Raw genomic sequence first — 288,358 nt, 5'->3', positions numbered from 1 at the left:
GTCATTATCTCTTCCCCCTCAAAGGCTCTGTTCAACTCTTGCTCCTCTCCAATCCACTGCCAAATAACAGCTGGCCTGATCTTTTCAATTTAAGTCATTACCAGCCCCTAGTAAATGCAGTGGTGACTTTATTTTCTAATGACAAGTCTCTCTCAGGCTCAGAACGCATCCATTGCATGTAGAGATAGGCAAAAATAAGGGCCACTCCAGGCTGTCAGGAAATTGTCTCCATCTGGAAGCTGTCGTATTTTGTTTCATAACTGACCTTATGCTCTGTCTATGAGAGGACATGTCATTCCCCATGCTTATAGTAGTTACACACTATAAGTAATAGCTTTAGGTCCCCAGTATGTCACAATGGTTGAAGTGGTACTTTACTGAATGACTATATGTACCATCTCTTCTGTTTCTGTACCTAACACTTTTTGAATCAATACACCATTATAAAAAGAATGAGGACTATCTTAATTACTCTCTCATGCTTCTGCTCTACACATTGGTGTTACAACAATCTCAAAAGCAAATTTGACCTTTACGTATACTGTTATTTAAAATGAATAAATATCCATTACCTTTAGTGCAGATTTTTAAAAAAAGAATTCGCCAGGCCCATTTCTCCACTGTATATTCCAACTTGCATCTGGTCTCCTTGTCCACCACACATGAGCTAATTGCTGCTGGAGGCTCTTTGCTGATTCCCTTCCTCTCCTTTGCTGTTGGTGTCCCCTCCAGGACTTTCCCAGATCCTCCTCTGAGATATATTGTGTTTTATTGGTAATATACATGTCTTCTTTTCCCAACATGAGTTCTCTGACAGCAAAGATTAAGTTTTACATATCTTTAATTCGGTGAGCAGATATCCATCAAATATGCTGAAGTGAACCCCAACTGTATCCCTGGAATTTAATGCATAATGTTGGCAGTTCCCCATCAAATGGCACTGAAGAAAGTTAAAGAGAATGGCTGCACCTTCCCAAACAGATCTGGTCCTCCTGGAAAACTCAGTGCTATATAGTTTCATGTGACCCTTGGCACTTCAGAGAAGGGTCAGATTCTGAAGTTTTGTTGTCAGCCTCTGATTATCAAGAGAACAACACTGTCTTATTCTAGCTCTCTGTTCTGCTTAGTTTCCGCCAAGACTGGCCCATGACTTCTCTCTGGATCTATCATCAGTCCAAAACTCTACACAAATGTCACAATGTAGCTCATTATTACATATGCTCTTGACAGACAACTTTAGGTGGAGATAGTAACCAACAAGGTCCTTTGCCTGTTTCACTGTCATCTTGGACACTTGCTGACACTTACCAAGGACAAAAAGACACTGTGACAGAACAGTTGTGTAAGGTAAACTAGGTAATTTTCCAGGTGCTTTCTTTTCCTTATGAGGGACAGGGCATCTTTGCACTCCTGGGCTCAAGTGACTTTGCCACCTCAGCCTCCTGAGTAGCTGAGATTATGTGTGCTCTGCCATGCTTGGATTCTAGTTATTTTTCAACTTGGTTTCTCAAAAAAGCTTCTTGACTTATCCGTACCAAGTACATACATATGGAAGACAAGCATAAACACTGATTCTAAAACCAACAGCTTATCTACAGTAGTTTTTCCCTTGTAAGAGATGAATACCAGGAAGATGCCTTCAAACAACTATTTTGAAATGCTCAAAAGTAATCTTAACCCTACCACCTGGTCATGCATTGTCATGGTGGCATGCTACCAACTACTCCAGTTTCCTCTATTCTCTTAAGGAGCAATTAGAGAATCTGCAGATCTTGGACACATCCATCCCCAGGTCTTGCTAAACTGGCATAGACTACAGTCAAGTATTTAACTAAACTCACAGAATATAATTACAGTTGAGATTTTCCTAGAGAATATGGCAAGGTGAAAGACACATATATTCAACAAATGACACTTACTTTTCTAGTATCACCTCTGATATGACAGGGTTTTAATTTTCAAACTTGACTATTCAGTGTGATTAAATTTAATTCTCATTTTAAAAATTGAAGCAGCACAGAAAAAGCCCTTCACCACTCATCATCCTTCTTAGTTCTCACTGCTGTCATCAGCATATATGTAGTATAGTTCCTGAAATGCAGATGGTTAAGGAATATGCTATACTCCAGCATGGTAAAAACAAAGCAAATAAAAAGCACCCAAACAAAAACAACAAAATAAAACACTGTATTTGTTTTGTTTTGTTTTTGTGAAACAGGATTTCTCTGTTTAGCTTTGGAGCCTGTCTTGGAACTCATGCTGTAGACCAGGCTGTCCTCAAGCTCACAGAGATCCTCCTCTCTGCCTCCAGAGTGCTGGGATCAAAGGTGTGCCCCACCACCACCTGGCCACATTTTTGTTACTACATATTTTATTGATTTATTTTCTGAGACAGGGTCTTACATAGCTCAGGCTGGCTCCATTTCCCTCTATAGGAGAAAACGACTTGAATTTCTGATCCTCTTGCTACCTCTAAAGTACTTTGTTTTCTGAAACAGGATTTCTCTGTGTAGTCCTGGCTGTCCTGGAACTTGCTATGTAGACCAGGCTGACCTCAAACTGAGAGAGCCCTACCTCTGCTTCTCAAGCACTGGAATTAAAGGCGTGCACCCTTTAATAAGGACTTTGTGCCTTATTTTTGTAGGTTTTTTTTGGGGGGGGAGGGTTAGGTTTTTTTGTTTTGTTTTTTGCAGGGGTAGGGGTGTGAGAGACAGGGGCTTCCTATGTAGCTCAGGCTAACCTCAAATACCCTTGCTTCATCCTCCCAATTACCAGGATTACAGGCCTGTGAAACCAAACACTTTAAATGAGACACAAATGAATACTGAAAATTATGACTGCATATGCTATCAAGCTGTCCAGGGGCCAAGCTGTGGCTTCATATGCCTTTAATCCTAGCACTTGGGAGGCAAAGGCTTGATCTGGTGCAGGCCTTATACAGGCAGCCACAGCTGTTATAGATTCATGAATGTGGTGGTGCTATCATGTCCAAAAGACATCGTTTAGCTCTAGTCTCTGAAAAATTTACAAACTTTCATAGTGGTGGTGGCACATACCTTTGATTCCAGCACTCGGAGGCAGAGGCAGGCAGATCTCTGTAGTTCAAAACCAGCCGTAAATGAAGCTGTATATGTTAGAGAAGTACAGAATATGAGCAAGGAGGGTGGAGAGATCTTTCCAGGGCAGTTCTGTGAGGGGACAGCTATCCCAAGTAGAAAAAAATATATATAAAATGTTACCTGATTAACTTAAATTCCTCAATTCTAACAGCAGAAGCCTAGGAACACAGGTACAAGCAGGCAGGAGTGTTTAGCCACCAAAACACAACAGGGTTTACTTTGCTCTGAGATTTGGAAATGCTACCTTTGCAGCTTCAATTTAGGTCAATATTTTAGAAATATTCACGTCTGCCAGTTCCTAAACACATATCTGTTACGGAATATTAGCTGAAGATGTGTTACATTTGTTTGTGCTCTCGAAGATTTGTTTAATGATGCAAAGATTTATTGCATTCTTTTATGGTGTATTTGTTTAACTCTGTGAAGCTGTGTTACTTTGCCTGTCTTAAATACCCGATTTGCTAAATAGAGAGCTGAATGGCCAATAGCTAGGCATGAGAGAGATAGGTAGGGCTGCCAGGCAGAGAGAATAAATAAAAGGAGAAAAGCTGAAGAGGGAGGAGTGAGAAAAGGAGAGAAAGATGCCAGGGGCAGCCACCCAGCCACCAGCCAGACATGGAATAAGAAGGAAAGAAAAGATAAACAGAAATAAAGAAAGGTACAAGTGTTGTAATTTAAAAAGTGGGACTCCAGAGAGAAAGATGCCATGGGAAAGAGCTCACATGGAGGGTTTTGTTTTGTTTTAATTAGGAAAAAGAAATGGGAAAGGGGGAGGGAAGAGGGGAGACTGGTCTCTGCAGAAAAGGAACAATAGAAAAGAGAATGGGGGGGGGATAAGACAAAGAGACAGGCAGAGAAGGGGGAGAGGAAGAGGGAGGGAGGGAGGGAAGGAGAGGGAGGGGGGCAGACAGAATGGGAAAGAGAAAGATGAGAGGTGGACAGGAACATAGTAGTGAAAGTGCACAGGTGGTGCTCTTAGTGGCTCCTGCTGAAGGTGTATCCTGTCAGAACACCAGGAGCAAGCCAGTACAGATGTCTGAATACTAAAAGCCCAGAGGCAAAAGGTACAAAGGGATAATTTAAGAAAAACTGGCTAGAAAAAAGCCAAGCTAAGGCTGGGCATTCATAAGCAAGAATAAGTCTCCATGTATTTATTGGGGAGCTGAGTGGTGGGCCCCCATAAGAGTAAAGAGCAAAAAGTAAAAGAACAAACAAAAAACACAATTTTACATCTCCCTTTAACCCTAAATTCTGTGCTGGTGTCCCCTTTTCTCTGCTATTCATATTTGAAAAAAGTTGTTTCTTTTAATTTGAGTGAGAGTCTCACTATATAATCTAGGCTGGCCTTGAACTTGTGATCCTCTTGCCTCAACTTCCTGATGCAAGTGTGCACCACTAAGTCCAGCTCTGAAAAACCAATTTGTGTTTGTAGTTCCAATGTCCTTATCTCTTTTCACGAATGTAACCACCAACCTGTAGGACCAGATACATTACTGCCTATTGCCGAGATTTCTCTACCTCCTGTGCCACAGGTCCCTAAAACTCAGTAAAACTACAACTCAGTCTGTCTCCAACATGTGTTCTCCCTCTGCCTCATTTGAAAAGCCATCATCCTACTCAAATCAGAACTCTGACAATGTCATCAGCTCCTTCCAAACTCTAATTCCAATCTCTAACATTCCAGTGTGATTTTTCTTTTTTCTTTTTTTCCAGTGTGATTTTTCTTATCTGTCAAACTGTTTTTACTAGTTTTACTCCTTCTTAAAAATTGGTTTTCTTGCTGGGCTGTGGGGATGCAAGCCTGTAATCCCAGTACTCGGAAGGCAGAGGCAGGCAGATCTCTGTGAGTTCAAGGCCAACCTGGTCTACAGAGCGAGTGCCAGGAAGGCTCCAAAGCTACAGAGAAATCCTGTCTTGAAAAACAACAACAAAAAAAAATTGTTTTCTTACCCTCAATACCATCCTACCTCCAACATTAGAATGACATTCAGAAAGAACAATATCTTGACTAAGAAAATATAATTTCCACTCCATGCTATACCAGGTTCAGTACCTGCTTGCCTCTCTGGTTTCATCTTACAAAGCTACTATGTACTCTGTTTCCCTAGAGCACCCATAGTTTCATTTGTCTGTGTACAAGCTATTTCCTCTTAGAAGCACCCACAGGCCAAACTTCTCAACTTGCAGACAGATGCAGGCTTAGGCAATCTTTTCTGTGAAATCTTTGACACCTTCTCATCTCACAGACAATCTGAATGTGCCCTTCCTCTGTGTTTGTAACTATAAAGGCAATAAATACTCCCTAGGCATGCTTATGTGTGGGCTACAAGGTTATAAGCTTCCTGAAGGTATGTTCTGAATAAGAATGGCTCATGGCTCATATATTTGAATGCTTAGTCATCAGGGAGTAGCACTAGTCGAGAAGGATTAGGAAGTGTGGCCTTGTTGGAGTGTGACCTTTTAAGTATGTAACTGGGGATGAGCATTGAGGTTTCAAAGGGCCAAGCCAGGTCCAGTGTAGCTCTCTCCTGCTTCCTACAGTTCTAGATGTAGAGCTCTCAGCTACCTCTCCAGCAAGTCTGCCTTGTACCACTATGTTCCCTGTCATGATGATAATGGAGTAAACCTCTGAAACTGTAAGCAAGTGCCAGTGTAGAAAATTCCTTTATACTATGTGAATATATGGTGCTGTGGTTGGTTTAATAAAGAAGCTGACTGGCCAATATCTGGACAGGATAAGGTTGGGGGGGGGAGCCAAACAGAGAATGCTGGGAAGAAGAAGGGCAGAGTCAGGAGTCACAGATACAGAGAGAAGCAAGATGGATATACTGTACTGGGAAAGGCACCAAGCCACATGGCAAAGCAAAGATTAAAAAATATGGGTTAATTTAAAATGTAAGAGTTAACTATTAACAAGCCTGAGGTATTGGCCAAGTATTTATATCGTATATTAAGTTTCTGAATGGTTATTTGGGAAATTACTGCCAAGACACAGGAAAACTCTACCTATATCCCAGTTAAATGCTTTGTTTTGTTAAAGTTGCCCTGGTCATGGTGTCTCTTCACAGAAAGGGAACACTAAGACAGTCTGCATCATAGGGGTCACTTAACACTTCATCCGTATCATTAAATACAATGCCAGCCCAAGAGACATTCTCAGTAAACCCTTTTGTGGAATAAGCATACATTTTTAGGAAAAAATAAAGTCAACTCAAAATAATATTATGACTTACTCATCTCTTTTGAAAAGCATTGTTCAGCAGGACACAGGCTATTCCCTGATGGTATTTGCAACAGTATAGGAAGCCTTAGGATAGGTTTGGCAGAAACCTAGAACTTACTATGTAGATCAAACTGTCCTAGACTCAGAAATCCAACTGTTTCTGCCTTCCACACCTGGCTATAAAATTCTGACTTTAAAGTGTCAAATTTACTCTTCTACCTGGAAAAGGGAAGGCTGCCTGGTGTAGGAGAGCAGTCTAAACCAGGAATGATGAGAAAGACAGATATCTCACCTTGGGCTACTAAGCCAGTTTGTTTAATTGTTAGGTCCTCTGGCCTGCTTCCAGGACAAATGGTCAATTCTTTAACAAAAGGGCTTGAGAAAATGATTGCCTTCTGAAAATCTAAACACAAGTTACTGTAAGTCTCTTGTAAGTTGGGATAGCATTGGTGGAGGACAGAAGTACTACACATAAGGAAGAGTAGTAATTCAAGTCAACCAGCTTTTCAGAATGCTTGTGAAATAGAGCATACTGTGCTCATCAAACTTTCTGAGAAAGACTGAAGCCAGGTTTCACTATAATTGCTGGTCAAGTAAGAATGTTTTATTTCATTTGTCATGCCTTTCTGGGGTATGTGTGTGTATGTATGTATGTACATGTGTTATGTATGTATGTATATGTATGTATGTATGTGTGGGGAGGGTCAGGAGACAATCTTAGATGTCATCTTCAGGATCATTCTCTACTTCCCTTGAGACAGGGTCCTTCATTGCCTGGAGTTCATCAGTTAGGCTAGACTAGCTGGACAGTGAACCTCGGGATCTTCTGTCTTCTACACCTTACTACAAGTATACACCACCACACCCAGCCTTAGGTTTTAGGGACTGAACTCAGGTCTTCTTGCAAGGACTGAGCATCTCTCCAGCTCTGACATTTTTTATGTTTTGTTTTTTGTTTAGAGGAACAGAGTCTCACTAGGTACCCTAACCTCTCACCTCATACCATGTAGCCCAGGCTGGCCTAGAACTGGCAATCCTCTTGCCTTAGTTTCCCAAGTGTTGATTAAAGGTATCTATACCCATACCTGACTCAGTAGAATGTTTTTGTAACCCATTTATTAATGAGTAAAGAAAAAGTCTTTATTCTCCTCCTTCATTGAGTATATTAATTCTCTTAAGTTCCTTGAGGTAAGGTTTGCTATGTGGACCAGGATAACCTTCAGGGTCACAGTATTCTCTTACCATTATTTTCCAATGCTGAGATTAAGGCATGAGCTAGCACACCAACCTTTTTTTTTTTTTTTTTGGAGGGGGGTACAGGGTTCATGATTGGTAGACACTCTACCAACTGGGCTACATTCCAATCCCTTTGTTTTTTTGAGAGGCAGGTCTCATACAGCCCAGGCTGGCCTCTAACACATAATCCTCCTGCCTCAGCCTCCAGAGTACTTGGATGGTAGGTTATGCTACCATGCCCAACTGTTGCCAAGTTTTAAAATGTACACCATTTCTTAGATAAACCAATGAGTTGGACATTGATATGGATGACAACAATGATGCAAATGATGTGAACACGGTTTATACTACACTGGGCATAGTGTATCCTCAAAGTCCTGAAGAAATCTCACCTAATGCATAAACTGTCACTCACATCATAAAGAAACTAAGCACTGAGCTGTGTGGCACAGATGTTTACAGAATGCATAGACAGTGCAGAGTGTCTTAGGGTTTCTATTGCTGTGAAGAGATACCATGACCACAGAAACTCTTATAAGGAAACATTTAACTAGGGTTGGCTTACAGTTTCAGAGGTTAATCATTTTCATCATGGTGGGGAACATGGTGGCATGCAGGCAGACATGGTGCTGGAGAAGGAGCTGAGAGGTTTTTGTTTTTGTTTTAGTTTAGTTTTTGTTGTTGTTGGTCTTTTTTTTTTTTTGTTTATTTGTTTTTTTTTTTCTCTACTCACTTTGTAGACCAGACTGGTCTTAAACTTACTGAGATCCACTTGCCTCTGCCTCCTGAGTGCTGGGATTAAAGGTGTGCACCACCAAACCTGGCAGAGGTTGAACCTCAAGGAGTAGAAGACTGAGTGCCACACTGGGTGCAGCTTGAATATATGAGACCTTAAGGCTCACTCCCACAGTGACACACTTCCTCCAACAAGGCCATTATCTATATCTACTTCAATAAGACCACATCTCCTAATAGTGTCACTCCTTATGGGAAGTGTTCAAACACATGAGTCTATGGAGGCCATACCTATTCAAACCACCACAAGGGGAAATCTATGCCTCCTTCAGGAAGAGAAACTGTGATTCCAACTGAAGCTGATAGATTTTAAAACAATGGTCCTTGGGCTGGAGAGATGGTTCAGCGGTTAAGTGGACTGGCTGCTCTGCCAGAGGACCTGAGTTCAATTCCCAGCAACCACATGGTGACTCACAACCATCCATAATGTGATCTGGTGCCCTCTTCTGGCCTGTGGGTAAAACACTGTGTATATAATAAATAAATCTTTTAAATAAATTTTTAAAAAATGGTCCTCAAACCTATCCATCTCAGGATCTCATCTCACCCAAAAAAACTACAGAGGACTCCAAAATAGTCTTATGTTACTACAATTATCACACTAAACAGCTAAAAGTATGAAACACATATTTGTTAGTTTATTAAGTTACCAACAAGGTCAGGTGTGTAGTTTGTACCTTTGATTCCAGCACTCAAGAGGCAGAGGCAGGCAGATTTCTGTAAATTCTAAGCCAGCCTGGTCTACACAGTGAGTTCTTGTCCAGTCAGGGCTACATTTTGAGATTCTTATCTCAAAAAAGAAGGAAAGTAAAAAGAAAGCTACCAAAAATAAATCAAAATATTTTGAAAATTCAAGTTGTCATATTTCAATGGATTAATAATATGAGGAAGAACCAGTGTCTTATGTTTTGGTAAGTTTCTTTAAAGCCTGGCTTAAGAGACCACAGCTGAGCACTAATGTGTACTTTTACTCTTGGTCTTGGGCAGTAGTGAATGTCCTGGATCCTCTGGAAAACTCTATTGTGCTCTCAGGAGAGAATGACTAAAAAAAGGCTCACTGAAGCTCGGTAAAAAATAAATTAGTCAAGACTTGGACAACCCCTAAACCAGGTGTTGGTGATTCACACCTTTAATCCCAGCACTTGGAATCAGAGGCAGACGGATCTCTGGGAGTTTGAGACCAGCCTGGTCTACAAAAACTAGTTCCAGGACAGGCTCCAAAACCACTGAGAAACCCTGTCTTGAAGAAAAAAAAAACAACAACAACAACAAAAAACCAACCAACCAAACAAACAAAAAGACTGCTGGCTAGTTTTATGTCAACTTGATATTAAACCAGAGTCATTTGGGAAGAGGGAATGTCAAATGAGAAAATATTCTTACTAGATTAGCCTCAGAGCAAGTCAGTAGCCTATTTACTTAGTGACTGATGAGGAAGGGCCCAGCTTATAGTAGGATGTGCCACTCTTGGGTAGGTGGTACTAGGGTATATAAGAAAGCAGGCTGAGAAAACCATGAGGCCAGTAACAGCATTCCTCCATGGCCTCTGCTTCAGTTCCTGCCTCAAGTTGTCACTCCCATGGAAGATGGGTATTACAAGCTATTAAATGAGATAAACTCTATCCTCTCAAGGTTACTTTGGGTCATGGTATTTACCACAGTAACAGGAACCCTGAGACAGTGAGCAAGGGATAAGATATCCCTGGGCTACACTTTAAGAATCATATAAAAGCTAATGAATATAATCTAAGCAGAGGAACAAGAAGGAAGTGTGTGACCAATCTAACATTGAAGGGCAGCTCATCATCAACAAAGCTAACTCAATCCCTGGTAAATCTCACAGCCCAAGAACGCCAGGGCAAGGCAGGGTCACACTGACAACATGATGGGCCATCAAGAACATCTCTGGCATGGCAGCTTAGTTGTCTTCACTGTCTTGAGCAGTATTCCCTGAAGGCCACATCAGGTGTTTTCTCTCTAGACTCTCTCTGTTCTGCTGTTAGAAGTTGCAAATGGCTTACCAGCAAACTGCCTTGCCACAGCTTCCTGCTGCTGTTTACTAATTGCAAAATCCTCTCCCTGCTACAGCCTCAGAGTCTTCAGACATTTCTTGATCTGCCTTCAAAATTAAATTTAACATCGGCCACATAGCCAGTTTCTCCTTGCCAATGGATCATGTGAGTTTGCTATTGTGTCCCTGTGCATCTTGAATGCTGTAAAGTTCCTGGAGCATCATATGTCACTGATCTAGTTGCCATCAACCGAAAACATTTTCTTCATATTTTGTGGTACAAACTAAAATCATTCTAGTTGTGGTTTGCATACAGTCCATCTTTGGCCAAAAGAAAAAGTTTGAATTCCATATAAAAAGAGAAATGGGGGTGGCCACTGTAAGGGTTAAACTGCTGTACCACCAAGTTCATGTTTGGGAGTATGTATTTTAGTTTCCATCACGATTGGGAGTTCTGAAATTATTCTACCATAAATACAGTCCTATTCAGTAAATGTAGCAAGTTCTCCACTAACAGACTTTTATACCCAGAGGTTCTGAAGCCTCTTTTGGCCTCTTAAATGAAAAGGTAATATACAAAAATAGGAACTGGAATTAGTCTATAAAATAGTTTTTTGGACCTTTAAAAATTTTTTAGTAAATATATTCAGTGAGGTTCCTTAACAAGACACAGAAGATTATTTTTGTTGTTGGTGTTGTTTTCTCTATATGCTTCAGAATGGAGCCCAGGGCCTTGTACAAGAACAGATAATTTTTAAGTCAAAATGAAACCAAAACTTCAAAAGATATTTTTGATACTAGGAATGTAAACTAGATGATTCAGACCAACTGCCCTGCTAAGGACAGCCAGAAAAATCTGGATAAAACATAAAGGAAACAGCCCTGAAATTAGAGAAGCACTAATAAATCAGTCAAGAATTACCAAATATAGAAGCCAGTTTCAGGAGCTGGCTCAATTATTAAGAACGCATTCTGCTCTTGCAAAGAACCTATGTTAGGTTCCTAGCACCCACATCAGGCACCTAACAGCAGTCTGTAACTCCAGCTCCAGGGATCCAACATTCTTTTCTGGATTCCATGGGCATCTGCATTCATGGCACATACTTACACATACACACACACACACACATGAAATGTAAAAGTAGTAATAGAAAGCTTTAGAAAAACAATTCTAGATAAACTACCTACTCAAATATGAAATATAAATAATTTTTTCAGAAGGCATTATGGGATAATGCTTTTTAAATCTAGAGATAGGAATTTTCAAAACAAAAACCACTGATTAATGAAAACAGATAAAGACTGGAAATACAAAGCAGTTGTACTGGGGGATGTAGCTTACTTAGCATGCATGAAGCTCTGGGATACATCCTTAGCATCAAAGGAAAATTAAAAGGCAAAATACAGTAAAGCTTATTACTAACTTTGTATTAAATTATGTGACTTTTGTCCTTTGACACTCCTAGTTGTGACTATCCTGAATATTCACAACAGCAGAATAGTAAAAACACTGTGGATGTTCACACCCATGGACAACCACACAGTTTGGACATACAGCACAGGCCATATAACATCAGTGAATCTTGAAAGCTCAGATAAAAGGAATGCATAGCATATGGCTCCATGTGTTCAAATCAGAAGTGTTTGTGAGGAGGTACATAGGTGATTAAAGTAGAAAGGAAAATAAAACAGAAGAAAATAACTAAACTGTAGGAAGGAGGGCAGCAGCTCCCTTCTAACAATGCTGGGCTACATTATTGTTAAAAAAAAAAAAAAAACATTGTTTCAAAATAATTCACTAAGTTTGACATTTTCATTTTACACACTTTGGGTGCCTCCTGCATACCATGAAAGCCCTTGTGTGATATACTTTACAGTAGAAAAAAAAAAAGATTCAAAGCAAAACAAGAAGTACTACTTCTCGAAGCCTGAGGCAGATGGATGACAAGTTTAAGGATTGCCTGGGCAACGAGCCTCAAAACAAAAACAAACAAACAAATGAAGGGTTAGTGGGATGAGTGGTAAACTCTAAAAATTAAATCCAACAGCTGTCCAACAGCTGGCTTACCTCTTCCTTCAGGTGCCAGACCTTTGCCACACCTACTCCCACCCATGTGCTTCTTCATTTTCAGTCATGATAGAAAACCATGTAGGCTCAGCTGTCATGCTCCAGCCCAGGTCTTTTTTACTGGAAATCTTTCTAGGAGGAACTGAATCAAACTGCCTTGTCCAAATTCTAGATCTGCCACTTTTTTTTTCTTTTTTTACTGTGTGACTGTGGTAAAGGGCATGGTGGAGAAAGCCTTTAGTCTCAACACTCAGGAGGCAGAAGTAGGCAGATCTCTTCAGTTCAAGGCCAGCCTGGTTTACAGATCAAGTTCAAGAACAGACAGGGGGTTACACAGAGAAACCCTTGAGATCTCAAAAAAAAAAAAAAAAAAATAAAATAATAATAATAAAGGAAAAGGGGGGGAAGGGGAGGTAGGGAGGGACAGAGGAAAGGAGATGAAAATATTACTTGTCTCAGGGAGTAATAGTGAAGGTTAAACAAGTAAATCTAAGTACAGTCCTTGAACTGTACCTAAGTCAGAGTAAGCACTTGGGAGTACATAGTAGAACCCTATCCTTCAAGCAAAATAGCCACTTCCATCTTAATCACCTACGATCACCTACAAAAGACCCTCAGCAGAGATTCCAGCCACCAGTGCCTGTGCCTTGATCCCAATTGTATGTAAATCTGGCCCAGCTATCCCTGGTCTTGGGATGTGCTACAGTATCAATGGGTTGAAGGTTAACTGAGGAAGGGCTCCATCTATGCAACTGTGGGAAAGTTGTCATCCTCATTGGGGTGAGACTTCTTAATGATGGAGCTGTTCTGGAAAGTCATCCATACTCTTAAAAGCAAGCCAAATAAACTAGCTTGTTTACTAAGCCAGACTTAGGTAGACTCTCCCCCCACCCCCCCCAGACAGGGTTTCTCTGTATTGCTTTGGAGACTGTCCTGGAACTAGCTCTGTAGACCACGCTGGCCTTGAACTCACAGAGATCCACCTGTATCTGCCTCCCAAGTGCTGGGATTAAAGGCAGGCTCCACCAAAGCCCAGCTTGTTTTTGTTTTTTGAGATAGAGTCTCACTATATGGCTCATAACTGTCTGTAACTCAAGTTTCAGATATTCCAACACCCTCTTCCGGCTTCTAGGGCACTACATGAAAAAGGTAGACATACATGCAGGCAAAATACCCATAATATATAAAATAAAAACAAATAAAAATCTCAAAAAATGTAAGAAGAATATAATCTAAAATTTCTAACTGATGTCTAAGATAAGACAAGTTTTGGTTAAAATATCTTACCATGAACATTTCCAATTTTTACTTTTAGATATTTCTCATTTGGCTAATTAGTGATTTATATGTTATACAAATCTTTATATATACATTAAAGTTTACAACAATATTATTCATGATAGTTTAGGAAAGTAACCAATCTAAAAGTTCATCAATTGGTGAATGGACAAATACTGAGCAGGATCCAAGCTACTACTGACACAAATCCCCACATATTTTTGAGGCTAAACCTCAAAAGTATGCTGAATAAAGGACATAGGCTTGATCCAGGCAGTGGTTGTGCATGCCTTTCATCCCAGCACTCAGGAAGCAGAGGCAGGTAGGTCTCTGTGAGTTTGAGGTCAGCCTGGTCTACAGTGAGTTCCAGGAAAGCCAAGAAAGGCTACACAGAGAAACCCTGTCTCAAAAATAAGTAGGCTTGAAATATTACATACGATATAATTCCATTTATGTGACTATAGAATCAGAATATCAACTGGAATTGCTCAACTGGAATTGCTAAACTAGATACTGCTTAAAGTAGGTTACCTGCCAAACCATCAAAATATTTGGTAAGACAGAGATGGACTTGAAAGTTATCTGTCATTATGAAGTTTGACTTGGACAAAACAAGTGAAACTACATTGGTTGGTGTCAGCTGAATTTTATTCAAACATATCTCATTTTAGATTTATTTCAGATTCCTCAAAACAGAAACAGCATAAAAGAAGTGTAATCTCACTTCTTTCAAGTTTAGGAAACACCTGGCCTATTTCCTGCCTTTGGACTGCTCATCTACTCCTGAGTTGTGAAATGCCCATAAGTATGTATTTTCTGTCTGTCTGCCTCTCTCTCTCTCTCTCTCTCTCTCTGTGCGTGCGTGCATGCGTGTGTGTGTGTGTGTGTGTGTGTGTCCATTCACTCGTGCGTTATGAGCAGATGCCAGAAGTGACCACTAGAGCTGGAGTTACAAGCAGTAGTGAGTCTCCTGACATGGGTGCTTCGAACTGGGTATGGGTCCTCTGCAAGAGCAGTAAGTGCTCTTTAACTGCTGAGCCACCTCTTTAGCACCGAGATTTTTTGTTTTTTTTGTTTTTTGTTTTTTTTTGGATAGGTATCTTTAGAATTAGGTTAGAGCTTAGGTGATACAGTAGAAGGAATTCTCAGCAGGTCCCCCAATTCTTTCACCTTGGAACATGTCTTCTTCTACTGCTTTCCTAGAGCACAATTATGATGACATCTACCAAAACTATACATTTGTTCTTGGGGCTGAAGATAGTTTAGTGGTTAAGAACACTAGCTGGTCTTCCAGAGGGCCTGGATTCAATTCCCATCACCTACATGCTGGCTCACAACTGTCTGTAACTCCAGTTTCATGGTACCTCTCTGGCCTCCTCAGGCACCAGGTATGAACATGGTATTGATGGTACATGGACACAAAACACCAATACATATAAAATAAAAACTAAATTAAAAATTTTAAAGTGCTCTGCTTATGTTTATATTTTTCTAAGACAAGTCAACTCATCAAAATATAAATCAGTTTAACATGAGAGGGATACAAGGGTACTGCCATATATGGAAAGAAAGGCCTTGCCTAGAGTTACCTAGTAATGTTAAGGATGAGCCCCTATAATCATCAATGGCATCTGCCTGGTACATGAGAGTCAGAGGTTAGTTTTTGCAACCTTTGTTACTGTGTGTTGTTTATTTGTTTGGAAGTCACAGAGAATCACTGTAGAGCCTAGGCCCGCCTTGAATCTGCTATGAAGCCCAGCCAGCCTTAAATTTGCAATCCTCCTGTCTCAGCCTTCCAAGTGCTGGCAGTACAGGTGTGTGCCTCCAGATCTAGCTTGTTTTAATTTTCATTTCCCCATCAAGCAGGAATGCCTGGTTTTCATAGAAGGTACTCTGTAAATTTTGCTAAAATAAATAATAGGAAGTGTGTGTGTGCACATGATAAAGGGGCACAAGGAAAACTGGTACTTGCAGATACCTCCTTTGGAATCCAGACTTGGTTAAGGGTAACTTTGTGCTCAGTCAGAACCTTTGACATTCCACAACCTTTCTTATGAATAGGTATGGGCACAAGACATAGCTTTGGCTAGTGAGATGCACATTTGACGGGAACACTAAGATGAGGTGGTATTGAGAGTGAAAGAGAAAAATGGCCTTACCACCATCAAGAGACATACACTTAAGGATGAATTAAAGGAAGAGAGGTAGCAATAAGCTGTGGCATTTCTACATCTGCCTTCCCTTTACTACTCACTTCTCAGTTTTCTCATATGCAAGAGAAAATAAATATCAAATAGGCTAAAGCAAAGTTACATTTTTCGTTATAAATTGTCTAATTTATTCCTCCTTGGTAAAAGCACATGGAAGTGGGAATAAGCAAGCATTTGAGGCTGGTGAATTAAGCCAAAGAAAATTTCTTTTTCATTAACAACACAGCAGTCATCCACTTTTGTGGTAGTGTAAACAGTAAGGACTGCTGGAGTATATGATATCATTAACTGACAACACTCTAGCTAGGAGTTAAGATGTTCTATCTAACCAAATCAAAATGTTTGGAAAGAGTGTTTATGATTATATACTCCAACACATATTTCAATATCATCAGCAATAAAACCAACTAAAACAGATCACATCCATGCTCACTAAAGTTAGTAAAAATTTCTTAACTACTGGAAGTGGTAATCAAAACTGAGTGAGAAGGAAAATAGGAAGCATTTCAGAATGCACCTGCAGCAGGCAGCTAGTCTGACTGCATATTAAACTTCCATCTTGTCAACTATATCCCATGTTCACCATCTGGCTTTGCATGAGCTGCTTTCTAATGTGATGTTTTGGATTTTTGTATTTCATATTTTCAATGTTGTATGTATGGATGCAAGTGGGTGGAAGCTGGAGGTCCAGCTTCCTCTATCACTCTCCACCATATTTTTTAAAGATAACATCTGTCACTGATTCTGGAGCTCACTGACAGCCAGACTGATAACGAACCTCTTCAGAACCCACCTGCCCCTTCCCCCTACTGTGCACCCAAACACTGAAGTTACAGATGCACATGGCCACACCTGGCTTTTATATGGGTACTAAGAACTTGATCTTGGATCCTTAAGCTTATACAAAAAGCACTTTATCCCCAGCCCCTACAAATGTGATATCGTAAAGAAGTCTTTAAGTAACAGTGGCTGGGAAATTTTAAGTCAACAAAGGGAAGTTCAGTTGAAGTTTACACTCACTATAAAAGAATGAAAGTGAAGCAGTTGTTTAATCTCCCTTTTTTACCTCCAAATATAGTCTACTGTTTTGATTTTCTAGCTTACTTACTCAAGTGCCCCTTGAAAACAACTTTGTAACTGCCATGACACTGGCTATTCCTTGGTTCCATTTTTTCTTCCTTCATTTAACTTTTTTCTTAAACTTGTATTTTTTTTTTCCACAGTTAATCAAATAACCATTCCCACGAAGAAACTCTCAACTCTCTTCCAAGGTTCTTCCTCTCAAATATCATATTTTGGACTTGGCAAAGCAGGGTTACTTTTTCTTTTCTGTCTCAATGCTGAGATCAAACCCAGGGCCTCAAACATGCTAGCAAGTACTCTGCTCTGCTACATCCCCAGCCCCACAACCCCAGACTCAAGAAACTCTTTTCTCCATGCCATGGGCAGTGATGAGCACTCAATTCAGCACATTTGCTATATACTTTACTGTATAATTAATTCAGTGCTATAAGGACACTGTCTTAATGTGTGGTCTTACCAAATTTCTCTAGCAAGATGGTATTCTAATTCCTCATTCACCCAGAAAGCTATTTCACCTTCCTGTACCACACCACCCTCCTTGTTCTTTCAGCTAATATTCTTGATCCTTTACTGAGAACTAAAAAGCCTCAACACAACTAGTGGCCTGTCTTCTACTCCTGACCAAGTATGTGTCCTTCCTTCCCTTTTTATCCTCCTCCTGAAGAACATGGATACATCTGGCCCTTTCCTCATGAACTCCAATCTTGTAATCAACCAACACTCACTGTTCAGGAATGTCTCCTCTAGACAGGCATGGTATCATATACTTGTAATCCAAGCAGTCAGGAGGCAGAAGCAGGAGTGAGAGCTTGAGGTCAGACTGTGCTACAATGTTAGATCTTGTCAAGAAAAAGAAGTTGGGGTGGGGTGCCAAAAGGAAAAAGAAAGGAAGCAGATGTCTATATCTATAAAAGAGAGGGGTAAATATGAACTAGAATGTCTACTTAGGGAAAAATTATTTGGCCCTGTATCACCTTCAGCTAAAACTCTTTTCTGCTCCCTTAACAGCCAAACTGTCACATTAGAAGTCTGCTGCTATTTGCACTTTCTCACCTCCCATGCACACTACGTTCAATGCATTCTACCAAGAATTCTGCCTCCATCTCTAGCAACACACAGGCTTTCAATCTAATGACTAGCTCATGCTCTCGTCTAGTAACATTATATTCTGTGAACTGTTCCCTTTTCTTTAAGTGATCACTCTTTAATTCATTCAATCAAAAAGTACTAACAACAGCTCTGGACAGGCACTGCTCCAGGCACTGGCTGGAAATGCAGTGGATTCTATGATCCTTCATTCTCCTGATTTTTTGTGATGTTTTTATTTCTTTTCTCTTTTACTCTCCTCTGACCTCATCCCTAAACTTTAACAATAATTCAGAACTCAGTATCAAGCCCCTCTTTACTTACTTTCTCATTTCATGGTATCATTTTCCCCTGTGGTTTAATTATTGTACTTTTTCCACATTAAAAACCTTCACATTTGTATCTGTACCTGGGAACTTTGGAACTCCAGTTCTCCTGTGCTCCATTACTTATTTGACATTTTCACCAGGTGCCTCAGAGCATCTCAGACTTAACATGATCAAATTTTAATTTTGATTTTCCTCTCAAACAAACTATTTGCTTTACTAATCTCAGTAAATAATTCGATTTACAGCTTTTCAAACCAGAAATCTTGATTATTTGTTTGTGGGTTTAAGGCAGGATCTTCTATGGCATAGACTAGCCTTGAATCTACTATATAATCAAGGATGACCTTGAAATCCTGATAATCTTGCCTTCACCTGTGATCATGGGCACACCCCACCAGACAAGATTTCAGGTCAGATACTTTATTCCTATTCCCTCTTCTCTTTCTTTCCATCTATCAGTATGTTTCACTGAGTCTATTCCAAAAATATTTGTTCATCTCTCTCAATATTATCATTTCTTCCCCCAACCTACCCTAATGGTTCTCACTAGCCACTTATTTCCACCTTTATCCCCCCAGTCTTTTGGATACATACTTATAAAAACTAGAGACTGGATTACTCTTAAAATTCTTCAACAGAATGGGGTATAGTTTTGTAGTACATACACCAAGTTCTTAACATGGCTTCCATTCCCAAGACTAAAAGAAAGAAGAAATCTTCCAGCATCCTGGAACCGAATCACCCAATCTCTTGTCTTTCCCTTGCCCTTTCTCTTGTTTTCCAGGTCTTGAGGGGCACAGATGCCACTTACCTGTTCTTCAGAAACAATTCTCCATTCTTTTCTTCCAAGAGCCACACAACATTGCATTTTGATTCAGCCAAGGCTCTCTCCCATAGCATGGCACTTGCTACTTCCTCTATCAGAAATACCCTCTCCTATGGCTGTTGCTTCTCAATTTCCAGTCTCAGCTTAAAGGTAAGCTCCAGGGTTTCCCTGGCCACTCTCTGATGTGGCTCCCTGCTAGCTTCAAACAAGGCTTCATTTATTTTCTTCACAATATACATATTTTCTAACTATTTACTTAAACCTTAGTTTGAAAATGTACAAATATACATAGCAGTAGAGTCAGGATTATTCCCACTTTCTTTTTAAATTATTTTCCCCATTCTACTGCAAGCTCCAGGGGTAGAGAATATATGTTTCTCTTTACAGAGTCAAGTCCTTGCACAGTGCTTGGTTTATGATAAACAGAAAATTTTTGTTTTGAATAAGAAAAGTCAAGGATGGCACTGAAGAGAAGAATGGTACCACCAAGAAAGTGAAACAGGACAGGGAGAGTTTTGAGGACAACTGGTAATTTATTCATCAGTCTATTCCCTGCCAGACTCTGGGTGAAGGATTAACTTTCAGAGATAAATAAAAGCAAGTCTTATACAAAGTCTAGTGGCAACAAATATAATTAATATGCAGCGCTTATTGAGGGCCATCTGTGTGTTGAGAGAGGGCTAAGCATTTCAGAGGTCCTGTCTCATTTAGTTCTCACAATAACCTTATAAAGAGGGAACCACAATTATTAGCCCCATTTTATATCTATGGGAACTGAAGCTCAAAAATGTTTAATAATGGTTGCAGGTCACAAAGTATAATGAAATAAAGCCAGGTTGAGCACTTGGGTAATGTAATTTGAACACCAAGCCAAGGTATCTGTACTTCCAGATGTACACTGTACACTGTACTGTAGACCACTTTGCTTTTCTGATCTTCAACTTGAACCCCAATATCTGTCTCTGGGTTTTTATTATTCGTGCCACAACACGGTACCCTGGAATTGAGACTCAAAAGTTATTGTAGGGAAACAGTATGTGCAAAACAGAATTCAGGCACTGAAGGAGGATCAGGTACCCAGGCACTTAGAACTATCCTAGCCTAACATTTATCCTAGTTTATTATTTTATGTATATGGATGTTCTGCCTGCATGTACATCTGTGTACTATGTGCATGCCTGATACCTGTGGAGGCAGAAGAAGGCACCACACACCCTGAAACAAGAGTTACAGTTGTGAGCCACTATGTGAGTGCTGGGAATGAAATCCAGGTTGTCTGGAAGAGAACTGCTGAGCCATCCATCTCTCCTGTCCTTCACCCTAAGTTCTGAAAAGTGAGCATGGCTGCACACTCCTGTAATCAATCCCAACACTAGAAAGCCTGAGGCAGTATCGATGTGGGTTCCAGGCCAACCCGAGCTACATCATAGGAGCACATCTCAATTCTCAAGTCTCCAAAACTGAGTGATGAATAACACAGTGTCAGGAACTAGACACAGGACAAAAGACAAGGATATCATAAGAAAATTAGGCAAGAGGCCCTCAGAGGTACAAAACTCATGCATGCATATGTTGTCAGAGAAGATTTCATACAACAGCTGAGTCTAAACTGGATCCTGAAAGACAAACTGACCACATTAGGAAAAGATGCATACAAGGAGATAATTTGCATAAAGGGGAAGAATACCAGGGAACTACAAGTTTTGGAATCTTGTACTACTGACTCTTAGAGGCATCCTTTCCATCTCATTCAGCTCTTACAGACATAGAGGGGCGAGTTACAGCAGACAGCAAGAAATGAGGCTAGCAGATGGGTACAAATATGATCTTCAATGTCTTAATATTAAATAACATGTTATTTTAAGAAATTTAGATTTAATGTTGAACAAAGCTATAACATTAATATAGTATGGGCCAGTTGAGTGGTGGCAGCACACATCTTTAATCTCACCACTGGGGAAGCAGAGGCAGGAAGATCTCTGAGTTCTAGCCAGAACAATCACCAATATCTTAACCATGGTCATGTTAGCAGAACAGGAATAGTCATGGGCAATATGTCAATGATAAAAATATGTATAATGTACAAATGAAGTGTTTTTAGTATTCAATGCCTATTGTATAAAATAAAAGTAACAAAAATTTCCAGTAGCCCAACAAATGTAACATACTGTTGGCTAAAAATCAAAGTGTTAAATAACATTTAACCTTAGCATGCCTCCACAAATAATAATAATAATGATAATGTGTAATTTAAAATTTTTAAGAGGTAGACTTAATAGGAGGTCTTTATTGTCTCTTCCCGCCTCTCTGGCCTTCAGTCTCACCATGTTCTCTTTCATCATGTTCTGACAATCTTAAGTCATTTTCCTAAAGGGAAGTCTTGTAATAGTTCAGACAAGCCTGGAACTCTACTACACAGTGCCTCTATCCAAGTGTGCAGAGATCGCAGCCAAGCACTATGCACCTTTTCTTTTTCAAGAACCAGCCCTGGGCTGGAGAGATGGTTCAGTGGTTAAGAGAACTTGCTGCTGCTCTTCCAGAGGTCCTGAGTTCAATTCCCAGCAGCATAGTGGTTCACAACCATCTATAGTGGGATCTGATGCCCTCTTCTGGCATAAAGGCATACATGCAGATGAAGCACTCATATACATAAATAAATAAAACTTTAAAAAAAAAAAAAGAACCAGCCCTTAGGTATGTGACAGAACAGTAGAAAGGAGACAGTATATTGTACCTATGTTAGTCTCACTTCATAGTTTTATTTCTCCTAAGTTAATTTTAGCTGAGGGTGTAGCTCAGTTGTAGAGCACATGTTTAGGCATGTAATAAGTTCCTGGATTCTACAGCACCAAAAATATGTGTTCAGGTGGATCCCTTTGATCCCATCACTCAGGAGGCAGAGGCAGGTGGATCTCTGTGAGTTCAAGGCCAGCCTGGTCTACTGAGTGAGTTCCAGGATGGTCAGAGATATCCAGAGAAACACTGTCTATACATAAATAAATACATACATAAATAAATTAAAAACTTTCTTGGAGGCTAAAGAACTGGCCCAACAATTAAGAAATTTGTTGCTAATGCAGTGGACCCAGGTTTGGTTCTCAGCACCAATCATCTGTAACTTCAATCCCAGGAGACCTTATATACTGTTTTGACCCCCACAGATACTAGACATACACATGGTATACATGTACATACATGCAAGCAAAACAGTTATACACATAAGATAAATAAATCTTTTTTTTTAAGTTTTTTTTTTTTTTTTGGCCTCAAACTGTCCCATACAAAGTCTGAACAAAAGAAGAATTGGTTTAAAAAAAAAAAAAAGGTTCAAACTGCTACAAAACAAGTGGTCAAAAATGAACGGGATGAAGTCAGGCATGGTGACACATGCCTTTACTCTCAGCACTCCGGAGGCAGAAGCAGGCAGATCTCTGAGTTCCAGGACAGCCAGGACTACACAGAGAAACCCTGTCTTGAAAAACAAACAAAAAACTATGCAATTTTTATTATACTTCTACACTACTTAAAATTTTACCCCTGTGTGAATTTCTTTTATAAACATTTGTTTATTTACAATGCTACAGTTAATCAAGGGCCTTTCACATGCTAAGTGAGCACCAGAACAGAAAGCTATACTCAGAGCCTACAAAGATGTATTTTTAAGCTACTACATGGACTGACGATATGAAAGGTAAATTCAGAGAAATTCTGTTGCTCCTGCTGGAGAAAGAAAATGTACTAAGTGATGCATGAGTGTTTAAAATCTTTGTTTCCTACTATGTATTACTGCAAAGCACCTCTAAAAGGAGTATGTAGAAGAGTGAACCAGAAGTCCTTGCTTAAGTCAGCCATGCACAGAATGGAGCTGGGAAGGTGTCACAGCTGCCTAAGGTTTCAAGCTTTTTGGAGAGGTATCCTAATTCCTACTAACTGAACTGTACAGAACAGATTTAGTCTCATATTCTGTTAAAGAAAAAAAGAGATGCAGGCTTCACTTTCTGAAGATGACAAAAGTAATCAAACATGAGAACTAAGAAGGTAAACACAGTCCACATAATCTCCCTTATATTCACAATCCCCAAATCTAAAAACTATGGAAGCCAAAAGTTTTCTGTACATTCCTTGTTGGCAAAACTCAATGTGAATTTGACTAGCAGCATAATCTGACCTCAACTGACATGAGACTATTTATAGTCCACCCAGTTTATTAAGAAAAGCTACATACAGCATGACTGTCAAACATTAATGTATTTGAGTGGGAAGACCTGGCTACCACCACCTAGAAATAACAAATCTTAATAAAATATAAAAGGCTGGAAATCTAACTTAGAGTACTTGCCTAGCATGTACAACTCTAGGTTCAATTCCCAGTACAAATAAGATTAAGTGATGACAAAAAAAATATCATTGAAATTAAATGGCAGACATACTCAATGAGTATTGTAGAGATCTGTTCTTTATGAACTCTGGTATATGACTGCATGGAGATGACAGCTATGGGCAACAGAATACTACTGGAATGGAATGAGGAAACAGCACACTGGATCTTGGAATGAGACTATAAATGGCTGTATTCAGCAGAAACATCAATTGCTTCCACATGTCCTCTCCTCAGTGCATCTGTTTTACTATGACATAAAACTCAGGTCATGTACATTTTCCTATTAAACCTTTGGTCAGATAAAAAATTTAACCAAGTGTGATGGTGCACCTCCAGATGTAGAGACATTAGACAGCTGAGTTCAAGGCTCATCTGGACTATAAATAAGAACCTGTTTCACAAAATCCAAAACTAACTAAATAAACATTTAATAAATTAAATCAATGAAAACAAAATTAGGTTATTTGTGAAGAGCAATAAAATTAATGCACACCTAGTTAAACAAAGGCAAACATACAGAAATGTAAATTACCAAAATAAGAATAAAGGGTGCCATGCCTGTACAAATTGTACTGATATATTAAAAAACTGGTAAGAAGGTCTAGAGAGATGGCTCTGCAGTTAAGACTGTGTACTGGATTTACAGAGGATCTGAGTTCAGTTTCTAGCAGTCAGGTTGGGTGGTTCACAACTGCCTGTAACGTCTAGCTCCAAGGGATCTGATGTTCTTTTCTAGACTATGTGAGTACCTGTACTCAAATGCACAAAATCACACACAATTATATATAAAATAAACCTCAAAAAAAAGAAGACTTGTAAGAGAATATTATAAACAGTGTCATACCAATGAACTTGACAACTTAACTAAAACAGAGAAATAACAAGGCTCACTGAAGATGGAGAAGCTGAACATTACTATAAATGCTAGATAATCTAAATTTGGTACCAAAACATTCCCACAAAGAAATCACCATGTCAAAGATGGTCTTGCTGGGGAGTCTCCCAAAAACCTAAGAAAATAGAGAAAGAGTAAAAGAGCGTTAGAGAAAGAGACAGAGGGAATGACTTGAGGAGGGAGGGGTTAATTAATTCTATGGGGTATAGTGGCCTTACTCCTAGCAATCAGGCAGTGGTGGCAGAGGGAAGTCAGGCAGGAAAACCTCAAGGCCAGCCCTGGCTACAGAGTGGATTCAAGGCCAGCCTGGGCTGCATATGAGATTATTTCTTAAAAATGAATGAGTGGATGAGTAAGTTGTGACCTAATAAAGGATTTGGTAGTACAAGACTAAATGCTCTTCACCAGACTTGAAAAAATAGAAAATAAAACCATCTTCCTTTATAAATGATATATTTATATTTTTAAAAATTTTATTACATTTATTATATTGCGTCCCTGTGTGGAGGGCAAACTATGGGATTTGATCCTCTCCTTCCATCGTGTGATTCAGAGACTTCTTGAGATCATCAGGCTTGATGGGTGCCTTTACCTACCATCTTGCTAGCCCAATATTCATATTTATAAGTATAAAACCTGTAGGAGCTGGGGAAATTACTTCATGATTAAATGCACAGGGTTACTCCTCTAGACAGCCCATGTTTGATTCCCAAAACCCACATGGCACAGCTCACAACCTTCTGTAACCCTGTATCAGGCACACAGACATACATGCAGGCATTCACAAATACACATTAAAATATAGCTTTTAAATATATATTATGTAAAAATGTCACTAGAATTAATAAATGAAATGAATAGTTTCCCTAGTTCATTATACTCTAATTTTATCACTTTAGAAACAAACAAAAAAGCTAGAAAAATGGCTCAGCAGTTAAGAGCCCATAATACTCTTGCAGAGAACCAAGTCTGGTTTTAAGTGTTCACCTGGGGCAGCTTACAACACCATCTTCTGGTCTCCACCAGACACTGCATTCAATGTATACACACACACACACACACACACACACACACACACACACACACACACACACAGAGAGAGAGAGAGAGAGAGAGAGAGAGAGAGAGAGAGAGAGAGAGCGACTTTTTAAAAGTCTCTGGATACAATTCAGCATAGAGTCCTTGCTGTGATAAACCTTGGGTTCAATTCTCAATACCATAGGAAAAAAATTAGAATTCAAATACTCAATTCTGAGCAAAACTTTGTTTTTGTCACATGCTCATTTCTTTTTTCACTATTCTTTGCAGAGCCCCCTGTCTTTTCATCTTGACATCAATTATGCTCTTTATATACAGGTCTAATGTAACCTCTAATAGTGATCACAACATATAATATCTATTACTTTATATTATCTTATAAAATTGTATTTTTTCTTTTGCACATATATGTAATAATAAACTGCACCTATTATTTTGCAAAAAATAAAAAAATAAAAAAGTGACTCCAGATTCAAAATGAAGAAGGCCTTTGATTAATATTTCAAGCCAGGAGGTAGGAGTATATGGCTTTAACCCCAGCACTCAGGAGGTAGAGGCAGGTGGATCTCTGATTTCAAGACCAGCCTGGTCTATAGAGCAAGTTCAAGGATAGCCAGAGCTATGTAGAGAAACCCTGTCTCAAAAAAGCAAAGAAATATTTTAAGAAAGAAAAAAAATCTTTGTGTATATGTGTGCATGTTTACACTAGTCCATATGTGCATATGTAGAGGCCAGAGATTGATCCTTGCTATCTTTCTCCATTGCTCGCTACTGTTCTTTTTTTAAGACAGGCTCTCTCATTGAACCTAGAGTTTGCTGTTTCTGCTAGATTGCTTGGCTCATTAGGTCCATGACCTGCCTGTCTCTGACTGCTCAGTCCTGCAGCTACAGACATGTACTTCACAGCTGAATTCAGATCCTCATGCACATTATCCACTGAGCCTTCATTTCTCCAGTCCAGGAAAACTTGAGAGTAAGGAAAAAAAAAGGACACTGGCAGCCAGATGCAGAGAGAATATTTTACATAAATCAAGCCATCAAAAGAAAGAGTCAAAACAGGGAAAAATCATATGGAAAATGGAGCAAAGACTGTACCAGAGAAGTCAAGGATGGAAAAGCAGGGAATCAGAGTTGGTATATTTGGAAAAGTAAAGGCATCTGGCTCAGATAGGTGTTGATTTCCTAGAATGAAAAGGTACACAGTTTTCAATGAGAGAAAAGAAAACAGTGGGTAGGAAATGTTTTCTGAGCAAACAGGAATGGACAACAGGCAAACAGCTACTTGAATAATCTAGACACAGCCTGAGGATGATGGCTTGAAAACAGAAACAAAGGGTGCTAGCTGATAGAATGTGGCAGTGCACACAAGGGAATCCTAGTCACCTTTGAGGATGAGGCAGGAAAACCTGAAGTACAAAGCAAACCTTGTCAATACAGTGAAACCCAGTTTCAAAAAACAAAGCAAAACAAACACAAAAAGCACCTAAAGCCACAGGAGAAAGGACTAAAGAACAGGACACATTTCAAGATCAGTATCGCCAGATTTTAGGATTCAGGTACTGAGAAGATTAGTGATCAGTGAGGGGACCTACGAGAGTGTCAACCAGTTGGTTGAGTAAGGCAGAGAATGCAATCTAGCCTCTGGAGTTAGCTTCCTGGGAAGCAATCTGAATGAGTCTTTAGACTCAAGGATGGGAAAAAGGTTAAAGGCAAACACAAAAGTGCCATCCACATTCCTCAATGCAGTAAATAAGCTGAACACATCAGTTTCCAAAGCAAACACAGCATCAGAGCAGGCCCTGCTGGCACAAAGTGCTGAGGCAGAGTCACAAGCCATGCAGGGTCCCCTGTTTAAACATTTCAAACCAGCCCTCACTAGTTTGAAATGTGATGTCTTTCACATTTTCATTCTTGTTTTGTTTCTGTTAGTCCTACAAAGAGCCTTTCACTGTGTTTGGGGTTGGGGAGAGAGAAAGAGAGAACGAGAGAGGAGAGTGTGTGTGTGTTTTACAAGTAACATTTCCCCATGGCCAGTCAGCCATGTATTAGGAGCCCAGAATACACACAGACCTCCTCTCTGTGGCAACTTGTAGTTGTCAGCTCCCCACACTGTTTAAGTGTAATAATGAGTGCACTGTTTTTGTGTGTGTTTGTTTGTTTGTTTGTTTTTAAGGGGACTGAGCCAAAACACAAACATCATAAATGTTAAGCATATTGCTGTAACAATACAAAACTTTTGGAGTGAAACACGAAAGTATAGGTGGTGAAAGAGTATTTACTTTAAAGTGTGTAGTCCATGTTCATCTAACCAGAGACTATATTTAGAAATTCAACAGAGATATATACCCCTGGGTAAAACATCTCATGAGAAGGATATCAACAAGATCTGTACAGGAGAAAGGAGGTTCTTCCAGAACAGCCATCTCATTTCTTACTTGGATTTCTTCCTCCAGATGAGAACCCTGTGCCTCGCAGCTGCTTTAGACATTTCTCTTCATCTACTGTGGATGTTAGATAGCCAGGTCACTTTCTATATTGCATGATAGCAGCACACGTATATATGTGCACATGTAAAGGGTGCCCATGCACATGGAGGCCAAAGGCCAACTATGGGTACCCTCCTCTATCACATGCCATCTTATTTTGTGATAAGGTCTCTCAATTTTTGTTCACTCTTCTGGTTAGATTGGCTGGCAGTGAGGCCCTGGGATCCTCCTGTTTCCTTGTCCCAGTTCTGGGTTAAAGGAGCATGCTATCAGGCATGTTCCTACATGGGTGCTGGTGATCTGAACTCAGGTCCTCATGGTTGCACAGCAAGCACTTTAGCTATTGAGCCATCTCTTTAGCTCCACTTCTAATTTTTAAGTTCCCACATTACGTATATTTTTTAAAAAATAAAGATACTCCAGAACAGTGTTACAGAATAAACTACACTCAGTGTTAGTACTCTCCTTACCTAGTATCTCTTCAGTCCTTTTCAGTCCAAGTCAATGAGTACACAAACCACATAGTTATTTACATTAATGTCAGCCACTAGCATCTTTTGAACACTCAAAAGCACTTAGTCAACTACCATTCTGAAAGTAATTGTTATCCCCCAATGCTGAGATTACACATGTGTACCACATCCCATACCATGGTTGCTCCTTAAAAAAAAAAAAATAGTGATTCTAGAGCAAAAGAAGCAAAAGATGGTGTGGTCGTGGAGGGAGTGGTACTTAAGCAGGAGAGTAAGGCAGTCTGAAGGGACTGAAGATTGGACTTCTTGGGGGCTGTCCCTAACCCACAACACTATTAATAGGTATGGAAGTAAGTTAGGTCATGGGGAATGTGCCCTGAAAGGGTAGGTATGCTATGGCCCTGCCCCTCTTCTTCCTCTACTTGCTACTCTCAGCCCTCATTTGGTGAAGGCTTCTTCTACCATATGCTCCCTCCACAATGTGCAGCTTTGTCTCAGGCCAAAAGCATCAAGCTAACTGATCATGGACCAAAACCGATAAAACAAACATTTTATTTTCCTTTAATACTCTAAAACTAACCCAGAACTTATACATCTTAGGTAAGTACAAAATCCAAACCTTTCATTATTCTTTTTCTTTCTTCTTCTTTTTTTTTTTTTTAAAGTTGACTTATCTCCAATCTTTGACTATGGCTGAGGCAATTTGTTACAGTAATTTAAAGCTGACCACAGAAGAGGATGGGGAGGGGGGAGCTGTTGAAATTAAAAAGGAGTAATTAAGGAGTAATTGAAGGAAAGTGAACTAACTTGGGAATCAACCAGACTAACACTAGCTTGTGAGATGTAGGCGATATGCAAAGACCTTCAATCTGCAAGAAGCATCTTCTCTAAGACGTGCCCAGAGGCCCTTCTGAGTGGTCCTTCCTGTTTAACATTCCACTGTTTCCACAGTGTCCAGCCCTTCAGAGATGGCATCAGCACTCACACACCCAGAGGTCACTTCTGTAGCACAGCTCCTACAGAGTCACCACTTTCTAATTCCACCTGACAGCCTACTCTACTCAAACAAGTGCATTAACCAGAAGAGACAAGGACCATTCTGACTTGTTATGATTATCTTCCCTGAAGAGGACTTAAGAGTGTCTTTATAAGCATTCTAATATGGGGAAGGGGGCTAGAGAAATGGATCAGCAGTTAGCACTTGGGGCTTCTATGGAGGACCTGAGCTAAGGTTCCAGCATCCACACCAAGCGGGTCACAATTGCCTATAACTCCAGCTACAAAGGATCTAACACCCCTTCTGGCCTCTATGGGCTCCCACATACATACACATATGTAACTAAAAATAACATATATGTTATTGGATTTTTGAGACAGGATTTCTCTATGTAGCTTTGGCTGTCCTGGATCTCACTCTGTATACCAGTCTGACCTCTCAGAGATCCATCTGCCTTTACCTCTTGAGTTAAAGGTGTGCACCACCACTGCCTGGCCAAATACTTTTTTTTTTCCCCCTAAGGTAAAGGTTGACTGGGATAGACATTAGTGGTAGATGCTTGTTTTGCAGGTATAACATGCTGGGTTTGATCATAGCATTAAAGAATTAATAAAGGGGCTGGTTCAGTGGTTAAAAGCACTTGTTGCTTTTGCAAAGGACTTAGGTTCAGTTCCCAGCACCCACATGGTGCCTCATGGTACAATGCATCTGTAATTTCAGTTTCTGGAGGTCTGATGCCTTCAGCTCACCTCCGTAAGCACCAGGAACATACAGGGAGCATAAACATACATGAAGGCAAAACATTCATACACATAAATCTTTAAAATTTATTTAATAATAATAACAATAAGAGAATCTGGGATCTGGGTGTGGTGGCACATGCCCAATTTCCCAGCACTTGAAAGGTGAAAGCAGGAAGGTTACCAGTTTGAAGCTGGCCTGGGCTATGTAGTCACCCTCCTCAAAAACAAAGAGGAGTTAGAAATGCCTCAACAGGTGAAGGCCACCAAACCTCACAACCTGAGTTCCATCTCTGGAACCAACATGTTGGAAGAAAAGAAACCAACTCCTGCAAGTTGTCCTCCGATTTCCACATGTATCAATACCAAAAAAAAGGGATAAATGTAATTAATTAAAATGTAAAAAAATAAAGAAAACAACAACAAAAAAGCAAAACACTGTGGTAAGTCCCCCCGGTTGCATGGAAGCAGTAGAAACCAGCTGAACTGTCTGGAAGAGGTTCAGACCAGAGTTATTCAGAAAGGACACTCTCCAATCTCTACAAGTGCCTGCAGGTTGTACAGTGTGCTCCAAGTTTTCCAGCTTTTGTGAGCTGCCACCCATGCTAGGGTGAGTCTTTGTGCTGCAGATATTGTTGAGTCATTCCTACTCCTATAAACCCAGTAAAATTCATTGGTTCACCAAGTTGGATTTGGGTAGTATCCATACTTTGGTCTATGGTGGGATCTTTATCTGGGGTGAGTAGATATGTGTGTAGCATTTCCCCAGGAAAGTTTTGTCACGCAAGCATGCACTTCTACTCCTGACTATACTTGTTTTTCTAAGTAAATGTTTTCTAGTAAATGTGGTAAAACACATACAGAATAGATCTGTAGTTTTAAAAGATTATTCTCACTACAACTGCCTAGTTCTCACTGGCACAAAATTCTCTAGCTGGTGCAAAAAAAAAAAAAAAAAATAAGGGTACTATAAAACTAAGTAATTGGTTATTGGTTTTGTTTTTGAAATAGGGTCTCCATGTTTCCTAGGCTAATCTTAAACTTACTACATAGCTGAGAATGACCTTGAACTTATCTTACTGCCTTCACTTTTGAGTGCTGGGGTTACGAGCATAAACTACCACACATGGCTTTTAATTGTTTTAATTTTTATGTATGCCTATGTGGGTTTGGACATATGTATGCACTGCCTGCAGAGACAAGAAGGCCATGCTTGAGCCTATGAAAAAGGAGTTACACACAGCTATGAGCCAACATGTGGTTGCTGAAAATTGAACTCAGATCCTCTACAAGCACAACCAGTGCTCTTAACCATCATGCCATCTCTCCAGACCCCACACCTGGTTCAAGGAACTGCTAAGAATCAAACCCAGGGTTTTGTATATGCTAGGCAAGCACCATACCTACTAAGCTACATCCAGCCCCTAAACTAAGTAATCTGTTTAGGGCATTCTCTAGATCTCTGAATGCCTACACTATGGCAGGCACAGTGCAATGTGGACTTGGAAATGTAGAGAAAAACAGTCTTGGTCTTCAGAAGCTTAGTTTATAGGCTGGAATGATGGGACAGTAAGTAAAAGTGCTTGCTGCACAAGCATGGACAACCTGAGAGCAATCCCTGGAACCTACATAAAGGTGGAAGGAAAGAACTGACTCTATAAGGTTGTCCTCTACCTCCATTTGAATGCTATGGCAAAGGCATACTCATGAACACACAATAAGCTTTTTATTTTTAATTTAAAGCTTACAATATAAAACAGACAGATGAAAAGACATGGTATGATATATCCTTAGGTATAAATGAGTTAAGAAAGTAAAGAGGAACAGCAAGAAATGAAATCTCCCTAGGAAGAATGTATCATTTCACCTCTGTGAGAATGGCTTCTAAAAGACTTGTTAACCTTTTTTCAACCTAATTTTTGAACTCTGTCATTTTTGTGCCCAGAACCCAGCTGGCACTCAAGCAAGTATCAGAACTACAAACAAACCCATGACTTCTGGTTCAGACTTTGTATCTTGGCTGTGGCTCTGGATGGACATGTGCAGGATGCCAATACTAATGAAACTTCTCTGGAACTCTGCCTCTGAAGCTGCTTTTACAGCCAGTTTACAAATCACAAGGGAACCAAGTCTCATAAAAGTTAAACATCTTTTTTAGGAGGGTGGGGAGTTGAGACATGGTCTCATTATATGGCCCAGAGCAACTTGTAACCCTCCTGCCTATACCGCAGAGTGCTGGGATTATAGATACAGACCACCATGTCAGGATGCAAACAACAACCACTACTACTTTATCTATCATTCATTCATTTTCAGACAGGGTCTCACTATGTTGCTATGGTTAGACTGAAACTTGCTAGGTAAACCAAGCAGAGATCCTCTTGCCTCTGCCTCAGGAGTTCTGGGATTAAAGACATACCACACACACACACACACACACACACACACACACACACACGCACACGCACACGCACACGCACACGCGCGCGCGCGCAAACTTTATTTCTGATCAACCTGAAAACTGTAACATATAAATATAAAATGTTCTCTTTTTTATTTTGTGAGGGAACTGTGTATAAATGTGGTATATATGTACAGTATGTGAATGTTGACACAGCATGCGCACTCTCGTGTCTTATCACCTGTGATTATAACACAAACTGATTGTACACAGTTACATTATAAAGATAACATGGAAAGAAATGACATTAAATCAGGTATGGTGGTGTGTTACCTGTAGTCTTAGCTATTTAGCAGGCTGAGCGAAGAGGATGACTTGAGCCCAGGTGTTCCAGGGAAGCCTGGACAACAAAGGAAACCTCATCTCAAAAAAGAAAAACAATAATGTTAAAAATTTCCACAGAAGGGGCTGGAGAGATGGCTGAGAGATTAAGAGCACTTATAGCCTTCTCAGAGTTGGATCCCAGAACTCATGTGGATGGTTCACAACCATCTATGTCTAGCTCCCAGGGCTCCAGAGCTCTCTTTTGGCCTCTGTGGGCACATACTACATACATACACATACACACAATCCCAGAGATGACAAGAATTAAAAATTAGAGCTCTCAGGTTCCTTTGTATTTCTCAGCAAGGAAATTTAGCATGTTTGGATAATGAAGATGTTTCTAGGTGGGGATATGCAAAGGACAGTGGCTGGAATTACCTAGTACTATGCTTAACACATAGTTTAGATTTATTATGTCCAATAAGGTAGCCACTAACAACACATGGCTACAGAGCACCTGAAATGTAATTAGTGTGAAAAATACATTCTAGATTCCAAACATTAAACACAGAAAAGGCTGTTAAAATATCCCAGTACTAGTTTTTTTGTGTGTAATTACATATTTAAATACTAAGATTTTTGGATATTTTGAAGTGAATAAAATGTTACAAAAATCAATTTGACTTTCTTTTTATTTTTTAATGTGGCTACTAGAAAAATTTAAATTATATATGTGGTCTACATTTGTGGTTTGCTTTCTGTTTCTATTGGACACTACTAGTCCAGAGATCTGTAAATAACAGGCTAAAGCACTTAAACCCTTTAGGCAATCAAACACCATTGAGGATTTCCAACCTAAGTGTTTGTGATAGATTTGGGAAGGAGCATAAAACATAAAGCAATTTTTCAGGAAGATTAGTGTAGGGGCAACGTGTAGGGGTGAAACACTAGAGCAGTTGTCAATGTCAAAGTCAGCAAATGTCAAAGGGCAAGCAGGCTGCTTGGAGGTCTCTAGAAGCAACACACTGCAGAGAGGAGCAGCTGAGACAAGGGAAGAGTAACAGGTGCAATGTTGACCCAGCCTGAATAACGAGGATGCAATGCTCATTCAACTCAGCAAGCTCAACATTGTAATTTCAGATCTATCTTTATGTGTCAAGCTCTTTTAAGAGTGGTACCAAGCATATGTCTTTAATCCCAGCAGATTAAAGCAACAGAGGCAGGCAGATCTCTGAGTCCAAGATCAGCCTGGTCCTCAGAGTGAGTTCCAGGACAGCCAGGGCTATACAAGAAACTCTTGGGGGGAAAAAAGAACAAAACAAAACAAAAAAAGAGTGGCATCAAATCCCAGACATTACTAGGAGAAGGTATGCAGACAAGGCTACAAGAAATTTAAAAATAATAATGATAAGAGTAAAAGCCAAATTCATAACATAACCAAGAACTATTTTCTGGGATTCTGCTGTATGCCTAACACTTGGCCAGGCTCTCACAATGTGGCAAATAAAACAGACATGACCCTGAATCACAAATTGATAATTACAAAAATGAACAGGAGCTCTAAGAGATCTGAGCAGTAATAAGGAATCAGTGGACAGAAACAGTAAGAAAAGGTCTTCAGAAGCTGGGCTTGGTGGTTTACACCTGTAATCCCAGCATTCAGGAGGCTAAGGCAGGACCATGGCCAAGGGTTCAAGACCAGCCTGGGAAACACAGTGAACTCCAGGGCATCCTGGGCTAGAGAAAGATATTAAAAACAAAACACCATACACAACACAAAAAGGGAGAGAGGGAGATGGAATGACTTTTGAAGCATGGTGGCAATGATCTGTAATTCCTGCACTGGGTAAGTTGAGACAGGAGGATCATGAGTCTGAGGCCAGTAAGACCACAAAGCAAGACATAAGGGAAAAAAATCAAATAAAAAAATCAAAAAAAAAAAAAAAAAAAAAAACAGAGCAAAGTACTATATACAATGAATATGTCAATTAAAAATCCAAGGTTGGATTATTTTTTTAAGGTGCTTAATTATAAGACAGGAATAGTCTCAATTTAACATTTAAATCCTTAACCTGTACACAGGCAACCTAATATTACCAATTGCCTACCTCCCTCTGCTTCTCAGTGTTCCTGCTGCTTTTCTCCCTCTGCATAATTTAGGAGGCAAAAATAAAACAAATAGACCTGGGGCTGGAGAGACCAAGGGTTAAGAGCCTTGACTGCTTTTACAGAGGACTTGAGTTTGATTCCCAGCACCCATAATGGCAACTCATAACTGTCTGTGATTCCTGTTCCAGGGGATATGATACCCTCAACACAGACATACATGCGGACAAAATACCAGTGTACATAAAATACAAATAAATAAATTTAAAAAAAAAGAAACCAAATAGACCAAAGATTAAACCTAGCTCTCAGGAGCCCTTGTCCTCACCTCTGTAACAAAATTTTCTGCTCCATAGGTTTGAGATAAGGATTTAAAAAGTGACATAGAGAGGCTGGCACATTGTAAGCACACAACAAACATAAAGCCAATGCTGACATTTGAACAATAGTATTGTTCTGACTTTAAGCATGCATGATGGGTTAACAGACATGCAGCGTGGACCGTTTCCTTATTCCTCTAAGTCCCATTAGTAACTACACTGCTCAAATAAGTTTAGGACATCTCTTAAAGACAGTATAGAACTAAGCCGGTCCTCTTTAATCCAGCACACAGAAGGCAGAGGTAGGCGGATCTCTATGATTTCCTTGGCAGTCTGGTCTACAAAACTGTCCCAGGCCAGCAAAAGCTACCCAGTGAAACCTTGTCTCAAAAATACCAAACAAAACAAGAAAACGCAGGCAGACATCATAAGCCTCATCACTGCATCCAAATGGGACAAACCAGACTGATCTGAATTCTGGATACTCGTGAATGTGCCTACCTGTAGGGACAACTACACTGATATCCCTCCCACTTACTACAGCGATACCTCAAGCTGTACAAGTGCAAGACATCGTCCACCATCCACATTCACGCTCTTTAAGGAGAATTTACAACCCACCATAAACACAGTTTTAAAGACATCTCCCACAAACGAAGAGAAACACAGTATTAAATCTTCACAAAAAGTTTAGGGTATGTGATTTTGCTTACTGCTATGTGTAACTGCTATGGATGTACAAAATATGTTTTATTTACGGAGTTTTGGTTGATACTCTTTATTCACTGAATCAAAAGAATAAAACAGCCAAAAGACACATGAGAAAGCATGGAGCTAAAAGTCTCAGACAGGTGACCTGTGCCCAAGACTTATGGCTGCTGTTACTTGGTGGTGTTCACTGGATCAGATATTTGGCCATTATGAACTAAGAAATCCGTTAGTTTAAAATTAAAGGGTGCGGGACCTGCAGAAGGTGGCAAACCCTCCCTAGGGCTATTTCCAACCCTGTCATCCCTCCGCCCCTCGTTTGTTTTCTTGTCCAAAGTGAGCAATGCCTCTCTGCCCATAGCCCCTCACGCAGCTCTCGAGGGATGACCGTGGAACCCTGCCACCAGGTCCTGCACACAAGCCTGCGCGCCAGTCGCGCCGGGACACCGGATGCTCGCGCCCCACCGCCAGGCAGACTCAGCTCCAAGGGCCTCGCAGTCTCGAAGGCCCCAGGCGACGCGAAGCGCTCGGCCCTCGCTGGCCCACCCGGAAGCCGTTCCTTGGCTCACACCTGACGGCGCAAGACGCCGGTCTGGCCCTCGCGACCGACGTGACCGAGCGTCCCTCACACACCCCTCCCCCGCTTCAAGTCTACACACCGCGATCCCAGAAAGCTCCCGAGGCGAGCTGCCAGGCCCGCCGCGGCCCACCCTGGCCCTGCGCGCTCCCGCCCCACCCACCCACCCCGCCCGGCTCGCTCCCGTGGCGCGCGCTCACGCGAGGACACGCACACGCTCCGCCTCAGCGGGCCGCGGCGCGCGCCCCCGAGGGCGTCCTCAGTCGCCCACCCTGGGCCGTCCCGCTCGGCCGGCGGCTTGCGAGGAAGAGGAAGGCCCGCGCGGCCCACAATCCTCACTCACCACTGAGCCGCGCCGGCTCCGAGTGCGCGTCGTTCCGCTGAGGAGCCCAGCGGTGACCGCGGTCCCCGCTTCTCCGCAAGCTGAGGAGGCGACGTCGCGGGGACGCTGAAAGGCGAGGGGTGTCACTATCGCTCGCTTCACCTTCCCGAAGCCCGGGGACCCCAGAAACTAAAAACAAAATAAACAAACTTTCCCCTCCGCCTCCCTCCCCCAAAACCACAACACAAACACTCGGGGGCCCGCCCACAGACCCACTTCATTGGCCGAGGGCAGGATGCCTCTAGCTTTCACTGGCTAGCTTTCGTGCCCGTCAAAATGCTGTTCCGCCTCTCTTAAGTCCTCGCCGCTGCCGTCTCCCCTCATTGGTTAAGTGCTTCCCGTTTGCTGAGCTGGGGTTGGCTGAGCGGCTTGCGCCAATCATGAGGGGACACACCCCCTCAGCATCCCAGAGGCCGCTTCCTCGGTCGCCGACCAAGAGACGAAGGGGAAACTAGAGCATGATGGCGGCCGAACTCGCCCAGCACAGTCATCATCTCCCCCCCCCCTTTTTTTTTTTAGTTCATTAATGACTCTCTCAGGCGCTGTTTCTCGCAAGTTCCTTTCTCCATTCGAGACTACACTAATAACGGAATCTACACGTGCCGGCTCCTTGATATATCCCCTCCGAAGAGCTGAGTGTGGGTTGGTTGTGCGTCATTGGACTGTCAGGATGTCGCTCCCAAGTCACATCCTTAAACTATTGGTGGAACAGCCAAAAAGCGGCCAACAACAAGGGCCCATGCCATTGGTTTGATTCCACTATTTGTTTGTTTTGTTTTTTTTTTCCTGATCTCTTATTGGTTACTTCGGTGTTGTCTGTCAGATCCGGATTCGTGGCTCTGCAGTTTAGCTGAGGAGAAGGGTGCCTTTGGCCCTTGGAAATTGAAAGCAATAACTACTATCATTTATTGTGGCTGTATTTTATGCCAAAAAAACGGTGCTGAATTCTTTACAGAAACTGATTAGACCCAAATTTTTACAGAAAGCAGAGCCAAAAGAGGTTAAGAAACCCAAAGTCACCCATTTAGAAAGGAATTGTTGGGTCATATATTGATTCCTAGGCCTGACTCAACAGACTTGTTTACCCATGCATTAGTGCCTCTGAATAATACCTGACAGTCAATCCAACATCATAAAACTGTTTCCTTCAGAACCCAAGTTCCTTATTCAATTTCTGGCAATAACATTACTATAGACCAACAAGGGAATGATTGTCATAAGCATTGTTGGAGACTAACTTCGGAGAAATTGTCATTTTCTCCATGACATTTTCCTCCTAGGATCCATTCTTCCCCGTTCTAAGTTAGACAAATATTTCCCAATAAGAAACACATATAAATCTATTTTCAGCTTCTTTGGCTTTGTAAATTACTATTTTTACCACCCTCATGTGCCATAGCAATCCTCATACCCATTGCTGACCATCTTTAGCCTGTTCCTTTGTAAGAATATCCTATAGTTGGAAATGACGAGAAATTAAATCTTGAGTGAGATAAAGAATAAATCCCTTTAGAAATAATTGATTGCATGCAAATGGGACAATCCTCCTGCTCCTGGAAAGCTTCCAGAGTTGCTGATGTTGAGCAAGCCATGTGTGTACTCCTGGCTTCTGACCACTGGATTCTTTCTCTGTGATTGCCTTTATGGAAGTGAATTCACATTTCAGCCAGGGGAGGGCATAATGCTTAGGGCCCACTACCAGAGTGCCAGCCCCAAGCCTCTGGGACTGAAATGATCCCCAGGAGCACACTGCTGGACTCTAGCCCACATTTCTTCTCGGGTAATTAACATTTTACCATTCCAAATCCCTGTTCCTTGTAGCTCAAGGGGGATCATAGCCCTTATTTCCCTTCCCTATCCAAGCTGTTGTGTAATCTCATGGGCACTGTTTAACAATAAAATGCCCATTGTAACACTGATAAGTTCAGCAGAGCCTTTCAGCAGAGGAAGACATGGTATTTCACAAACACCAACTAAGAGTAAATGCTACGTATTCCTAGGATAATTTGAGGGCAGGTGGGAGACTATAAGTCAAATTCTAATGAAGGACCTAAAGATATGAAACTTAATAACTCCATGCACATAGCTCATTTTACCACTCAAAATGGGGATTAGGAACCAGAAAACACAATGAAAAATGTCAATGATTCAGAACTTTCCCAGCCCTCAAAGTTAATTGTTTTTGTATCACTTAAAAACATTTATTTCTAGGGGCTGGAAAGATGGCTCAGTGGTTGTGATCACTAACTGTTTTTTCAGAAGACCTACTTCAAATCTCAGCACCCATATAGCAGCTCACAACTGTAACATATGCATGTGGAGTACAGATATATGCAGGCAAAACACTGATACACATAAGATAAATAAAAATATTTACTTCTATTCATTTACATGTGTGTACACCTGTTCATATGTGCATTGCCCATGGAGACCAGGATAGGACTCCAGGTCCCCTGGTCCTGGAGTTAGAATTCACTATGAGATGCCCCCAACATTGCTACTGGGAATCAAAATCAAGTCATTTGGAAAAGCCACAGATGTTTTTAGCCACTGAACCACTGTCTCTACCCCTGTACCTCTGCCTTAACCCTCAAGACAATGCTTGGTTTTATATGAATACTGGGCAAATCCAAGTTAAAAGTTCCTTGAAATAGTTCTTTTTCATCTTTGTACCCCTTATATTGATCTGTGTATAAAATATCCCCCAATAAATGATTATTTGGTAATTACTTAGTGAGCTTGCTGAGAGCATTCCTAAGGCCCACAGGTTGCTCTGTTTTGCTATCAGGGACCTCAGTGTTATAGGTGGATAACGGGAACAGTGTAGGGCTGTTACACAGTGCCATGAAAGAACACTAGAAGAACTGGGGACCCAGTCTTGGAAGGATAGGGCTCTTAACTTCCAAGTAAAAGTTATATCTATGATAACCACAGGACAAATGTGGTTAGTCTGGAAGAGACTGGTCAGGTGGTGACCTGCTATACATGCTTGGGGAGGGGGAGGGTAAAGAGAATGTTTCTCTAGAAACATTCAGGAGTGGCTCAAGTCTGTTCTTCCTATAATCTTTGTCTTTGCCATTTCCTGTGGTAGAATATTACTTTAAGGTGTGTGACTTTTGTTTATGATGCATTTGTTTAACTCTGTGAAGCTGTGATTATTTGTCTGTCTAAAACACCTGATGGTCTAATAAAGAGCTGAATGCCCAATAGTGTGGTAGGAGCAAGGATAGGTGGGGCTGACAGGCAGAGATCGTAAATGGAAGGAGAAATGAGGATGGAGAGAACAAGAGAACAATGAGAGGAGGATGGCAGGGCCAGCCTCCAGTCACCCAGCCCCCAGCCAGCCATGTTGTTAGAAGGAAAGTAAGATTTACAGAAGAGGAAGATAAAAGTCCAGAGGTAAAACGTAGGGTAATTTAAGATAAAAAAAAAAAAAAAAAAAAAAAAAGCTGGCTGGAAATAAGCTAAGCTAAGGCCAGACATTCACAAGAAATAATAAGACTTGTGTGATTTACTTAGGTGCGGAATGGCAGCCCCCCCCCAAAAAAAAAGGCCAAAAAGAGTCAAAATAGCAAAATCACTACATTTTCCAAATAAGATTGTTTTCTTATTATAGAATTAATGAAAAAAAGAATTAATGTTGAAAAGCTAAGTATAAGGGCACAGACCTTTAATCCCAGCATTTGGAAGGCTGTGGCAGGAGGGGAGAGAGTTCAAGGACAGCCTAGGCTACATAGTAAGACTCTTGTCTAAAAATAAATAAATAAATAATCTAAAAAGTAGCACTGATTAAAGGAATATTTGCTCAATCCAACAATACAAAATGTTTTAAAGTAGGAAAAGAAAACCCACTTCCCATAATCCTATCTTATAGCTACCCACTCACAGAGGAGCATCCCTTCTCGTGGCCTTTCAGGTTTTTCTTTGAGCAAACACAATGGGATGTGATACAGCCTTGTCTGGGTGCTGAGATCCCTTGTTTCCTCCAAACTACAGCTTTGGCCAGAATTTGTCATCACTTTCTATACAAATAGGAAGGAAGCCAATAAATCAATAAACTGTTTATGGTGAAAGACTAGGGCTTCAAATTCCTGCTGGAGTCAGTATCAGGGTTTTTGGGCTTGCTAAGCCTGGTGTGAAGGTAGAGTTAATAAACTGGTCCAAGGTGTTTCCTGAGCTCACTGTCATTGCCAGAGGGCTTCCCAGCATGCTTTGGTGGCTGTGGAATCAATTGGAGCCCAGAAAGGCAGCCCAGGCTAGCATATTCTATGTTCTCTTCATTTCCTCTCAGCATGCCACTTGGAGAAAATATTTTTTGTTTGTTCCAACCCACCCCGATTTGAAATCAAAAAGAATCCTTAGCCCCTGCACATTTGTATGCTGGCCATGTGCACTGTGTTCTTGGAGCCCCATACTTTTCTGGGAGCTTCATATATGGTGTTCTATAAGTTGGCTTTCTGCTGGAGGAGAAGGCATATTTAATGAGTGATAGTTTTCTTGGATGGTTACCAAAAGCATTCCCAGCCATCCCAAGCAACAGACTTCCTTTATGTCTCTTGAGAGACTGTACTATGGCCTCTGCCCTGAACCTGGACAAGATCCAAACCAATAGGAACTTTTGTAAAGGCTTCTGCGATGACCCACAGGCTTAGGACAGTTGTAGCCAGCTGGATGTACTCCAGTACTGACTTCTGCGGCGCAGGCAAACATCCTCTAATACTTTGGCCTTTCAATGCTCTGAGACTTTTTGGCAGGTTTGCAAAGCATTCCCAATTCTCAAAGCTCATAACAATGAGGTGATCTCCGTAAAGAAGCCTAATCCAAAAGTCAAGGGGACAGCTGACAGCTGACGTGGATTACTGGAGCACCAGTGCATTGGTAACCAATAACCAGGGGCAATAGGGGAGGGGAACATGCTAGAGGGTGTAGATGACAGAGGACATGCTCACAGGTATTTATTACATGCCTGGCAACATTTACTATGCAACAAAAGCCCTCGAGATAGACGCCGTGTCACTTCCAAATCACCTGTAGGTTTTATGACTTCATTTCCTGAAAAGCTGCTCAGCTAAGCAGTGGACACTGAACCCTTCAGGTGTGTTAGCTGATACTAGACACACAGGAGGCGTTCATGGAGAACTGCACTGTACTGAGGGCTTTACTTGGATTACAGCAGTTAATCTCCCCCACAATGATAATTCTCATTTTTCAGATAGGAAAACAGAAGCACTGGAGGGCTAACTAAGTTGTTCTAGGTTACCCAGGCAGTAGCTGAAGCCAGACAGTCTGACTCAAATGAGTGAGCTCTTTCCCACAATGCTATGGTGACCTGAAGACTTTCAGAGCAGCCAGAGAGATAAGTCCCTACTGGAATAGTTAACTACCTACCCATTACTGCCACCTCCCTGCCCCAACTCTCAGCCACCCTGTTGTTTCCCTATAGACTCAGGTAAAAAGGCATTTTCCTGGCTAAGTTACGCCCTCTGGTGACCTTTCCTTGCATTCCAACTGGGACCTAGCTTTCCTCTTCAAAGGCCCTTCCTCCCCTCTGTGTCCTTATTCCATCTTCTTTGATGATAGCTGTGGCTCTCTACTCCTCCATTACTCTTCCCTCCCTTTCTAACCCTGGCTTTCCCTAAGTCTACCGAAGTCAGTTTCTCTAAGCTCATCTATAACCTGCTTTGCGGCCAAGATCCAAGAGACTTTCCCAGTCCCGTTTCCATGGCTTCATCACTATGTTTTACTCTGAGAATTCGCTCTTTCTTCACTTCCCAAAATAACTAGCTTCCCTCCTACTTCTACAACTGTTCATGCTCTTTTTTCCCTACCATCTTTTCTGTAGGCCCTTTCAAAGGACCTGCATGTTCTCCAGGCTTTCTGTGGATGCTTGGTCCTTATCCTGCCTTCATCTCTAAGGTCACCAGCCTCCCTGTGCAGGAATATATTATATCTGATTTGTTATTCTTGACTCTAAAATAATATGACTTAACTTAAAAAAAACTTTTAAATATAGGGTCTCATGTATCCCAAGCTGCCCTCTGATTCCTTATGTAGTTAACTAAGCATGATCTTGAACTTTTGATCTTCCTGTCTACTTCCTGAGTGCTGACATTATAGGTGAAAGCCATCATGCCCAGTTTACAAAGTGCCAGGGATGGAGCCAAGGCTTCAAGCATGCTAAGCAATCAGTCCACCAAGTTCCATCTCTAGCCCCAAACATAGCATTTGAAAACAAAAATTTTGCCAGGCAGGCTGCATACATAATTTATAAGGAAATTTCATAAGTTACAATTGCATAATGAAAACTCAATGGTATTTTGAAAATTATTAGTATTTTCAAGATGGTAATGGTAGAATATTAAATGCGGACACATCACTTTCTGAGTGTGCAGCTGTGTGGGACATGAAGCTGGCCATCATGACAAGCATGGGTCTAAGCATTTTATACACATGAGTTTATTTGTCCATGTGAGGAAAGTAAGGCAACAGAGGGCAATTGAGTAATTGCCAAAGGACACATTGCTTTTAATTAATGAAGGTAGAAAAACAGCAAAACAGCCACCACCAAAACAAAACAAACTTGCCATGTCTGCGTGTCCAGGTTGTGTGAGACTCAGGAGAAAACACCCTGTGAATTATGGCTTCCTCCCCAGAAGCCCTCAGCCTGGTCATGGCATCCCTTTCTCTATTGTGCCATTTTTTTCTGCAGTTCATCATGCTCTATCTTCCTTGAATCCTGTGAGTCTGGACTTCCTCCTCCCCCTATTTCTTCTCCTTCTCCTTCACCCTTCCCCATCCTTCTCCTCTTCTTGTTTTTCATGGCAGGGTTTCTCTGTGTAGCTTTGGAGATTATCCTGAAACTCCCTCTGTAGACCAGGCTGGCCTCAAATTCACAGAGATCCATCTGCCTCTGCTTCCTGAGTACTAGGATTAAAGGTGTGTGCCACCATTGCCCCGAAATCTGGACTTTGTTAAAGCTCTGTTTAACCTCCCCACCCCCACCATTTTAAGGGATTTCACACACTCGCTGCAGCCTTGCCCTGCACATTCTTTGTAGCTCTGGGTAGAAGCAACCCTACTCACAGGCTGGCCATGGGGTTAGACACCCAACACTCAGCTGCCATTGCTCACTTGAGGCAATCCAACAAGGCTTGAGGGGAAATTGCTTCATATCCCTTCCACAAATCAAAAGAGAGGTCTTGGGGACAGATAATGTGTCTGAGTCTTCAAATGTGTCCTTAATTGTTCCATCTTCAATGCTTCCAATTCTAAAAGATTTTCTCTAGGCTTTTCATGGTTCCCGCACCAGAAATATAATTAAAATGTAAAAGTCACCCTGACCTCATAGGCTGTGGTGATAGGTGGCAGGCTGTCTGTGGGACCACAGAGTCTACTTTGCTGGCACCTATCTCAAAAAACCAAAAGACAAAAAAAAGAAGAAAAAGAGAGAATATATTTTGTGATACGTGACAATTGTATGTCACTCAGTTGTGCCCATTTATTTATGTACGGTGTACAGCTGCTATAGTGCTACTCTGTAGTCTTGGCAGGCACCACGTTGGAAAAGCCTGAAACTTTGTGTGCAAGGTGAGGCAGAGTCTCACTATGAAGACCTGGCTTGCTTAGAACTTGCAGTGATCCTTGATGCCTGGGCCTTATGAGTGCTGGGATCAGAAATGTGTGCCATTAGGCTCAAAGCCCACCCCAAGCCTGGCCATCTGAGGTAGAGGGGTCTGATGCAAACTGCCAGCTGGCCACAAGGTGGCAGCCGCTCTCTACCAGTGCCTCTACCCACATGGCTCCTTAGGAGTCTCAGCACCCAGTACTCTAGAAGGCTAGAAGCTCCTCCCTATAGGTGTGGGGGTAGTTGGGCAGCCAAAGGCAGAGAAGCCAGGCAAACACCTGGGAGTTTGGAGTCCATGAGGTGAAGAAAACAGGGCTGGTGTGGTACAGAGCTGGCTGGCTTTTTGAGTACAGAATACTGTCTTTGGTTCAAGCTTTCTTTGTATTTTGTGTAGTCACAGTATTCTCCAGACAAGCTAAAATTGTTTGTTTCACCCAAAACTATTAATCAAGGGAAGTGAGATTTTCATGAACTCAGTTGCCTTCTGAGTACACACGGGTTCCAGTCCAACAGTTACTCACCAACAGCAGCTTGACAGTTTTTTCCACCTTTGAAACTTCCTCCAGGTCAAATAGTACTCAGCTCCATGTGCCAAGCAAACCCCCTGCGCTTGACTGTTTGTCAGGTTGGATGTCCAGAAGAATGTTGTAAAAATGCTCTGGAAGCTCCAAGCCTGCCAGATCCTTTGTCTCAGGTGGGTCTCCTCCATGTGACATATAAAGAAACCCGAATTCTGTCTGCTGGGTACCTAGCCATATAGTGGAAGAGCCAGGATTGTGCCTGAGTGAACCTCATGAAAGCCACCACAAACATGTATCCACTATGCTTTTCTTGTGGTTTTGCTGTTAGTTTTTCAAGACTTGGTCTCACCATGTAGCTCTAGCTGTTCTAGAACTTGATCTGTAGACCAGGCTGGTCCTCAAACTCACAGAGATTCACCTACTTCTGCCTCCCAATTGCTGGATTAAAGGTGTGTGCCATCACCTCTTGTCTTCTTCTACTCTGCTTTCAAACTATGCCTTCTTCAGTCACTGTGTGCCAGGCCTGGCACTCAGTTACTATTCCGTTGCCTAACCTCCAAGTTGCCAGTGGGGAAATGTAAACAACAAAGCAAGATTTGGGGCATAGAGTGGACTTTCCTTTAGAGTGTGCTTTTCCTCCTTCCGGCTCCCAGATGCTTGGTGGCTTCCATGGAAGTTCTGAGCTCATCTCTTATGATATAGGCACCTGTTCCTGAAGCTGCTTTCGGGTGTCTTCAGACTGCCCTAGCTGCTGTTGCTTTTTCTCTTTCTTCTCCTTCTCCTCCTTCTTCTTTCTCCTTCTCCTTCTGTGAGACAGGATTTCTTTGTGTAGCTTTGGAGCCTGTCCTGGAATTTGCTCTGTAGACCTGGCTGGACTCAAACTCACAAAGATCTGCCTGCCTCTGCCTCCTGAGTGCCAGGACTAAAGCATGCACCACCACTGCCTGGTGACTGCCCTAGCTTCTAACCACTTTCCTGGATAAAAACTTGTTTCTAAATAGAAAGGCAGAGAGACAGTGCACTAGGATGTTACCATAGCTGGACTCCAGTCTTCCCATGACATGTGGGTAACTTTGAACTAACCTGACAATCTCAAGGTCTTTCTTGGTTTCCCTCTGAAAGGACTCAGATATGTATTTGTGAATGACGATGAAGCACATGTGCCATCATGTACATATGGAGGTTTGAGAACAACTTTTGGGAGCTGGTCTTTTCTTCCACCCTTAGTTCCAGGGATTGAACTATCCTTGTACAGCAAGTGCTTTTACACACTGACCAATTTTTCTGGCCATGCCATCCAATTGTTCAAGCATTTAACCAACAGACATTAAGAAGATACTATGGTCATGAATTGGGTCAGACAGATGTGGCCTTTGTGCCCAGAGCCTGGCCAAGGAGTTTTATCTGGAAGCAGCCTTCCCTGCTCTACAGCTTGGCAAGCAAGACCATTGACAAGAAGGGTGGGAAGTCTGAGGCTAACTTCATGAGACCATTGATTGGGTCTGCCTCTCCATGACTTAGCCTATGAACACTTGCTTGTCTGCACCTGCCACCTCTTGCTTTTCTCTGGTGTGTGTTCTTCCTACCTTGGTCAGGCTCAACTCACTGAGCCTAGGTTGCCACCCTGAAGCAAATTTTGTGCCTTTGGGAAATTAGGACGGATGATTCAGGACAGCCATTGGGCCCTGTGAGGAAGACGGCATGAGTGTCGGGAAGTATCAGATGAGAAACTGCAGCCATGGCACAGGTGGGGCGTATTAGTTGCAGACAGGGGCTTTGTGATGTTTACTCAGACTGTCTGCCTCACTTGAGTCTGGGGGTTCTTTTGCTGTCAGCTCTAGCAAGCTCTTTTTGGAGGGGGCTACTCCTGGGCACGCACAGGTATGTTCCATGGTGCTTACCATGTCTGGAACTGAAGGAAGGGGAACAGATTGGGAGGAAATCTGATAGAGAGCTGACTGGAAGGCAGATGTGTGCACATAAATACACCTGTCCTGGGGAGAATAAGGCAGTGAAAAGTTAAACAAGGTAACCAGGACAAAGGTGAAAGATGTCGAAGACTGGAAAATCCCAGGTCAGCAACCTCAGAGCCAAAAGCGCTATGCCAAAGCCACACAAGGTAAGGCTGGGTGTGGTGGTGCACATCTGTAACCCCAGCATTCAGAACTGAATAGTCTGTTGGAGGGCAGCCTGGGCCACATCCCATGTATATAGCACAGCATCTCCCCTGCCCCCAACAGATTTTGCAGTGCAGGGCACTAGTATGTTTGTGACATGGGCTTGGGGTTAGTGGTAGCCTGCATGATAGATTTTTACTTGAGCTAGTCTTTGAAAGTTTCATGACCGAAGCATGTGGTGTCTCAGTGAGAGAAAAGTGGTATGGCATGGAAGGGCAGTCTCCCTCCTGCTGCCTGTCCAGGAGGGCTGACCCAGGGGCAGTAGCTTTCCCTCACTGGGAAGAGAGAAGATGGCCTCAGCATGGTCATTGTTTTCCCCATTGTGGTTTAGGTATCTTGTATCCCACATCTCCAGGTGGCCATTGCAGCAGAAGTGTAACGGGCCACTCCCATGTCACCTGGACCTCCTGATTTCCTCCGGAATAAGCACATGCCACACTGCCAGCCTTGTATCAGGAAGCACTTACCAGAAGTGTTTAATTCTTACAAAGGCTTGGGAAGCCACATGGAGCCCCTTGCCACTCCCAAAGCTAACCTCAGGGTGGACAAAGGAGACTCTGGGCTGCGGCCATCTCTAGTTGTCCCTCTTATTCCCCATCAGCCAGGAGGCCAGACACAGGCACAGACCACCATGTAGTGCCCCACTTCTGCATCCCACAGAGCCCCTCCCTTTCTCTCACCAGCTGCCTTTGCGGATGCCTGTGTCCCTTCCAGTACTAGTGGTACCCAAGGGCTTTTCAGAAAGGGGACAAGAGCTTGGTTTGGAGGCCCTTTGCCTCTGTGTCATTCTCTCTGCAGTTAGATGTCTTCTGTGTCAATAGTCACTTTCCCTCAGCCTGTACAATTCACAGTGTAGGAGGTTGGCAGTACTACTGTGGCAATTAGGCCACAGTTTTAGAGAAACTGAGACATCTAAGAACATTTTGCAAGTGGTTCAGGCTGGTCTTTGGCTGAAATTTCACTGAGGATGACCTAGTGTGTGAAGGTCAGGCAAATGCTCAGGGAGGAACCATCAGGAAGGAACCACAAATGCTCTTGTCCCCCAGGCCCAGCCTCCTCCCCTGCACTCCCATCCTTCACAGAGTCTGTAATTGAAAGCCTACAGAAAAGAGCAGGCATAGGGAAAGGCACTCTGTGGAGCTCCAGGGCCCTCAGGCCAGGTTTGCTATGGCAGTGCAGAAGGGAAAGGGGTTCTTCACCACCATTGTCGGATCCTGCCATTAGCTGGAAGGAGACCGAAGTATCCCCATTCCACTCAGAGACTAGTCCAGCTGCCAGCAGGAATGGGTGTCCCTAAGGCCACAATAGCCAGTGTCCCTGCTATTCCAGCTATATCCTCCTCCTGGAGTTTCAAGGCTAGAGCAAGACTGGCTCTGAGTCCCATCTTCTTCCCTTTTTTCCCACCAGCCTCTGGGGTATGGGGAATTAGACATCACTAGAAGTGCAAGGAAAAGCCAAGTGACTGGGGCTGCCTTGGACATCCTGTCCTACCAAGGCAGAAAGAATGGTCTTTTTCCCACTAGAGGACCTATAGGACAGGGCTGGCCCAGTGGAGGAGAGGTTGGCATAGAGGATACCAGACACCAGACAGGCTTCTACTTCATGCAACAAAGTAGTATTCCATGTTCAGTCATGGCAGTCTGCTGGAGGCAGTGATGGTTGAGATGCTTCAGATCCTGCCATCTAGGATTCAGGCCTTAAGACCAGGATGGAGGCTGCAGGGTAGGAGGCCTGGTTTGGGTCTGACGTGTAAACCAGTGAAAGATATAGGCCATGCTCTCTGCAGCACAGGATAGGATGAGTGGGCATCTGCAGGTCCTGCCCACCATTACCCTGAAGCTCAAGAGATGACACAGTTGCTGGGCTTGGTGATCCTGGGACTCCCTTTACCTGTGGAGACAAGGCACAGATGTGGAGGCTATAAGTAGCAAGCTCAGTGAGTTTGCCACAAGGCTAACCTTGAACCACCCACATAAGCAAGTTTGGAACTCAGGACTAATATCTCTCTTCCAAGCTGCTGGTCCAGGTCAACAGGGCACCCAGAAAAGCAAAGGTAGTATCTGTTTCAGAAGCCTCACCATAATTGGAGGATCCCCATGATTGGAGACATCAAGTGGTCTGTGTCTCCTGACCAGTAATGACAGGGTCTCTGGAATCAGTTAATGACTTAAAGAGTCCTATCACTAGTAGATAAATATTGTAGGCAGCTTCAAATGCTCTTGAAGTCAAGGGCACTCTCAGGAATCCTACCTGGAGGACATAGGGGCAGCAACCATGAGCGCCCAAACCACTTGTCTTATTGCAGAGCTGAAGCAGTAATCCTGTCTCTGGAGTGGTCAGTGACAGTGCCAGGCCCTGGCCTTCCTGGCTAGTCTCAGCTCCTTCTGCCACTCAGGTAGCTGAGATAGAGAAGGAAAGCTATGCCTGAGTAGGGTCAGCTACCCTACTGAGCAGTGTGGTCACATTGCTGTGGGGCGACCCAGGCAGAGGATGGAGCAGCACAGACCATGGGTTTTGAAGGCTACTGTTTCTCTAGACAGCCCCTTCCTTCCCTCCCAGGTCTCTATATCTACTTCTATCTCCTTCATAATCCCAGCACAGCCATTTTCATGGCAGAATCCTGCTCTGGACTCTGGAGTTGTAAGGCTCACCTGACACTTCTGGCTGGCCCTGGAGACACTGGACAGTTGAAGGCAGAGCCCACAACCTCAGAATGCCTGCTGGCTGCTTTTCCCAGGTGGAAGCCACTGTGTTACTTCCTGCCTATTCCCCTTTATACAATAAAGACAATTTCCCTGGTGCTCACACCACCGTCCATATCACTTCAGCTGTGAATTTAATTAAGGTAACGACTGCCTCTTGTGAGTTGTAGTAGCAGGAGAGGCACCTGGCAGGGCTAGACTAGAACTCTGGTGCTGCAGCCCCTTTTTGAGTCCCCTTGCCTGTGGAAGGCCACACTGCCTAGGCCCATTGTCCTCTGCTCTACTAGCCACTGCCTCACTTTGCCTACAATGAACTCATCCCTCAGGATTTGCTGCAAAACTGGCCAAGCACCTCCTGGGTGTCCCCTGAATTCAGGCAGACAACTGCCTAGAAGGAGGTAAAACAAGAAACCAATGGCCTTCCATGGTGGTGCTGAGGGCTGTGTCTGGTGTGACTCTGTGAAGGTCGTTGAATTCTACCACTCTACCACTGCTGCAGCAAGAGGGGATGCATGGCTCACATTCTCTCTCCTCATTGGCCTTTTCTGTTTGCTTGGATACTCAGTGCCTCCCCAGAGGCAGCAACACTTCAGAGGCAGGTAAACAAAATCAACCTCTTGATCCAGAAGCAGGGGAGGGGAGTATGGGAGGACCCTCAGAGCCTGTGCCCTGCCAGCTCCTTCCCAGGTAAGGTGGGCCCTGATCCTTCCATTTGTAGGGTTGGATGTCAGCCTGGAGATATCCCTTATTGTCAGGATTCATTTCTAGGACTTTGACAGAGAAAAAGGCTTGAAAGAAAATTCCTTGTGTTCCATCACTTCTTCCATGTTCATTTACCAGAAAACTGCCAAGGGAAGATGCCTTGGACCCTTTCAGATTAATGTGGAAAAATTATGCCAACTACCCAAACAATTTCATTTTATAAAGTATGTGTGGCAGGTAAGTGAGTAGCCCAAAGAAGACTTATGTGAGAAAGCCAACTGCAGAGAAGATTTGCACTGAAGACTGGAATAGGAATGAAGAGCACTAGGAATGTCCCATGGCATGTCAGGGAGTGGCACAATGGGGGGCATGTGACAGCCGGGGTATGTGGAACAACAGCTAGCAGCAAGATTCTTCAAGAGAAGGGGAGGTCGGGAACGATATGGAAACTCACAACAGGACTGCAGTGGTAGTAAGCTCCCTCTTCCTATAGCTTTTAGGGCTTCACATTCTCTTTATTTGGAACTTTCCCTGATGTCCATTTGAGGTTCTGCCCCAGTCTCCTTAATCAATGAGGCCTCCTCTGGGTACCCTGTATAACAGAGTCATGATGCTCCCTGCCCTCACCATCTCTAGGGTGATGGGTGACACAGAGAGGAATTTGTTCATTCCATTCCCTGTGCAATGGAGTTCAGACCAATAAAACCAATTCTGGGTGATGAATGCTTACCTAGCACCCTTCTGAGACAGTCACCAGAGGCCCAGACAGCCTCGGAGGAATTGGGAAGACAGACAAATTGTTTGATCTTCTGGTAAGAACAGCATGGCAGAATTAGGAGCTAAGAACACTTGTTACTCTTTCAGAGGATCTGAGTTCAGTTCCCAGCACCACATGATGGGTCACAAACACCTGTAAATCCAGTTCCAAGGGATCCAATGCCACCTTTTGAACTATGTAGGCTCCACGCACACATACAATGCACATCTATATATGCAGAAAAAATACTCAAACACATAAAATGAAATAAACCATACATGTATGAACTTTGCAGCTACCTCATCTTTGGAGCAGAGTTAGCTTACCTCAGCTGTGTGACCAGAATCCTATGTTGGTCACAGGGCTCAGGATAATCAGATATGACAACAGATTCCACACCATCTGGGGCCTGACCCATGCTTCCCAGGAGCAACACTTGAGTGAAAAAATCCCAAGAACAGGGGCCACAGATCCGAAGCACTTCCCTGCTAGTCCACCCCTGAGGAGGACTCAGATTTCCAGGCAAGACATCAAAGATCACTAGCCCCATAGGGAAACATAGAAAAGCCTGAAGTCCCCAAATCCAGGAGCCTCACAGCCTTACAGGCCTTCCAGTCTCCACAGAAATGGGGAAATGGTATCAGCTCTAACCTGTTAGAGACAGCTGCAACTGCTCTGAGGAGGCTCTGGGAGGCAGGGATCATGCTGTCCTTCCTCCCAGCCTGTCCATGGACATGGGGTTGGCCCTTCTGGAGTTCAAGGATCTTATTGGTGGGATACTACCATCAGGCAAACACTTGCAAAAACCACCTGAGTTCTGAGTGACAGCATTTCACTCTGTCCCCTTTAACACTAGAAAACCATTGTCAGCTGGGTGTTGGTGATACATGCCTTTAGTCCCAGCACTCGGAAGGCAGAGGCAGGAGGATCTCTGTGAGTTCAAGGTCAGCCTGGTCTACAGAGTGAGTTCCAGGACAGGCTCCAAAACAATACAGAAAAACCCTCTCTCAAAAAAAAACGAGAGAGAGAGAGAGAGCGAGAGCATTGTCCATTTTCCAATGATCCCCCTAGGAGTTCAAGAACAACACATAGGACCTCCCTGTCTAGACTAGTGACTCCCCCAGGGCAGAGCTTTGCCCGAGTCTCCCATAATTAACTGCATTGGTGTTAGTCTGAAGACCCTTCTGCATTGGAGAGCTTTGTGGGAAAACCAATACTCCTGTTCAAAATGCAGATGCCTACTGTCAGTGCTTCATGGCCTGCTAATGTACCTGTTGCCATGTGCCACCTGGAAAAACAGGGAAGGGTCACGGCAGCCATCATATTCTAGCACTGAATGTGTTCATGTGCTGGAGATCCTGAAATCCACTATTTTGTTACATGAATTTCTTTGACACTGGCATTCCTATGTTATGCTTCTTATTTTATTCAGTGTTTAATTTCAAATTCTTGGCAGTGGGGACTAGTTAAAAGATGAAATGGATCTTCATGGCAACAGCAATGATAAAAGCTTTGGTTTCCAAAGTGTTTTTTTCTTTTTCCTGTCAGCACCACTAACATTACCAATATGATGAATGCCATCCAGAGAAAGATACATTTAGTTGACTAAGTCCTGTTTCATAGTGGTTTTAAAGAATGCAGATTTCGGAGCCCAACCCAGCAGTGTAGACTCTAATCACAGGGTTTTAAAATAGGGTACCCCTGGCTGTGCTCTCCTGAGAGTGGGAAATCTCTCTCAGAGAGCCTTCCCAGAGATCCTGTATGGGCACAGGTGGCAAGTGGCCAGGAAGGCAGACATTAATAATCCAGTGAGGACATGGTTTAGTTAGTGGAAAAGCAAACAGCAGAGGACACCCAGCTTGAGCCACTAGAGGGGGCTCTGGGTCTTCAAACTGCCAGGCTGAAGCCATTGCGGTGCCCTTCCCCCTCTCCCCTCCCCCAGCCCCAAAGGAGGAGATTCTCTGAGATTCTCCCTAGGGCCACACCTGGGTTTGCAAAAATTTGCATGCTGTTTGACAACTATATACTTCTTATCAAGCAATTTTACAGGCTGTCAGCTCTTAGCTTTTCCTATCTTTCTCTCACCCACCCTGTCATCCACCCACGTTCTTTCTGACAAGAGGGTACAAAGACAGATAGGACAGTCAGCACCAACTCAAAGGGACCTCAGAAGCCCTCCCCAGTTTACCCATTCTCTAGAAGAGGAGACAGCCCTGAAGAGGGGAAGGCAATGTGTCAAGAGCTAAGATCATGCTGCCCCTGTCTGTCTCAGCTTGAATGCTCCCTGTGGGAAGGAACCTGGATGGGTTCCTTCTCTGAGGAAGCAACTCAAGTGGTTCCAATCCAACTCAAGCTCCAGGTGACCCAGGATGGCGGCCATGCTATGTTCTTAGGTGTGTAGTCAGCTCCTCAGTGGCTGCCACCTTGAGGGAAGCACAGGATGTCCCTGAGCCTAGGGCTTGGGAAATATAGGGAGAGCCTTGGGGAGGAGAAACACAGCTTCTTGACTCTTCCTTCAAGCAAGAAAGAGGCAGGAGCTAGAGGTCTCAGTAGAGAACTAGGATTTCAGACCTTGGTGGGGTGGCAAGAGTATGTTTTTGGGGAGGGTTCTACCTCTATGTTCTTCCCCAGGCTAGAAGTGGGGACGACACACTTCAGACTTTCCTATGTGTGTTAGCCACTCTTACCCAGCCCTTCTTCTGCTTAGGGGGCTTGGTGCTCTGGAGCAGGAGCTCCCAAAGGCACAATGGGATCTGCTAGTTGGCTCCAGAGCATCATGAACAAATAAATGCTCAGAGATAGGCAGGGATAGCAAACACTAACTGCCCAAGTCATCTAAGCAGGTGAATCAGACACCAGAGGCAGCAGGAAGGGACAAGACAATGGACTTTGTGTTTCTATGGAAACAGCACCTAAGGGTGAGGGGCAGGAGAAGAGAAGGCTTCCACCTCACTTCCAGTCAGGAGTTGGGAAACAGCCCCTTTGTGGTTGGGCTTGCTCCCTCCTTTTCCTTGCCAGGTGTTCACCATGGCAACCCTCCTTCCAAACAAGAGACACAGAGCACATCAGCATCTGGTGCTGGGGAGTCAGGGAAGCCCAAGGGGAATGGGAATGGGGAACCAGACACTCTTCACTTGATAGGACAAGGACAAGTCCTGGCTTTGATCCATGTTTACAGTCCTTAATGCAATTCTCCCAGTGTCCACCTGCAGCTAGACTTATGTGGGTCATCGATGAGGAGGGTGTGTGGAACCTGGCCTGCCAAGCTGCTCAAGCAGTGTGCAGTGTGGGCCCACTGGAGGCAGCCGGGGAGTGAGGTGGGTGGGGATGGGAGGGAGTGGTCCTAGTATTCACACTGTGCCACACTGCAGACACCCCTAGACCTATTCTAAGAGGGAGCTACATCCCTGAGTTCAACAGGACACCACATGCTTCTAGTTAGGAGAAAAGTGGTGACTTCCCTGCTCTATGTCATTGATTGAGTCAAGTCTATGGGATACCTGAGTCCTGGGAGTCCCCAGGCAGCCCAGGACAGATACTTCACAATCAGTTTTCACATAGTAAGCCAGCCAGGAAGCTCAGTTCTCATCACTGCAAAGCCCTGCAACCACAGGAAGAAAAATCCCAGCACAGAAGTCTTTCCAACTCAGGGAAGCTGAGAAGGAAGGCTCCACAGCAGCCTGCTTGTCACTACCAGACTACTGAAAGTCACGTTGGAGACTGCTCTGGAGAAAGAGAAAAAAGACATGGCTTCAAGGAGATCCCAGAGAGATGGTTAGAAAAGATGCCACTGCTCCACATCACCAATCTCTCCCAGAGGGCAAATCCACTTTACAATCAGACATGGGGAAAATGGTTCTAACTATTATCATGGAAACTAGGAGGACTAGTGGGACTGGGTATGTCTGATGACAACAAGGAGCAGGATGGCCAGAAGGAGCCCTAGACTCACAGCCAGTGCTGTGCACTGTTTTATCATTTATAAAAGGAAAACTTGTCACACTTCCTTCTTTACTGAAGCTACTATGAAGGTGATCTGAATACCATGGAGGAGTAAGAGAGTCCTCCTAGGCCATCCCATGCCTACTGCTGTGCTAAACACCAAGCAAGGCATGTATCACTCTTCCCTCAGAGATGAGGAATCTGAAACTGGACCTGCACTGACTAGTCCAGGGTCACCAGGTTCAATGGCAGGCTCACCTGATATGTTGGCATTGGAACCCTCGTTGGGCCTCTTCCCCAGAGGATACTCCACATCCGCAAGAGTCTCAGTGGAGGGGGTCATGTTGTTCAATACCGCAGACCTTTTTACTCTTCGGCTGAAGATCCTGTTGCTCAAGCGTCTGCTCTCCTTGGCTGGGGTGGCCTCTCCATTGGCAGATTCTCCTTTGCCATTCTGGGGGAGTGCCTCTCGGGATTTGTGCCTCAGGTCTACATGCACCTGAGAGACCGTCCTGCCATCCTTTGGTCTCAGCAATCTTGAGGGAATGGGCTCCACTGTGGGTAATACCTGTTCTATTGTAACCAGATCATTCAGAAAGCTCTCCAGACGCCGGGCAGACTCACCACCTCCACTGTCCTCCTGTCCCTCTGCATTGCCACCAGCTTCCTGCCGCTGCCGGGCCGCCCAGCGCATCATCTCTCCTGGAGGAGGGTGGCTGTTTGCCACTAAGGCATACTTGGGGTTGATAAGTTTTCGAGCTACAGTGGAAGAGTAGTTGAGGCCAAGCCTGCCTGCCAGACCCAGGTGCTGGTGCAAGTTCACCTCCTCAGAGATGGCATACAGCTCCCGGAACTCTACATCAAAGGGCTCTGTGTTCTGCCCTGTCAGGAGCAAAAGAAGGTTCCTGTCCACATAGGAGGAGCTCCAGGTAAAGCTGGGGACACAAAGCACAGACATAGGTGGGCCCAGATCTCTCCACTGTCCTACCAGTAGCTCCTCCCTTCAACCTGCTCTGTCACTGTGGCCATACTGTCTGATGCCTGGTGAAAAGTGCCTCTTGCCCTCACCCTGGATTGCTCTCCTTTCCCTAGGCCAAATTCTCCCTTCCCCCTTCTTTCCCATGGGACTTGAAAATCAAACCTGAATCCACATCCACTCTTCCCATGTGTCTAGTACAATGTGGCTTAGAGGGCCTAAGGTAGAACATGCCATAGAAGGTAGAACATGGCAGGTCTTTGTCTCAAAGCTTTGAGGCTCAAATGAAATACCCAGCACACTTCCTGGTACAAACATATGCCAATACATCAGAATTAAGCTGTGCCATCACTAGCAGTGTTTCACCCCTACTGATCCTTCCAAGATCCTTCCAGAGGACTCAGACCATTTATTTATTGTTACATATGCTCAAGTTTCACTTAGATTTTTACTTTTTCAGAGGAAAAAGATGGCTCTCGTATACCTGGTACTTTGTTTTCAACTCAAATTCTGGAGTTATCTTTCTGTGCCACATCTGTGGTGGTTTGAATGAGAATGGCCCCCACAGGCTCATATATTTGAAAGCTTAGTCCCCAGTTGATAGAACTGTTTGCAAGAATTAGCAGTGTGGTCTTATCTCACACCTAGGGGGTGTGTCACTGGGAGTGGGCACTGAGGTTCCCGAAACCCAAGTCATTTCCAGGTAGCTCTCTTTGCCTGGTGCTTAGGGATAAGATGGGAGCTCTCAGCCACTACTCCAGAAACACTCCTGTCTGCGGCCACACTCCTCACCATGGTGGCCATGAACCCTAACCTTCTAGCCACGAAATGAAATGCTTTTTTAAGTTACTTTGGTAATGGTGCCTTGTCACAGGAATAGAAAAGTAACTAAGACAACACCTCACATTGCTTCCCCAGACCTTGTCCCTATTATTTCCTTCTTACCCCACCCCAAACCAGCCTCAAGATACAATCAGCTGCTGAGGACCATGACAAGCAGGCAATGCTTACTGCCTAGGAAGAGTTGGTCTTCTTTCTGGAATAATCAATCTGTCAACAGAAAGGAACTGGGTAGGAGGCTGTTTTTGACCAAGACAGACAATGCCTCTTAAAACCATGACTGCAGGGGCTGGAGAGATGGCTCAGTTGTTAAGAGTACTGGTTGCTCTTTCAGAGGTCCTGAGTTCAATTCCCAGCAACCACATGGTAGTGCACAACCATCTAAAATGGGATCTGATGCTCTCTTCTGGCCTGCAGGGATACATGCAGACAGAGTACTCATACTTAAAAAGAAAAAGTACATAAAAAAGAAAAAAAAAATAAAACAAAACAAAAAAATAACCATGACTGTGGAAGTTCTAGGCTAGCACATTCCTGAACAATTACCATGAATACAGGTCTCCTGGGCACCCCCCTATCCTAGTCCAACACACCTGTAAGATCCAGTGGCTACTTTGTCCCCATCTACCATCAGGAACTTCGATGAGAGAGTCCCCTTGATCTTCCCCATGGGCATGTAGAAGCCAACCCCTGTCACAGAACGGACACGGATGTTCTGTAGAGAAGAGAAAGACACCATTGCTCTTCCTGGGGAGGCCTCTAGGCTCTGCACCAAGTCTTGCTTTGGGAGAGGTCCACAGACCCTGACAGCTGCTCAAGTCTTTCCAAAATTCTCTGCTTCCTTCAGCCTTACATGTTTTACTTTTAACAAGCTCAGGAGAGTTCTTGCTCAAAGTTCTTGATCAGAGAATTACAGCCTTATGCTGAACCTGACAGTAAAGCCAGTGGTTCTATAGACTGAACATCCTAGGAATGGGTGAGAGCTGCCTCCTTTAGCCTTGGCATCTCTAGAACAACAAAAAAGTATTAAGGATATATAAGCAAGCAGTTACAAGTTCCTGAGTCATGGTTTTACCTAGAAGGAAATATATTAGGATCTTGAACTTTAACCTGAGCTTGGGAGGAGGAAGGGGGAAGAGACAAAGGAAGGGCAGAAGGAGTTTCCCATCTCATCTCTGGACCACAGCCTGTCCCAGTGGTACAACTCACCCGAATGCGGAAATCAGCAAGCTCCAGACCCTGGCACATCTCCAAAAAGTACTTCACTCCTGCCTCATCCAGGATGATGTATACAGGGACCCGTCGCTTAGAGGCAGCATCTACAATATCTTGGAATATATCCCCATCAGTGAAAAGATCCATGACGACAGCAATGACCTGGACAGAGAAGGCACTGCTGAGACATCTTGTAACTGATACATGTTCTGAGACATACTTGCCCAGAGAGGACCACCTTGCTTTGGGGCAACTGATGGCCAAGAGACAAAAAACCTACCTGCCACCACTTCTGGATTCTCCAGGTACCCACATTTGAGAGCACACTGAACCCAGTGAGGGGCCCGAGAGTACAAATACTGTTGCTGTTACTTCATCCTGGATAAATCCCAGCCTGCTCTGGAAATTTCCAGAACCCTTCAGGAGAGGGCTGGGAGCCTGGAGAGAGCTGCCCCTGCTGCCACATAGAAAGAGCAGATATGAGGAGATGTTATGGCAAAGGTGTGAGGGAGGGGTTCATTCCCATTGGCCACAGATCTGCATAAACATCACTGTCTCAGAAGGTCAGGGCACTCTACCTCCCTACAGCTATGCAAAGTTCTGCACAGCCCTGGTGCTAATGCTGATAGGGCTAGAGCTGGCCAGGTACCCCTGACCTCTGATGCTCAGCCTTCCCTCCTACCCCATCATCAAATTAAAAACAGTACTCTGGAGCCCTCACATACAAAAACCAGCCCTGATTGTGTGTGTTCCCTTAGAAGCAGAGGCCTTTTTCACCTCAGGGAAAACCCAATTTGTTTTTTGTTTTTTGTTTTGTTTTGTTTTTATTTTAGTTTTATTTATTTTATGAATATAAGTGCCTATCTGCATGTACAACTTTATGCCAAAAGAGACCATCAGATCCCACTATAGATGATTGAGTCACCATGTGTTTGCTGGGAATTGAACTGAGGACCTCTGGGAAAGCAGCCAGTGCTCTTAATTGCTGAGCTATCTCTCTAATTCCCCAGCTTTCCTTTTTTAAAACATTTATTCTTCTCTCATATATTACACTCAGACTGCAGTTTCCCCTCCCTCCACTCCTCCCAATCCTTCCCCCAGCTTCCCTCTCCCCCACACCTACTCCTCCTCTGTTTCCCCAGGGATATCCATCAAACAACATGAACTTACAAAATACAAAACTGGAGCCAGGCATTGGTGGCTCTCAGTTTTAATCCCAGCACTCAGGAGACAGAAGAAGGCAGATCTCTGTGAGTTAGAGGCCAGCCTGGTCTACAGAGAGAGTTCTAGGACAGGCTCCAAAGCTACACAGAGAAACCCTGTCTCAAAGCCTCCCTCCCCCTGAAAAAGATATAAGACTGGGCACAAATTCTTATAATCAAGACTGAACAAGGCAACCCAATAGGAGGGAAGGGGCCCCAAGTGCAGGTAAAAGAGTCAGAGATACCCCCGCCTCATTGATGGGAGTCCCACAGGAACACCAAGCTATATAACCACAAGGTATATGCAGAGGACCTAGCTCAGATGCATACAGGGTCCATGTTTGTCACGGGTCTCCATGAGCTCCTATAAGCCCTTCTTAGTTGATTTTGTGGGTCATGTTCTCAGGGTGTCCTTGGCCCCTTGGCTCCTATAGACGACCTTCCTTCCTTCTTCTTCAGGTTCCCCTGACTGCGCCTGTGTGTTCATTTGTGAAGACCCAGTTTTCTAACTTGAGTTGTTCCCATTTCCCTGCACAAACCATCCCTGTCCTATCTTAAAGGGGTTTCTTGTGGGCCCCAAACACTGTAGACCCACCACTTTCTACTTATATGACCTTAGGTAAGATACTTAACCACAGTGAGCCTGTTTCCTCATCTGCAAAATTGAGATGCCCTGTACTTTATAATTGGCCATGAGTATTAGAGATAAGGCATGTATAGTGCCACACACATCCAACACATACTGAGTCCTCAATCAGTAGTTGAAAATACAGACTCTTTAGCCAGGCCAACTCCAGCACTCTGGACTCCTTGACAGGAAAATGGAGATAATAATGGTGCTTATCTAGCTAGGTGGTGGTGATGCATGCCTTTAGTCCCAGCACTCAGGAGGCAGAGGCAGGCGAATCTTTGAGACCAGTCTGGTCTACAAGAGCTAGTTCCAGGACAGCCTCCAAAGGCCACAGAGAGGCCCTGTCTTGAAAAACCAAAAAAAAAAAAAAAAAAAAAAAAAAGGTGCTCATCTCAATGTGTTATGAACTCAATGGCTCGCTGGGTCATGGTGGTACATTCAATAAACTTCTATCACCTACAACACCATCACCATCTTCACACTACACTACACTACAAATTCCAGCCTCTGAGGTCTCTCTATTCCCTCACTTCCTACAATGTCACTTACTGCTTTCTCTAACTCTTTCTTTGTTTTTCTTTTCTTTCTTCTTCCTTGTTTTTTTTTCTTTGTTTGTTTGTTTGTTTTCAAGACAAGATTTCTTTGTGTAGCCTTGGCTGCTGTCCTGGAACTCACTCTGTAGACCAGGATGGCCTCAAACTCACAGAGATCCACCTGCCTCTGCCTCCTCAACCTCCTAAATACTGGGATTAAAGGCGTGTGCTGGATTAAAGTGTGTACCACCACCACCCTGCTTTCTAGCTCTTCCATTTGCCAGTCATTAACACCCACATGATGATTGCTGGGCCCTCATAGACACAGTGAGGATCTGAGACAGATAAGTTATTATTGCCACCAGGATGATAAGCCACTTACACAAAATAACTAAGGCATAAGGTGAAAGAGATAAACATCTTAAGAGTTTCACAGTAACATGTGATGTGCAGTGAGAGACAGGCAAGTGCTGCTTTTAGCCAGGAAAGGAGAAGAATAAAACAAGCCTTACAATGAATAAGGTGTCCTTGGGTGAGAAAGAAATAGGGAAAAGAAAGGATTGGGGTGAGAACTGAGCAGGGAACTTAGCTGGGCTGCTATGTTGTGAGTGTGCTCTGGCCAGGAGCACCAGGCCGAGACAGGGTAACTGTACCTTCCTTGCTTTGAGGGACCTACAAAGTGAACATTTCTGACAGAAGGCACAGCTCTAGCAAAGACTCTGAGGCACTATGGATCTTAATTTCCCAGTAATTTGGTTGGGCCACAGAGTCCAGATATTTAGTGATATACCATTCTGGATGTTTCTGTGAAGACTCTCCTCTATTGTGTTTGTATGGCAGACGTGGGGGGGGGGGGCTTCTCTAATTAGTCAAGGCCTTCATAGACAAACACCGAGTTCTCCTGAACAAGAAGAAATTCTACAAGTCATATGCCTTTGCAGTTGGACTACAACTCTCCCCTAGGTTTCTAGCCTGCTGGTTTATCCTGAGGTTTTAGACTTTCATCTAAAAAGTAATCTCTCTAGTCAGGTGTGGTATATACACCTGTAATTCTAGCTTTAAGAAGGTGGAGGCAAGAGAAGCAGGAGTTCATGGCCATCTTGGTATGTACAGAAAGTTCATGACATAACCTGGCATCATCTTTATCAACACCATCATCCAACAATACTACCAAAAAAAAAAAAAAAAAAAAAAAATCAAGTGTTTCTTCCTTCTCCCCCATCTCTGTATATATACACACTGTTGATTCTGTTTCTCTGGGGTGCCATGACTAGTGTAGACTGATGATGGGAGTGGACATTTACTAAATAGTCTCCAAGAACTCATGCACTTTGGGTAACTTTTCTAATCTGATTCTTCACACTCGCTCTACTGGGAAGGACTGTTATTCCCATTTCACAAGTGAGGAAGTAAATACATGGGCTAAGCAATGTGTCCAAGGTCACACTGCTAGTACATGGTTAAACAAGAAACAGGTTATGTTTGGCCCAAGAGCATGTATCACTGCTACATGATATTTCAGAAACGTCAAATCAAAAACCCCATTCTTGGAAAGGACTAAAAGCAGACAAGAAAGAGGAGATACAAACAAAATGCAGGCTGAGAAGGAGAGGTAATTACAGATGTAGTATAGATTTAAGGAATAGTAAAATATGAACTAGGTGAGGTAGTGGAACTTACTAGAGTAAGTGTGATTCAAGTGTGTGCTATGAAGCAGCAGAAGCATACCTGGCCAAGTACCTGGGGAACTGCCTCGATCTTGGCACAGGTCTATAAGAGAAGAGGGAAAGAAACACTCAGCAGCTTCCCTTGGGGAAATAAAGAATTGGCAACAATTTCAATATCTTTCCCTGGATGACAAGGTAAGGAAATGGGCAGAGGAGAGGATGTACCACAACTGATGTAAGCAATGAATGTGTTCCATGTTCAGTTCTTAGATCTTTCCTAAGAATTTATTTGCATATGTGTGGATCTAAATGTGTATCACATACATGTAAGTGCTGAGGAGGCTAGAGAGGCCACAGGATCTCCTCTGGTGGTTGTGAATGCCCTGATGTAGGTGCTGAGAAAAAAGCCAAGGGCCTCTGCAAGAGCAGCAAGTACTCTTAGCTGTTGAGTCAAAAGTGTGGTGGCTTGATTTTGTAATCTTAGCATTAGGATGTACAGAAGGAGGATCAGGAGTTCAAGGTCATCCTTGGCTACAAAGCAAGTTCCAGGCCAGCCTAGCTTACCAGAGGCACTGTCTCAATAGCTGTGTATGTGTATATATGATGTATATACATTATATATACACATACTACTTATGTGTATATGTATGTTACATATACACATACTATTTATATAAAATAGTATCATGATACTGTATACTTTTCTAGGATACAAACATGTCCAAGGATTTACACTGAGCACAGGAGAAAGGAATGGGGAAAATGAGAAAGAGAAAACAAGAGAGGTTCTGTGGTGGACTGATGACAGCAGCGGACTGTGAACTATGAACTACATCAGCTCTTTCGTACTTGAGGCCAACCAATCAAACATGCTCAAGTCTTCCAGTGGGACTGTCACAGTCCACTGAAGGTATGGGGAGGGTACAGTGGCTTTGGGGAAGGAGGTACATGGTATCATGGTCCTACAGAGAGTACCTTTCATTCCAGGGGGAATCAAGCATGATGACCTGAGTTTGATTCCCAGAACCATGTAAAGGTTGACATGTAAACATTTGACCTCCACATCCATGCCTTAACTAACCACCTTCTCATCCTATACCACCTGAGGCCACAGTCCACTGACCCCTCCCATTTCTAAACTATCCCCAGTGTCCAGCTCAGATTCATCGCACATTGCATAGGACTGTCTGGCCAGTTTCCAGCTGACTTCTTGGATCCCCATTTTTAATATTTTGTAACTGGAAAAGCAAGTAGTTAAGTTAAAATTTACCCTGGCCTCTACCTCAGAATGAGAGAGGCAGAGAGTTACCAGGACTAGCTTGCAGGAAGCTGGGTCTTAGACAACCTGGTGAGAGTCAGCCATCTGTGTCACTCACTACCAGTTAAACAATGGAATATTTGTAATAGGGGGGAAAAATCAATTGTGCACTGGTTCTTGCAATCTAGTCTTGGAGAGGTGATAAGTACCCTGCTTGACATTCATCCTCAGCATTAGGCCCAGAAAAACCAGCTCCATACCCCTCTGCTGAAGCACTGAGTGTGCCTACTAGTCTCCATGCCAAGTCTAACTTCAAGGCTTCTGGTGAAGATGGAGGCTTGAAGCTTACAAATAAATAAATTTTAAAAAAATAAAAGAAATAAAAAGTAAAAATAAAATAAGACTTTATAGGCGTAGAATCTAGGGAAATAGCCCCTTCTGGCTGGCTCTGCATCCAGCATCCTTCACCTGGTTACCTACCGAGGTGCAACATAGAGAAGGAGGTTAATTTGAGCTGGCAGTTGTTTAGAGGCTGTCACAGGCACACTGGCAAAGAGGCTCTGATGCTGCAGGGGTGTTTCCTTAACTCATCACCTCCTCCTTTGATAGTCTGCCCAGGCAGCAGGGGCGGGGAAGTAGGAAGGAGGGTGTTTGGAAGCCCCTATCTGCCATTCAACTTTAATGACTCTTCTAGCTTTCCAGCTTCTTTCCTTAATTGCCATTAGAGAACAGAGATGAGGAGGGCTCTGCCTTGCCCTGCAGCCCTGTATGTATGTTTAGATGACCCAGACTACAGCAGGCTCTGACAGATGTCCACACCCACAGAGCTGCTGGCTGCTGGGATGTATCCCCCAGAAGCTCCACAGGCCCTTCCAAATTCAACATACTTCCAGTCACAGACAAAACCAGAGTCTGGTGGCTTTTCCTCCTCAATGAAGAAAACCTCAGCCCTCACTGTACCCCCATGAACCCTCTCCAGGTCATTATCCCTTGCTGTTCCCACGAATACTGTCACCCTAGCACAGGATCCCCTGGCTCTTGTTTCACTTCTGGAATAGGTTTGTGGTTGGTATATCCTGTCCCTTCTGCCCTCTGATTTCTTCTCCATAGCCTAAATAAAAGCTGATGAATCAGCTGGTCTCATGACTCTCAAAGAGGTGGAGACTATTAGAGGCCTGACATGGGTAGGGCCCATCATGGGGGCAAAGCCACACCTCTGCTTCTTGTTTTGGGTTATTATGAATGACCTACAATAACTTTAACCCTGGACTTCTCTGTTGAAGCACTATTGACCTCTGGAGATGGAACACTTTATTGTGTCACTGTAGGGGATTTAACAGCATCTGGGTCTCTACTCATTAGGTACAATCATCATTACCCCCAGGGATGACAGCCAAGTATTGCTAGGTACAAAAAAGTAAATGTCTCCTTGGGTTTGTAATATTGTGCAGCTCAGATCCTTCTGTTTCTGAACCTTCCATAACCTAATGAAGCATCTACACAGCTTTTAAAACTCTGAGAATTTCCTGAGTTCCTTCTCTTAGAAATGTTGACCACACTCTGCTTCCTGCCCGTCTGTGCTGTAAGCAAACAACAAAGGCTCCAGGCACTCCAGTGTAATGTCTGCCCATCATCGCCTCCTCTCCCAGGCTGTGGGCTTCTGATGAGGTACATGAGCAGATTTCTTTCAGAAGCTCCACCCTTGGCAAAGAGCTCAGGACAGGCCATTCTCCATATCTAAATGGAGATCTGTGTGTCTGTTGAGTTTGCTGTATATGGCTATGGCTTTGTTTGCAGTTTCCTTTATTTCATTAATGACAAGGCACTAGGTTAAGAGAGGAAACAGATTTGGAGTAAGATTTTTGGTGGGGTGCTTTTGCTAGAAGGAAGAGTTGAAGTTCTTCCTCAAGGGCATAGAGAATGGTACTTTTGCCTAAGCAAGTCTGTGGCTCCGCTTTCACTCTGCTTACTGAAGATCCTGAAGGAGCAGCCAGCCCTGACTGAGGACAATACTTAACCAAGGGGGAAAGCTCCTTTACTGAAGAAACCAGGCCAGAATGCAGGGCCTTCCCCAGCACACACAGACAGAAAGTGCCTTTGAGCAACTACGAAATGGCAGCCTCCTCCCTCTGACAGAGTGCAAGGTCAGGGAGCAGAGAGCATCTGCACGTCAGCCCCCACAAGGCCGCTTGACTGCATCCATACACAGGCTGCCATTGTACTCAGCCCCTACGTTAAGAAATATTTCAGACTCAAGAATCTCTCAGAGTCAGAGAGAGGGTCTTAGATAGCAATTAGCCTAATTCCAACGTTCAAGTCATCCAGTAGGGTTTCAGGACAGCTGGGACTAAAGCTCAGGGTTCTGACTCCAGGCTTGGGCTTTTCTGTACCAGTTGTTACAGTCTTCCCAGACAATATGGACATAGCAAGCTATAGCATCCTAGGCCACCTGAGAGCACATAAAACCAGGATGCCAATGGAGACTGTGGGTAGAGACAGACAATTCTCCCCACAAGCCTCCCCAGCTCACGTGATGTGGAACTAAAGGCTCTGTGGGCAGGTATGGCTGCAGGAGCCTGTAAGGCCATGGGGCCAGCCTGCTGACCTCAGATGTATGCTGGTGAAAACCACTTCTTTTGGTTGAGGAAGGGAAAAAAGTGGCGGGCAGAGGGGGCGGGGAGGTGCTTTGCCTCTAGCTCCCTATTTAAGCCCAGGGCCCAACTTTCAATCCAATGACTGCCTTGCAGGACTATTGAGAGGTTTGGATAAGGTCATGACTGTGAAATTCCAAGATCACCTGTGCAGTTATGAGGAATCATTAAATTCACTTGCTATCAACCTAACTCTCCACACCTTTAGCCTTTTGGTTAAGGGAGGCAGAAGCTTGGCAAACAGGTCCAGCTGCTGCCTCCCAGAATAGCCACCAATCTGGTTATTCTACATGAGGTAGAAGGTTGGTTTGTCTGGGTTCACAGAGCAGTCCTTTCCTTCCTGCTGCTGAGGGCTATGCAGGCTGGGTCTGATCAAATAGCCTGTACTCAGATACCACTGACTGTGGGATCCCATTTTCTGCTATCCCGAGAGGTCAAGGTTTGCAGGGTAGCACTCACAGTTGGGATGGAGGTGGGAGCTTCCCAGAATGTGGGTTCCACAGCCCAGAGATTCTAATACCTGAGTCCTGGAAATGACCCTGGATTGGCACTCCTATTCTCCTCAGGTGGTCTAAGTGCAGAGTGAAGGTTAGTGTTGGAAAAGAATATATAACCTGAAGGCAGAAAGCCTTTCGGTTTGTGTGGCTTTGGAGAAGGGGATATCTTTGCAAGGCTCTTCTGGTATGTGAGTAGCACATGAGTGGGTACCCAGAACCTGCCAAGCTCACTGCACAGTTTAGGAATCTTCCAGCATATGAAAATGACTCTCCTGGGAGTGGAAAGCACTCTAGGTACGTAACAAGGACTTTCTTTGTCATCAATGATGTAAGAGGCCTCATCTGAATGATGAGCAGTTTTAACACTTTAAATTTTCAGGTTTTGTAAGGTATAAAAGTGTTAAAGCAGACCAAGACAGCCACCCGAGGGAGGGACTCAAGTTGCAGGAACTCACACAAGAACACTCCCAGATCTGAACTACAACCTCTTTTGCTTGCTTCCACCCTGGCCTAAATCTCCATTGTCCAAAAGCATAGTAGGGAAAACAGACTTTGGAATTGGGAGTTCTGTGTTGGCTGTGAGATAGAGACAAGTTGCTTAATTTCTCTGATGTCCATCTGGAAAATGTAGCTATTTTACGGGATTAGAAAAGAAATGCAATGATACCCGGAAAGAACTGTGTATTGGTCTGCCTTTACCCTTCCTCCGTGGTAGAGTATGGCATACATAGTTCTCAGCACTAACTAACTGGTTACCAGCCTACCCTGTCCTGGTTATTCTCTCTTTCTACATGTGAATCCCATAACAGAACTCTAAGTATGCCCCATCTCTACCCAAATACTCCATGGCTCCTAACTGTCTACAGAAGCAAGCCACAGTCCCTCAGACTGGCTGAAGGTGTTCCACATTCCCTGAACCCAAACCTTGTTCTTCTACTTCCCTCTCTAACAATGAGTTCACAGAGATGATCTGCCCTCCAAACACTTGAGCAGGCTAGGGACCTTTCACCTCAACACACACTGTCGGTGCCCAGTGCACGTGGTAAGGGTCCATTTAGGTCCTTGTTTCATCTTTACAGAGGCTGTTTTAGGATCATTCTCTGTCCCTAGTCTCTAGTACAGTATGCACCCTCCTTAGGATGCATATTTGCTCAGGCTTATTCTTTAGGCCCATGCTAGTGTCTCTTCATGTGCACACAGTGAATGCCCTAAGCAGCATTCCCTCTGGAGCCAATGATGTGATTTGGGCCTGAATTCTGCCCACCAAAAAGGCAGAAGCAAAGCTGGAGTTTCCACAAGGTCCTGTTCCCTGTATGGCTGCAGGCTGCAACCATCCCACTGGTGGGACATCGAGTTTTGTCAGCCTTGCCTTCCCAGCTGTTTGGAGCCATGTTACATTGTTTTGGGTTCCCTAATTAGACATCATTAAACACTAGTCTCCCTGGTTGCACTGGCAGCCACTGGAAGGAAACTGTGCCCAGGCAGGCCACTTCCTCTTCAGATGCCTCAGCTTCAGTTCAGAGCCCTTTCTCTGATCCTGCAGGGCAAGGCTCGATCACTTCCTACTGATCTGATCCTGTGACATCTGTACTGATGCAAGGCTGAATGTAGGGGACATACAGGGAGATCTGACCCAAACTGACTCTCCAGAGAAAGAGGACATATATACTCACATGAGCAAGATCAATTCATTCAATCACTAAGAAGCATCCACGACCTGCTGGAGAGTAAGCACTGCATTTTTTTTTTTTTTTAAATTTTACGAGACAGGGTTTGTCTATGTATCCCTGATTGTCCTGGAACTCACTCTGTAGACCAAGGTGGCCTTGACCTCATGGAGATCTGCTTGTCTCTGCCTCCAGAGTGCTAGGATTAAAGGCATGTGCCACCACTATCTGGCACAACAATTCTTTGTGTTGGGCCAGCTTTTCTCTGCCCCAAGACATGATTCTGGGATGACTTCCCCTGCACTAAGTTGGTGTTAATTAGTGAAAATTATCTAATGCAAGCTCATTTTAACATTAGCTTAAAGCCAAACATAATTAGGAAGATAAATCAGCTACTTAAAAAAAATCCAATGAAGATATACTAGTCTGAGTTATGTCCTTGTACCCCAGGCTCTATGCAAGGCCCTGAAGAGTAAGGCAGGTCTCAAGAAATGCTTGACTAAGTGTTTCCTGATGGGCCTACCTGAGTGGGACAAGAGGTTGGCAGCTTGCCTGGAAGGTTCTGAGAAGCAGCAGGAGTGATTGAGACCATTGTCAGGTGATGTCCCCAGAGAGGTGGGGCTGTGTGTGAAGGGAGGTATCTGACTGGATTAAGGGGGTTAGCATAGGGAGGGGCTGGTGGTGAAGGCAGTCAGGCTGGACATTTGGGGGAGGGAAACTGTAAACTTAACAGTGCTCAGGCCTTCAGCCTTACTCACAGCCCACCCACTGTCTGCCCTGTCCTAGGCTCCTTGGGAGCTTAGCATACAAGTGCAAGCATAGGTCTCTGGCTCATCTCAGCTCCATCCAGCTCTACTACTGACCAGCAGTATGACTTCATCCTCACTGATCTCATCTACAAAATGATAAATTGCTGTGGTATTACACAGTCTAAGGGGCTGTAGGGTCTGGAGATGTACTTCATCTACAGCACTACAAAAACCAAATGCCTAGCTTAAATATCCAATAACTAATAGCTATCAACACCATATCCCACCCCTCACTGCACTGAAATGTATTTTCTTTTTGCCTCACCCATTAGATCTAGGCAAGATTCACATTTAATTCACCTATCAATTTCTGGTGGCTGGTGTATAGTGCATTCTCGGTAAGACAGGCTGAGTGACCATGCAGATGGGGGATTCTCTGGGCAGTTTGAAAACCCCTTGGGAAGAGAAGTTAAGGTCTTTTCACGGTCTACCTTCAGGAGTCACAGAAAAGAAGAGTCCTGGTCTTTACCTCCGACCCACTATCTTCTGACTCATTACTTTAAGAAGAAAGAACAAGAGAGAGAACGAGAACATTTTCCTAGAGCCTTCCACATGCCCAGCACAATGATGACCAGCCTACAAACTGTACCCAGGATGAGTACAGATTGTCAGGAAGCTGGGCCAGCGACTAATCATTAGAAAGCCATCGACTCTCTTCCAAGGCTAAGATTCTGAGATCATTAGCAAGAGTCAACTCCATGGATTTGGGGGAAGGAAAGAGAAAGCTGGAAGAAACAGGAGCTCTGCCTTGGGTTGGCTGCTCAGAGCACCTGGAGAGGGGAGGGGATACCTATGTGCTAGTTAGTGCCAGCAGCCAGGGCAGGCAGGTGGCCCTGCTTCCTCCCAATTCAGATTGGTGGCTGGCCCCAGAAAAAGGCTCTGCTTTGTATATTCTATAAGGGAGGCAGGGCTGGCCAGCAGCCAAAGGGAGGCAGTATCCTGAGGGCTGAGAACATTGACAGGGAGGGCTGTTAGTATGGTAATTCCTAAAAGGGTCCTCAACTTTTAGGGAAAATACAAGTCCAGGGGCTATGGCCCCAAAGAGGGAAATCTGGGGAATCTACCCCTCCCCCTATGCCTGTGTTATCTGCTCCAACACTGCTTTCTCTCTCCCTGACTCAGCCCAGATCAGGGTAGCTGACAGCCATGGACTTGTCTAACTCCAAAGCCAGTTTACAAGCCTCCAAGGTTGGGCTGGCAAAGCATACTGATGACAAATACATTTTGAATGTTTCTGGAAATTTAAGAGGGAAGAGATGGCCCCAAAGTACAATTCCCAAGGATAATATACACTTGCCCAAAGACACAGCCTTGAGCCTCATCTGGGTGGGATTTCAGTCAGGCTTTAGTCCTAGAGCATCATACCTCCCCATGAGCCTCAGAATGTTAAAGGAGAGAGCCCCCCTGTCCTTTCTTAACAGTTTTAACCCAGCCTCACAGAAATCATTTTGTCTGTCTCACTCTTTTCAAGGCACAGTCCTTGTAGCACCATCTTGTAACTATAAACAATGCAGCAAAACACTCCCATGTTACAGATGCAGAAATATGCCCAGGAACAACCAGTAAGGAAGGAAAAGAGGCAGCAGGAGTAAGAATGAGGTCTTCCAATTCTGGTTTCCAGCTTCAGATGCCTTTTCTCTGGTAAAGGCTTGGATCATCTGAGATCTCTGCCCAACAGATCCTGCCTTACAACCATGAATCCCAGAGATGATCATGAACATGCTTACCAAGGTCCTACTTTATGTGTTCTATTCTGGGTTTAGCAGAGGGGTACACAGCTCTGTCAGAATTTCAGAAACCCATAGTGTAAAATTTCTGAGCATCCCCTCCCCAATCAAGAAAGAAAGAAATGGTTCAAAGATGCACTCAGCTCAGAACCCTAGCTCACTCCTGGCTGGTGATGCCTCTCCCAAGAAGGCTCTAAATCTGCAGTCAAAGGGTGTGGGGGACGTTTCTATACAGTACAGGGACTCTGGCTGAGCCCATGCAGGTAGCCAGGCCTTCCAGAGTCCATCCTCAAGTGTGCCTTCCCTTCCCAGTTTAGGAAGGGGCATTGCGAGGTGTTTCCATGCTTTTCTGTCTTATTCCTCCCTGCTCATAGCCGAATCCAAAGGGATCCCAGCCTAAGGGTTTAGGTGCCACAGGCAATCAGGCTGGAGTCAGGCAAACTGATAACTTCTACTGCCATCAAAGCAAGGCCAACAACAGATGAACTAAATGGGGGATGTGAGTACATCTCTATAAGGAGCAGAAAACACACATTTGGGAGCCCCAGGCCCTGAGTTCTCCCAGCTCTAACTGCAGTTTCCCTCTCCTACTCAGAGAAAGCAGCAGATGTGTCCCAGGACAATTAACATTTCTATTTCTGCTAAACCTAGCTTCCACAGACAAGCTCTCCATTTCTGAAGCACCTATAGACATTGCCCCCTCTATTTTATTGGTCATCAGACTCAAGTGGGAAGAGATTTGTTCAAAGGAGCCCAGCACAGAAGAGGAGGAATGGATCAAGACAGAAGCTAAGACCCTTCAACTCCAAAGCCTGGCTTCTGTCACTGTCACGGAAGTTGAGTCTTTATTACTCAGAGATCTCAGTTCTCAGGAACAATGACTGAGCAGAAAAACAGACTTAGAACTCCACAGCCAAAGTGCCCAGAGATTGCAGGGGAAGCCCAGACAAGTTGGGGCAAGAACCAGCAGGGCTGTAGAGCTAGAACTGTAGCTGCAGTTGGGCCACTAGGCATCAGCCCTCATGGGACAAGGACCCCACTATTCAAATGTGTTGAATAGTCACCTGTGGAAGGGCAGAAGAGTTGAGAGGGGACAATATGTAAGACCTGCAGACACTGAGCTGCTCAGAGGTTAAACTTCAAAGAGCAGCTTAAGCTGGGGCATGGTGGCACATACCTGTAATCCTAGTACCTAGGAGGCTGATGTGGAGGATCATTGCAGGTTCAAGTCCAGCTTGTACTATGTAGTAATTCCAGGCCAACCCAGGCTACACAGTGAGACCTGGTTGTCTCGGGGGGGGGGGGGGGGGCAGGGGAATAACTTAGACTCTCTTAATCAACTGCCCTTCTGAGGTGGAAGGGGAAAATGATGAGACAAAGGGAGCTAGAAAAAAAGACCAGCTCTTCAACAAGATGGGTATGGCATAAGTGAGCATATTATCTGGCTCTATATTTTACAAACCAGTAAGATTGTAAAACATTATGTAAACCTTTTCCCTTCAGGAATGTGGTGTGATATATGTGTATATTGACACATGTGTGTGGGTGACCATGTATGTGGAGGTTGATGTTGGGAATCACTCTTGACTGCTCTTTTACCTTATTCGTTGAGGTAACGTCTCGCAAACAAACCCAGAACTTGTCAATAGGCTAGTCTTGCTAATCAGTTTGTTCTGGGGATCACCTGCTCTCCTTTGGCTGAAATTATAGTTTGGCCACCATAGCTACCCAGCATTCACAATGGTTCTGGGGATCTGAACTCTGGTCCTCATAATTGCTGGCAAGTGCTTTAACCACAATTATAACTCCCCAAGGGAGTGACAATATGTACTTCTCTGTATGTCAATGGCTAGCACAGGACCTGGTACAGAGAAGGCACTTAACTTGGCATAATCTGCTGAATGTGGCTGGTGACTGATGTTTATGGAAAAAGACAGGGAGCCTTAAAGACTGTCACCTGAAAAAACAGGTCTCTTGGTGACATGACTTGGTGACTCCGAGACTTTGCTGTTAGTCTTTGGGCACTGCATCCCAGCTGTTCATCCTTGCCTCTCACCACTTGCCCAAATGTTTGGCCAGCTGCTTTATCTACCACACCTTGTACTCTGGAGCCTCTCTCCAAATCTCCTTGGCCTTGGTCTAAAAATGTTACTTCATTCTTTGGGACCTTACGGTTCCTTTGTGACATGAGGACAATGGCCTGCCTTACAGTGCCAAGGAAACCAAGCAGTTCATGGGTGGCTGGTGCATTTGGAATGTGGGACCCCAGAATGCAGGAGTCATGAGTCAAATGGATATCACTGGTCATAAGGACAGCAGAGGCTTGGTACCTTCTCACTCTTCCTGCTAGGTCAGGTGTTCAGACAACTTCAAAGAGCCTTCCCTAACCTGGCTCATGGGGTGAACTAGTGTCTCTCCTGCCACACCTTGTCTCAAACATTTGTCATACTGAATTATAAGGATGGATTAGCAGACTATTAGGCTACTGAAGAGTGGGGGTGTGTCTCAGCCATCTCTTTTCTTCTACTGCATGCTTAGCACACAAGAGACCTCCATGATCAGAGCAATGCAAGCCCAGTGGGACTAAGGTTGCTTGTTCCTCTTACTCTGGCTTCCCAGCTTTCTAAGGGGTCTTGCTGTCAAATACTCCCTGATGGTTCCAAAGGTCTCAGCAGCAGCAGCAACTCGCCCTGGTCTTAATTGCTAACATGGTACAAGCCAGGGTTTCTAAAAGGCTGGGAGTTCAGTAGACAAAGAAAATCACTAACCACATTAAAATAATCAGATCTCTCAAGGTGGAAAAAACAACAACAGAAAACCCCACTCAAAAAGCAAACACAGCTGGATCTTTGAATATTGGGTACCAGCATAGCTTGGGAAGGCTATCCTGCCATTTTCAGAGTCTCACAAAGTAGCTACTTAAACCTAACTCCTCAAAGACTTTTTCCTCAGGACTAAGGACCACCTCCATACTGACCCATGTCCTCATTGGTTTCCACACCTGGACTTTCCTCCCCAAGCCAAAATTGTGTTTTCAATGCATCCCCTAATTAGGATCCTTCTCTTTCCCTGAAGATCAGGTATGGAACAGAAGAGTTCCTTGCATGGCCAAGTCACAGCAGCTCCTTGTTCCTATCTATCTTTTGGAAACAAAAATAATAGCAGCTTATAAGATTATTCTGAGGATTAAATGAAATAAAACCCCAAATCCCTGGCATCCAGGTGGATTGATTGCCTTCCCTCCAAGGCCATGGGATCTCAGCAGTCTAACCCAGCCTCAAGGCAACCAGACACTCCCTGGAAACAAGGGAAACTCCCTCCCTCAGGGTGAACGGGGAAGAGGATCTCATCTGATTGCCAAGGAAATATGCTCACCAGCTGGATGAGCAAGAGGCAGGGCCAGGCAGTGGTCAGGAAGTGCTGTATCTCCAGTACACCATAGAGATCTTGGCCTTTCTATAACTACACAAGTGACCTTTAGGCAAACTTTTTTTGCTCTGTGCCTCAGTTTCCTTTCTTGTAAAAGAGGGTGCTGTACATACCAAGTTTCAACCCCTATCAAGCTTCACAGACTACTCAAACTTCTTTGCAAAAGTAACCTCTCACTTCCGGCTCAGTAGTCTCTCAGAGACTGCCCATCTGAGTTATTTCTTACTCTCCCCCTCCAAGCCTTGCACCCACCTCCCACAGGAAGCTTCCAAGTACAGCCTCAAACTCCTTTTTTTTCTTCTAGCACAGCCTGGGTATTTAAGCAAATGCTGAAAGGGCAAAGTCTACACCTTGGATCTTTATGGCTAGTGCCTGGCACATAGCAGATGTCCTGGAAATAAGCACCAGGTCAGCCTGCAACCACAAAAGATTCTGCTGAGAATATTTATCCCAAGAGTAAAGGAAATCCCACAGTACTTGACAGACCTGTCACAGAAGTTGCAGTGGAACAGGGTGGGCCTCATCTCTGCTTTCTTTTAACAGGGTACATGATGAATACCATAACTTATCACCATACTAGATCCATTCAAGCCCCTTGCAGCAGCCCACCACACCATGACAAAGGACAGCAGGGAGGCACATTGGTTCAGAGCAAGGGCTTCGATGTATGGATTCTAGCTCAGCCACTTACAAAGTTAGGTAAGTAAATTAACTGTCCTGCATCTTGATTTCTTTTTCTCTAAAGATAGAGAAAACAACTGTCTCACCTAGAGGGCCATGAAAAACAAGGGGCCAGAGTGTGAGATGGCTTAGGAAGAAAAGGCATCTGCTGCCACATCTGACAACCTATTCTTTCTCTGTGCCTCAGTTTCCTTACCGTAAAAGAAGGTACTGTACACAATCCTACTGAGCCTCAGAGTCCTCAGTTCCCAACACTCAAACTTCTTCACATTTGGAGCAAAAGAAACCTCTCACTTCCTGCTCAGTAGTCTGTCCATCCCAGGCTTTTTTCTCTCTGCCATTCCAAACCTACAACTAACCTCCCACAGAGAGGAAGGAGAGACAAATTCCTGCAAGTTATTCTCTGACCTACACACACATAATAAGTGTAATTTTTTTTAAGCAAATAAGGAAGTCACTAACAGAGTGGGTGCCAGGTCATAAGCACTAAGTAAATCAAAGTTTAGTGAATATTACAGAATATGACATCATGAGTCCTGACCCTTGACCCCTAGCTACAGTCTGCTGCCCAGTACTGCCACCTACTTTCTTCTCTCTCTCTCTCTCTCTGTAGCCAACTTTGCCTTTTTCTTTAGCTGAGTGTAGTATACAAAGAAAGCCTAGTTAGACAAGAAACAATTATTTTAGAAGGAAGGTGAACGTATGGGCAGTGAAGAGTTAATTGCTTCTCCTCTAGAAACAGTCTAGGTCATACCTCCTAGAAAGAAAAGCCTCTCACTGTCCTATTTGACCTTTAGGAAAAGAGATGCCTCTAATTCCACTTATGAAGTTGAATCGAACAGTGAACCCAAGCCTCTGGACAGTGAGGCTGTTGGTGTGGCTTAATAAATCTCATGAGAAGACTGACTAGACAGCTCAGAGGTGGAAGGGCTTGCCATCAAGCCTGGCTTTCTGAATCCAACTTCTAGAACCCATGTGGTAGAAGGAGAGAACCAACTCCCCCATGTGCCAGGACATCCCTCTGTGCCAAGATAATGCAAACACAATAAACACGTGACAAAAGTACATCACCTCTTAGTGTTTGGCAAGTAAAAAATATAGGCTGTCCCATTAAATCTGAATTCAGGTAAACAAAAAGTCACTTTCAGCATCAACGTATCCCATGCAGTATTAGGATAAACTGATACTATAGAACTAATTGAAGTTCAGATTTAATGCAATAGCCCACATTTTATCTGGAAATCACCTAAGTACCCAAGGGCACAGAGGAAAAGACTAGTCTTTCACCTACCCCACAGCCAGCTGTCCAACTGGAATGTTAACCAGGCTCCTTGGAAACATCTTTTAACATCCAGGCGGAGCAGATGGGCTAAATGGGAGCCTCCTCCTGAGTGGCTGAGTCCAATGTCTGTCTTGTCAGAGCACCCAGCACTGGGCAAGCCACAGCTAGAGCTTAAAATAGCTTCCTTCATCCATTGGATCCTGCCTGGGCTCTGGTACCAAGCCCAGGAAAGGATGTGAATGTGAGAATTGGGTCGTTGTGGGGAGAGGGGCTCACAAGAAAAGTTCACCTGGCATGGAGAGTAAGAGACATTCCCCACCAACCACCCACTTTGTGAGGTTGTGAAGATCAAATAGGGAAATGGCCAAGGATACACCTTGTAAATAAATCCCTGGGCACAGGTCATGACCAAGCCCTTTGAGAGACCAGTTTAACACAGCGACTTGCAACCTCCACACTGCCCAGGAAAGATGTGACTGAGGTGTACGAACACAATGCCGATGCCTCCAGACAAAGTTTAAGGATGACTAACATCCATTCAGTGCTTTGTGATTTGCAACAAACGTTCATATTCATCTTTCAAAGGTCTTTCACCACAGGTGAGGGTGAGCTGGGGACCATTCCCCAGAAGATGGTGAGAGTGGCTGGGGAAGTGAGACCAGGTGAGGGTAGGGGGTGGGGAGTGGGAGGGTTCCACTGGTGCAGGATTAGGGTCAAGGCCTACCTTCTGGGCTTGCTGGATCATCTGCCTGACCACCTGTTTCAGGTGCGGTGCCTTCTCTTCTTTGGGCGGGTGGGTGAAGAGTGTGACACGGCTTACACCGCGGTAGAAGCCAGACTCGGTCCACCCCAGGTCCAGCGGGGGCACTTCTGTGTCTGAACGTTCTGGCCAGTAGGCCAGGGACTCACCGGGCTCGGCTGGGGCCTTGGCCTTGGCCTTGCCACCAGCATTGGAGACGGCCTCCTCATAGGGGCTCCAGGCAGCGCGCAGGGCCTGACGCTCCTGGCTGGAGAGGAAGTCCCGCAGTCGCTCCTTCTTGACCCGCTCGTGGTAGGCCTGCTCGCCTCCACCCAGCAGCGTTTCCAGCGCGGCCCGCCGCCGCTCACAGTAGTAGAAGGCGGCCTGCGCCTCGGTCACCCTCTCATTCACGTGCGCCTCGTCTAAGCAGCTCAGCTGGGACTCTGCCATGGTGCCCTAGCCCAGTCCCGGGACCCCGGGCTTGGACCCTGCCGTCCCTACCGCTGCACCTGGAGCGGTCGAGGGGCGGGGCGCCTCACCTGGCTGCGAGGTCCGCCTCGGCCCGCCCAACGATCGCTAGCCGGCCAATCGGTGCGGGCCCCGGTGCGGGCGCGGCCGTCTGGCGGAGAGGGCCTGAAGCCTCTGCAAGGTTTGCGGGGACCTCGGAGCAGCCCCGCCGACGCCGTGCGATGACTCTGGCCTGCCTAGCCCGGCTGGGGCACGGAGCCCCGGAGTGGAAGTGAACTTGGAGCCGGGCTGTAGTCAGAGCCACGTGGGGCCTTTGAGCTGCGCCCGCCTCCCAGCTGCGACCCATAGGTGCAGGAAAGGTCGGCGACTTGACCCTTTACGCTATCCAGCACTCTCCGAATTCCGCCCCGCGGGTCCAGGCTCATTTTCCCCGCAGGCAGGGCCCAGAGCACATGTTCTGGCCCTGATGCCTGCGGGGTTTAGCAATCTTAACCCTTTGGCCTTCAGGGTCCGAGTGCATATGCTATTGAGCGAGACTGTGTCGACTGTGTAAGGGGGGGGGGGGCAGTTGGTGTGGGAAAGTAAAGATGCTAATGAAATCCCTAGTTCTCCCGCCCACGTGTCCCAGTTCTGAGACCAGAGGCCTCCAGGGGCTGTCAGTTCAACACTGTCACTACGAAATTTTTCTTCTAAAAGAACCACCCAAACAGAAACGATGTAAGAAGGCAGCAGTGAATTTACCCCTCATTTTAATTGAAGTGTGTGAATGTTTGGGCCCTGATAGGCTGCCAGAGGCCTGATTACTATATTAGCGATTCAAAATCTATGTTTGAGCTCAAGGAAGAAAACTAAGCACAGACAAGTGTGTGCACACCACCACCACAGGCTCTGCTGTTTCCCATTGGATTAAATGCAATCTTCTTAGTCATTAACATATTATTTTGTTCATGTGCTGCAGTACAATTTTGATTCTCCACATTCAAAATATTTTCAGATCATAGCAACCAAAGGTTCACATTTCTCTCATTTTGTAGCACAGCGTCTCAGAGCTGGAAGGAGCTTTAGAAATGAGTCCAACCCCCTCATTTCACAATCGAGGAAATTGAGGCCTAGAAATAAATGCTTTTCTATATCTCCCGAGAAAAGGGAGGGTAAGCAGGGGGAACGGCTAGGTTCTCTGCAGTCTAGGAGGCTCTTCCCCTACACGTGGTCTCTTGCTTTTTGTTCTTGTGAAGGGACACGAGTTATTGAGGACCTGGCTTTAACCTGGGGTGTGTGTGAAGGGGTCAACACCGCTTCTAGGGCTCTGTTGCTCTCCATCTGGCTCTGTCTCTGACTCAGTCTCTGTCTCTCTCTTGCCCTCACTTCCTCTTCTGTGCTTGGGATAAAACTCAGGGCTTTGGCAAGCTAGCCAAGTGCTCTTTCACTGAGCTACACTCCACTGACAGTCTGGATTAAAAAAAAAAAAAAATGAGTTTTTAGATTGTCTGCAAGGGCTGGAGAGATGGTTAAGAGCACTGACTGCTCTTCCAGAGGACCTGGGTTTAATTTCCAGCACTTACATGGTGCTCACAACTGTCAGTAACTCCAGTTCCAGGGTATCTGACACCCTCTTCTGCAGGCACCAGGTATGCATGCAGTGTACAGGCATAAATGAAGGCAAAACACCTATGCATGTAAAATATTTTTTAATTAAAAATAGATTGCAGAGTTTATGACAATTGTAACAGGTCAGCCCAAAGATCAGGGATGTGAGCAGCAAAGATGGCTGCACCTCCCCTGTTCTTCTCTACTCTTGAGAATCAGAAGGCCTTACTCCTCGTAACACCCCACTCTAAAAGTACTATAGGCATAGTCTACTTGTAGCTTGGACAGCATTTGCTTGATTTGGAGGCTCATTGAGATGCCAGACCCTCTACCTAGGGAATATGGAGGAACTTGAACAGTGGAAAGGGAGGAAAAAACAGCCAAGGTCAATACAGTTGGATGAGGCCAATATGAGTATGCCAAATGTGTTTTAATAAACACAGTCAATCCAGGTATGGTGCCATATACCTGTCACCCCAGCACCAGAGAAGTTAAGGTAGAGGGTGCTGAGTTAGCAGTCAGCCTGAGCAATGTATTAAGACCCTGTTTCAAGAAGCAATCCACAAACACAATAAAAAACAGGCATGTGTGTAAAGAAGAAACTGATTCAATAAACATTTACTCAGTGCTTGCTATGCATCTGGATCCCCTGGAATCCAGTTGTGAGCTGCCACGTGGGTTCTGGGAATTGAACCCCAGTCCTCTGGAAAGGCAGCCAGTGATCTTAAACACTGAGCCATCTCTCTCCAGCCCCTCACTTTTTTTTTTTTTTCTTTTGAGACAGAGTCTGAGATAAACCAGGGCCTCAAATGCATTGTAAGTAGATTCCTGATCCTCCTGCCTGCACCTCCCAAATTCTTGGATTATAGGCATATGTCACATTCCAAGCTCAGTGTATATTTCCTAAGAGAATGAACTAGGGATCTGGGCATGGTGGCTCATGTCTGTGTCCTCAGCACTTGGGAGACTGAGGCAGGAAGATTGCTACGAATTGAAGGCAAATCTTGGACTTCCGTGATTGTTTGAATGGGAATTATCCCCTATATATGTGTATTCAAACACTTGGCCCTTAATTAGTGGCACTGTTTTGGGAAGTTATGGAACCTTTAGGAGGTATGATATATTGTTTCTTTCCTATTCTTGTGTTTAAAAACAAAAAACACCATGACCAAGACAACTTATAGAGGAGTTTATTTGAACTTGTGGTTCTTGAGCGTTGGTGTCCACTATGGCAGAGCAAAGGCATGGCAGCAGGAGCAGGAAGCTGAGGGCTCAAGGTTTTAACTGGAAACATGAAACAGAAAGCAAGCTTGAAATGATGGCAGTCTTTAAACTTTCAAAGCTTGCCTCCAGTGACATATTTCCTTCAGCAGGGCCACACCTCTTAAGCCTTCCCAAACACCACCCATCAACTGAGGACCAAATCTTCAAATGGCCAAGATTCTTGGGGACAACTCACTCATTCCTGGGGGTGGAGACCTCAGCTTGTTTGCTTGCTTGCTTGCTTTATTTATATATTTATTTGAGACAGGGATTTGCTAAGTGGTCCTCATTGGCCTTGAACCCAAGATCCTCCTGACTCAGCCTCCAGATTGATTGGGTTACAGGTAATCCATCTGTCTGTCTGGGACTTTACTTTAGTAGACTCTATGCTATAGCTACCCCCCGGGGCCACTGAGGGTTGAGACTGATAGGGTTATAGCAATAGAGCAACAATTGCTATGCCCCATGCTAACTAAGCATTTGATGTTTACTTCAGATGAATTGCAAATTCTATTGGAAAAAATCCTATCCTCACTTTCCATTTGAGTTAACAGAACACACAGAGGTTTAGAACTCTCTTCAGGCCATCCACCTAGGAAAGAGTTAGAATTCAAACCCAGCCTGCTTGATTTCAAAGCCCGCCCACCTCTTCAGGTTGCTATACTGTTCTAGTTGAAGATACAAGGAAAGGACAGTAGAAAAAGAAAGTGTTTGCCTTGTTTGGCAATTTACCCACTCAATAGAAACTCACTAAGGGCTTAGCTTTGTGCTTAGAGTTAGAAGCCATTCAGCCACTTACCAGCTCTTTATTGAGCCTTACTGATCATCAGGCCCTGTTCCACCTAGAACAGGGAAAGCAGCTGTGAGCAAAACCAAGCTCACCTGGGACTTACATTGATGTACAATAATTAAACATGCCCCCTCCCCCCCACCTCAGGAGGCACAAATATTATGGGACAGGACTTGGGATTGGACAGAAGTTTAGAAGCAGAGTAGAATCTTTTGGAAATATCTCACATTGGAAAAATGTCTTCCTACAGCTGACAGGAAACACACTGGTTATTTAGTAATGTTCACTTTTAAATACCAAAGATGTACATATTCAGTTTATACTTTAGAGAGGTTAATAAGTACCAGACAACATGCTTGCCACCTTGGAATAGGAAAGATGAATGGGACATCATAGGTGGCTTCTCTGGTGCCTCCTGTATGTAGTTCGGATGGATGTCAAATATTCACAGCTGTAACTGTAGCTCAGTGGTAGATTGCTTGCCTGATGTTTGAGAGGCCCCAAGTTCTATCCCCATCTTCACAAGGCAGAGACATAGTGGCAGAGAGGCAGTGGGTAGGGAGGTAGAATGTACAATTATGTAATTGCATCTGATCTCTTCTCCATGAATCCATTAAAGTCGGTTCTGGAAAGGATTGTTATGAGATGATACAGGTGGATAAACAAAGGCTCCTAGCCAGGTGGTGGTGACACTTTAATCTCAGCCCTCAGGACTAAAGGAGGATCTCTGAGTTTGAGGTCAATGTGGTCTACAGAGTGAGTTCCAGGATAGCCAGGGCTACACGGAAAAACACTGTTTCAAAAAACTAAAACAACAGCAACAATCTCCCCCCCCCAAAAAAAAATGATTTCTAGAAGTGAGATGTTCCTTTTAAGGTCACTGATATCAACTAGAAATGTTGGGACACTTATTCATATGGCCTCACCCCCAGACCTTCCACCCTACCCTATAGCTAGACACTTAAGATTATTGAATAGATAAAACAAAACAAACACCCTGATATCCTTTAGGTGCCCTGATATCCTTTTGGTACCTATAGATTAAACTATATAACTTAGGTCCCTCTAGGCCCAGGGACACCCTGGGACAACCCCTCATACTCTCTTGGTCACTCTAGATCTGGTCTGGAGTTTCCCTGAGTTGGTGGGATCTGTCCTGGGTGTATTTCCAATTCCTCAGGCCACCTTGCCCAAGGTGACTGCTGTCTTCTGAGAACTGTGCATCCCTAACAAGTCCTTTCCTGCTGGAGGAGTACCCCCCTCCTGCCTAGACACTTGGCTCTGCTTTACCTTCCTCTCACCCTCCACAGCATTCACTGTAGGCTGTGCTTTCTGCATTTTGTAAAGATATGACACCTTATAGTTAACATTAATTGTAGCTGTATTCAGCCCTGTCTATTTTCCTAGGCCCTCCTGTGTAATTTCAGTCCCAAAATAACCCATCTCATGATATATTCTTAGATAAGTTTCCCAGGGGTGACTTTTTTCCTCTGTAGCAATTTGTGTCACGAATGGCTGTTATAAAACTTTGGGGACTCACTCACACCTTGGTAACATTTTTCCTGGCTGCTGTTCCCAGAGAAGGTGAGAGAACGAGGGGAAGAGGTTTCACTTGCATCCACAGAAGCACAGATCCTGGGACCCAGTGGAGCATCCTCCTCCTCTCACCACTCTGCAGCTCCAAAGACAAAGGCATGGTGACCTCTCACCTGCCCCTAAAACTTTTGGCTATCCATTTGGGAAAAAAAATAGTTTTTTTATGTGTATGAGTGTATATGAATCCATGTAGCCAGAATCCCATATACCACAAGGCAGTCAGCTTCCTTGCCCCTTCACAGTCCCTCACTAATAATCCAGTTAGGCTGGTTTTCTCCAGGACAGCCCAACCTTCACACATACAACCAAATCATTCCCTCTTAGTTGTTTCACTCCCCTCCCCCCATACACTGCTCCCTGTCTATAAGTCTCCATCTCCCCAGTCTGTTTGGAGTTTAGTCCAAACCCTCTACCCCAGTACTTACCTTTGCTTCCCAAACTTTTCTCTGGAAATACATTCTTCCTTAGCATGCTTTAACTAGTGTCTGTGAATGCTGTTTTCCTTAGCAGATGTCAGCCAAGTGAAGGAATTACTCTAAAAGGGAAAGCACCACGCTGGGTCACAGGTAACTCCCCCTGGGTCTCTGATTTTACAGTGTTCCACCCAGACCAGGCACCTGCTTCTCTAGACAACTTTCCCTGTTACCTCCTCGGTCCTCCTTCTAGAGACTGGGCTGGGTCTAGAGACTGAGGTAGGTCATCAGGGTGACTCTTGACTCCTGAATTTTGCCATGTATTGCCCTTCATTTATTTATTTTTTATTTCACTTGCGTTGGTGTTTTGCCTGCATGCATGTCTACATGAGGGTGTCAGACTCCCTGGAACTGGAGCTACAGACAGCAGTGAACTGCCATGCAGGTGCTGGGAACTGAACTTGGGTCCTTTGAAAGAACCATCTCTCTAGCCCCCATATTGCCCTTCTTTAATGACTGTGTTGACCCAGGTTCCCCCCCACCACCACCTGGAGGTGACATTCCTTTCTATTTCCCTCTGTCTATATCCTAGCCAGCTCCTGAGGCTTCATAAAGTCATCCTTGATTCCATCCTTACCCTAGAGTGGTCCTTCAATCGGAACCTCCTTCCAGAGCATACTCTGCAGTCCTAACCTACAGGTTGTACACTCAGGGCCTCTACCATATGACATCTAGGTTCCAGGCCACCAGGACAGGGATCAACAAGCACTAAGGATGTAATCATTCAGGCATAGTTTCTTTGGTTGGTGTGATGGTTAATCTTCAATGTACCCAAGAATCACATCTCTAGGCATGCCTGTGAGGACATTTCCAAAGAGGTTTAGCAGAGGAGGGAACACCCTCCCTGAATGTGGGTGACACCATCCAATGGGCTGGTGTCCAGAGATCCAGAGAGGGGGCAGGGGAACAACAGTGTTCATCTCTTTTTGCTTCCTGGGTGCAGATGCAATGTCACCAGCTTTCAGGGAGGGAGACACTCCATGACAGTAGCTCTCTACCAGGTCATAGTAAAGGCTGGTCTCCACCTATGAGTGCCCTCTTCCTAAGCCCTTTTATTGTGTCCCTGCCTATAGGAGGGAAGAAAATACCCTTCCTCTCCCAGGGATTCCCTCCTAACCACTACTCCCTAATCTTAGAAGGGGACACATTCTCTTTTTGTAGCAGTGAAGTTGTCAGAGTCTGCTGTTGTTTTGGGCTAAGATCTCACTATGTAAACCAGGCTGGTCTTGAACTTACAGCGAGCCTCCTGCTTTCACCTCCCAAGTTCTGGGATTAAAGATGAGTGTTATTACACTTAGTTCCAAGCACCATTTAAAAAGAATTACTTCTCTCTCTCTCTCTCTCTCTCTCTCTCTCTCTCTCTCTCTCTCTCTCTCTCTCTCTCTCTCTCTGTGTGTGTGTGTGTGTGTGTGTGTGTATACAGGTACCTGAAAAGGACATCAGATTCCCCACAGCTAGAGTTATGGGCAATTATGAGCTACTGAACATGGATGCTGGAAACTGAACTCAGGTCTTCTAGAAGAGCAGCAAGTACTAACTGCTGAGCCATCTCTCCAGCACCTCCAAGACCATTTTTATCCTGCCAGTCGGTTCCTAGCTTTCAACTGTCAACAGAATTCAAACAGCCTGCAATTAAATGCAAAAACTTCCATGAAGCCAAACAATTTTCTCCACCATCTCTTCTGTCTGTCATTCACAGTGGACCTATTTAGATTTGTGCATACAAACACATAGATTTATTTTTATATACACATACACATGTCATGAACTGCACTAGATGGTGCAGAGTACAGTTCCATTGTTCACTCATTTCCTTTATTCAACACCCTCTTAGTATTCAGTCTGTTTTGGAGCAGAACAAAATTTTCCTGCTTTCTCACTATCAGCTACCTCTAGAATACCCTCTACTTGTCTTCCAAATTTCCAAGTCCTTTAAGAACTAACTTGAGATAAGAGTGGAGGTGGGGGCTGTCGAAACTGGTGGGAGAGTACACACCTTTAATCCCAACACTTGGGAGACAAGACAGCTCTCTGAGTCTGAGGCCAGCCTGATCTATAAAGTGAGTTCCAAGGACAGGCAGGGTTATACAGAGAAACCCTGTCTCAAAAAACAAACAAAACACACACACACACACACACACACACACACACACAAATAAAATGACTAGCTTGAGGTCCACCTCCTTGGAAAAGCTTTTCCAGCTTCCAGGTGGGGTGGCTCTTCTTCTTTTATAATAGTCAGTGCTCCCTAAAAGAACTTTCTATGACAATTCACAGTTCATCATCTGGAACCATCCCCATACTCAGCCAGCAACAGTACCCATGCAAGAAGCCCTAAAGCCCTGGGTGGTGAAGTTCCAGTTAATAGCTTATCCCTTTTTATCGATCCCACCCTCAGTTAGGGTCTTGTATTCAAGAGTTCATGGTGGGCTCACTCTGACAAATGACTACCGCAGGGCTGGGGACTGTGCAGGCAGGGGCTGAGTAGAAAGGCTGCATGCACTCTGTCATTTCTGATCCTGGTCCCCTTTCCATCTGTGGGAAGAGGAGCCTCCTTTGCTCTGTGCTTTCAAAAAAACAAACAAAAACAAAAAACAAAAACGCTTGCTGCCTTTCTTTCTCTTTGTGTTTTGTTTTTGTTTAGATAACATCTCACTATGTCACCCTGCCTGTGCTTAAACTTATGGTCATTCTTCTTCTTTCTCCCCAGTATTGAGATTAAAGATGTGAACCACCCTGCTCAGCACTAGTTTTCTTTAAAGATGATTGAAAATGTGCACTGTCTGGTATCCCTGACAACACAGCCTTCCTAAATGCACATGTGCGCACATGCGCGCGCGCGCACACACACACACACACACACAAACACACACACACACACACACATACACGGGGGGAGAGAGAGACAGGGAGGAAGGGTGGGAGAGAGAGAAAGAGAGAGAGACTCACTGTTCACCTAAATGACTGAAAAGTTGGGTGGTTTGCCTTCCATGTCCTCATTATGATGGACATACACCCTGGCACCAAGCTATATCCCAGTCCCCTAGGCTGTCAGGGACCTTACCCTTCACTGTTGGGTATATAGACCTTCAGGTCTCTGAGCACAAGGACTGACACAGGCTAAGTATGCAGGAAAGGACCAAACTCAGGCCTAGAGGCTCAGGAAAGACACTTTGAAGAAAATGACAACTAGGTGAGGACAGAGGAATCTGGGGAGACACTAGTAGACAACAGAGAAATGTGTTTTCACGGTAGGAGCCCCCAAGCAAGGAACTTAGGGACATCAACACCCAGCAGAATGGCATAAGACATTGCCACAGATGTTGAGGTTGGAATGGGAGATTGGTAAAGAAGTCCTTGAAACAATGCAGAATAGCAATGGTGGGGAAGCGAGTAGAGGGTGGTGACATCAGGGATGGGTAGGACTTAAGGGAATAAGACAGACTGTCTTGTTTGGTTCAGTGACTGTGAGGAGGGAACGATGGCAGAGAGGAGATACTTGTGTCATTTTAGATGTAGGAAACCTAGAAGGACCAGGAAAGGGATCAGTAAATGCCTCTAGAAATGAAATACTGGATATTGCAGAGATCTAGGGGATATCTGAAGGGGCCTCATAGGCATCATGATACACTGGTATGGGTTGAGGAAGGTGTCCTGGGGTGAGAGCGCAAGAGTCAGTGAAGCTGCTGGGCTGCGATAGCTCATGCTTTTAATCCCAGCACTCAGGAGGCAGAGACAGGTGGATCTGAGTTCGAGGCCAGCCTGGTCTACAGAGTGAGTTCCAGGACAGCCAGGCTACACAGGGAAACCCTGTCTCAAAAAACAAAACACAAAACAAAACAAAAATACTAAACCAAACAAAAGAATCAGTGAAGCAGCTGAGGACATGGGGTAGTGGTAGAAAACATAATCAGTGTGCATGAGGCCCTAGGTACCATACCCAGCACAAGGAGACAGAATAAAAGACAGAAAGAAAAAGAAAGCCTAGGCTCAGAAATGGAGCCAGAGAGCCACAAGGTCTTATGAATTTAAATCCTTGAAGTTAGCAGATCACAGTGGTGCACCCCTTTAATCCCAGTACATGAGAGGCAGACACATGGATCTCTGAGAGTTTGAGGACAGCCTGGTCTACATAAAGAGTTCCAAGCCAGTCTCAAAACAAACAAACAAACAAATAAAAATAACCTCAAGGAGTTAATTTACCAATAGAAGGCAGAATTTCTACAAGTTCTATTTGTTGTAATAGAGATACACACTTGCTAATTCTTCTATTACTTTTTTTTTTTTAAAAAAACGACACACTTCATTCCATCTGCACCTACCCTGAGTTGTACTCATCCAAAAAGGGTCTGTGGACTAGTTGCTCACTGAACATTTGCTGTCTGCATGCATTGAGGGTTTACAGCAAGAAGACAGCCAGTCATGCCTTCTGTTTACTGATGAAGAAATTGAGGTTCAGAGAGATTGAAGTACTGCCCTGAACTCCTGAAGCTCTGGAGAGAGTGAGAACAGTCAAGGCTGCTGTGCATCCCCCTCCTGTTCCTCTGCGCACCCTCCCCCCAACCCATCTGGACTTGCCATGGTAACTAAGCCTCCTCCAGCCTCCAGCGTGGGAAGCAGTTACCTAGCAACTCCCCATAACCAGGTCAGAGCTGGGGAATGAGACACTACTTCTGCCTCCCCTGGGGAATTCAGATGTAGAGAAATGGGATGGCCATAAATGACCTGCACAGAGGAATTTCACAGCAGGATCAGCCTCCTCCCTGTGTTCAGTGCTGTTTCTCTTGGATAACAATGGAGCCCATGTCCATTGACTTGATGGCTTAGTGTGGATGAGGGAGTACCCAGAAAGGCTGGTGGAAGTCTACATACACGAATCTGTGGAGACACTTCATTTGCGGAGGGAGCTGAGGGTTACTCACTCAGTCTCCTTCTTGTCACTTTATTATGCTAAGAAATAATTATGGAATTGCCTGCAGGTCATATACAAGCTGGTTCTTCCCCTAATATTCCCTGTAGACCTGGTCTGAATAGCCATTCTCCACCCACTCACCTACATCTCCTCCTTTCTGTGGACAGACTCCCCTTACACTCCCACACCCTATTCTGCCTCCTATAGGATTCCTCCAGGAGGTCTAAGCCAATGATGGTTGGTTGGCTCATTCTTTTGGATGTGGCATGTAATCCAGTCTTGCCTGTGGAATCTGGGGTGTTGATGGCTGCTGAGAACTAGGCAGGTTTGCTTCACTAGTTAAACTTGGGAGATGGTGTCTCTTCCTTAGACAGTGCCATATCTACACGTCAGGTTGGGAATTGCAACAACCACTGAGAGGACATGCTGACAATGCTCTGGGAGTTAGGGGATGACAGTGTTGCACTCATGAAGAAAGCAAACTAGGCACTGCCTGCTTTTACACTCCTTGTTCTGTGTTTAAGGCATTTCTCATCAAGCCTCCATGTTCACATCTCAGGTTCAGGTTGAATGGGCCGCTCAGTAGATGCTTGGGGCAATCCTTGATAAAAACAAACAAACAAAGCAAAAAATACCAAACATCCCCATTTCTGATAAAACCTAAGATCGGAGGGACTCCCCAATCTTTTATCTCCAGGCTACAATCATGACCTATCTGCAGCTGCATGCCCAGCCTCTTGCAGGTCTGACTACCCTTCCACGCCCTCCTATGCTCCATTTGTACAGGAATGACGTCATCCTGGAGTGGGTTTCCATTTGTTCCCTACAGCTAACCACACATGTCTCTTTCTCGTTGCAAGTTCAGTGAAGTCAGACATGGTGACAGTCGGGTTATTATTATTATTTTTAAGTAGCACTTCCTTTTCAGTGATGTTAGGCTCACAGCAAAACAGGAGATACAGAACTCCCCAAGAGGGTATGCATAGCATCTCCTACTGTCACCATCCAGTGACAGAGCAGTGTGTCTGCTCCAATTGACGAATCTATACTGAAACATTGTCATCCAAAGTCCAAAGTTTACATCAGGGTAAATACTTGCTTCATGGTTTCATAAAACAGATATGTACCTACTATACATACCACACACAGTAGCTGACCTGTCCTAAACAATATCCATGCTTTGTCTATCCATTCTTCCATCCCCTGTGACTCTTGGTAAACTGATCCTTTTTTTTTTTTTATTGTATTATTTTTAAAAGTTTTTGCTGTTGTTTATTTCGAGAATAAGTCTTTCTATGTAACCCAAGAAGCCTGGAACTCAATACATAGACCAGGCTCGCCTCAAACCTGCAGCAATCCACTCCCCTCTGCCTCTCAAATCATCTTATTTTATTTAAAACAAAACAAAAGCTGTCTGGGGGAATAAAGATGTGACTAAATTGGTAGAGTCCTTTGCCGTGTGACCAGAGCCTTGGGTCCTAGCCCTAGTGTTCCATAAATGGAATGCAGTAGTTAAATCCTATAATCCCAGTACTCGGGAGTTGAAACAAAAGTCATCTTGGAGACTAACCTAAAGGGCACAAGACCCTTTCTCGAATGAAACAATGAAAACTTCCTTTTGAGATATAGTTATACTTTGTAGCCCTAGCTAGCCTTGAATTTACAATCATCCCACCTCCCAAGTTCTGGATTTATATGCATATAGCACCATACTTGGCTATGACCTTGATCTTTATACTTTCTCCATTGTTTTATCTTTCTGAAGAGTCAAGGTTGTGATTAGACAGTAGGTAACCTTTCAGAGAGCGCCCCCTAATATGCACATGATTTTGTTTTTTTAAACCCAGGGTCTCACACTGTCCAGCCTGGCCTGAAACTCACTCCTGAGGATTGAGTTTATAGGTATGAGCCCTTCACCTAGCAATAGCTTACTTTAAAAATAGCAGGCAGTGGTATGCATGCCTTTAATCCCAGCACTTGGGGGGAAGAGGCAGGCAGACTCCTGTAAATTCAAGGGCAGCCTGGTCTACAAAGTTACACATAGAAACCCTGTCTCAAAAAACAAAACAAAACAAAACAAACAAACAAAAGCACTGAAATAGTGTTTCTTTTCCATACCTAGCTCATTTACTTACCAAAGGGTTTCATGCTAGTATACTAGCATTTTGGAAATTCTGAATACAACTGCTAAAACATCAGTGTGTAGGATTTGAGATTCATAATTTTCAGCTCCTTTGGGTAAATGAGAAGCAATGTGGGTGCTGGGTCCCTTGATAAGAGGCTGCCAGACTGTCTTTAAATGTGACCTTGCATGCAGCATTTCTACCAGCTGTGAGTGGCCAGGTGCTGTCCGCAATGTTCTGTATTTGAGCATTCTAGTATCTGGGTAGCATTAACTCATTGCTGTTTTAACCTTAACTCCTTAAGGGCATATGATCTCGGGCATCTTGACAGGATGCTTGTTGCCCTCTGTACACAGTCCTCAGTGAAGTCTCCAGGTTCTTTGACTATTTTTTAACTAAGTTTCTGATTTCTTCTAATTGAGTTTCAAGGGTGACAATCCTGAGGACTGGAGAGATGACTCAGTGGTTAAGAGCACTGGCTGCTCTCCAGAGGACTCTAGTCTGATTTCCAGTGCTCAGATTGTGACTCACAACTGCCTCCAACTCCAGTTCCAGGAGATCCAATGCCTTCTTCTGGCCTCTGTGGACACCAGGCACACACATGGTACACAGACATACATGCAGGCAAAACTCTCATACAGACAAAAACTAATTTTTAAAAATATTTAAATTCTGCCTCTACACTAAGCTCCCTGAGTAAAAATTGCATAGTAATGCTATATCATATCTTTTTCTCTCTGCCTCTTTCTCTCTTTCAAGACAGGGCCTCATACAGCCCCAGGGTCTCCTCAAACTGACCATAATTGAAGATAACTTTCCATGGTCCATCTTCCTGTCTTCCCACTTCCCAAGTGCTGGGATTACAGTCATGTATCACCCACCAAACCTGGTTTATGTGGTGCTGGGGACTGAACCTAGGGCTCATGCATGATAGGCAAGCACCCTACCAACTTAACCTCATTCCCAGCCTAGATTAGTCCTTTTAAACATATTTTTTTTTTGCTAACATACAAAGAAATTGGTTTTATTATAACATCTTCACACACACACACACACACACACACACACACACACACACACACTATACTTTGTTCTTATTCTCTTCTCCACACTCCTTCCCTTTTTCCTCTCTGTCCCTCTTACTGGTCATGCTGCCTCCCCACACATAGTTCCCTCTTTAGCCTTCATATTATATATAAATATAATAGTAAAATTTATATAATATTATAAATATATTAACTGACTTTTCTTGTTTCTCACTCCCCTAAGATTTGTCTTTGGCAAACGTTTTCTTGAAGGCTGTGGTTCATCTTCTCATTCCTTTGACATGCAGAGTCTCTATCAGAGAATTGGGAAAGAACATTAATCAGGGCTTTTCTCCCAGAGCTGCTTGTTAAGCCCTCACCAGCACAGCCTGCATTCATGTATCAACCACTTGCTGAGTGATCTGTTTGCCTTGAGCTATCCAATCTAGGTGTGAAGGCAGATCAAAAAATCACTCCCTACCGTACAGTGTTTTGAGTATTGGGACTGAAGCAGTGTGATGATGCTTTAGGCACTTAGAGGAGGGACATGTATATTAGCCACGGCAATGAGACAGTTTCCTGTAGGAACTTGAATTCTGAGCTAAGAATTAGTGTCTGGACCCATGCTAGCTAGTAAGGTAGCCACTAACCACATACAAATCACTTGTTTTTGCCACATGTCAAGTATTCAGTTGCAGGCTGGATGTGATGGCACATGGGTATAAATAATCCCAGCACTTGAGAGATAGAGAATCAGAATTCAAGATCATCTTCTGCTACATATCCAACTCAAGGCTGACCAGGGCTACATGAGATACTCTTCAGACAATGAAATAAAAATTTAAAAATGTAAGCTGGGTGGTGGTGCACACCTTTAATCTCAGCATTTGGGAGGCAGAGGCAGGCAGATCCAGTCCAGCACCAGTCTACAAAGTGAGTTCTAGGATAGCCAGGGCTACACAGAGAATCAGAAAAGAAAAAAAAAAAGTAATAATCAAGTACTTAATAGCTACTCATGGAGAGTGGTCTGAACAGAACAGTTGCAGAACTAAACTAACATCACTCTAGTCTAAAAAACAAAAACAATAACAACAAAGTTGGGAGAAAGGCAATCCAAGCAAAAGCTAAAGGTGGGTGAGTTGGAGATAGGAGACAGCATGAGTCATTCTGGGACCCCAGTAGGGCTGAGTGAAAAGGCTCAGGTGAGGAAAGCTGTGTGACTGAGCAAATATGCAGCAGGCAGATCCCAAATGCCTTGAGTGGAATGCTAAGGACTTGAAACCGAGAGCTATGGGAGCCCCTGCAGGATTTGAATAAGAGCCTAATGTCATCTGCTTTACATGTTCATAAGACCTTTTGGCAGCCATTGGGGGCTCCATCAAAGGGGTCCTACGTGGGCTAGGAATTGAGGGAACAAAGCAGAGACCAGTGCTATCACTGGGAAAGAAGTGAAAATGAGTCAGTAGCTGTGGTATAAGCAGAGTTGGACAGAGCTGGGAGATATGTGTGGGGACTGATCTTATCGGACCCTTAAGAGGTGCTAGGTAAACACTTGCGGATTTAATGACCTAACTGTAGTCAAGCTCCAGTATAGAACTGTGAGCCATGCATCAGTTCCCATGTGCTATTTACTGCACAAATAAAGCAGTGTAGTGCAGTTCTCTTCATCTGAAAAAGAACCATGCACCAAGGAGAGGGGAGACAACCTGGAGAGAGGGGAAAGCTGGCATTCCTATTTCATCTGATGGAAAGAGGGTTCCAGTGAGAAGCTACAAACAGAGATCATGGGAGGCTGTGAGGGACCCTGAACTCAGCTGTAGCACATTTTTGGCATTGGCACAGGTCCTTCTCCAGCCCACCCTCTCCCATTCTCCTTGTCACACGGATCATGGGACAGATTCCTTAGCCCGATCCAAAACATAGTGAGTGGAGGGTGTGTGACACAATGGACATGAGTAGACAGACCAGGTCTCCACAAATGTCCAGGGGAGGATCTGAGGGCAGTGGCAAAACTTCAGTCACATGAACATCACAGAAAAATCCCCTTGTTTACACCTTAGGTCTGGAATGCTTGAGGAATATGGGATGAATGAAAGATGAGATGGGGCAGCTGGAACTTGTTCATCATTGTGTGACTATTTCTGGGAAGACATGAAGAAATGTCTACTCACCCCAGGCAGAGAGCCAGTGAGCCAGTGACAGGCCAAAGTATGGATGTCACTAAAGTCCAATGTGATAAATCAATGAGTTTACTGAGGCTACTTACAGGAGTTTGAGTAGGGTAACTTACAGGAGCAGATGACTCACAGATAGCTATATCACCAAAGCCCACCCCAGCAAGGGTGACAGCTTATGAAAAACTGGAAACCTAGAGTTCACTGTACAACCTGCAGGCAGCTCACCATGTTGGGGAGTGTTCTTCCTGGTGGCTCAATTGGTCTGAATCTCCTCCAGGCAGTTCAACTGGTCTCTGCTTTTTTTTCAGGTTGCTTGACTGGTCTTTGCTTAATCCAGGTTGCTTTGTTTGAACCTCTTCTAAGCATCTGGGCACTCTTTACTGCTTATATACTATTGAGGAGAAAGGGGCCCAGTTAATCTGGTTGGTTTCAGGGACTTCCTGAAGCTATTTTGAGTTGTTTATTTCCTGTCTTAATGAGCTTTCCTATGAGAGAGTGTTTCACCTCCCTCTTCTCATTTTATTCCTCCACAATGAAGGTTTTAACCTTGGAGGAACACAATATCATTCATTAGACATATATTTATTGATAGTCCTTCAAATGTATCATGAACAGTGTAAGATTCTGGGCGTACAAGGGTCTACAAAACACAATGATCCCTGCCCCAAGGAGCAGACAGCCTAATAGTCACATCACTCACTCTAATGTCCCCATCAGTATGCATGCTGTTCAGGAAAAGCGTGGGACTCATGAGGTAATCTAAAGGGCTATATTATTTCAGATGGGGGGGGGGTTGAGAGGAAGTGACATGCAAACCCAGATCTGAATAGCAGTCAGCCACAAAACAGAAGCTGTGCATTCCTCAGGGTACGCACAATTATGAAAACCCTGGGAACAGTTCTTGGCTATCTGGAGGCTGAAATAAGGACAGTAAAGAAGGTGCATGAAAACAAGAGGACGTTAGAGAGGAGATCTTGCAGGATCAAGAGGGGAAAAAGTGGTGTGCCTGGCTTTGTTTGTCCAGAGACTGCCTTGGTGTCAGTATGGAGAGTATACCAGGGATAGGAGGGAATACAGAGCAACAAGTACAGAGGACATTGCAGTTGCTATGGGAGACAGAAGGATACCATGGAGGGGGATGAAGTGGAAGGACTTGAAAAACAATAACAAAAATAGTTTTAAATGATTGCCATGGTATATTTTTCTCACATTGCTGTCTTACAGACAGACACATTGAAACTAGACAAAGTGTCTTGCAATTATTTTGACCAGCCAGTCTGTTCCCTGTGTGGGCTGTTAGCTGAGATTTAGTGATGCCCCTGCCTTGCCCATAGCCCAAAGTGATGGACATTGATTTTCTCTTTAAGGATTTCCTGAGAAAGCGGCTGTGCCTTCCACAGCATCTGCTCTTGTTTCAAGTGGTTTCTATTAGGGAATTTCCTGTTCGAGTCTCAGCCAAATGCCTGTCACCTGGAAATTTTCTGATTCCTGATAAAGATGCAAAAATAAGTCACCGGGCTGCCAAACAGAAATGATGTTATAATGACAGTAATGAGTCGTGCCTATCCAAAAGCCAAAGTAACTTATTCGCTAGCAACAAAGAGCAGTGACTGAGGAGCCCCAGAAAAGGAATCCAATTAGATTTGTGGCTGATGCCCTTGCTGATAAAAGCACCTGGGAGCTTGTTAAAGATGTAAGACTGAGTCAGAACCCACATTTTAAAATGGTCCCTAGACAACGCTCAAATTCTTGAGATTTTGAGAAGTGTTTCCTCAAATCACCCTGAGACCATCTAAAAGTGAGTGGGCCACAGCAGCTTTTAGATATTTGAAATGAAGTAATTTCCAGTAAGTGGGGAGGAAACCACAACTGGTTCGACAGGAACTGGCTTTTCTCTGGAAGCTCTCTGTTCAGCTGTCACGAAGTCACCTAGGGTGTGGCAGCCAAAATCAGAGACAGTGGCTGTGCAGCCTGTGAGAAGCACTAGGTAGATACACCTCTTTGGCTCTGAGAAGCTGGCATGTGGAAAGTAGATAGGGGATAAGGATGGAGGTAAGACTCCTCAATGCCCTTCTCTTCTTACACCTCCCAGGAGGCAGCATCAGGGGCCAAAGAGATTTGACCCTAATCTTCTTGGTCTAGACCCTATGAGTCCCTGTTCTCCCTGAGTGGTTTGGGTGATTCCCCTGTTCCCTTCTGAACTCAGCCCTGCTAATGGGCACAGCAATGCACCTCAATATAATTTCCTCTTACCTTCCCCCACAATAGTTGCTGGAACAGGATGCCCATTCCAGGGGGTTTAGGAGGTCTGTCTCTCCAGGCCTAGTAGTACCCTTGCCACCCCCTAGGGCTGGCCACACAGACACCAGATACAGACTGGAAAAGCTATTACTGTCTTCTTGTAGAGTGCTTCAAGGCATAGTATCTAGACCAGAACCAAGCTAGTTGTCTCTGCCTCAGCCAGGGCTGTTCCTCCTACGGAATCAGCCAAATGGATGAAGTTCGTGGGCTGTTTAAAGCATATGGTTTGCAAATACTGTAAAACCAAACATCACTTTTGGCTTTTATTTACTGTAATGTTTCACATCACCCACTACCAAGCTTGCTGATCAGGCCCACTTTGCCTTCACTTCCATTTTTACGTTTCCTCCTCGGGGGCCTTCTCTGCTCTCTGCCCCGTTCTGGTGCCTCTTTTTCCACCTGCAATAGGGGCCTCACTTCTGCACCAACTGCCCATGCCTTCTCTAGCTGCCCCTTTTGACCCCCTAATCCCTGTCTCCCCTCTGCCATTTATCTGCTCCCCAGCTCCTGACCCCTCCCCTGCTTTCCCTTCCTGAGGCTGCAGCTGCTCCTTGTGCATGCTCTGTTTCCCTGCCCTTACAGCTATTTTCTCTCCTAGTCTCTTTTTTCCTTTCTTTCTCTAAAGGGAACCCGGGAATCAGAGAACTGTTGAATCAGAGTCACAAGGGACAGAGTGTATGCCACACTGCAGTGACTTGTGAGTCAGACTGTTCTTTTATTGCCTTCAGTAACAGATGCCTTCCAGTCCCTCCCTAAAGCAGGAGGGGACACAGGGGACAGGGCCCCTCAACACATACCCTCACCATCACTTTCACCCCAGCACTTCTTTTCCAGTACATGTGACTACATTGACACCCTTGTAAGTGCCTTCTGTTGTGACATGTTTGCTCCCAGGTTCCTCAAAGGCACCAAGCTTCCTCTCCAGGGTCCCGCCCCTCAGTCAGCCTTCTCTGTGCTTTATTTCCTAGGGTGGGCACCTGGACACACAACTCTAGTTTAAGGTGAAATAAAAGGACAATGGCAGTGTGGTTCCTCCTCCTAGGTGGATGGAGGCCTAAAAGACGCTGAGCACCATGCAGATGGAAAAAGAAACTCCTTCTCATGATACTCCTGTCCAGGGTTAGAGTCAATCAATCAATTTATTTATTGATCTGCAGTCAATGCTCTTGGTTTCCCTCTGGTCCACTGGCAAAGACACCCTCAACCACAGAAAAACAGGAGCAAAAACCAAGAATACTCCACAGAGACAGCCCTTGTAACCACAAGACGAGGCTGCTGACACATCCCACATTCTCAGCCAGGGCTTCTCCAAGCACTTCGCAGAATCTAGGCTACAGCTTTCTTTGCAGCTTGGAAAACAGAAGTTATACTCAAGCAAGCCATGAGGGCCTGTGGAGAACCCCTGTGTTCCCTAGTGCCTGGCTCTATGTTGTCTCCACATTAGAAGCACTCTCTTTTCAGCTACAAGGGAAGAGGGTTGCTACATGGGCAGTCACTGATGGAAAGTAAAAGTTTTAGCTGGGCATTGCCTAGGCCTGAGGCTTGCAGTACTCTCCCATACCAAGCTGAGACTTTTGACCACACCCTTGCCAGCTACCTGCTCAGACTTGCTTGGTGCCTGTGGCCCTGGATCTGCTACACTTTAATTCTCAGGGTGCAGTGCCTGCCCTATGGAGAACAGGAGGGAAGCTACCCTGTAGGTGGACAGGGCCAAGTGAGCTACTTAAACATGCCTCGCCAAGCCCAGCCCTGCCCTGTGCATCCATCGCTGGGGTGTGACCTCTGCTTAGCTGCTTGCTCTCTTGGAAAAGTCCCAAGCCAGGAAAGAAGTTGTGAAAGTTCAAGGATGGGGAGAAGTCCATTTCCCTGCCTGCTTTGCTCCCTACTGCCCTCTCACACAAAGAAGTGCCAGAAAAGCACCCCATTCTTCAGAGTTCCTTCTCATGCCAGTCAATGAACAAACCCAACCAGTTGCCAATAAATTACTATTATAAAATGTTGTGTGAAAATACAGGCATACATATACATGTTTTGTGTACATACGGACACACATGTACATCATATGAATGCATGTGTAGTTATAAAGTCCAGCTTTTTTCCCCTTGTCCCCATCTGGCAGGTAGTTTCGGACAAAAAGCCTCTAGCTTCCTGGCAGTGCTCATCGTGTCATGGGAGCCACATGGTTGGCAGGGAAGAGACCCAGTTTGTTGTGTAGACGGCCCGTCCACCAAGACGGGTTGGAGCTGTCCAGGACTTCAATTATCTCTCCACTTCGGAATCCCAGCTCATCCTCCTCCAGAGCCTCAAAATCAAATAGTGCCCGGGCCCAGTGCACTCGCTAGAGGAGAAACAAGAGACATGCATGCTGATGAACTCTTGGTAGGCTGGTCTTTGGAGCAACTGTCACACCGGGAAACCATGAGCTTCTAGATCTATCTTGCCCTGGGTTCTTCCAAAAGGCTGGTCTCAAAGTAATTTAAATCAGTATACCCAGCCCTGGGCACAAAGGTACTGGGACACTCAGCAGGTTTGTTCTTGATATGGTCTTGGTTTGCTTTTGTGGAAGCTGGGGCCTCACATGTTTTGGAAAGTGCCCTATCACTGAGCCTGTCCTGAGACCAAGTGCACTGGGTCACAGGGACAAAGCTCACCCGTCTCCCACTGCCAGGAGAGTGAGAACAGGGCAAAGCTCAACAGCCAGACTGAAAACAGCAGACTGGATGAGCCAGGCTGAACTCTCCAGAGAGGCTGCCTTGTGCTTTCTGCTCACTCACCCCTGCCACCTGGAGTTGAACAGGGTCTGTATGTCTCCGGTGCATCAGGGTGGCATTCATCTCACTGCCAATGCCACAGTGGCCATCATTTATGTCCAGGCTGCCTCCACGGCGGTCCTAGAGGTGTGTAACACAGGGCTGTTACATTACCAGCAGGGGCGTTTCTCCCAGCCTACGCCAACCATGTGCCTTGCTTGGGTGCTGTCTACAGAACTCACACCCAAGAACTAACTCGCTGACCATCACCCTTCATCTTGGAAAATGGACAGGAGGGAATCTGAAGGGATCTTAGATTCTAAAGGCAAAGATGATGGGCTTTGTTTATCCAATTAATTAAATAGTTTTTTTGGGGGGGAAGTCTTGTACCTATGCCTCAGGGATGCAATCAATTATTGTCTGTGTGTGTGTGTGTGTGTGTGTGTGTGTGTGTGAGTGTAGAGGCCTGAGGTTGACATTGGGCAGTTTCCTCTGTCTACTCTCTATCCACTGGAAGGGACATTACTGACTCTGGGACTCACTGACTCAGCTAGACTGGCAGGCCAATGAGCTCCTGGGATCTGCTGTTCCTACCCACCCCCTCCAGCAGTGAGTTTAAAGATGTGTTCCCCTATGCTTGCATTTATGTGGAAGCTGGGAATCTGACTTCAGGTCCAATTGTTTGCCTAGCAAACACTTTACTCCTTAAATCATTTCTCTACCCCACCCCATTTTTTTCTTTTACTTTTGAGACAAGGTCTTGCTTTGTAGGTCACACTGACTTTGAATTCACTATGTAGCCCAGGTTAGAGTTGGGCTCTTAATCCACCTGCCTCAATCTTCTAGATGTTGGGGTTGTAGGCATGTACCACCACATCTAGTATGGTTCTTTTTCTAGTTAAAAAAAATCAGAAACATTTACTAGTTTAGAGGAAGAATCATATATAGTAGTGTGCTAAGTGCATGGATGGAAAAGCATCCAGGCATGCCTAGGTAGATCAGGAAAGGAGTCTGAAAGAGGGGATGCCTGGGTTCCAGCTTGAAGGAGGAGTGGGACTGACCAGGAAAGATCCATCAGGCAGACAGAATAGCTTATAAAAAGTTAAGAGAGAGAAAGAGAGACATGTGGTGCCAGTTCCTGGATTATGTGTTTGCATGGTAATGGTTGTTGGTAGCAGGATATGGAAGTAGACACAGGTACCTCACAAAGGACCCTGTGCTTGTGGAGGAATGTAGAAACAATGTTGTCTTATTGTACTGTCCATTCCCATGAGCCAGCTGCAATGCCATCTGGAACAGGCAGGTCTAAATAAACAAGGTAGTTGTAGGTGCTAATCCATTTTTCTTTTTACAGGATAAGGGGTAAGAATTGGAATTCTGCTGACAGAAGAATTAATCTTCAGGGTGGTGTGTGTGTGTGTGTGTGTGTGTGTGTGTGTGTGTGTGTGTGTGTGTGTATGTGTGCGCGCGTGTGTGTCTGTGTCTGTGTTCAGTCTGGGAGCTGTATAGTTTGTGGGCAATTTTTATCTTGGGGCCCAGAGTCTTCCAGGAGGCTTGCCCAGGCCTGGGCCATGGGGCAGGCAGGTCCTCCATCCCTCCTTGCCCTGTCCCTTCCTTCTCTTCAGATACCTGGTGAAAATGGTGGTGCTGCAGATACCGCTGCAGAGGGGGCTGTGGCCCAGGTGGAAACTGAGGAGGTGGCTGCTGGTGCTGGTGGTACTGTTGGGGATGGGGAGGAGGGTTGTCTGACAGCTTCCGGTTCATCAAAGGTCGGGCTTCTTCTCCTACATTTCCACTTGGGTGAGGGCCTCCCTGGAACCTCCTGTCCAGGCTGTTGCCCCGGCGACTCTGAGAAAGAAAACAGGGGATCCAGATTCATCCTTCTCCTAGGCCTCCCTGTTCTTGCCTCTCTTCTGGTAGTAACTGTGTAGTGGTGGTAGGGCTTAAAGGAAATCTAAGATTTGGACCTCCACATTATAAAAAGTGGTCTCTGCATTCTCAAGTCTTCTCTAGTTTGTGAGTTCAAGCATATGATTGACAATATAGCCATTTCCATGTAGTCTCCAGTCAATCCGTTCCTACTGTTTTTTTTTTTTTTTTTCTGTAATCAGGCTTAAATATTCTATTTTATAGGCAGAAAGGTCAGGTTATTTGAAAAGGACCTGTGTGTTTTTGGGAAAGTCAACCCTCCCTTCCATACCACCAGCTGTTTTCAAGGTTGGGAAGCTACAATCATCAGAGAGGAAGGGTGTTCCCACCCAGAGCACACAGAGGCGCAGGAAAGAAAACAAAGGTCAATGGAGATCTGTGGTTCTCAGTTATTTGTCTAAAAGATAAATAATCCACATGTTGCCGAATTGCTGAACACCCTACCCTCCAGATAGCTCTACTTTTGACTTTGTATAGTCTGGAGCTGTCATTTGCAGCCTGGTGACAACATTCTAGCAGAGGTATGGAAAACAGGCCTGGTGCTCCATGTATCAGGAAGGACATTGCAACAGCTCATGAATCAGAAATAATATTTTTTTTATTTAACAAACAATTACATGGACACTTGGGTTCAGTATATGCTAGCACTGTACAAATATTAACTCATTTAATCCAGTTTAACGAAAACTTTATACTGCCTCTCTTATCTCTGAGCCCCAAATCCTACTGAGTTAATACTTCTGTCCATTTCCTGGTTAAAATAGTCCACAAGATCTCGGTTGACCTTTGTTTTCTGAACTTCTGTGTGCTCTGGGTGGGAACACCTTCCCCGCTGATGACGGTAGCATCTCAGCCTTGAAAACAGCTGGTGGCTTAGAAGGGCAGGTTGACTTCCTCAAAGCACATGTGTTCTTTTCAATCACCTGTCCCTGGAGTTCCAGCCACGCTAGTGGAGGCTTCTTCCATTATTACATCTCTGTCTCTGTCTATGTCTCTCTGTCTCTCTTTCTCTCTCTTAAGACTCTTAAGACAAGGTTTCAAGACAGCCCTGGCTGTCCTGGAATTCACTCTGTAGACCAAGCTGGCCTTGAACTCACAGAGATCTGCCTGCCTCTGCCTCCTGTGTGCTGGAACCAAAGGCATGTGCCACCATCCCCCCCCCCCAGTTTATTACAGCTATCTCTTACAACCATGTTCTTTTTCCCGAGAGATAGTCTGTACTTTGTATGTGTACACATGTGCATGCATGTGTGTGGAGCCCTTATGGGAGGCTGATTACCACTTCTTCGGTGCTTGCTTGCTACGGACCAGATTCTGTGGCGAGGACCATGGCTGTGCCATACTCAGATACTCATACTCAGTCTTCACAAAGGCCCAGTGATGGAGTGACTATTGTGCTTTCCATGATAAGATGAGAAAACACATATCTAGAAAGAATCTTGTGTGTGTGTGTGTGTGTGTGTATGTGTGTGTGTGTGTGTGTGTTTGCAGGGGGGGGGCAGTGTCTTACTTTCCCTAGCTATCCTGGCAGTTGCTATGTAGCCCACACTGGCCTTGAACTTGCAATCCTCCTGCTTCTACCTCCCAAATGCTAGGTACAATCATGTGTTACCACACCCAGTTTCGTAAAATGCTCTTTGGGAAAAAAAGGGTATTTTATTGGGGTTATATGCCTGTGTACAGATATGCCATGTATGTGCAGGTGCCCACGGAGGCCTGAAGAGGGCATCAGATCCACGGAACCTAGACTTGCTAGTGGTTGTGAGGCCCCTGGAAAAGTGGCAAGTGTGCTTAACTCTTGAGCCACATCTACAGGCCTTGGAAAGAGTTCAGGACTTGACTAGGTGACATAGGTAGTTAGTAATGAAATGGGATTAAACCCATGCAATCCCTATACTCCCCAAGGCCACCAGGAAACTGCCTGGTGCTTTAGTCCTAGCCCCTAGGCCACTCTCTACTACTGCTGTCTGTCACCCTGATCCTTGAGGTGCTCCTGAGCTGGGCTGAAACAATGATGTAAGATCAACAAATAATCGAACAACAGCTTCAATGTGAGCTAACATTTATAGTACATTTGCTGTGTGATTAGAAGTCATGGAAAAGATCAGGGGACATTAGATTATCTTACACTCACAAGCCACTTTTTATGCTGTCTTAAGGAATGAAGAGACAGGATCTGAGAGCCTTCCAAAGCCACACAGCTAGGAAATGTTCAGCTTGGATTAAACCTGAGATTTGACTTTGGATCAGAATACCATATTTTAGGGGGATGGTTGACACAGGAATTCGGGCTATTGAAATCCCTGGCCTGGAGTTTATCTGGACCGAGGCATACCTGATCTTCTCTGGTTCCATCCCGAAGGAAGATCTGCTTCTGTTTGGAGATGGAAGTTGTCCTGTAGTAGTCCACCAGCTTATTTAGGGATGGGAACTTCTCAGTCCATAGGAAGTAATTGCCCTTGTTGTCTCGCATGACTTTGAAGTGCTGAACATCATCCTCATGCCTGGGGAACAAGCAAACTCAATGGAGACCACGTCCCTGATGGGTGTTTTTTTGTACCCAGAGATGGTGAATTTTTGTTTGAATAGGCATTGTGTGAGCATTTATTTTCTGTTTTTGTTGTTGTTGTTCGTTTGTTTGTTTTGTTTTGTTTTGACAGGGTTTCTCTCTGTAATAGCCCTGGCTGTCCTTGAACTAGCTTCGTAGAAGAGGCTGGCCTCGAATTCACAGAGATCCACCTGCCTCTGCCTCCAGCACTAGAAGGAAAGAACCAACTTTCCTAAGTTGTACACACACACACACACACACACACACACACACACACACCAAACAAACAAATAAATGTAAAAATGTTGGGCAAGAAAAGGAAAATGTTCCAAATATACATTTTATTTTTAGTGATGTGTATGTATGTGTGAGTAAATACCATATGAGTTCCGGTGCCTGTGGAAGCCAGCAGTTGGATTTCCTGAAGCCAGAGTTACAGGTGGTTGTAAGCCTCCTGATATGGGTGCTGGGAACTGAACTTGGATCCTTTGTGAGAGTGCTATGCTCTTAACCACTGAGCCATCTTTCCAGACCCATCCCCAGTAAGGCCTAAGCAATCAAGGACCTTTCATAATGTTTATATGATGCAAGGCAACATCAGAGTCTGTCCTCTGCTATGGAGAGGTTTTTTGTTTGTTTATGACCCTGCTGTTTTCCTGTTATCAGAAATGTACTTGACCCATCTGGTCTTGATCTAGTCTAAGTTTATGTTTCATATAAATAAGATTATAAATTGTACTTTGGGAGAAAACACATTATACCAAATTCCAGATTTTAACTGGAAAAGACCTTGGAGACAGTTCACCCTTCTCTGTTTTATGGATGAGGATGCTGTTACTGAGAGAGATCCAAGGGCTTGGTCAAGGTCAGTGTGAATGAGTGGCAAACCTGAGGGAGAATGCCCAGTCTGATTCCAGCTAGGCTGGAGAAGCATACCGACTGCTTTTAGATCATGCCTTTGGCTACCATTCTGGATCAGATGGCTAGGCAAATCAGATTTTAGCCATCTGAAAATAAGGGAGGAGGTTTTACCATCAGCTCTTTTCTTACTCCACAGCCAAGTCATCCTTCTTTGTTATAAAGTTTTGGTTATGGTGGTGACACACGCCTTTAATCCCAGCACTCAGGAGGCAGAGCCAGGTGAATCTCTGTGAGTTCAAGGCCAGCCTGGTCCACAGAGTGAGTTCCAGGACATCCAGAGCTACCCAGAGAGATCCTGTCTTGAAAAACAAAACAAAAAATAAATAAAATATTTCCAAACAGACCTGCATGTTGCAGGTGTATTAGTGCTACCAATGGCTGGTTCCAGCAAAAAAGTCAAGAGTTACAGGGCTTTGGAGAGTAGAGATCCATCTGAAGGTTAGTGGAGGCTTCTTAGGGGTAGATTTAGGGGTCTGCATTTGCAGGGAACAGGAATTCTGAGCCTTTATTCTCATCTTTTATTTGGATTCTGCTCATAGCCAAGGGAAGCCAAAGGTAGAACAGTCACTTCTTGCCCCACATGGCCAGGAGTTTGGACACTAATACTGGCTTTTCTTCAAGATCTGGTATCTCAACTCATAGAGGAAGAAGTACTTCTTGTGTATAATAACTATTTACTCACTCCCTCTCAGCAGTCACAATGGGTACTATGTTGCTGTTTGACAAAATACCTACCCATACACACATAATTTTACAGAAAAAAAAGAGAAAATAAAAATAAAATAGGTTTGATTAGTAAGGTTTATTAACAGGGCAAAATTTCATTAATGAAGATCCATTGAGTTTAGAATTTGAGATTACATAATATTGGCTTGAGCTAATATTTATGATTGCCCAAGATATGAAGAAGTTTTAGTTATGGAGAATTGAGAGTATGGGGCTAGTGACATGGCTCAGTGGGTGTGGGGAATTGAGTAAGAGTGGTCCCCATAGGCTCATATATATGAACGCTTAGTCATCAGGGAGTGGCATTATTTGATAGGATTAGGAGCTATGGCCTTGCTGGAGAAAGTGTGTCTGGAGGTGGGCTTTGGGGTTTCAAAAGCCCACGCCAATCCCAGTGTTTCTCTTTCTCTCTGCCTGCATATCAGGATGTAGCTTTCAACTACTGCCCCGGTACCATGTCTGCCTGTATGCTGCCATGCTTCCTGCCACGATGATAATGGGCTAAACTTCTAAAACTGTAAGCAAGCCCCCAATTAAATGCTTTCTTTTATAACAGTTGCCTTGGTCATGATGTTTCTTCACAGCAATAAAACAGTGACTAAGATATCAGGTAAAAATGCCTGCCATCAAGCTTGATGCCCTGAGTTCAGTTCCTGGGACCCACATGGGAGAGGGAGATCCTCAACTCCCCAAACTTCTGACCCCCACATATGTGTATATACCCCTCAGCCACTACATACATACACATACCATAAATATGTTCTTTACATTTTAGCAAGATGTCAAGGTTAGTGATGTTAAGGAGACCAAGGTAATTGAAGTGCATGTGCCTGTAGATGGCTGGCCCATCATTTATTAGTCTTTCCACCTATGTTTTTAAAGATCTTTTCTTTCTAAATAACAAAGCAGCTACAGTTTATCAAAAGAGATTAGATTTCTGTAGAGGAAACAATAAAACCTCACACCTTTTGAAACTTATCACCAAATGCAGGGCAGCCCTGCCTATCAAATCACCAGGCAGGAGGTGTGTCCCTGTAGGCTCCAGCCTCCTCCTCCTCTGCTAGGAGCCGCATTTTATGCACTTTAGTTATGTGGTCATCGAGTCTGACTTGCAGTCTTTGACATGATGACCACACACACTGTATTCAGATCTGGGGTTTTTCAGTTTAGGTCTGTGTCATGTCCCTGCCTGGACTGAGTCATTTCCTCAAAGATGCAGTGCAAGAGTTACTACAGTGTCAAAGTTCTTTCTGCTCCCCCTCACCAGGGGACTCCCTCAACTCTAACCTGCGCTCCCAGGGTGGAAGCAGCCCAGCTTTGTGTTCAGCAGCTTCCCACAGCAGCGACTTGGGATTTCTGCTTGTCTCTAGTCTCCCTTCAGCCCTCTATTGGCATAACAGCAAAGGTTAAGGTTCAAACTTCGGGACAGACACAGTTAAGTGGGAATTCCCTTTCCTTCTCCTTCCCCTCCTTCCACAGATACTCCTAAGGATGTGTTCTGTTCAGAGCACAAATATAAAGCAGATTAACTTGCTTTCCAGCAATATCTGGGTTAGATAGGGAAGCAGATAAATACACAACTTTTTTTTTTTTTTCTCCAACTGGATCTTACTATGTAGTTCAGGCTGTCTGGAACTCACTATGTAAAACAGTCTGGCCTTGAACTTACAGAGATTTGCCTGCCTCTGCCTCCCAAGTGCTGGCATAGGTATGCACCACCACTACACACATCATTTTGAACAGAAATAAATGTATGGAGGAGCTGAGGATACATGTTCTGGGGAGGAAATAGCATAGTTAAAGAGGTGCTGTCATGCTTTTGATCACTGGGGAACCTCCCAACTTCAGCAGTGGCAGGCTGAGAAGGGTCAAGGTGGGTTTGGGAGTAGCTGGTACCTGACAGATATGGAGAAGTCTCCTGGGGAGCTCTGGCTGGCCCTGATGATGAAGAACCCAATTTCCTTGCCCATGAGTAGGTTCTCTGCTTGATGTCGAGAGAGGCCTTCATGAAACCACCTATAGCAAGAGAGAAAAAGAGTTTTTGAGACACATGATGGTGGGAGGGAGGGAAAAGGGGCATGGAAAAGAGGTGACTCAAGAGAGGAGGCCAGGGCCCTGAGTCAGAGTTTGGGGTATGCATTCTAAAACCAAGTGATGGGCACTCATCAGCTTTCAGGGAAGCAATGGACCACTCCTCTGGACTTGTTCTCCTTGTTCCTTCCCACCAGAAATTTCTCTCTAGCTTGTGAAACTTGAAAACAGGACTATATGGGAGTGACTCCCAGCGGGATGCAGCCACCTGCCCTAGGAAGGGACAGAAGAGAGAGAATGTATGGGGCAGAAAGGGGATGCTGCAGGAATGGAGGAGGAGCTCCTGGCCAAGCTGGTAGGCAAGGCCTGGGCACCCATTCCCTTCCTGAGATGTCAGTGGCAGGGCACATTTCCCCCAGGACAGTTCCAGCTCAGGGGATCAGGTTCTATTGGCTAATATGGGAACCTCGGGGGCTTTAATTGCTGTGTCTAGCAGAGACTGCCAAGTATTAAGGAGATGAGAAAGTCTAACAGCAACATCTCCAGCCAGCTTCTCTGACTCTTTGGTGAGCCATTCCCTGTGCTCTGAGGTAATTCCCTACACGAATCCAGGCTGGAAATGTCTTTACAGAGGAAACAGAAATGGAAGAGAAATCAAATTTTCCAGAGCACAGTCAGGGTGGCAGTGGCTGGAATGTTTAAAAAGAAATAAAACACACCAGGTAAGGGTAGCAGTGGCTGCAGCTTCTGGCAGGAGACCACAATCTCCTCTCCAACCTAGAATGAGGGTTTCCATCATAGCTGCCAGAGGCAGGACCCCATCACATTGCTTCTAGGTGGCTTTGTTCTAATTGCTGCCAGCAGAGCCTAATTAATATCCAAGTCCCTTTAGGACAAATGCATGGTAGGCCCCAGCTTCAGACTCCTTTGTGTTTTCTAGATTCTGAGATCCTCCACTCCAGACTCAGGTAATAGGAGGGGCACTCTTACTCCAGACCTGGGAGACAGCAGAAGGCTTGTAATGGCCAGAGGGCCTGGAACCTGGGGTTTCTAGTGTCTTCTATTTCTTCAGGGCCAAATGAATGATTGCCACAGGTAGAAAACCTAACAGGAGTAGGAGGTAGTGCAGCCATAGAGCAAAGGAAAATCTTTAGCAGAGGCAACAGGCAGGTAGGGATGTTTTAAAAATCTATGTTCTCTAGTTAGAATTGAGCATGGGATTTTTTTTTTTTAAGACTTCCAAAATTTTCCATACATTTTGTATCAGACACAGGAGGTCAAAGTTTCAAACTTGCTTGTTATTCAAAAGGTACTCTTTCACTTATTTGACATTTTTGATATTTTTTGTTTGAAATAGTTAATTTATTACAACCCTGGATATCCTGGAATTCACTGTGTAGACTAAGCTGGCTTCAAACTTACAGAGTTCTGCCCAGAATCAACAGTGTGTGCCACCATGACAAACCTATCATTTTGGTTTTTCGTTTTTTTTTTTTTTTTTTTTTTTTTTTTTTTTTTTTGAGTTGGGGTTTCATGTAGCCCAGACTGACTTCAAACTTGTTACATATTATAGGCTGGTCTTGAACTTCTGATTTTCCTTCCTCTAACTCCAAGTGCTGGGATTACAAATGGCTCTCACTTTGGCTGGATCTGACAGCTTTTATTGATCATCTCTGAACTCACGGGACCATTTTCTTGGTGCTAAGAAAATAGTGGTGAACAGAACAGACAAGCGACTTCACTCTCAGGGAACTGACATTCTAGGTGGCTCAGGAGACACAGGATAAACAACAGAATAATCAAAATAGCATGCTAGGGGATTAAGAACTAGGAGAGGAAATGGAAACAATGTGGACAGAATTGTGGGTTGGGAAGTCGGGGAAATGACTCCATCAACAAAGTACTTGCTTTGAAAGCAGGACAACCTGAGTTTGATCCCCAGCATCCATGCCAAAGCCCAGCTTAGTGGTATGCACCTGTAATTCCAGAATTTGGGAGGCCAACACAAGATCCCTGGGGCTCACAGGCTAGCCAGCCTAACCTAACTAGATTGTTCCAAGCCAGTGAAAGAACCTGTCTCAAAAGAGGTGGGTGATATTCCTACAGGTGACACATGAGGTTGTCCTCTGGTCTGCACATGCATCCATAATCACACACACACACACACACACACACACACACACACACACACACACACAAAATGGCAATAAGAAAGACTTACTGGAGAAGTGGGGGTGGGGTGATCATGTGAGGAGGACCTAGCAATGGAAACTGAGAAGTAGCTATGGCACTGGAGGACCAAGAGGAGGGGGCCAGAGCAAGAGGCATTGTGGATTTCACAGAACATGCTCTGGTGGGAACCCGGTCCTAATATGCTGAGATGATAGTTGGGAAGGTGCTGCAGCAATCTGTAGCTGGCTGGGATGTGGTTGACAGGAGTCCTGGGGGTTCCACAGGGAATGGGCGAATGGGCGTGTGGGGTTGAAAATAGGGAACACAAACACTTTTTAAGAAGTGAAAGGAAAACCGAAAGTAGCTGGAACCAGCAGTTTCTTGATTTTGTTTCTTGTATGTTTATCTGGCCAAGGATGTGTGCGCGATTGCGGCAAGCCTGTTAGCTGACAGGAATGCTCCAGCAGAGAGACAGAAAATAGATGGGGGAAAGGGGTGTCTGCTGGAAGCACTGACAGCTGTGTCTGAATGTGGTTGCCTACAGTGGAAGTGGCCTGAGGGAGGGAATCAAGGAGCTTCTCTTCTGGTGCTTTGCCTTGTCCTCCCCCCACCCCCGTACACCTGGGAGGAGGGTGGGCTGAGAGGTAGGTGGGAGAGTGGCTAGCATGAAGTGGCCACTTAGCAGATTGTAGCAGCACTAAGGGTCCATTGGAGGTCAGTGGTCAACCTTTTGGTTCAGTGGTCTCTTCTGGGTCCTGGAAAGTGACACCACTACCCTCATTAGAGTCATCAATACTACTAAGATTTTCTTTCTTTTTTAATAAAGCCTATACTTTGGGTGCTAGACCCTGGCTCGGAGACAAGATTAGATTTCTATCTAACCCTTGTGGTCAATTCTTGAGACAAACACAGCCCAATCTCAGTGTTTCACTTCCTCTTTCTGGAGGGAATTTCCCTTCCCCCTCCCCTCTCGCTGACTAAGGTGAGCAAGTAGAGACAGTTTGGATCCCTGCTTAGGGTGGAAAGCAAGGCAATGTTAGGCAGTCATGGAGAAGAATTACACAGGAATGGCTTTTGAAATGGGATGTCCGACAGCGCCCCCTTTGGAACTCTTAGAGATTCTGCAACAGCATTCATTATAGATGATTTTAACTTACAAGCTCATTTTTTTATATAAAAATTTTTAAATAGGCGATCCATGCACACGGTGTAAACTTCAGAAGGGAATGTGATGCTATGCAAATAAATCTTCCTCCCACCCTAGCCTTCCGCTGTCAGGTTCTGGAGGCTGGGGAGGGAGATCTCCAGAGGCAGCCATTTCTGACAGTTCCTTGGGTATGCATGGATAATTTTAGTGATGACTGAAAAAGTAAGGGGAGCATGAGTGGGTAGACCCATCTTGGCAGGCTGGAAATACTTACTCAGGAAACTCAATATCTATAAAATTCTTAGGCACATATCCTTCTTGGCTTCCAAGCTCCGCCTTGAGCCACTCCTCTTGATTGCTTAGTATCTGGGGGGGGGGGGAGAACAAAGGACAATAACTCTGATGAGAGGACACAGAGCAGCAGGAAGGGGCTGTAGGACAGAGAGGAAATGAGCTTAGGGATGGGATACCAGCTCTAGGGCTTAGTGGGGAATAAGGGACTAACTCTCCGATGTTTGGCTTCTTTTTACACCATTATTTTTCTCCACTCCAGGCCACCTGCTCATGTCACCCCACCATAGCTCAGACCTAGCACTCAGACATGCCCTGAATCCCTTCTTACAATTTTAGGATTTATATTATTTATTTACATGCATACACACATTTGTGCATACAGACAAATGTACCACAACATATCCAGTGGTGGTCTGAGGACAACTTTTGGTGGTTGTGGGTCCCAGGGTCAAAGTCACTTACTGAGCTGTCTCATCAGCCTTTAATTCATTAGTTAATTTTTTTTTTTTTGAGACAAGTTCACATGTAGCTCGAGCTGGCCTGGCAGTAACTATACAGAAGGCTTTGAAGTCTCGATCTTCCTGCTTTTCCCTCCCAAGTACTAGGATTATAGAGGTAGATCACTATGCCTGACAAAAATTTATTTTTAAACACAGAGATTATAACTTAGATACCTAAGTAAGACCAGCTTTATAAACTATAATGTTTATATTCTATTTTGAATTTTGAAAATGGTTGGGATAGGGTTCAAACTACTTGGGATGACAGTACAAGTCTGGTGTCTTGTGCCTGTCATTGCAACACTCAGGAAGGTGAGGCAGGAGGATTTCTGTCAGTTGGAGGCAAGCCTGAGCTATATAGTAGTGAATTCTAGGCTGCAGAGTGAGAACTTGAGTGGGAAGGGGGCTCTCTACAGAGACACTTTGGAGATGCCATCTATAAACTTAAAGTCAGATCCCAAACAAAACCAGAAGTTCTGTTGCATTACTACAGGACCCTCCTTGAGTGCTACCCATATGTGGTCACCTTCCTTGGTCCCTCACATTACTCAGCAGACATGACTGCATGTGTATTCATTGATTTCAGAAAACAAGAGACCTTCGAAAGTATTTGCTATCTCCACTGAGAATGTTTCTAAAGGATGTGGGCCTAGACTGGAACAATGACTCTATTCAAGGGTGGCCGAATAAGAGACTGGGAAACCTGTGATCGTGTCACCAAGTCCCTGGAATCTTTCCAACAGTCCCTCACCCATTTCTGGGCTTGGAGGAACATGAACTTTTTGCTATTGCTTAGGAAGTTGTTTCTCTTTCTTGTAGCTGGAGATGTTTAGATGGGTGGAGATGCTGGGGCCGGGAGGGGGAACAGAGGAAAGCTGTGAAAGGCTGCCTGGAGACCTCTCCAGACAATGCCATGAGCTAACTGGGTCAAATGTGATGACTGAGGAACCACTCTGTGCTATGTCCTTGGAGTTCAAGGTCTTCATTCTATCAGGGGTTTAGCTGGGGAAGTTAGAAGTACAGGTCCTTGTGGCCCGTGGCTGAAGATTCTGGAGTTTTATCTTCAGAAAAGATTTTGAGCTAGGAAATGACAGTAAGAATGAGAGTGTAGAAGGAGCTTTGAAGACAAGCTGGGGGTGGGGTAAAACCAGGGAAGAACAGAAGGAAGATGGGTGTCACCCAACAGGTCATGGTTAATGGGGTCTGAGCTAAGAAGAGGCAAGGTCCTAGTTCAGAGGATTCTAGGAAGTAAAATCAAGCATGATTTTGTAACCATTTGGGGTAGCTGGGGGAGAAGGGGATTCTGGGAAAACTTTGGATTTCTAGCTGGGGAGACTGAGTGGGTGGTGATGTCTTTACTGAAACAGAGAGGAGAAGGAGAAGCAGGAAGGACTTGTGGGCTTCTGCTTGTAGCAGGTAAATTCCAGTTGAATTCTTCAACTGAGAAGAAACACTCAGTGGGCTGTGGATGTATGTGTTGGACGTATGAGACAGCCAAGAGCTGGTGACTGGGGTTTCCAAGAGTCATCCAGAAGGGGTAGGAGTGGAAGTCCTGGGTGCCTTGGATTTCTCTCTCCCACAGCAAAAGCCAGCCCTCCCTCCCTCCCTCTCTCCCTCTCTCCCTTCCTTCCTTGCTTTCGTTGACAGGGTTTCATATAGCCTAGGCTGGCCTCCAAATCCCTATACAGCTGAAGTTGGTCATGAGTTACAAATCTTCCTGCCTCTATCCTTGGAGTTTTGAGATTACAGGCAAACACCACCATACTTTATGCTTATGCTCTGCTGGGAACAATCCCCAGGGCTCTCTGCATACTAGGTAAACTCTCTACCTCCCTCAGGCCTAGGCTCTACTTATTTTATTTTTCTCTTTAGAGACACAGCCTCACTATGTAGCTCTGGATGCTCTGGAATTTACTATGGGGACCAGGCTGGTCTTGAACTCACAGAGATCAGCTTGCCTTTGCCTCTCAAGAGCTGGGTTTCAAAGTGTGCACCATCATGCCTGGCATTACTTTTAACATCATCATTGAGAGGGAAGAAAAGGGATAGTGCCTTCAAGTTTGGAAGAAGAAAACCTGGTTTCTAGCTTGAGTTCTGTGTGACACAGGACAAATCAATCAGCCATTTGAAGAGTGGGGGTAAATAACAACCCGCTTGAGCCCCACAGAGCTGAGGTGAGTGAGTATAGACAGAGCTCTGGCACATAACCGCCCTTCTGAAGGTATATGTTCTGTTGTTGTTTGTTTGTTTCAAGACAGTGTTTCTGTGCAGCCCTGACTGCCCTGAAACTTGCTCTGTAGACCAGGCTGGCCTTGAACTCAGAGATCTGCCTGCCTCTGCCTCCTGAGTCTTAGGATCAAAGGCAGGCACCACCGCCACTGCCACCACCACCAGGCTGGTATACATTCTTTTTTTTTAAATATATCTTTATGAATGAGGACTTCAATTCTGAAAGACATGGAAGGGTTTGAATTCTCGAAAGCATTGTACATGAATATTTGCACTGTAATAATTTGTTCTATAGCAGTAAAAACATATCCCATATTTGAGCTCGAGAATTGCTGAGAACAGAAAACTTTCTAACATCAAATGGCTCTTAGCTTTGCTGAGGATGGGTGTGGGTCTGTGTATGCCGAGGGGAGTGAGGGGGAGGGATGCACACAATCTAGGTCAGGGGAAGGCAAGGAAACTCAGCAGTGGCATCTACTAAAAAAGCAAAAGAATATTTCCCTCCATGAACTGCTCCTGAATTGACAGCTTTGGAATTTGTTTCTCCTATCACAAGGGATCTGGGGGAGGCAGTGTGTGTGTGTGTGTGTGTGTGTGTGTGTGTGTGTGAGAGAGAGAGAGAGAGAGAGAGAGAGAGAGAGAGAGAGAGAGAGAGAGAGAAGGGAGATGGTTTGACCAGGGTAACCAATGTCAAATCCAAAGTGAGCAGAGATGAGGTGAAAGACGCCATTTGGAAATTGGCTTATCACAGTACAAATCACACTCTATACTTTGCTCTCTGACCTGAAACAAGCTAAAATCTGAGTAATCATGTCTAGTACTCATATACCTCCTCTAGAAGCTAAAGATTGTCCCTGACAGCCAGCCATTCATTTGTCTCCACCACCTGGGGCTTGGTCTGCCTGAGGTTGTGTTTCCAGAGAGGCATTTCATAGTGTATAGAAGTTGTTTTAAATCTCATTTTCTGCAAAGAAAAGTGGTGGGGTTTTTGTTTTTTTTTTTTTTTTTTTTTTTGAGAGGTGGTGGCTTCCTCAGGCTGTTGTGGGCCCTGAACTCCAAAGCTCCCTGTTCTCATCTCTCCATTGATTCAGTTCTCCCTATCTCTTGTACCTACCATGTAAACCTGAGCAAAGAGTTCAGCGGAAACCTTGAAGTTCTACACTTAAATTGCTGTACTGGCTTTTTAAAAATGTTCCTTACAAGAATAATTTTCTAGGTTACATGGCCTGAGAATAAGCTAGATGTGGGAAGAGAAAGGCCAAAAGTACAGCTGGGAAAAAATGTAAAATTGGATGGAAGTAGAGCTCTTAGAGGCACAGTGGAAAGCTGAAGCACAGAGGAAGTTAATTGTGTAGGATTAAGCCTGTGCTTTTAGGCCTCTCTTAGTAGGAAGAAATGGGGTCGGCTTGGACACATTACAGAAACAGGTAGGAACAAACTGGGTCAAAAGCCAATTTTCAAAACCGCTGGCAAATTCCAAATTCCAGTGAAGATCTCTGCCCTGCATAGCTACAGGTATGAACATAAAAAGTGTGATTCCCAATGTCCTTTCCAACTGTGTATTTCCTGAAAGAACATGGATCAAGCAAGCTACTCTGCAGAGGTTCCTTCCTCATTCACCATCTTTTCTACCATTCCACAGAGATCAGCACTTAGTAAGCACCTACTGAATTAGCCAGGAATGCAGAGAATAAACTGGAGCGAACCTCAAGCCAGTACACCAGCTAGACACTGTTTTGTACTTCTCTAATGAAAAAGTCTGTTTATTCTTAGGCACCAAAGGCTAACCAAAAAACTTGAGCACCTCAAACTGAATTTCTAGGGCTCTCAAGAGCTGGCCTTGAAATGGCTTGCAGTATCCCTGGGTGTGTTTTCTGCCTCAGGATGGAAGTGACTGACACATCACTAAGGACCACGTGGTCATCATTCAAAATGAGAGCTCTGTCCTGGGCTCTCTGTGGGTCTGTTCTTTACCACTACAACTGCAACAGGCAGAATCTGAAAAGGTGGGTAGGGTTGGCTTTTTGATGGAATTCTAAGTGGCCACATAGATGTGCCATTTTCCAGGTCCCTGGGTCTCGCACTGGGTCCCTGTTTGGGGATGTGACTCATGCTAAATGCTGAGAAGCCACAAAGCTGAGCCAGGGTCTTTCTGCTCTCAGGGAGCTCACCCATGGAAGAACCCATTCATTCATTCATTCACTCACTCAACATTAGTAAGAAGTATCCTTCTGCTCCTAGAGATGCTGAAGTATGTATGACCCTCATCCCTACAAAACTTTGGCTAGTGGGGTAGCTAACAGGGAAGTGGACAACTAAGACCACATGCAGTAAGTAACGGAAGTAGTGTGAGATGGCCATGGAAGTACATCCTGCTTGAGGCAAGAAGAGGGTAAGGAATGAGAGGATCAGTGAGAGGGGGTCTCTGGAAACATATATAAATGGACACTTGGAGAATGAGGGGGTGTCTGAGATAGGAGGAGGTATACTATGAGGGGGCAAGGGAAGTGTGTTCTCTAAGATGTGTGCTGTGTGTATATGTGCACACATGGGCCTACATGTAAGGGTGAGACTGGAAAGTGTGTTGGAGTTAAATGGTTTAGATTTCAATCAGTCGTTAATAGAAACCCCTGAGTACTTTTGAACAAGGAAATGATACAATCTAATTTGTCTTCTAGAAAAGTCCTTCTGGGACCTGTATGTAGAATGATTGAATGAGGAAGAGACAGGAGGCAATGAGGTCAGTCAAGGGGGCTGTATGAGATCCTCTGAGCAGGCAGAAAGAACAGGAAGGCATGTATTGATGACAATACAGCCACTGCTTGCTCAGTATCTGCTTTGGGTCAGGGCCAATACCTTTAATTACTTTCCTGGACTCTGCAGGATAGGTAATGCCTCCGTAGATAGAGGCAACATTGATGCTCAAACTGGCAGGTGCCTAGGCCCAAGCCATGCTACTCACAGGCTGGGAATTGAATCCATATTTATATGGTTACAAAGTCTGTGTTCTTTTTTTCAGCATAACACTTTTTTTTTTAACTAATGGAGAAGAGCCTCCCTTGGGGGACTTGGAGAAAGAAATGTATTTAGAACAGACATAGTGCATAGGGAATAGACAGAGCTCCTCCCAGAGCTCTCAATCACTGTCTGCCTGGGTGATCTTGACATGTGGTTTAATTTCTCTGCCTCAGTTTCACGTTTACAGAGTGGAGAAAGCAACCTCCTAGTTTTGTTGAGATGCAACAGTGGTACATGCAGCCACTGTGCCAGTCCTAGCTTGCAACAGGAAATTAGCTGGAGGCAGTCCTGATCACCCCAGATTTGACAAGAGAGTTGTGTAGTGACTGACCATTGATGGCACTTTGATCACACACAGAGGAATAGCTTGGATGGAAGTTGGGGTTAGGTGGGTATAGGGGATTGTGTGAGCCTGGTGTTAGGGGCTGGAGTCTAGAGAAAACTGGTTCTGGGATTCAAGGTGGAGGTCAGTTGAGGGAGGAAGGTACAGACTGGAGGGTCTTTACCATAGAACTAGAAAGGGAGGTGAGGTACTTCAAAGAAGAAGGAGAATCTGAAGGACAAGCTCAGAGCTTCAGGGAGGTGAATGTATCAGCTTGTCAAGAAGACGAGTGTGCTCACAAACAAGACCCATAGGAGAACTCAGGAAAGGGAGGGGGAGGGGGAGAGGGAGAGAGTGTAAGTGAGATAGGAGTGCCACTGAGCAAGGGAATGAACTCCAGGAGAGGGATAGCCAGTAGGGTCTCATTTCATAGGTGTCTTGGAAGAACATCTAGTCACATGAAGGAGGTTGTGGCATGGGCTGGGTAGTTTTTTGTTTTGTTTTTTACTTAACACAAGTTATCGTCCTCTGGGAAGAGGGAATGTAAATTGAGAAACTGTCTCCAACAGATTGGCCCATAGGCAAGTCTGTAGGGCATTTTCTCCATTAATGATTGATGTGGGGGGATCCAGCCCAAGGGGGGCAGTGCCATCCCTGGGCAAGTGAGTTATATAACAAAGGTAGCTGAGTAAGCCTTGAATCAGAAAGCAGTATTTTGCTGGGCAGTGGTGGCATAAGCCTTTAATCTTGGTACTTGGGAGGCAGAGGCAGGAGGATGAGGCCAGCCTGGTCTACAAATCAAGTTCCAGAACAATCAGAGCTGACAGTGAAACCCTGTCTCAACAAAACAAAACAAACAAACAAAGCAGTATTCCCCCATGGTCTGTGTTTCAGTTCCTACCTAGTTCCTGTCCTGACTTTGCTTAGTGATGGACTTTGATATGGAAATATAAACCAAACAAACCCTTTTCTCCCCAAGTTGCTTTTGGTCATGGTGTTTATTACAGCAACAGGAAGCATATTTCAAAGGGCCTTGGAGCAAAGAGAGAAAGTGGAGGGCATCCAGTTCAGAGAACTGTTTCCATCTGAGCAACAGAGGAGAAGAAATGAATAAGGAGCCAGACTGGGAAGCAGAGCGGAGGGGGTGTCCATTTACTTGTCTTTTCTTCCACTCTTCCGTATAAAGAAGATGGCAGGGGAGCTTGAGCAAGGCATTGGGTTCTGTGTGTGATCAAGTGGGCCCCATAGAGGAGGAAGGGAGAGGAGGTGGGAGGGAGGGGCTTTTCATCACATAGCAAGTGTCTCTGTGATTTCAGTAAAAGCCACCTTTTCCTCAATCAGTAGCCTAGACACATTTTGGCTTATAAAATTTTAAACTTGGGACACTATGGGGTCAACCACATCACTAGATCTTTCAAGCTGGGTGCGGGAGGTGGGGGTGGGGGTTACATGACAAATGAAGTCATCTATTTACATGTATGTGCTCTATGAATACTTTCTAAGCTACCCTCTAACACTCCAACAAGGGCCTTTGTATAGTCCATAATTCTCTATGGCAAGATACAAAAGTGGCCTTGGTGACAACAGACATGTGAGAGGTCCACCTGAACGGCTGAGGTCAAGAGCTGAGGGATGCTCTTGGAGAATGACCTGAGGTCAGATGGGTACACTGTCGCCACATGATCCCAAATATCCTATGGACAGGCTTATATTCTTTTGTGAGTCACAAGGGAGTACGTAGATGGACTTCTGAAATGCACAAGTCCAAGGTCACTTTAGCTCTCTAAGTGGCCACTACAACTCAAGCAGGGTTTTAAGGAGCCTCTTAGTGGCTGGATGTGCATGGCCTCTGTGGAGTCACTTCAGGTCTGCTGCCTTTCCCTGGCTACCTGCACCTGCACCCTTTTCATTTGAAGCCTGACCCTGCATATCTATGGGTTTGATAGCTCCTGATGATCACATTACCATTCTTTCATACAATCTACCCTTCAAGGTGGAACCTCACATTCCCCACCTGTGTTCCTGAGCCCTGAGCTGACAGCAGCTATGATAGCCCATTAGAGGCTTGGGTTGCCCATTCCTTACCACAGTCATGGTGGGAGAAGGAGGACGACTTATGCCACAAACATGGCGGGAAAAGGAGGGTGACTCATGCCAACTCTGAATTCCTGCCACCTAACCCAGTGTCTAGCACATAGGTGCCCAGAAGGAATGCTCTATGGTGGGGATGTGAACTTGCCTTTTTGTGGAACTGCACTAGGCTATATTCAAAAGCAAGGCTTCTTAAGAATGGCTGCCCTGGAGCTGGAAGAGGGTTCAGGCAAGCATAAGGTCCCAAGTTGAGATCTTTAGGACTCACCAAAAAAAAAAAAAAAAAAAATCTGCGTGCAGAAGCATGTGTCTACAATCCTAGAACAGGGAGGGTAGAGATAGGTGGATCCCTGAAACTCACTGATCAGCTTGCCCAAGCCAAATTAATGAGTTCCAGAGATCCTGCTTCAAAAGATTAAGGTGGAGAGCAAAGGAGAAAGACACCTGATGTCAACTTCTGGACTCTACACCTACGTGCATACATGTACATGAGCATGCACACACACACACACACACACACACACACACACATGCACATATACACAATGACTCTTTTGTTTGCCCAACAGGAATCTGGGATGCTATTGTGATGAGGGACTTAACACTTGTGTCCTCTATAGCAAAGGTCCTACACATGTCTCCTTGTTCCTCTGTATGTCTTCAAGGCAGTACTAATGGGATAAGACTTGCTATTGGCTAAAAAACTGTAGCATTTATCTACACATGGGTGGTGAGTAGGTGACCCTAGAAATAAACTTGGAGACTTCTCCCTCTCTTCCTCTCTGTTTTGTTTTTGTTTTGAGATAGGGTCTCAGCCCAGACTGACCTCAAACTCACAATGTGGCCAAAGCTGGCCTTAAATTCCTAATCCTCCTGTCTCCACCTCCTGAGTACTAGGATTATAGGTATGTTCTCACACCTGGTTTTTAAACTCTCTTTAAAGAAACCATTAAGAGAAAAAAAAAAAAAAAAAAAAAAAAAAAAAAAGAACTGTACACATTCTCTCAGAGACAAAAGCATAAGTTGTTTGGTGACCTCAGTAGCCAGGCTCAGGGAATCTTAGTCCCTTACAGTTCCCCTGGAACCCCACATCACCTACCTTCAGAATGTCTCCAGTGTGAAAGCTCAGTTCATCCTCACCGGAGGCCATGAAATCAAACTTGGCAATAGCCTCCATGTCTTTACAAGAAGCTGGAAGAGAAACAATGTGGTCATTGTGCCTTTCCACCGGGATGGGTTGCAAAGCAGATGGTACTGCCTGGCAGGCTCAGCAGTGGGCAGGAGGATGGCCAGTGAATGTCTGCAGGCTGGAGAGCTAGGCTCAGGAAGTTGAGAGGCCCATGTAGGGCCAGAGCTCATGTTTGTAGCAAGAGCTGCTGCAGCCTTCCTGATTGGGTTCCCAGAATCATTCTCTGAACCTCTAGATACCAGAAGAAGGAACTACAGCCAGTGACAGCCCAGTCCCTCTCCCTCCAGCTCCCTTTAGCCTGCTGCTTCTAGGGGGCATCTCTGTTTCTCACTGATAAGGATAGAAGGCTTGCTATCAACTGGAACTTGAGGCCCAGGGGTCTGGAAAGACTGCTCGGTAAACGCTGTCCCTTGGCAGCTATATTTAACCAGGCAGTGTTAATTAGACAGATGCCATTTTCCCTTTTACATCTGAATCATTTAAGAGAATTAGACAGTATTGGCCGATGGGGAACTCAGCATCCTTCTGCCCAGTTTGTTTGACAGTAGGATAAATTTCAGTTTTTGAGCTGGGAAACTCAAGTCTGTCTGATAGCTTATCTTAACATCGTGATGTAACCCAAGGTGTGTGTGTGTGTGTGTGTGTGTGTGTGTGTGTGTGTGTGTGTTAGTGTGATCTTGGCCAAGTAACTAAACCCCTAGGAATCTATTTCCTCATCGTTAGAATGAAAATGTTAATATTCAGTGAATCAAGTTGTGAAATGGAGTTAAATAATAGTTGCAAATATGGTACACAATACAGCTAGAGAGTATTTGTGGTTTTAAATTACTTATTTATTTTTATTTTATGTGCACTGGTGTTTTCCCTGTCCATGTATGGGTTTTGGATCCCCTGGGACTGGAGTTACAGACAGTTGTAAACTGCTATGTGGGTGCTGGGGATTGAACTCAGGTCAGTTCTCTTAACCACTGAGCCATTTCTCAGTCCTATGAGTATGTTTTAAAATAATTTTATTGGCTAGAGAGGTGGTTGATAGAGTACTTGCCTAGCATGCATAAGAAATTCAATCCCCAGCATCACATAAACCAGTTATGACAATACACCTTTGTATTCCCAGCACTCAGGAGGTAGAGGCAGGAGGATGAGAAATTCAAGGTCATCCTTGGCTACATAGTGAATTGGAGGTCAGCCTGAGCTACATGTATCTGTAGTGAGATAATAATGATAATCCTAATTTTATGGGACAAATCTCTCCCCAGCTGAGGCAGCCTGAAGTAGAAAAAAAAAAAAAAAAAAAAAGACAATGTCGCCTGTCTTCTGAAAACTATTCTCACTGACTGTAGCACTTAATCAGCAGAACTGTCACACTCTCTGATCCTCCGCTAAGACAGCTTACTGTCGGGGCAGCTGTCTGGAAAGCTGTGGTTAGGCGTTGATACGCTACAAAATTTCACTAATTCTCAAGCCCTTTGGGTGAGTTAATAAGTTAACCCTCAGACCTAGTGGGCTCTCAGTGACCAGGAAACTGGAGCTGCAAATACTTCTCTCAGAAACTTCTATCCCCCTCAACAAGATCTGGGGACATCAAGGAGGTGGCAGGGCACAGCAGGGAGCCCTTGGCGGATTAGAGCTGGCTGTGGCAGGGTGATAGGGAGGGGACCAGGATGCTGACTTTTCACATCGGCTTTGTTTCTCCTGAAGGCAATGTGTGAGATGACTATTACCAATCTCCAAAGACAAAGAGAGAGGGGAGCATCACCCAGGAGCCAAATAAAATGTAGTTTTCCACTCTGTGTTCTCCTTCCAGTCACAACTGATCACCACACAGTGGCAACATAGATACTTTGGTGGCCTAGGTCAACCCACTGAGCCTTCTTCCTTAAGGCTAAAGGCTTTTTTCTGCATCGATTGACTCCATTACCTTCCTATCAAACCTTTCCTAATTAAAGCCTTGCTTCTGGTTTGCATGGGGATGGGACTTTTGTGGGTCACCCTCATGGTATCCACAGTAGACACTGGTCACCTCAAGAGATCAGGTGTCAGGTGGGTGGTCCTGAAAACCATGATCCCAGTTCCCTGAAAATGTATCTTAATAAGTAGAATGAAAACACGGGGGGGAGGCAAATGCTAAATACATTAGAAAGTCACTGTAGATGAGAGGTGAGAAAAGCATGCTGTAGGTGTGACCTTGAGCTTGGGAAGATCAAGCCTGAGTGCTGGGTTCCTGACAGCTGTAAATCACTAGGGTGAGAAGGCCCAGACAGAAGTAAAATTGCTACTGAATAGTGTCACTTTTCTGTCTTCCCCCAGGGAAGGTTGGCAGTGTGGTGGAGCCAGAGGTACAAGCATATCACACAGCTGCCCAGCTTGTAATATTAATTCTGGCTCTGAAAAGCCAATTAAACCAGCCTGCTCCTCGTGAGATCCACTCCCATTTCCATTTGTGAAATAAAATCTGTTGTTGCTCTTTGGTAAGAGGGAATGCTTAAGGTGGGGAGGAGCGCTTTGGTTGGGGTCAAGGGGCTCTGCACACCCTCCCATCTCTCTTGAAGGAGAGAACAATATTATGTCATCTTCAGACATGGACCTTTAGGCCTTGGTTCTTCTATATTCATTAGTGTCGGTTGGTTTGAAAAAGTTTAATGGGACCACTAGGCCACTAGGGAAGAAGAAAATTGAACTATCAATACAGCTTATTCAGTAAATATTGATTTGCTTTATATATAATATATATATATATATATATTATATATATATATGATTAAAAATTGGATAGTGCAATGAACGGAATGAAGGAAGAAGGAAGGGAAGGGGTGGGAGATCACAACCTGGATTTAAAAATGCCTTCATGCTATTATTTGTATTTTCAGTGCTCCTGACCTCTGGGAGAGGTAGACAGACAGACAGGCCCCTTTCCAGACTCCTCCATCCCACAGACGGACTCAATGTAAGTTCCCTGCCAGGGACCAGCTTTAGAAATGGCTGAATTGCCACCTGCCACACAGCATGAGAAGCAAGCTGCAGCCTCCAGGGATAGCCAGCCGCCTGCAGCAGCCTTCCCTCAAGCCGAACCCCACAGATGATGCCATTTGTGGGGCTCTAATGCCAGGTCTGCTTCCCACAGGCCCTTTGCGGTTCTCTCACACATAATCCATTAGCAGCCCTGACACAGAGATCAGCCTCACCACAGGGTGACCCACACAGGAATGCCTGCCTGGGCTGATCTTCTCTGCCCTTGAATTTCCTTGTAATCTGCTTTTACTAGGGGGGAAAAAATCACCCTGGAAAATATTCAAGTTATATACAAGGAACATTTGTCTACTTTTAAAACATCATCACCACAAGATAAGAACAAAAGGCACGAGGCAGTTCTTTAACAACTCCATTTAGAAGCCAGTTTCAGAAAACTAGTTATCATCAAAATGGCAGCAGGCAAGAAACTTCTTGAACAATTTCAGCTCCTCCTAAGTTGGCTATGAATAGCCAAGGCTTCCATTTTATGTCTCTCTTAAAAGGAGCAATTGCATAACAGCACAAAGCTAAGCAAGACTCAGGCTCAGGACCCAACAGAAGAGAAAGCCGGGTCCTAAATTGAATCAGTCACACCACTTCCTATTTTGCTAGGGACAGCTCTAATCTGAATGCCTGTCCCAGTTTGTGTTGTAATTCAGACAGCATAATGTCTTGCAATTAGAGAGAGAAAGAGAGAAAGAGAGAGAGATTGCTTTTATAAATACTGCTGATCACATATTTATCAGAACATTAGCCACAAATGTAGTTTTAATTCATTTATTTGTGTAGGAAGAGAGAAGAGTGTAAAGTAAAGTTTACCATTTTGAATTTTGGGTTCAGGGTTTTAAAGAAACGCTTGAAAAACTGTAAAATGATACCCCTCATGCTACATAATATAGACACTTGGAGGTCACAGCCTCTACACTGTCATTGTTATGTTGAGATAAGGTCACTGAAGTCTTGCTGTGTTATCAGACTGGCCTGGAACACCTGGGCCCAAGCAATGCTCCTGCCCCAGCCTTCTAAAGGCTGGAATTACATGTAGAAGACTAAGAGCAAGCAGATAAAGCCCCTCTTGGAGACACTCAAAGGTCAGCTCAATTACTTTTCAGAAGTAGGAAACCTTATGTTGCTGTGGGCCATGGGGATGATTACAGCTAATTCCCACTGTACACAATAGGAAGGTTCTTAGAAAGTTATTCTGAATAGAGTATTTGTAAATGGAATCGTATTAGCATGTATTATAGAGACTTGCTCTACAAAGGAGCCCTGCAGTGAAGCCCTTATGAAATGAAAAGGAAACTTTGTTATGCAAATAGCTACCTTTTAATTGATCCATTTTCAAGTGTGAGTTTGTAGGCATTAAGTCTTAAAAAGAACACACCTGTATATCACTTCTAGCTCCCCACACTGGAAGCCAAGGAAATGTTAGTCTCCATTATGCTCAACTCTGAAAGTGCTTTAAAAAATGACTAATAGAGACAGAACTTTCTATCCTGGAGTGCTGACCAGGGGTCAGGAGGCCTTTTCCAGAAAGGGCCTGTCGTAAATACTTTTGGCTTTGTGGGCGGTAGGGTCTGTCTACTGTACCATTGTAGCCTCTAGGTCAGCCACAGATGAGAAATGAATGGGTATGAACACTGGCATTCATTTCTTTTTGTTGTGTTTTTGAGACAGGGGCTCATGTATCCCAGGCTGGTCTCAAATTGCCTAGGTAGATGAAGGTGACCTTGAACTCTTGATTCTCCTGCCTGGATCTCCTGAGTGGGGCTATTACAGGCATGTGCTACCACAATGGAAGCTACCACAAGGAAGGAGTTAGAACTAATGGAATGAGGAGTAAGACTCATAGATATGAACTGGAATCTGCAATATGTCATTTGCTTCCTGTTGCCTCAGCCACAAAACTTCAGCAATCACAGTTCCTTTGTGTATAGACTAACATGTATGTACTAGCCGTGAGTATTACTCTTAGAGTCTCCACAGTCCCCAGGCAATGCTTAGTAGATATTTCATAAGTGTTTGTAGCGTGCACAAAAGCATAACAAATAACCTGCCATCAGAATTACAACTAAATTTGATTCCATGGAGGGAAGGGACCTAAGTATCTAAGTTCACAAGGCCTGGTTAATTTCCCACTCCAAGGTGCCATGACTTTTCGGCAAACTTAACCAGAGACAATAAAGAAATAAATAAATAAACAAAATAAAAGTCTACCTTATTTAATCCAACAGAGGGCAATGGTGTACACCAAACTGGCTTGTACTTGGTAACTTTAAATTTTTCCTTTCTTCGTTTGCCTTCCAAGATCTTATAATCTTTATCCAGTCAGGTTTGATGACGGTCCTCATTGTCCCTTGTGAGCTTGAGCCTTATAAGCTTTAACCTTTCAGAGTCTAGCACATATAAAACACAGGCTTTGGAGGGAATTAGATGCCATCTTCTCCCATACATTTTTTTGGGGTTTAAATTTCTTCTGAACACCCTGGTAAGATGGTTCCTTTCATCTTAGGGTCTCCCTGCTATGTCTTTTTTCCTGCCCCTCCGAGACAGCATCTTACTTCGTAGCCCAAGCTGGCCTCACACTTGCAAAAATCTCCTCCTGCAGCCTCCAGAATGCTGGGATTCCAGGTGCATGCCTGACTGTCATTCTGCTCTTGATTAACAACCTTGTGTTGAAATCTACATTGTGTCATTTTCCCCCTTCTTTTCCATGTGTCAGTGTATGGTCTGTGTGTATGTGGGGGGGGGGGCGAGCAAGAATGCATGTGCTATGTTCATAGGTATATTTGTGTGCATGTGGAGGTTTGAAAACAACATTGGATGTTACTCTCTATATACTGAGGCAGTCTCTTGCAGAACCCAGAGTTCATGAGTTCTTGCTAGCCTTGTGGGCCAGCAAGCCTGCCTCAGGGAGCATATATGATGCCTGCCTGGCTTTTCAGTGGCTTCAGGGACTCAAACTTCCTCACTGCAACCTTTGCTGAGCCATTTCCCCAGTTTCTTTTGTGTGAATTTCTTTACTCTGCTACAGCTGTGTCTGGGACCATTCTGCCTAGTGGGCATTGGGCATATCAGGGGAGAACAAAAAGGCATAGATAAATGGTTCCTGAAAATTTGTAATCACTGGGTGGAGAATGACCTCTCAGCTCGCCTGTCAGCTTTGGTTTCGATAGCTTTCAAGAGGCACAAACCAATCTATTCTGAAAGAACACGTGGGATGTGGAAGGCTTCTCTACATTTTGGGCTCTCAAATAACAGAAATGTTAACCTGCTTGCCAAATGTCTAAGAAGACATACACATTTCTTTACCGTGTTTGCTCTCGAATTGTCTCCAACACACCCTCTGCAGCCTTTAAAACAACAGTGACTCACGAATCTCTTTCTCCTAAAATTCCACTTCTCTTTCTTCAAAGATTTAAATCTAAGGCCAGGTCGGGAGAGTGGATTGGGAAGTAGGATGAGAGCAGCTATAACCAGTTCATGTAGGGCCCCTTGGTACTTCTCCCCTGCCCCATCCCTCACCATCAGATCCAGGTTGTAAGAGGCCCTCCCTGCATCTTGGGGTCCTCATCCCTAGGTTTTCAGCGAATGGTTCCTCTAGATACTGATCCTCCTAAGTGAGAGACTCCATCGTTTCTTTTTGGCTCAGGATTTTAGGAGAGTAAACAGCCCTCTCAGTGGAGACAGGTGATCTCTCTCCAGGGAATAGATAAACATTTCTGATTTTACTGCAGCTGAAGAAAGCAAAGACTAGTAAAAGTACATCCTCCCAAAACTACTTCTGTCTAGAGGGCTGAGATCTCCCTCCTTCTAAAGTGACTCTGTATACACAGGACATTCTTATTTTTCCCTTGCCCTCAGGTGACTCATTATTTCCTCCTGCCTATGCCCCAGGAAAGCACAAATCCCCCATCAAGACTGGCAGGGGTGAACATGTGGAACTCAAGGGGGCCCTCTGCATCTTGTCTGAGAACAATAATTTATCAGCCCCGTGCCGCTGCTGCCAGTCTTGGAGACCCAGTGGAAGTGGCTTATGAAATAGAAGCCTCCGGGCCTCGCCCCCTTCTCCCATCCATTTCTGTCCTGTGCGCAGGTGTGTTCCCTGAATAACAGTTCATCTCCTCCTTGCTTTTCTTCTACAGGAAGCCACCAACAGAGCTGTCTCTAATGACAGGCGACAAAGGGGCAGCTGGTTCGGCAGCGAGGTGCTGAGCAGGCAGGCAGCTTTCTCCCCCTCATCTGGAGGAGCCATCACTATTATGGCAGTGGGGAAGAGGGAGCAGGTCATCACCAGCTTCATCTTACATTTTGCTGCTCCCTATTACCTGGGCCCGGGAGTTGTCCCCCCATACTCCCCATCAGATTTGTTGGCTCTCTCTTGTGATTTCCTAATTTCCAATGGGAAGCTTCTCTGGTTGGAAGGTGTTTGGTGTTCAGATTTGTAGGAAGCGTATAAGGAGGGTGTTTTTTGTGTTTTGTTTGTTTTATTTTCCAGACTTACAGACAGGGAGAGTCCCTATAACCCCCGGTATCCTTATTTAATCAAATTGCTGTTCTGCAGGTCCCTGCCATTGTGGATTATGGAGACTGCATCACTCTCAGGATGCTCCATTTCTCCTTTATTAACTTAGCTCCTTTTTTTCTCCCCTCAAGATTTTTTTTTGAGGAAGGAGTGGGAAGAGAAGGAAGTAAAAGAAGAGAAGAGATATGTAAGGACACTGTCCCCAGGCAAGTTCCCTCCCCTCTTCCAAAGTCCCAGTTTCATCATTGACTCTCATCATCTTCTTCCTCTTTAATCCGTTCAGCCTGGCTTATATAATCAACTATTTTTTATGCTTATCACATAAAATCTCATACGCCCCCAAACTTTATCGAAGAAAACTACCCTTTTTTCCCCTCGAACTGTAACACACATGTTCTATGAAATTCAGATGACTCCCACCCAGTTTTCCTCCCCTGTCAAAGTGTCGGGTGAGGCTGCCTGAGTAGAAGGAAGGCTCACAGAGGATTGGGAAGGGGTTCTGACAAGCCTGCCTTCAAACCCCTGTTGCTAACTTAATGGTTGAGGAGTGTTAGTTCTCTATGCCTCAGTTTCCTCTCCAAGAACTCAGACGACAATCCTCACTCCATTACCTTCCAGGGAAAGCGAATGCAGAAAGCTCTGCTCAGTCCTGGCATTTGCTGCATACCATCTTTCCCCCAAAGCATTTTGGCATCTGAGTATTCTACCAACATTTCTTGTAGAGAAAAACAAATGTCAAAACTGCTTTTAAAAGTGTAAATCCACCAAACATATGCTCCTTTTTTTCTTCTTGTTTGAAGCTTCCATTTCCCCTCATTTCCCCTGGGCAGGTGCTAACTTCTTTCTCCTGGCCACGAGCCCTGGCTGTGGTGTTAGCCAAAGATACAGCCGTGGCGTGGGTTGGAGACCACTCAATAAGTAGGAAGAAAAGGCCAGCTAGCCAAGCGGAAAGGGGGAAACTGATTTGGCTTCTATACTCTGCCCAACCACCAGAGCTAGAACATAATGTGGCTGGCTTAAAACAGGAAGCCCCAGGACAGCCAGAGAGGGAAAACATCACCCAGGTTTCACCACTGCCTAGAGACAAGACCTGGCTGAGGCTAAGCTATCATAGCATGCTGTGGTCTGTGACGTGCCAAGGGCTTCACCATTGCACTTTTGGGGAGGGGCAGTGCTGAGAATTGAACATACTGCTTCAGGCGTTCTAAGCAAGCTCTCTACCACTGAGCTACATTTATTATTATTGTTAGTGACTAGGTGTGGGAGAAGGAGGCAAGATATCAGAGGCTGTGTCTGATGATTCCTAAGGCTATCTCTGTTTGGTTTCTTGGTCTCTAGTGGTACCAGAAAAATCACAGGCCCTCTTCTACCAGGTCAGGGTAATTGCTAACTAGCTTAGGACTGCTGAACTTTCCTGGATGGTTGTCTGTCAGCTAAGAACTTGACAGCAGCAATTCTCACATACCATGGAAATTTAAGCCCATTACTTCTTGGTCAAAGAGGCAATGACTGCAATAAACTGGGCTGACCTCAGAATGGGCAATCATGGGCTCTAAGGCAATTTTGGAAATGGGAATCTTATCACTGCACATACTCACAAACTGCAGCTCTTTCCCTCCATCTCCCACCCTTCCTCCTCCTCTTTCCTTTCCCTCCCAGCCCTACAATATATTCACTCTACAATATATTCAAATTTGCTTTCTCCTTTAAACACCAGTCACCATAGCTAGACGTAGAATCTAAGCTTTTAATTTCTCCTATTGTTTTATTAAAACAACACCATGAAAACCTTGAAATAACAACATCAAAATGCCAAGAGCCCACTGGCTCAACTAGAAAGGTCCCTGACAGCCCCACTGTGAAGCTGACTTTAGATCCAGCAATACTGTGCTTTAAAGCAACCAGAGAAAGGGGAGAAAGGCTGATGCATTTCTGGCCAACTGTTCGTTTTATCCTTAGTGTTTCCTAAAACCACAGCAATTGTCTACAGACACACCATAAACGCTGCGGACAAATCCAAATGGAAATGAAGCATTACAACAATCCACTCTGACTCGGAAATCATTTTGTGAACCTTGTCAGAAGGGCATGGGGAGCAGCTGGGGGAGAGGAGAGTAAAGGGCAAGAAAGGGACAGACAGATTTCTAAAAAAGCCGGACTTTTTGATCCTTCCCCTCCCATTCCCTATTCACATCACGACTTCCCTTCTATTACATCACTAGGATATTATGGGGCCTTCATGCTCCTTTCTCTACTTCCTGTCTGTTCACTTCTGTTTGCTTTTATTGATCTGGGCTCTGAAAGTTCATCATATTTATCATGTATTTGAAAGCCTCCACCTTCTTACTCCGTGGTCACGGAGACGGTGACATTGCTCTCGTACATAACAAATATATTCCCTGTTGTCGCCTCTCTCTCCCCTCCCTATCTGTGCCTGAAGCCCTTGTCAATCTTGGTTGAACAACACACAAAAGTGTAGCTTAGAAGACTCCATGATCACAACTACCTTAATCTTTTTGTCACTTTTACTTGTGTCATCAAATCCCCATTTATCATCGGAATGCTAGCCATTTTTCAGCTCACTGATTTCTAAGCTTGCAAAAGTGAACATTAACTCAAGACAGTCACTTACCTGCCTTTAGTCCATAGTCTATCCCTGAAAATCTAGAGGTACTGACAGCTTCATACAAGTCACCCAGTAAAGGTACTAAACGTCGTTAATCAAAGGGATGATGTTAATTGGGTGTGTCGGTGGTATATGACTGTAATCCCAACACTCTGAAGGCTGAGACGGGAGATTACAAATTTGATACTGCTTTGGAATACATAGTGAATCTCTGTCTCAAAAAAAAAACAAAAACAAAAACAAAACAAGCAAAATCAAGCAAAATTCCAGACAAAGGGATGACATTTTGAATTTTGCTTGTGAAGTAAATAATTAAAATTTTCTCATTTTTAGGAAAATGTAGGTCTTTCTAAATTGTGTTTGGTTAAAGAAATCCATGCCTGCATTTGTCTTGTAGAATAAGGTATTCTTTCTTCTCTCTCTCCCCTCTCTCTCTTTGACAGGGTCTCACACAGCCCACCTCCTTGAACTGGATACATAGTCAAGGCTGTCTCAAATTCCTGACCCCCTTACTCCTACCTCCCCAGTGGTGAGATTACAGGTGAGCAACCCCACACTCAGCCAGTTTTCTTTAATTTGTCTTGCCAGTTTTTAACCAAGCTGAAAGTGGTTCACTAAGCTAGTGGGTTTTTCCTCAGAGAGTTTGCAGGGAAAGAGAGGTGGCCTGGTTGGAAAGTATAAGCAAAACACTAGGCAAGTCTATTGAATGAAAATGTCTCTCCTCGTCTCAAATATTGCTCCAGGAAGAAAAATCAAACCATCATAAGTCCCAGATTCTTATTACTAAACTCAATTGTTCCCCATGTCTTTACCACCCATCCTTGATCTCCTGGTCATTTTCCAAAGGCTGCATCTGTCATCCTCTAGCTGCAGAATAAGTCACTCGACTTGAGCTCAGTATTCAGGAAGTGGCCTGCGCAGGGCTGTGTGGAATAGGATGATCAAATTACTTTCTCTGCCTGCTAGCATTTGGTAATTGTGTTATTCATTGCTGCTGGCTGTTCAGGAGGTAAAACACTCTAAGAACTCGAGTGTTTTTTTTTTTTTTCCAGGAAGATGACGGAGCTAGGCCTCTCCATCTCTGTTGTGGGGGTTATAAAGCAGAATACAGGGCTTCACACTGCCCCTGAAACTTTGTTTTGTTTCTCTTAGTTCCTTTGGCCAACTGCCAGTCCATTTGGCATGCAGGAATTTTTATTTCTTTCTAGTTGCTTCCTTTGAGTTTTTCTTCCTCCTCCTCTCCCTCCTCTTCCCTGCACCTCATTTTATGACACAGGCTTGTGCTGGATTGGAGAACACAGATTAGGTAGGCTTGTTGACTAGTGAGCCAAGGAGCTGCCTATCTTCAATTGCCCTGTACTGGGATCACAACTACACTTGACTTTTGGCTTTTTAATGCAGGTTCTGGGGCTCAAACTCACACCCTTGTACATGCAAAGCAAGCACTTTATCTACTGAGCCATCTCTCCAGGTCCAACACTTTCTAAGTGGACTGCATGACTTTGAGTCTTTATTCTATAATAAGTGGACATGATCCATAATAAATGGATGTGGACTTCGGAGCTAGGCACAGTGGGGTTCAAGTCCTGGCTCCTTCCTTTACCAGTTTGTGACCTTAGCCAGCTGGCCATCCTCGAGTTCAGTTTCCTTAGTGAAAACCTCTGTCTGTTGCTAGGAACACATTAACTGAGATTACTTGAGTATTAACAACAAACACACTAGAAAAATCTCTCTCTCTCTCTCTCTCTCTCTCTCTCTCTCTCTCTCTCTCTCTCTCTCTCTCTCCCCGGATATCAGGTAGCCCAGGTGATCCTCCTGGCTCCATCACTTGAGTGCTGGCATTAGAGGAATGCACTACCACACTCAATTTTATTATTATTATTTTTAAAAATGTATTCTTCTCTCATACATTACATCCCAACCAAAGTTTCCCCTCCCTTCCCTCTTCTCAGTTCCTCCCACCTCCTTTCTCCCCCAGATCCACCCCTCCTCTGTCCCTTCAGAAAAGAGCAGTCTTCCCAGCAATATCAACAAAGCACAGCATAACAAGTTACAAAAAGACAAGGCACAAACCCTCATATCAAGGCTGGATGAGGCAGCCCAATAGGAGGAAAGGGGTCACAAGAGCTAAAAGGAAAAGAGTCAGAAACAGTTCCCCTCTCACTGTGAGGATTCCCTTAAGAACACCAAGCTACACAACTATAACAGATGCAAAGGACCTAGCTCAGACCCAAACAGGCTCCATGACTGTCACTTTGGTCACTGTGAGCCCCTATGAGCCCTGCTTAGTTGATTCTGTGGGCTATGTTCTTGTGGACCATACCAAATCTTATGTGGTACTGAGAACCAAACCCAGGGTGCATGCTAGATAAGCACCCTCCCAACCAAGCTATACTGTCTACTTCTTCATACTTCCCCACCCCTTAGAAAAAGCATCTACAAGCTTATCTTCATTTTGTCCTCTAGAATCTTGTGATTAGTGCAACCTAATACCAAAATCTGAGCAGACCATATATGACCCTTTCTGTATATGCCAGGGCCAGCTTCTTCATGGCCACACCTGGGGAGATACCAAGTGGCAGATGCTCATCTGCTTTCTCATCTGTCCTCTCATTGTGCCATTTTGTTTCCCTGTCTCTGTGCTTCTTTGCAAACCCTTGTGATTACTTTTCTGGTGTCTGAGAGGGCTGCTGTAGTCTTCCATCATCCTACTTTCCACTCTTCTGGCTAGAGGGTCCAAAGATCTCTGTGTACTGACACTTTCTGACATGTGCTTTCTTAGGATCATTTTCCCATTCAGAACCTGTCAATGTCACACTTTCATGTGACCTTTCCTAGCCACTCATGCCTTTCTTGTCATCCTGTCAGGCCTTTAGCAGTCTCTCCTCATCCTATCTTTCAAAATTGACTTCAGAATTCCAACTGCCTGAAGCAAACATGTCTTGGCAAGTGGCTTCTCATCCCCCAGGCACCCTATCTACCCAGTAGCCTCTGTCCCATCATCCTTCTGCAATTTAATTCATACCACTATGGGCCCCAGACTCAGACTACAGTGAGGTTAAAGTCCATCCATTCCTCTTCTAATTAAGGTGTAAGTCCTGGTGTAGATCTCTCTCTCTCTCTCTCTCTCTCTCTCTCTCTCTCTCTGTGTGTGTGTGTGTGTGTGTGTGTGTGTGTGTGTGTGTGTGTGTGTGTGTGTGTGTGTGTGTGTGTGTGTGTGTGTGTGTGTTTCCTAGCTGGGTGGTGTTGGTACATGACTTTAATCCCAGAATTTGAGAGGCAGAGGTGGGTGGATCTCTGAGTTTGAGGGCAGCCTGGTCTACAGAGTGAGTTCCAGGACATCCAGGCTACACAGAGAATCTCTGTCTTTGGAAAATTAAACAAAACAAACAAAAAAGAGTGCATTTTTGTAAAGATATTAAGATTCCTGGTCTAAGATCAGCAATCTTCCTTGGGGCCTGTCCCTGTCACATCAAGTGGCCTTACTCTCTCTAATTCTTCTGTAGGAACTGGTGTGTCTATCCCTTCCTGACACTGTGAAAACTGGGGTTCATCCACTAGCTCTCTGGCTAATGTGACCCCAAGATAGCTATCCAAATGCACAAAGCCATAGCTCCTTCTTGCGGGGCCATGCTGTGTAGTCCAAGCTGACTTCAAATTCACAACCCTCCTGACTTTGCTTTTCAACATGTGGGTTACACGTGTGCCATAGAGGTTTCTCTGTCTTAAAGATGTGGCTAAAGCCAGGCATAGTGGCTCACATCTGTAATACCAGCATTTGAGAATCTTTGACAGAAGGATTGCCATGAGTTTGAGCCAGAAAGAGGTGCATAGTAAGTTCTAGGCCAGTTTGGGTTGACAGTGCCATCATCATAGTGTTTTAGGATGATGGAACATAAAATGTTCATCTCAACCACTTAGTGAAGTGCCTGGCACAGAATCGGTGAGCAATGAGCATCGGTTATTGGGACTTTGAAAACATTAACAAAGTTATTTTTCTCAGCAGCTAATAAGGAGATAAGAGCATGAAAATGTAACTCCTTTAGCCATATAAAATTCAGATAAATAAATTGTTAGCACACACACACACATTACCAGAGTTTACCTTCACCACAGTAATCTCTTTAGTGGTAGACTGGAGTCCTGCTGAGAATAATGGCCAGGAGCCCTTTGCTCCTGTCTCCTCAGCTCCACTTCCCTGCTATTCTCTCCTTACACAAGCTTGCTCTTGAAGCCTGGGAAGAATGCTAGCAATCAGACTGGCAGCTGTGGAAGGAAATCTTTAGAATTCTTATAAAATCTCTGCATCCTTGGGACAGAACTCTGGGCCTTGTACATGCTAGGCACATGGTCTGCCACTGAGCCACATCTCCAGGTGTATGGGAAAGGTTATATGCAGAGGTCTATATTCTCATTTATGCATCTTAAGAGCTGCGGAAGGTCATACCTCCTAATGTCTCCACCTTTGGTGATTTGTTATTTTTAATACTTGAGGGTCAAAGTTGAGCTTTTGCCATTATTGGTAGGTTTTATGTGTTAGAATTCCTGCTTTCTAAGTGAGTCCTCTTGTAATCCATCTCTGGCAGAGCAGGGATCCTCCAGGCCCTCTTCAGTATTCTGATCTTCCCTCATGATTATTCTGGCATTTTATATCGCTATTTCAGAATCACTACCCACCTTCTCATACCTATAACTTGTCACACAGTTTCCTGCTTGGCATTTGCAACACAGCTCAAAATTCCTGGGCACCAACCTCAGGAAATCATTAGTAATCCCTTCATGTAGCCACCAGGTTGACATTTGCCTGTGTCATCCATGTATGTAGTCCTGGTGACAAATACTCCTTGAATGGCTGATGATACCTCGTCCTTGCTGTATGTGACTCGTGCCTTCCTAGAACCTCACTTCTTCCTGGAACCATCTTGGGACCGTTGGTGGTTTTGTAACTTCCTCTCTCTCTTGGTCTTGGTCTCTGCCTCTGTCTCGGTCTTTTGGTCTCTTGGTCTCCCAGTCTCATTCTCTGTCTCTCTGTTTTGGTTTCTCTCTCTCCCTCTCTCTCTCTCATCTCCCTGCCCTGCCCCCCCCCGTGATATTTTCCTTTTTATAGTCTCTCATTTCAAATCCCCTGTCACTAACTCCCTGCCCAGAGCTTTTCCATCATTTCAGAAAGTGACCTTTTCTTCTCAGGTTATTTTCAGTGTATTGACTTTACTGAACTCTCTCTGGGGCATCTATGTCATCATCATCATCATCATCATTATTTTGGTTTTGGGGAAGTTTAACACAAAGTCTCACACAATCACCCTCACCCATCCAGCTCTCACTATGTGACTCAGGCTGACCTCAAACTTGCTATTCTGCTGCCTCTGCCCCCTGAGTGTCCACATCCCCAGGCCTAGCAGGGACATCCAACTCTGGAGTGTTGGGATTTCAGGTCTGTGTGCCTCCATACCTTGCTGTAGATGGTGCTAGGTGTCACAACCCCAGGTCTCTGGTTTGCTAGGCCAACCCTCTGCCCACTAAGCTACATGACCAACACAGGGGCATCTAACTCAGTGTTGGCCCTGTGCATCCATTCAACAATCTCTCCCAAGCCTTACTCTGCCAGGCACATTGCTAAGCATGGAGACTCAGAATGAACTAGAACTTGGGGGGCTCATGGCTTTGTCAGAAGGATAGATTAGTCAACCATAGATGTGGACCATGTTGATAAAGCAACCAAACTGCAAGTGGTCAAGTTCAAAGGAGAAGCTTCCTCAATCAAGTGGCAATTGAGCCCAGTCTTGCAAATCAGAAGGTAAGCAGAATAGAGAGCCCAGCAATGTGACACATACACAGAATATTGTGAGCAAAGGCAAGATGGGACCCAGTCTTTTCATTACAGTCCTTGTGGAGTGGCAGAAGATGGGGTGAGTGATTGGGGTGGAGGCAGGCTACAGAGTACTTCATCTAGTTGTCAAAGGCTTTGGGCTTCGTGGAAAATGTGCTATAGACACACTGAGATTCTCTGGTAGTGTTACAGAGATTGGAAGTCAAGGGTACCTGAAGATGAAGAAACTACTCAAATCACTGTGCCTAGATATGGTAACACATCAACATCGCCATGGTAACATTTCAGTAGATGGCCCTGGCATTTGCTGCATCAAGAGCACAGACAGGAGCTGGTCAGTGGTGGTGCATGCCTTTAATCTCAGCACTTGGGAGGCAGAGGCAGGCAGATCTCTGTGAATTCAAGGTCAGCCTGGTCTACAAAGCTACACAGAGAAACCCTGTCTAGAAAAACAAAAAACAAAACAAGCAAACAAGAATATAGGCAGGAAGTGATCCAGGAGGAATCTGAAATTGTAGACTCCAGTCAAGGGCTAGGCAGGCAGGTGCATTTCTTAACAACAGACTGTATAGAGTTGGAAATTTGAGAACTATTCCAAAATAGATAAGTGTTGTTAAAAATCTGAGTGGGGTTTCTGCTACTGTACCTTCCTTCCATGGAGGACTTCATTCTCCATAGCTATAATGCCACATCTCTCACCCTGCACCTTACCCATGCTGCTCTCATCAGGTAAGGAGGGGAGTATAGGAACACACCATCTATCCAGTTTCTTCCAGGGGAGACATCTTACCCCACAGTGCAGTATCAAACTGAAAACCTGCCACGGGTACTCACCACTTCTGTGCCTCTGCCTAACAAGAACCAAAATGCTATAACCTATAAGGTTCAAGGGTGAAGAGTCTGGTGTGTATTCAGGAGGTTTTCTGCTTCCTAAACTCTTAAGCCAAAAATCTTTCCAGTGACCACATATAATCTGCACCAACATTCTGTGATAAGATCAAGCCCATCATTGTTCACTTGGCTCTCTCCTTGCCAGGGGGAATGATGAAGGTGTGCAGGTTGCTCTACTGTCCCCATCAGTATCACAGGTAGGAGGCAAGGAGCAGCAGAAGAAGGCAATGTATTCCTGGTCATATTGCCTACCATCCCTGGTCTTGCTGACTTCAAACCTAAGCTCCTGTTAGGATATTACATTTGTGATGGGTTGTTCCTGCCATTGACTAACACAACAGAAAGTCAACAGGTTAGGAAGGAGTTGGCATTTCCATTGATGACTCCATTTAACTTGTAAAGAAATGGAGAGGTCTCCCATCCCCCCCGGTAGTAGACCCTCTATAAATTCTAGGGATGGAATCAGACCAATTTCCAGACAGATCATTTCTCTACAACAGAATCACACAATGCTAGTACCCAGAAGTCTGTTTGCTTCTAGGAAACAAATACCAACATAGAAAACCATGTCAATTTGTTGATAACAGGTGCTGTCCATCCACCAAAGTTCAGCCAAGGCAAATAACCCACTGTTAATGGAGGGAAGGAGGGAGGGAGAGAAAGAGGGAAGGGGAGAGGAAGAGGGATAGAGATATAGATCCCTGTGTTTCACCTTTAAGTGGTAATTTGCTAATGGATAAATAGAGAATGACTTTCTCCCTTGGAGACAAATGAGTTCTGGTTCTCAAGAACCAATATATCTGTCAAGAAGTAGAAAACAGAAAATAAGAGACAAACAGACCACATATTTTGCCTGTTAAGATTTGAAAAGTAAAGGGAATATTTATTTTGGACAGCTTGGAAGGAGGGGTTGGCTTGGACAATTTCTGAGCTGCCAAGGAACGAGGCTAGACATGGGCAGCGAGATGTCTTTAGGTATAGTGAACCCTATAAATAACATCTCTGCTACTCAAGCTCCTAATTGACTGATTGATTAAATACGGGTTTTAGGTTTTTATTTGCTTATTTATTTTATGTGTATGTGTGTGGTATGTGTGTGTGCTTGTCTGTATATGCACCACATGGTGTAGGTACCCCCAGAAGCCAGAAGAGGGTGTTAGACCCCAGAGAGCTGGAGTCACAGACAGTCCTGAGCGGCCTGATGTGGGCATCAGGAACAAAACCTGGGTCCTTGGCAAGAGCAGCAAGTGTCCCTACCTGCTGAGTCACCTGCCAGCCCCTAAATAAGGCTTTGTTTGATTTTATTTATGTCTTTTTAACAGTAGTTCATAGAGCCCATGATGGCCCCAGACATCACGTGAAGCAGAGGATGATCCTGAACTTCTGATGCTCCTGCCTTCACTTCTCAAGTGTTAGGATTACAGGCATGCACCACCGTGCCTGGTTTATGTGGTGCTGGGGTCGAAACCCAGCACTTTGTGTGTGCTAGGTCTGAATGAGAACACCTGGAAAGAAGCTGTGTACAGAGTTTGAATGGTTGGAATGCTGCAGGCTCAGAGACTCGTCTTCAGCCAATTCTAGCCCTCTGCAATAGCCCTTCCTTGCTCACCTCTTGTGACTAACAGACAAAAACCTCTTAGAACCTATACACTTAACAGACCACTAGCTTCTACCAACCCAAAAGCGCAGCTAGCATTTTGGACCAATAGAAAAGCTTCCCCCATGTCCGTATACCCATCTCTCTCTCTCTGACATACCTACCAATGTGTTTTATATTTATTTGCCTTGATCTGTGACTTTTCCTATTCTGTAAACTGCTTCCTTGTTAGAACATGGAACATCTGTGTTTCCAGGCATGGTCACTCGAATGGCTCCAGAATAAACTGTCTCTTGTTTCCTTTAAGGCAAAGATGTGGTTTTTCCACCCAAATAGGCAAGCTTTCTGACAACTGCATCAATTTATTTGGTGTGCCTGCACCTTCCCATTGATGTCCTTACAGAGGACACTCATTTAGGAATGTAGGCCAGACAGCATTTATAAGGACAAACTCTAGGCCAAACGTGACAAGCCTGAGAGATGGGGTCTCATTATGCTGGTGGTACCACAGCAAAGAATCATCAGCCATTATAAGGTGAGAAAGAACAATGCACATGGGACAAAAGTAAAGAAAAATAGCTGAATCAAAGAATGTAGTAACATGCTTCTGTCCCTGCTATCCTTCCCAACAATGTAACCAGGCATTTGCATCTGACCCCAGTTTGTTGGGAAAGGAAGGCAGTGACCTATCCAGAACCCATTTTCCAGGCTGACAGGAATGCCACCAGATGTGAAAAAAATGAACCTCTTTTCACTAGCCATTTAAATTCTGGAAACCCCTCCTGAATTTAGATTACTGCAGGGGACTATTTTTACCAGGGTCTTTGAACCCCAGTGCTGAGACACATCAGAGGTATCCTCATAGAAGCCCCACAGCACTGGAAGTCTTCAGCAGTGCCAGAAGTTCAAGGCCACATGGTGGCAGCGAGGGTGGGACTTCCTGCACGGTCATGATCCCCCACCTGCTCTTTGCACTGCAGAGAAGCTAAACATGTGGTGTGGCCAACAGGGCAGAATGAAAATGTGCTCAGCTTGGCATCTGTTTCTCTCCTCTTTTCAGCTTTCACAGATGAGAAGAGGATGAGAGAGAGAGAGAGAGAGAGAGAGAGAGAGAGAGAGAGAGAGAGAGAGAGAGGAGGAGAGAAACAGAAACAACAAGGAGAAAAAAAGAAAAAGGGACGAAAACAATGTATTTGTCCTGAATTCTCCCTGTGCCTTCCACCTCTGGAAGCCAGTGTCCACCTGTGCTGAACTGCGGGTGACATGAAGGGCTTGATTCTGGCAGGGGGCAGGCATGGGGATGGCAGCCTCTGCCTCAATCTTTCTGTACTCTCTCTTCTCCATTCCAGTCACAATAAATACATTTATCCTCACTTGATTATGTCAGCCAGACAATGCTACCCTAATTGGCAATGATCAGGGTTCCAGAATTGCTAGGGTGAACCTGCTGTCTCTCTATCAGGCAGAGCACTAAGGGGCCGCTAACACAGTCCCCATTACCAATTTCCAGGGGCACGAAAAGCAATCCCGAGGCATGCATGGCAATGCATTTTCAAAACAGCTTCTTAGAGCCAGTCTGTGAGGAACTCAGATTCACATGGACTCCCCATTTCCTCTCATTCCACTTCTCCCCACTGCACCCCCTCTACTCCCCTTTACCTGCCTTCCCATCCTACCTCCCACCTCCTGCTGGTGCGCTTAGGACAAAAAAACATTATCAGACCAACTTCCCTTGCTGGAGGTTCTTTTGTTCTTTGTCTTTTACTGGGCTTCTGGAGCTAACAGTCATTTTTGGTTCTTGGGTCTTTGTAGATTTCAGGGCCATCTGGCACACACTTTACTGTGTTTGCTAGCTCTGATATCTGTAGCTCTGTGCACTGTGCTCCATGTGCCTGTTAACGCGCCGCATACATAATTTATGCATGCATAATTTGGAACTTGAGTGCCTAGGTTTATTTTGACATTTGAGAAGTTTCACAGTGCCCATCAAAGGTAATGATGTAATATATAGTCATGAAATGAATGAATGACTGTACCGAGGAGGCACAAACAGGCAGCCATCATTCATTCATTCACCAGTCATAGTAGATGCTGAGAATTTAATCAGGCTTGCCTAGGGTCCCACCCCTCAGTGTTCATCACTGAGGCTTGGCAGGCAGACACATAAATAGGCAATTGTTATTTTATTGTTACAGATGGATCTGGGCATAGGGGCATACTTGGAATTTTAGCACTTAGGAGGCTGAGGCAGAAAGATCCTGGGCTAGCTTGAGCTACACAGTAAGAGCCTACAAAAAAAGAAAAAAAAAAAGAAAGAAAGAAAAAAGAAAAGAAAACAGACAAAATAAAATAATTACACAGTACTTGGGAAGTGGAGGTAGGAGGATCAGGAGTTCAAAGCCAGTTTCAGCCTCATTCCTCAGGAGCGCCTCAACTACATAGTGAGTTAAAGGCCAGCCTGAGCTACATAATGAGCCCTTGACCCAAACATAAAAAACAACAATAAAAGACATCATAGAGACAAAATGACAGCATCCTATTCAGGGCAACTTGGAACTCCAACAAAGGCGGCCTCAGTTTACCTAGGAAGGAAGTTGGATGAGATCATGAAGAGTCATCTAGAGGCAGTGAGGCTTAAAGTAGACATGAAGGTTCCCAGGAGGACAACACAATCAAGGGCAGGGCATAAAAAAAAAAAAAAATAAAAGAGTGCTTTGAGAAAGCTGTTAGGAAAGGAATTGTCACAATGGTTTGGGAGATTCAGGCCAAACCATTATCAGGGGAGTCCAGGGTGAGATAAAAGGGAGGAACTTTAGTTACCTCTGTTACATCAGGAAGATTTGAACAGACTGCTGGGAAGCTTCTTGGAAATGCATTACAAAGAGGAAGTCCAAGAGGTGCCTTGTGTTAGTCTAAGTGCCATGCATCTGAGCACGGGCTGATTTCTTCATCAAGAAGGTGGAGTTCAGGGCCCTGAGACAGCAAGGAACACTTAGACAATCCCAGTTGCTTAGCTTCTCTGAGGTCTGTGTCAAGTTCATTCTGGGGCCTATGCTATGTCCACAGATAAAAAACTGAGGCTAGTCCCCAGTAGCACACAGTATCCCAGCATAACAGGGAAAAGGCAGAGAGCTACCTTGTGTTTGTATATATGTGTGTGTATGTGCTATTGTGTGTGTGTGTATGTGTGCACATGCATGGGTGCATATGGGTGTGTGTACTTGGGTGTGTGTACATATGTATAAAGGACAGCCTAGATTCTCAGAAGCAGTACATCTTGCTTTTTTTTTTTTTTTTAATGGCAGACTTTCTTGATGGGTTGAAGCTCACCAGGTAGACTAGTTCAGTTGCCAGAAAGCCTGAGATCTTCTTGTATCCAGCATACAGTGTTGTGCTCAGCATTTTACTGGGACTTTAGGTATGAAACCCAGGATCTACTGACAGAGCCATCTCCCCAGATCAGACAGGTATTTCAAGGCATAATTCTATGTGAGTCCTTAAGGTGTATTAATAGGAATGTACTAAATAATGGTGACATCCCACTGGCCCCAGCCCAGGTCAGGATCTCAAGGTATATAACACCCCTCCATAGTCAACTCATAAATCCTGTTAGATTTACTTTCTCCAAAGCTTTGCTCACCTCACACCCATTCTACTAAAAACATCAATTTACGTAGAGCTCTATATTTAATGTCCTTATGGTGGCAGTGGCATTCTAGGTCACACCAAGTCTACCCCAATCCAATGGACACTAATTATCCCTCCATCCTGCCTTGTCTCACCAGGCACTTCGACTGAAGAACTGACTGAGATTCAAGGCTATTTCCCTTAGGACTGTTGTCTCACCAGGCTGTCTACTTCTGTGCTGCATTTACTGACCACATTGTTAATGAATAGCTGTTCATTTTACTTTGGAGTTTGTTTTGTTTCTTCCATCAACTTGTAAGAAGACTGGAACCAAGCCATACCCCTCTTCATAGTCATGGCCCTACACAGTATCCTACTCGAGGTAAATAGTTGACTCTGAACTTGTTTGTAATGGGATAATTATCATTTTCTTATGTCACAGAGTTGTAGTCCAGCATTCTTTTTCCTTTTCTTGGAGAAAAAAGGAAGCTTGGAGCAAGTGTGTCTGGGAGTAATGGCAGTATGAGACATTCCTCCCACGAATCATAAACAGTATTTTACACGCGTTTTTGGGGAGTTTTAAGTCCTCTCAGGAACAAGCTATTTCACAGATCAAAAGGAGCATATGTGCAGCCCGCCTTGGGGGATAGTCACGATGCTAAGTTTAAAGGGAGAGTAATCGAACATGCCAGCCTGAAAGTAGAAATGGTTTCTAGCACGTGGCTAGAGAGAAACATGAGCGACTTAATCTCTGGTCTCTGGGCACATGTGCTGGTGAGCAGCATACTGGTTTTTCACAAGGAGGAACTGGCATGAAATCAATAAAGAAAAACAGTATTTCTTTAGAGATCTGAAGATGTTTAAGGAAGCCAGTCTGCCAAGGCACATAACTCTGTGCAATTTGTAACTGGGCAGTTAAAACTACCATCTAAAGTGGCAGCTGGGATTTTCCCAGAAGAGCTTGGGGTTGGGGTGGAAATAGCTTCATTTCCGTGTGTGTGTGTGTGTGTGTGTGTGTGTGTGTGTGTGTGTGTGTGTGTGTAAAGCTGTTTACATGTTTGTTGCTGTTGGTTTTCTATTGTCTTCCCTGGTGGTTAAAACAAATGATTGCTTCTTTTCAACCACATAGACATCTATTCATCTACCAACAGATGTTATTGATTATCTATCAGAAGTCAAGTGTGGGTTCAGATCAGAGTGTGGCACCACATGTGTGTGTGAGTCTAGCACTTGGGAGGCAGAAGCAGGGTTATAAGTTTGAGGCAGTTGTGAGCTACCAAGGAAGACCTTGACTTTTTTCTTTTTCTCTTTCTTTCTTTTCTTTCTTTCTTTTTTTTTTTTTTTAAGTGAGGTGTGGTCTAATAGCTCAGGCTGGCTCAAATTTGCTATGTAGTCAAGAATGACCTTGAACCTCTGAGCTTCTTGCCCCCACCTCCTGTGTGGGATTATGAATATGTATGCATCATCATGCCTGGTTGGTTTTATGTGTTTCGGGAGATCAAATCCAAGGTTTTGTGTATGCTAGGCAAGCACTCTATCAATTGAGCTACATTCTCATCTTGAGATCTCATCTTAAAAAACCAAAAATAACTCCCTCCCCCCCCACACACATCTATGGATTTAGGTATTGGGAATGCAGATGGAGACAAGAGAGACAATGTCACTGACTTTAAGAAGTTCATGCTGTAGAGCGGGTATGCATGTCCATGGTTATATGGGAAATCCCATGTAGGACATCTTACTGTATTTGAAAACATATAGGGAAGGGTATTTAAAAGGAATGGCTAGTAGATACAAAGTCTACTCTTGTGTGTACCCTGACTGCCAGCATGAGCTGTGTCTCTAAAAGGAGATAGAGGCTTTTTGTCAACTCGTGCTTATTTGCCCTGTAGCACTATATGGCAGAATCACTCACACTAGAAGTCTGAAATTCCTTCTGGATTCATCCATCTTTCCTTTCTGTTGCTCAAATCTGGCACTCAACTTTAACAGGTCCCCAAAGAACATCTTACTTATTTTCTGTCTCTGTGTGTGTTTGTTTCAAGGCTGGGGTCAATCTTAAGTGTTATTGCTCAGGAGCCATTTACCTTGTATTTTGAGACAGGGTCTCTCATTGGCTTGGAATTCACTGAGTAGATTATGTTGGCTGTCTCCCCTTGTTGGGAATCTCTATGCCAGTAAACTAGCTTAGAACTCACTGGGTAGTCCAGATTGTCACTGAACTCTCTTCCTGCTTCATCTTCCTGGAACTGTAGCAGATAGTGGCTAAATATTGTGATGTCACTGTCCCCTACCCCTGACTCCTGTTCAGGGATTTGGACCAAAGGCCTTGTGCATCTGTGCTTTCTGGGCAAGTACCATACCACTGACTATATCCCCAGACTTAACATCATCGTTTAGGATAGCTGTTTGTCTTACTGTGTAGCCCTGGCTGGCCTGGACTTGTATTGTAGACCAGACTGGCCTTAATTTAAAGGGATATACCTGTCTCTGGCTGGGATTAAAGACCTATGTCACCAAGCTTGACTTTAATCTACTTTAAATCAATTCTTTCCATTGTCTCTCTCCAGGGCCCTGATTCTACAACCTGACCTCTTAATTCTCCTCTGTGATATTTTCCATCTTGCCTTGTCGTCACTCCCAGAGTGACTTGTGTAAGGCACACATCACATCAAGCCATAGCTCTGCCATAATTCTGCTCCCCATGTTTCTGTAGATCCACACTTGCAGGATGAAGCTTATGCTTCTTGGCATAGACCCAGCTGAGCTGAACAGCTGTATGCTCCTGCTCCGTTGCTAGACTGGAGGCCCCAGTCATACCAGACTCAGTCACAGAAGGACACATAAAGGTCATAGGTCATATAAATCAATCCTAGACTTTTCTCCCTCTAACACTTCCTTCTTTCTCCTTAATTTTTTTCCATCCTTTCAGCCACTCAGCTGTCACTTCCCTACTTAAAACAGCTGAATCCATACTCCCTTTGTCCTGAGAGAATCCTGGCCTTACCTTGCTACCTCATGAACAGTCTAATGGACAGGCCTTGTAACATTTGTTCACTTGTGTGTCTCCCTAACAAGGGGCTCCCCTGTGAGTGCCTCTGAGTAGAGAGTAACTTATTTGTAGCTTGAAAGTGTAAGTACAGTGCCTACTACACAGTAGGTGCTCAATAAATGTTGAATGAATAAGCCACCTGGTCTCTTCTGGTTTAGCTTCGGACCTACATACTTGTGAGTCAGGTGGCTCTGAAGATACAAGCATAGCCAGCAGGACAAAGAATTCAACTTTGTCCTTAAAAACAATGAGTTTTAGACATTGGAGCTAATGGGCTGCAGATTGGGATATTTCAAGACCATATTTTCCTTGACAATGTTTCTGTGTGCTCTGCATCTGGAGATGGTTGGGAAATTCAAATAAATGATTAGAACAAGTAAAACAGACTCATTAAGTAATCTGGATCATTTCCTGCAGAAGAGAAACTTGAAGAGACTTAATAATGGTTGTTAATGAAAGGAGAGAATGTACTCCAAGGATGGCTAAGTCTCTCCATGAAGACAAAAGAGAAGGTCAAGACTGAAATACTTGCAAGGCACAAATTAAAAATAAAATAAATCAAAACAACAACAAAACACTGGATACTGGAGAGATGGTTCAGTGGTCCTCTTGCAGAGGACCCAGGTTCAATTCCCAGCACTGACATGACAGCTCACAACTGTCTGTAAGTCCTGTTCCAAGGCTTGTGACACCCTTACACAGACATACATGTGAGCAAAACACCAATGAACAGAAAATAAAAATAAATTATATATATATGCATACATACATGTATATGTATATATGTATGTATGTATGTGTATAATAATCCCTCGATAGTTTCTTATTGGGTTGTGTAGCCCATTTCAGTTTACTATTGTAAGTTACTCACATAGGGCCAGCAATATGGCCAGGTGGATAAAGCTACTTGCCACCAAGCCTGATGACTGGAATTTGATCCCTGGGACCACATGGTGGATGGAGAGACCTGACTCTCACAAGCTGTCCTTTGCTCATATGCATGCACATACATATACATACACACAAACAACATATTTTAAATAGAATAAAAGTAAGTAGATAGCTCAGTGAGCAAAAACACTTACTGCCAAGCCTGATGCCCTGAGTTCAATCCCTGAGACCCACAGTAGGAGAGGATGGATTCCTATAAGCTGTCCTGTGACCTCCACATGTGCCCCATGGCACACATACATAAAAACAAAGAACCTTCACTGCACTGGGGGTGCAGATTGGGTGCAGGCGCTGGCTGAACACTTTCCTATTACATCATCTGAATTGTCAGTGAACTCATACCAGAGATTCTTATTTTGTTATTTGCATTTAATAGGTGAATGAATGGAAGCCCAGGATGGTGAGGTAACTCACCCAGGTCACACAGGTGACAAGTCACAATGGGGCAATTACAATTGGTGTTCTTTGCTTTTCCTTAGCTATTTTGTCCACCTTCCCCTCTCTCTTTTTCTCCTTGTTCTTGTTTAGATTTAGGATCTCACCATGTAGCCCAGGCTGGCCTCAAACCTGCAGTGAAGCTCAGGTTAGCCTTGGACTCAAGATACTGCTGCGTCAGCCCCTTAAATGCTGGGATTGTGGACATGTGCCACAACAGCTGACTCAGCATAAATTTAAGCAGGGAAATTCTTGCTTATACCAAGAGTCTGTCATTTCTAGAGCAGCTACCTCTTTTCTGGTATTCATTGTACTAGTGTGTGTAGAAAAATAAGAAAGTCCATTTTACTATATCTTTTTTGTTGAGTCTCAATAGGTTGTCCTCAAACTCCTGGGCTCAAGTCCTCCTGCCTCAGTGCCTCAGGCTGCAGAAGCATGTGCCTGCTCTCTACACTGGGCTCTATGGCACCTGCTCCTTTTCCCATTCTTTGTCCTTGAGAGTTGGCTTAGCAATTCTCACTTTTCTAATAAGCCAGAAGTTGCTTTTTTTGTTTTGCTTTGGGCTGTCAGGGCCTATATGTTTTGGCACCTACATGTGTGCATGTGTTTATAAGACCTGACATCAATCGAGTCCTATTTAGTTATTCTGACTTTACCCCCCAGAGAGATAGCACTTGCTGTAGGGGCCAAAGAGCTGGCATTTTCTTCCCTGTTACTTATTTTTTATTTGCAAGGCAACCTTGTTTATCCTGCCTCTGGGATATGCACAGTGGGGTCACAGTCAGTACAGAACAGGGGCAACTTGTCATGTAACTCAGAGGCAACTCTAAGGTTTATGCCCAGAAAGTCAGCATTCATCAGCTGAATGGAAGCCAGAGTGATGGAGCGCTGAGCTACACTGAACTGCAGAGACCTGGGACCAGTTCAGGAGAACTGCAGCAGCCCACAGGAGCCCCTCAAGAAGGGTGTGAATGAGTCACCCGACTTCTCAGGTTGACTGAGATAACTTCTGTAGATTTTTTTAATCAAGTCACACCATCAGCACCTGCATATTGGGCATAACGGGAAGAAGAGGAGGGATTGCTTTCTTGACACTGTTGGACCTCAGCAGGGTGATGATAAGATGGAGGGTTAGATGTGACTTTGTAAGAATAGTACAAGCAGTGCACGAGTCCCTTGTGTGTGCTGGGGGTGCAGTGGCAAGTTGGTCTTCTTGGGAGGAGACACAGTGTTCCTGGAGCAAGTGTCCTTTGATATAGCCTCATTGATACATCAGAAGGCAACACTAACTTGTCACCCTTTGACCTCATATTCTGGGGAAAGCACTCGCTTTTTTAACATTGAGTTCCCAGGATAATCAGATGAATTAATGACACCCTGTTTAAAGCCTTGAGTTTTAGGAGTTCACATTGGTTTCTCTGACCTCATTTTTTTCTGTCTGTCTTTCTGTCTCTCTGTCTCTATCTCTGTCTCTGTCTCTCTGTCTCTCTCTGTCTCTCTGTCTCTGTCTCTCTCTCTCTCTTCTCATTATATAGCCTATGTTGGCCTCAATTCACAGAGATTTGCCTGCCTTTGCCTCCTGGGTACTGGGATTAAAGTTGTACATTGCCCTGAATGGTGGTTTTCTTCTCTTTAAAATGGATGTAATAATGACTCTATTCTGTAGGGCAAGCTTAAGGAGATTAATGCATGGGAAGGGTCTGGATAGTATTTGGTAGATAGCATTAAACTTGTATTTATGTTAATGTACATACTGTGAAGGGAAGGCAGTTGACAAGAGCCTGGAAAAAAGAGCTGTTCCTCTATTAGGGTGTTGTCATAATCATGATCCTCAGGAAATTCAGAACCTGACTCTACAAAACTAGCGATCCAAGTCCATAAACAGAACTTAACTTTAATCAGCCAAGCCTGTCCTTATTTGAATGACCATTATTTGCATAGATCTGATTTGCATGGTACGAGATTATGTAACAAGAAATTATGAGCACAGCTCATCTAACCTTCTAGAACTGTCACCAGCCAATGTGGACTGTTGTCTTTCACATGGCACAGATTACATTCCAGGAAACGCAAAGGAGACCCTGACTGACTCAAGGGACTTTTTTTCCCTCACATGGAGATCTCATGGGAATCCCTGTATTTCACAGAATATGTTTCATATAACCTGCCCCTTCTAGGGTATGCAACAGATTTCTTTATTCACTACTTGCTGATTCTCCCCGAGTTGCTGTAGTAGCTGGTATCAGCTGGCTGGATACATTTTTAAAGAGGTAATCTAATATTTGCTAGAGGGAGTATCCCCAAACCTATTAAAAAATGAATGCTTGCCACTGAAGTCTACAGTAGTCCTGCAGGAATTTCAGGAAGAGCACCTACTTCCTCCCATGGGGGAAGGGAGACTAAGGTTATGTGTGACAGACAGCAACAACAGCAATGTCATTGGAGAGTGAGGTTGGGGAGTGCCACACAGACACAGGTAGTAGGGGCAATAACTCTTAAATAGCATAAAGAGATGGGTCTAATGTAATCAGAAACTTTAAAACTACATAATGTATGCTATTAGTGACTCAGTGCTGAATAATATAAAAAGACAAGAGCCAAATCCCTGACCTGTAATCACCTTCTAGCAGTGGCTGTTCTTACAACGGTGGCTTCAACTAATAATGAGCCATTTAGTATAAAGATATACAAGGAAAAGGAAAAGAGCGTAATGCCTTAGGCACCGGGACAGTATGTCAAAAGCACTTTTGTATAAGGTCGAATCCTAGAAAATGGTCACTTTTGTGTGTGTGGGGGGCAAAATTAGTCAGATTTTATCAATTTCACACAGCCCAACCCAATACATTGAAGTTAATTGACACTAAATCAAGACACTTATATGACCTTGTCTTTTACTGCCTTTTAACTATGACCATAAAATGAAATTGGCCAATTTTATGTCTCAGCCTCTTTGACCTTCTAGAACTTTTCCACAATAGATGCTAAATAAGTGTTTTGTTAATTGAGTGGTATTTTCTGTTATCTCCTCTCAAAAAGCTAGGTCTGAATTTTGCTATGCTACTTAAATTCTGAGGCTGTTCCTAAACTATAATTAATAAAGTGTTGGCTTCATTTCAGTTTTCATGATTTAGATAAATCTTTCCTGTTCCTTGTTTGGGCAGCTCCGGGAAGCTAATTAATATATTATTAATATATTTTACAGGCAAACAAGACTCTGCTTGCTCACACAGCCATGACAAGAATAAATTCAGGTCAGAAATATTTTTGCAATTATGGGAAAATGGTATTATAATAATGAAAAATTATTGTTTATATAACACAACTCTGGACATTAAAACACATTATAGACTAACCAACAAGGTGAATGGCAACCGGGCAATTTCTTTCCCAGAGGTGCCAATTACTCAGAGCCCAGTTGGAACATCAGTGTGCCTGGCAATGAACTAAAAAAGATAACTTTTGGGCATCCCAGAAGAACTTCATTATTATCATTTGTTATTATTCATAAAAGGTTTCATAAGAGCTGTGGTTGATTCCAAACTTAGCAGGAAATTCTGAGATAACTGAGGTGGTAGAATGAATTAATTTTCCACTCACAAAATAAAATGCTCCTGGGCCTGGGGAATGTAACTGAGTTGGTAAAGTGCTTGCCTAGCAGGCATGAAGTCTTAGGTTTGATCTTTAATGCCATATAAACTGTGTGCGGTAGTGTACATCTGTACCCCTTAGCCTTTGGGAGGTAGGAGGGTCAGAAGTTCAAAGTTATCTTTAGCTATATAATGAGTTCCAGGCTAGCATGGGGTGCATAAACCTAGTATCAAAAAGTTGGGATGGGTGGGGGTGGGGGGTAGAGGGTGGTGTGTGCACACCTTTAATCCCAGCACTCAAGAGGCAGAGGCAGGTGGATCTCTGTGAGTTCCAGGACAGCCTGGTCTATAGAGCAAGTTCTAGTTTCCAGCACCAGGGGAAGAAAATTCTATCATCTACAGTGGTTTAAGAGATGTGGACTGGTCAAGGAAGACTGAACAACCTGTGAGTGATGTATAGCACTTCTCCTGGACTCCAGTTTCCCCTTATTTGTTAACTGCCTCCTAGAGAGTATTCGTTCTTTGTGGAATTTGTTGTTGTGTGGATAAATGGACATCTTGAAATGCTGTGGGAGCCTGAGACAAAAAGGGTATTATTGGTGTTTGGTTGCCTGGAGCTGGGACAGCGGCCATGCCACTCACAAATTCTGAGAAAACAGAATTGCTTTCAGTTTTGAAGAGAACCACAAACCCCTCTATGCCTGAATCCCATGGGCAGGGGAGGAGCGGGGACTCCAACAACCTACCCTTCTAAACTTCTCCCTTCAGGCCAAGGGTGTTCCTTGAATTTTTCTTTTCTGCTTGATTTGTGGCATCCCATGAGATCCCAACCCCAGGTGATGGGCTCTACAGCTGCTTGGCAATGCCGATGATAGCTTTAAACTATCTAGGGCAAGAACAGCTCCAAACATACCCAGAGGTGAACAGTTGGAATTTTGAGGGAAAAAAAAAAAAAAAAAAAAAAAAGCCTATCTCAGGAGCAAGTTGGTTTTGTTCAAGAGTTCTGATTCAAGTCAACAAAGACATGTAAAATACTGATAGAACTAGGTAATTCTCTGTTTTTCCTTTCTAACACACTAAGAACTCCCTGAGTTTGGGGAGTGTTGGAGACTAAGAAGTTGCTGGCAGGTGATGGGGAGAAGGTGTGTTAGGAAAATTGGCTGGGCTTTGAGGTTAGGGGTGTATGCCAGGACTGTATTACATGGCATTACTGAGGGCTGGGGATGCTGCTGATAGGGCAGGAGCCGTGCTTCAGAAGTTGGCTCCGGGCGAGGGCTCTAGGCCAACCCTTTATTACAGCAGCAACACATCTCTAATCCAGTATAACAATAAATCCCTCACACGAGTGTGCACCCCATCACTACCAACATAATCACAACCTGCACTTGACAATGCCGGTACTATAATACTCCTGGATTTTTTTCTTACCCAACTTTCCATGTCTGAAAATGATTTCTAATGTGCAGCAAAAGAGAAGCAATCAGAAGCCATTCTTGTTGATGGCTGTTTTAAATAACTCAAGTTATCCTTTGTTTGGGAGTACACAGGTATTGAACACATGCCATGTACTTGGCAGTCGCTCTATGGTTAACCTTTTAAAAGAGGATTCCTTTAAAAAGTCATCTGGCCAAAATAAAATATCTGCTTTGTCAATGCATTAAAATAACAGAACAGGGACTGGGGAGATGCCTTAGTTCCTAAAGTGCTTGCTACACAGATGCTCAGTACCCATGTTAAATCCAGGTGTGCCTCTATTCCACCAGCTGGGGAAGTGGAAGACAGGAGGCTCCTTGTGGCTTACTGGCCAGTCTGGCTAGCCCAATCAGCTAGTACCAAGCTTAGTGAAGGACACTGCCTCAAACATAAGGTTTGAGCAATTGAGGAAGACACTCTCTGTCTTCCTCTGGCCACTACTTACACTTGCACATACTCATTTACTCACTCACAACCAGCTCAGAGATTTACTTTCAGGTGTGGGTGGAGAGATGACATGTTACTTAGTCCAGGCTGGTCTTGATTTGTGATCCTCCTGCCTCTGCCTCTCAAGTGGTGAGACTCTAGGGGTGTGCTGTCACACCCAGGTAAGCGTTTCTCTCTCTCTCTCTCTCTCTCTCTCTCTCTCTCTCTCTCTGTGTGTGTGTGTGTGTGTGTGTGTGTGTGTGTGTGTGTGTGAGAGAGAGAGAGAGAGAGAGAGAGAGGGAGGGAAGGAGGGAGGGAGGGAGGGAAAGAGAGAGAGAGAGATATTAGGTGCCCTCAGAGGCCAGAAGTCCCCTGGAGCTGAACTTAAGTGACCCTGAGATGCCTGGGAACTGAACTTAGATCCTCTGAAAAAGCAATCCATGCTTTTAACTATTGAGCCATTTCTTTAGCACCAGGATTTTTTTATATATATATATATACTAAAAAGTAATTTTTTTTCACATGCTGTAAAAGTTCCTTTCAGTAGGGGAGTGGTGCAGCCTCAGAGCCCATGATTTCATGCGGTGAAACATTCAGTTAGAAAAACCACAGCCAAGCTGGGAGGCAAAGGATGACACTCACAATTCAAACTTGGGAACTTTTAAGTTGGAAATCAAGTTACAAGAAAGCATGTACAGCTTTAACTTTTAGATCTGATATGGTCTTCTTATGCTCAGTCCAAAAACAGAAAATGTACAGACAAGCACAAAGGATAACTTTCATGGTTATAGTATTTATATTTGTTTTTGAGACAGGGTCTTCCTATATAGCTTAGACTGTGCAGCACAGGTTGACCTTGAATGCCGAGATTTTTATGTCTCTGTCTCTCAAATGCTGGGATTACAGGTATACACACCACCACATCTAGCTTGCTCTTGCTTTTGAGACAGTCTTGCTGTGTAGACTGGATTGGCCTATTTCACCTTCCCTAGTGCTGGGATTAGGGGTATGCACCACCATGCCCCCCGATTCATAGGGTTTTATGACTCTATTTCATAGACCCTGCTTATTTCAGAGGTGGGTAAAGGTCAAGACTTCCAAATCTAGGACCGAAGGACCAATCTTAGGGACAAGCCCTTTTGTAGGACCCTTTTGGTCAATACAGTTTTCTCCTTTCACTGATCTGAGCTGTTGTCACCAGTTACTTCCATTTGGGGTTGTATAGCAGCACAGAGGGGAGGAGGTTAAGGGCTGCAGTAGATTGGAGACCTTTGTGACCCTCAGCAGTTCACAGTTGAATCAGAAGTGGCACATCTGTGCTCAACTGTAACGTAAGACTAACAAGACCATTGGGACAAACAGAATCATTTTATCTTGGGGAGGAATGGGAAGAAGGCTCTTGAAGGCTGGTGAAAGTTTTGGAAGGCATTGTGAGGGTCCTGGGGGAGTTCAAGCAAGAGCAGTGGCCCTTTGTTCCAGAACAGTGAGCACATGAGTTCCAACATGAGTTGGAACTGTGTGTGTCCTCAATGCCATGGGTGTGCTTTTTCTGTAAAAAGTGTTGAGAAGCCTGCAGGTTATGGATGGAAAGGTCAGTGTCCCAAATTCTATAATGTTCTACTTCGACTGTGCTACAGAGGGAGCTTTGCTGAATTTTATATAATACCCAGTGGCCTTCTAAACCCTAAAGTCATATAATACAGCCATAATTTCTTATGTTACAGTTTACAAATTACTTTTTAATATTTATTATTACATTTGCTCCATATAGCAGCCCTATGCCATCTCAGACGCATCCCCACAAGCTCTTCCCTTTGACAGCAACTGCTGGTTATAAACGCAGAACTTTCTGTTGCATCTGGGTTGCACTAGAAGCATGAGCCTGTTGAAGCTAACAATTCAGGAGAAATGGAAGGAGAGAACCCAATACTGACAGACACTGGGAGTCCTTGGAGGCTGAAATGGTAGCTTTGGGAATGGACTGATGTAGAAGGGGACAAATGCAGGTAGAAAGCAGATCTTCAGTGTAGTGCAGGTTCATAGGAAGCACATACTGAGAGTTCATCTCAGCTACCAGTTAGGGCTAGCTACCAGTGTAGCTTGAACAGGGGTGTGTGTCAGGGGGTTCATCCCAGAACATTCCATCTATCATAAAACACCCATCCTAAAGTGATGCACTTTGGCAACTGCTTTGTGGAAGGGAAAACAATCAGGACACTGTTATAGTTGCAATTTAGTCAGGATAAATCTGATGGATGTTGGTTGGCAGCATCAACCTACCATTTAGCCTGTCGAAAATCAGTTTACTTTCCTATTTAGAGACACAATATGAAATGAGATTAATCCAGTTGCTGTAGAGTGAATTCAGCAGAACAAATCCCTCTGCAGCTCATTTGCATCAAAACCCACAAGGCAGTGGAGTTCTGTCTCCAGCGCCTGAGCAAATAAATGCATTGATCTCCGGGTTATTTACAGCAAAATTCACATCAGAGCTGTTGTCAATGACAGAGAACTCTTCTGTCTTTAGAGGAGGGTCACAGAGAAAACATCTGTAGGACAGTTGAAATGTTACAGTGAAACTTAGCCTAAGGATGATTGTACGGGCTAGATTATAAATGGCCAAGATCCACAACTCCCTGGAGGAAGACTACAGAACAAAAACCAACAATGCTCTTTTCCTTTCTCCATTTTCCATAGCCAAAGGGGCAGTCTGCACACAGGATGCATTTAATAAATACGTTCTGTTGCTAACACTTGCTGGCAGGCAAAACTCTGGGGGGATGCAGAGGGTCACAAAAGGGTGCAAACGCTGGCAAGACATGCTTGGGACAGCAAGCAAATGGCTTCGATTCTGTAACCTGACAAAAGGGTAGGGGCTGCTGGGTGGGAGCGGAGTGGGGGTGGTGTTGGGAAAGAAGAAAGGAAGCTGGTGAGGGGAATGTGGGGGTAAGGAATGGGGACACTGTGGCGACTTGGATGGATTCTAAGGAACCCATGAGTCCTTAAGAAATCTTTCTCTGAGAAATTTAAAGCTGAAGGGGAGATAATCTTTCTGAAATATCTTAGCTTAGTTGGAGGGCATTGACCTGGGGGAACCTCTCCAGTTCTTTCTGGGCTCTTATCCCCACGTGTTGCAGCACCCAGGGTTAGGACTCAGCTTCTTTCTTGGCTGCCTTTCTCTGTAGCTTGGAGCACTCAACCCCTTCTTGAGTACTGTGTACTCACCAGAACCTTCTCCTCCATGGCGAGGGATTTAAGAAGCTCACTGGAGCTGAACACTCAGCTGACCCTGCCACTGGTCATCCTCTGCAGCTGGTGTGGCTTTGAGGTGGCCCAGTTTTAGCCAATGGATTCTGCCTTCTCTCTAAGTGTCATCTTAGTGGATTTACCTGAAATCCCTCCTGCTGCTCCCTGCTAATGCTCAATATACTCTCTTGTTTTCCAGGCCTTACAAGATTTGGGCTTACCCCCCTCTCCATCTTTCCAGCCCACCCCACCTCCAGCCCTTCTGTAGCAATCACCTAGCATCTACTCCCTGAACACCTGTCCCCGCTGCCTAAACCAATTACATATAGAACACTGGGTATAACCTGTCCTACCTGCCTCTTACCTGGAGTAGGATTCTCCACTCTCTGCCCCCTCCCCAGGTACCCAACATTACTCTGGCCACTGCCAGTTTGTTTTCCTTTGCCTGATCATATGCATAACTCAATTTTTCCACAGCATGTACCCAGGAGTCCCCTAGAAACCACCCACTTCTACAGAAAGAGTTTCTCAACCTTGTTGTTATTGACATCTAAGCCAGCAACTGTGGGGGCCGCTTTGTATAGTGTGCAGCTTTACAGCATCTCCTGCTTCAACCCACCACTATCCCATGTCCAGATGATAACAACCAGGAAGTATCTCCTGGCATTTCTAAACATCTCTCTTAGGGATGGATTGTGGAGAACAAGTGATCTGAAAAGACCTGGCAAGGCAAGGACATTTTAAAGTCAGTGACACACACCTTGAGAAAAGGCTGTGTATACTAGGAACATTTAAATCTGGTAAAGTTGTGACTTCCTATATGCTCAAAAGTGCCATAGGGGCACTGGTTAGCTGTGTCAGGATGTCGTGTGGGCAAACCTGGGTGAGATCTCTTTCCCCTACTTCAGGCCTTCTCAGATGCTACTGTGCATGGGAGTCACTCAGAGAAGGTTTTTGAAATTCAAAATCAGATTCAGGAAGTTTATGAATGAGAGGAGAGCTTTTCTTTTTATTCTTTTATTTATCCAACACCAACCCCATCTTTCTTTCTTTTAAATACAAGTGTATTTAAAGCTCTCCCTCATCCCCACTCCTCAGAAAGACCACTGAATGTTCAGGCTCCTCCCCCAAATCTCAAGACCATCTACAGGTACATCAGCCATGTGATTTCTCTGCTGCTCCCTTTCCCGAGAGTTATCCAAGAGTGCTTTGCTCAGATTAAACCTGGTCCTTTACTTTTTAATTTGGCTTGATTTGGTTTACTGTGTCAGTGGAAAAATCTAATGTCAGGGTACAGAAAATCTATCATCTGGGTCTCACTATGTAGCCCTGGCTGGCCTAGAACTTGCTATGTGGGCCATACATGCTTCTAACTTCCAACTGCTGCCTATTTTCTTATAAATCTAGGATCCTGTCATGTTGGAGAGTCTCCAGGAACATGACAAAGAAATTCATCATGGAAATTAAAGTATAGAGAACTTGTGCTTTTGGCCCAGGTTACACAGATGCCATTCCTGATTCACGTGCTCTCAATACTATTTAAGAGTCACCTCCAATCGATCTCATAAAGAAGAAAGGCTTTATGGTATTTAGTCAGACAACAAATAACTTTATTCAAAAATTATATTATCCCTATACAATGTTATTACACCACCAAATCAGATAACCCAGTCATTTCTTTAAAATAGTTGCACAAATAAATGCCCACTAGCTGTAGCATGCTGTAATAAGGGTAGACAGATCTTCTGAAAGCTGCCCAGAGCCTGACACACCATTTTTCCTCCTCTCACACCACACTGCCTGAATTAACATTGACTTTGTTTTTTGTACACACCCAACTCTTTGTGGAACCTCAGGAAGGAAATGGCCACTCACATTTGTCCGAGCAAGTCTAAAGACACTGATTTTTTCCAGGGCTGCAGATGAATCACAGATGGGAAGAGAACACAGTTCTAATGTCTTTGAGACCAGGGATCAGTATGGGCTTAGCTGTGCTGCTACATGAGCTGGTGAGTACTCACCTCTCTCAAGGGAGGGAGAGCTAATCTGCTCGTTTTGGAATATTCTGACAGGTTGCTATCACTATGATCAAATGTAATAAGGATAAATATCACTTTTAAACCTCTGTGTCTGGTGTCCTCTCTCTCTCTCTTTCTCTCTCTCTCTCTCTCACACACACACACACACAGGGAGGTGGAGGTGGGGAACGGGAACAAGGAAGATCATAGCAGCAGCACACGAGAATTCAAGGGTTCTAACTGACCACAGTTTCTGTATGAGTCAGCAGTGTGACATAACTGCCACCTAGGCTAATGCAGCCGTGGCTGTATTAATAGAAGTAGAGAGAGAAGGTTTAGGGAAGAATTGCCCAATAGTATTTGCAATGTCAGAGCTCTGTTCCATTTTGGGCACCTTGGCTAAAGACGGGTTCTCAATTGGAATCCTTCTGTAGAGGGCTACTTCAAATGATGGCATCATGCAAAACTGCATCCCAGGAGTTAAAAGAACCAAGGATATTTCTGTTTGAAGAAGAAGACTCCAAGGGACATGATGGCTCCCCTGCAAAAGAGCTCCAGGTTGTTTATAGGTGCAGAAACTTAATTTCTGGGTCCCCACTGTAAAATATGCTGTGAAGGCATTCTCATATTTCTCTTGAAAAATAAACAATTTCAGCAAAATTGCATCCCATTTTCCTCATGATTTCTTTGATGTATAAAAAGTTCTGGGTGGAGCCAGCAAAATGGCTCAGTCAGTAAAGTACTTGTCTCTTAAGCATGAGAACCTGAGATCGGATCCTCATAAAAGCCAGACATAGAGTCTATAATCCCAGCACTGGATGGAACAGAGGCCAGTTGGATCCTTGGAGCTAGCTGGACAACCTGGCTAGTCAGTGAGCTCCAAGTTTGGTGAGGGATTTTATTTCAAAAATAAGGTAAAGTGGGCCAGAGAGAAGGTGCCTAAAGGTGCCTTGTTGTGCTTGGAGATGTCTGCGGTTTTGTTCCCAGCACCTATGTTGGGTGGTTCACAAGTGCCTATAACTCCAACTCTAATGCTCCTCTTCTGGTTTCTGTGGGCACTGAATACATACATGTGTGCACAGTCAGAGAGATAGACACCTATATAAATAATTAATAAAATAAAAAAATGTAAAGAGCAACAGAGGAAGACATCTAATGCCAACCCCTGACCTACATGTACACACACACACACACACACACACACACACACACACACTTTTGTGTACATCAGTGCCTCCTTTTGCCCTCAGCTGTGCCTCCACCAAGAATCCTTCTCCAAATCCCCCACCTCTAGCCATTTCCTCTGTGGTCTCCTTGTTATATGGACTTGGTACTACGATAGCAGTTTCCTCCACTTCTTTTACTTTCTTGGAGATTATTCGTTCTCCAATGAAGAGGACTCTTTAATGGTTTTGATTTTCATCCTTCTAAATGTTTTCAGTTCATCTGGGTCTTGATCAACAAGAGTCTGAGGGAATTTCTGAAGACAGCAGCCAAAAAATGAACTGAAGTACCTGCACAGGTAATCTTTTATAACATCTACATGACAAAGCATTACAATGACTCTCTTGATGCTAATAACTGAATCAACCCTTCCGTTTATGATATAACGTGAGCTGACATAGCTGGCTGTGGCATGCATCTTACTCCCTTACATCTTCATTTTCACATGCAAGTTTCGCATGCTGCAGAAAACTAGTCTGTTTGAAAACTGCCTCTCTCTTCTTCCAGGCACCAGGGACTTCTCTCTAGCTAGGGGGCCCCTTCTCGTCACAGTTGCCCTTTATTTATTTGGATATTTGTGAGGTGCTGAGTATTACGATGCTGTATGGATCCTTTATTTATTTGGATATTTGTGGGGTGCTGAGTATTACGATGCTGTATGGATCCTTGGTTTATAAAATTATCGTGGCCTATTTATAAATATTGATCTAAGAAATCAAAATGCCACAGAATGAGTTTGTTTAAATAATAAAGTAACATTTAAGGCATTTCCCCAGTGAGATGCTGCATGTTTTGCAGCCTACAAAAGATCTATAAAAGCTTTTGGGGTAGTCATGCATGAATCTTCTAGAATTTCCTGTGTGTTGGGTTAAAGGACAGTGTTGATTTGTTCAAGGACAGTGAGCAGTGGATGAGGCACCCTGAGCCACCTGAGAGGCTGAGAATAGAGCACAACAGGGAGCTGCATTCCTGCTCCTCACTCTCATAGTAGGGTATAGTGTTATTCCCAATAACCCTAGGACCTGGCATGGTACACATTATACACCTGTTTATTTGGAAGGTGTGGATGTGACCTCACAGCCTAATGTCAAGTTAGAAACTTTAAAAAGCAGATGACTGAGAAACACAACTTCGACTTCCCACCATCAACGGTAAAGCACAAATACAGGCAGTTACCTCTGTGGCTAGCCAGTCTGCCTGTGCCACAGGCTCCTTGGTCTCAGGGCTTTTGAGATGAGAGCTTGTGATTCTCCAACTGCCTAGTCCATTTCAAAGATATGAAAGGATGTGAGTATGTGTGGGAGGCATGAACATGTCCAGGTTTGAGCAAGTGTGTGTGTGTGTGTGTGTGTGTGTGTGTGTGTGTGTGTGTAGGCCAGAGGCCAATGTCACTATCTTCCTCAATTGTTCTTCACCTTATGAGGCTAGAGATCATTAATTTCAGCAAAACCAGCTAACCAGTGAGCTCCATGGATTCTTTTTCTCTCTTTTCTCAGAACTAGGATTATAGGCACACATTTCTGCACTTAACCTTTTTCTGTGGGTCTTAGGGATCCAAACTCAGGTCCTTAGGCACTTTACTAACTTCAGCCATCGTCTCAGCCCCAAGGATATAATTCTTAATGAAAAATCATGTGGAAGGCATTATGTCCTTCCAAAAAGGAACAACCTCTTTAGGAAGACAGGGTCTATCAGCTCTAAACAAGTCCATCAGCATTACTTATGTACTTATGCACTCTAAACTGCCCGTGAGGGATAATAAAATAGTGTGCTACAGAGCAAGGGGTCAGAATATAATTGCTGGAAAATAGCCCTGCAGCAAATGAGGTGCCCGGCAGAGTGACACACAGTGACCTGCAAAGGCACCACTGATATTTATTGTCCCTAGTAAGATCTGGATCTTGCAAAGGAACCTATCAAGATAGAAACAGACAACTCTCATGACTCACAGGGAAGGGTTGAGGGGTCTTGCCATTTAGAGCAAAAGGAGTCGTTTACTATCTGTTCCCAATGGGATACTTAATTCTCAACAGAAAACCAGAGGGTGTTAGAGAACCCATGCTATGACCTCTCCCTTGACCAGAGGAAACAAGGCCCAGAGAGGGGAGCTGTGACCTGTTCAAGGTCAAATAGCTAGTTCTCTTAGGTAGGGTCAATTCAGATCTGCAGAAGCTGGGTGAGGGCTCTGTGACAGGAGAATGACATGCCTAGAACAACATCAGGAAAGGGTAGAAGTCACAGCAGATGTTGGCACTTGAGCGAGGCTTTTCCCCCTCTGCAAACTTAGAGGTAAGATATGTGGTTTATCTTCCTTGAAGACTTTACCTAGATCAAGTGAGATAGTATGCAAAAACCTGTTTTTAAAATCTTGTTGGACTCAGAGTAAAATAAATCTAGAGAAGTTTTGTTTTTTGTTGGTTTTTTTTTTTTTTTTTTTTTTTGGCTTATATGGATGGACACTAGGAAGAAATCTGGGCAAAGGAGTAGGAGGCTGAGTGCAACATGGATCCCCCCATGACACCCTTCCCCACCTCTCCCATCCCTGAGAACCTGGTGCCTTATTTACAGGCAATTAAAGAATTGGTATATAGGTGTTGAAATTTGTCAGTTTTCGTATGATTGAGCTCTGCTTGCTGCAACCACTACTGATTCAATAATACACCTTTTGGTGACACTTCTGTGTAGGAGAGGAGAGGCTTTTCAGTTGAGTGTGTGTGTGCGCGCGCGCGCGCGCGTGCGTGCGTGCGCATATACATGGGGTTTCCAGATGATAGCTTTTTATCCTATTCATATTGTTTATTTTGAGGCAGGGTCTCTCACTGTACCTGAAGTTTGATTCTCTTAGGCTGGCTGGCCAACACGCTCCAGGGATCTTCCTGCCTCGGCCACCCCAGCTCTGGGATTATAGATTTGAACTGCCAGAACAGCCTAGCTGGGAATCCACACTCACCTAGTGCCTCTCTAGCAGACACTCTACCCACTGAACCAGCTTCTTCCCCTTGATATCACTCTTCATTCCCTTACCATGGACTAAAATCTCCAACTTATAAAATGGTGGGCAGAAATCCCAAGTTACAAACTAACCAGGTTACCCTCCCCCCTTTTGTGGTCTCCCTCAATAATGTTTTATTTATTTAGATTCATATTTAACAAGAGCACTATCTACACTATCCCACAGAATCCTCAACAGTTTGTGCCTACTATTTTCCCATCAAGCACTAGACAAATGACTCAATCATAAACCATTTTAGGCTGACACGTTAAACCTGTGGTTCTAGAAGGCTGAGGGGTATACAGTGGGGGGAAAAGCCCAAAACAAATGAAAAAGTATTCTTCGTGACCAATTGATCAATTAGACCACTTTTCATTAAAAACCATGAAAACTCAGAAGCAACTTAGCAATGATGGTCCTAGGAGTGCATAAAAGCATTAATAATGCTGGATTCCTTTTACTCACTTATTTTTAGTTCTCTTCAGAAAATTATACTTGAGAGCCTTTTGTAATAGCAATTAAGGGGCAAATAAGACTGACACAGCCCTAGAACAGTTTGCAATGCTAATGAAGGGCTGGGACCAATCTCTAGCTAGGGAAGCTTTTTCTGGATTAAACTGTGTTTCTGAAGTCATGGACTGACTTAGGTAAAGTCTGAGTGTCTGAGATAACCAGCATTACTACCACCAGCAGACATCCATCTTCCTACAAGGAAACTCAGTGTGGCCTTTATGAATTGGACAGGGCTTCTACTCCAGTGTTTTAGTGGTAAAAATCTTTCACATTCAGCAACGTGAAAAATGAGGAAGACTCCCCCTCCCAACTCTATCAAAATACCAAGTTCTGCCCTGAAGCTCTGAGGAATCATAACTCCTCTGTTGTGTTTTCCATTCCTGCCCCTGCCTTCTAGTTCTCCCCTACCCCCATCACTTCCAACTCTTCCAGGTTCTTCAGTTCCTTGAAGAAGTTCCTAAGTGATGCAAACGCAGTCTGTATACAAACCTATGCTTCACAGAATGCTATTCTTATTCAAAAGACCCAAACTTGCAACCTGTTTGAGTAGCTGCTTTTCAACTGCAACCCTGAGTATGGGCTGCCATTTTTGCTGATTTCCATTTAATTCTGTCCTGCCATTCCTCTTTCCACATGCCAGTCTTCACAGAGAATGTTCTGGAATCAGACTGCTTGGGATCAAACCCTGGCTCTGCTGTGAGTGACCGCGTGTGCTAGTGCTTTCTTGGCTACTCCAGGAGAAGTAAACGATTTAATGCCTTCGAAGGTTTAGGTTGGCACTGAGGTCCTGAGGCAGTTTACAAGCACTATGAAAGGTAGAGTAACAGATTAGCCAAAAGGCAGCAACAGCACCAACAAATACACTATTTTGGAAATGTGTATAAATTATTCAACCCTCAGACAACTCCACTAGCACTTGCATTACTCTCCTTTTGCAGCTCAAGAAATAAAAACAGAGAGACTGAATTTTGTTCAGTTCATTCAGCAAAAGGTGGACTGGGCTCATATGTAGACTGGCTTCACAGCAAGTACTCAGTCAGTATACCTTCTTGTTACTGCTATGTGAATTTATGCACTCACAGACCTACAGCCTCTGTCACTAGCGGTGACGGCACATGTCTTATGCATCTTCAAAATATATTAAAAATAGATAGGAGCACCAATAGAATATTGATTTAGGCAAAGACTAGGACCTAAAATCATCAGAAGAAAGCAGTTGGGAACAGGATATTAGCACAGTGCCAAATGTCACCCCTGCCCCTGACTCCTTGTTAATTGTAAGAGGGAACAAGTACTTTTATAATGAGAGAGAGAGAGAAAGAGAAAGAGAGAGAAAGAGAGAGAGAGATCCCTAGAGCAAAATCAATGCCTAGAACCAGGATCAAACTTGGCATCATGAGTGGTGGAACAATCCAGAATGATGTGCCTTCTGATATAATGCAATACAGAGCACCCCATGGCACTTTATGAAAAAAAAAAAAGTTCAGTCAGAATCTTAACATGCACTGTCAAGAGTGGATAAAGCTGCTTGTTTGTTGCCAAGCCTAACAACCTGAGTTGGATCCCTGAATCCCACACAGTAGAAGAAGAGATCTGACTCCTGCAGATCAATTACCCTCTGACTTCCATGCATACGTTGTTACATGGATATCCACACATATACACACAGAATAAATAAGTAAATATGAACACCGATCTCAATGTGCTTTTAGTCCTGACATGAAAATTAAGAGGCACAGTGACAGATGAGCCATGAGGTAACAACTAATTCAGAATGTGGGGCATTTCTACAAGATCACTGACCTAACTTGGAAAAAAAAATATCCGGCATTGAATAGGGAGATATAAAGATCTGTTGTTTTGAAATAATAGTATAGGTGGCAGCTGGGGGTAAAATGAAGTAGGTTAATACATACTAGTCTTTAGGTAGTAAATATTATGGACTTCTACCTTCGTAGCCATAGTGATGGCATTGTGGTTATATAAAAGAATGTTCTGTGTTTTGGGTATGAACTGAATTATTCAGGAGTGAATTGTCATTCATCTGCAACTTACAAGAAATCCAGAGGGAAACACAGCAGATAGAGCAAGTGTGGAAAAGGTTATGTTAGTAAACCTAAGTGGGGTGTGTTTAGCATTTCAACTTTTAATTAAAAAAAATTTTTTTTGATAGGGTCTTTCTGTGTAGCTCTAGCTGGCTTAGTGGCCTTGAATTTACACCAATCCCCTGCCTTTGCTTCCCAAGTGCTGGGATTGTAGGCACGTGCAACCGTGCCCTGCTTAAATCTGTTCGGAAATTCACTTTCCACATGAGTCATGTGTTCAACATCTTTGGAGAGCAAAGGAGGCTTCCATCATTGTGTATGCTGTTGTAGTTTCATTAAATTCTCTAAAACTTTGGACTATGCTTATATACTTAAAAAGAAAACTACTTTTCAACATTATTTAGTGAAGCCTTATTAGTTCAAGTTTATTGAAAACCAATGTGAACTTTGTTAGAGACCTTGGCTCTACAGTGCAGGGTACAGTGCTATTACTGACACAAAACAATTGCTCAATAAGTGTTAGTGAAATGTTTGTTGAATGAAGCTGTCATTCCCTGAAAATTCTCAAACAGTATAAAAATATAATAATAAAGAAAAAAAGTAGAGACACAAGAGTTTGAGGTGCCCATTTATATAAGGAGCAAAGACTTTAATTATATAAAATGGGGCCAAACTATTTTACCTTTTGATTCAAGCAACTATGTTAAGTAAACTAGTCTTGAACTTTTAAAAATATTTGTTTATCATTATGTACACATCTACCACATGCTACAGCACTAATAGAGTTGGAGGACAACTTATAGGAATGGGCTCTCTTCTTTCACCATGTGAATCTCAAGGGCTGAATCAGGGTGTTAGATTTGGTGCTGAGCCTCCTCACTGCCCCCTTCAACAAATTTTAAGCTTGCTTCATGCGAGCTTGAAGATTCTGTCCCTCAAATCGACCCAGCAGCAACTGTGACTTAGTTAAGAAATCCCAAAGGACTCACACTTAATGACTGGTTTTTTTTTTTTTTGTTTAAACAATTACAGACTTTTCTATAGCCAGGGGCAAGTTCAGGCATGAGCTCTTTAAGCTGCCAACATCAGCAGGTGTTGCTCTCTGGGAATCAATAAATACATGGAAATCAGGATCACTGGCAGCTCTTCTAGAAGGCAGTGGTTCCAAAAGAGATGGCTCTGGGCAGCAAGAGAGATGTTTTGTACAAGAGATAGTAAGGAAGTGTTAAGATTTAGAGAAATAACAATGTTCCTTTCATGCATTTTTGTAGTGCCTTTCCCTGAGGTACATAGTATTTACATTAACTTTTTTATTTTTATGGTGTCCTTATGAGGTAGGTATAAAACACCTGAAGGTCTAAGACATGGATGCTGTTTTTAGCAACAAAGGACATTTCTTCATATTGAATAGATCAATCACCTCCTTCCCCTCTGCTTCAGTAAAGTAATTTATAAAGACGAAAGTGATTACAATTTAGGGAGAATACAATTACAATTTACTATGTGGGAGACTCTCCGAGTTGAGTCTCACAGGGTGGTTTGTTTTCAGTAATGTGGGGCTGCCTCCTTTTTATGAAAACTAAAACACAAGACATTCAAAAGTACTCAAAAATGTCACAAGTCAGAAGTTTTTAAAATTTGGCGTGGAAAGACACTACTAAATAGTGGCTATGCTTTGAGAGAGGACCTCTCTAAAATTATCCTGTGGACATCAAGCTTTGTAGGCCATGTTGAGTCACTATAGGAGACCACATTAAACTAAATGTTCATTGTGAAATCAAAAATGAAGAAAAAATACAAAGGACTCACTAAAGAATCAACAGTTTATAATAAATGTACCCACATGCAAGACTTCCATTGAAGTTCCCCCCCTTCTGATACTGTGGGTATTGCTTTAAGCCTATGCCGTTTTAGATCCTCAGCAGCCTCCTTTAATTTGACTATGGATATGTACTTTTAATAATATGCAAATGGTTACATATGCTGCACGTAAGGTAAGTAGGTGAGGTCATTTTTAGGTTAGTAAAAACCTGACCTTTGCATCCCTTCTTCATGTTCTGTAACAGATGGGGACAGGAGCAGAAACTAGAGATGGTCTTAAAGATGCCACAAAACTATTAATAAAGAGACAAAGGTAGACAACACCCTCTCCTCACATCTCCCACATGAAGTTTTCTTTTATTAAAGGAATCCAAACCAGTGTTATTCATAATGAGAGCAAATGCCACCAGCACTAGCAGCTGGAACTGGTGGAGACATGAGCAAGAGGTAGTTCTTGACCTCAGACTCTAGGCTCCAGCCAATGATGCTCAGTCCTCTGCCACTTCCCACTCCTCGATCTGAATTAATGCCGACCCTTCACCATTGGAGGGAGATTTGACTTCTGTGACTCCAACATCCAGAGTCTTTTCCAGACTTTTTACTTGCTACAAGCCAAATAAAGACCACATTTTCTTTAGTTCATTTGACAGAAGTTGAATCCTATCATTACCAACATACCCACCTAGATGAGACACAGGCTGATAGCATAAAGTATTAACAACAAAGTTTAGAAAACCAGTAGGACTCGCTCTTATTTGATTTATTTCGTTCATAGAGAACAGACCCTTAAAAGCACTCAAGGTTTCTAGATGGTCTGCACCCATGCTACAAAACATACCTTTTGGAAGTGAAGAGGTTGAGTGTGTATCTTGGCTTTGAGGACGAATTATTAGAATCACCTTTTGACAGTGGGAAGACGCATTCAAATGTCAAGGCAACTGCACTTCAGAGTACAAGTCTGCCTTGGGCTGGCTTCTGAGAACCACGCAAAGCAAACCCCAGATCCATCAATACAGCTTCCTCCTCCCTGCCTCTTGCTCTCCCCGCAAGCTGCCCCCAGCCAGTCTGTAGGCAAACCACACAGGAACTAGCAGACACCCAGCTGCACAGAGTTGGGTGTGAGCCTTAGATTATGTGGTTTTGTTTTCTTGCTGCTAGAGTAGCATAAGGTTCACCGAAACATGCCTGCCCTTTATGTTTCAGTTTTAACAATACCCGCCTGCCCCCAACTCTCATATTCACATAAGAAACATAACTTTTGATCCTGGATATGGTCTATTAGCAAGCTGCTGCTGGCTTCAAGAAAAGCCCTAGCTTCACATGCCTCCAACCAGAGAAACACAAAGGCCACTGGGAAAAAATAGTCACCCTGGTCAATTGCCATGTTAAAACCTCAGAGAAATCACTTGCTAAGCCTGACACATAACTCTTAGCTTGTGATAAAAATCTGGACCCAAGAAAGAAGAAAGGGGGAGGGACACTCTCAGAGCTAGGAGTTCTGTAACAGTACCCACTAACCAACTGAGTTAACCAGCCAGTGAGCTAGGAGTTCTAAGCCTAGGTTTGCCGCTGTCATGAGCAACGATCTTTCCTTAGACCCACAAGACTTGGCATTCTTTTGAACAAACTGGACCCAAGGCTTCTGATCATGTTCCTCAGCTTTCCCAGTTCTTACCTTAGCAGTTCTAGCCTGCCCTGCACCCCACCCCCAAGCCACCTGCAGCCTGTGCTAGCTTCTTCCTTTCTCTTTGTTCTTGTATCATCTGCATACAAATGAGACATATTTCAACTGGCTTAGTAACACCTTTAGAGTCTGGAGGCTGGATCGAAGGTGAGAAGGGGAAAATTGGGGATTTCACTGGCGTTAATCCTTGGATAATTTTTTTTTTCTCTATTTGACTCAATTTGAAGTTCTAAGATTTTTAAAAACTCATTGTTCATGCCTGCCTACTGAGGTGGTATCTCATTGCTTCTTTAAACTTTGCTGGAGATTTACTTTTTAAAATCCTTTTTTTTCCCCCTTATATAATTGCTCACCTTTCCTTTGAGATAAATTTTGTTATGTGATATGGCCCACACTATACCTGAGACTCTCCAACTTCTTGCCACAGCCTAAAAACTTGGGCTTAGCCTGCTCAAGTACTGCCGTTATAGATGTGTACTACTACCATAGTTGCTCACTTACGAATTTTAATTGAAATAGGAAAGAAGAAGCCTGGTATAGAGTTGGCAAGCTACCTTGGTGTGTGTCCAGTAAATACCCATCAAATGATCTAGAAGTAATTTGTTTCCCCCAACTCTCTAGTAATGGAATTTTAAAAAAAGATTTTATTCTAATTTTAACCCTGTGCATATGTGTGTAGGTGTGTGCACATGAATGTAGTGCCCATGGAGACCAGAAGAGTGCTGGGTCTCCCAAGCTGGGTAACAAGGCCACAGTGAGTTGTCAGGCATGGTCCTTTGCAAGACCCAGTGCATGGTCTTCTCTGCTGAGTTCTCTCTCCAGCCCCTTCCCTTATTAATGCAAGTCTGTACAATTTTCTTAAAACTAGGTTGTTTTAAGATGATATCCCCTATTTTCTCATGACAAAGGATTTTAAAAAGTAACTTGTCTCTGATTTTACAACAGCAACACTGGCTTCAGAGATCTAAGGACCTTCTTGGATCACATCATTACATTAAAAAGCTCCACTGCCAAGCTTTTGAGCTCTGAGAGCCTTTGGCCAGCACCCTCTTCAGCAGTAGTTACCAAGCCAACAGCATGTTGTGCATACTAGGGAGTGCATGGCTAGGGAAAATGGCAAATGGTTCTATCCAGAACCTCCCAGAGGTCTTTCTTTGTGCACTCTTGTGTGGAAGCTACTTTCCCACAGGGTACTACTGTGCCCCAGGGAGCAGAGTCCCTCCCTTTCCAAGTAAAGGGCAGAGAGAAGACCTGAAGAACCTCAAAGAGAATTAATTTTGCCAGCAAGTACTGGCTGCCTGGCAGACTTGATAGTCAGTACACAGGCTGGGGATGAAAAGAGGACAAAGTCACAGTTTGGGAACACAGACCCTGATGAGAGGGTGTCTGCATTTCCACCTTTGCCTTCAGGAGACACTCAGAAAAATAGCAAGTCATTAGGAGGATTCAGGAATGTGTGAGATCCCACTTATCCTCAATGAAGAAAATTTCCTTTAAAACTACACTTGCTTAAAAAAGAAAAACAGCAACTCCTTTTGAAGGGTCATCTTTGGTAACAGAGTTATGTGCAGTTGTGCTCCATTTCATTTTTTGAGTAAAGTATATATTTCTGATTCAATAGAGTGCATTCAGATGTTCAGTCACTCAACAGAGTTTGGACACCTTCTGCATGGATGGCTCCAGGGGCAGGCTAGGAATGTACAGGTGAATGTATGTATCCTCTACTTCGCTGGAGGTTATGTTCTGGTAAAGGGAGAAACAAAGCCTCAACCCTGTGGAGGAAGTCAACCCGGTGGAAATCTGGGGTAATAAGGACTCACAGCTACAAAGCCTTAGCATGAGAATGAATTTGTCACATCCAGTGAGACAGAGAAGTGGGTTCAGAGGTCAAAGGTGGTAGGGACACGAGATGGAGCCCTGCTGGCTGTGGCAAAGACTGAGACGTTATTCTGAGTGCGATGGAAGCCAATGGGAGAGTTTGAAGTGAGTGATGGGAGTTGGCTTGAGTTGGAGATTTCTCAAGGATTCCTCCTGACTGTCCTGTGGCACTGTCCATTGAGCCTCACAGTCATTACCATCTTAACAGAGCAGTTGCCATCACACGAAAGAGTCTTCAAACTCTGCCATACTGGGCTTTCTCCATAGCCTTAAGGAGGGCCAGGGGATGAATCCAAGGTTGGGATTCCAGCCATTCTTTCTTGCACCCTTCCCTTTAGCTGCATGTAACTGCCCCAGCTGCACGTGGTCTCAGAAGATGAGAGGCTAATCAAAGGGGAACTCCATCTATGCAGCTATGGGGAAGTCATGGTGATGTGGCTGTTGTGGGGGTGGGGTGGATCATCTTGTTCCTGTCAGTAACCCCTCACTCATAAACCAGTGGTTCTCAACTTGTGGATTGAGACCCCTTTACTGGGGGCAGTCAAACAATCCTTTTACAGGGGTCACCTAGGACCATCAAAAAGCACAGATATTTACATTATGACTCATTACAATAGCAAAATTACAGTTATGAAGTGACAACAAAAATAATTTCATGGTTGAGGGGTCACCACAACATGAGGAACTATATTAAAGTGTCGAACTGTTAGGAAGGTTGAAAACCACTGCTATAAGTAAACTAAATGAACTAATTGGTTCACTAAGCTCAACTTGGGCAGAATATTTACTTTGGTTTGTTGTTGGTCCCTATGTGGGAAAGCAGATATCTGTTTCTGTTTTTCCAGGAAAGGTTCATACAATAAACACTATACTGTAAGGTAGTGGTTCTCAACCTTCCTATTGCTATGAATTATAATGTAAAATTCTTTTAGAGATAGAGGTTTGCTAAGGGGGTCACGGCCAATAGGTTGAAAACTACTGTAAGGGACCAAGAAGAGAGGTTAAACACTGGCTAGGATGTTACTGTAATAGTCCAGGCAGGAGTGGTGGTGGCTTAGTGAAGGGTGGAGGTATTGGGGAAAGGCTGGAATCTGCATACAAAGGGTGGTTCTCACTCAAGTTTAGCAATAGATAGGTGTTGTTATAATCCCAATACTCAGAAGCCCAAGGCAGAAAGATTGCCATGAGTTTAAGGTACATTATAAGTTCTAGGCTAGCCTGTGTTACAATGTGAGATACCACCTCTTCATTGCCCCTTAAAAAAAAAAAAAAAAAAAAGAGGCCTTTAATCCTAGCACTCTGGAGGCAGAGGCAGGCAGATTTCTGTCTCAATTCAAAGCCAGCCTAGTAGTAATATTATTGTATTAGCTACTGGAACATAGCATCAATAACCCACTTTTCAGTAGCCATCTTGTATTTCAAAAGGAATCTGATAATTATGGCATAAAGTAAAACACAGCATCCAAATGGACTCCAGGGCTCCTAGCCTGAGAAATGAGAACAAGGTGGTGTCGAGTGAGACAGGAGACATGGTAAAGGAGCCTGTGTGCAGGAAAGTGTTAGGCTTTGGGCATGCTTATTATGAAATGTTAGTGAGGTATCTTAACAGGGAGATCAAAGCCCTTAATACAGGAGCTTGAAGGTCAAGAGAGATGAAGGCTGCCAATGAAATTTTGAAAGTTGTGGGTGTAGAAAAGGTTTAAAGCTGTGAGACTGAACATGTATTTCCTGGGCCATGGATCTAGCCAGAGAAGACAACCATATGGAGAAAGGATGCCTCCAAAGTTAAGAGATTGGAGAGCAAGTAACAACGGTCTGAGGTCAGAAGCAGCAGCATCCTGGATGCCAAACAGAGTAAAGTTTGTTGACTTCTTTGTAAAACTCCCAGGTCAGAAAATTAAAAAAAAACAAAACAAAACAAAACAAATAAAACAAAAACAAAACCAAAAAAACCAAAAAAAAAACAAAAAAACCAACACCGCATCAGTCAACTCATCATCAAAGAGCAGCATTTGTACTGTGGGTGGGGATAGCACAGTAATGCAACTACATTGTGACCCCAAGTGGAGGGAAACAGATAAAGAGGATCCCCTTACCTAATATTACATCTGTAGAGCTAATTGCACCAGTGTGGCCCACCTCACACTTCTGCTGAGACTAGACAACTCCTCTGCAGCTTATGGGGGCTGCAATCTTCCAGTGTGCCTTATCTATTTCTGTCTGCCTCACCAATCATTCTTTGTGTGTTGTCTGCCCTCAAGGCCCCACAGCCGGCTTCAAACCTTCTCCTTATTCCAGTTCTCTCCACTAGCCTGTCTTCCAGTGGTCTTCCACTCATAGGAACCTCAGATTAAAAATGTCCATGACAGAATATATCTTTTCTTCCTGTTAGACCATTCAGATCATCTTCCTAATCTTGAACAACTGACATTTACAGTCACCCCCAAAAGAAACTTGAGAATCACTCTAGTTGCCCTCCTTTTCTCTCATCCCTACAAGATTTGGAGTCAAGCCTAGGAACTGGTAGCTTGGGCACAATCCGAACAGGATGCACACCACACCCATTGCAGCCACTCTCCTCTTCCTCTCAGACTTCAGTGGATGCTTCACACTGCGTGTGCACCAAACCCTTTATGTACTATGTCTTTTTCCCCTGTACATGCATATTTATTATGCTGTTTAGCTTACACATTACTTTGATTTACATGGAAAAGATGAATGATGAAGAACAGAAGTAATATGTTAAATCAATGTTATATGGATTAAATAGGCACACCCTGTTTAATACCAGCACTCAGGAGACAGGTAGGAGGATCTCCATGAGTTTGAGGTTAGTCTGGTGTACATAGTGAGTTCCAGATCAGGTGAAGCTGTCACAGAAAACAAAACCAAACAAGGGACTGGAGAGATGGCTTAGCAGTTAACAGCATTTGCAGAGGACCTAGGCTTGTTTCCTAGCACCCACATGGCAGCTCACAACCATCTGGAACTCCACTTACAAAGAATTCAATCTCTTCTGATCTTCTTAAGCACCAGGCACACTTTGGTGCATAGATGTACATGCAGGTGAAACACTCAGGAAGTGAGAGGAGCAGATATTGTAGTCTTAAGGGAGTAGACACTGTAAAGTAGACTTAGGCTACCTTAGTAGATTTCTTGAACAAAGCAATCCATGATTTGACAATCCATCTGATAGCCATTATATGACTAACGGAGAGGTAGTTCATACAACATACATACATTTCAGGTCCCAAGTGGAATGGAATGGGATGTCCAGAGCATCATGCTATGGAAATGGCATCGAATGTAAACTTTATGGTTTTTTTTTTTCCAGGAATTATCCACTTACTATTTCTAGGCTATAGTTATTGTGGGTAACTGAAATTGAATTTGGAGTTGTGGTTCTGTCTCAGGGCCTACTTAATTTATTCCCAGAATTGCCATAGCATTCTGTCCTTTCAGGTCTTCTGAAAACATGTATAAAAAATACACTCTAGAAAGAGAAAATAAATAGTTTTTTTTTTTTTTAAATCTCAGTTGGGCAGTGGTGGCACATGACTTTAATTCCAGCACTTGGGAGGAAGAGGCAGGAGCATCTCCGAGTTTGAGTCCAGCGTGGTCTATAGAGCAAGTTCCAGTATAGCTAGGGCTACACAAAGAAACCCTATCCTGGAAACCACCTTTTCCCTCCCTCCAAATTGCAATCTCTGGCCTCACAGTACAGCATGTAGAATGGTGAGTAAAAATATCAATGGAGCTTACAATCAAGGATGGAAGATTGTCTTTAGATTGGGAAAATGAGGATAGAGCTGGATACCAGTGATTAGGGCCAAGGGTCCAGTTAAAGCATTTGCTTATTGGGTATCCTAAACAAACCTTATCCCCCATGTATTCCTACAAGCTTACCTCCTCCTGGAAGTCTTTTCTTTGCTCCCATTGCACTCTATGGCTGCCTTTGTCATGGCAACCTTTTATGCCAGTGACTGCTCAAACAATTTTCTTGCATTCCTATGGTGTAGCATAGTGCTAGCATACAGCAGATTCTTAATGATACAGAGTGAATGCAGTTTCTCATATGTAAAATAGGATGATAATGACCAATTTTAGCAGATCTTTGAAATGCACATAAGATGTATGTAAATTATAATGTAATGTATAAAATACTCATTTGTTCCCTCACTACTTCATTGAATAAAATCTAAATATCTTCCAATGACATTCAAGGCCCCAGACAATCTGTTTTCCAGGCTGCCTTTTCAGGCTGTTTTTCCAGGCTTTTTCTGGCTATGTCTTAATTATATTATTTCCAGTTAAATAATATTTCAAACACACCAACTTCTTTCATACCTCTTGTGATTTTATATTTTACTTCCCTATCAACATGTCAGTATCAATAATGTTGGCTATTACAATAACTGAAGCTGTGGAGGGTAAAAACAAACTTTGTACTATGAAATCTTTTCCTACCCTCTAAGTCTTTCCATCTTAGTCAAAATTTCATTCAGTAACCAATGTGTTTTAAAACATGAACTCAATTATACCATCAATGTCCACAGGGACAAGACTTTTTGGGACTTGCCTGCCACTTATCTTCTTCCACTGTTGGTCCACTAATAGCTTTTTCTACAGTCACAGTGACTAGAGGACTTGTAATTTTACTGAGATAATAGGTGCTCTCTACCTTTGTGTCTTTATACATGATACTTTCTTTGTCTCTGATGCCCTCCTCTTCTTTGTCTGCCCCGTGAGCTCCTGTCATCCTTCAAGATTTAATTCACATGTTCTGTGAAAGCTGCCCTTAAATACTCCTTGGCAGAATTAGATGCTCTCTGCTCACCCATTATGCAATACATATCTTGTCACAATCTTTGATGACTGTACCTGTCACCTCCACTAACCCATAAACTCATGCGCATAGGGCTATGCTTTATCTCTGGGTCCTTCCTGCCTGGTACAAAGCATGCTTTCACTGTTGATGGATTAAATATATCAAAGACTAGCCATCGGTGAGACCTGGAGCTATTCTTGAGCCACTTCATCGCTGATCATTACATAGACTGCTTTACACCTCTAGGCTATTAGCCGCTTTAACCTCCGAGGTGGCAGTCAGTGCTTCTAGGTTGGTATTTCTGAGCCATTTACAATAGTAACACACAAATCGTAAAATCTAGAAAGCAAAATTAGAACAGTGCCACTGACCGAGATCGTGTAACAAGGACATTTGCCTTCGATCTGTTTGATCCTCTCCTGCCAGGACAAATGGACCTGCTGCAGACATACCTACCTGCCTAGAGAGTCTGCAAGGGGTAGGCACTAAGGGGCCGGAAGTGAGAAAGCGGAAGTGAGCAACGGTGTGGGCGTGGGCGCTTGGGTCTCTTTGAGGAGGTCAAAGAGCCTGGGGGTTTGATTTTGATGGGGAAGAGATCCCCAGGTAGGTGACTGGAAGGGCTCGCTGGGTAATAACCTCCATTGTGGAGCAGGGAGTGAATGGAGGGAAGTCAGCCTTCCCGCCTAACTTCCCGACTTTCCTGTTGCCACCATTTAGCTTAGGCACAGGATAGATAGGCAGGCCCGACGAGGGCTCTGAGGCTGTCGCTACCGGGTGCCATGCTGCCCCTCTCACCTTCCAGAAATTTCCTCAGTGAAGTTGACCATCTGAGGAATCTCTGTCCATTTTTGCGCAGTCATCAGGCTGGGTCTCTGTTCTGAACCCCCTATTGAAAAAAAAAAAAAAAAAAAAAGTGCCAGGAGAGACCTGTCTAGTGGAGGTTGATTTTCTTGGTCTCGACCCTCCATTTTTCAGATTCTCTCCAAATCTTTGCGGTTTTTCCATTCCGCAACCCTATGCGGTGTTGTTCTTTATGCTGTAACAGAGAACTATGCTCAGAGATGCCATTAATTAGGAAATGGACCTCAAGTCTGTGACGTCGGATCTTAGCACTGGGGCTCCCCACCTGTCAAAGCTGTGGTATAGTCTTTTTTTTTTTTTTCTGGAAGCTTAGGGTGGGGACTCTACCTTGTGTACCCGTTTCCCACCTGTTTCTCTTACCCTCCCCTTGCCTAGGGTGGAATTTGCCATGTAATAAGCTTTGGGAAAATCACTAAAGACAGAAGTGGTTCAAAAAAGTTTGTCTTTAGGTATGGAGTTCTCAATATCAAAACTTTTCAGTGCCGCGACATTCTCTGTAATGATTTGATTGACAATACTGGCCAGAACTTAATTCCTCATGAGCCAAACCCAAGTCTGTAGCTAGAACCTGAACAAACAAGAACAGTGCTTTCTTCTAGCACTGTCTTAAATGTGTCTTTGTAGAGATGCTGTTGGGTACCCAGTCTCTTAGATGTTACTGTTATCATTGCCCCAAGTCTTTGGGTAGTTCCTGTATTTTATTTATTTATTTTTATTTTCTCTTTATTTTATGTGTATGGGTATTTGGCTGCATGTACATCTGTGCATCTAATGTGTACAGTGCCTGCAGGGGCCAGACCACTTGTTGGATCCCTTGGAACCTGAGTTCCAGATAGTGTTAGCCACCATATGAGTGCTGAGAACAGAACCCTGGTCCTCTGAAAGGACAGTCACTGCTCTAAACCACCGAGTCATCTCTCCAACCCCTCTGTCTGGTTCTTCAATCCTTTATTTTCGATTGTGAAATCTGAAGTTTTGAAGATAAATTTCCCCTTTTAACTTAGTTGGGAAATCTGAACTGAAATGCTAAATGGCTACAAGTTTTGTTAAAAATATGTTGGTGGAGTGTGTTGTTCAGAGCACCCCTACCCCTTTTTTTGTGAGAAGTTTTATTAGAAAGGGAAGGGGTAGGGTAAGGAAAGAGAAAAGAGGTAAAGAGTCACAGAGAGAGGACAGAAGAGAAGAGGGAGACAGGAAAAGTCCTGTCTGCCTCAAGGGCACAGGAGGAAAGACAGTGGGAAAGAAGTCATCAGTGGGCGGGGTCTTCCTTTTAAAGGGGTCCTTTGCACCTGCATGCAGACTAGTAGTCATGGAACTGGGCTGACCAGGGTACTTCCTGGGTGCATTCTGCCAGGTGACAGGGCCAGGTCAGCGTAATGCCTGAACCCTTACGCCAATCCCTCAATGCTTGTACCTATGAAGAGTACTTACATAGACTTTTTTTTTTTAATGTCATGTTTGAAATTGAAAGTTATAGAATCATTTTCAGGTTATCCCAAAGCAGTATCATTTAGTCATTCACTCCTCACATGTGGCCTTCGTTCCCACCATGGCTAGGTAGTCTTTAGGTATAGGAGTATAGTGGTAAGATAGGCCAAGGTCTATGGCCTTCGGGAGCTTCTAGTCTGGTGCTATTTGCCACAACCAAACATTAAGTTTGTTACATATTATTTTAAATGTCATGAAAAAAATCTAAGTACCAAGGAGGAAATCAGTTGGGTGTTGGAAAGAGGCTGACCTTTATAGTGAGATAGACATCAGAGGGATGATGAATCGGGGGCATGGATTGCCTTCTTCTCTCATATTTCTCAATGTGATGGTAGTGTGGGTAGCCAGGCAACTCAGAGTCAAGTGTGGAGACTTGCCTCTGTACCATTGATTTTGTCTCAGATGTCATGCAGTCACAAGCTGCTTAATGACGGCCACATTCTAAGATACACACTAATAAGTCTACACAAACATAGGATGCACTTACCCAGACTGAGATGGCTTTGACATCAGTAGGTGATGTAATTTTATAGGACCACAATCGTGTGACATCCTTGACTGAAGCATCTGTGCAGCACATGACTTTAATTACAATCTCTAGGTTACCTCAGGGTATGAGCAAACAGCATTTCTCCATAGTTAAGTATCTAAAACATAATAAGCTTACATCATTTACAACTGACACCAATTACTGAATTCCTTATGGTAGAATGGTGGCTTATTCCGTGTTCATGTCACCATATGTGAGTAAGCAATATTAATTTACCCATCTAGACTTTTTTCTTTGTGGCATTTGTAACTGTTGGAAGGGTAATTCTGGCATGGTGTTGGGCACATTCATTTTAAACTACTCTTTTGGGTTAGAAGGCTCTTAATTATTTTTTTCTGAGGCAGAAAATATCTAAGAAAACACTTCAAAAATTTAAGGATGCAGTTTAGAGAATATAGGAAAACTGAATAATGAACACGGTCTTTCCAAAATATAGGCAGGTAGCTATAAAAAGAAAAGATTATAACTACTGTTCAATTCCAGCAAGTTACGATTCTAAGACTTTTTTTTTTTTAAAAAAATAGATTTGTGAAGACACAGATCAATATTTGTTGATCTATGCTTGTGTTAAAGAGCAGATCTGCATTGAGTGAGTTTGGTGGAGGGAGGAAAAGGACACTAGAAATTGAAATTTTTAGTAGTTTATTGAAACATTATAAATCCAGTTTTTGCTGCAGGAGGAAGTCATACAAAATGCTTGCTTGTATTCAGGGTACAAAGGACAACCAGAAAGTCACAGACACTCTTCTCTTTTTCTTCAAGAATATGGTCTCTTTCTGAGAAATATTAATTAAATTAATTATATCCCTATTTTATTTACTTGAGAGTTCATTGAGTTTTTAATCAAAAAAAGGGGCAGGGCAGAGGGGCTAATGATCTGTTTAACAAAAAGGTTATAGTTCATTACCATGCATCTGAAAATTATGTCTTCCTTCAACACACAAATTAATCAGGCATGAGCTAGGAGCTGAGGAAGCCAAGAAAACAACTAAAAATAACAAACAGTTGTTATGGATTTGACTTTTTTCTTTTGTATGTGTGCAGCTTCGATAGTAAAATCTGATTATAGTTCATCTAGGCTTCGTTGGGTCTGGATGTTCATCAGGGCTCAAAATCAGTTTGGCACAGTGCCTTGATAGCTGTCGGGGGGTGGGGGGGTGGGGGGCGGTGAATCACTAGAGAAATTGCAAACTATGTGACTCACCTTCCTGCAGAGTGATGAAAAAGAGGAAGGGATCAGTATCATGTAAATTATAAACTGATAATTCACAAGCATCCTGTGGATTCTTGGGGCTGCATAACTCTTTTAAGTTTTAATGTATTAACCTAAATACCTTCCTTTTCTGTGTATTTGGGACATTTCAGACACATTAATCATTCCAGATTTTAGGGACTTCTATCACTTTAACTTTAACACTGTTGAATTTAAATCCCATACTTTTTTTTCTGAAAGTGAGTAAAGAAAGTAATGGAACCTTTCTCTCTAGTTTGCTAGCCTCATCTAGGCCAAAATATTGGTTTTGGATACTGTACATTAGTTGCAGATTTGAGGAGGTAGAAGTGATTGTCTTAGTGCTGGCTCCCAGGATGGACAAGAAAATAGAATTTACGTAGGTTTGATTTAGTGCTTTGTAGTTCTAGAGGGAACATGTTAGGGTACTAGGAGGTTCTAACATTGTTTTCACCACCATTTAAATTATTTCAGGGCACGGCATTGGTAGAATATGTAAACAATGTCAGAGCACAAATTCCCCCTTAAATACTAATTTGTTTGCTCTCCATGTAAGCCTTTATGCTCATTGTATATTTTCTGTAGGAACTTTTAGGAACAGATAGACTACACACATTTCTTTGGATAATGGAACTCAACCTTTCTAGGGATTTTTCTTTGCTCATCCTAAGAACACCTACCTATATAGTCCCCTCCTCCCTAGACAAACTGACTTGGAAACTAAATACAGATTTTTTTTTCAGACTCCTGTAGTCATTTTTTTTTTTTTTTTAAGGAACTTAACATTTTCCGCACTTCCCTTACAGGAAATCGATACTTTATCATCACATGGAGATGAATCATTTGTGTTTGAGAGCTGCAGAGGCCAGGACAGATCTCCTGTGAGGAGCCATGTGAACCAGGCATCCCTGTCCTATTACTCTCTCCACCCCCCTTCACCTTCAGACTCAACTCAAGCTATGTCTTTCAGGAGGCAAGTGAAAAACTTCGTGAAAAATTACTCAGAGGCTGAAATAAAAGTCAGGGAAGCAACTTCCAATGACCCCTGGGGTCCCTCGAGTTCTCTGATGCTAGCTATCAGTGACATGACTTTCAACGCGGTCTCCCTCTCAGAGATTATGCACATGATGTGGCAACGACTCAGTGACCATGGGAAGAACTGGCGCCATGTGTACAAATGCCTTGCCCTGATGGACTACCTCATCAAGAATGGCTCCAAGAAAGTTATTCAGTGTTGTAGAGAGGGCTTGTGTAACCTTCAGATGCTGAAAGATTTTCAACACATAGATGAAGCTGGAAAAGATCAAGGTAACAGTTCGTAAAAAATGAGACTGTGGTGAAGACAGGAATGTAGGGCAGACTGAAAGCCTGGACTGGAGCAAAGAGGTTCTTGATTTTGAGAGTGTCTTGTAATGTAGTCTAGGATGTCCTGAGCTTGCCCTCCTGCTCTAACCTCCCACATGCTAGGATAGCAGGTATACACCATCACATTGGGCTTGAACAGTTGCCCTTAACTGTCCCCACCATCTCTCTTCTTGACAGCCTGGTTCTCATTTCCATCTTCTGGGTGGCACTTGGGAGAACAGTGTGTTTATCCAAAACACACATATCAGTGACACCTCATAGAAAAGCAAATGCAGCAAATGAAAGTAGGTGGCATGGCAGTTAGTATATTGATGTCACTACAATTCATAATTATAATTAGATTTGCATTTAGTCATAAATCAGAGAAGTGTTTCTAGGGACTCTGGAATCTTCAAAGGCTATTGAGATAGATACACCTAATAGAAGTGTAGAAATTCAGGTCATAAAATAATTCTGGGTCTGGAGAGGAGATGACATAGGAAAGGGCTATAGAATATTGAAGGGGACTGGTACCAAATCATTTGAAAGGCAAAGAGCCAGTATTCCTTTTCTTTGCATTAGAAATGTGAAGTTATAATTTATATTTTAAGTGATAGGCTTTAAATCTTGAGAAGATAATAAAGTTCACTATACTTTATGGTTACTGCATTTTAAAACTACATTTTTTAAAATTCAAAAATTACACAAAAATAGTTTCTATGTACCCTTCTTTATCTACACAAACAATTTCTCTAATTACTAACATCAGTGAGGTATATTTGCTACAAGTAGCGCCAGTATTGATTGTGTTCATGGCTTATATGCATCACACAGTTCTGTAGGTTTTGGAAAGGCTTGATTCCCTATGTCTACCATCCAGTGTTAAACAGGGTCCATTCACTTACCTAAGTCTACCTTTCCCAGATGTCAAGAACTTAGAGCCATAAAGCTTCTTTAGATTGGTTTCTTTCACTGGCAGTATACACCAAAGTCCCTCTATATCCTTCCATAGCTTGAGAGCTTGCTCTTTTTTCCTTTCCTCTTTATAAAAAGTTTGAGATATAAATCACCATACAAATTGCACACTTGGATACATACATGTATATATGGATTTTAAATAAAAGGTACATATAATATGTAATTATAAAGTTGTTTATTATATTAAAAGTTGTTTAAAAATATAAATTGTATTATCCTAAAAGATATACATACATACACATATATCCCTTGCCTTTTGTGTTCATGTGTATTGTTGATTGTTTGAGTCAGAATCTCATGTGGACTTGAGTTTATTGAGTAGCTGAGTTGACCTTGAACTCCTGATCTTCCTACCCCCATCACTGAATTCTGGGATTAGTGGTGTATGCCAGACTCATGTAAGTGTGCCATTTGTTGGTTGTTGGTGTTAATTATATTTACTGTGTTGTGAAGCCATCACCACTCTTGTTTAAACTTTTTCTTTTCAAGTCACACTGTCAGCATTAAGCAATAACTCCTCATCCCCATTCCACTAAGCTTCTACTCTCTTCAGTAACTTGACTGTTAAGTCCACTCACATATAAGTGGGATTTTATTGTGTTTTTTCCTCTCCATCAGGCTTATTTCTCTCACCCTATGGTTCACAAGGCTCATCAGTGTGGTAGGATGAATCAGAACTTCATTCTTTTATGGTTGAATATCATTTTATTTTCTGTGCTTACCACTTCTTAAACAAATGTGTTCATCTATTGATAGACTCATGGGGTGTTCTACTTGTGAGCTCATGTGAATAACACTGCAGTGAGCATCCGTGTATCAGTTCAGGTCTCTGCTCTCAGTTCTCTGGGGTGTATATAGAACAGTAGAATTGCTACATGTTCTAATGTCAGTGTTTAGCCCTTTGAGGAACTTCTGAACCCTTTTAGCAGTGCAAGAGGGTTTCACTTTTCCTGTATCCTTACATTCCCACCAGGAGTGCAAAAGGGTTTCACTTTTCCTGTATCCTTGCTAACACTTGTTATTTTTGTTCATCTTAAAACTATGGTTAATCCTGCTGCACATGAAGATGGACCTTGCTGTATTTTCTTTTGCATTCCCCTAAGAATCATGATCTCAAGCATCATATCCATGCTGGAAATACAGTTGTTGTCTTTTAGAAATGTCGTTTCAAGTCCATTGCCTGTTTTTAAATGAGTTCTTGTATTGTTGAATTTTGAAAGTTCCTTATATGTTCTGGGCACAAAACCCTTACCAGACAGGTAGCTTAAAAGTATCTTCTGCTAGTCTGTAGATTGTCTCTTTGCTTTCTTGATGTGTCTGACCTCTGATGAACAAGAGTTGATTTCTATTTTTAAACAGAGTCTTACTATGTAGCGCTAGCTGGCCTAGAACTTTGGTCTGTAGACCAGACTGGCCTTGAACTCACAGAGATTCACCTGCCTCTGCCTCCTTGGTTCTGGGATTAAAAGTGTGTACCCTCACATCTGTCTAAAAGTTTAAACTTTAGTTGAAGTCCAATGTACTTTTTTATTTGGTTGCTTTACTTTGCATATCATATATAAAACAAATTATTGTCAAATACAAGGTCATAAAGGTTTATACCTATATTTTCTTCTAAGAGTTTTGTAGTTTTAATTCTCTGTCTTAATTAGGGTTTCTATTTCTGTGATGAAACACCATGACCAAAAAGCAAGCTGGTGAAGAAAGGGTTTATTTGGCTTATACTTCCACATCACTGTTCATCATTGAAGGAAGTCAGGGCAGGAGCTCAATCAGGGCAGAAACCTGGAGGCAAAAGCTGATGCAGAGGCCATGGAGGGTGCTGCTTACTGGCTTGCTTCCCCATGGCTTTTTTTTTTTTTTAGCCTGTTTCCTTAGAGAACCCAGGGCTGCCAGCCCAGGGATGGTACCACCCTCAATGGCCTGAGCTATCCTCCATCAATCACTAATCAAGAAAATGACCTATACCTGGATCTTCTGAAGGCATTTTCTCAATTTAGGTTCCCTCTTTCAGATAACTCTAACTTGTGTCAGATTGAAATAAAACTAGCAGAACATTCTCATATTCAGATCTTGGATTTCTGTTTAGTTGATATTTCTGTATACAAGATAGGAGCTGTCTTAGGGTTTCTATTTCTGTGGAAGACATCATGACCACTGCAACTCTTGTAAAAGGAAACATTTAACTGGGGCTGGCTTGCAGTTTCAGAAGTTTAGTTCATTGTTGTCATGGTGGGAAACATTGTGGCATGCAGACAGACATGGTGCTGGAGAAGGAGCTGAGAATTCTACATCTTGATCCACAGGCAGCAGGAGAAGATGGAGTATTGGGTGGTGCTGTTTGGGGAGGCTTAGGAGGTGTGACCTTGCTGAGGGAAGGCTTTAAGAGCTTAAGGCCTCACTTTTTTCCAGCTGACTTTCTCTGCTTCCTGCTTGTGGTTGAGTGTGCTTCCTACTCCAACCATTGTGCATGCCTGGTGCCATGTTTACCTATGGTGGTGGACTCTTACCCTCTGGAACCATAAGTCAGATAAGCCCTTCCTTCTGTAAGTTGTCTTGGTCATGGTATTTTTTTTTCTAACAATAGTGGTGAGTGTAGACAGCCCTTCCTTGTTCTTGCTTTTAGGAGGAAAGAATTTAGGCATTAAAAAATGATGTTAGCTATGGATTTTCTTTTCTTTCTTTTCTTTTTTTTGGTTTTGTTTTGTTTGTTTTGTTTTGAGACAGGGTTTCACTATGTAACTCAGGCTGGCCTGTAGCTCACAGTCCTCCTGCCTGAGCCTCCCAAATGCTAGGATTACAGGTTTGTAACACTATATTGATTAGCTGTGGGCTTTTTATATTTACTCAGGTTGAAGAGGTTTTATTCAATTCCTGACGTGTTAAGTGTATTTCAAATTTATTATTATTATTACTACTACGTGTGTGTGTGTGTGAGTGTGTGTGTGTGTGTGTGTGTGTGTGTGTGTGTGTGTGTACATGTGTAAATCGAGCTTGGGTCATCAGGTTTGGCAGACAGCTCCTTTACCCTCTGATCCATTCCTTCTTCCACCCCCCCACCCCCTTGAGTGTATTTTAAAACTAAGAACCCATGTTGACTTTTGTCAAGTGCTTTTTATGCTTCTATTGAGATGATGTGTTTTAAAATCCTTTTATCTTGTGAATATGGTCTAAGACCTTGATTTTCTGCATTGCTAGCATAAGCTAGATTTAATCATGGTTCACATTTTACTTTTTAAGTGTTTATTTTAGATTAGGTTTTGGGCTTAATGATGAATTGGAGAACTCAGGAAGAGTTCTCATCCTGCTGTGCTGATTCATTTAGAAATCTTTATATAAATCAACTTTTCACAAAGATTAAATTTTTATTTATTAGATGAGGTCTCACTATCTTACTATGTAGTCCAAGCTGACCTCAAGCCTACAATTGTCCGCTTTTGCTTTCTGAGTCCTGATATAAATTTATTATTAGGTAGTAAAACAATGCTAATTAAAATGTGCAGGTGTTCCCTTGAAAATTCCAGAGAGGCTATTTTATCACCGGACTGAAAACTTGGATGACTCTGTAAAGCAGAAAGCCTATGAGCTATTCAGACAGACCTGCTTATGCATTCATTATAGCTTTTCCATGAGCAAGGTATGAGCATGTTAAAATCCATCTTTATGAAGGTTTTTCAGTTCTCTAACACTTGAGCTCAGGATCAAACATGTGAACCAAGTACACAGCAGTTTCAGTAGTATCTCTCAGTGACTGGTTATCTCTAAGACAGCAAGCAAAGCACGGATCAGAGCAAACATATCCATATAGTATATTTATCTGTTCATTTTGGAAGGGGTATCAGCCATTGATTGATTGTATTGGCTCATGTCACATTTATTAATTGAATATTTACCAATGAATGAAAATAATTACATTGAGGGATATTACTTTATCTTTTACACATCACTCTTTAATTTTTATTTCCCAATGAATGTTGTGTTGTAGAAGAGTAGCTGTTGGCCTGATTCAGTTTATATTGAAATGTGCTTCTATGAGGATGGTGGATGTGCTGGAAGGTGCTGCTGTTGGGTGTCTAGTTGAGAGTTTGGTCCCCAATCTGTCTTTGTGTTTTATCTCATAAGTCTTCAGTGTAGACTGCTCTGTCAATTAGCACTGCTAATGTACTTCTTTGTACTGTACTTAAGGTTTTTTCCCATCTAAAATATTCATTTCTTGCTGTTTATTCAATTCTTCAGATCCCAGCTCAAAGACCTTTTCCTGTGTGCGCCCACTCTTTTTTCCCTCCATGAGAAATAGTAATTGCTGTACTGTTTTATTCATATCAGTGTGGTGCCTTTTATGACATATTGTGTGTATATGTGTGATATATGTGTATATATAATTTCCTTAACCAGATTCTGAGGGCACATGCCATGTGTCAGTCATCTTTTTACTATCAGACCTTGGCATATTAAAGAAGAGAGAGAGAGAGAGAGAGAGAGAGAGAGAGAGAGAGAGAGAGAGAGCTGAGAACAGCTGTGTGAGCATCGAAACACTGCTGGATAAAGATGCTACTGCTGGATTAGGAAAGAAAAGCACTTTGTGTAAAGTCACTGGGAAAGTACTAAAACACACTTTAGCAGTCCAAGCTATTTGCACTGGAAGCCTGTCCTACATACAAATCATCAAGAGACCAAATTCTTCCAGGGATGGGGTGGGGCAGACAAAAGCTTCTAGCTTACTTGATTGGTTCTTAATTTTGCTGTTCTCTTTGCTCAGTGGGTGGGAGATAGGGGCTGTTCCTTTTTCAGGAGTTCTGTCTGTCAGATCTCTTCAGAAATCCCCCAACTTCCTCTGAGCACTACTTTGGCTGCACCCCACAAAGTTTAATAAGCTGTATTTTCATTTTGCTCAATTAAAATAATTTACCTTCCCCCCTTATTTCTTAACCCATGTATTATTTAGAGGTGCATTGTTTAGTTCCCAGATATTTTTGGATTTTCTAAATATAGTTTTACTGATGTCTAGTTTAATTGTATTGTGGTCTGAAAACAGTTACTGTATGATTTTTATATTCTTCCAATTTATTGACCTATGCCCTGACTTGGGATGTGGCCTGTCTTGGTGAATGTTCTGTGTGAGTTTGATGAAAATGAAGTAGCCTGTAAATATCTGTTATGTTAGCTTTTACTCTGTGGATTTTGAGGCTCTAATTTCGTGTGTGGACATTAAGGACTGTTTGCTTGGAGAATTGCCACCTATATTGTCACGCGGTACCCTTCTCACCTGGAATAAATTTCCTTGGTCTGATGTCTCATGTGTCTGAGATTAATTATGCTTTCTAAAGCTGCTACTCATGCTGTTGATTAGTGTTAGTGTGGCATATATTTATATGTTACTTTTTCTTTCTCATCATGGACATGAGTCTTTGAAGAGGCTATTAATAGACAAAATAGTTTTTCTTACCACCTCCCATGTGTGTGTGTGGGGGGGGGGAGAGAGAGAGAGAGCCAGGTGGGGATGGGGTGGGAGGACAGTATCAGGTATCCTCCTCTACCAGTCTCTGTCTTATTCCTTTGAGGCAGGGGCTCTCTGAACCTGGAGTTCTTGTTTTTACAGCTAGGCTAGTAGCCAGCAAGCCCCTCAGTCTCTGTTCTATGCCATGCTGGGTTATAAGCTTGTGAGAGACTACATTCAGCTTGTTATGTGGACAATGAGATTTAAATTCAGGTCCTCTTGGTTTTTTAGCAATTGGCCTATAATCACTGAGCCATCTCTCTAGCTACCATACCTAAGACTTCTTCAGGAACAGCCATATCAGGACCAAGGGGTGTGTCTCACTTTGGTACTCAGACTAGCCTCAAACTTGTCCTCTTATCTTAGTCTGCCCAGTATCTATGACTACAAGCACATGCCACTACAGCCAGCTTCTCAACATCATCATCATCATCATCAATCATCATCATTATTATTATTTTGTTTTTTTGAGACAGGGTTTCTCTATGTAACAATCCTGGCTGTCCTGGAACTTTCTTTGTAGACCAGGCTGTCCTCAAACTCACAGAGATCCTCCTGCCTCTCCCTCCTGAGTGGTGGGATTAAAAGCATGTGCCACCACCACCCAGCCCTCCATTCACTTTTAACTCTCAGTGTATTTTTATATTTAAAGTGAGCTTCTTGCAGACAGCATTTAGTGGGATCTTGTTTCTTGGGACCATTTCTGTCCTTTAATAGGTGCATTTAACTCATGGATACTCAGAATGATTACTGATAGTTGGTTTAATAGCTGCTATATTTCTCATTGTTTTCAATTTGTTGGCCTTGTTCTCTCTCTTTTACTAGTGCTTAAAACACATGACATCATGTACACCAACTACTTGCTTCTTTGTGAATCAACTGATAGTTTTTATTGACCTCATTTTCTCTTCTTTGGTGTATCAGTTATATATCTTTCCCCCTCATTTTCGTGTACCTTCGAGTTTTCAGTGTATGTTTATAGCCAGTTTGCTCTCATTATTAAATAACACTATGCTATGATTTGGTCAAAAGTGTCCCCTGATGGCACTACTTGGGAATAGGTGGTGGACCTCTCAGGAGGTAGAGCCTAGTGGGAAGTCTCTAGTCATTGATCACAACTTTGAGAAGTATTATGGGACCCCAGTTCCATATTCTCTTCACGACCTAACCATGAAGCCCACAAGCTGCCTTATCCTAGGATCCAAAGCCATGAGCCAATCATTCATCATGCCTGAAATTTCTAATAATAAGACCCAACTCGTAAACAGATACTCATAAAGAGTTGGTATCTGTTACCAACTTATAATAACAAAATAATTCTAATTTACCTTCCCATCCCTTATATTATTGCCATCATTCATCTTGCAGCCATATATTTGGAATATATGCATTCCAAATAGATCACTGATTGCCATCATTACAAGAGGGTCTCACATAGCTCAGGCTGCCTTGAACTTACCTTGTAGCCAAGAATGACTTTGAACTTCTGATCCTCCTGACCCCACCTCCCAAGTGCTGGGATTACAGGCATGGGCTACCAGACTTGGTTTCCAAAGTGCTAGGGCTCATACCCAGGCTCCCTAGATGCTAGGCAAACACTCTACCAACTGAGCTACACCCATTCATAAAGAATCAGGAAAAGAAAAAAAATTTTAACCTTTACTTAAAGCAACTCTGGTGTTTTCTTCTTTTATGAACATCTGTTTCTAGCCTTTGCTAGTTTACTTCTTATTTAAAAATTTTCTTTGAACATTCCTTGTAAGAGGAATTCTGATAGCAGATCTCTTAGTTTTGGTTGGAGAAAATATATCTCCTCATTTGAAGGACAATTTCACAGGGCACAAAATTCTAATTTGGTGGCTTTTCTTCTAACAGTTTTGGTATTTCTTGCCATTCTCTTCTTACTTGCATGTTTGTGAGGAGATGGTGAATATGATTTATAGGAAAGGCTTTTCCCTTCTGGCCTCTTCCTTTATCTTTAGGTTTCTGGGGTCTTTAAAATGATATGCCTACGGCCATTTTCTTAGCTTCCCTGAAATGCATTAATGTGGCTATTGCTTCACATATTTGTTCTCTTATTAATATTAATTTCTTTCTCTCATTTTCTTTAATTCCCACTGACTATATTATCTCATGGCTTTTCTGCAGGTGCAGATACTCTGTCTCGTTTATTTTCATGCATTTCTCTTTGGATTTCTCCTGAAATATTCTGAAACGTGAAGGTCCTTTTCTTAGCCCGTCTTGTCTAACACCAGCCCATTAAAGACTCTCTCTGGTGCTTTTCATCTTTATATTTTCTTTTTGGTTCTCAGCTTTTCCACCCCTCTGTCTATGCTGCTTATCTGTTATTGGCACAATGACTGTGTTAGCCATTAGTGCCCTCAGCATCCCAATCATGGCTGCCTCGTGGTGATTCTTTCACCCCTGCAGATCTGGCTGTACTTTTCATCCTTGCTCTGTCTCTGCAGACCATGCTTGTTGCCTTTAAGTCTGTCTTGTAATTCTTTTCCAATCACTGGGCTTGATGAACAGGTAGGCAGGACTGTGGAGAGTAGGCTTTTCACCAGTGGTCTGGTGGTAAGGGGAAGAGACAGATGTACTAGTCTCGTGGCTAGGTCTCAGTGTTTTGGTGAGCCTGTGTCTGGGAATTTCACATGCGCTTTTCATTTATCAAACCCATCCCTCTTCAATGCAGTGGATGGTTAGAGTAATCGAGGTCGGGTGTTTTTCCTCTCCCAGATTGGTGGTTAGATTCAGCATATTCCATCAAGTTAGCTCTAGATAACATTTCTCTGAGGGCAGAGATTGTTAAGAAACACAGAATACTTTGGTATATTTAAAAACTAGTCCTAACCCTAGCCCTTCTGCTTCAGAGAGAGTTGGGTTTCCCATGCCTGGTTTATAACTAAGCATCAACACAATGCATATTTGTAGGAAAAGCATCGGGTCTGCACTGTTTGGACTGCCCATAGCTCGAGGCACTTTAGATCATCTCCCCATGGGGAAGAGGGGCTTTTGGGAATATTATCTCTCACAGAGACAATAAGCTAAAGCTTGGTGGGATTTAAGTTACTTAGGTAAGGCTGTACACCAATTAAACTGGACACAATTAGAACTCACATGTTCTGATACCATTTAGTCATATTGTGTTGATATACTAATCATCATTTTGTAACTGGGCCTGTAAAAGGCCATAGCAAGGTGTTACTGAACTTCTAGAATGAGCTTAATTAAAATTGTTTGGAAATGCTGAATGAAATGTGAAACTTTGCCATACTATCAAACATACACTTCTACAAAGTAAGTGAAGTAAGTGAAGAGACAAGACCCACCATAGTCTTTTTTTAAGACTGTCTGTGGGAGAAAAGATGATTACAAGTGCTTTCCCTGTTGCTTTGATATATATATATACATATATATATATATATGTATATATATGTGTGTGTGTGTGTGTGTGTGTGTGTGTGTGTGTATCTTTTTACAGCTAAACAACCCTCTTGTTATTTTTGAGACCAGGAATGTGTCCCCTAAAGGTCTAGAAACTACCTGCTAGAAATACATACTTCATGGAGGATAAAGTATCTACAAATATGGTATTCTAAAACTAGATTTTAGGAAATACGTTCATTATAGGTTGATAAGTACCTTTTTATTCTGGATTAAGTTAAGTTGTGAAATTGCAGTTGCTTTTATTTACATAGGTCATTTTGTGAACGTATCTACATATTTAAATGAAAGGCATATTTTCAAAAAGGGATATAATTTTAAAAGAACAAAATTTCAGTATCATTAGAAAGCTATGTTAAACCATTTTCCTGGAAGTAGCATCCTTTGGTAATATTGCCATATTGGTTTTCCAGGGCCATCCTTGGCCTCTTACTTAGGAAATGAGACTGCTCATATCCATATTTGTAGCTGGATTATGAACAGTGTGCTTCTGCTTCTCTGTCCTGTCTTCTAATGGAGTGATGAGGCTACACCAATTGCTTACTTGCCCACCAGATTTTAAACACACTAAGCCTTTTAAGCCCTCAATCGCAGGCTATATGTTAAAATGTAGAAACAAATATTCTAGAAGCATAATTCATTTATTTATATTCACATAGGCTATAAATGAACAAATATCTTGGGGGCTGGGTTAGGTTCAGAATCCCATAGAAAAAAAGAAAACACCAGGTATTTGATTCCTGAAAGGTTTAGACAGAGAGGGAACACAGTGTGAGCAGGAGGGGAAGACATAACTAAGATTTCATCCTTTCCAAGCAACTGTAGTAACTCAAAAGTCCTGAGCTCGTTACCAAAAGTTCAAGGAAAGAAAGAAAAATACTTTTTTTCTTTTCTTTATTTTCCTCTTTCTTTCTTTCTTTCTTTCTTTCTTTCTTTCTTTCTTTCTTTCTTTTTCTTTTTCTTTCTTTCTTCCTTCCTTCCTTTCGTTCTTCCTTTCTTTCTTTCTTCCTTTCTCTCTTTCTTGATTGTTGTTTGTTTGTTTGTTTGTTTGTTTGAGATTGTGTTTCTCTATGTAGTCCGGGAACTTGCTTTGTAAACCAGGCTGGCCTCAAACTCATAGAGATCCACCTGCCTCTGCCGCCTGAGTGTTGGGATTAAGGCTTGCACCACCACTACCTGGCTATCTTTTTTCTTTTAAGATGGGTCTCTCTACATAGCCCTGGCTGCTCTGAAATTCACTATGTTCATCTAGCTGTACTTGAACTCACAGAGGTTCCCCCGACCTCTGCCTGCTTAGTGTTAGGATTAAAAGAGTGTGCCACTGTGCACAGCAGAAAGATGGCTTGGCTGTTAAAGCCTAGGAGCACTACCAAAAAAGGCAAGAAAAATGTCTTTTAAATGCAGGAATGTTTACTTTAGATGTGATTATCAAGTCAAGGCTGTAAAATCAAACAGCTGCAATTTGGGAGTATTGCTCCTTCTACAGAGGAGTGACTTAGGGTTGCAGGAGGCTGACAGCTCCCACATGACTCCCAGCCAGTTTGATGCAATAACTAAGCACGTGGGGGGAAAAACTGTCTAGCTTCAGAGTGGATCAGACTTAATGTTTTCTTTTTTTCCCTACTCTTGTCAGACAGCACTAGTCAAAACTTTAGTCGGAATACACCTGACATGTGGTTGCAGACTAATAAATGCAGTTGTAGATATGTACTGGTGATGGGCTAATTAACACAGGCTCCCTGAGTACATTCATAGCATAGGTCAGTTAAAAGATTTCTGAAAATAAGCACTTTTTTTTTTTTTTTGTGAACAAATAATTTTCTTTAACGAACACCTTATAGGTTTTAGGTCATCATGAACCTGTGTCTTTAAGTTATACCACTGTGCATTCAAACAAAGTACCTTTACTTAACACAGTGTCATGTTATAGCCTTTTGTTCCCTTTCAATAAATACAGTTGGATTGGTAATTGTGAGAACAAGAAGCAAGACTTGAATTCCTTTTAAAGTTAAATGTGACCTTCACCCAACTGCTTAGTTTTCCCACTGTACTCCTTATTTATTGTGCCCAGCAATGACAGAGAAAGCAAACAGAAAAGAGAGCAAGCAGAGAATGTTGCCAGTGCTGTGTCAACAGAGTTACTTACCTTGGATTCTCATCAAATAAAATAGTATTGGATCATATGCCAAGGTCAGTCAGAGAAATTGAGGTGTGAGCTTGTCAGTTATACAGAGCCCATCTCTGCTCTCTGACTCACTGGCGCTTTGACTTTGGGCAAAGGTCCTTCATCACTTTAAATCGTGCTGTTCTCTTTTGTAAAATAGACTTCATAATGAGCTCATAGAGTGGTAGTTAGAATAGAGACGTGGTTAAGGGTTGGTCACATGACAAGCTGTCAGTCTAATACTGTTAGAACTGAATCTTTTATTACTTGCATTTCTTGGGACATGTGCTCTCACTTAGACAACTCAGTGCAAGTGTTAACTAGGAAGGCCTTGCCTGTGGTCCTGGTAGGGATAAAGTTCTCCTCTGCCAGCCCTAGCCCATCCCCATGTCCATCATACTCCTTATTACAGGCCCAAAGAAGGGTCTGGTGTCTCACAGGAGTATGTATGGTGGGTGGATAGGGAAGTCACCTTTTAAAAATTGTTTCATTATTTATAATAATCTCAAATTACAATTGTAAATAATGATGATGAAAAAGAACAAAGGGAAAATGGATGGAGTATTAATTCCATTTTATCATTGCAACAAAATACCAAAGGCAACTAATTTTATAAAGAAAAGAGGTCAGTTAGCTCAAAGTTCTAGAGATTTGAAAGCAAGGTATCGAAATCCCTAGAGACAACTTCATGGAAGCTGGAGTCATAAGCCTGGAAGGGAACAATCCATCTCAAAGCAGGAAGCCAGAGACTGCTGGGTCCCTTGCAAGGGCACATCCCCAAGTTAACTTAAGTCCTCCACTTGGCTCACCTCTTAGCGATCCCACCACATCTGTACCACCAGACTGAAGAAGCCTAGGCAACACACTAGTCCCCACGGAACAACTCGGGCCATATTTTAACTGCAGCAAAGAGGTGGGTGACTTCTTTTCAACATTTGCCAATCATTTAGTGCCAGTGACAGGGACCATTTTATTGTTTTGTGATTTTTTTTCTTCTATAAATTTGCTTAATTATCTCAGATTCTGCCAAGAATATTTAGTGGGTCACTTAATTTAGATTTATCTAATTTAATTAGCAGTTGAAAATTTCATAAAAACCCCACTCATACATAGTGAGGAATGATCTACTGTTAAACAGCATTGTATAAAAAACAAATAGCTAAGTTGCAAGCAGTAAACATTCAAATGTTCTAATATCAAAGAGAGGACTTTAAAAATAAAGCAGAAGCATGGGACTTTGGTAAGTGCATCTAGGGCTGGGGATATGTCTCAGTGATAGTTGAGCATTTCCCAGCATGTGTGAAGCCCTGGATTTGATCCCAGCAGACAAAAAGAAATGCTAATAAAACAATCTCACCTATGCCTATCTGGTCAATTGATGCCATAGACAGTCTTGGGATTTAGAAATTAAACAGCTGAGATTTAGCAAGTAAAGCCATTCTCCAAAGTTTAAGTAAATAAATGTGTGTATTTGTCCTAGTAAAACTGTCAAGTAGTGTTTTGAGGAGAGTGCTTGCTGTGCAAGCATGAGGGCCTGAGTTCAATCCCTAATACTCTCATAAAAAAGCCAGGCTTTGTGGCATATGGCTGGAATCTCAGCACTGAAGAGGAGCTAGGAGGACAGTTTTACTCACTGGCTGAATAGTCTAGCCTAGTCAGTGAGCTCTAAGTTCAGCAAATGACCTTATCTCAAAAAATGAGGTAGAGAGTACAGGGAGGATATTCATGAGCCATATACTTGGTACAGAGAACAAACTGTAAGGCTAAGGTATTGAGATGTGGGAACAGAAGGATCAGGAGTTCAAAGCTAGCCTTAGCTACATAGCAAGTTTCAAGTCTGTTTGGGCTATATGAAACCCTGTCTCAAAAACAAAATGGCAAAAACCAAGTACTATTGGGAGACTGATGTTAAAGATTAAAGAGTGTAAGGCTAAGAGAGAACCAAGAGGCCTCACAACCCTCAGTGCCTTCATGGTATATCCCCTGCATTCTGTTGGCAGGCTCAGACGTGCTCCTACCTGCTATGGAGACCTGAAGCGAGGCAGGAAGGCTGGCTTGGCAGCACAGTGCTGCACAATGACTTTGAGCTAAGGAGCTAAAGGGCTTGGAAGGGAATTTCTTCAGTTTCCCAGGCCCTGATTCCTTCCTGGTGAGCTGGGCACATGAGGGAAGATAAATAAGGCACACTAGGACACATGGATATGTAACTCCATGATTTGATCAAGGAGCAGCTTTTTGAACCTGTAGCCCTAGGCAAACCCCTCTTTCTGAGTCTAGTTCCTCACCTTCTTTGCTTCCTTCTCCAAGGAACATCCTCTATAACTCCTCCCCACAACCTTCTTCAAGGTGGAGCTAGCCAGACCACATTTGACTGTGCTTTTAAGTCTCACTCACCACCAAGGCAGTGAAGAAGGAGAAGCCACCGGTGGGTCTTCAGCTCTACTTGGTTACATTTCCACCAAGTAAAGGAAGGGTGTCAGCCAGTTCAGGGCTTGACCTACTTTGCCTCCTATTTTTCTTCTTTTCATCAACTCTCTTTTTATAATACAATACTAATAGAATCATAATCTATCACCTATAATTCCCTATTCTCATTTACAGAAGAGACACTGCCTTGGTACTTTCTCAGCAAGAAGACAGATAGATGTTCTAATGGGACTCTCATTGCTGTACCCAGAAACACAGTTTTGATGGTTGATAATAATTCTGAGCTAGCTCAAATTACCCCATTTTTCTTAGTGTTGTCTGATTCATAATGCTCCCATTATCCTCTCACAGAATTATCTGGATATGTTGTCTAGAGACATTATTCCAATTCCCTATCGGTAGAGAGCACTTCTCAACCCTACAGAAAAACAGTACACAAGTCATGTTTGATTTTTTTTTTTTTTGCTGTCCATTCATTGTTCCCCAGAAGATCATTTCTGATAATGTTACTATGTCATTAGTGTTCCTTACAACTCAAGCAGAAGGGGTTGATGAGTTGGTGAGGCAAAGGGTATCCTAGCTCTCACCCCACAGCTGCATCCAAGGCTACAAGTCCAGAAGCAACTGGACTGTTAGCTTCTAAGATAATCTCTTTTTCCTAAATATGGAGACTCCACTGAGTAGACTAACCAGTATCCCAGTATCTATTCTGTAAAGAGGCGGGTTGATACAGAACAGTAATTTTGCCCATGTTTCCAAACAAAACCATAGTCAAGCAACACCTTGAATTACTCTCAAAGGGATGAACAGTTGTTAAAGAAACTAGAGGAACCAGATGCTCTTCCCAAGCCAAGTTACCCCAAGGACCAAGTTTTCAAATGGCCTTCACAAGACAACAAAAAGGTTAATTTTGGTCATCTACATTGATTTAGACACCCAACAAGAAACGACTATAGTGATTGGTGGTTTTTAACAGTTTTAACAGTTCAAGGGATCTCACTTCACAGACAGTAGGCTTAAACCTGAAAATTTTTATTTAGACAACTATTTCTCACTAATACATTTCCTTTTGTCTGAATGTATTTCTGTATCACATGCATGCAGTGTCCATGAAAGCCAGAAGAGGGTGTCAGATCTCTCACAACTCTAGTTACAGACAGTTAGTTGTGAACCACAGTGTAGGTACTGGGACTTGAACCTGGGTCCTCAGGAAGAGTAGCCAATGTTCTTAACCTCTGAGCCATCCCTCCAGCCCTAAAATGTGTAGCTCAGGCTGGCCTTGAACTCATTATCCTCCTGTCTCTGCCTACTTCAGCAAATCCTGCCAGTGTGCACATATGTGGCTCCTATTGCCACCTAACACTATGAGGATGCCCAGAGTCAGATCAGCCGCCTGAGTTCAGGTTGGTGATGTCCAAGGGCCAGGATGCATCCAGATCTGAGTGGCCTGTACTGCTACTCAGTGTCATGGCGTTGTCTGGGCCAGAGCTACAGGGAAAGGTGTCAGGGTCCATGGCCCTACTGCAGCCAGGGCCTATGCTCATGTTCGATGCTCCTGTTACCTTTAAGGCTCATGCAGACACCCAAGGACAAGGCCCATGTTGGTGTCTCAGGGCCATTCTGCCACTGGATCAGCAGTGACATTCAGACCCAGCGGCTGGCAAGGACCATGCCAGGGTCCATGGTCCTATTGCGCCTGGGATCTGTGCTGATGTCCCAGCCCTGCATTGCCACTACCTGTTACATTGAGGCCTAGGGTTGGGGCTGCAACTTGAGGCCTTGGTGGTGTTCAGTGCCGTATGGCCACCAGAACCATTCATTCCCACCTGAATAGCCATCCCTTCCACCAGAGCCAGGATGTTGTCCCAGCCCAAGCTGCTGCGGAGGGCCATTTTTGGGTCTGTGATCCAGCTGCAACAAGGGGTCTGTGTTGATGTATGTGAGCCTGTGTCATCTCAGGAGGCCTTAGGAACCATCTGAGATGAAATCAAAGGGCCATGCTAACCCAGGCCTGCCCTACTATGGCCCTGGGAAAGCTGGCCATGCCTTTCACTGAACACTACAGCAAGAGAGTTGGCCCCACCCCTCACCACAGGCGAGGGTAAACTAACTAACTCTGGGGGGCATGCATATAGGGGAACTGACTCAGCCTTCTCACCTAAGGCAGGTGGCCCCAGTGGCCCAGACTGACCAGCTTGGCTACCACCTAAGCTCACAGCTAGCATCTACACCATCTAGGACCTACTGGAGCTGGTCAAGGGACTGGATCTGTGGAACGATACCTGCAAGATCTCCATGTCTCAGGGCAGCCACAGGATATCCCAGAGGAGTTCCGGTGAGGACCCAATGGAAACCAGAGGCCTTGAACCAGACCAGTGACTCACTGCAATGAACATTTGCCAGAAAACTGATGGGACAAAGGGGTGTACTGTATGACACACCGAAGCCCCCAATGCCACCTGGATGAATGAAGGGGTGTTGGAGAGGCAGGAAAGAGGGAGAAGCAAAGAGATTTTTCTGTTGTTGTTGTTTTTGCTTTTGCTTTTGTTTGCTTGCTTCTTTGATTTGTTACCTTATATGGGGAGGAAGGCAGGGGTGAGGGGGAGGGTATGAGAGGACCAGGAGGTAAGCAGAATTGGGGTGCATGATGTGAAACTCCCAAAGAGTCAATAAAAAAGTTTAAAAAATACATTTCCTTTTAAAAATATTTATTTTATATGTGTGGGTGTTTTGCCTGCATGTGTGTCTGTGCACTATATGTGCACAGTGTCTGCAAAGGCCAGAATAGGGCATTAGATCCTCTTGAACTGCAGTTATAGACAGTTGTAAGCCACCATGTGGGTGTTAGAACTCTAATCTGATCCTCTGGAAGAGTAAGTGCTCTTAACTGATGAGCCATCTTTCTAGCCCCATAATTCATAGTTTTTTTTTTTTTTAAATAAGGAAATTGCTGTGTAGGATATCAATGACCTTAGTTTAATTCAATACTGCAGCACCCACCTACAGCTAAGAGAGACAGGCCTGCTATTGACTTAATCTAAAAATCAAATGATAGTTGCATTCTTCTCTCTCCCTCTCTAGACACCATCCTATTTTTCTACAGCAGCTCTAGGTACGGATTTATTATTACTGGCTTTGTATGGTAGTTGATTTTCCCCACTCTCCTTTTGTAGGGCAGGGAATAGAATCCAAGGCCTCATGCTTGCTGCAAGCACTATCATTGAGTGTTTGGAATCTTTTTTTAAAACTAAAAATCTTTTGGGTGGTGGCAATGAGGTGGCTTAGTGAGTAATAGCACTTGCTGCCAAGCCTGATCGCCTGGTTCAACCCCAGGTACCACATGGTGGGAGGAGCAAGTTGTCCTCCGACCTCCACACCACACCATGGCCTTTGGTATGTACATGTAATAAATTTGTTACTTTTATCATTCCACCATGTACATCCTGAAGCTAGAATTCTGGTCACCAGGCTGTCAGCAAGCTCCTTTGTCCATTGAGCTTTCTCACCAGTCCACCTTCCGATTCTCTGTAACAGTCCCCTCTGTCCCCTGGCTGGTCTTGAACTTGTGATCCTCCTGCCTCAGCTTCCTGTGTGCTGGGATTACAGATATACATAAGTACGCCTAGGAGAAGACAAAATTTAAAAGAACTATTTTATTATTTTTTGAGTATCAGATACGTATGTACAATCATTTTTTATCATGTTCACCCTTTTCTCCTTCCCTTAACTCCTTGCAGATCCCCTCCAGTCACTCTCTTCTCAATTTCAGCTTTGTTTTTCTTTAGAAGCCTGCTAATTCCAGTTTGTACATTCAGAAGGTATTGTTTTGTTCTCCTGGTCCTCTCTTTTGTGATGGCCCTTGGGAGGAGAGGGTGTGATACAGATGCTCCCATTTATGGTTGAGCCCTCCAAAGGCATTCTTTGATCAGCTGTGCATCTCGGAATGGAGAAGCTTCTCTAATGAGGTCTGAGAACTGCACTAATCTACAGGCATGGGTAAATAAATTTAGAAGGCATTTTGATGCTTTTGCTGGTTGGGTAAAATAATAGTGGTAGGTTCTGCCTGGGGCCTGTGAACTCCCCAGCCGGGGATCCCTGGCCAGATCTGCAGATCATAACTTATATATAATTCCCAATACTTGTTCTTCTGAACACTGCTTAAACAACAACAACAACAAAACAAACAAACAAAAAAAAACTATCTTTTTTGAAACTTCTGGATGAATACTTCGGCCTTGCTATCTGTCCTTTATGAGTTTTAATTACTCTTTTAATTGTGGCCTCTCTGCTGTGCTTTGAGTGCATTGGTGCTGCTTATCTCCATCAAGCCTCTCTTTGACTGTTTGAATCTAAGATGTTGAGGGTGTTTTTGCTTTTATTTTTAATCTCAATTGTGACTGTAGTTCCGAAGCTGAGATACATATTTGATTCCATCAGATCCATCTGTTCTCATTTATGCTCATTTTTGTTTTGTTTCATAACTCTATGTTCTTATTTGTGTATGAGTCTTGCAGTTTTTAAAAAAGTGTGTGTGTGTGTGTGTATGTGTGTATGAATGTGCATGTATGGAGGTCAGGACAACTTTGGGGATTCAGTTCCTTCTTTTCACTTGGTTTCAGTTTCTCTGCCATGCTATGCTAGCTGGACCATGAACTTCTAGTTGATTCTCCTGACTTTCCCATCTTACTGTGGGAGTGCTGGGATTATAGATTTGAGCCATCGTATTTGCTTTTTGTGTGGGTCCCAGGGATCAAACTCAAGTGCCAGGTTTGGGCAAGAAATGCTTTTACATACGGATCCATCTTCCCTGCTCTGTGTTAATTTCTCAATGGTTTATTTAAAAATCTTTAAGGAAAAATTTAAAATCCTATAGAATATTGATCCTGTAGAAGATCCTGTTTACACATTTATCTGGAGTAGAATTAGTCTTATTGACTGTCTAATGTGGTTTAGAGTGATGGCTTCAGGCTCATTGAGTAGGAGGTTCTTCCTACAGCTGTGCATGCTCACATTGCCTTCATGTTAGTTACGCCATTTCATCTACCCTGTTCCCGTCTGGCCTCCAGTACAGACCTTATCAAGGTGGCCTGGAGTTTGAGCCCTGCAGTTAAAACTAAAGGTGTTGCAAACCCAGCCTTGAGCCAGTAGGTAACTTAGCTTATTTTCATGTGTTAAGACAGTATATATGCCTGCTGCTTCTAAGTCCACATAAATGCCACGAATGGATGTATCCCAGAGAGCAGTGAGTGCTGTCCTCTCACTTTTCTTTTTGTAAACATGGTCCCCTAACATCAAAGGGAAATCAGGTCTAGATCTCTGACACATAAGTTGCTGAAATCCTAGCTGCCAGACCAAGAGCCCAGCAACCCGGTGGCTTCAGCCACACATGTGGCTTTCTCATTTGTATTTCTCTGTGGAGGTGTTTTGTTTTGTTTTTGTTGTTGTTTTTGTTTTTGAGACTGGCAGTGCCTTTTACTGCTGGCTTTTGGAGCAGAGCAGGACAGCACTTTGAAGCATGGCCTTACTGTGCCAAGACCATGGATGGGATTTATGCATGACTTACTGTGCCAACACATGAATGGGAGTTTGTTTTGTCTACTTGTTTTTGCAGGGCTGTGGACTCAAGTCAGGATCCCAAGGATGCTAGGCAGGCTCCACTTGAGATACCCTCCCAGCCCCTGACTGAAAGGGATTTTGTTTTTAAATAGAAATAACCTGGTCATATACTAAAGCTTGGATGCTTCTCATTTTTTCCTGTCCCTGCCTACTTGAGGCCTGTTGGAAGGCAGATTGGAAGGAAGATGAATATGTAAATAATTTAAGCTACCAGAAGCAACAAATGATCTGAACCAAGAGGAAGGATAAATTTGGTTAGTGGATTTGGTTGGTAGACCTGATTACTGCATGGGAGGCAGGGCATTACATGTTTATATTCCCTACTTAGAGTGGAAGTAAAATTCAGTACCAGAGGGATACAGGAAGAAGAGTGGATTTGGGTAGGATGGTCGCTCTGGAAGGAGACAGGAATGGTATAGCATGTTTTCTATGTGTTGTTACAACAGACAAATCTTTCTATAGCTCTCATCACACATTCTTCTAGTAACAGACCTCAGTGCTCAGGACCTCTGAGTCTCTCCTTCCCCAGCATTTGGGAAACATTTCCTTGCAATGCTCACCCATCTCACACACTTCTTAAATGTCCTGGGAACTTTGTCGGTGTTGGAATCTTATGGAGGAAAGACATCTATCGAATGGGCAACTCTGAACCATGGCAGAACTCTAAAGGACATGTGTAAGGTGCTCTTGGCATGGCTGGAAGGAGGGCCTGGCCAAGTCCGAGGCCCAGGACTGTGCAACCTCCTCAGTAAGACCTGCCATGACTGCACCCCACATTCATGTCTAGCATTTCACCCTTCCATACTGTCTTTAGAAAATTTACTTTGACTTGAAATCATCCTGTTAATAATCCCTTGATATTTCACCCAACAGAACCTGAGTGTACATGTGCACTTGTCTCTTTTTCTTGCTTGTGTACTCAGTACTTACACACTTCCTGAACTGTTTGAGAGATGATTAAATGACTGTAGAAACAATGCGTTTGGACTCTGGTCTCTTGCACAGATGCCCTAGTGATCTTGTCTCTCCTCTTTACCTTGTGTTTGAGAAGATGCCCAAGGTGACCTTCTGCTCGTTCCTCCCCTGCCATATTGATCTTGTTCTCATTCTAGGTCTTCATTACCTTTGTGTTTATTTATTATTATTTTTGTCACATGTATTTTTCTTTTAAAAATATGTGTTACCTTTATGTGTGTGCTTTGCTTGCATGTATATATGTATGTGTACCATGTGCAAGCCTGGCGTTCACAGAGGCCAGTGTGAGAAAGAGTGCTGGATCCCCTGAAACTAGTTTATCATGGTTTGAGCTGCCATGTGGATGCTGGGAACTGAACCCAGATCCTCTGCAAGAGCAGCCTGTGTTTCTAAGCACTGAATAGTCTACCCAGCCCTGTAGGGTTGTAGCCCCCCCCCCCATCAGATCAGTCTGATGGATTTTTTCAGTTCAGAGGAAGAAGAAGGAGCCCTTAGGTCGCAGAGCCTGGAGTGAATCTTGTTTTCTACCCTGCCCCATCCCTTTCTTGTTTTAGACATGAAGCTGTTGCTGCTTTTATGTTCTGGTTTTGTTGTGTCCTCCTTCATGTCTTTGGACACATAGTGCTTAGAAGCAGATGGGTGCTGCTCTGTTGCTTTTTCTCCTCCTTGAAACAGACTTAGGGCTCTTCTCTGCCTCTCTCACTGGGTGCTTTAGAGTGGCCAGGCTGGTACAGGGGGCAGCAGAATGGGAGCCTGGGGAAGGAGGCAGAGTTAAGTGAAATGCCCACTTCTGGGTGACTTCTTCCTTATTTTGGCCAAAATGCAGTGGCCTGGTCTTCCTGAAGCTACTTCCGATGCTCTGAGGAGGCAGCTTCCACCAATGCAACTAGATTTCTGCTTGCTGAGCCTGTTTGCCACTTAGAGCCAGTTAGCTGCCCCCACATCTCACCAATCCCCACAAACTCCAAGTAGAATGTTCCAAATCTAGCCCATAATTTCTAGTTTCTAATTGAGGGTATTGCAGGAGGCTATTTTAAGTCAAGCAACTTTCTCAGGCAGCTAAGTTGTAAATTGGCTCCCAGCATCTTTCAGCAATCTGCTTCATTTACACCATAGCAAGGAGAACATTTGAAACTTTTTGATGATGTTTCTTTCTTGATTCATTCACTCAGTAAATATTTATTGAATGTATGTTATGTGCCATCAGTGTCTGTAGTGGGACTTCTCTCACGGGGTTTATATTGTAGGTAAGGAAACAAACAGCAAGCATATGCACACACGGGTGATAGTAGGTAGTGACAGAAGCCACAGAAGAAGCAAAGCAGGATGAGAATTGGAATGATGGGGCGGGGCTTCTTCAGAGGGCAGCAGGAGGAAAGCTGCTCTGAGGAGGTGGTAACTGAGGAGAGACCAGATGAGTCAGGGATCCAGCCAAGCAGAGTTCCTGGGAGAAGCAACAGCTGTGCAGAGTTCTGTGTTGTTGGCAAGAGGCTCAGGGCTGCCGGGTAGGGTATGATGGAGGAGAAAGGAGAGGAGGCGAGCTCCTGGGGTTGCAAATGGAAGATGCAATTTCCTCATCTCCAAATCTGAGCTGTGCCCCTGTTCCCAGGGAAAGGGAGTGCCTGACATCACGACAAAGGGCCAAAGTCCTAGCCAGTGCCTTTCATATGACACTGAGTGGTCCAGCACACACCAGGCCTCTTCAGTTAGGGCCTGTGAGTGTACACCAGAAATTAAGGCTGTTTAGAACAGAGTTTGATGCATTTAGAAAAATAAATTTGAAAGGAAGAAATGGTGAAGAGATGAGAGCAGAGAAATGAGCCTTTGTGTATACACTTGCTCATCTGTAGGTGCATGTGGGGGCCAGAGGTTGACATCAGGGTGCTTTCCTCAGCTGCTTCTTCACCTTACTTTTTTGAGGCAGCATCTTTCTTGTAATCTAGAGCTTGCCAGTTTGGTTGGATTGGCTGATCAGTGAGTCTCTGGACCCTTCTTTCTAGGCCCCGCAGCATTGGGGTTATAGGCACACATTGCCACCTCTAGACTTTTTGTGTCTTCTAGGGATCTGAACTCAAAGAGTCTCATGCTCCCACAGCAAGCATATTACCCCCTGAGCAAGTTCCTTAACTTCATGCTCAAACCTTTCTTGTGTGCCTGTGTTAGTGGATTTACTGCAGAGTATGGATGGCTTTCCAAAGAAAAATCCAATAATGCATTTAAAATGAAAAGTGTAATGCCAGATAAGATGCAGTTTCATCAAGTATTGATGATTTGTTTGCTTAGTGAACACGGAGAGGAATGTGTTCACCAACAGTCTTCTACTTGTCTTTCCACTTTGCTACACTTCAACTTTGCCTTAATTTTATTTAGAGTAAAATTAATTAGTGTTTTAATCCACTTTAAAGAAAATTCTTGGCTGTTTTTCAGGTCGCTATATCCGGGAGAAGTCTAAGCAAATCATAACTCTGCTGATGGATGAGCAGCTGCTTTTTAAAGAGAGGGAAGTGGCGAGTTGGACGAGACAGCGGACCTCCTACTCCATGATGTTTCCCACAAGATTACCTGCCCCAGGGAACTCACCTGCACCGTGTGATTCTGTCCTCATCCCTGAAAGCCTAACCTCTGAAAAGAAGCATTCACTCCTGACAATTGCAAATCTACGCAATAAAAGTATGTACTACAAGTTTTATAGGTATCCAGTGAGAACAATTTTCTAGAAACAAAACAGGCTCTTACATTACCAACACTGTATCATTAGGACTGTCCCACTATTGGACTTCATACTGCAGGGACCAAAGATAAAGGAGGATGGATATTCAGTAGGCAATTGTATGGATGGTTTCAGAATGCACTGCTTCTGAATTCACATAAAATGGTTTTCAGCTAAAACTGTTAGCTTAGTGACTATCCTATTTGGCATCTTTATTAAGTTTAATATTTTTTCTTAACTGGAATATTAAGGAGGTTTATTTTCTGAGACTAGGGGCCTGGTACATGTGCATGTTTCTTTAAATGTGTTTGAAAATTCTGACATAATTTAAATATTCTAGAATGATTCTTTGTAAGGCTTTCTTTTGCCTAAAACCTTAGCTCTGGATTACTGAACTTTAAAAATAAGGATGTGGAGTAGGGGGGGGGGCAGGGGAGATACACTGTTATCAGGGAAATAGAATGCTCTCTCCTGTTAATCTTGTTGAATCATCAAAGAATGGCATCTTGCTGTAGCTTCTCCAGCATCCGCTGATGAGCTGTGCATAAAGATGGGCAGTTAGGAGATGAAAGACACGGATGAAATCTGACTTAGTTGCTTCTTGAAAGCAACCAAATTCAGGGATGCAAGTGCATCTGAGGCTTTTCAGAAATTGCCTCCATATCTATGGCAATAGACTGGAGGCTTGCCCCCACCCCCCACCCCATCACATCCCACTGTGATGACAGCTGCAGGTGAGGCCTCTGAGAGATGATTAGATCACAGGGGTGGAACCCCAGACAAGATTTGAGCCCTGAGACCCTAGAGAGCTCTCTTACCCTCCTGCTGCTGTAGGAAGAGGTGGCTTCTTAGGACCTAACCTTGCAGACACCCTGGTTGCAGACTTCCCATCTTCCAGAGCTGTTTGAAAATGATTTCTGTTGTTCTGACTCACCCATTCTGTGGTGGTGTTAGCAGCCCCAACCCACCAAGACATCTGTTAAACAAGACCCCAAAGGGCTACAGGAATTCAACATGAGCAGTGAATTCTAATTGTCAGTGACTTACCAAAACTTGAAAATATCAGCAATAATATTAATACAAACCAATCTTAAAATCATCCTTCCCTGTCTTTGTCAGGCATTCTTAAATATTCACTCAGTTTGTGCCTGTGGGCCGCTGATGGGGAAAGGCATTAGAAGGGTTTCTATAATTATAACAGCAAACACCAAATGCTTCTAGAAGTAGTGGAGCATCTTTTTCAGGGGACCTGGTAGTGGGAATTCTAATTGGTCTTAAAAATGAAACCCCAGAGTCAGATATAGGGGTTAATTCTGAAAGATCAGAGAAGCAGAGCAGCCAGCCACTTAGTTCTTATTTCTACTGAATCCTCAGACCAAAGGGGCAATTTTGTCCCTATGAATCCTCAGACTGAATGCCCTGACCTTCTGTCTCCTCCCACTTTATATTTCTCTCTCGGCCCAGCCATCACTCCTATCTTCATGATCACCCCCTCCCCCATTGCTGGGATTAAAAGTGTGAGCCACCACCACCTGGCTCTGTTTCTTTTAGACTGAATGAATCTCGTGTAACCCAGGGTGGCCTTGAACTCAGTCAGAGATCTGCCTGCCTCTGCCTCTGGAGTGCTGGGATTAAAGGTGTGTGACACCATTGCCTGGCCTCTATGGCTAACTAGTGGCTAGCTCCACATTCTGATCTTCAGGCAAACAGTAAGAGTACTTTAGAGTTTCTTCACCCCTTTCACTGTTTTCTGTTAACATTCTTGCTTGTGTGTGTGTGTGTGTGTGTGTGTGTGTGTGTGTGTGTGTGTGGTGTATATACACATTCATGTAGGTATGTGCGTGTTGGGGGTACATGTGAATATGGAGGCCAGGGATGAAGGCCAGTATCTTCCTCATCAAGTGTGTATATGTGTGTTTTGTTTTGTTTTGAGACAGGGTAGCTCACTGAGCTTGCAGCTTGTTGATTCAAGTAGGGTGGCTGACCAGGGAGCCCCAGGGATCAATTTATCTCTCCCCCACACAGTGCTGGGATTACAGATTGTGCTGTGGCACCTGGTTTTTTACATGGTTTCTGGAGCTCTGCATGCTCAGTAGCTAGGAACCTAAGTTCAGCTTTAGGGCCCTTGGCATTTGGCCCTCTGTCCAGCTCTGTGGGGGTGATTACTTGCAAGTAATATGTGAGATATAGGCCCTCATGCTTGCATGCAAGGCCCTTTTCCAGTGGAGCCATCTCCCAGGCCCTTTCTGCTACTTTGACTCACTTTCTTCTCAGCTTCATCACTTGAAATTTGAATGGCCAGAAGAAATTAGGAGCAACAGTGGTGTGGGAGTCAAAGTTCCTTCACCATGTAGCTTATGTGACAGAGGCAAGCCTAGTGACACACATGCACATGCCAGATGGAAATTCATCCTTTACCAAAAGGGAAAGCAGTCAGGGACAGAGTGACAGTGATGACTTCATTTGGGGACAGATATAGCATTTGGGAGGAGGGGAAGCAGGTGGCCTGGTAAAGGAGCAGGAAGGTCACATGCTCCTGCTATGAACCACGCACGGCTTCTGTGACAGCAAGCTAACAAAGTGAATCCCTAAGTCACTGTGAAGGTAACTTGCCTCTGAGCCATGTTTTTGAGGCACACAGGAAATTCCAGTTTGTTACTTCACAGTCATAGTGTAAGTTCTTTTTAAATCCAAGTTGCATCTCCCAGTGTTATGACACATCTCAGTCACCAGGAAGAGCTCTGAATAACTTGACTTTGTTGTTGTTGTTGTTGTTGTGGCCCACAACTGAGATCCCAGTACTCAGGGGCCCAGTCAGGAGAACTGAGAGTTTGAGGCTAGCCTGTGCCACACAGCTGGACCTGACCTCAAAGGGAAAAAAATCCTGGAGCTTTGTTACAGTGTATTTAGTAGAACACATGTATCAAGAATGGCCTGCCATCTTTCAGGCTCTGCGCTAGGCATGGTAGGCAAATTCCATGTTTCTGCCATCCTGGAAGTGGCATCATCAGAGATGTGCTGTGCTCTCAAGTCAGCTTCACTACAACAGGTTCCAGGAGTGAGGCTATGGGAAGTACTGCTTGAAGTGCATGTTTAGATTCTGAAGCTGATGGAGCCCTGTTAAGGGAAACTGCGTTATTTTTGTTTCTGTACTAGATGATACATAGATGCCTATACTAGATACATAGATGTGCATTTATGTTTAGAAAAGAGCAACTGGGTTGAATAAGTTTAGCTGTAGTATCATTTCCATGAACATAGTGAGATTCTTTGTCCCAGCTGGTTCCACTACCCTTCTCAGCCCCAAATAAACACACAGATACTATATTAATTGTGAAACTGTTGGCCTGTGGCTAGGACTTCTTACTGGCTAGCTCTGTCTTAATTATTAACCCATTTATATTAATCTATGTATTTCCACATGGTCTTATCTTACTAGAGAAGGAGCTGGACCTCTAACTTCTTTGGAGACTCACATGGCAACTGCTAAGCATCTCCACAGAGAAGAGAGTGATTCCCTGTTTGTTCCTGCTTATATCCTGGTTCTGCCCAGCTATGTCACTTTCTATCTGTCTGTACAGACCTACAGACCTCTATGGTTAGCTAGTGGCAAGTTTCTGCCCAGCTTCATCACTTCCTGCCTGGCCAATCAGCCAATCAGTGTTTTATTCATTAACCAATAAGAGAAACAAATATACAGAAAAACTTCCCCTATCACATGAAGGTGTTTATTTTCAAGCTGTACTTGAAGAAATAAAGCAGCCATTTTGGGATAAGAATAAGGAAAGAGAGAGTTAATTGTGCAAGGGCCCCCTTAGTGGGACAAGGGAAGTAGCAACTGGAAGCAGGAAGATGGAGAGATGCATGTAAAGTGGGTAGTCCCAAGTCTCCAGCAATAGATGGAGCCACAGAAACCCCAGTGGCTTAAATGTGGCAGGAGTTCCTTTCCTTCTGTAGTAATATGGAATAGGTGTTTAGGGACTGATGTGGCTTCCTGTGATGTCAGCAACTTCAGGTTCTCTCTGTCTCGTTGCTATACCAAACTCATGATGCATAGCTATCAGAGTGCCAGCCATCACATCTGCATTCTAGCTAGTAGGAAGAAAGATGTATTGAAAATGTGAATGCCTCATCCTGCTAAGTCGCAGTTAACATTTTGGTTTACATGTTGCTTGTTGCTGAGCCACATGGACTCTCCTAGTTGCAAGGGAGATTGGATAGCTGTGTGCCAACTGTGTTTGTTTGGAAAAAAAAGTCAGAAGAAGGAGGGGAGAATAGTAGAGGAGACAGTAAAGTAATGTTACCCAGAGTGGGGACGAATACAAGCAGAAGATGGTTTGAACCTGTAAGACCTGCTGCGTACTAAATAGAATAGAAACTGGATTTGAATATGCAGAGAAGTGTGGGCAGATACTTGATGGGTTTCTGAGCAATTAACAAAAGGTATATTAGATGGTATTTGGAAATTTCAATTTGCTAGAACTTGCACCTAGGAAGCAGTTCAGGCCTTGAACAGGAGGGATGTTTAGCTTAGTCACAGAACTTTGCTTTCCTATTACAGCAAACAGCTGTTTTGGGGAGATAATTCTTACTGCTTTGTGTGGAAATGAAGGAAGTGTGGGGTTGTAGGGAGACTGTGAGGAACAATTGTTTCAGTCTGGCCACAGGACCTGTTCTGGGCGGGAGAGATGAGAGGACAGTCATGTTTGAAGGTGGTACCCATAAAGAGAGGCAGCAGGCTAAGTGGATACCATACTGGAAAAGGAAGGGTGAAACTGAAAATGACTCCCACATCTGGGTTAGAGGAAAGAAAGGTAGGCAATGGCATCATGCAGGTAAATTTCCATCCACAGAAGTTTAGAGATGCCAGTGCCTTATTTAGTTACAGCAAGATGTGAAATTGAGAGCATCACTAGAAAGCCTAGAGCTGAAACAGCTGCTCTGACTGTTTCGAGGTAAATTAGCAAGGGAAAAAAAGCACTCTGAAGAAGCCTTTACACATCACCAATTCTTGTTTTTTATTCCTACTCTTGGATGTTTCCTCTAAGTTTTAATTCTCATCAATTGCTTGGGTGGTTTTTGTTTGGAAGATTTTGATTTTGAAGGAAGTGATGTACTGAAGGCTAATTGCTGTGTGATGGCAAGCAGCAGGCTACAGAGAGTGTCTCCAACCCAGCACTGGCTCTATGGGTCACCCAGGGCCGTCTCCAGAAGCATTGCTTACCCACACTGGCACCTTGGTGCTCTCTGGAAGGTGTCATCTTTGTAGTATTCTTTCTTCTGTACTCAAAGGGCAGTGGGAGAAGTAATAGCATCGTGTGACTGGAAAGCATTCCTGTGCAAATGGTACATGATGGCTGTGGAATCAGTTACGCTGTTGTCATCATCCTGCCTTTATAGTCACAGCCAGAGCCATGGATGCCACTGTCTGTACTGACAACCTTGATGGGGAGTGAGGCTTGCTTACCTCTGCTCATATATAACAGATGAGGGGACTCATGACACACACTGGATGCCACTGGAACACTTAAGCTGATGAGGCCTGCTGTTGATCTTTGCCATTTTAAAAGTAAATGTAAACCGTATAATCTATATTCCTGCCTTCCCAAACCAACAGATTTTACTAAGAATACTGGCTTCCAGTCAGCCTTTCTTTGGTCTTTGTTTTGGGAAAGCTCCTTTGTTCCTGTAAAATGATACAGGCTCATTGTGAAGATCTGGTCACTTCTAAGTGACAATCCTAAGTAGTCATCAGCACTTGATGAACATAATTCTAGACATTCATACACATAGAGGTGTGACTAACAAGGGCTATGGACAGCTTGAGAGCAGTGTCTTTGTTTTTTGGTTTGTTTTTGTTTGTTTGTTTTTTTCCTTTGTGGAGGAGAGGAACAGGGTCTCACTGTAGTGCAAGTTTACTTTGAACTCAGTCCTCCTGTCTCAGCTTCCCAAGCTATGAAACTACAAGTGTGCACCAACCCAATATATCATATGCTAATTTGTGATCAAAGTTTTTCAAATGCCTGCTTCTAGCAGTAACTCCAAGGGCACCTTCTGTTGCATGACCACCAGTGGTCATAAAAGATAGAACTGTGAGGATCATCAAGGACTTTTTCTTCCAAATGTTAATAAAAAAGGAAAATAAGAATGTGTGAGCTGACGTCCGCATGACTGGGAGCTGGTACCAGTGGCGCTTTAGGATTGATTCACTGGTGGTGTCATTGGTTAAACAATGTGTTCTCTGGGCCTTGAGCATGGAGGAGAGTCTTGGATGCCTTCTCAGGAATGTTAGAGGTGCTGAATGCAGGCCCTCAACAGGAGCTAAATACAAGAACTCAACAGTTCTCTGCAGAGGGAAGCCACCTCAGCTTACTAGAGAGTCCCTGGGATTTTCACCAGGTGAAGTCAAGCAGTGAGCTTACTGGCCAGCTTCATTACAGTAAACCAGGGTCACATCGGTCCCCTAAGGATGGTCAGATACTGACATTGTACAGACACGTTTTTAAACATGTATAAAAATAAAGGATAGAATCACACACAACCAGTTTTAAAGAAATTATAAGGACTAATTGGATGATTTTGTTTTAAAAAGAACTTGGAAAAATAAAAAAAAGACTTTAGCAAATTAGAATATATGCCCAAAAAGATGAATAATTATTTCAGAAGCAAGATTGGAAAAAAGAGAATGATGAATAAATGTATACAGAATTAAGTATTTTCAGTATAAAGTAGTATTGCTTAGTTTTTTTGTTAAAAAATGACAGCTGAGTATGTATGATAAGCTTTCCAGGACAAGCTCTAAACAGAAATAGAGTGCACAAACTCCCACAAGGAAAAAAATGTAATAAGAAAGAAGTTAAAATCTTTACAAATGGAAGAAGCATACACTAAATCAAGTAGAAATGTAAAAAGTAAACTTATAAGATTAAGCTCAGATATATTAATCATGACAGTTATCAGCAGATGGAACTCCTTTTAGAAGGCAGAGACTATCAGATGAAGGAAAAAAATTCCAGACATATGCTGTGAGTCTAAGTTCACATTGAGGGTGAAAGCAGATGGCTAGAACAAGATATCATTAACTAACTAACTAACTAACTAATAATAATAATAATAATAATAATGATAATGATAATGATAATGATAATGATAATGATAATGATGGCTCAATGAGAAAAAATGCCTGTCACTAAGCCTAGCAACCAGAACCTACAATGTAGAAGGAGAGAACCAGTTCCTGAAAGTTGTCTCTGATCTCCACATTCATACAGTCACACACACACACACACACACACACACACACACACACACACACACTAATAAATACATGTAAAATAATTCAAACCAATATAGTTATAGTAAGATCTGACCAAACAGAATAAGAAAGGTAATGAAAAAAATGTTCAATTCCCCAGAAGGCAAAAAGCTTTTAATGTGAATATTCCCAGCGAAGTAACTTCGAAGATTGGGAAGCAAACTTTGGTGGGACTGCAGAAGGAGACTGAACTTACTATCATGGTAGACAATTTCCAAACATACCTTTTAATTATTTGTACATGGAATGCACCAGGTATTTCAAGAAACCTGTATCATGCAAACCAGTTTTCCTGACCATAATGCAATTTAAGTTTGAATACAAGAAGAAAAAAAAATAGACATGAAAATTGCCATACACTTGCTGTAAAAAGTGTTTCTTTTAAGATCCAGCAGAGAGAGTAACTCCCAGCCTTCCTGCTGACTTGGCTTTGTGTTGGGGGTCCAGCCATCTCAGTAAACAACAGAAGGTAAAACAAGCACTGGAGATGGTAAAGTGCTTGCCTCAAGCCTGTAATCCCAGCACCGAGGAGGCAGACACAGGAGAGATGGCCTCTCATGGCTCTAAGGCAGCCTGTGTAGCTGAATCAGTGAGCTCCAGGGTCTGTGAGAGACCCTGCTTCCAAAAGGTAGAAAGTGATTGAGGAAGACATTTGGTATAGAACTCTAGTCACCACATATATGTGGATACATACATGTGCTGCACACACATTCATAGGTGAGTGACACACACAAACACACATGCATACACATGCAAGGCATTAAATACATAAAAGAAACAAACTGTTCCATATAGAAAACAAGATAAGGTCTACAGAATACACACAAAGAAAAGAGCTTTGGTAAGATGGTAGTAGCAACATCAAAATATACACTATTTCAAACAAAAAATAGTAAAAACAAAACATATGTAGTGTATTCTACCAAGAATGTTTGTAAAAAATTTTACATGTGTGTCTGTGTACCACGTTTGTCCAGTTCTCACAGAGGACAGATTCCCTGGAACTGTTGTTACAGATGGTTGTAAGCTGCCATGTGAGTACTGGGAATTGAACCCCAATCCTCTGGTAGAGCTATTAATACTCTTAAACACTGAGCTATCTTTCCAGTCCCATATGTATGGGCATCCAGGTGCCATGGTTTACACATGGAGATCAGACAGAGGACAGCTTTTGGGGATCAGTTTTTTCCTTTCACCATGTGGGTTTCAGGAATTAAACTCAGGCTGTCAATCTTGGTGGTAGGTGGCAGATGGCCCAATACACATTATCTTTAAAGATACTGCTTATAATTTAAAAATCATGGTAACTTAGGTACAAATCCCAGAATGTATGAGATCAATATATTTGGATTATATTGCATAATTGAAGTACATTAAGGAAGACCTGTGTAAATGGGAAAACATGTCGTGCTTATTGGAATAATGCAAGTATGTCAGTTGTCTCCAAATTGAAGAGTTGGTGAGGGTTTTTGTTTGTTTGTTTGTTTGTTTTTTGTCTTGGTACCACTGTTGTTTTGAACAGATTGATTCTTTTATGGCTGTTATGCATTGTAGGTATTTGCCTTGCCCCCCAACCCCCAGATGACATTGGTACATTCTTTACTATTTGTGAGAATCAAAAACATCTGCAGACATGGCCAGATGTCCCCTGTGGCCCAAAATTGCCTCCAGTTGAGAACTACTGATTCAGTGCAATTACAATCAAAATTTCCAGAAGGATTTTAAAAACTGAACATGATGGGCTGATAATAAAATGTATTTGGAAAAATCAAAAAGTCAAGAATAATACATGCTATGCTGACATGTGCACGCACACACACACAAATGCACACACACTGTGATCCATGGTAGTTCACATCACATGTATAATTGCAATGCTTTAATGAGATTAGATTTCTGTCTCAGATCTTGTATGCACACAATAATTGTAGATAAATTGGACTTAAAGGTATAAAAGCAAAAATTTTAAATGTTTAGAAGAAAAATTGGGAAGATGTATTTTCTGTAATATTAGGATAGAGAAATACTCTTTTAGATGTAAAAAAAAAAATAGTGGGAATAGGTTCTTACTTGCCAACATAGCCAGGAACTGCCCCCCCCCCCCGTTCTGTGGTTCTGGGGATTGAACTTCAGGCCCCATCTACACAGTGCTACACAAGCACTCACTTCTCAACTATACCCTCAGCCCCAGAAACAGTGTATATTGTAAATATGTGTGGTGCTGGGTGATAGGCAATATTCTGTTGTTAGCCCAGTGTCCTGTGTTTCTGTCTAATCTCCCCAAGAGGGTAGAATCTGTGGATAATTACCTGTAATTGCTGCATTATATTTAGGTGGACTTAATCTAATCACACGACCTTGGGAAGTGTAGCACTTTCTCCAGCTGGTGCCAGAGGACAAAGTGAGAGGTTCCAAGTCAGAGAAGGACATAGCACACACTTTACTGAACTGAAGATGAGGGGTGAGGAATATAAGTGTCTTCTAGAAGCTGTGAATGGGACCTACTTACCAGCTGTCAAGGAAATGGAGCCCTCAGCTGAGAGGAACTTAATTCCACCAAAACCTAAATAACCTTGGAAATAATTCTTCCTCAGTCTTCAGACAGGAATTCTACTGGGATAACACCTTGATTTTGGCCTCAGACTCAGAAACAGTTCAGTGTGAGGAAGTGTCTCTTGCTTTCCTCCTGCTGCTTTTGTATTTAAGTCTGATTTGTGTTGATTTTGCATTGTAGTAAAGGCAGGATCTTACTTCAGTTTTCTGCTTGAGAATGTCTGGTTTTACCAACCCCTCTTACTGAAGCTCCCATCTGTCCTCTCCACGACATGTGTTCTTGGCACTGGTTACGCTCAACTGACCGTAAATGTGTGGATTCATTTCTGAGCAGTCTGCTCTGAAACAGGGATCTATATGTCTGGTTTGTTCCAGCACCACTTGTTCTGACCAGTTTTTAATGGATTTTTTTTTTTTGTAGTGGATTTTGAGAACAAAACCCACTATATAGAAAGTAGAAAAAGGCTCAGAAGTCTATGGGAAATTTCTTAACACATATAACTGAAAAGGGATTTAAGTCCAGAGTCCATAAAGAATTTCTACTAATCAGTGTAAAGGGGGAGAGCGATGGACAGAAAAGTAGACACAGAAGAATTTTCTAGGGAAGTAGAGGAAATGTGTAAGGCCAAGAAGCACTGTTCATGATGTCAGCCTTACAGCATTATGATAGAAACAACAGCTATGAAAGGAAATTTTGTGAGAGAATATAATTTACGACAACTTCAGAGCCATTGTCTGTGTGTGCGCGTGGCTCTGTGTGTGTATGTGTGTGTTCCCATATGCTTACTGAGGATTGAGCTGGTGCCATGTCAGACACACATCCAACCTGTCAGCTACTTCCCCAGCATGGGTACTGGGGATCCCCCTACTGCAGTTTCACTCAGTTGTCTCAGCCACTACTTCTCTGTCCCTGGAGCCGGGCATTTAACTGTTTGTGAATTCTCCTATTGTTCTTGAGACCTCTTGGTTGCCTTGACTTGGATCACATGTATTTATGGACAAAAGGCTGACATGAACTTGCCCTAACTCCCTCTCTAAAGATCTCCAGTGATAATAGTGGGCCCTTCCTTCTTATCTTATCAACCATTTCATTTAATTTTTCAGAAGCAACAGAGAGGTGTCTCTAGAGTGGGGCTTCTAGAAGTTTTCCTCCAAGGTCATGGTGCTGCTGAGAAATTGGTGGCTGAGGTCTCCACCCCTGCCCTTCTCTTGGAATTCCTTACAGCAGGAAAGAGAGCCTCTTTGCCTAGGGTCATGGTTCCTCCTGAGGGTGTGCATACCCACTGATTAGCTGTGATCTAGCTCTCTTGCTTCATGGCAGTAGCTGTGAGGAGAGTCTAACCTGACAGCTTCTAGAAGGATCTTGCTCTAGTCCAGCCCTGCCTCCTTCACTCCTCACAGACCTTGTTCCTAAGAGCTCCTTCTGGTGAACCCCACATGGACAAGTGTCTTAGGTGTTTTCTAGGGAGCTCAGCAGTGGCTTTCTCTCCAGATGGAGAAGGAGAGACAATAATAAGAGGTGAATATGAGAGAGAAAAGAGAGAAAACAAACGCCAAGAAGTGCTGATGGCTGCTGAGTTTGGGTGCTGAACACATGAATGCCTTGTGTTATTCTTGAACTTTCTTTGTGAGTTTAACATTACGATGGGAATGGAAGTTTGAAAAAGTAGACCAGAGATCAGTTGCTTGAAGATATTTCAGTATGATTATGCTCCAAGGACATGAAATTGAGCAGAGTGTGGTGGCTCATCTGTAATCCTTGCATGCAAGAGGCTGAGACAGAAGATGTGCTGTGAGTTTGAAGCCAGCCTGGACCACCCAGTGAGAGGAACTGGGTGCTAAGATCCCAAAAGTGTGTGAGTCTGAAGCATTACAAAGAAACTCCAGCCCCTTGAAGCTGCCTTTCTCTCTTCCTGGTTCCTCGGCAGTTCACTGAATCCTTTGCTTCCCTTTCCTTTGTTTTCTTTCTCTCTTGTATGTGTTCTGGTGTGTATGTGTAGAGGTCAGAGGTCACTTCTGGGTGCCTTTTCTCAATTATTCTCTACCTTATTTTTGAGATTGGGTATCTCACTGAGCCTAGACATTACTGATTCAGTTAGGCTGGGTGACCAGTGAACTCCAGGGACCCTCCCATCTCTCTCCCTAACACTGGGATTCCTAAGTGCACACCACTGTACCTGGCTTTCTATGTGGGCCCTGGAGATCCCAGCTCAGGTCCTCATGTGTACATGGCAAACACTACCAACTGAACCATTTCTTCAGCACCTGGGTATTTTCTAAGATAGAGCATATTATCTTTTATGAAAATTTTTTTTTTCCTTAAAGCTGAGTCTCACTGTGTTGCCCAGAATGATGGCCTCCAGAGCTGGGCCTTGGCACTTGTGCTCCAGCCTTCTTAGTCTACAGTATATGCCACCACCCTGGTTCTAAAGAATAATTCAGGGGGACTGATGCAAGTTTACTTAAATCACAACTGAGAGGACCCTGCTGATCTGTGATGGCAGTGTTTGTTAACGTGAGGGGACAGTTTGGACTTGTTGGTTTACAGGGCCTCTTAGGTTCAGACTCACAGTTGCACTGATAATGTCTTGTAGTCTCTCAGTTCCGTATCTAGTCTAAGAGCTGTCACGGGCCCCACCCCGTCTGCTTTGAGGTATTTATTATCTGAGTGCTGCAGGCTCAATAGGCTCTCCAGCCTCTCCAGATCGTCTCTACAAAGTTCTGCAGCCTCAGCATCTTCCAGTAACTTCCCGGCATTACTTCCTATGGCATTTTCAAAGTCTTAATTGCTGTCTTGTGATGACAGCAAAGGGACTTCATTTCTGATGAGGAACTAAATGTGTGCACACACCTCCTCCTTGACTTGTGGAAATCCAGAAATAGATGTTGTATACCTTACTTCCAGTGTGTGCTCTGTAATTCAAGGAAGGATAATCACGAATGTGCATAGGCTTTCTATGGCCTGGCTGCTTTTCTTCCTTCTAAAGATGGCTACATAGTGTTTTAGCCATTGTGTTGCCTGGTTTTAACTGTCAACTTGACATGACCTAGAATCGCCTAGGAAGACAGAGTCTTGATCAGGTTAGCCCATGGGCCTGTCTGAGAAGGACTGTCTTGCTTTTTAATTGAAGTGGGGAGATCCACCCTTTGTGGGCAGTGCCATGGCCTAGGATGGGTTCTGAGCTATATAAAAGTGAAAAAAACTCACTGTGCAAGTGCTTTCATTTCTCTGCTCTCGGCTATGGCTGTGATGTGACAAGCTGCTACTTAACTTCCTGCCTTGACTTCCCCTTAATGATGGGCTATGATATGGAATTGTAACCCAGATACTCTTTCTTCCCTCTCTCTCTCTCTCTCTCTCTCTCTCTCTCTCTCTCTAAGGTTACAGCAACAGAAGTGAAATGAGATGGGGTGATTCTGGGCCAGAAGGCATCTCAAAACATGCATGAGGTTTTCCCTTCGTGAGTTGTTCTGAGCTTGACTTCTCTCACAGTTTCCTCAGAAGGAACCTTCCGAAATGCTTATTAATCTACTCCTGTGCTGCTCATGTCATTTCAGAGATAATTTTGCTGCTGAATATTGAAGGAGCAATCGTTATAGTTTCTGATTAAACCTACAGAAAAAAGCTAGATGATGGAAACTCCGGTTTCCACTGTTTGCCAGGATTAATTAGAAAATCTCCAAGTCAAAAATAAGGCCATTTCAATTATTCATTTTCATGTAAGGTTACAACAAAATGAAAAGCTACAAGTGTAAATGAAAAGTCCTTGTTATTTCTTCAGGCTCTGGCACCTACTATTCTTGTGCCTTGTGCCCAAGTGGTTCCTTTTGCCAGAAATAATTTCTGTCTTCTGTTTTTACTGGTATGCATACCACCCCTAAAGCCTCTTCCAGTTTCACCTCTATCTGAGACTCTCCAGTAGTTAGTTAGGAAAGTCAGTTCTTCCCCCATAAACTTATCTGTGTGCAGGGCTTAACTTCCTGTCAGGCTTCCTGAAGGCAGAGCCTGTCTCATGCAGACCTATTTCTTCTAAGGCATTTTTCTCGTATGATCCCAGACATATACTTCTCACAAATTTGGGGGCTCAAATGTGGAGTTTTATAAAAGTAAATAACTATAAAGTCTGACATGTTATAAATATAGACATAAAAGAAAAAAGAAAAAAAGAAAGATAAGCCTGGCACAATGGCATATACCTTTTGAGTTTTGAAAGAAAATAGCCCCAGTGAACTAGCTCTAATTAAATGCTTTTCTTCATAAGAGTTGCTGTGGTCATGGAGGCTCTTCATAGCAATAGAAACCCTAACTAAGACACCTGTAATCCCAGCTACTAAGGAGGCTGAAACAAGGGCTTCAAGAGTTCAAGGCGAGCCTGAATGACACAGTGAAACAGTCTCAAAATAAAATACAAAGAGCTCTTGCTTAGCATGGATAATACCCAGTGCAATGTCCAGTATCTTTGTGTGTCTCTGTGTGGGTTTGTGTACATCAATGAGTGTTAGTGGTGACCAGAAGAGGACTTTAGTTCCTGGAGTTGGAGTTACAGGCTGCTGTGTGCCACCCAATGTGGGTGCTGGCCACCAAACGCAGGTTTCTGCAATAGCAGTGCGTGCGCTTGCCCACTGACTGCTGTCTCCACTCCCTCTTACATCTTAAGGTGTGTAAGGACTGTAGGATTGAGACCTGCAGTTGTTCACTTAAAATACAGGGTTTTAACTATGGAAACTCTATGTCATTTCCTTTGCCTCGGTGATGTCAGATTTTATTTCACATCCCTCACTGAGTCTTACCTTTTTTTTTTTTTTTTTTTTTTTTTTTTTGAAGGGGGGTTTGGTTTTTTGAGACAGGGTTTCTCTGTGTAGCCTTGTGTAGCCTCTGTGAACAGCCTTGGCTGTTCTGGAACTCTCTCTCTGTAGACCAGGCTGGCCTTGAATTCACAGAGATTCATCTGCCACTGCCTCCTGAGTGCTGGGATTGAAGGTGTGTGCCACCACCACCTGGCAAGTCTTATCTTTATGTGTAGTATTTTCATGTTTGAAAGTCCTTTCAAAATACCAAATACATACATAAATTGTGTTTTTGTGGCAGAATCTCACTGTAGAGTCCAGGCTGGATATCCAGGCTGACTTCAAACTTAGCCTTTCTGCTGTCTCTGCCCAAGTAGGGGTTTACAGATATGCCTCCATCATGCCAGGCTAAACTGCCTTCTCGTACACAATCTATCAAAACCACTGAACTCATAGTACATCCTTATAACTACTTATCACACATAAAGAATCCAACTTAATTGGAAACACATGCTTTTATGAACTAAGAGCGACCATTCTCCCACATATGAATACCACTCATTGCTCTCTGTAAGCACGACACAGCGTCCATTTTATTTCATGATTTTTATAGATATAAGTGCTCAAAAACTTGTTCACTTAAATCATAGCCAGCACTAGAAGGTACTTTATTGTAGCACTGTCAATCAGTCCTATGAATTTCTTCCAAGTAGCGTGCCAACAATTACCTAGTGACTTATTATAGAAACATTTCCTATTTCTTGTCAACTATAACTTGATAATGTCTTTCCTTCATGCTTTTGAAAGTAAAGAGTTGGGAACACATTGTTTAGGGAAAGATTTTTCTAAATAGTCATTAGGAGTAATTCACTTTTTCGGTTTCTGGGAATATACAAAAATACTTTACTAAAATGTATCAACTATTAATTAAACTTGTTCTCAAACCTAATAAAATCAAAAATTGCAGGGAAATGAAATACTAACTTCCTTATAACTGTCAGTGTAATGTAATTTTCAGAAACTGATTTTATAGTTTATGTTAAATGTTTTCATTTCTTAAAAACAGCAAATTTGGCTTATGCAATTTTTGGAAAATACCTACCATATAATCTACTTGGCAAATGCAACCTCATTGTCAAAACAATAAATTGAATTGGATTTCAAGTGGCCTTTTTCTTCATGAAATGTCTTATTTATTTTAATAAGTATAGGCATTTTCTCCTATTTCTTTTGTGGTAGTTTAGATAGTCCTCATAGACTAATGTGTTTGAATGCTTGGCCCATAAGGAACAGCACTATTAGGAGGTGTTAGAGTAGGTTTGACCTTGTTAGAGGAAGTGTGTCACTGTGGAGGTGGGTTTTGAGGTCTTAAATGTACACAGTCTCCTGCCGCTTGTGGATCAAGATGTAGAACTCTCAACTCCTTCTCTAGCACCATGTCTGCCTTCATGCCACCATGATGAAAATGACTAAACCTTTGAACTGTAACCCAGCTCCAATTAAATGTTTTCCTTTGTAAGAGTTGCTGTGGTCATGGTGTCTCTTCACAGCAATAGAAACCCTAACTAAGACAACCTTCAAATCTCTACATCCTTTACAATTATTACATTTTTATTTACTTATTTTGGGAATGTAAGTGTATATGTGCCCATGCATGCCATAGCATGTGAGGAGGGTCAGAGAACAGCTTGTGGTGCCTTTACCCGCTAAGCCATCTTGCCTGCTTTTTTTGTGGGGGTGTCTCCTGGAGACAAATCTGGCCTTAGAATTTGTATGTAGCAGGCACTGGCCCTGAACTCAGGGTCCTCCTGCCTCTGCCTCCTCAATGCTAAGATATTGGGCATGAGACAGCATGCTGCCATGAGACGCTTAAACCCTTTCCTAAGGTGGCTATCGCCAGCTCAGAGCCTTGAGAACTGTTGCACTGATAACATAAAGATGCCTCCCCACCACACATACAGCCAGGCTTTCATTACTCTGCTCTCAGGGAAGTCTTCCTTAGGAGTGATGCATTCTTTGACTGTAGTTGGGAATGGAAAGCAAATGGATGTTAAGTGAAATTGGTCACCTGTTCTGCTGCTCCATGCTATGATATAGTTTTTCTGAATATCAGGTGTCCTGGTATGGATCAGTGTAAATATCCCATATTGCCATTACTTTGCCTTCAAAAGGCTATGTATGGGACAAGATGCTGCATCTTCCCTGTCTTGTCTAAAGGAGGTCTTCTTGAGGTGGCTTGCTTGTTTTGCTGTTCCTACTATTGGTACTTTATGTTTGGGGAAGAAAGACCCATTCACAAAGTGGATGAAGGATATATCTTTGCTTTGTGAAGTAGCAGGAGTTATGAATGGCCAAGAGGAAAGAATTGACCAAGCCCTTTCAGGCAGATGAGCTTTTGGCAGAAAGATCTACAGATGTTGCAGAACTGGAAACTGATTCCTTTAAAAAAGGTCAGTGTGATCTTAGCCCCTCCGGGGACACTTGTGCTCCCCCACAAATGTGCAGACACCAATACAAAGACAGCTGTCTTATACCTCTTATTGTCTACTGTAGCATGCCAGGGTAGAGTAGCACTGATACTTTCAGGCATCTCTTTTTTTAGTGCTCATGTATGCTGGGTATTTACAACCTAGCTGCATCCTGGCCTAAAGGTTCACCTTTAGAGCTGGTGCTAATGGACAATAACTAACTCAGGAAGGTGAAGGATATTAAAACTGAAAAATAATGCTAAATATAATAAACATAAACAGACACACCAGTTCATTTTCATTAGTGTATTTTCTCTTTTATGCTGAAATTTCTTCTTTTACATTAAAGGTTTATTTGCCTCTTCAAATAATCTATACTTTTCTGATCTGTTCCTCCCATACTGAACACATGAGATTCACTTTGTAGGATTAAGATTCTATAAATATTCTAATTAGAGTCATCATTCTTGCAATGTAAAATTTCCTTTGAGTAGTTTTTACCTTTTGAGCTTTTAGTTTGTTATATGATGATGCCATGTGTTACACTATAGCTATCATTACATTTTACATTATTTTTAAAATACCTCAGATGATAAAACAAAACAGATTTGCTAAGATAGGACAGGGCCAAGGACTTCAAACGGTAGTTTTTAAATCCCTCTGGGCTTACTAATGTTGTAAGTAGTCTATCCTCAGAGATGGGCATGGTGTATGATGTGTATTTAGTAGGCAGAATTAATCTTTAGAAATAACTAAAGTTATATACAAATCCAAAAATAAAAATCTTTTGCCATAGTAAAATTTCAGCGTTATGTTGTTGACAGAAAATACCTCCAAGGCAAGGCTGAGGCTGGAACAGTTCCAGGACAGCCCCTCGCCTCCTGGTTCCTCTCTGGCCAAGGACTCTCCTCCACTTAGGATGAAGACATGGAAATCAACAGAGGTGAGATGCTCCAGTTCCCTTCACCACTGTACCAGGTAACCAAACACATGCATTAAAATCTGAGTGCATTCCTTTGTAGCTCTGCAGGTCAAAAGTGTCTGCAAGGCTGCCTTCCTGGTCCATCTTCCCCATCTCATGAACTGAAAGATAAACTGTACCTGCCATTTGTGGTTTTTATTTTTTATTTTTTCTTATTTTACTTATCGATCTCAGTTCCCTCTCCCTCCCTCACATGTATCCTGAATCCCCCTTCCTATCCCCCTCATTGCATAGGGAGGGTGATGCCTTCCAGGAGGGATCATCAAAATCTGTCAGGTCATTTGGAATAGGGTCTAGGCCCTCCCTCCTGTCTCTAGGCTAAGGGAGTATCCCTCCATGGGAAATGGGCTCCCAAAGTCTGTTCTTACACCAGGGATACATCCTGGTTCCACTGTCAGAAGTCCCTTAGACTGCCCAGGCCTTCTAACTGAGACCCATGTTCAGGGGGTCTGAGTCAGTACAATGCTGGTTTCCCAATTACAGTCTGGGGGTTCATGAGCTCCCCTTTGGTCAGGTCAGCTGTCTGTGGGTTTCTGAAGCCTGGTCTTGACCCCTTTTCTTATCTCTCCTCCCTCTCTGCAGCTGGATTCCAGGAGTTCAGCTCAATGTTTAGCTGTGGGTGTCTGCTTCTGTTTCCATCGGTTACTAGATGAGGACTCTATGATGGCATATACATTAGATATCAATCTCATTATCAGGGAAGGGCATTTAAGGTAGCCTCTGCACTGTTGCTCAGATTGTTAGGGTCATCCTTGTAGGTCTCTGGAGATTTCTCTAGAGTCAGTTACCTCTTCAAACCTATAATGGCTCCCTCTATTATAGATCTCTCCTTTTTTTTTTTTTCTGTCCTCTATTTCATCCCCCCAACTCAATCTTCCTGGTCCACATGTTCTCCTTTTCTCCCCTTCTCTTCTCCTAACTCCCTCCCCACCTCTCCACTCACTGCTCCCCTGTTCCCAATATACTCAGGGGATCTTGTTCCTTTCTCCTTCTGTGGGACCTTGTATGAATCTCTTAGGTTCCTTGTTCTATCCTAGTTTCTCTGACAGTGTGACTTATAGGCTGCTTTTGCTCTATGTCTAAAATCCATATACGAGTGAGTACATACCATGTTTGTCTTTCTGTGACTGGGTTACTTCACTCAGGATGGTTTCTTCTTGTTCCATCCATTTGCCTGTGAATTTCAAGATTCCATTGTTTTATCCGCTGAGTAGTATTCCATTGTGTAAATTTATCACATATTCTTCATCCATTCTTCAGTTGAGGGGCATCTAGGTTGCTTCCAGGTTCTTGCTACTACAAATAATGCTGCTATGAACATAGTTGAGCACATGTCTTTGTTGCATTGATGTGGATCATTTGGGTATATGCCTAAGAGTGGTCCTGTGGTAGACTGATTCCCATTTTCCTGAGGAACTGCCATACTGATCTCCAAAATGGCTGTACAAGTTTGCACTCCCACCAACAGTTCTGAACCCCACTTTTTAATAGGGTTATTTGGTGTTTCAGTGACTAGTTTCTTGAGTTCTTTGTATATTTTGGAGATCAGCCCTCTGTCAGAAGTGGGATTGGTGAAATCTGTGGGCTGCTGTTTGGTCTTGTCAACTGTGTCCTTTGCCTTACAGAAGCTTCTCAGTTTGAGAAGGTCCCATTTGTTTCAGTGTCTGTTCTATTGGTGTTATGTTCAGGAAGCAGTTTTCTGTACCAATTCATTCAAGGGTACCTCCCACTTTCTCTTCTAAGAGGTTTAGTGTGGCTGGATTTATGTTGAGGTCTTTGATCCATTTGGACTTAAGTTTTGTGTATGGCGATAGACGTGGGTCTATCTGCAGTCTTCTACACACCATCATAAGACAATAAAAGGAGATCAAGGGGATACAAATTGGAAAGGAAGAAGTCAAACTGTCACTATTTGCAAATAATATGATAGTTTACATAAGTGCCCAAAAAACTCTACCAGGGAACTCCTACAGCTAGTAAACACCTTCAGCAAATTAGCAGGATACAAGATTAACTAAAAAAAAAAAAAAAAAAAAAAAGAGTAGCCCTACTATATACAGACGATAATGGGGCTGAGAAAGAAATCAGAGAAACATCACCCTTTACAATAGCCACAAACAACATAAAGTATCTTGGGGTAACACTTATCAAACAAGTGAAAGACCTATATAATAAGAACTTTGAGTCTTTAATGAAAGAAATTAAAGAAGATTCCAGAAAATGGAAAGATCTTCCATGCTCTTGGATAGGTAGGATAAACATAGTAAAAATGGCAATCTTGTCAAAAGCTATCTACAGATTCAATGCAATCCCCATCAAAATCTCATCGCAATTCTTCACTGATCTTGAAAGGATAATAATCAACTTTATATGGAAAAACAAAAGACCCAGGATAGCCAAAACAACCCTATACAATAAAATAACTTCAGGAGGCATTACCATTCCTGACTTTAAGCTCTACGATAGAGCTATAGTCCTGAAAACAGCTTGGCATTGACACAAAAATAGACAGGTAAACCAAAGGAATTGAATCAAAAATCCTGATATTAACCCACATACCTATAAACACCTGATTTTCAACAAAATAGCTAAAATTATACAATGGAAGGAAGAAAGCATCTTCAACAAATGGTGCTGGTACAACCTGGATGATGGTGTGTAGAAGACTGCCATTTGTGTATTATGTTATTCAGGGTTTTATATATCAGCAAGATAAAATTGTGTTGAGTTTTCCTTCACATTATAGTGTGTGCTGTTCATATATTTATTTTGTAGTGCTGAGCATGGAACCCAGTGCATGCTGGTCAAACACTCTACCACAAGCTTTATTACAAGTTTACAGTAAGATGACAAAACAGTACAGTCTTAAGTGGCCTTCTCCCTGCTTCCCCTATGTTGAAAGATAATGAAACTTAAACATCATCATCCCCATTTTTTTTTTTTCCTCATCCCCTTCCTCCCATGGAGCTCTTCTTCTCAGCAAGTCCTGCTCAAGATTAGGCCTGACAACTTTTCATTACGGGTGGGGGAGGAGCCCCTGAGGCCATTTCTCCTACTTTCATGTCTTCTGTTGTTTGGCCACTGAGTTTAGGAAGATTTTCTTGCCCAAGCAAAGTGAGAGTTTATTTAGTGGAGCAAGGGCAGCTGTCTGTGGCTGCATCACTAAAGAAAGCAATGTCCCCCTTTCTCCCCACAATTGCCAGTAGTCCCTCTGGAGGGGAACCTCATGATTAAGTGGGGACATGGAGGTGGAAGGTGGATTGTAGGTGGGAAACATATTTCTCTGCCCCAATACAAGAGGAGGATCACCCCTGCTGGACTGAGGCCTCACACTGATTCTTTGTTTTTAGCATCCCAAGCCACAGCAGCCTTAAAGGGAGACCTGTCTATGCAGGAATTGAAACAGGAACAGGGGAATGCATATTCCCAGGCCTGCCTCATCATTACCACTGAGCATGGGCATCTCCCTACTCCCGGGGGCTTCTGCTCTGGCCAGAGGGACCTCTTGAGTATAGCTTCTGACTAAAGCATGGAAGTAGGCACCAAGACAGCCAGCAGAAGAGGCAGCTTCCTCCTCATTCTATCCCAATACTGTGCCACTCACCTTCTGCTGGGCATAAGGCCCACACCAGCTGCTGCATCCATGCACACAGAGATCCATTCATAGGAACCAAGTGTCTCCATTTCCTTGTTTTCTCTCCACAGTACTCTACTGTGCAAGGGAGGCACCAGAAGCAGAGCCAGTGCCTGCCATGTTCCTTCTGTGTTTTCCTACCTCAGACCCACACCTTATTCTACTTATGCTTGCATGTGCCGACTCCTATTTCTGGTTCTGACACAAGGGTCTTCAAGTGCTACTTTTTTTCTATTGCTCTGGAATTCTTCCTGCTTAGTATCTATTAGCATTTAATCTGTCTATTATTATTATTATTATTATTATTATTATTATTATTATTATTATTTTGTCTTCCGCCTTTCTGCTTCATTTCAGGCTGTCTTCTGGTCCATGTGTCCTTTCATTGGTTGGTGTCTAGAACTGTTCCTGTCCTGGGAGTTGTTCTCACTCAGTGACTGCCTTCCCTCCCAGGACCTGAGATTGCTTCTGTTCTTGTTTACTTTTTCCTCAAGATACAAGTAGTACTAAAGAGTTTTTCCAGGTTTCATAGAAACACAGAGACAGACTCCAGATGAAAAAATCCCTTAGAAGCATCCAGCATTCAGAATGGGGAAGGGCACTCTCCTTCAGTGACTTTCATTATCTTTTTTCTTTGTGAGGCATCTGCACATATTTCCTTTCCATGCTTTTTAGATTTGCTTATTTTCATTTTGTCGAGAGTGAACTTTTTTGGTTTTAGACTATTGGATCATAGGCTTTTCTTGCACCGGTCTCTCTCTCTCTCTCTCTCTCTCTCTCTCTCTCTCTCTCTCTCTCTCTCTCTCTCTCTCTCTCTCTCTCTCTCTCTCTGTGTGTGTGTGTGTGTGTGTGTGTGTGTGTGTGCCATACCTCTTACCCCTCCTGATTAACAGGACCTCATTTGCCTGCTCATGTCCTGCCCTTCTGCAGTGCTAGCTGCAAGGCTCACACTGGCAGCTTGCAGTCCCCTGCTTTCACTGATGTCAGAGATAATGCCTGTCTGACCTGTATGACACAGGGTGTGGAGGTTCAGCTGCTAGGTCAGCTGCTAGGGAAGTGTGTGTCCCATCATGTGGTCAGCTTCTGAGGCAGTGTGTGTGGGTCCCCTCGACTGACTGGGTGGCATGCTCCCTCAGGCTGTTCCTGCTTCCTTCCTTTATGAACAGATTCAGTTCCTAATAGTGTGCAGCCTGCTCTTCCTTTCCTGTGAATGCTGTTCCTTGACGTTCTAGTGCATTTCCTAGGAAGGGGCTTTGACTTCTTGACTGACCCCTTTTCTCAGTACTTTTAGGTACTGGATTTAAGGGCTTTCCTAAGAGTTGAAACAGTTCCATTTTACTGTTCCTTAATACAAAACAACTTATAGATTAAAAAAAAATAGATAATTTTAAGACAGGAGGTCAAATGATTTTAAAATTTACTATTAATTTATTTGATGCTTATAGCTTTTCAGTAGAAAACTGACTTAAATATCCCTCTGTGCAGTAGAGCCAGAGACATCAAATGCCACCTGGTTTCCTGAATCAGTTTTTAAACCCTGACATTTTTACCTTGTTTTAGAGGAACACTCAGTTACTGGCTTACATAATACCTTATTTTGTATCAATAAGAAAATGATAACTGCTTTCACAGGGAACATTCTAGTAGCTGAGTTTCTCACTTTTAAGGCATGATTGTGTGTTAACAGTGTCCCATCGCCCTCTTGACAAGCATGACCTCCTGTCACACTAGGGACATTCAGTGTAGTCAATATGTCTTCTCTAGCTGCCTGTTCCTGTAGCAGAAGACAAATCCTAGCAAGCTGAACAGTAAAACTGATTGTTGTTGCAGTGAACTGCCTGCAGAGTGCTTGTCTTCTCCGTCAGCCTTCTCCTTTTTTCCCCATGCAGAGCCAGAAGGGAGTGATGTTGTCCAGGACTCGGGCAGTGTGAGGTGGCTTTAAAACATCTCTTAAAAATCTCAAATAAAAACAAACCTCTTTAACTATTCTCTTTCTACAATTGAGAGAAAACTATCTTAAAGGAGACAAAAGTATTTAAAGGTATATTTTAAAAGATTGATTTATATGGGCTGTCTGCCTGTGTGAGTTTCTCATGTGTGCAACGCCTTCGAGGCCAGAGGCATTGGATCCCATTAGAACGGCAGTTACAGACAGTTGTGAGAGTCAGCAGATGTGGATGCTGGGAACTGAACTCCGATCCTCTGGAAGAGCAGCTGATGCTCATGGTCACACCAAACTATTTTTACCACAGGTGCTGGGGATCTGAACTCAGGACCTCATGCCTGTACAGCAAGGGCTCTTGCTGACTGAGCCACTGCTCCAGCCCCAAGTTTCATTTTTATTTTAGTGCTGTTCCTCTTTCACTAGTTCTCATTATGTAAACTTAAATCTTCTAATAAAAATAGTGGGGAAAATTAACATAAAATATAAAGAAATGAGCCAGTAATCCATAAAGGCATGGAGGAAATGTTAATGCCCTTTAGTAAGAGCAAGAGGCTAGTGAAAGTGTCTGTACCACAAGAATCTGTAATAGGAGTCTAGAAAGGACAGAACTCTGGAGAGTACAAGGGTTGGAGTCTCTGGGTACAGGAAGGGGGCAGAGGGCTTTTAGGAAACTACTCTGTACAGTAATGATCAGCATGTGTCGTTAGACCTTTGCCCAAACCCAAAGCATGAATGGCAGTAGAGGTGTGTCCAGTGTTAACTACAGACCTGAGTGAGCGTGTGTCTGTAGTTTGCTGCAGCAACCCTACCATTCGGAGACCATGACTATAGTAATGCTGCCAGGAAGATGGACAGGTACACAGAGAGGTCTGTACCTTCTACTCAATTTTGCTGTAAACCCAAAGTAGTTTTGAAATATTTTGTTTTTAAGACTTTTTTTTATAAAGTCTTAAGAGTTAGACAAATATTCCTAAGAATACTTAAACTCCACAAATAATAATGGGATGATAAATTGATTTGGCTACATAAAAGTTAAAGACTTGTATAAGGCAAAAAATAGTATAAAAAGTTTTAAGAAGTTAAAAACTGCAAATGAACAATAAGCTGATAATGAGATATTTCTTTAATAGATCAGCAGTTTTGGAAATTGATGAGGAGGACAGTCAGGATGACTCTGTAGAGGAAGGTGCTTGTTGCCAATCCTGAGGACCTGAGTTCAATCCCTGAGACCCACATGGTGGAAGGAGAGAACCCACTCTCTTAAGTGCTCTAACTATATATGAACTGTGGCATATGTGTGCCTCTCCAATATACACCCAAATGAATAAATGAACATAACAGAGTTCTTTAAGAAGTTGATAAGCAGGGGGCTGGGGCTGCAGCTAAGTGGTAGAGAGTGCTTTATGTACTTAAGGTCCTAGATCCGATTTACACCACTAAACATGTACACGTGCAAGGATGAAATGCCTCACAGAATATTATTTAGCCTCATCTGTAATTAGTAAAGCAAAATTGTGTGGCTTTCACACTGAGGAAAAAAGATGTAATTGCTACCAACCTGTATTTGCACTGAGAGGAAGAGTCACTCCAACACACTGCTGGATACAAGCAGGTGCGACTTCTGAGAGCACAATTTGGCGCCGTTCAAACTGAAAACAAGCCCATGTGAGCGCTCAGTGATGCCACTGTGAACATGCAGCTTGAAAAGATAGCTGTATGAAGCTTTTTATTGCAACAATTTTAATAGATAGAAACAAGAAAAATCCTGGAATGATTACCAATAGGAGATAATTAAGTTAATTCACACATCAGGAATACAGCTCAGCTCTATCCTGAGAGAAGGACATTTGTAATGTGCACTGGAGCAAAAGAAGCTGATGTGGGGACAGTGCTCAGTGAATGATTACATTCATCATATAGCAAGATGAACAAGGTAGATTGCTTAGTCCCGGGCAGGCTAGAGAGTAATGTGCATATACATACATATGTGTATTCACACACACACACACACACACACACACACACACACACACACACACAGTGATTCCATTTAGCTTTAAAAATATGTGTTGACACAGAAAAATTTCTACCAAACTCATAAAGTAAACTGAGTACCAGTTGCCCCAAGTAGAGGAATGCAACTTGGAGAAGTGAGCAGAAGCTTTGTTCTTCACTCTATACCATTCATGTTGTTTTGTGTTTTTCAGTAAGTATTTTCTACTCTAAAAAATAATAATTCACAAATATAGACATTGAAATGGACTTTTAAGCAGAAGCAATGATGCAGCAGAAATGAGAATGATGAACAAACATAATTAGAATAAGTATAATTCCCACTTCTCTAGCAACTCTGTTGAGTGCAAATCTCTGCAAATAGGAAAAATGCACAGGAATAAAACCAAAGGGCAAAATTTGTATAGTCTTCATTTTGCAAAATACTTAGCAGAAACAGCAGAACAGACATTTGTCATCCATCAGTATTGATTTAGCAACTCACAGCGACATAGAAGGTTCTGGTCAGCCTTAATTTTGTGTGAACCACTTCATAACATCCCTATCAGTTGCTATGGAAACAGCTGCAACCAAAAGGAAAAAAATCTGCAGCCTTGTGTGTGTGTGTGTGTGTGTGTGTGTGTGTGTGTGTGTGTGTGTGTGCGTGTGTGTGTTTTCAGTCTTTTCAGGCATGAAAAGAAGGTGTTTTTTTTTTGTTTGTTGTTTGTTTTAGTTTTGGTTTTTGAGGTAGTAAAAGCTACAAATAACATTATCAAACTTAATGATAAAAACTCTGGAGAGTATGAAGGAAGAAAACAGACCAGTGTCAATTATAAACATAGATTTCCTTCATTTTGAAAAAAACACTCTGGTGAGCCCTGCTCTACTTTTGAAAGCTCTGTTCTGCCAATAACTTTATTTGTGGGGCTGACAAGAGGCCTTACTCCTTGAGAGTGCTTGCTGTGCAGTCATGAGGATCTGAGTTCAAAGCCTGAGAACCACATAAAGAGTGTGTGACCACAAGCATTGGCAACTGCAGTGTTGTGTGGAGGGATGGAGAGGGCAGAGAAAGGAGCATTATTACACAACAGTGAGCTCAAGGTTCAGTGTCAAGAGACCTTGTCTCAAGAGAATAAGGCATACAGTCAAAGAGGGCATTCCACATTACCCTCCAACCTTCAAGTGCTTGTGATGGCATGTGCTCTTGCAAGAATGCATGCATGCGCACGAACATGAGTGCACACATGTAGATTTTTGTCATTTAGAATCTGGGAAGCTTTGTATCATTATAAAACATAATTATTAAAATATAAAATGAAATTAATGTATCTTTGGGGTTTTTCTTCTGTGAAGTTAGTATTTTTGCTCTAAGATGATGATGAGTTTAAATGTGTGCAAGATCCAACAGGTAACCATGGATACACTCTGTTTGCATTATCTTTTATATCCTTCGCATGGAAGAAAGGAGATACAAATACAAGATAGAAGAGATTGTCATAGTCTGATAGGCTTGACTTATGTTGGTAGCTTGGCAATCTGAGCTCATGTAATTTGTCTTATCAGCAAGCTAAAGAAAAATCCATAAGATAATTTCACTTGATAGAGTCCAGCACCCATTTATGGAAAAACTTGGCAAACTTGAAATCAGGTGGTAGGCAAACAATATGAATAGTATTTCAGCAAATATGGATAGTAAAGAAATGCTGGGAGAGGTAGCCAGCATTGTCAGCCTGAAGACACAGTGAAATAATTAGAATGGCTGAAATAGAAATAGGGACAACCGCATACAGATGTGGGCGTGGAGGGATCAGACCACTCCTGTTTTGATGGTAGGAATTTTAGATGAAGTCACCCTTCAATTTGGTAGAAGCTTATAAAATGGAACACACAGGGCAGAGACAGGGCTTATTATTGAAAGCACTTCTTGCTCTTGTAGAGGACCCAGGTTTGATTCTCAGCACCCACATGGCAGCTTACAACCCCCTTTAAGTCCAGTTCCAAGGGATCCAGTACCTTCTTCTTGCCCACATGGGCCCCAGGAATACAATGGTACATAGATGCACATGCCAGCAAAGCACTCATACACAATAAATAAATAAGCAAATCTTTAAAAATAGAACCAATTGAGTATGTGCTTGTGCTGGGTACGATTAATCCCAACACTCAGGAGGCAGAGGCAGAGGCAGATGGATTTCTGTGAGTCCCAGGCCAGCCTGGACTACAGAGTGAGATCCTATCTCAAAAACAACAAAACTTGAATATAACATCCATCCAAATACCCCAACAATGACACCCCTAGTCATTATCTCATAGATATGGAAATTTGCTTACATTATATAAAAACCTGCATGCGGCAATTTTATACATAACGGCCTAGGTCCAGTGCTTGAGTGGGTTAGATGAGGAACTTTTGGTGTGCACAACTTGGGTGAATCTCTAGCAACTGTGCTGGATGAAAAGAGCCAATTCTAAAGGGCTATAGACTGTGGTCCCATTTATATAACACAATTTAAATGTCAAAATTACAGACAGGCTGGACAGATCTGTAGGAGCCTGGGATAGAAATGCTTAGTCTCCTGGCTGATTCATGTCAGATCCCAAACATGATGTCCTAGTTAGGATTACTATAGGTGTGATAAAACCATGACCAAAAGCAATTTGGGAAAGAAAGGGTTTATTTCACTACAGTTCCATATACTAATTATCATCAAAGCACTGAGGGTAGCAACTTAGGCAGGGCAGGAACCTGGGGGGGGGGGAGCAGAAGCTGATGCAGAGGCCATGGGGTAGGGGGAGGTGCTACTTACTGGCTTGTTCCCCATGATTGCTCAACCTGCTTTCTTATAGGCACCAGGACCACCAGGCCAGGGGGGCACCACCCACAATGGGCTGGGCTTGCCCCCATCAATCACTGATTGCCTGCATGGTTGCCTACAGCCCAATCTTACAGAAGCACTTTCTCAACTGAGGCCCCCTCCTCTCCAGTGACTGTAACTTATATCAAGTTGACATAAAACTAGCCAGTCACATGATTTTCTTTTGACCATGTGTCTGGGTATGTATACATGAGTGCAAGTGCCTTCTGAGGCCAGAAACATCAGGTCTCCTGGAGCTGGAGTGACAGGCAGTTGGGAGCTGCTGGATGTACCTGCTGGGATCCAGCTCTAGTCCTTCTGAGGACAGTGCACAGTCTTAGAGGCTGAGCCATCTCTCTGATGCAGTTTTGGTTTCTCAGTACATGTATTCCTTCTTGTTTCTCTCAGGACCTAACATTGCTGCATGACGAGTGTCCAAAACAACTTTTGCCTGAGATACCTCCTTCCATCACCTCTCCTACTTCCTGGCTTTCAGAAGGGGAAGCAGAAGTCTGCAAACTCTGGGATGCAGGTAACTTGGTTATGGACAGAAACATGAGTAAGATGCACTAGAAGGGAAATCTATGCAAACTTGAGATTTGATTTTTGAAACAAAACAGCAGTTGCCTTGTTTATTTTTGATAACCCAGGACAGGACTGTATGATAAATGTAACCCAGGCATGTCTCCCATTTTGTCAGTGGTTTGCTTCACTGACTTTTATTTCTTTCACTTCTTTTTCATTTTGTCTAAAAATTAACTATAAGTTTTAATCCTTTATTTTTGAAAGCATTAAAGAGCAGAAAACTTATTTTCTGTTCTTTAAAAAGATTCACTTTTATTATTTTTAATATGTATGAGTGTTTTGCATGCACATTTGTCTGTGTGTGCCTTTGTGCCATGGAGGCCAGAAGAGGGTGGCTGGTCCCCCTGGAACTGGAGTTACAGACAGTTGTGAGCCACCTGTTGGGTGCTGGATATTGAGCCTGGGTCCTCTTCAAGAGCAGCCAGTGTTCTTAACTGCCAAACCACCTCTACAGCCCAGTTTTAGTATGTAACTTATTTTTGATGAAGTTTAATGAATGAGATCCTTCTAAAGAAGGCATTAAGTGAAAATGTGAATAAGCATAACAATAACATCTGCTTCACAGCTTACTTAATCATCTCTTGAACAATTAACATTAGAAAAGGGTACAGTATAATCTGGGCGTGGTGGCTAACACTTAGAGCCCCACCTCTCAGGATGGTGAGATAGGAGGATTGCCACAAACTTAAAGCCAGCCCCATCCAAACCAACCTGGACTGTAGTGTAAGACCCTGTCTCAAAACCTCCTGGGGCAGAGGGCACAGGATAAAATTATACGAAATGATAACAAAGTCGCCTCCAATAAATGACAATGTTGGGTCCCATCTGGGCTCTGCTGTTGTCAGGACCCAGTGCAGTCTGGCTCTGGATGAACCTCTGCCTCCTGTCTCTGTTCTTCATAAAGTCCCAATCTGCAGTGTACTTTGGAGCTGAAGATGGAGCCCAGGCCTCATGGCATGCATGCTAAGCACACACCGCACACTGCACTGCATCTTGGTTGTAATAGGCTTTTCCTCTAGGTTTGCTCAGTAAGTAGGGTGCACCATCCTTCACCAAGATATGAATGAGATGTACCTCAGTACCCCTCACAACTTGTCTCTGCTTTTCTAGCTCCCAGTCAGCCTGTCCTGTCTCACAGAGGTGGTACCTCATGGTTTAGGTTCTCTCTGCTCCCTGTTCTTGGAACACAGTGTGTTAGTATAGACTTACTTTCCTTACAAGCACACATTTACAAATAGTTCTTCTAAACTCCTGTAAGAACTTAGAGAATATTTTAATAAACACAACAAAACTTGATGCATGGTGATATTTGTGTGGGATGGCATTTGCATAGGTGATTGTTATAAATGGCCATAATTCAGGGACAAGTTTGCTTGGCATTTTAATTTTTTAATTAATGAATGAATTTTGAGACAGTGTCTCACTATGTAGCCTTGGCTGGCCTGCAATTCTCCATGTGGAGCAGACTGTCCTGGAAATAACTCACAGAGATCCACCTGCCTCTGCCTCCTGGGTGCTAGGATTGAAGGAGAACACCACCACATCTGCCCTGCTTAGTATTCTTCTAATGCCCTTTACAGCAAACAGCCCAAATCCAAAAGCTTGAAGAAAGAGGAATAAGGAAAACTTTCTTGTATTCTGACATCGCCTAACATTTTTTCCTCCTAGCATTTCAAATATAGATTCTCTTTTTGAGAGCAGTTTTTAGATTCACAACAGAACTCAATGGAAAGTGCAGAGTGTCTCTGCTCTTGTGCAAAACACACACAACTCGTTGCTATCCACGGTTATTACAGTCAGACTTGTATTGACGTAATGGTCATTCTAAGTCTGTGGCTTTGTCCCAGGTCACTTTGGTGTGGGACAGTCTGTGAGTTTGAATGGCATGGCATACGTACACTATTACTATACAGTGTGGTCTTGTCCCATGTCCCTCTGTGCTCTATTATTCACCCCTGCCCCTGTTAGCTCTGTCAGCCACTGACCTTTTTTTTTTTTTTAATGGTTTTTCCTTTGTTAGAGTGTGATAGCATTGGAATCATGAACACATAACCACTTCAGAGTGGCTTCTTTGAGGTTCTGAGCTGATTGAAAGTTCTCCTCATGGCTGGATCATTCCTTTCTCCTGAGTGCAGAATAAGATAGACCAGCTTATTGATTTGCCCACTATAGGACACTCTGGTTGCTTTGGGTTCTGCAGATTCTGATAAGTAAGCAGCCAAGGTAGGCTTTTGAATTTATATATATATATGTGTGTGTGTGTGTGTGTGTGTGTATTTCTCTCTAATACTTTAACACAAGTGAAGCTGAGTGTAGGTGAGAATAGAGGCCACCCTGAAGAGGAGGAGCCACAGAACATGTACACGAGGGCATGCCTCCACTGTTTTTCTTAGCCAGAGTCCATCTCAGTCAGAGGGGCTCTTCCTGTTATTTTTAATGTATAAGTATGGTGTGCGTGTGTGCGTGTGTGTGCGTGTGTGTGCGTGTGTGGGTGTGTGTGTGTAAGTGTATGCACATACCCTATGTGGAAGAAGCTTGAGTTAGTACCAGATGTACTAGCTCAGTGGCTCTCTTACTGAAGTAGGGTCTCTCACTGAACCCAGAGCTCACCAATTCCTACTAAGCTTGTTAGCCCTCTTGCCCTGAGACCCTGTCTCTGCCTCCTGAGTGTAGGATTACAGACAGGCTCACAAAGCCATCTCCCCAGATCTTTCCCTATTTTTAAGCCTTTCTTTTCCCAGCTTGCTAAAATGCAGATCCTAGCATTTCACTTCCCAGCTTCACAACTGTCAACAGCTCTCTGCAGCCAGTGAGATAAATCTAATTTCTTCATATTGTCATAGGAAATTTCCATAGTTTGATCTCAGCCAATCTTTCTGGTCCCATCACCCCCAAACAGCCAGTACTCTCATGGCTCTGTGACATTCTGTGGAGTCCCTTTTCTTTAGACTGTCTTTGTTCCAGGGTACCATGCTGGTCTAAATTTTGTGGCATAAATACCATTTATTATGTCATGGATTCCCTGGGTCAGGAATTAGGACAAGGCACAGTGGGTATGGTTTGCCTCTTCCATGATGGATAGATGTCTGGGCCTTGGCTGAGGAGCTCAAAGGCCAGGCCAGGAATCTGCTGAAGGCTTGCTCCCTTGTGTGTCTGGCCTTTGCTGCTGGCTATCCACTGGAGGCCTCAGTTCCTCTCCACATGAGCCTGTTTAAGTGGTCCTTCCATATGGGCTAGTGAGAGCTTCCTCACAGCATGGTGGCTGGGTTCCCAGGGTGAGCATATTCTGTCCAAGCAGAGCACAGAGACCCAGTAGAGGCTGAATAATCAATTTCATACTTCTATGTCTGTTCATTCAGGCAGTTGCAAAGTCCTGCCCAAGCTCAGGGGACCAGAGGATAGACCTCTGCCTCTCCATGGAGGGTCATATCACATTAAAAGAAACACAGCATTGGGTGGGATGTATGTCGGTACATACATGTATGTTCCAGTATGTGCATTTGGCAAAAGCCTATCACCTTTCTATCACATTATAAATATTGACAAAGTCCTATTCAAATAGCAAGGCCCAGTGAAAATGTCATGACTATTATAAAATCTTCCTATGTGCTAAGTAATTTCTCCTTTCAGTATGGTCTCACATGACTCTCCCAATACCTTTATCATAGGATTTTAAAATTTGTGTTTTAAGCTGTATAGATTATACTTGCTTTATAATTACAGGAGTTAACAAGTTAATATACTCATTAAAAACATTTGAACATTGGAAATAAAGTCACTCCTCATTCCAACTGTCACTTATCCAACACAGTTGTCTCCACAGAGTTAATCACTTAGTGGAAAGTTTCTAGACCATTCTCTGTGTATTAGCACACACATATTTTGAATTATATATAGCTAACTTTATTTAGTTTTAGAACACTATTTTTTATTTTTCCTAAAACTATGTGACATGTTAGAATACCACTCTGGTGGGGAAGTGGGGGTGGAAAGATTGCTCAGTGTCTAGAGCACTTGCTATTCTTTCAGATCAGAGTTCAGTACACACACACTTAAAATATATATATATAAAGTCTTAAAAAACAAACAAGAATACCACTTGATTATCCTTCCATGTTTGTCACTATGCAGAACATTTTCTTAACCTTCTGTAATATATAGTTTATTCCACTGATGGTCAGAATTCTGGTGTTTTATACTTTCACTCATAATTATGGCTTTGGTGAATAGCCTTGTAAATATATGTGAGTGTCCTTCAGGGTGGGTTTTTAGAAATGGCTTTCCTGTGCTGTATTGTCTGCCCATGTTTCTCATTATTGCTTTCAGTTAGCTCTTCAAACACCAGTGCCAGTCCAAGCTTGCAGAACATGAGAACCCAGCCCCATCACCTCACACCCTCACTAGCACCTGATTATATTTCCATCACTTGTATGAAAGTTGAATTGCATAGCTAGTATAATTGGAATATTTCCACATATTGATTGGATGTTTTTGTTTCCTTCTCCGTGGCTTGCTTATTTATATAATTAACCCATTTGTCTTGTGTATTGTTTGTTGTTCATCTGAATTGATTTTATGGCATTACATATATATGCACATATAATTTATGCCTGTAATTTGTGTTGCAAATCTCTTCCAGGCTGTGACTTGTCTCTCAGCTTTCTTATTGATGTGTTCAAAGAAGTTTTAGGTTTTGTATCATACTTTTTTCCTTCATAGCTTGTGAGTGTGTGCTTCACAGGATGGAAAGCAGCTGTCAGGTTGTAGATGTGGCTCACTCAATAGAGTGCCTCCACACAAGCATGAAGGGCTGAGTTCAGATCCCCAAAGCCCATGGAAAAATCCTAACAAAAAATAAATAAATAAATAAATAAACAAACAAACAAACAAACAAACAAAAAAAAAAACGCATGAGAAGCCCTCTTTTGAATTGTTGGTTAGGGTTACTCAAGAGAATCCCAAACCATATAACCTATTGCTGTTGCCCTTGGTTGCCCCTAGAGGAAGAAGGTAAGTTTCTGTTGCTGAAGACATCATGCATTTTAGACATAGGGCTCAGAGAACCTGACCTGCATCTGACATGAAAGCCTCCACTCCAAGGACTAGCTTTCATGGTACCAGGAAGTGCCATTTATCTTCCCAAGGAGACAAACAACGAACAGTGCTACCCAGCAATGCTGCCTATAAAACATCAGCAACCAGCGTGGAACGATATACTAAGAGTGTAGTAGTGGCATGCATACCTTGGCAGTAACCAATAACTCTCTAATTGGGCTTAAGGCCCACTCAACAAGAAGAAAATTGTACCTGGATCTAGAAACCTAGCCAACTTCTTAAGGCTAGTGAAGTCATGAGTCTTGGAGAAGAACCTAGAACTGTCATTTTACAAAAACAGAATATTTCCTATCTAAATTAGAAATATTTATCTTCATACCCACAGCTAAGTGTAGTTCTCACACCTCATCAAGGAAACTTCTCTTTGCAACAGAGGGAGACCATTGCAGAAAACCACAACCAATCAAAATGCAGTTGTGAAGCCCAGTCCTAACTGATACATCTATAACACAACTCTTGCACCTAAGGCTCAGGGATAATAATAATAATAACAGAAGAAAGGTCAGAAAGATTGTAAAAGCTACAGGAACAGGAAGTTTGCTGGGAGATGATGTCTTCTAGAAATGTCAGAAGCTACATACATGAAGTCTCACCAACATGGCTGCCTAAACAAGACCTGAACATGGACAATACCAATAGCTATGCTAACATGGAAGGGAGAAATCTTATGAAGCCTCAACCATAGACAAAGAACTACAGGTATCTAAGGAATACTGAGAGCAGGAGAGATAGTCTTCACTAGTAGTGAGTAGAGCACACCAATTGGTTACCCAATACCAAATGGTCAGTTCTGAAAATGGTAGTATTTGTATATTTAAGAACACACCACACCACACACACACACACACACACACACACACACACACACACAGAGAGAGAGAGAGAGAGAGAGAGAGAGAGAGAGAGATCAGTAATTAAAGAAAAAAAGGTCATGAATTTGAAAGAGAATAAGTGAGGGGGGGTGGTACATGGCAAAGTTTGAAGGGGGGGGAAGGGGAGGGAGAAATATACTTCAAAAATTAAATTATTTAATAGAAAAAAGCCTGGTATAGTTCATGCATTCTTATAACCCTAGACTTAGGGAAAGGAGGTGGAGACAGGTGGATCTTAAAGCTCCTTGACCAACCAGCCTAGCCTGGTAAAGGTGCTTGCTACCAAGCCTGACAGCCTGAAGTTTGATCCTAGAATCTACATGATGGAAGGGAAAATAGACTTGAACACATTGTCCTCTGAGTTCCACATCCATGTCAGGATGTTCACACCTGTTTGTTTTTTAAACATAAAATGTTACACAAAAAATAAGAGCGAAGATGGCAAAAGATTGAGGAAAGACTAGATGTCAACCCCAAGCCTCCACACACAAGGACATGAGTCCAACATGTGCGCACGCGCGCGCGCGCATGTGTACACACACACACACACACACACACACACACACTACACACACACACACACACACAGAGCACTAAATATACACACTCCAAGTTTCCCCCAGGTTCATAGGTTGTATTAATACCAGTATATTTTCATGGCTTGAGTTATGTAGTCGATCTTGATTTCAAGTGTTTGTGAGTGGTTGTAGACAGCAGCTTGTTCAGCCACTTATCTCACAGTGCTGTGGATTGGTCCCTTTCACTCATTCCCTGTGTGTGTACACACACTCACATGCTCATTTGTATTTGTGCACACAGACTCCAGAGGTCTATGTTGGGTGTATTCTCTATGTTCTCTATCTTGTTTATTTATTTTTTTAGAGACAAGGTCTCTCTCTTAACTTGGAGCTTGCCATTTTGGCTAGGCTGGCTGGCCAGTGAGCCCCTGGGATACACCCACCTTACCCTATAATGCTGTGGAGATATGGAGACACCTAGCTTTTTATGTGGATACTGGGATCTGGACTCATGTTGTCAGGCTTGCACACCAAGCATTTACAACCCTCCCCAGCTCCCCGATCTTGTTCTGAAATGGTTCTGTAACCTTTAGTGGTTGTGTGAGTTAAACTGCTCTCCCTGGTCCCCCTCACACTGTGCAGTGAACTAATACCACCTTAATAATCCCTTAATGCTCTCGTGGGTGACACCAGCACTTCACTATTACATAAACGATGGTGAATTAACACCATTTACCCACCCGAACAAAGCAGGCTTTTATTTCTGTTTCTGTGATTTGATGCAGATTTTCAAAACACTTTATTCTGAGTTTCTTTCTGTCCAGTTCACTTACTTATCCTGTCAACAGATGGTTCTGATTTCCATGTTCTGATTTTGGCAACTTCAGCCCGTGGCAAAAATAAAATAAGAAAGCTATTCTGGCCAAGCCTTCCATTCTGTTCCTTTCTTTTGCCTTTTGTCCCGCTTATTTCTTTTCTTTATCACCTAGTGTTAGACCCTCAGGAGTCATCTACATATATGGTCATCATCTCCCTCCATTGCTGCATAGTATTCCCTGCAGGTACACTCTGTCGTTGGTACTGTGTATCATGCTTGTTTGCTTGCTTGCTTGTTTGTTTGCTCTCTGTCTTGTTTTGTTTTTAATTGCACACAGAGCTTGTATGAACTCACATAACTTGTCCAAGACTCCTGAACCTCATGAACAAGAATTTCTCCTAGCTAATTATTTGTCAGTTAGATAAGAGCTCCTTGAAATCACCTGGCAATGCCAGGTTATTTTCCTAAGACCTCGTTGCTAGGTCTGTGCTAGTCTGCACCAGCCCCTGATCTTGTTGTGTTTGAAAACCTGCCAAGGTAGATAGATGGTAAGATGGTCTCTCATTTGTTCTAAACTGTTTTTTTTTTTTTTCTTAATGAAACTGAGCATATTTCCCTGTGTAGAAACATTCCACAGCCTGACTCACTCGTATTTCCTTGTGTAAGGCATCTGTACATATCTTTTGGCCATTTTTCTGCTTGGTTGTTTGTCTGTTTCCTAATTGATCTGTGGGCGTGTGTATCCAGGCGGGAGGATGAGCACACCATCTCATGTGGCTCTGCAGCTCACGGGTGCTCTTTACACTTCAGATGGAGGGCTCGCAAAAACAGAAGTTCTGAATTTTAATGAGGCAGAACTTTGTTCTTTATGATCTGTGCTTTTGTGTCTCCTCTAATTTGGGAAATGTCTTCCTTCTCCCAAAAGCATGAAGATAACTCTATAAAGGCTAATTCAAAAAAACAAAAAGCATTGGCTTTCCACAGTTAAATCAATAATACACAATTGTTGGTGGTGTGTGATTGAAGTGGGAATCCAGTTCCTTTTTTCCATAGATAGACAGCTGCCCAAGAATCATTCCTTGACTTGTCTGTCCTTTCCCCCAGTGAGCTGCAGTGCCACCCATATTCTACAGCATGGTTCATGTGCACACACATGTCCTCATGGGCTCTGTTTCGAGCCATCAGGTATGTGAATGCACCTTTACTACAACAGTTTTCATTACACTATGTTCCTAACAGCTCTTGGTGGACCTTCCCTTCACCCCATTCCCATGCTTCTCTCCTGCATGAAAGCAGGTGTTTTGATTGACACAGCATTGAATGTTTAAATGGAGTTGGAGAAATGAAGTCTTTATAGCAGCAAATCATCCCATTCACTTAATGCTCACCTACTTCATTTATATTTTTTACATATAAGTGTCCTGTAATTTTGGATAGATTTGGTCCTATGTGCTTGATATGTGTAGGTTCTCAATGTAAGGTGATGCAATTATGATTTTTCAATTTAAGAAAGTGTAAAACTTTACTTCCAGTTTGGAACTATAGTTTTTTCTGGGGTAGAAGTCTGTCACATAACTTTGTGGTGGTGCTGGCCAGCTCTCAGGGCCCCTGAGTCCCCAGTGAGCCCTGTGATGTCATGGGGGCTATCCCCAGTGCTCTGCCATGTTCTAAGATGCCAGATAAGCTAGGTATATTAATAAGTTATCAGTTTGCTATATTTTCAATTTACAAAGGTTTGATCAAATCTACCTCATGAGGAATTGCCTCAAGTCTTGAGACATGACTCTGTTTTCATGGAACTCCTCAGAAGCTCCATTTGATAAATTTCATTTTCTGTTTGTTGATGGTACAGATGAGTGGAATTAATTATTTTGTGTATTGATTATTATAGCTAGCCCCCTACTGAAACCTTAGCAATCTTCCTGATTTTTGTAGAGACTCTTCTGAGTTTCTCATTTTGAAAACCACATAATTTGTGAATAATGGTAGACTTAGTTCTTCACTGGCAAACTTTCTACACCCTTTGTGTTTCCAACCCACCCCTACCCTGCTTCACATACTTCTAGGTGATAGCATGGCCAGCAGCTGCTGAGACCTAGTGCATATCTGCAAGAGGTTGATGTCAACCCAGCTAATAGGAGACAATCACTGTAGGCTTTTGCAGATCCCCATCACTAATTTATTAGCAGTTTTATCAAGACTACATTTCAAAATTTCTACACTTAGCATTTGTATCGATACCTATATATTTCTCTCCTTTAGACTTAATTTTATAAATTATTGATTTCTAAATATTAAAATAACATAGAATTCTTTGGAAAAAATCTCAATTGGCCTGGCATATTCTCTTTTCTACTTATTTCTGGATTTGGTATACCAGTGTTTTGTTCAAGCATTTCACATTTGTGTTTTGAGTGATGTTAGATTCTCTTCTCTCAAATTCTTTGCTGCAGAGGACTTGGGAGGTGTTTGCTTCTTTTTAGCTCCATGCTGCAGGCCAGGTGCTGTGAGACCCATGGGAAGACCTGTACAAGCTCTGACAGTGTAGTTTGTTCTCAAGAGTGCAGGCAGGGATGGCATTCTGATGTGGGTCCTACTTTACAAGGAACAGAAGGAGTCTGAGTGAATCGGCCCTGCCACCCAGTGATTAACTTTTCCTCTCTTGGGGTGCAATGTTTTCCTCCACTCCAAGCAGTGTGGGCATCCATAGTCAGGGGATAACCCTTCATGGTAAAGAGATCACCAAAATGAGGGAAAGTTCCTGTTGCTGAAGCCTCACCTGCTGGGCAATTCAGTGTCATGCATCCCTGTTTCTCAGCCACAGGCCACTGAGTGACCACTGCCTCTGACTAAATAAAACATTTTCACAGCTGCTGTCCAAGTATCTCCTCCACAGTGAACGTATTCTGGCAGGCATCATAGAGTCATGAGTGTCTTTGCTTCAAGTACATGTCCTCAGAGCTCTGTCTACCTACCTCCTTGTCACCAATCTTCTCATTTTATTCTTTCTTAGCCCTGGACAAAGATCCTGCAACCACTTCTTATGAGTTCCTGTTGCTTTCTCTTAAGCATCTTGCCTTTCCCCTTGTATCATATGAAGATGTACTGTCTGCAGTCTGTCTATGGAGGGGATTCTCCTTCTGGTGTTCAGCAGTATTCTGAGTGGGGCTGTAATTTGGCCCCTTCACTTCTGAGTGAAGTGCTTTGCAGGCTTACTTAGAAACCAGTCCCATCCTTGTCCCTCCCCATAGCTGCAGTGATGAGCTCTCCATAAATCTGTCAGTGTAAGCTGAAGGAATGGAAGCTTTAGCATGGCATCTTTGCCATCTGCTTGCGATACTTTTTGGGAGCCTCTGGCCTGGCTTTGCTTTGTATCATACAAACAGATCTCATTTGGTAATGGAGTGCTGTTGTATGAGTCCAGCTTCGTGTTCGGCAGATCAGATGACAGTATGTCAGGGGACGTAGTAGCTTGCTGTTATATAGTCAGGGATTCAGCCTCTTATCAGGACCCCATCCAAGCCAAGAGTTGTCTTTCAAGTGCACAGTAATCACAGACACAAGGCAGGGCTTGCACAGTGCTAGAGAGGCTAGCCCTGTGATTTCCCACCATGGGAAGGAAGAGGTTCCAGAGAACATGCCAGTCTGCTTCAGGCATTTGCAGTCCCACTGGCTCCACTATGCTACGCAGCTTAGCTATCAGCTTGTCTAGCGGCCCAGACCTGCTTCAGGCCTTGCCTTGCTGTGGTCTTTACTCAGTGCAGGCAGTGTACCATGCCATCCAGAACCCAGATAGGCTGTGGATGGTGGGATTCTTTCCTGATGTTGGACAACTGAGGGTGTGTAGCACGAGTTCTAAATAGGTCTCAATAATAAAAGCTGGGAGTCAGATATAGGGTTAAATGTTGAAAGATCAGAAAGATAAAGGAGCAAACCACAGCCATACCTTACCTCCTCAACTTACCAGCAAAAAGAGACTGAGCTCCTGTCTCCTCCCTCCATATACTTTCTCCACACAGCCATATCACTTCCTATCTGTCTGTACAGACCTCCAGACCTCTATGGTTAACTAGTGGCTAGCTCCACTCTCTAATCTTCAGGCAAGCTTTATTTGTTAGAGTATAAACAAGATATCAGTAACCACAAGGGCACTCATAGTTTGTCTCTCATTGGCAGGTGGCAGGGTTCAGGGGAGAGCAGTCTTCTCATTGTTCAGGCCACTGAATACTCTAAACCTACCACAGGTGTGGCAGGTCCTGAACTTGAGTATGTATAGCTCCAGGAGTGCCCGCTACTGGGTTCACACATTGAGTTGACATCATGCCACCAGTGGAGTGTCCAACATGATGCTTCGTGAATTGCAATGAAGGGAGTTCAGTCCTTAGATGATTCAGCAGAAACTGAGCATGGTGTCTCTGCTCCCATAATCCTAGTACCTAGGAGGCTGCAAAGGTAGATTACCATGAGGTCAGCATGAGCAGTGGAGTGAGGCCTTGTATTGAAACAAAGAAAAAAGAAGGCAGCAGAGTTAGATTGGCTCTTGGGCAAAACCTCAAGAGTAAAGGTATGGCTGTTATCTGTGTCACATGAAAGCTGAAAATGTGTTTAACAGGAAGCTAGCAGCTGAACAGTCAAAACTAAGCCCTCTAGGTCTGCTCTGGTATGAACTGAGCTGGAGCCTTGACGGGCAGCACAACCCAATCAGTGAGCAGCAGCCATCCCCCAGTCTCCTGGCTTCTCAGCATAGGCTCATTGTGCTGGAATATGTAAGACTTGTCCTTACAACTTCCACATCTTTAATGTCTGCACTAATTTCTACAATTTTCCCAGAAAGATGGGGATGGATGTCTTCTTGTTCTCTCTAACCATAGTAGTCTGCCCTCCATGAGCAATAGAGCCACCATAGCAGTCTGTCCATTAGGAAGCTTGTATGTATGTTCCCTGCATGGTCTGAGACTGTGCAACAACAGGTGTGGTGAGGTGAATGCCAGACTCAGATTCCTATGCTACCTGATTTCCATAAACTCCCCTGTAGCTGGCAGGGGCTCCAGAACCCTTCAGAGCCAGTGAACAATAAGATATGGGAAACATGTGGATTTCTCTAAGACAGCTGTAAATGACTCCTGGTATCTGGGGAAGGCTCTCTCTCTCTCTGGGTGTCTCTCTGTCTCTATGTCTCTGTCTCTCTCTGTTTCTCTCTCTCTGTCTCTCTGTCTCTCTCTCTCTCTCTCGTGTGTGTGTGTGTGTGTGTGTGTGTGTGTGTGTGTGTGTGTGTGTTAGCACCTACTACTCATGAAGCATAGTCTCACACTTTCACCCTGCTGTGACTTATAGATGCAGGGAGGCCTTCCTGTATATCCCCAGTCACCTCCCCACCACAAGTATCCCCCATGAACGTTTTCTGTAGCCCATCTCACCTCTGACACACTGATTGCTTATGAGCCCATCTGAAGGCACATGGCTCTCAGGTATCAACCTACCACTAGTACAGCACCAGGTTTGAATCCTGTTCTTAGGCAAGTCTAAGTATGTGTGCTGCTTTTCCAATTAGCTGTATGAAATTTTCATGTGTTTCTCGTGACCCTGTGCATTTCCCAATGCCTTTTGTTTGAGGGCAGTCATTATGTTCATTCATCTCCTCCCTGAAAGTCCCATTATGCCAGTCATCAGAGCCAAGCAATGCATGCCTGGAGTTATGAACTGAAGTTAGGGTTTCTATTGCTGTGAAGAGATACTATGACCATGGCAACTCTTTTTTTTTTTTTTTTTTAAACATGTCAATCCCAGTTCCCTCTCCCTCCCTCCCTTCCTTCTTCCCTCTTACCCTCTCTCCCTCTTCACATGCACCCTGAGGGATGCATTTAATTGGGGCAGACTTACAGTTCAGAGGTTTAGCCCATTATCATCATGATAGGAAGCATGGCAGCATGCAGGCAGACATGATGCGGTAAAAGAATTCTACATCTAGATCTGAAGGCAGTAGGCAGTGACAGTGACACTGGCCAGGCTTGAGCATCTGAGACCTCAAAGCAGACCCTCAATGACATATTTCCTCCAACAATGCCACACCTACTCCAACAAGGCCATACCTCCTAGTAATGCCTATGGGCCCATGGATGCCATTTCTATTCAAAGCAGAAATATGGGAAGTTGTCAACATAGTAACTGTGTAATGTGGTTGGTATTATTAGCCACGTTGGGCGCCATTTGTAAGGAATAGGGTTTTTCCTCCCGCCGCCAGTCTTGTCCCGCCGCTGCGCCAGCCCCAATTAACACACAGACTCTGTATTTGATATTATACTGTTGGCCAGTTACTACTTTCTTATTGGCTAGCTCTGTCTTAAGTATTAACCCATTTGTGTTAATCTATGTATTTCCACGTGGTCTTCTTACCCGGAGCCGGCTGCCGCGTACTGCTCTCTCCAGACTCTCCATCTTGGCTCCTTCCTACTTCCTATCTCCTCCTTGTCTCCTAGTCCCTCCTATATTCCTTTCCTATTGGCCAACAGTGCTTTATTCATTAACCAGTATGAGAAACATATACAGAATGACCTCTCCCATCACTTGCAGAGATGGGTATGATTCAAATACACCGTATTCATGTATGAAATCACCAGAGAATATACAACAAATTTTTTTAAAGCACCAGTTTTCATTTATCATGCATATAGTGTTCAGCCACCTCATCATTGTGGTGATTAAAGAAGTGCTGAGGGATGCTGACTTCTGACTATTTATGAATTTTTAGGTCAAGAAGTGATCCAACCTAAATCATTTTGCTGAATGTGTACATTAGAAAAATGTCATACAAGCCCCATTGACAGTTCCAATTGGGAGAATCAAGTTTAATATAAACTAAGTTGACAGGCTTTTTATCAAAATGACCATGATCTCCCAGGTATGTAAGTCCCAAGTTGAATGAAGCACATGGCCATGTGTTTATTATCAAGAGTGAGTACATTATCCACCCCACAAAAGTTACAAAAATCAGGCATTGTACACATGCCAAATAGCCTGTGATTAGCCATTGCCCTGCTGGGTGGCACTGTACACCCGCCATCTGGCCCCTGAGAAGCAGAAGCAGGAGGGAATTCTGATTCATATAGCACATTCTAGGCCAGCCAAGGTTCCATGTTGAAGTCCTGTCTCAATCAAAGGAACAAACAAAAATAAGCAAGGTCTTTGCTTTTCAGGAGCTTTCAGGCTAGTGGGAGATGACAGCCTTAGTCAGGTAATAGTGGGCAACTGGGTGTCAGGATGGGAGGGACACAGTGGTAGTCAGAAGGGCACCCAGGCTTGTGTTAGGAGATGAGGGAGGCTTTCTGGAGAAGCTAGAACTAGAAGGGTGGGCGATGACCAAAAGACTGGCCAACCAAGGCATCGCCTGTGCTGCAGGCTTTGCAATGTCTTTATTTTTCATACGAGTAGCAATTTTCTGAGCTAAATGAGGAAATCCACACAGTGTTTAAATAACCTGACCAAGATCAGGGTCAAGATTTGGAACAGGCAAGAGAGGCTGCACTGCCTCAGGCAGGGGTATAGTAGGTAAGAGGCCAGAGCAGAAGGGCGGGGTCAGGGAAAGCAGGAACAGGAAGCAGCTTAGGGAGGCCTTAAGATTAAGAGGGTGGCAGGAGGGGTCTCAGGCAAAGCCAGAGAGTGGAGCCGGGACCTGGGAAAAGGGAACCATATATTTAGTGTCCAAACTAGGACACTCCAGACAGTGACAGAACACAATGAATAATCATCTTGGCCTTGGTGTTGGCTAGGATAACCATACATCTGGATATTCCTGGGCAACATGGCTTGGATGCCTAGTGTCCTGATAAGCCACATAGAGGACTTTCGGCACTGTAGAGCCTTTTGGGTGCTTTAGTCTGGGACAGGATACAGCCCGATGCTTGGCCTGGAAGATGCTTGGCTGCTCTTGCATTGCAGAGCAAAGATGGGACGTTAGTGAGTTAGACAGTGTGATATGCTGCAGGTTGCATCCTGCACTGCCCCCTTCTCACCTGGAAGAGTTACCTGTCACTACTGTCCTCTTCATTCCACATGATGGTCCAGGTTGGGGACTATTTCCCAGATACTATGTTCCCTGGCCTTGTTCCTCTCTGCCATTCCTCTTCATTTGTCTGACTCCTGTTTGTCTGGGTGTAACTAGGATGCCACACCTCCCAGGAAGCCTTCCCAGGCACACAGAAGGCACAGTTTGCTACTGTTCCTCCCCAGGCCTGGGCACAGGCTCTGCTTCCTCACACTAGACCACAATTCTGGGAGCTAGGTCACATCTTGTTCAGCAAGACACTGTACCTATATGCTTTGCTTAGCATATAAATGCTTCTTGGTGAGTAAGTGGCATTGAAATGCCCTAAGTAAAATGCAGCCATCCTTGGGGTTTCATCCTGTACTTTCTGCACGTGCTTTAAAAGCATCTTCAAAAAAAGGTCTGTCACAGCTTTAAAAGGGAGGTGACTGCCGCACAATGGATGTGCTTGGAGTTCACGGCTGGGTTCATTGCCTGCAGAGTTGCCTTTTATTTCCCCATCTCTGGCTGATACTTGATTGTTATGCTAGCTAAGGTTCTGTGTGAAAGGAGAGAGTGCACAAACACAATGAATTGGAGATAGTGTCCAGAACACAGCAAGGGCCTGTGTCAGGGCCTTGGCCAGACCCAGGTAACATCCACTGAGCTCTTCCTGACAGTCTGCTATGAACCCAGGAACTGTCACTGATATGGTGTGTGCCCAGAGATGTCCCATTAGTGTCCCTCTCTTCCTCCTACCCCCAACATACCAGTTCCAGATGCTGGGCAGTCACTCAAGTCAACATGGCTGGAAGGGCTACAGGTGGGAGAGGGACAGCATCCTCTAGTAGCTGGAGGACAGGACCAGTGTTCATGGGGAGTTGGCAGAGGTGGAGACCTCATGTCTTCTTCATGCTTGAGCTTTAGGCATGGTGCTTTTAAGCTAGACTGTTAGTATGCAATAGGGATAGCTGTGTTTGTCTGTGTTTCAAGATAACCTTAAGCCTCCTTGGTTATTCTGGGAGTTTATTTATAACCATCTCAAACTCATATCGATTTAGAGATTTCCCTCCTCCCTCTACCACTCCAAGGAGGCTTGGCACTGTGGCTTTGCAGAGGGAGAGACCTGCTCCCTGGTATTTGGGCATTTCTTCAATGTGGCCTCTGGTGAGTGAAGTCTCTTGGCATTGCCTCTCTCTGCCGGTATTCACCAACCTGGTATAGGTTGGTAGGTTGTACAAGTCCCTTTCCTCCTTTTTCCATCGTGAGTGAGGCTCTGTAAGTTATGCCAACCCCTCGGCTAACTTTTCAACCCCAGAAGCTGCTGGAGCTGCTCCTACATCTTACATGATAGTCTGAGTGGCTAAGATGATACACTCCCTCTCGCTTCCCTTCCTCCAGTAACATTTTTTTCTCTAATACTTGGTCCTGCTTTGCTGTCAGGTGATGAGGGTGGGAACGGCTCACTCTCCAGGCTGCACCTGGGTGGCAGGCAGAAATCCTCTTTGCCCTCCAAATGAAAACAGCACAGGATGGAATTTCTCAGTTTTGTTCACTGCTGAATGCTCACCGCCTAGAGCAGTAGCTAGCTGATGGGCTGAAAGGTGCTGGTTGACTAGGTCCTCCTGGTTTCTCAGGCTTCGCCCTGGACAGGCTTACGGTACCCTACCCCACCTCACCACACCCAACTTAGGCTGCCTGACTTCTCTTAGCAGCTCATCCTAGGTTAGGAGCTTAGTGTTGGGAACACTTTGCAGAGCCTTCTCCATTGCTAATTTGGCTTGATTTAGTTTTGTTTGTTTGTTATGGCAGTGCTGGGATTGAACCTAGAGCCATCCACATGCTAAGTGGGCTACAAACCCCAGCCCTGTCTGTTAGTAACTGAAGACTTACATCTCTAGACCCATCATGCTCTGGTTGGGCAGTGGTGATGTCATACAGATAGCTGTCCCTTGGGGAGGGCTTTGGGGATTCATTGGTTCTCAACCTTCTTAATGCTGTGACCCTTTAATATAGTTCCTCATGTTGTGGTGACCCCAACCATAAAATTATTTCATTGCTTTTTCATAACTGTGATTTTGCTACTGTTAAGAACGGCAATGTAAGAATCTGATATTCGGCCCCTGTGAAAGAGTCATTTGACACCCATCCCCAAAGGGGGTGGTGACCCACAGGTTGAGAAACACTGCATTAGTGATTCAGTGGTATGTGGAGCTGTGGGGACAGGGACTACCTCTGTGCCACTACACTTGCTCATTCTTCTGCCTGTGTACTCCCAGTTCCTAGCCCCTGCCCCCAGCCCCCAGACTCCCAGTGCCTGTTGTTGGGGTGTCTGGTGAGTACAGAGTTGATGAGAAGAGAGAGAAACAGAAGCTTGACTAGGACTCAGAGAAGGAGTGTTCAGGCTCATCAAACCCTACTCAGTGAAGCTACACAGATTATTAATTGGGATACTATTTATTGATGGGCAATATGGGAAGAGCTATCCTCAGGCTAATACACTAATTTAAAGGCCAGAGACCGTACCTTTCTGTAAACATAAACTACAATAGCTATCAACTAGTCACCAGTTGCAAAATGATGTAAAGTTCCAGAAGGAAAGATTAAGAAATTAGATTTCAATTCAACAAACAGTTATTGGGTTCCTGCTATGCTGCAGGTACTGTGATGAGTGTGGATGTATGGCAGATTCTGTCTGTCCTCTAGGACCCTCTGTTCTGGCTGAGGTAGCAGACAATAAACAAGTAAAGTACCTATAACTGTGACATGAGGAACAAGGAAGACAGACATGGAGCTTTGTAAATTAGCGATGGCTTACATTGGAGCGCCTCTCTGAAGAGCCACAGGAGCTGAGGTAGGAGGGTGGAGACGCCTGGAGAGGCACATTCTGAGCCTAGAAAACAGGAAGTGTGGAGGACATTAATTTTTCCTTGAGGAGCCACGTGGATGGAATGTAGCACAGGAAGTGGGTGGTGTGACAAGATGTTTTAATCCTCAGCCCATGAGGGGTGGGTGTGTGTGTGTGTGTGTGTGTGTGTGTGTGTGTGTGTGGTGGACCAACTGCTGCATGAAGGGGCCAGAGTAGAGTTGTGGGAGGGCAGAAGCAGAGGAGCCAGAGGGGAGCCTGCGCCTAGTGTGACAGTTGTAGTAGGACAGAGCCAGTGGCTGTGGAGAAGGGGACAGGCTGGAAATGTGTTCTGTCTGGATATCCTGATGAGCAGGTGTCAGAAACGATCTTGCTTTGTGGCCTTCGGGAAGGGAAGGTGTGAGTGCCATTTACTGAGGCGGAGGAGGAGGCAGCAGAGGAGGGGGAATTCCTAAGAGGCTGCTCTTCTGGGAGGACTGACTATAATTGAGGTATTGGAACAACTAGACCAGAATGTAGGCTGTTCATTGTCAGGTTCTCTTTCCCTGAGAAATGTGGTTTTTAAAAATTCTAACTCTGCTTCCTGGATGGAGACTGTCTCCTGGGCACTTTAAGAAATGCGATCATTCCATTACATAGAATGCAGGCCCTCGACAGACATGCCTAGCCTTTTAATAAAATTCTGGGAGAAAACCCCCTAGTAGTTGACCCTGTTCTTGCTGATTACAGTTCATGTTCAAGCTGCTGTTTCATTTTTTCAAGCTGGCAGTTTTGGCAAGTGTGAGTGGTCCCTGGCTTATTCATCTTGGTACTGCTGTCTTCCTCACAGCAGAGTGAGATCTCTTCAGAGAGCCCAGTCAGTCTTCTGTCACTGTACTAGATACCTGCAGGACCAACTCATAAAGAGAAAGGCCTCCTCAGGATCACAGCTTTGGCTGTTTCAGTCTGTGGTCAGTCGGTTCTGCTGCTGCAGGGCCTGTGAAATGCACATTGTGGTGGGAACACATGGAGGAACAAAATCTCTCATGGTCAGGAAGCAAATGAGAGGAAGATGAGTTTCACAATCCCCTTCAAGTGTGTGTCCCCAGTGAATGAAGGTCTCCCATTAGGCTCTACACCTTAAAGATTTCATCACCTCTTAGTAATTCCACTCTGAGGATGTGTAATATCTGGGCCTTCAGGAGACACTTAGCATCTCACCGTGGCCGAGAACCAAGCTGCGTTCATAGTGAGGTGGTCTCTGGTATGTTGACTAGACTCACACAAATGTGGTTTGTGTTTATTTGTTCCTTTCTAGAGTATGTGTAGGTAATACAGCGTCATAATGTGGCTCTCCAACGCTTCTCTAGGTAAACCTAGAGAGTTCTGCAGCAGAGTCCTTTTGTTGCTGGATAGGCATGCAGCGTGACAAAGCGATAAGCAGAGGGCTGCAGTAATTACAAACCCTGATAAGCAAAGTTGGTGGCAACAACAGAGCTTGACATCTGTTTCAAGTGAATGTAAATCAGAAAGGTGATTTGCTTCTAGACAGGCATTTGATTCATTTAACTTAGAAAAGAGAGACTCAGAGAGGAGTTAATGCCTGTTGCCAGTCCTTTCCCCCCCTGTACCCTCGGAAAGCTTAGGTATGCATAAATTCTCAGCCATGGAATCGTGACAGTTCTCTGCTAATCACATCTTCACTGCCATCTCCCTGTCTCTGTGGCACCTGGACTGTTGTAATGTCTCTTTTCATGGCCTCCCTCCCAAGCCTTGCATCTGTCCATCACCTTGTCACTTCCTCTCCAGAACAGCCTTCCTAGCTTCTCACAGTCTCAGCAGTGAGGGCCAGACACTGCAGGTCTTCCCACTATTCAAGCAGACGAACAAAGCAAGGCAGGGCCTTGAATGAGAGGAAATGTGTGTATGGGGGCTAAAGGAAGATTCTAAGGGCAAAGCAGAAGAAAGGCAGACCTGAGAGCCACACCATGATTGTAGCATTAACTGCAAATGTACATAAATCAAAAGACAGGTTCCCCTAAGCCAGCATCACAGCCGGAGAGCTACACCTGGGACTGAAACGAAGGCTGACACTGAACCTCTAATTGCCTTACATTGGAGCTCTCAAGAGGACTATAGGTCCGCATGCGCAGTTCCCAAGATAGCTCAGAGCTTCTGGACTTACAGTCTAGCTTGAGCCCAACCTGATGTCATAGTCAGTGACCACCAACCGGAAAAGGGAGTTGGGTTGTGTGAGAGTCTTCAAAGATAAACCAAAAGTTCAAAGGGTTCACCTCCAGGGACTTTCCAGACATGGATTACTTCCTTCAGGATGTTAAGCAACTCTGTGTAATGGTTTTGTTTTGTTTTGTTTTGTTTTAAAGATAGAGGCAAAGGGGTAGGAACATGGCTCAGTGGGGGAAGTGTTTGGTGTATAGGCAGGGAGACCTGCATTTTGATTCCCAGCATTCATATAAAAGCCAGGATGGTGAGTGGTATGTGCCTGTAAGTCCAGTGCTGGCAGAGAACAGTAAGGGTGATGGGTAAGACAGGAGCATCCTGGGGATTTGCAGTCAGCCCAACATGGCAAGCTTCCAGTTCACTGTGAAAACGTGTGTCAAAAATAATGTGGAAATTGATAAAAAAAAAATTTAAAAAACAGAGAGACACCTGGCATCAACTCTGACCTCTAATATGTACACGCATTGGCAAGCACACAGGGATACATGCATGTACCACGCATGCATTCACACAAAAGGATGGAGTCAATAAATTAGAAACATCCAAAGAGATTTGAAAGTAACCAAGTAAAACTTTGAGAGAGGAAAAGGGAAAACTCAGAGGGTCTGGGAGGTGTTAGGCAATGGGTTAGCATGGAACCCAAGTGAGAATTGCAGATTTATGTACAGACCAGGAAGAAGCCAGTATGCAACAGAGGCCAAGGAGGTGGGAAAAAGGAGAGTTAAGACACAATGAAAAATGAAGCTCAGCGTAGCCAAGGAGAGAATCACAGAAAGAGAGGCAACACTGTAAGATAGCAGCAGATAATGTGTCTAGGACTGGTGAAAGACACAGGAAGTGCAATATGCAACAAGGACGATAAATAATGAAGAAAATTGCTAACTCATATGTCAGGGTGTAGGAGACAAAAGACAAAGACCTACAGCTGAATGGAAGCTGCAGAAAGCAGCTAGACCAGGAGCAGACTTCCCAGCAGCCCTGACAGAAGCCAGGACATGGGTGTCTTCCAGGAATAGAGAAAAACCCTGTTCCCCTGAAATGTGCAGTCATTAATGAGGGGTGGGTTAAAGAGTGGAGAAGACTTTGAAATGAACAAAATGTGTTACCTGTAAACCCTCAGGACTGTGTCACCCCAGGTTTTAGGATGAAGGGAGATCTGACATGTAGGAAGCAGTAGTGAGTTGAGTTTAGGATTTGATAAAGGGTTGTTAAGTGTAGACACTGTTTACAATAATGCTGGCCTTTTTGAGAGCTGAGCAAGGAGTTCACTCTGTGCCTGGAAGTGACTTCAGAAAACAGTGGTGTTAAGAAGGGCAAAGGGGGATTCATTCATTAAGTGTTGTGGGGAAAGAAGGCAAACAAGATAGGGCCAGGCCTCCAGGTCCAAATGGACCAGACCCCTAAATTATTCAATGTGGACACCAACAAGTACAAAGGCATCTTCCTGGGAGGGGATGTTGAGCCTAAAAAGGCCCGGATGCAAGGCCTAGTGGAACTTCCTGAGCCTGGCTAGAGTTTGGAGACCTATCTTTTGCCTATCACTTCCACATAGGAGTGACTCAGCAAAACTGCCTCTGTCCAGCTACTGCTAACATGGTGAATCATAATTGGCCCCAGTACCTCACCCCATCCTAAGGTCCATGCCCCTAGCACCAACACTATATAAGTACCTGCCTGTTACAATAGAATGAGCTCCTGCTTTGACAAGGCTCCCGACTCAGAGTGGTTCTCTCCAGTGGCTGGGTCGTGGACACTCTCCATCCCGCTCAGCCCCAGGAAGAGACCAGCTGGACCTGTCCTTCCACAGTCCTACCTGCTGGAGGACCCAGCAAGGGGAGACCCTACTGGAGCATTTGGAGACTCAGGAAACACCTCCCTGGAGCAGAAACCATCTTGCCTGGAATTAGGAAGAAGGCAGAAGAGCAGACTGCAGAATGGGACTGGCCTGTGCCCCAGGGTGGGTCAGAGCGTGGCTACACCCATGTGAGAGTGGGGGCGGGGGTGGGAATCATGATTACCTTGGGTCTTGTCTTGGAGGGCAGAGAAAAACACTAGAAGTCAGAGAGGGAGATGCCACCTATAATTAGGTTGTCAAACTCAAGCCTCACAGTCAGTTGTGACTCATGACACCTCATATCACTTTTGCCTCCAAAGGGGAAAATGTATTAGAGTCACACTCTCACTGGCATCTGGTCCTGTCCACACTGAGATCTCTATGGGTTCCCGTGGAAGCCTCTTCCCTTGTGACCTGGCTTCTCTCAGGTGGCCTCTCCTCTCTCCTCCTTGTTCACTCTGCCACAGCCATCTTAGATCATCTTAGACAGCCCTGAAATGTGTCAAGCATCCATAGGGACTTCTCTGTCACTGGAACATTCCAGACCTCTCTAGTGCTCATGATCTCTTCTCTCGCCTCATTGGGTTTGCTGCTCATGTGTCACCTGAGCACCACAGCCCCTCTGATGGTCCCCAGAAGCCTGCTCACTCCCCGGTTCTGCCTGTGCCCCTAAATGGTTTTATTTTCCTCCATAGGATTTATCACTGTCTGACTAGTTAAATATAAATCCTTGTTTAATTATTCATTCCCCCTCCCCCATCATGTAATATAAGCTCTAAGGGGGTACAGCTCTAAGGGACCATCTTTTTGTGCACGGTCATATTTTTAGTACCTAGAATAGTGTGTGACACACCGCCTAATAAATATCATTCGAATGAATGAGTGTATGAAATGAAAGGAACAGAAAGAAGGGGGAGGGGGTTCGTCAATCTTAAATGCCACAGAAATGTCCTGAGACAGGACTGAAAATTTTCCACTGGATTCAGCAATGAACAGGCCAGTGCCGGCCACCAAGGGGCAGCTCCATGGGAGAGGAATGGAACCATGCTTTTATTGTGAGGAGACAAACAGCAGAGGAAGAAAGGTGCAAACATGTACTGTTGCCATTTGTTTGGGTGAGTGGCACAAGAAAAAGAAGAAACACAATGGCAGAAGGGGCCCTCTGAGGAGGTATTTAAAGTGGAAGTGACCTAAAACAGAACTCTCACGTGATCTAGCAGTCGTTAGAAAAGGGGGAACCTTTTCAAAGGTAGGGAGATTACTGTAGGTGAAAGAGATGCCCTCCCATGTTCACTGCAGCCAAAGTGTCCCTCAGTGGAGGAATGGATACAGAAATGTGGCTCTCTCTCAGTTTCGTCCCCTGAAACAGTGTGGCCAAACCTGGAGTGTGAAATAGATGAGTCAGGCACCATAGAATAAACCTTATACATGTGGGGTCTTCCAAAACAGAACTCAGAGCAGAGAGTAGAACGGTGCTTCCTGGGGTGTGGAGATGTTGATCAGAAGTAATAGTGTTTCTTCTGGGAACAGGCTCTGAAGACCCACTGTGTATAGCATGGAGCCTGGATGAACACCAGTACAATGCTTGAGTATTTAAAGGAAGAGATTTGAAATGTTTACAGAACCATTAGTATGTGAGGTAGTAGGCTTGTTAATTAGCTTCATTTAACTTCGCATTGTATCTCTGACCAAAACATCACATCACATAGCACAGATATACACAGTTCACATGTGTTGAGCATCGCTTGCTTAATAAATGTGGATGCACTGATATGGAGAGGCCAGAGCACCACCATGGGCCAAGCAGCAGCTAATACAAGGCTGAAAACAGGAAGAAGTACTGAGTAGAGTCTCAATGACAGGCACAGGACAAAGAGTGGGCTGAGAGCATCACTTCTGACTCCCCCCCAGGCTCATGTTGGAGGGAGGGCTGGGTACCGCACAAGTACAGCTCAGCTGGTTAGCATGCGGGGGTATGCAGTTTAAAGTCTGTCTTCCTGTGGTGCTGGGGCAGGAGGTCAACTACAAAAAGCGAGTGGGAAAGGTCAGGTTGACAGAGGTGCCTGGATAGCAGTGAGGGTTTGGAATTGTGTTGGAGAGAATGAAAGCTAAATGACCAGCCAAAGGATGGGCATCTCCAGAGAGAGGCTGTAGACCACTGCAGACCACAGAGTTACAGTGATGTGCTTCCTCCAGCCATGCTCAGGAAGAAGTCCAGGTTCAAGCTTATCTACAGTGGTTACAAGTCAGGAGGTGCAGAGTTGGAGGATGATGTCTTGGGCCTGGAGTCCCATGGGAGGGAACCATAGTAGAGGATGGCCTTGTTAGCTTTAACTGTCAACTGGACACAGCCTTTAGTCACCTAAGGAGCTGCCTAGATCAGACTGACCTGTGGGCATGTCTGTGGGGGGGGGGGTTGTCTTGAATGTTAATTGATGTAGGAGGTTCATGCCCACTGTGGGCAGATAATCATGAGTTCTATGAGAAAGCCATATGAGTATGACTCTGCAGTGAGCCAGTTAGCAGCATGGCTCCATAGTTTCTGTTTCAGCTGGAGCTCCTGCCTTGACTTCCCTCAGGGATGGTCTGTGATGTAGAAGTGTAAGCCAGATAAATCATTTCCTCTCAGGTCCACCACACTAGAGGGAGAACCTGGGAGGGAGCCTTCACAGGGCCATAATGGCCAAAACAGCTCCCACCAGCAGAGGGACAGTGACATTGACCAGGAGAGAGAGACGGATATCTCTTCTGTACTTTCTCTGTGTTCTGACACCCGCAGACGGAACACAAGGATAAGAAGAGATCACAACAGCCCTGAGGATGAGTGGGGAAGGAGGGGTCATTGGTGAGGGTGTATGTGGGGATCTCAGAGAGGCCGGCCTGCAGAGGTCAGGCCCATGAGGCTGGAGGAGCCAAGCGCCAGTCAGTGACACTAGGTTCACTCTGCCTGCCATGTCTCTCAGACTTACTGCTAGATGTCTCTGCTGTTGACCCTACAGCCAGCTTCCAGCATCTATTTCCTGCCACCCACTGATTCATTAACATTTCTTCCAGTTTTGAAAGAATTTTAGATACTATATTTGGGCTTTTTAATAACATCTGCTTAGTTTAGGTTTCACTCATCTTTCAGAAAGATTTTTTTTTTCTTCTTAGCCAGTGTGTCTGGTATTTTATTTCCATGTTCAACAATCCCAGTGACTGAAGTCTTTTCTGGCTTTTGCCTCCTCAGCACACAGTCTATCTGAAAAGTGATATCTCATGAATGAAAATATGTAGAGGGTGCTGGAATGAGACAAAGTAAACAAAACATAGATAAGTTACAGACCAGTGCAGCAAACCATTTGAAAGGAATGTGAGCAGAAAGCTGTAGGATCTGTCTAGGGGAAGGGACCGGTTTGCACTGTCTCTGGAAACCAGTAATGTGACTGCAGAGGGACACGAATTCCGGATAATGTTGATGGTATTAATGGGACTCTTTTTGGCTTATTGTGAATAAATGCACAGTCATGCTCCATAAGAAGTAGCATTTCTTTTCCATTAACCATGTAAATGGCATTTAAAGGCTGATTGCTACCCAAGATTTGCTATTGAAGTAAAAAAGTGAATTATTGGTGTGCATGCTTAATGGGGAAAATGTTGGAGAGCTATTCTTCTGTGTCTTGCCTTCCTTCTCTGTGTCTCAGATGCCACCTGCTGAGGACCAGTGGGCACAGGCCTTGCACCATGATCACTTCCAGGAAGAGCCGTGGCAAGAACTCTGTGATTCATTGCTTCGTCTGGCTCCTAATAACAGCTCTCTGCACCTGGTAGTGAGACCCTTGGGCCAGGCACAGTTTAAGATATATTGTAGTTTGAAATATTTTAATTCGTGCTGGAGTTAAGCTTCTCATCTGATTTGGTTTAACTTTTCACTCCTCTGGAGTCAGTGTTGGCTTGTTGTTGAAGTCTGTGGGTCACCACCACTTAGGCCTTTGTGCAACTGCTTATCTCACAGAGCCCAGTGTGTGCTGGCAGCACACGGTGACCTTTACATGGCAGATATCAGCTTCCATTTCACCAGAGCTGTAGAGACAGAGATGCTGAGATGAGCGGCAACAATCACCAGCCTCACAAAGGCCTTGCATCTTCCCTTTTCAGAGCTTCAGTCTAGAGAAGGAAAGTGGGATTTCTATTACAGTGGAACATTAGCTAAGACATAAAACTTAGCAATGAACACTATGTGCCCATTTTGTAATCCATTCATTTCAATCCATTAGCTTCTCTTTTCAAAGATGCTTCTTCAAAGTTCTTTTCTGTGTCCTTCTTTCTGTCCTGCTGGTAGAATGCAGCCTCTATGCCAACTCATTCTGAAAGAAGCAGTCCATATATTTGTGAGTCTTGGACTATAGTTTTGGATGTGTTTCTTCCTTCATAATGTTATAGTTGCAGCATAGCTGGATGTGATCATGCAACTATTCCACACTTAGCACAGACCCTAAGGAACTGGTAACTATTCAGATTTATAATTATGTAGGATTTTGTACATGCACCACAAAAAACCCATGATTTGTGTGTGTGTGTGTGTGTGTGTGTGTGTGTGTGTGTGTGTGTTGCATATGATTTAACTTTTACATCCAATATTCACTTTAGGTTAATGACCTGCCTATTTTAAACCAATATATTAGTAAGCAATTTAAATCATTCCCTTGTTAATAATTTGTAACCATGGCCTCTTAGCAAAATGACCTCATTATAATCTTCACATCCTATTTCCTCTGATTAACTTAATTACTAAAAGGGGAAAAAAATCCTTCAGTTTCGCCTTTTTAAACTACAGAAAGCTGTATCTTGGCATCCATCTTCAGTCATGTTTGCCAGCTCTCTCCTTTGTAGCTGTAATTGGATCCTATGCATCAGACCATCAAGAGAATGGAGCACAGTGCCGGCTCTGTTGGACTAGAACGCCCATTATTAGATTTATAATAACAAATACGTAATAACATGCAACGATTATAGTCCCTAGAACAAGCAACAGAACTGCTGAAAAATTGAAAAGGAGGAGCTATGTGGGGTGTGCCTGTCTGTCATCAAACTGAAGTCTCTGTCAGCGGGATCTCACTCTTGCGCCCTTGTGAACTAGCCAGACCACGCCTGACCCACTGAGCAGGCTGGTCTCTTTGGCATGGAGGTTGTTTGCTGTCTTCAGGCTTCAGGCATGTTCATGTTGGTCTGTGGAAATTGCAGCCTGGTTTCTTCCACAGAGAACACGCTGCTTCCTGAAGGATAACTATCAAGCCTAGGACGACCCACTTCTCAGGGCTCTATTTTGTATTAATCAAGTATATTGGCAGGTGACTAAGGTGAGCTGGAGCCATCTCATGATTTAATACTGAGCCTCCTATTGAGTAGTCGGCTGGATAGATGCTAGAGAGAAGGCTCTGACATTCAGGTTTAAATTGAAAAAAAAAAAAAAATGAGAAGCCAGATAAAGCCAGCCAACCAAATTAATTCACTCAGAACTCCTCCCCCCTCTTTCAATGTAATTCACAGAAATTGTCTCCTGGAAAAAGTTGGGAAGCCTTCTGGAACAATCACATTTGTGTTTACAGTGTATGCATCCACATATTTGTGTTCAAATATAGGAAGACGCCCCACTGTTATACTCCATCAGAGCCCTCATATTCTTGAGAGCTTTAGAAAAAACATTTGTGAATGCTGTTCATTCTTCCTGTGTTTAGCCACCATCTTCCCCAAAACCCACTTCCCAGGAGATGATGCACAGTCTCAGACACATGTGAACTAACTTGATCCTGTTCACATGCCCTGCATCTCACAGACAGACAAAGTGGTCCTGAGGTAAGACTGAGTTATGGACATAGCACTCATCCCAGGCATAGGATTGTTAGTGGAGAAGAACAACCCTATAGGTACAGCTGGAGCTACCATCTTTCAGTTCCCCAAGGCAGAAGACTATTGAGCTCACCAGTCTGGCATCCCATGTGATCCTGAATAAGCCCCTGGGTCTCTGGGTATCTCAGTGCCTTATGTCTCAAAGGACTGCATCAGAATATCCTCACTTCCTTCTCCTGGCTCTACAGATGTATTTGTTTTAGTGACCAGATGATTGGGACGGCAATGACTATCAGACTCTGCCAGTTTCCTGTGGGTTGAACAGTTCAATAGGATTTGTGCTCAGCGGGGTATCACTCTACTAGAGGTGACATGAAATTAGACCAAGTTAGAAACAACAGATTTGTTTAGTGCTGTGATCCCTGAGCTTAGGATAGTGTTGGACACATCCTCATACTTAATACACGTTTGTCAAATGAACGGATTCATTTGAAATAATGAGAATGGCTAAAGAAAAGTCAGTATTCATATGGCATTCATCATGCAATAATGAATAAGGAAAACAGATTCATTTTAACTTCGAAGGTCAAATTTTTTTTTTTTCATCAAGAAATTGGATTGGGCCTTGAAGAATGAAATCATCTTTGTTGGAAAGAATAGGACAGGAAAGAAAAGGAGTGGGAAAGAACCCTGCAAGCTGAGGCATGCCTGCAAGCCCATGTGAGGGCTACCAACCTGGAAGGTGGCAATCCTTGGCCAGATGTAAGGAGGGAAGAGAATTGCAGGCCAAAGGAACAGCTGAGCACAGACTTAGTACCAGAAGGGGTGGATAGGAAAGTGTTGCTGTGCTACAGTTTTACAGGAGCAGCAATGGAGATTCAGCAAGAGACACAAATTCATGCAGAGCCATAAACTGTGTCAGATAGTTTAAGGACCAGTCGTTCTGGTGAGCTGTGTGGAGTGGACTAAGGGGGCAGATGGAAGACCCAGAGACTGTGGTAGAGGCTTCTAAAATAGGCAGGTTCTGGGGAAGTTTGTGGGCATGCCAGTAGAGGAGAGGCAGAGATCAAGGACAGGAGGTCAGGCTGATGAGATCTCCCCAAAGGAGTGGCAAAACTCAGCAGAGACCAGGGTTAAAATTTTTGTCAATGGATTACAAACAGACCATCCTAGTTCTAGCCAAAGTCTAGCAGTAAATGATCCTTTATTATAGATCAGAAAAGTGAAGGGTCAAGGCCATACTGCCTACATTTCAGAGAAAAGGAGCTGGAGAAGAAGACAAAGAGAGCAAAGTTCCACCAAGGTGACTAAGGAACAAGCTTCCAAAAGTGTCTCATGAGCTGTTTCCTTCTTCCCAACTCCTGCCTGTTAGTCAAGAGGCCCTGGCTTTTTCCTGTCTTTCTGCTCGAGCACCTTCTTCTCTGCCACACACTAAAACCTAATAACACTGAATGGCTTTGTGCCTGCCCTGCTGATAAGACATGGATGCTGGTTCCAGCCTTTCGTTGCTGAAGTTCCATTTCCTTAGGCATTTTCCCATCTTTCTTCTCTGCTCTGACTTTTTACTGTATTTGTATTGCTGGATGATTGACCTACTTAGTGTCTCTCCAGAGCCCAGAGTAAATCAGAGTAAATAGTAGGTATCAATTAGCCAGCTCTTTCTCTCCCTTCATTGCTCACTCCTTTCTTTCTCCTGTTCCTTTCTTGTTCTTTTTCATGATATTCAGTATCAATCACAGAGCTTTCCTTATTCTAGATAAACAGTAGGCTGCTGAGCTGAACCCCAGTTTCAACAGTTGTTGGATTGAGCATTCTTTTTAAAAAGAAAAAAAATTTATGACTGTCTATACCCACTACCTTTTTTCTTTTTCTTTTTTTAATACTAATACCAGTTCCCCCTCTCTCCCCTCCTCCCACTCCACCCACCTTCCCCTCATCACCTCCTTTTTGCTCCCCAGAAAGGGTAAGGCCTCCCATGAAGAGTCAATACCACATTGAGGCAGGACCAAAGCCCTTCAAGCTGTGTCTATGTGTCTAGGCGTCTAGGCTGAGCAAGGTATCTCCCCATAGGAAATAGGCTTCAAAAAGCCAGTTTATGCACTTGGAATAAATCTTGGCCCCATTGCCAATGGCCCCACAAACTGCCCAAGCCACCTACTGTCACCTGCATTCAAGGGATCTAGCTAGGTCCCATACAGGTTCTCCAGCTGTCGATCCGGAGTCAGTGAGCTCCCACTAGCTTGGGTTAGCTGTTGTTGTGTGTTTCCCCATCCTGGTCTTGACCCCTTTGGGACTGAGCATTCTTGATTTTAGGCTTCACATGCAGCATGCTTTGATGTTCAGGGCCAGAATATAAAGCTGACGATGTCAGGAGGAAGCACATTAGGGACCTGTTAACTTTAGCAGACATTTGCATTCCTTTCCTATGCAAAAGTATCCTGTAGACTGTAAGGTCAGAGTGCAGGAACTTCATACATGATTAGCGTTATATTGTGTGTCATTAAGTAAAATAATGAGTTCATAGAAAAGGCATGGGTTAGGGGTAAGTGTTATCTATTGGGACTAGCTTCTAGAAGCAATAATTATTTGAGATGGGTCTTGTGGGGTTGGTAGGATTTAAACCAATGAAGCAGGAGGGTGTTGGCTGGTGGACAAGATACAGAGATTGGTAGCCCTAGGTCAGCCTGAGAATGCAGCACAGACTGGCTGTGGGTCATTTCCTGGTAAATAGCAAGTAAGCCATGGAAAGCCTTCAGAACCCATGGAGTGCAGAGTTGGTCACTGCCATAGGAGGGGACTTCCACATCCAAACTATAAATAACTAAAGTAGTGATTACAGAGAATTAATTTGGCATGTTGCACAGAATGGGCTGTGTGTGTGTGTGTGTGTGTGTGTGTGTGTGTGTGTGTGGAATTGAGCTGACAGCAGAGAAACCCAAGGCAGCTTTGTTCTAGAATCTTCAAAACACTTTTCATTTTCTGTTCAAGTAAGCATTTTTCTTTTTAAGATAATGTGCTGTGCATTTGGAATCATTTTTCCAAAGCACTATACCATCTGAGCTGTATCCTCAGCCCCTTCCATCGGGACTGGTGATACACCAATTCAATTTCTGACACAGCTTAAAAAAAAAAAAAAAAAAAACAACTTAATAGTTTGAATAAAAGTCCAAGCAACCCGTTTGCAGTTTATTCTTCCTAGACTATCAGGAAAGAGGTTGATAAAAATAGAAGGACTTTAGTCTAACTTGAATTTTTAATATATTTATTTATGTATTTTGGTATTTTGGTTCTATGAGGTAGGGCTCCATGTAGCTCAGACTGGCCTTGAGCTCTCCATGTAGGATTTTCCTGCCTCTGCAGCATTTGCATCATGAGCCTTTCTTTGAATTCTTCTCATTGAACTCTTAAGCTTGTGCTTAATTTTAAGCTTTTGTACTGAGTATTAACATGTCATCTCAAGTATCCCTCGAGAGTGCTGACACTTGAGGGGAGTGTTCTTGGGATATTTTCATGGGGGCCATTGTCATCCTGGGCTGTCCTATTTTACATGTCACTGAATTTTTAAGGACTTCTTTACGTAAGGAGCAAAATATTTTTCTCAAATACAATGGAGAATCAAGGGGAATATTTAACTAAAAATTTCCTGTAAGGAGTACTTTAAAGTAAATAGAGTAACATACATATACATTCTGAAATACCATGAATCTGATTTCCTACTAAGACATATTAGTGCTTCTAACAAAGCCTTTTACCAACTAAATATAACTGGGTCATATGCAAATTAGTAATATTTCAGAAGAGGTTATTTTCATCTACCAGTTTTCTATTTCCTTTCATTGTTAATGAGTTGTTAAACTATGTTAAATTTAGAAAAACAAAAGCATTATCTTCTCTTTGGTTCTTGTGTCTGGATTTTTCCTTCCATTGAAAAGACATTGATTAAGCACACCCTCCAGGACTGGCACTGTTGGGTACTGGGACACAGAGAGAACTCAAGGTGACTGTTACCATCCTGGGACAAGGCTCAACTGAATGAAGTATTACAGTTGTTCATCAGGCTCCAGGCTTTGGTAGTGGAGGCCGTAGTATGACGCGGCACAAACAGAAGGGCCAGGGCAGGCATTGGACAGGAAGTGGTACTTGAGTTGAATTTTCAGAGATAGAAGCCACATACTGCAGTAGAAAGCTGGAATCTCAGGACTCAAGAGACAGAAGTGGGATCCTGAATTCCAGGCTAAGCTCAACTACAGAGTCAGACATTGCCTTAACACCCCAAAAAGTTAAAAAAAAAAAAAAAAAAAAAAAAAAAAACCTAAAAATAAAAAGCTATGAAGGCTAGAGAAAGTGTGATTCCTGGTGGAAAGCAAAATAAATTTCTGTCTTTCTCTATGTATAGCTATTCTGTATTTAAAGCAGAATGTGACCAGGTACTATATTTCCATTCACAAGCTGCGCTGAATTACAAGACCTAGAGAAGCTTAGGGTTTTGCTCTTGGTACTTTACTTTGGAAAAGAAGCCACATGGGACTTCTTATTACATTGTTTCAGCTTGTGTTCTTACCTCTAAGACTAGTACAGGCAGAATTAACCTCAGGGATAAAAAACTTACAAAGTAGATTCTAGAAGTTGACACTCAAGGCATCTTAATACTTTTTCCCCTTTTACACATGAAGCTATATCCCAGGACACTTGAGTGACAAGTGATTTGGTCTACTAAGGAATCCAGCTCCATTGCTTAAATAGTTCAGATTGCTTACCTTAAGTCTTACAACAGTTCTTCCAACCTGTTGAAACAAGCCTACAGTACCATAGTCTAAGAAGCAAAGAGAAATGTTATCTTTCCCTTAGTTTTAAAGCCTCACAGATATTTTAAATGTTACCCAAATCCTTGAAACTGTATTATTAGAAGGAATGAAGGAAGCATTGATCACATGTTCTTCTAGTGAAACTTGGTTCACTTCTTCCATGAGCGATGCGTCATCATCATCTCCTTTGAGGGGTGGCATTTCTTCAGCTACAGAAGCACTGGTATTATCCAGAGTAGGATCCTCTTCATCAGTTCCTAGGCTAAGCTTGACCATCCTAGATCCTGTTAGCATGTGCCTGGAGATCTTCCAAACTGACCCTTCACAGACTTGTCATTGTCAGCTGCTGCCTTTTGCCTTAAGGTTTCAGATTGGAGTGGTCAGGGTTTATCTCCAGGACTTCCCTGCTGCTGTGTCACCTACCATTGAGTTGTCTTTGGGGGCTCGAGCTCACATGATTCTCTCTGTGTTTGCTGTTCACCCATAAGTGCTGTGATGATACCACATTCAGATTTCACCAATCACTTTGTCTTTTCAACCTTTCCCTCTATGATGTCTTTTATAATTTTGTAGAAGTTTTCAAACTTTGTCTTTCTCTTCTGGAAGCTCCAGTCCTTCTTTGGTAACTGACACAAAGGTCTTACCCTCAGATTCCTTCAAGCAGTGACACACTGTATCATTGATGGACTCAATCTTACAGATCACTTCTAAGTCATGCTGTCAAAGACTTCCACAAAGGCCGAGTTAGCTACTTGGTCCTTGGTCTCAGCTGTGATAAAAATGGATGTGCTTCTGGTTTTCCTTCATTCTGGTGCAGTGGTCCTTGAGAGAAGCCACCTTGTCCCCAGGCACCACAACAGCTCTAAAAGCTTCTTCCAATTTTGAGAGTCTTCTTGAATTCTGAGCTTGATATTTTTTGAGAACTGCTCATAAAACTTTTTGTAGTTCTCTTCATCTTCTGCCAGTTCAGTGGCTAGTTCAAGCATTTCTTGATCTTACTCTTTCTGATAACTTTCAATTTTTTGCTTTACTGCACCATTTCTTGGGAAATACTTAGAGGGAGACCCTTGGAATCCACCGCCCTCTAATGAAATTCAAATACACAGGGACTAACTCTTCTCAGTTACCCATGATGAAAACTCAGTGTATGTACAACTTGGTGTTGTTCTTTTTCTTTCTGTTTCCAAACAGATCAAAAGGAGCGTTGTCTTGGGACAAAAAAAAAGTCTTTCAACAGAAAACAGAAAAATGCTTTCCTGCCCAGTAATTGGTTAAGCTTTTGCAGACTCTCCATAGTCTCTGTTAGGAATGTCATCCATCAGGACTTTCTTAATCACATTCACTCTTCGTCAGTTCTATTAGGATGTACACACCACTGAAGGTCTTCTTGGCTGGTCATGTGACCCTTTTAATAAGTGAGTAGCAGATACTTCCGGCAAGTATTTGATGGAATATATTAACATCAGTTCTGAATAATTTCTATGTAAACCAAATAGGCTTTGTTTAGTTTAGTTCTTGTTGATCCATGCACTCTTCCTTAATCTCCCTCTTCTCATCACTACCATTTTCTTCTTTTTAACTGGAAACAGCATCTTCTTTTGTCATCAGACCACTTTTCTTTTTCATCTCTTCCTCTGTATCTCCTTTTTTTTTTTTTTTTTTCCAGCCTCATCATCACCAACTTACAAGAGTAATGGAGTAGCCAGTGAGCTGAGTATGTTTCTTCACAACTTCCTCTATTCCCCTTTTCTCCAAAATCTCAGCTTGGTCTTCCTTCAGGTGTAATATAACCTTTGTTCACCAGAGCATTGGCTCACTGTGTCAGTCCTCTCTGGAATGATGGCCACTGAGAACTCCCGGGCATACTATTCATCATCATGCTTGGTGATCACAGTCACTTTCTCAGCAACCAGATACGCAGAGTAAAAAGCAACTCCAACCTGACCGGTCATAGAGATGTCTGCACCAGTCTGCAAGGCCTAATGAAGGCTTTGGTGCCAGACTGGGCTGCAGTGCCAAGGTCATTAATCAAGTCAGCCTTGGCCATCCCAGTTCCATTATCAGTTTGCTCTTGTTTGTTGGGAAGAGATTAATGTGCAGCTCCTTCCCAAGCTTAGCCAGAGCATCTGATGAATTTGAAATGAGCTCCCTCAGAAAGATCTCTTCATTCAAATAGAAAATTTGATGATCAAGGTCATTAACTGGAAAATTAAAATTGGTCTTGGGTCTGGGTTTCCTCAGGCATCTTTGCCAAGTGACCACACACAAACCTCAACTAGCCAGCCGCACCACAACACTGAAGCAACCAATATAAAGTTTTTGACCTTCATAGTTCTGGGTAAAGAGCAGAAGTTTTTCTCCAGCATTGGAGGTGCTGAGAACACATGTATGTGCATTGGGAGGTGCCATATATGTACTTTATGATGTGTGCAATCTGGTAGACGTGCCAGAGAATACACACACCCTTCTCACTGTGTTCTGATTCTAATTTTAAGAGCCCAGTCTCTTAAGGAACAATCTTTTCTTTCCATATCTGGGTTAGGGTGAGACTCTCTGAGAACAGTCCCTTACACCAAGGGCTGGAATCCAGTCCCATCTAGAAATTCAGTCCAGATATGTAGGTTCAGGCAGTGGTCAAAACCCAGGTTCACCTGAGGTTTTTGGTTTCTTACACTGCCTCAGCTCCTTCTGTTCATGATACCTGGCTTGTCCCAGGCTCTCTAAGTGCTTTGATATATTAGTGGCTATTTAGTGACAATATGAACCAAAAGTTTGCATTGTAGTAACCATCAGAACAGCTCTGAAAAAAAAAGTGTTGTCCTTCACATAGACAAAAGATTCATTAAAATGATGCTGGCCCTCAGGTGCTTCTGAATGTACCTCCCGGGAGGAAACAGCTTTCCTTCCAGGAGAGATGATGGGTTCTATAAGGATAGAATGATGTATACTTTGTCTAGTTTATCTTGTAAAGGATGAAGGTTTGAAGGTATTAAAAATATAGTGGCTCAGAGATAGATCAGTGGGTGAAGGGAGAAATATTTAAAGAGAAGTTGTTTGAAATTGTCTGTGCCTTGTGTTTTAGTGCCTCAGAGAGAGAGAGAGAGAAAGAGAGCAAGAGAGAGAGAGAGAGAGAGAGAGAGAGAGAGAGAGAGAGAGAAAAGGCAGCCACCAAATGACTAAGGCATCAGTTATAGCTTGGGGGTGCTTGAAATAGAATATACCAGCCTAGTAGGAAAGCAGAAGACTAAATAAGAAAGATCCTATTTATTAAAATGGATTTTAAATGGAATGTTTCAGTTTTAATTTGGGGCTACTTGCTATTTTACAGATGCTGTGTCTACTCCCTCAGAAAAAAAACCATCATTGCAGACAAATACGAGTTTAGGCAAGAGATTGGAGAAAGCCACCACAAATACTCTCACAGAAAGTCCCCCACAAACTTCTCAGGAAGAGCAGAGAGCTGCAAAAAGCTTCGAAACACTGACACCTTTGCAGGCATTCAGGCAGTCAGGTAAAGATGAGTTCGTCAGCCTGGGTTTGAGGATGTCCAAGTCAGCATCCGTGTTCCCCAACCAGTCCTCGGTGGAAACACTCTACGTCTCACCCTCATTCAAAACTGTCACCCCAGAGAAGGAGCCCAGATCCAGTAAGGCCCTCCAGACACCTAAAAAATCCAGACTCTGCTGGATGGAAGATATGGAAGACGTGAGCCTCAAGCCCCTAGCCATGCGGGGTGAGTGTACCCCCAAGCAAGCAATGATGCCAGGGAAAATGCTCTGTGGTGGCATTCTGTAGCTTCTCTGCCTTCTATCCTTCTCTTGTCTCTTCCACTCACTCTTCATCAATTCTGTTAGGAAGTGCACACCACTGCAGGTCTTCTTGGCTGGTCATGTGTCCTTTTTTTAGTAAATGAGTAGTAGATACTCCAGGCAAGCACTTGGTTGAATATATTAATATCAGTTCTGAATAATTTCTATGTAAACCAAATTAGACATTACTGGCATTCACTGAAGCTTCCAGTTAAACATGTAAGTAATTCATGAAGTGATTGTGTGCAAGAGAAGTGGTTTGTTTTGTGTGTAGGCACATATGTGCTCAGCTGTGTATGCATTCTTTAAGGTGCTATAATAGTGTTTGTATTATTACTAAGGTAACCATGCCCTTTTCAGTCTTTATAATGCATTAAGGAAGGGGCTGAGCATATCAGGGTGAACCTGATATCCCAGCACTCTGCAGCAGAGGAGAAGATTGAGTTCAAGGTAAGCAGCGCTGCATAATGAGCCCCTGTGTAAAACAAAACAGAATGAATTGGGCTGTGGTATTATTTAGATCATATGATAGAGAATCAAGCCTGGCTGTTAGCTGTCAGCTATTAAATCTTGTATTATGCAATTAGGCTTTCTTTTCCAAAATTAATTAGTAAAAGAATAGTTTGTTTGTACATGGCTTTTTAAAAAAACAGTGGTGGTTTTATTGATATTTCTGTATGATCATGCTCACCAACTCATATAAATTCAGAGATTTCAACATAAATCTTTAAAATGGCTTCAAACCAAAATCAAAAATGCATATAAACAAAAGCAATGGAAGCCAGCATGTAAAAATGCATGTGAATAAGAACAGTGGGGCACTGCAGGGGTTAAATGAACTGACCTTGGTTTCAGGCTGTGCATAATAAAAGATCCTCTTTGAAAGAGGTTCCAAAGATTACTCTGTTTGAAATATTTTGGTATTGAATAGCCTACCAGTAGTAAAGCTGAGTCTTAGGGCTGCCAAGAGGCTCAGCAGGTAAAGGCACTTTCTACGAAACCTGATGATCTGAGTTTGATCCCCAGGACCCCACACACTGGAAGGAGCGCATCTACTACTACATGTTTTCTTTTGACTTTCATGCACACCTTGGCATAAGTGTGCATGCACACGGACAGATGGACGAACGGATGGACGATAAACAAAAAGTGTACCTATAAAAATGAAGCTTTGTTTTGTCATCAAATTAACTTTCTTGCTGAGACTGCCTGCCAAGGAAGATACCTACACTGTGCTGTGGTGCCCTCTAGGCATGGCTGTGTGCTGGGAAGCTGCTATGGTTATAATGAAGTTATCAGACCATTTAACTCCACCTCTTTTTAGCAATCTAGAGGCAGTGGGACCTGGGAGGATGTAGCCAATAAATGTAGTGAACTAAAGCCTCATGCAATAGCCATCTTTATTCAGAGCATCAGACAATTCATATTCTGAGGGCTAAAAAGAACCACATGAATAAAGTGTACAATCACAAGGACCTGCCACATGTGGCTAAAACATGCTTTTCCATAGAGGCATGTACTTGAATAACAACAGCAAGCACTAATAAGTAATCTGAAATAATCTCCTATCTGTTACACCTGGGAGGAGCACAAAAAAATATTCCAAGAACAAGTCCATGTTTTTAAGAAACTGAGGTCATAAGACTTTTGTTTTTTCATAAACATTTAGAAGTCTCCTCACAAGACTGCATTCTTGGACTGTTTCCTGACACACCTCCAGTAGTAATAAAGGTGAAAAATTACTAAAAGTTGGTTTAAATTATCAGAAGATCACCAAGGGAGAAACACAGTAGGTCTGGACCCCAGGGAGAAGAGTATTTTGATGAGTCCCAGTTGACCTCAGTCATCCTGCCTTGGGTCAGAAGTGGGTTCCCAGTCTCACTAGGCTTTGGAGCTTGAGTTTGAGGGTTCCAAAGTGTCTCAAAGCCCAACATGACTCTGGTCCAGGGAGAGAAGGCGGAACCACAGGGAAGCAATTCTTTGTCTCTGAAACTGCATGTTGCAAAGCTGTATATTTTCAGAGAGAAAGAAACTAAAGCAGGCGAGCTTCTGAGAGATCAGCAAGCTAAGCAGAGCCACTGGTAACATCTTATGTCAGGAGACAAAGAGCAAATGAGAATGCTCCTCTCATTCAGCTGGGCCCAGGGGACCACACTCTAGGAAGGACACATCAGAAACAGCACCATCCTTATAGGCAGGAAAATCCATGTAGAGTCTAAAACACATTGGCTGCCTCGGGCTCCATTTGGCACCTAGAAAACAGACTTTTTTTTGTGGAAACAACTATAGTTTTTCATGGAAAAAAAACTTAGGCATTTAACCAAAAAATTCCTAGGTGTAAGAAGGAATGAACAAGTGTACAGAAAGACCACGGGAGCGGAGTCACAGATCTAGAGTCACAAGGCATATAATAGAGGCAGGTACTTTCACACAGAAGGTAGACTTTCATTAGACTATTACTGTCTATGTTAACAAGCTGAATAGACATATTAAAACTGAAAAGATACAGTCCTGAAATGAAGACCCTGCACATACTCTGGTCCATGGCCTAGCAGGCATGCCCAGCCTTTGATATTGTCAAGTGACACTGTCATCTGCAATGGTTTACACTCAAGAACCAAGGCCTGAGCCACAAACAAACAAACAAACAAAACAATAACAACCCCGACAAAACTCTCATATGTTAAGTAAGTTTATGGTTTATGTTGGGCTGGATTCATAGATGTCCTGAGCTGTGTGTCGCCACATGCAGCTTAGACCATGTGCCTGACATCCTCAGTAGAGAAACAGAGGGCAGTTCAGTGTAGAGACACCAGGGGTAGTGATGGAAATCTTGAGGTTAGACCCAGAAAGGTAAACGCTATAAAATCTACCCAAATCCTTGACTGATCACTAACTAAACTTGTAGGGGCATCCCAGTGAGTTTACCACCCCCTCCCCCACTCCCACCACCCAATTCCTGCTGGAAACCAAAAGAAAAAGAAAAGACCTTCAGCCTCCGTCCACTGCATGGGTGACAGTCTGAAGAGTCAGACAAGTTGTCTGCCCACGGAGTGATAAGCAGTCTTCAGGGGACAGTCACACAATCAAGGGGCTCCACCAGCATGTACTATAGCATTTTTTTGAATGCCCAACGTGGAGCTGGAGATTCAGCTGAGTGATTAAGAGACTGTACTGCTCTTGCAGAGGACCCAGGGCCAGTTCCAAGCAGCCACACTGGGCACCTCACAGTGGCCTGCAACTCTAGCTCCGAGGGATTCAATACCCCCCTTTTGGCTCCCACAGATACTCTCATTCACATGCATAAAACCACACAGACACTTAATTAAGAGTCAATAAATAAAATAGCAGACATTTAAAGAAATGGGAAGAAATGAATCATAATGAAGATAAGGAAGAAGTTAATAGAAGCTGACCATTAGATGACAGACATACTGTGATCAGCAGATGGGCCCATGAAGCAGCCATTAAAAATGTCTTCAAGAACTTAGCCTGGCATGGTGATTAACACTTGTATATGCAGCACTCATGAGGCTAGGGCAAGAAGATAATGAGTTCAAAGCAAGTCTGGACTACATAGTGAGTTTGAGGCTAACCTTGGCTATACAGTAGGATACTGTCTCAACAATCAACAAAAGAAGTATTCAAGGTATTTCAGGACTTTAAGTAGTCACAATGAATGAATATAGAGGACAGTCTCAGAATACATAACTGTAAAAGGACAAAATGGACATTGCAGAGATGAAAACTAATTGAAATAACAATTCACTGGAGGTATTCAGCAGTGGACTGAAATGAAGGAAGGAAAAGTAACTGAATTTGAAGATAAATCGACAGGAATTATCTAATCGTCAAATATAAAAGCTAGCAATAAATTTTAAAAACTTAGTTCTCCAGCTACAATAGAATTAAGTTAGAAAATGATAATAAAATACTTAGAAGAACCCTAAATTTTGGGCCTTTACTGGTATACTTCTAGGTAATCTATGAGACAAAGAAGAAACCAAAAGTTAAATAAGGAAAGATTTCCAACATAAGAAAGTGGAAGGGCACTGCTCAGCCTGCACAAATCCCAGGTTTAATCCCATGCACCACCAGGAAAAAGAAAGCCTGGATCGCTACAGACCCTGTAAATACCAACATCTAATGAGTATAGGAGAGTAGCATGTTAGCAGTGGGTTCGGGCCTTTAGTGGAAATGGAGAAGCTGGTAAATGATTGAACTGACCTGAGATAACCTTTGTACTTGTCAAGGGTCATAGATAGATCTATGTACATGTGTGTATACATTCCCATGTCAAAGGTGTATGTTATAAAATAAGCACACACACACATACACACACACATATATGTTAAAGGCATGTAGATGTATATTAGAGAAATGCATACATACACAAACATAAATACCTGAGTGTATAACCAGAACCATCTTACAGAAAAATGCCTCAGTCACATGTAGCTTTACTGGTATATTCTAAGGAAGGAAAAGCTTCAGACTTCCACCATTCTTTCTGAATACCCACAAGGCATTACCCCATTGTTTCATGAAGATGGCTAACCTGCTTCCCAGGCCTGACATACAATGCAAGAAAAGTAAATTAGAGAACAACATAGATTCACATCAGATGCAGAAATTCTTAATATGTTAGCAAATCAAATCCAGCAAGATCGAGAAGTGACAATGTGCCATAACCCAGTGGGATTCTTTCCAGAACTGTAGCATTGGCTTGACGTTTGAAAATGAATCTCTGCAATCCACCACATTAAGAGAATAAGATTTAAAATGATGTAATTATCTTGATTCCTGTAGAAAATTGATATAATTCTCCATTCAATTATGATTATAAAAAATGTAAGCAAATTAGGAATAAAGAGGAACTTCCCTCAAGTTGATAATGAGTGTATTTTAAAATTCGACTGCAGACATAATTAATGATGAAAGAGAGAATAATGTTCTGACTGGATCAGCAAGCAAGGAGGGATGCATGTCTTTCTGCACCACTTCTATTCAGCAGTGTATTGGGGGTCCAGCCAGGCAAAATCGACCATAGGAAGAGGTAGACGATGTGGATACTGGAACGGAAAAGGTAGTATTGCCTTTGTTTAATAACATGATTCTTTATGTAGGAAATCCACGCAGACACACCAAAAAACTAAAACAAAACAAAAAATAGTGGCTAGATCTAATAGGTAGGTCTAGCAAGAGTTCAGGATACAAGGTCAGTGTACAAAATGAATGACAACCAGGTGCTGCTCAAGGCCAGCCTGGGCAACAGAGCAAGGGTCTGTCTCCAGACAAAATAGAAATTGTATTATTATTTACAATTACGCACAGTTAGAAGTTAAAGGGACTAGAGAGATAAAAGCCTATACTGCTCTTGTAGAAGACCAAAGTTTCTTTCCAAGAACCCACATTGGATAGTGCCCAGCTGCCTGTGACTCCAGCTCCAGGGGATCCAACGCCATCTTCTGGCCTCCTCTGGCACCTCTATACACATAATATGTGCACACACGTGCGAGCACGTGCACACTCACACACACACACACACACACACACACAGAGAGAGAGACAGACAGAGAGAGAGAGAGAGAGAGAGAGAGAGAGAGAGAGAGAGAGAGAATCTTCAAAATAATTAAAATAGCCAGGTAGTGGTGGTGCACACCTTTAATCCCAGCACTCAGGACACAGAGGCAGACATATCTTTGTGAGTTTAAGGCCAGCCTGTTCTACAGAGCAAGTTCCAGGACAGTCAAGACTACACAGAGAAATCCTGTCTCAAAAACAAAACAAAACAAACAAACAAGAATCATATCATTTACAGTAGTAGCACTTTTAAAAAAATCTTGCACTGAGGACTGGGATATGACTCAGTTAGTAGCATGCTTGTGTAGCATGTAGGAGGCTGAAGCCCTGGGCGCCATCCTGAGCACTGCATAAACCAGGAATAGGGCACACACCTGTAATCCCTGGGACTTGGGAGATGTACCCAGCTCAGAAGCTCAGGACCCTCCTCGGCAGCTTAGTGGAGGCTGCCCTGGGATACATGACACCACATGTCAGAAAAACTAAAGCTGTCTCTGCACTGAGAACTGGGACTGTTTCTGAGAGCAACCAAGGGCCTGAGCAATGGAGGGGTGCTCAATGGTTTCAGGTTAGAAACACAGGTCAAGACGCTTTCTCTCTCTATGGCACTGTTAATTCCATGCAGCCCCAGAAGGCTTTTGGTTGGTAAAAAGGGGTCTTAGAAATTGACAAGTTGAATCTTCCATTAATCTCCATTGGAAATGTAAAGTATATAGAATAGCCTAAATCTTGAAAGCAGAACCATTGAAGATGCATCTTAAAGTGGGACACCAGAGTGAACATATTTGAGAGAACAAGAGCGTTGATTTTATAGTGTGAAACTTCTACAGCTGGTAGAGTGCTGGCCCTGGGTGGGAGTCCCTGAGCTGTCAGTCAGGATGACTGACTGAATAACAGAGTTCATCTTTCCCTCCAGCAGACGCCGTGGTACTTAATCTGCCTACTCCATTTCTTACCCCCATTCTTAGTTACAGTCTATATTTGATTTCTTTAAAAATTCATTTGGACCTTAAATTTCTCTTTCCAATTTTGTTAATAGAAGGGAGAGATGGGTAGATAGGTAGATGATAGATGGAGGGGTAGACAATATATTTATGTGACATTGATAGATTTTACACTTACTGCAAATTGTTATAACTTCTTTGTTAACTAAGCACTGAATTACGTTTGTGTTGGTTACTGCTTTGAAGTTATTGCATATATTTATCTATTTACTTATTTGTTGTGTATGTGTGAAGGTATGCATATGCCACAGCTCAAATATGGAGGTCAGAGGAAAAGCTGCAGGAGTTTGTTCTCTTCTTGCACTGTGATGGGACTCAGCTCATCAGGCTTGGCAGCAAGTGCCTTACCCACTGAGCCATCTCAACAGCCTGAGAACACCGGTGGAAGAGACACTGTGAATCTGATTCAGAGTATGATGGCGGATTTCCTAGTGCTGAAAAGAGTCTGGAGAATACATCAAGTACCTAAACCTCACCATGAAGCCTAATTAGGGCTCATAATTGGCTGAACAGCATTCCTATGACAGCACAGGCCCTAGAGTCAGAGAGTCTGGGCTTATGATCCCAGCTCTTATGCCACCCACAGTGTGGCAACTGGGTGAGACACCTGGCCTCTGCATGTTGGTGCCTGGCCTGTGAGGCAGATGAGGATGGCTCTACAGCCCGGAGTTCACAGAAGCAAAGCCCTCCGAGTGGGACTTGGTACTCAGCACATGCAACCACTCTGTTACTGTTACTCAGATGCACCAGTGTTTAGAACTGCACACCTTCAGCACACTCCTAACCTTCGGGATCTCTCTGTCAGCATCCTTCTTAGGATCAGCCACACACCTGTCTTAGTTAGGGTTATCCTGGCTGTGATGGAACTCCATGACCTTGGGGATGAAAGGGTTCAATTAACCTTATACTTCCAAGGTAATGCTTTGTCACTGTGGGAAGTCAGGGTAGGAATGCAAATAGAGCAGGAACCTGGAGGCAAGAGATGATGCAGAAGCCATGGAGGAGTACTGCTTACTGGCTTGCCCAGCCTGTTTCCTATAGATCCTAGGACCACTGGCCTAGGGAGGTACTATCCACAATGGGCTGGGACCCTCTCCTATGAATCACTAATTAAGAAAATGTTTTACAGCCAGAATTTATGGAGGAGGCATTTTCTTGAGTGCCCTCCTTTCAGACAAAACTAGCGTGTGTCAAGTTGACATAGAACTAGGCAGGACAGTGTCTTCCTCCCAGAAAAGGCATTCCCACTGTGGAATAGTACAGAGATGGGACTGAGCACAGAGGTCTAGGAGCATCCAGCTCATTCCTCAAAATGCAGCCACTCTACTGTGGATTGACCACCATTTTCTTGTAAGAAGCAGTCTTCCAAGCCCTGAGCAGCCTGACTTCTGCCTTTCACCAGCCTGGGTTCTCTTATCAGATAAGACTTGTTTCATTCTCTGGTAGAACTCCCTCTCACTGGCATTCTCCTGCCCCACCCCTGCCCCAGTCACCCTGTCCCCCTTTTAAGAGCATCTCAAATATGTGACCTTGGACATAGATGCTCTCACTTGTCATCTTCCCTCTGCCTTCCATAACCTTCTGTTGCTCTTGTTAAACAATAGCTACTTACAGATTCAATGGTTGGGTTCATTCCTCCCAACTATTAGTAGGGACCCTACCTGCCATGTTTACTATTGTATTGCCAGCACCAGGTCCAGTACCCTGGACATTGTGGTTATTAGTGTTTAGAAATGGCAGAAATGGTGCATGTCCATGAGAAATATAGAAGGGGTTACTGGTGCATTAAGCCAGGTGGAGGGTGTGGATCCTGAGGGGGCAGGTAAAGAAGTGTGAACTTCAGGGCTGGAGAGAAGACCCAGCAGTTAAGAGTCTGCACTACTGTTACAGAGGCCCTCGGCTTGTTTTCCCCACGCCCACTCAGACAGTTCAGGGTGACTAGAGACCACAAAGATGCAGGGAAGTAGCCAGGGGTCCTGGTGGGGCATGGCCCTAGGAAAGTGGACCTAAGTCCAGAACCCAGAAACAAACGGAAGTAAGTTCTTTGAACTTACTTCGTGGGGCTGCTTGCTATCTTGAAGTAGCAAGCCTCTGTGTACCCCACATCCAAAGTTACAGCCTTGATTGCTTCTTGCTGAGGGCCAGGGTACCCAAGGAGATGATAGCCAGTGATTGACAACTTGATGGGATCTAGAATCACCCAGGGGACAAAGCTCTGGGCTTGTCTGTGAGGACGTATCTAGATTGAGGTAACTGAAGTGCAAAAAGCCACTCTAATTGTGAGCAGCACAGATCTGGGATGGACACAAAGGAGAAAGTGGGCAGAGCACCAGCACGCCTCACTCTCTGCTTCCTGACTAGGGTGCAGTGTGAGCAGCTGCCTGAGCTCCTGCCACCAGGCCTCCCCACCACAGCGGCCCACTGAACTGGGGGCCAAGATGAACCCTTCTCTTGAGTTGTCACAGCACCAGAAAAGTGACTGGGGGGTCTGCAGTGAAGACACGTGAGAACACCTCCTGGAAGAAGATACTATGGAGACCCTGATCCTGCGGGAGCCCACACCTGTGCCTTCTGCTTCAAAGAGCTCTGTTCTCCAGGTACTGAAGCCTGGATGCAGACAGGAAGGACAGAGATGTAACTAACTAGTTGACAGAGTCAGGATGAGGCCAGCAGGAGACAGCCTCTGGTGACTGGACTGCCTGTGTCAGGAGGAGAGTGCCTGGTGTGCAGCCTGCCTGGTTGCCTTAAAGACAGATTCCAGTGACAGTCAAAGACAGCAACTGCAACCCAGGCCACACAGTGCTGGAGACCACAGGGCTTAACATCTGGTTCTTAGAGCAAAGGAGGGCAAGTCAGCAGATGAGGAAAAAGTCACAGTAGCCGGCATGGGAAAGGCAAGGTGGCGGGAATCAGATGAGAAAGGACCCTGAGTTAATACTGGGGGAGTATGGAAGGGAGAGCTGCAGTCTGCACAGACTGACACACTAGGGATGATGGAGAGCAAGGGAGCTCTGATCTGCTTTTAAGAAGTGTTTACATGAAGCCAGGCGGTGGTGCCTCACGCCTTTAATCCCAGCACTCAGGAGGCAGAGGCAGGCAGATCCCTGTGACTTTGAGGCCAGCCTGGTCTACAGAGCGAGTGACTCCAAAGCTGCAGAAATCCTGTCTCAAAAAAAAAAAAAACCCAAATAAATAAATATTTTTTTTTTTACAAAGACGTGTTTATATGATGTGTCCTGGTCCAACATTATGAACTGTTTGGAGTAATGAGCTGAGCAAGTTCAAAAGCACTTGCACATGCATGTCTCAGTGACCTCAAATGAGGTGGAGGTGCCACCTGTACCCTTCAACATCCTCCTGAATGCCAGCTCCTTCTGACCTTTGACACTGAAGGACAATACTGGGGCAGCCTATTACCTCACCTCGGCTTGATTTTTGTTACTGTCTGTAGCTCAGACTACTGTTTCTGTCATTATCTGTTTCCTCATCACACTAAACAGACATGGAGCATGGACAGCAGGCAGGAGTACAACCCTCCCCACTGGGCAGTGTTTCCTCCTGCTCCTGGGTCGCTGCTGCCTGCTGTGTGGTGTTTGTAGAGGTGAGCAGCCCGCTTCCCACTCTGTCATTGGTCCACGACTGTTCTGTGCAGTTCTTTGCTGGCTCAACTCTGCTGGTGAAATAACCAGATGGACACAGCAGACTGTGAACCGCAAAAGCCAGCAGTTCTCAACCTGTGGTCTCCACCCTTTTGGGGGTTGAATAGCAGATACCCTGCATATCGGATATTTACATTACGATCCATAATAGTAGCAAAATTACCATTATTTTTAACATCATAAATAAGTCCTTTACAACCACTTATATAAAATGTTCCATTTCTTAGCTACAAGAAGGGAAATGACAGTACTTTAGTTTGTGTGTATTGTTCATTTGGAAGTCATTGTATGTCATCTGGGAGCACTGAAAGAGATGAATTAGGGAATGAAAAGAGAAATCTGTGTTCAGCCATCCAGGGGCTGGTGCTCCAGATAAAACACATGTACACTAATGGAAGATTTTAATGTCTCTGGAAATGTACTTTTTTTTTCATCTTTGCAACATAGTTCTAAATGCCATTTAAATTGAAAGCTATTGTATCTTAATTAGCAGGTCTTCTGCATTTGCAGTGTGTTAAAGATAACACATCCAACATTTGGAATGAATTTGTCAGTGCTGTCCTTGAGCAGCTGACAACTGGCCCCTGTGTATCACACAGCAAGCTCTTAAAACACAACCACTTCCTGGATCATACTGCAGTATTCAGTACACAGAGGATCCGTGCCAACAGGATGCCCGCATCACTTCTGTGGGAAGCCCAAGCAGGGGAAGAGAAGGGACAGTGGAGGAGTGCCCCAGGAGCAGATTGAAGGGTGCAGCACAGCTGCAAAGTGTTTGGAAACAAAAGGAAATTGGTGTGTGGCAATTAGCAATGAGTGGCTTTTCGAAGGCGCTGAGCCAGCAGATCAGAGCTGGAGCCCACATGATACTGTCACTCAGCAGTGGTGGCACAAAGCCAAAGGAAGGTGGCTAGAGTAGGCTTGCTGGCTCCTACTTCAGAAATACCTGTAACCTGGGAAACTCAGCTTTTCTGAACCTGGCCTTGCCCCTGGTTCACTAGGTCTGGGGAAGGCTGAAGAACCACACTCTAACAAGTCCCAGTGTTGCTACCACGAACACAAAGTTAAGGGTAAGGGTTTTAGTGTGTGTGTGCACATACCTGTGCCCTTGTGTGGAAATGGCTCCATGTTAATGTCTGATTCCTGGAATCATTTTTCCTCTTGGCTCCTTCGGGGTTTCATCTGAAAGCCTTCTTTCTAAACACAGCAAGCTCAAACTCTATTTCCTTTTTCTCATATTCACCCTCAGTCCCCCTTTTCTTCCCACCCAATTCTGCGTTCTTCCCTACCCCCATCAAGGTCAGTTTGTGCTGCCCAAGTATTCTTGGATGTGTTCTGGGCCCTCCACTGGGGTGTGGTTGACTTAGCAGCAGCTCTGCTCTTAGCTCTCCCAGCAGCTAAGAGTTGTCATTAGCTCTTGGCTAGGGGTGGGACTTCATGCTAACGCCCCTCTCCACACCAGCTGGGATTTGGTCTGGCTTAGGCTGGCACAGGTCTTGTGTGTGGTGTCACAACCACTGTGAGCTCATGTTTGCAAAGCTGCCGATGTGCCAGAAGACAGTTTCCTTGTAGTCTCACACCACCTCTAGCCCGTCCACTCTTTCTGCCAAATACTGTTTCTGAAAGAGTTTCTTAGAACTCTTGCAAATACATTTTGGGCCCCAGAGTGCCCAAATTTCATCAAGAACATATTTTTCTGCCATCGGCTACATGACCTCTTTGGCAAGCTCCCCGAATGTCAGGAAGCCCGCCATTTCCTCAGGAATGCACAGCTTGTGTGGAACACCATTAATATAATAAGTTCCTGATTGGTTACTGTTGCACTGCATGACCACAAAACCTGCCAGAACCATCTTAGGAGAGAAGATGTTCATTCTGGCTCATGGTTTCTGAGGATTCAGCCATGGTGGGGAGGAGAACATGGCGGGGCAGCTAGGCGAAGAGTGGAGACCTGTGGAGGAGGCTCACACCATGTTGTCCAGGAAATAGTGGGACAGAAAGGCAGGTATAACACCCCTCAGAGTCCCATCCTAGTGGCCTACCTCTGCCAGCGAGGTCCCACCTCCCAAAGGTGCCTCACCTTCTAAAATAGTAACACTACCTGCAGAGTTAGCATTCAGACCCTGGGGACCTTTCAGCTTCAAACCATAATAGCCTTTTTCATTTACTGGGTTGTCCTATAACTTCAACATACTGACCACAGTTGTAAGTCATGCACAAGAGAAATGGGATCTTCAAATAATGAAATTCAGTTTCTTTCTTCCTTTATTACCTCTTCTGGATAAGGATTAGCGTATCTGGGGGGTTGGAGAGATGGCGCAGAGGTTAAGAGCTGTTCTTCCAGAGGACCTGGGGTTCAACTCCAAGCACCCACATGGTGGTTCACAACCATTTATAATGAGATCTGGTGCCCTCTTCTGGCCTGCAGGCAGAATACTGTATACATACATAATAAATTAAATATTTTTTTTTAAAAAAAAAAGATTAGACTATCTGTCAACTACTCCATCTTGATTTTTTTCTAGATTTTTATACCCACAATTTAACCTCATTCTGTAATAGAGCGAAACTAGCCCCAGCACAGTGGAGTGGTGTGCAAGGACAGTGTGCTGGTTAAGCTCACAGTCTTGACATCAGGGTTACTTGAATTTGAGTCCCACCCTGAGCTCTTTTTAACTTTGTGATCTGGGAAAGATTTCTAGCCCCTGAATTCCTTTGCATCATGTTTAAAATGAGGTTATAAAACCGACTCCACATTAAGTGATGTATTAGCCAGTGTTCTGTTATGGTAACACAATACTGGAGGCTCGACACTTAGTTAATAAAAAGAAGTTTACTTAGCTCAAAGTTTTGAATGTCCAAGAGCATCTGATCAGATCTGGTGAGTGATATTATCGTATGAGAGAGAAAGATCACATGATAAGAAGTGAGAGAAGGATTTGAGGGTCAGGCTTGCACTTTATAAAAAGTCACTTTCACAGACACTAACCTGAGTTCTCTAAGAAAGTCAACAATCCTTTCCAAGGACAGTATCCTCAATGACTGGGTTGCCTCCTACCAGATCCAGCCTCTTAAAGAGGCCACCACCTCTCATGGAAACATTGAGAAGCATACTTCCAATACATGAAGGTGTGAGAACAAACCACATGTAAACTAAGGCATGTGCTAAAGAGGACTAGGAAGCAGCTATTTAAAAATGGGTTCTATAATCCCAGCACCCAGGACACAGAGGCAGGTAGATATCTGTGAGTTTGAGGACAGTCTGATATACATAGTGAGTTACATGGCCAGGGATACATAGAGAGATCCTATCTATAAAAAAACAACAACAACAAACAAAAACACCAGGCAAAAACACTACTACCATCATCATCATATGAAAGAATAAAATAAAAATGAATTCTATCCTTGAACTTCACCTTGAGGTGATCAATTGCCTGTAACTTCCAGGGAGGGGTGGGGTGGAAATTTGGAGAGAGTAGTTGGTGGGTCTCTGAGATGATAGCTCCAAGAGGTAGTCAGGCTGTGTGGACTGTAACCAGAACAGTTGTAGGAGTGAGTGGACAGAGCAAGCCAAATCAGCACCCTTCCCTTGATGGCTTTCCTCACAGCAACAAGTGGAGGGGGGGGGGCTGTGCTGAGGAGCTAACCTGCCTCAGAAGGAAGACCTGCTTCACTTGGCGTCTGTAGTTCCAGTCAAACTATCTGCCCAGGTGGCGGCCATTCACTGGGTCTCAGAGTTGGTGCCTCATCCTCATTTTGAAAGCTCTCATCAACCTTCACCCTCTTTTCTTAACACAAGCAGACACGGAGTAGGAGCCTTCTGGAAGGGCCTCTCATAAGGAACAATGTGGAAATACAATGGAGGAAATTACACTGTGAGGAGAGAAGAAAATACTTTTAAAATGTATCTTTAAGATCTCCAAAAGGTAAGAAGATATGACGTGCCTATAAAACAAGAACAGGCTGTTTTGAGAATTTCTGAAAACAACAGAAACCTCTTCAAAATTAAAAACAGCAGCAGAAACAAGAAGTTCACCAGAAGGATTAGAAGCTAAACCTGATGAAACCTCCAAGAAGTAGGTCAAAGAAACAAGGTTAGTGAGAGAAAGGGAAGGAAATATAGGAAGGGGGTTGCAGGGTGGTTCAGTGGGTAGACACTTGCTGAGAAAATCTGACAACCAGAAGTCAAGTCCCTGTGAAGTGATGTGCTCACAGGCACTGATAGTAATATTTGAAAAATAGGGCTGGAGAGAGGGCTAGCTAATTTTAGTGCTGTTCAGGCATGAGGACCAGAGTGCATAGCCCAGAACAGCGATGTGGTGGCACATATCTGTGATCCTGGTGTGTCTGTATTGATATAGGAGATGTAGAAGGATAACCCCGGCAAGCTCACAGACCAGCTAGGTCTGTGTTGAACACATTTGTCATCAAGAGGCTCTGTGTCACAGTGAAAGGAGAGGACCTACAACCAAGAGCATCCTCTGACCTCCACGTGTGCCACAGGGCACACGTGCACCTGCACCTACACACGAATGTGTGCACACACGCTGCATACATTGGACAGCTAGGAGTTGGAAGATAGTCCAACTGCTCTTATGTGCAAACCAGGAGTTCAGAAGGAAAGCAGGGACACCGGGGCCATAGCCTTGAGAAAATAGTTGAATCTGAAGGAAATGAGTTGCCTGATTAAAACTTTTGCTTTTGCTTGACCTCTCAGTCAATGAAAATTGCCCTGTTTCAGTGAACAGCATCAAGGATTCCAGAACACTGAGGATGAAGAGCAAATTTGCTAATACCTCAGAGGAACACCAGGCTCTGTGCTGTGAGTAAGAATTAGAACAGCAGGACTGGACAGGTGGCTCCTCAGTTCAGAGCACTGGCTGCTCTTCCAGCGGATCTGGGTTTAATTCCCAGCACCCACAACCATCCATAACTACAGTTCTAAGGGGTTGATTCTGCCTCTGGCCTCCACCTGGTACACAGACATGCATACAGGCAAAGCACCCATATATGCAAAATGAAAATAAATACTTTTTTTTTTTTAGGTAGAATGGCTATGATTTAGCACTCACCGTACTAGAAACAATAAGGTAGTGGAAACTGGCCTTCAACACTCACTGGTCAAGCAAGTGCCATGCTCTCATGGAGGCCTGTGTTTGGCTTCACAGAAGTCACATAGGCCATTCATGATAGTGAGCATCTGGTGGGGGGCAGAGGCCGGACAGTTCCCAGACTCTCTCAGGCCAGCTAGCCTGGTATACACAGCTGTAAGCAGGTGGAAAGGTGGGAGCCAAGGCCCCATATTGTCCTCTGACTTCCAGGTGTGTGTATGTGTGTGTGTATATACACTAAGATTTTTTTTAAGTTCAAAGGAACTAGAATTCTTCATGAAAGCTATCATTAAACCTGGGGGTAGAAAGAGCTTTCTCAAGCATGGATATTCCAGTGCCTTCGCCTCTTGGGCCCCTTCGTCTTTGGCCTGCTGGTGATTGTGCTACCCCCAAATGACAGCAATACAAGAAGGGAGGACATGGAGGCTAGAGAGCGGAGAGCCAGCCCAGGAGGGGAGGATGCAGTGGATGATAGATGGGATCCAGCACAGAGCGTGTGAGCACATGGCTGTCATCATCCACATGGCACCACCCTCCCAGCCCCAGGACAGAGGGAGCAACTCAATTAGCCTGACCCAGATTCTCCCAGTGAGCTCTGCCAGCCTTGACCATGCGCAGCTGAGTTCCCTTTCATCCTTTCATCCCTGTGGCCACACCAGCTGAGAATACTCTTGGCATCCAAACGCAAGTTTTGTGATTGGAACCTTCCCTGAGAACTGGAGATAGGCCTTGAAGAGCTCAGAGGCACAGAGAGAGAGAGAGAGAGAGAGAGAGAGAGAGAGAGAGAGAGAGAGAGAGAGAGAGAGAGAGAGAGAGACCATTTTTATGAGTCCCAGTTTAGTTCAGAAGGGACATGAATATGTAGTAAAATCTACCAACAAAGCAAAGTGCTGACTGGCAGGCTTCAGCTTCCCTGCTGTGTGCCTGGCCAAGTAAATCTTTATAAAGTAACAGGTTCGGAGCGAATCAGACACCTGAGGACTAGATTTCACCAATTTGTGCCGTATATCCAAAAATAAATCCAAAGGTATTCCAAAGGGGGGTGGAGTCCTGTGTCCGAAAAAGTTTGGGAAACACTTGGATAAGATGTGTTAGGGCTGGGGGGGGGGGCTAGCTCAGGGGTATAGGGCTTGCCTAGCAGGCATGAAGCTCTTGATTTGATACAGTGCCACATGAACCTAGTATCATGACACACTTGTAACCCCAGCACTTGGGAAACAGAGGCAAGAAGATCTGGAGCTCAAGGTCATACTTGGCTCCATAGTGAGTTTGGGGCCAACCTGGAAAGTACTGTGGATTTCTCATCATTTTAAATGAGCTGATGCACACAGCCAATCTCCTAAGGGGAGGTAAATGGGCAGTGACCAGGCTCACTTGACTGAAAAGCCCTGTTTCATTTTGTTTTGTTTGTTTGTTTAGATTTCTTTATTTTACTTGTATAGGTATTTTGCCTGCATGTATGTATGTGTACCACATGTATCCCTGGTACCCACAGAAGTCAGAAGAGAGTGCCAGGTACCCTGGAACCAAAGTTACTGATTGCTGTGAGAGCTGCATGTGGGTGATGGGAACCGAACCCAGGTCCTCTGCAAGAGCAGCAGGTGCTCTTAACCACTGAGCCATCTCTCCAGCCCCAGCATCTCTGCTATCTTTTGTCTTATTTTTATTCATCTATTTATTTTTACATCCCAGCCACAGCCTCCCCCCATCCTCTCCCTCAGTCTCTCTCCCCCATCCCCCCTCCTACCCCCAATCCCTCCTCTTCTATCTCCATCCAGGAAAGGCATCTGCTATATCTTAAGGAACACACTCAAGCCAGTTTGGGAAACTAGAGTGAAGTAGATAGGAGAAGACACTTAACATGATTCTGCCTGAAAGGAAATGAAGTTGTTCTCAAGCTTTTAATTTTATGAAATGGGTTTCAAGTGGTTTTGATGCTGCTTACAGATCCTTGGTGAGAAAAGCAGGTTCGTGTGTGCTACAGTGCTCTGAATCTGAGCTGGGTGGGACTTAGCCTTAGTTGTATTTGACCATGGAGAGGAAAAGGTTCATGATACTGGAGTCACTGGAGTTTATGTTGTTATAATAATATCTGTATGGGGGAGAAAGTGAAAGACGAAGTTAGGACTTCCTTGGCCTTCCTACTTTAAATACCTACATAAAACACTGACAGGCAGATCTAATACCTCCCTCTCATGGACGAGGCCTATAGTAGTGTAAAAATGTGCTGGGCAGGGTTTGGAAGTCATGATGAATATTGATCATTCTATTTTAGGTTCATTTCTATGGCATTATTGGTATATAATACATCAGTAGATTTGTCTGTTTCCTGTGTTGGGTTTTAGGTTTTTGAATTTGTAACTTTTAAAATTCAGACTGCTTTATATTGAGGCCTTCCAGATAGGTGTTTACCTGACACAATTATTGTAGCTATTATTCTTATTTGTATGTTATATAAATATATCTCTCTCCATTCTATTTTAGTCTCCACCACCTCTGAGGTTGCATCTTCCTTTTCTACTCTGTCTGTGTCGTCTCCTGATTTGGTCCATCCAGAGAAGTCAGCCCATCACTTTCCCCTGGTCTTCACCAGCCCTTCCTTCTGGATTCAGCCCCATCCACAGCCATCTTCTGCCCCCTTCACATACAAAGATGAAGCAGCCAGGGTTCACCACCCCTTTGCTCCCAGAAGCACGGCATCTTCAGATGATGAGGAGTACCCCATTATCCCAGATAACTCCAGTTCAGCTACAGAGAAGCCAGGTCACACTCCCAGCTGTAATCAGGTAGCATTCTCCACCCCAACAAGGACCTACTTCCCCTCAGTGCCCCAGGCTAGTTTGCAGACAAGCGAAGGCTTGCCCAGGGAATCCCCCGAGTCAGGTTCTATCCGCACACTTCTAGGTGAGGTGAGGGGTGCTGTGCTCCGACTTCATGAAGACCTGAGCTTGGTAATCCAGGAACTTAGTGTCATCAACAGCTACCTAGGCAACCTGAGTGGCAGCAGCCAAGCACCCAGTGAGGCTCTAGAGGACCCCCAGTCTTCCAGGGGGAGCTCAGATCCTATCTAGTAGCCTAGTAATTTTGCTGGAACACAAATGATTCCACTGCCCAAAGACCTGGGAGTCTTAACACTTCAGAGGCCCCCACTACTGTGGGGACAAAAAAGGCAATGACTTAATTTTTCATTTTCAAGTTTATTAGCACATCTTTCAAACCGACAAAGACATTTGGGTGCTGTTTTTTTTTTTTTTTTTTTTTTTTCAAGAGAAAGAAGTCACTTTTGATCGTTTCAGGTTTAGAGATTAGTTCCTTTGAAACAGAAGAGTATTTCTTTCATTCTTCACATGTTAGCACGTTGTCCCTTGAGATAAGCCTTAGTGAAGGTTGTGGGAGACTTTAAAGTGCAAATAGCTGTTAGGGTAAGCAAGTGAGCCAGGAGAAACCATGGGTGCCCCCACCTGCAGTGTTGACTTGGGGCTGCTAACAAGCTTCTGCCTGGTGACATCCTCTTTCAAGTTGAAGCCCCTCAAGTCAAGAGCCAGAAGTCCCTCTGCTGCCATAGGGTCAGGAATGATGTTGAGGCAGGCAGGATGTGGAGCAGGTTTTTATGTTGATTTTCAGAGAATTCAGGTGTGTTCTCCTCTTGTATTTCATAAATAAATTCTATATTTTCGATTCACTGTATCTTTTCCTAATTCATT

General features: G+C 43.5%; 4 protein-coding genes across 6 annotated transcripts in view; 1 reads left to right on the top strand and 3 right to left on the bottom strand.

The window, feature by feature from the left end:
• The window catches only part of Tnrc6b (trinucleotide repeat containing adaptor 6B), a 213,842-nt gene extending 176,549 nt beyond the window's left edge, over nucleotides 1-37,293 (bottom strand). The window contains exon 1 of one of the 2 annotated variants that reach the window (XM_051189425.1): nucleotides 37,054-37,293. The gene's annotated coding sequence lies outside the window, so the exon portion shown is untranslated. The remainder of the gene's footprint in view (nucleotides 1-37,053) is intronic. The other variant, XM_051189418.1, reaches the window with a different exon arrangement.
• A 10,568-nt stretch (nucleotides 37,294-47,861) lies between these two features.
• On the bottom strand, nucleotides 47,862-77,836 carry Fam83f (family with sequence similarity 83 member F). Its single transcript, XM_051189410.1, has 5 exons — nucleotides 77,307-77,836; nucleotides 58,543-58,710; nucleotides 57,927-58,048; nucleotides 55,776-56,452; nucleotides 47,862-49,304 (listed from the first exon to the last, which is right to left on the bottom strand). Exons 1-5 carry the CDS (start codon nucleotides 77,769-77,771, stop codon nucleotides 49,255-49,257), a joined length of 1,482 nt encoding a protein of 493 aa, XP_051045367.1. The 5' UTR covers nucleotides 77,772-77,836; the 3' UTR covers nucleotides 47,862-49,254.
• Nucleotides 77,837-97,151: 19,315 nt separating this feature from the next.
• Nucleotides 97,152-166,812, bottom strand: Grap2 (GRB2 related adaptor protein 2). The gene is made up of 8 exons (XM_051189414.1): nucleotides 166,633-166,812; nucleotides 119,814-119,905; nucleotides 110,535-110,626; nucleotides 106,807-106,926; nucleotides 103,051-103,219; nucleotides 100,416-100,634; nucleotides 98,811-98,927; nucleotides 97,152-98,374 (listed from the first exon to the last, which is right to left on the bottom strand). The coding sequence occupies exons 2-8, from the start codon at nucleotides 119,889-119,891 to the stop codon at nucleotides 98,195-98,197; spliced, it is 975 nt and encodes a 324-aa protein (XP_051045371.1). The 5' UTR covers nucleotides 119,892-119,905; nucleotides 166,633-166,812; the 3' UTR covers nucleotides 97,152-98,194.
• A 12,404-nt stretch (nucleotides 166,813-179,216) lies between these two features.
• Enthd1 (ENTH domain containing 1) lies at nucleotides 179,217-287,900 on the top strand. 2 transcript variants are annotated; one of them, XM_051189409.1, is made up of 6 exons: nucleotides 179,217-179,622; nucleotides 203,190-203,432; nucleotides 221,421-221,539; nucleotides 232,413-232,536; nucleotides 268,814-268,996; nucleotides 287,139-287,900. In XM_051189409.1, exons 1-6 carry the CDS (start codon nucleotides 179,274-179,276, stop codon nucleotides 287,723-287,725), a joined length of 1,605 nt encoding a protein of 534 aa, XP_051045366.1. In that variant the 5' UTR covers nucleotides 179,217-179,273; the 3' UTR covers nucleotides 287,726-287,900. The 2 variants fall into 2 exon arrangements, with proteins under 2 accessions (XP_051045366.1, XP_051045365.1); XM_051189408.1 differs by having other exon boundaries at nucleotides 268,814-269,218.
• The last annotated feature ends 458 nt before the right edge of the window (nucleotides 287,901-288,358 follow it).

This window comes from Phodopus roborovskii, unplaced genomic scaffold (assembly GCF_943737965.1).
Source record: "Phodopus roborovskii unplaced genomic scaffold, PHOROB, whole genome shotgun sequence".
In the NCBI taxonomy this organism is placed as follows: Eukaryota; Metazoa; Chordata; class Mammalia; order Rodentia; family Cricetidae; genus Phodopus; species Phodopus roborovskii.
This window is presented reverse-complemented; position numbering and strand designations above follow the sequence as displayed.

Coding starts and splice junctions, on each gene's coding strand:
- Fam83f (XM_051189410.1), bottom strand. CDS start 77,771: ATGGCAGAGTCCCAGCTGAGCTGCTTAGACGAGGCGCACGTGAATGAG. Junction 56,453..57,926: donor GTAGCCACTGGATCTTACAG/GTGTGTTGGACT, acceptor TTGTGTCCCCAG/CTTTACCTGGAGCTCCTCCT. Junction 49,305..55,775: donor TTCCAATGCCAACATATCAG/GTGAGCCTGCCA, acceptor TTGTCTCCACAG/GTAAAGGGAGTCCCAGGATC.
- Grap2 (XM_051189414.1), bottom strand. CDS start 119,891: ATGGAGGCTATTGCCAAGTTTGATTTCATGGCCTCCGGTGAGGATGAA. Junction 110,627..119,813: donor ACACTGGAGACATTCTGAAG/GTAGGTGATGTG, acceptor CCCCCCCCCCAG/ATACTAAGCAATCAAGAGGA. Junction 106,927..110,534: donor ATAGATATTGAGTTTCCTGA/GTAAGTATTTCC, acceptor CTCTTGCTATAG/GTGGTTTCATGAAGGCCTCT.
- Enthd1 (XM_051189408.1), top strand. CDS start 179,274: ATGTCTTTCAGGAGGCAAGTGAAAAACTTCGTGAAAAATTACTCAGAG. Junction 203,433..221,420: donor TGCAAATCTACGCAATAAAA/GTATGTACTACA, acceptor TGTTGTTGACAG/AAAATACCTCCAAGGCAAGG. Junction 232,537..268,813: donor CTGCAAACTCTGGGATGCAG/GTAACTTGGTTA, acceptor GCTATTTTACAG/ATGCTGTGTCTACTCCCTCA.